We start from the raw sequence: 288358 nt of genomic DNA on the forward strand, positions 1-288358 counted from the left end.
AGTTTGACTTTTCTATGAATTATTCAAATTTTATGAATGCAGGAGCGATTGAATTGAAACAAACGATGACATATTTTCAAAAGGGTTCATTCATATTTCATGGAATTTGATTGATGATAGAATGTTTATATTTCAATTTGACGGAAATGTGTTTGTTAAACTTACTGGAAAATATTTTTCTCGGCTATATCAATCGATCTATTCATCGGCCTTTTTTGGGATCTTCCTTTCTCGTATGATAAAGCTAGAAATAAGTAATGTAATAAACATATCATCAAGATAATTTTCAAACCTCCTTCCTTGCATTTTACAATTTTACCAATATAAATCAAGTTAAAAAGTGATAGCTTTGGAAAATTAACATATTTGATGTCCTTAGGCTGTTTTGAAAATTGCGAATCTCAACTAAATTTTCTTTTTATAAGCAAATACCAAAAAATGAGTATAAATCGAAACTATAATGCAGTATTTGATCTGGAATGATTTGGTCGCCTTCCGGCCATAGATCTTTCAAAATATTGAAATGTAAGGGAGTGGATTACTGTAAGGACTGTATTGTAATCTATTTGATGATATTTAAGTGGGAGGTCCGAAAACTATTTCCACCCTTAGGGGAGAGGGTTCGAAAGTCTTAAGAGGGGATGGAAAATATTTTTGACATCACTAAACGATTCAAAATGAAGATTTTTTAACAATTTATCAGAGCCTTTTTGAAAACATTTATTTGGCCGTTCGGCTGATTAAGAGGCTGGTTACACGTAGGCAAAGAGAAACTCACTCCGGAGTAAAATTGGAGAACGAATTGAAGTTCTGATCCTGTTACACTTCACTTCACTTCGGTTATTTTTCACTTCATCTTCACTTCACCTTCACTTCGGGTGAAAATAAAAGTTATGATATATTTGTGTTTCAAAAGCACAAAATCCATGAGGACAGTAAAGTAAAGCATATCTGTGAAGAAATAATGATGTGTATGCAATATGTGAGATTTGACAAAAGTGATTTCACTTCACTTCATTTCGGCAAACCGAAGTAAAAACATACGTATCACCACCCCTAACTTTAAAGTTTTACCAACAATAATATATCTTTACCATTACATGTATCATATGCAAAAATCTCCATGTTAAATGGATACGTCCGAAATTTAATTTCTTTATTTCAAGAATTTGGCAGGGCTCCCGGAGTGTCCACTCAGGCAAAATTGTGTACAGGGACGTGCCACTGGTAAGGGTCTCTGAAGTGAAAATTATTTTTTTGGATTTTTTAAATATCCTCCATCCTCTCTATTAGATACTTTATGGGCCCCCAGCGGTTTGCGTGAATTCGTGAATGGGCATTTTCAATTGCGTGAATGCGTGAAAATTGGAAAAAAAATGCGTGAATGCGTGAATCGAAAAAACTTGCGTGAAAGTGAAAATTCACTTTTTGATTGCGTGAATGCGTGAATCTGGGCTATTTTGTGCGTAGATACGTGAATTTTCCCTTTTTTTCTTCCAATCCATGTGCAGTTTTCCCGATTTTCCAATGTTTTACCGATTTTTCCCGACAATTTCCCGATTTCCTTAAAAATCGGGTTATTGCGTGAAACTCGATGAAAATTTGCGTGAATGCATGAATTTCGAAAAAAAATTGCGCGATTGCGTGAATTGAGGGTCGGCTGGGGGGCTTCCTTTATGACCGCTCCTTAAATGCAATGTTATCCCATTGTTATTTTCATTGTAATACTGTAATCGCATCGTTTATAACCAGCTTTGATGCTTTATAATTAAGCGAATTACATAAAATTGGTTTTTCATTTTTATAAGGAGCGATGCCGAAATCCCCAAAGGAATAAAAAGCATTCTCGGAAAATTGTTTGCTTGTCTCAATCAAGTTTTGAGGGGAAAAGTGTTGTATCGTGGTAAAAAGGTTGATTGATGGTGACATTCTAGTGGAATAATCTGTACTTGAAAATATGAAAAAAGTTTTTGATGATAACTTAGAGATTTGAGAAGTTTCACTTTCTATTGTAAGCCTTCTAAGTATTTAAAGCTCAATTTTCATTTCTTTTATGTAACCTTCATTTTGCAATAAGAAGCAGCTGAATTCACTCTCAAGTCTCTAAATTTTCTTCAATTTATCTCACTCAAAGTCAATAAACTGTTTTGAACTTTCATTTTGTGTTTCTTTTATGCTTATGAGAGGAGTGAGTGTTGGAAATTTTGAAGTATACAGCGGAAGATAACTTAATATTTTGAAGATACACGTTTCTTTTATAAGAGCAAATACACGTTTTTTTATAAGAACAAACTATATAAGAACGCAACGTTTTGATGAATAAAGTATTAAAAACAATTATAATTTCACGGCTTTATGAACCCCCCCCCCCGGGATACTAGGTTTGCGGAATGACGGGTATGTGCCGCCCGACTTTTGGCGGCCAGGCCCTAAGATGGACCAAAACGTACCCTTAGCAGGACTTAAATACTGGGACTATTTTACCAAAAATTTACAGAATCAGTGTAACTTTTTTCCCACTGCTCTTTTTACAGGAGACAGTGCTTCGATTTTTAAGGCCTAGTTTATACGCTAAAGTAAAAACAATTCCACATATGTAAATGGGTCAGTGTTTGAGGTCCGGCATAATTTCCAGGAAATAGCCTACTCAGGCCCTTTAAGTGGATTTCTTTTCGGAAAAAAAGTTGATTCTACTAACCATTTTTGAAACATCATTACTCTTTCAAAAAAAATTATTTTTAAATTTTTTTTTCGACTTCATGACGGGGAAAGATAGAATTTTAATATGGTTACAATGATACCCGTCAAGTCGGTGAAAAATTTACATAGAATTTCATTAATGTGGAAAAAATCGCTAAAAAATACATAAAATGGCGCCTCCGCGGGATACAGTGTTGAGCATTTCACCTCAACTTTTGTACACGAGTAGTTCAAGCAGGTGGCTATTCAAAACTACCTCAATAGTGAAAGATATATTTGTAGTCTTTTCTCTATGCACGAAAGAATTACCAAAACTTCAGTATTTTCACTTGAGTTCGAATTTCAAGCCGTATTTTAACCATATTGCACAATGAAACCCTCCACTACAGAGGTACTTTCAATATGCCGACTCTCCTCCCTACTGCCTTGGAAAAAGAAAATCACGAATTTCCAATTTTGTATCGCGCGGAATGTAGGGAAAACATAGTTTCTCCAAGAAAATTCTCAAAAAATGGAAGGTACAGGCCAATGGGTAAACCTGTTTGTTAAAAATGGTTGATTGACAAGTAGATTCTTACGCAATAAGCCAGTAATCAAATTTAAAAGGAAGACGCACTTCTTTCGTTCTTTTGAGCATAAACCAATTAGCTAATTCTCTTATTTTTTTCTTAAAAGAATGTTTACAAGAATAAGACTTCGTTTATTAAATAATCTTTTAAAAGTGTTGATTGATGCGTGAGGTCTTTTCATTAAACATACAACTCTGTCGGTGTCTTTTTAGACTGTACCAGAGAGATCTTAGAAAAGAGGGAAAAGAGAGTTTTCGTTTCAGAACCACTTAAAGGGCCTGAGTATCTGGCAGTGCGCGGATCTAGATGGGTTTCGTCTCCTCCATAGATCTTTTTCTTGGGAAGTTGATCTTCAAATTAGTTCTCAAGGTTGGCTTGGCTCAAATTATTTCATCTACGGCTCAAATTTTAAGCAATTTCTCATAGTTTTTGAGGACGTTAATTTCATTTAAAAGCGCTGGTTTATTTTTCCATGAATCCCTTCAGAAGTTTTGCGGCGCATTTTTTGCTTGAGAGTCAGGTAAACGATATAGCGCTTTCGCAGCATTAATCTTTGATACGCATTTTGGCAGGACGCTAGTGTGACTAACTGTTTAACGTCTGAAACAATCACCAATAATACCAACAAAAAGATTCTTTCAAAAGGTCAAGATTTCTAAACATTTGTGCCAAATAAAAATCAAAGTTCTTTCTTTTCTCAAATTTAGGCTCCGAAAATATACCCGTTATTTTGCAAGCACCGACGATGATATAATGAAAATGGTTATTGGCAGGAGCATTGAAGTATATTTTGTTGAATGCCTTAGAGTACTTTCAGTTATAGTTTACATTCAGTTGGGATTTTTTTGTTTCATTAAACGTCAATCATGAATGAAACTTGATAGCCTATAAAACAAAAATTGTAATAGTATCTGTTCGTCTCTGTTTGATAGCGGTATTGTATTATTCTAAGTCCGACCAAAACAGTATTTAAAAATTTATACATGAAGTGTATTTTGACATTCATTTCGGGCAAATAAAAGAAAAAAAGTTAGATGAGAGACTGTGATTTCTCATTTTTCTGATTAATATCTCGGGCTTCTTGTTTTTGTTAGTTTTAATCATTAAAAGCTTGGAAATCGTGTTGTAATGGATCACATGAAAAGTGCTGGATTTTGAAATTGTTGGAGATTGTAAAATGTTCTTAAACGTCTGTAATACTGATCTCTTAAAAAGGGTTCAAATCACCCTGAATAGCGAAACAACAGAACCCCGGGGGAGGGGGTGCATGCGCCGCCCTAAAAGGTAGGTTTTTCGAGACCCTCTAAGGATGTACTTTTTGATAGAGTGCACTACAAGAATCTTCTTTTAGCAGGATACACTGTAAGGGTGTGTTTAGAGACTGCTGAATTGCAAGTCTGACAGTAATAATCTGATGTATCTTTATAGTTTTAACTTACTCTTGTCTCCCGAATAGACGTCCCCCCGCTAATTGTTAAGAGACAAAACAATCCATCCCCCCGCTCTTATTAAGACCCCCTCCCCGCTAATTAAATTCGAATAATTCAATATTTTATTTCAGTGTAGATAGACCTTAAACTTGCTAAAATTTTCCTTTTTGTTGGTAGTGGTTCTTATTTTACGTGCTCATTTGTTAAAGTTTATTCGGGAGACAAGAGTACACCCAGTTTGATTTGTTTTACACATTGTGTCGACATCTCAGGCTCATTTTCAGATGTCTCCAGCAAAATAAGATATGAAATCAAACTACACTGTAAGGGTTGCAAACGTTCGGTAAAATGCACTGTAAGGGTCGGATTTTGAAAGTCATATTTTGGTGGCACATACCGTCATTTAGAAATCGAGTGCCTCCCCCCCCCGGGCACAGAACACTTACAGTACAAGAAATTTATAATGGACTGCCTAGAATCTAAACTGATTAGCAACTTTTCTGGAAATTATCTCTGATCTACTTCTCTGGTGCCGGTAGACATTTTAAAACAAAATATTAAATTAAAATCACATCTTCTGGAGACGTATATTTTAGAGAAATATTTGGACAAAGACATAGAGAAAGAAAAAGGTATAGAAATGACGGTGCAAACTATTATGAAACAATGACGCTCTCACTTAATGTATTTTTGGTGTTGCTAACGAACCTTCGCCTCGTCCAATCAATCACGCAGAACGGGCATTTGTATTGGACGAACCGTTACAGTGCTGAAGGAGTGCAGTATGAACAATGGAACGGTTTTTGGTATTATAGAAATGGTTACAAAAGTGTTGATGACAATCGACAAACAAGCTCCAATTGTAAAGTCGATTTTGTGGAGAAAACATTAAAATGCTCAGCCGGTTCAAGCTCATTGTAAGTTTTAAAGTAAAATGCTCAGACGGTTCAAGCTCATTGTAAGTTTTAAAAGAGAATTTATGTAATTTTGCGACCTCAGATCAGTGGTAAAGCATCTGGCTACGCTACGATGCAAGGTCGTGGGTTTAATCCTCGTCGAACTATACCGAAAGACTTTGGTATTTGATACCTCTCAGCTTGGTGCTCAGCAATTAAGAGAAGGATCAAGGATAAATAGAGCAATCCAAGGAGAAATAGTTGTGCCCTCCCCTACTTCAGGTAGATAGCTATCGAAAGAGGACATTTCGATTCGCCTCCGACTGTGGCCGCAGACTTACTTTAAGTAATAGCACTTTTTTGGTTGAGTGACTGAACCTATTTGGACAAAAACTGCTGTTCATACGCACAAAGTCGGAGACGGTAAAATTACTTATTTACCGTCATCTGCAGTCAGTCAGAGAGTATCTAATCAGATTCTAACCGTCTCCGTCTCAGAAAAAACACACATATATAATCCTACAATGCAGTCTGTTTTTCTAAAGAATCCTGCATTGTAACACACGCATGCGTAATTTGTCGTTCTTTAAGCCATATGTAGTTAATTCCCGTGATAAATCAAGAAGAATGAATACGTAGGGTTGGTACATCCACTTTCGGTCGGGGTTATGGACGGCGAAATTTGTCGTTCTTTATGAAATTTGTCGTTCTTTTTGTCTATTTTTAGTAAATGTAGGATTTTTTAGATAACCCCTCTCCATGATAAGGGGAGCATCCTTGCCTCCATAATCCTTTACAAAACTACAAATCTCAGTGCGCATGCGACGTTCTTTTGACGTTCATATAACGTTATAAGAGCGTTAAATACATTATGGACGTCACGACAATCTTAAGTGTCAGTTAGGATATGACAAGGTGTCTAGAGTCCATAAGAAACCGTTGAAAAAGCAGTTCCAGCTGGCACACAACGTTTTTTCGACGTTTATCTAACGTTCATAACGTCCATATAACGTTAGATGAACGTTGAAACAACATAGTGTACCAGTAGGGGTACCAGTATGTGCAATATCATATTCGGTAAGTGGTAAGTTAGTAAATCTTTTTAGTGGATACTGAAAGTCTCTTGTTGATATTTTTCAGGAACATTTTCAACGAGCCAAACTTGAAAGAAATCCCTGCAGCTGGATTACCGAATAATGTTGTATCTCTGTAAGTTCGTCATATTGTTTCAAGTATCATTGAGCATCTGTTGATATTAATACACCTTTCAACTATTAGTGGCGAGGTTGGCTTTTCAAGGGGCTGGTAATGAATTTACAAGAAAATTTGTTTTGCACGGAACTTTTAGGCTACAATTAAATCAAGCCAATCAGATTCCCGCCAAAACTCTAGAGATATTTTCCCGGGCTTTTTGTTACTAGTCTCTTCAAAAGCCGAACGCATCGCTAAGGGCTGCTAGGTTTATTTACTATAGCTCGTTTCACACATAAAAAACTGTTGCATGTCAATCTCGTACCCAGAGCCATTTGAATTTGTACCACTTTTTAATTTTACCGATGGACGTCATTAAAAAATGGAATAAAGGGACTAGGTTCAAGTTTTTCTCCTTGAAACACTTCCAGAGCCTTTCATTTTCCGGATGAATGTTTAGGTCTGAAACTTGTACTCTCCCGAGATACTCTTATCTTTTTTTGTTACCAGGACAATACGAAACACTGGTCTGGAAACAATCCATCCTGACGCTTTCAAAAACTTGAAAAATCTTCAAACATTGTAAGTCTTCTGTTGAAAAGCGAATACATGCACTGATAAAAGCCTAAATACGATCCCTGCTCTCTATAAGTTTAAGCGGTGATGGGCTGTCCTTTAAAAAGTATTGGACCAGAGGTGGGGGCACTCGATTCAAAAACGACCATACGTGTGGCCCAAAATTAGGTCTTTGAAATCGGACCCTTAAAGTGAAGAGAAAATTTTGCAAAATTTGAGCGAAAAATCTACCCTTACGGTGCATTTTCTTGATAATGTTTGACCATTTTCAGGCAAAATATGATCAGATTTTCCAAATTTTAGCACTCTTAAAGTGCAATTTTTCTCATCTTTACTGATTTCGACCCTTACTGTGCACTTTGAGAAACTTGGAAAATATACCTTAAAGGGCCGCACGTATGGTAGGTCATTTACCTTGAGTACCTCCCCCCCCCCGGGTACCGAACATTGTGGTGTGCGATGAAACTTTTTTCATTCTACGCTCCAAACGAGTGCTATACTCGCCCGCAAAGTTATATAGAACTAACAGTGTCTGGACAACACTATTCATTCTTACATTAGAAATGAGGACTTTCTACTCAGTATGCAGTTAGACGATCCATTCTCTAATTACGAGGGTCGTACCATATCATCAAATGAGCTGAAAGAAACGTTCAATATTAAATGTGCCTCTAATACAATTATTTCAAATTCATACAGGATTATTGTTGAAAGCAAGTTGAAATACATGCCCGACTTGAGTGAGTGTGATGCTCTAACTGAAATGTAAGGTTTTGTATCTTTATTTATCTCTTAATCTTTAGGGCCGTTCTTAAAACTTTATGATACTATCCAACAACCATGTTATATTCTATGCTATCTGCAGTTTATTAAAGGTTCTGTTTCAGACTACGAATAGACTGTTCAATTTGCAAACTTCAAGGAGAAGTAATTCAACCCAGAAATATGTAGTTTGATATTGATTGATTTTATGGATAAAAATTTATTTCAATTTTCTTTAGTGACTTTTTCCAAAACCAGATCGAAATCTTTCGTCACAATTTCACAAGACTTCCAAGCAAATTGATCAAAATGTAAAGTATATTTTCATTCCTTGAAATTGTAAAAGAGGTCAATAAAAGAGAAAAACGTAGACTGTGCTAATGAGTTCTTGGCATTGCTCCAAGTTTTGTGCCAAGTCTTTCCTGTATCAACACGCATGCTGCACATTGCCTTCATTTCGATAGTGTGCTGCTAAACTTTGGGCTTGTAGTGAGATTCAAACTCACGACTTTCGCATTATAGTGCAACTACTCTACCGACTGTGGTACACGTTTTTATAATAACATCCAAAATTTTTGAAGCCTTCTGATGTTCTTAACTTTTTGAGTTTTAAGCCTAAAAATGTTCTTAACATGTTCTTATTTTTTAGACTTTTTTTGTCCATTTTCCTAAGAAATCGGGTGTTTTAGATTCCACGAAGCATTAAAATGCTCTTAAATTGTTCTTGACATTTTTGTCATCGAAGCTTTATGTTCTTATATAGTTTATTCTTATAAAAAAACTTGTATTCAGTACACAGCATCATGAACATATAAACGACTGGACATCTATCTTTTATTGTCTCTTTGAAGCGAGCTTCGTTGCCGCCTGTATTTCAAAATTGGTATGAAAAATCCGACAATATTCCGTCATAATTTTATTTCTTTGAATTATTTAGGTAAAAGGATTGATAGAGCTTGAGCATTACTCTCAATCTACAAAAAAATTATTTTCGAATTTTTTCACAAGTTTGTAATATATTTTATCAGCATTTTCAACTCTAAAATGCAGAATTTCAACTGCGTGTATACTTTTGAATCCCTTTTGTCACTTCAATAATTTTTTTTATGACTTGAAAAAAATAGCTTGCCAAAGTTTAGAGCCTGTGTCATAAGAATATCGAAATTAGAATGCGACACTTTCTAAAACTATTAGACACTTTTAAGTCAAAATTTAGAAATATTAGTCGGAGTTTTGACAAGCTGACGATGATTTTGCCTCTGTTATCTTTGTTATGATATAGATAAAAGACTTGAGAAGAGTAGAACAACAGAGACTTTTGTCGAAGTTTTGACGTTGTTAGCAAGGTACTCCCAAGTGGTATATCATCAAAATCTATTGTTTCATTTTATGCTTTTAACGAGGCGGCAACGAAGCTAGCAGCCTTTTCTACAAAAAGACAAAGGAGATGGATGTCCAGTCGTTTATATGTTCATGACAGCATACACTGGAAGTAAATATCTCACTTCTAGTCCTCAGTTTAGTCAGTTTAGTCAGTTTAGTGCTACCTGAGATTAATGCGAAAACATGTACCTGTTGGTACTAAACACTAAGTCTTTTTAATAATGATATCGTTGAATATTTTGTAGCACAAAGCAAAAAAAGGTGCACTTTCGAAAGATTTCAATCAGTTTTTAACTTGATTTGATTCATTGATCATTAATTAGTCATCTCGTGATCACCATTTTCACTATTATCTTACTTCCAGAAATTTGGTGCGGAATGACATCGATAAACTCCCTGATGGTTATTTCAATTTGCCAGAACTGCAATATTTGTAAGTTTGATGAGAAATTCTCGCTGCTAGCACCCCTTCTCTGTAATACCACTCTGATCATGTCTTATTTTTCATAGTGAGCTAAAGAGATTTATTATAAAATTGTGTTTTTGCGTCCGATTAATGAGGAATTGATTATATAAACCGTTGATAAAAACTACGGAGTACACACGTCACTTTCGGCCCATGAAAGAAAAATGGCTCAAAAAACTGTAAATAAAGCTAATTTGTGTGTGAACAAAAAATGTGTTTTAAAGAAGACCTAGTAAATTCTTATCTCCTATTTTCAGAGCACTCTCCCACAATCAAATGAGATACTTCCCTGGAAAATCAATAATGGCGGAAAAACTGTCCTATTTGTAAGTGGTGATAAAAATTTTTAGTTTTTGAGAGTCAACAGAGTTCAAGATGCTCAACTAAGTTCTTCTCTATCATGCATCGCACGAAAATAATTTTTTATTGCTCCACAACAAAGTCGTAAAAAAAATCGAACCTTCCCGCGTTTTCCCGCGTTTTCCCGCGTGAAAACGTATTCAAGGGAAAAGTCAAAATGGCGCGATCACTTTCGATTTTTCTTCACTGATCCAATCCAACGTGCTGCTTTTCACTTTGCAGTTTGTGGTTGTGTACCACCTCAAATGGTAATCTAAAAGTTTTATTGGTATAAGTTTTTCGTTTTTCATTTTTTTATCAATGACCAATTCCCCTCCTAGTACAGGTTGTTGGTCATAGAAAATCTAGACGTTTTTTTTGAAGAAAATGTTTTTAGTCGCGCGGCTGAGGTCGAAAAAAGTGGCTAGAAAATGATTTTCGTGATACACCTCTTAGAAGTAACTTTTTTTGGTGGAAACTCGCGAATTAGTATATGTAGATTCCAAAATCAAAAAGTTTCCACGATATTATCGTGCAAGTAACGACTAATTGGCGTTTTTTTGCGTTTCCAGGCAAAATTGCAAGGCCTGGAAATTCATGATTTTTGGGGGGTCTTCAAATTAAAATAAAACCTGTATCACATGATAGAGCTCTTCAAACTGAGCAAAAAAGTGTATTACACCAAAGTCCCAACTTCTCTAGATCAAAAGTTATGGGCCTATTTGTGGTCAAAAAGGTGTTAATTTGCATAAATTAATGCAGATTGTGGGGAAATTCCCTGTTTTCCATCAGTTTTTCACCACAAATAGGCCAATAAATTTTGATCTAGAGAAGTTGAGACTTTGATGTAATACACTTTCTTGCTCAGTTTGAAGAGCTCTATCATGTGATATAGGTTTTTTTTTAATTTGAAGACCCCCCAAAAATCATGAATTTCCAGGCCTTGCAATTTTGCCTGGAAATGCAAAAAATCACCAATTACTCGTTACTTGCACGATAATATCGTGGAAACTTTTTTGATTTGTAATCTACACATACTAATTCGCGAGTTTCCGTTGTTTTTTTTGGAATCTAAAAGATGTATCACGAAATGAAACGTTTTTCGACCTCAGCCGCACGACTATTTGTGTTAAAGGCAATCAAATGTACTCAAAACAAAAGCTCATTTGATATTCATCCAAAGCCAACCTAGGAAGATTCTTACGATAATATTTTCAGCAAAGATGCAAATAGTTGTTTTGGAGAACGCAGCGGCCTACTGAATAACAAATTATTACTCCACATTACTTTACCTCCTCAGCCAATAAAAACGTGATAAATTATCTTGTTTCTAGGTAAATGTTGTGGAGTAATTAGTTATTCAATAGGCCGTTGTGTTCTCCAAAACATCTATTAAGTTTTGGGGTGAAATTAATCGATTAAACTACGCACAACTCTACATGGCCCTTTCATCAAATCCAAGCAGCCCCCTGATAATCACAGGGTTCATGCAATTTTAGAAATTTTATTTATTTTTTTCAAAATTCAGGAAGTTCTTTTTATTTAAGTAAAAAAGGAAAAAATTGGGGACATTTTCAGGAAAATTAAGAAATCTGGAAGCAAAAAGAAAAATTTACGCATTTCTATTTGTTTCCATTTTTCTGGTTTCAACTTTTTATTTTAATTTTGGTTTTTGGCTCTAAATTGCAAGCAAATGATGCAGAAACTTGTATAGGTTTTTTTCAACTGGTTCAGAACTCATGGTATTTCTAAGTTTGCCTGGAAAGTCTTGTGGTGATCTCATCACCAAATTACAACCCCTTTATAACTTTTGAAGTACATTTTTTAAACTATGGTCAGAATTTTGTGCTTTCTTTATCAGCCATTTTCGATGATTCCCAAAATAATTTTTGTTTCTATAGCAACTTATGCTATAGGCAACCACTATTTCAACATATTCTACTTTTTCTTGGAATTTTAATTTTTGACTATTTTCTTCTCTACAGGGGAGTTGATGCAAACCATATCAAAACAATACCATCTATATATTTGGAAAACCTTTTTGGTAATCAGAGTCAACTTATTCATCTGTAAGCATACAGACTTTTACGTTTTGGTTCTATTTTAAAAGCATTGGTTCATCATAGCCTTTTGCTGAAGATTATCCGAAGGGCAGGATGAGATTATTTTTTCGTTTCACAATCATTTTTAAATTGTAAACTTTCTGTATATCATTGGATTTTTTTTTAATTACTCCTACATTTATAATTGAAAAACAATTCAACTGATTATGAATTAAAGAAATTCCTGAGGAATTTATATAATTTGGACTTAAAGCACTTTTAATCGATAGTTATGATATTTCATAGGAATGCAAGTAACAATCAAATCAATTACATAGAAGCAAATAGTTTGAAAAATTTGATACACTTGAAAATATTGTAAGTAAAATGAACTATCTGGTACTCCATAGAATTAAAGTTGAAGTTTTATCACAATGTCCAATCAATGGTAGCCATAATTAGATTTGATTGACATTTTTAAAACTAGATTGCATAATTCTTTTAATAGAATATTTTTCCTAGAGTGCTGCTTACTGTTAAAATTATTTATTGTTACATAATGAATATAATTTTATGATCCTTAGGGAATTGCACAACAACAGTTTACCGTCAATTCCAGTAGACACATTTTGGAATATCCCTGAATTGTTACATCTGTATGTCTGTTTTAATATATTTTCTTTCTTGACTACTATGTAAATTAATAGTTTTCTTTTGCTTATTCAGTAATACTCTTATATTCCTTTTAAATTAGGATTTTTAAGGAACTTGTTTCTTTTCTAAGTCACTTTTTCATAAATCTTGGGCAATTTCAATGCTTTAATATCTAAGTTATGTTAGACAGTCTCAATGTAAACTCTCTAATATTTCAACATTTCAGTGATCTAATTCGAAATAGAATCAAAACTTTAACATCAAGATCAGTTGAATCATGTCCAAAACTTATAACACTGTAAGTAAACAGTTGTATTACGTACATTGTTAAAATTAACAGGATATATAAAATAAAATCTCATTTTTTAACCCTTAGCAAAAGCTTCAAAATTTTTGTTAAGAGTTGAGAGCTTTTAACTTATATACTACTCACAAATAATAGAGTTTTTAGTGTGAGGTGCATGTAAGGTTTATGAGAAGAGTTTTAGAATTATCATAACTTGCTCCTTAGTTCTATGTTAGTTTTAAGAATACATTACAATCACTGTTAAGGGCTTGAAAAGAAAATATGAGCCAGACTTAGTGTCTTATCTGGTCACACCTTTGATCGTGATATGTTGTGAAAACAAAAATTATATCTGTCCTCTTATGCTTCAAACGATTTACAAAATATTTATTTTTCAGGAAAATCCACTCTCAACAAGACGATGCAAAACTTGAAAAAGTTTTTTTTGACTCCCTCAAAAACCTTACAAGTTTGAAACATTTGTAAGTTTTAAGTCACTTTTATAAATATGCAGTTTGAAGATTCTTTGGACTTAAAATCGTAGTATTTTGATTAATCACTTCAGTTTAAAAAAAACCCTTCATGATTGCTTTTTCTCATCAAAACTTTTAGATGGCTGAGTAACAACGCCTTGAAGAATTTTCCCCATGGTGTGCTGTTTGAATCAGAGTGGAGCTCCCTTACTGAATTGTAAGAATGATAATTGAAACTTTAGAAACAAATTTTGATTGATGTATTCTTTTCAATGTTGTTAAATCTCCTAGAACATTGATGTCTTTGTTCTTATCTTTGAGAAGGGGATTTTTTTAAAATTCTGACTCCACAAAAATATTGTACGATGTTTTTCTATTACAGATATCTTGGGAACAATCAAATCACATCTATTTCAGAGTTTTCTTTGAATGATTTTGATGATTCAGATTTCAATAACCATAGGTATTCTTTTAGACCTTATAGGTTCTGGGACACTCTTTTTATTGTGGTTAGTTCAAAAGTAGATATGATTTTGAGACCTTTTTAGGGGAGGAGCTTGCAAATTATTTTTCATCAGGATTTTATGACAAGAAGTTGAATTCAATCAAAGTGGCCAATATCATACCATACAATGCTTGAAATTCTGAGCAAAAAAATTCAAGAAGTTCGGAGTTCTGTCAGGCTCATTATAGCTCATACTTCACATGCCTTTAGTTTTTTTGTGTATTTGAGAATTTCAAGCTTTTTTCCATGTCATAAATCTGCTGTTGAATTCAACAAAGGGTTTTCCTCCCATCTAAGTTTTCTTGTGGTTAGTTAATTCTTTCACTATTCTCAAATATGAAAGTAAAAATTTTATACACAGAATGGTTGGATGAGTGATATGCTGTTGCCACAATTTTATTTTAGAACGAAGCAAAAGGCCTTCAAGCCCTTTCTCAAGAATCCAGCGCTGACCAAAATGTAAGCTAAAATTGTTTAATAATCGTACAATAGAGGAGGCGATGGTAAGAACAGTGAAAGATAATAATTTAGATTGTACTAACTTTTTTTAAACATGAATGAAGTTTGTACCTGGTTGGCCCAAGGACCTTTGGTTGGGACAATTTTACCCCAAAACTTATATTTAGAAGAGGCTAGCCAATATTTGAGGCCAAAACTTACACAATACGTCTCCTATCCATCTTGTCTAAACCCTTCTCCATATATTATGCAAATTAGAAGTAAAAGTACTAATTTTTTTGAACTTGAATAAAGTTTGTACCTGGTGGGCCAAAAAATGCAACATAATTTAAAGTCAAAATATATTACAAACTGTTAAGGGTGTGACCAAGAATTTTTAACCAGATATTATTTAGTCACCTTAATTTTGATGTGTCAAATTAATTTAAAAATAAATCACATCCCCGGTGAGACTTTCTTATTGCCAGTTTACAACGGAAAAGGACAAAAACTAACCTAAAAAAGGCAACAAAAGTAGTTTTAACTTGATAAGCCATTAGTTGCGTCTGGTCTACCGTACTTACACATGACAATTCAAACGCCCGCTTTTGTTGTTTATAAAATAAATTGTAGAAAGTCTTCTAAATGAACTTATGAGCTTCATCTTCTTCTTTTAAGCGATGCACCCAACAACCAGATACCAAAGATCGACGTTGAAGAATTTGCATATTGTTTCAATTTAAATTATTTGTGAGTAAATACTACATCACATCAGTTAATGTATCAGAATAGCTTAGAAAAAAATAGCCAATAGTCTACAGTGAATTTTTTTTTTGCAAAACTCCTCATAATTCATGCAAAATTTAATGACTTTTATACTTAATATATCAATCTCGAAAACCTATTCAATCTTCTTTTGGAATATTATCTAATATCTATTAATAGCTATTAATATCTATCGTTTGAGCAGAGAATTGGGATATTATTTAAATTATTCTAAACCCAGTTTAGATAATTATTTTTGAGGATTTTAGAAATTTATCTGCTTATTTTTAGGAACATACTGTATAGAGAAACTTTATTTCCAAAATGTCTTATAGGGATTTATCAGGTAATCGGTTGCAAGATACGACTATTAATGAATATGCATTCCAAAATACTTCATTGAGGGAGTTGTAAGTCACTTGTTTCATTCTAATAAATAATTAAAATAACAGATACATGTCACCTTAGATAGATCTATTCTAAGCCAAATTACTGTATATAATATATTTCTACGCTTTCATTCATCTTGATAAAGACAACTGTCAAAAAGTCGTCCACACGACTGTGTTTTTAGTGTTCACCGGTAATAAATACTTGTATATGTTCTTTGTCTGCCTTATTAGTATTTTCTTTTGGTGGATTGTTGGCTAATGTTGGCAGGGGTCAACTCTGGGTCTGGGGTCTGGGCAAAAATGGTCAATAAGATATCATTCTTAATTTATCTTATCAATTTCGTTGATTTTAATCGCTCTAATATCTTCTGTTTAGACGTTTGAACAGTCAGATTGGAGGCATTCAGTATGTACCTGCAGCGTTGAAAAATAATCAAAGCTTGAAATTCATAACAACAATGTGAGTTTAATGGATGATGATCTTTCACTTTTAAAAATAACATTCGAATTCTGTTTCTTTTTCTTCATACACCTCACGGTTGTATAATGTCATTTTAGTTACATTATTACATGGTCTGAATTATCATGCTTATCATGCTTCAAAATCACTCGCTTTCTTATTGATAAATTTGTCCTCTGTGATGATTGTTTTGTTTAATTTCAGTTATTTGACTGGAAACAAATTGACTTTTCTTGAGAAGAATTCATTCACTTCTTTGTCGACATTGAGAAACATGTATGTAGGGGTTGGTCTAAAAAGCAGGATACTCATTGGTTTAGCCAATTGGTCCAGGTCATGGGGTATCACTTTAGGTATACAGAAGGGATATCATTAGTTATTGTCTGTGATTTATACAGGTACCCAACAACCTAGCCCTATCAGCTACCCCAACCGGCTACCCTGATTTTTAGACTGACCTGTAAAAAAGGTTTTAAGTATGCACAACTATATAGTAATTATATGCAGTAGCCAGCAGGTTATACATTTTTAAATTATTTTTATCGATAATAGTGTACTGTGAAACTAAAATAGAAAATTATAAATAGAAGACCACCAAAGCCATATCTGCTTTTTATTGATCTTCTTCTTTCAGAATCTTGGAGAACAACAGAATTATTGCAATCGAAGATGGAACATTCCCCAAGGACATTCAACACATGTTGGTTTTTATTTTCTCTAGAGTGTTATCAATCATTAATTCTTGTCACTTTCTCTTGATGAACTACGGTATGGTGAATACAAGTTATGGAATCTCTAATCCTGTCTCTAGACTCTAACAAAACGGTAGCCTAGTTAACTAAGACCATGTTCACACGTTACTGTTCCGTTTCGTTCCGGTATGATTTTCGTTACGGATCAAGTGTGTTCATATTGGTTTCGGAACCTTTCGGAGCGAGAAAACTGAGCAGTTCCGTTCCGATGAAAAACAGTGGAGCGAAACCGTTTCTATCTGTTTTGCTTTGTAACGTCTTCTTTTGATGTTTCAACATCTGAACATGGTCTAAGCCCGTATTCACAAGGCTATGACACACAGTTAATGGCAATATAGCGTTTTCGGCGCTTTAAAGATTTTTTTTTGTTTACAGATTTTAAGTTTGCTTTGAAATACTGTCACAACTTACCATCAAATTTATCCTGTTGGCTGAATCAAACTAGCTTACATTTCCAGGCTAGCAAAACAGTTCCAATTTTTGTTCAATGTTGTTTATTTTTAGTGATCTATCAACCAATGACTTTTCATTTAAAAACCAACAACAATTCAAAAACCTTGAAAATCTTCACACTTTGTAAGTTGTATTTTTTGAGTTAATTGGGGTTATAGTTTAATCTTCCAGACGAAATTAAGCCAGAAGTATTATCCCTGATGTATTTTGTGTTTTTTATTCTAAAAGGGAAGGTGATGTCAGGGCTGCAAATAAGAAATTTTTTGGCCGGTAATTTTTCGAGCGTGACGAGAATGATTTGAGCAGGGGGTCTGGCGGAACCCCCTTAGAAAATTTTGTCTGAATTGACCTTTAGATTGGCTAAACTTATTCAAACTAATATTTCAATCAACTCAAATTTTTTTATTACTTTTAATCACTTTTATAGCCTGTTAATTAAATTACTTTCTTATATGTTTTACATAGTAGAATTTGTTCAAAAACTTTTTATTCATAAAAATCATATATCTGATGATCGTCTATGGCGTGAAACAGTCTGTAATGTTTTAATAAATTTCAAACTAATATTTTTTATTTTTTGTTTTCAGAGATCTAGGAAGTAACAAGATTGATATCATTCCTGATGACTCTTTTCACGGGTTAAAGAAGTTGCAAAACTTGTAAGAGAAAATCTTTTTAGACCTAAGTAATCTAAGATTCACGAAGGAAAGAACAGTTTTTTATGACACAGTAAAATCAACTTTTTTTATGATATGAATAAATAATTTCTGTGTCATAAAAATCAGCTTTCTTTCATGAATTTTTTTTTCTAGTAGGGGGAATTTTGTTCGATTTTTTGGAATCGCTCGAATGTTTTGTTAGAAGCACTTGTTATACATTTTTCGAAAGCTAAGGGGTAGGGGAATCGAAATTACAATGTTTCCAATTTTTTTTCGGACACTTTGGTGTGATTTTCGGACAAATATGACGGTCTCAGGCAAAAATCATAGGGTTAAAAATTAATGAACATTTTAGCTCGAGAAAACGGAGACCTGTTGTATATTTTTGGAAAGCTCTCAAAAAATTAAGATTAGAGGTATATTGCAAGTATAGGTGATTTCTGTACCTAACTCGAGACATTAACCCTTGAAAACCGTGTTTTTCAGCCAGAAACAGATATTTTGTCCAGTTTTTGCGCTTTTTGAAGCTCAATATCTCGAGTTAGGTACTGAAATCACCTATACACCTTAGCTTTCCAAAAATGTATAACAAGTGCTTTGATCAAAACATTCGAGCGATTTTACAAAATTCCCTCTACTAAAAGATGCATACAAAATAAACAAAGGTTTCAAACAATCACATCCAAGGTCAAATTTTCATCACAACTCAAAACCCATTCCCTTTCCCATTTTTTCAGTTATCTCATTTTTTAGAATATTTCATTTCAGATATCTTCCTCGAAATCGAATTGGGCGAATTTTGAAAATCCATTTCAAAGATTTAGAATCACTCTTGAACTTGTAAGATTATTATCATATGAATTAATGTTGTTGAAGATAGACCAAACTTTTTGAAATTTTTGGACAAGCTCTCTTAGCTATTTTTACATCTAAATTTCATAATTAACTCATAAAAATCTGTAAATAAAATCAGATAGACAAAAAAATGTTTGTGATGGCTCTCTTTTCTTTGATAAAAGCCACTAAATATTGACAAAGCAATAAAATTTGAAAACAAAATTTCAACAAAAACGAAGATTCGAACCCATTCTATATCAGAAACCGTTCTATGGCTTTTTTTGCCTTCAGGTATAGAATGGAGAAGTTTAAACCTGGACAACCTTTTGATTTTCAGATTACAACGAATCTATTATCAAAGGTTGTGTATTTAAATGTGAAAGCACGGGAAGACTTGATATGCAGAATTTCTCCCTCTATCTTCAATTTTAGATATCTCCATGACAATCAATTAGCATTCATTGAAAATGGTGCTCTTGCAGCAATCAAAAGTGAAAATAGACTCGGCCACATGTAAGAAAAATTTGAAATCTTTCTAGTTTTATTGTTTTAATTGAATTTTGATATCTTTTGATTGAAATTTACAAATATAAATGGGTGTTGTTTTGCTATTCAATTGAATTCCTCTTGGATATTACGATTTCTTATGAATCGTGTCCGAACAACTCACATCTCCCCTCACATCAACTTTTTTTCATTTTGAGATGACAAACATAAAACCTCAATTTCTTTTTCATAGAAACCTCAGTAATAATCGGTTGACAAAGATTCCAATATCAGATTTCTGGAACAGACGAGTCGTCTATTTGTAAGTCTTTATTGTCATAATATCCATGGAAAGTGTGTACTTGTGTCGATGCAAAATGAGCTCCTTGTTTGTTTCCAATTTCATAAATGTTTTTATGATTATGAGATTATTTATTTTGCTAGATGGGCTATTTTTGTTGGAGATTTAGCAGAATTTATCGAAAACGTCCTATTCCACTGATACTTCTATTAAACTGATACACTTATAAATTTTTATATTAATGGTGGTATGACGTCATAAACTATCCATCTTTTTTTATCTTTAGGAATCTGGACAATAATCGAATCACTAAAGTCTCGTCACAAGCATTTGTTAACGTATCCAACTGTAACTACATGTAAGACTTCATAGTACCTTAAGGGAACTTTTTTTGGCGGGAACTAATTTTGGCGGGCAGCAAATATCCTAAAAAAAATTTATTTTGGCGGGAACTTATTTTGGCGAATAGTGAATTTTTTAAATTTTGGTGGGAACTAATTTTGGCGAATGACAGCGTAAATTTGTTCTATTTTGCCTTATTTTGAGCAATTTTTATGAATTTTAGGGGTTATTTAGGCAAGGAAACAAAAAAATTAATTTTGGCGAGACTTATTTTGGCTAGTGAGCAAAATGTCTAAATTCGCCAAATCTGCCAAAATTAGTTCCCTTAAGGTATTAGAATTTGTCTGATTTCATAACTTGTCTGCCTTATAGAGTAATTTTCTGATTGGTTTCCACATAGTATAAAAAAGTGAACACTTAAAAGCGAATGGGTTTTTATTAATCATCTTATTTATATGTTAAAAATTTCTTTCGAAACAATTAGAACCATTTCGTATGTTTTATAGCCTAATTGTTATTCCTCTAACAAAAATGACCAAATTTTAAAAAGCGAAAAATCGTCAAAATTGCCTTTAATAAGTGTTTGAGTTTCTTGAATTATCTTTACTTGTCTTTTTACAGAAACTTACGAGGGAATAAAATCGAAAGAATAGAAACGAATGGTTTTCATAATGTACATTGTACTGATTTGTAAGTTTCTGACTGGTTGTTCTACTTTTTCTTTTGGTAACACCACTTGGGTTGGGTTGACCATTGAAAAAGATGACACCCTTTTGCAATGAAACGATATTTATAGCTAATTTTCCAATAAAGCTAATTTTCTAATAAAGTTGCATAATTTGGGGCACCTGCATTCTGTGGGATAGGGAATGCAAGAATTTTACTCTTTAATATAATTACTCTTTAATTTTATGTCATTTTCAAAATAACTGATTGTTTACAAGTGACGTCTTTCTCAAGTTGAAAAAAATTTTCGAAGTCGTTATAGCCTGTCAAAATTCATCTCGATAATCAATCTTTAACTTTTCTTTTAATCGCCCAAAACAATGAAATTAAATGTGTTTGTAAGAACCATTTCCCAGATAAAAGTTATTGGACTTTACAGTTGTGCATATTATGAATAAAGTAAATCTTGATGTTTTCTTTCTCAGATACATTGGTGGGAACGGCAACAACATCATACGACATTTACTTCCCTTTGCCTTCAACAACATCAACAGTCAAAATGCGTAAGCTTTTTTTCAAAAATGCTCACCGATGGTGCAAAGATGCATCGAATATTTGAACTCTTTCGACCCTAATTGAGTCGAATGCCTGGGTTCCAGTCTCCATCTACAGCAACTTTAGTGATCAGTGATATGTAAAACTTTTTTCTTTTTGTTTTCAGTGATCTTTCATATTCGTATTTTGAGGAGATCCCAGAGAACGCCTTCATCATTGAACAGATATCAAGGGAAATGTAAGTGCGAAGCAACAGTCTTTTTCTACAATGACCGCCATAATATTTGGCACAAAAGGAGAATTCCCTCAAAACTTTGAAACCTCAAATGATCTTTAAGTGCTTTAAAGTACGGTTAGAAAATAGAGTTTTAACTCTGAGTTTTTTACATTAGACTTAAGACTTACAAGCTTAGGATCTCAGGATCTAAAAGCATAAAAATGTTCCAATATTCCTCCCAAACCGAAAAATCCAATGAAACAAAGTGGGAGTACTGAAATATCAATTCTCGCCCGCGAGCTTTAAATTCTGAAAAACGTTAGAATACCCAAAATTGCCAATATATTTCGGCGCTGATTGTAGCTTAAACTTGTTTATTTCAAATTTAAAAGTGATTTGAATGTCTCTAGAGAGAAAACAAAAAGGGAATGGATTAGTTAGCCAAGATTTAATTTTCTTAAATATTTTGTTTGTTTTCGTATTTAGAACGTTAAACCATGGGAAGATAACAACCATCCAAGAAGGAGCATTTACAATCACTAACTATGTTGATGTGCTGTAAGTACAATATACCATCCTGGATTTCCGGTCTTTTTGGACTGACTGTTGGTACAATTTTTAAGCAGGACTATTCATCAAACACCAAGCCATTTTTCGGAGGTGGTTAGAAAAATACCGTAGCTTTATACGATCCGTCCCAAAAAAAGTGAACAACGAAATAAATCGGCAGAAAGTACTTTAAGGTTTCGGAAATACGACACGAGATCTTGTTATCGTTCGTTAAAGGGTTAAGCCTCTGAGTGCATCGTGTGGTTATTATATAAGCTATTTACAGAAAGCGACATGCATGTGCAAGGCATCAATCCCACAATGCACAGTGGATGACGTGAGAGCTCGATGGCCTTTTTTCCTTAGTGTGGTTCAAGCCGGATTAACGCACTTGACCCAAAAAACTGTGTATTAGTGTATCGCAAGCTGATAGGCAGTATAACTAACTAGAGCGCGGACGGTTTTAACGAGACGACTCTTAGACTGCTCTTTGCAGGTGTCCTCTTAAAAAGAAAATTTCCATCATACATAAAAAAGATCTTTTCTTTAATATTTCTCCATAAGGTTTTCTATACCTATTTATTGTTCGGTATTGATTTGAAACTCGCCTTTTACCATAGTCATTTTATAAAAAACTCTGTGTGTGGTATTGTATTGTTTTAGCTTCATTGTCATATGGTGATTTGCATACTTTTGGATCACGTTACCATTTTTGACTCTTCGAATTGGTTTATTTTCTAGTCACATGATAAAAATCTATGCAAAACAAATCAATTTACGTACGAAAGCTCTAACTCTTAACAATAGAAAAAACAACAGCCTTCAAAACCGGGGTTTTTTATAATGGTTCCGTTTCTACAATGGCTTACAACGTATAGCAATTATCATTTTCAATTACAGTTACTTCAAATTTTATTTTTCATTCAGAGCATTGCAGAACAATGAAATTCAAGTGATTAATCGAAATATCTTTAAAACTGGATCCAGGATTGGAACATTGTAAGAATCTTTTTAAATAAAACTTTCCATTTGTCTAAGCTTTAAAGCTACAGATACATGTTTTCTCTTATAAGAACATTAAGTCTTCGATGGTGAAAAATATTAAAACAAGTTGAGAACATTCACGGAATAGGTTTTTTAAAGAAGAAAACTTACATTATACTTTTGAATATTGTTTCGTCTACTGTCTTCGATCAAGCTAATGAATAGCACACCGTTATGCAAACGTCATAATTATTACTTTTAAAACTTGACCGAAAATCAACCCCACAATCCTTTTCGTCTTAATTAAAAAGTCGTGAAAGTCTTTACTTTTTCTTTGTAGTTGAGTGTAATTTGCATGCAGGCGTAGTTAACGCGAAGGGTGATGGGATTGAATTTCGGTCAAACAGAAAAATCAATGTCTATTTTTAGATTCACTGCGGTATGCTATTAGTGACAAGTCGTCTTTCACGACTGCCTGGGACCGCAATAAGATTATTTTTAAAATTTAGAATGGAGAACTGAAGAATTTTCACCTTTAAGAGGGTAATTTATTTCTGACGCATCCGGTACCATTTCCAATGTAGTAATTATTACATAACGCGCTTCCGAAATGGAGAAGCATCATCGATAAAATCGTTCAAGAATAGTTTAAACAAAGCATGGGCAAATCATGAACTACGCTTTTTATTGTAAATGAACAAAGACCAGTTCTAGAGGCCCACGACGTGCCTTAACATTTGTATTCGTTGTAATAATAATAATAATAACAATCCTCTTTCTATTCTCTTTCAGAAAACTTGCTGACAATGCAATTCGTGCTTTACACGATGAAGCATTTGTTGGTCTAACCATCACTAAATCCATTGAACTTCAACGCAACAAGTTGGCCGTTTTCCCGGTCAGACCTTTACAAAGTTTCACCGCTATCGAAACATTAGATTTGAGCAATAATGAGATACAATCACTTCCAGCAAACGCATTGCGAGTCTTCACCAACATGAAGAAGTTGTAAGTTCAGGGGGTTGTTCACGGGAAAGTGAGCTGGCCCGGTGAGGTAGAAATGACATAATACAGTTGACATTCCTTGAAAGTATGAGCCATAAATCTTCAAAGATCTTAACTTTTCATTTTTGGGAAAGGTTAACAAATTCCCCTCTAAGCGAAAGCGAATCAAATAGCTTAAAATATACCACGTGATAGGCTCCAATCTCACCTTGTTGGGCTGTTCACTCCCAGACGGTCTAAGCCCCGGGGGGGGGGTACTAGGCAAGATGGGTTATGAGGATGCTCCGCAGGTACCTTTTTGAAATCCACGAGTCCAGGTAGGTCGCAAAAAAACAAAATAGAAAATCATATTTAGCGTGCTATTTTTGGAAAATTTGGGAAAAGAAATTTGAGAAAATTTTTGAATTTCAGTCCCATTCAGGGTCACTTTTTTCGCAAATTTCGAGTCCCACGTAGGGTCCATTTTTCGAACTTCAGCGGAGCACCCTCGTCGGTCGACAAGGGTAGTACCCCCCCCCCCCCCCGAGGTCTTAGCATGGTAAAAGTATTTTCATGTTGCCATGCTTTCTTTACAGTTTTATCAATGAAGAAAGCGTACCTCTTTTTACAGTTGACTTTCTCTACTTCGATCTTCAAGGGACTAAAATTATTTTTCGAATTAGAGAAGGATTCGAGTAACAGAAAGTATTTTATACTAATGTCTAACTCAGGGGAATAATATTTTAGTTCGAATTAATTATACAAAGATTTGAAAAGTAGAGGATCAAGTTCGAGAGAGTTGACTGTTGTTGTTAACAAATTTTTCGGATTTCTAAAAGAAAATCGCGGAATTTGCGCTATTGCGCTATAACAAACTTATTCGTTGTACTTATATTATGATAACCAACTTTATTACAGAGATTTGAATAACAACAAGATCACACTCTTACCAAGTGGTGTGTTTCGTAGCAACGTAAAGATGGCAACCCTATTCATGGAAAACAATTTGATCAAGACTATTGAGAATGGAGCTTTTGACTTTGACGGCGAATCACCTTTACAAACAATCAAGTTCGGAGGGAATGATATCGATCGCGTTCCTCCTTTTGGTTACCTTCCTAAACTAAGACAAATGTAAGCCTCCCCCTCTTTTTAAAATGAATGATTTTTCGTTCCCGGGGTTGGGGGATGAGGGGTGGTACGTTTTTTCAAAAGAACACCCAAAGCCTACATTTTGAGTTTTAACCCAATTGTTCTTAAGTTCACCATCTTGTAAGAATTACTTTACAATTTTCTAAGAAATTGGGAATTTTAGAGCCGCGAAGCCTTTAAATGTTCTTAACTTGTTCTTATATAGTTGTTCTTATAAAAAACCTGTACTTAGATAAAATCTTGCTGATTCAAACTCGGACGGGGAATCTTGTTTTGTTCGAATACAAACAGATTCGAATTATAGAAATTATTTCAGGAGGTGACGAGGATTAGAAATTAATTCGAATAATTGTAGTTCGAATTTAGCTAGAGTCAATACTATTCTTCTATATGTACGACTTTATCGAAACTGATTGGTCTTTTTAAACAACTCTTGTGCTAAAACAAGCCTCCTTTCATTTAACAGCTTCTTACATGGTGTCAAAACCATATCCAGAGACTCAATCAGCAATCTTCCAGACCTCAACTTTATTGCCATCAGCTCCACTCAAGTACAATGTGATTGTCATCTCTTTGATGCTTTATACACCTTTATAAGGAGAAATCTCGGCAATACTGTGGCGCCACCGGCAATGTGCACCAACCCACCACAGTTGGCGATACCTCCTTTTATGATCATTAATGCTGATGCAATGAGGTTAAGGAGCAAAGACTTCATCTGTAGTAAGTAGCAATTCAGTTGGCTCGTCAAAGTTTTTTAAGTCTTTGGATGTTCTTAACATTTTTGAGTTTTAAGCACACTTAGCACATTTAAGAACATTAACATCAAGTTAAAACTTGAAAATTTTTGGATGCTGTTATTATAATTTGTTTGCAATTATCTTGATTTTTCTTTTCTTTTCCACAGCACCAACAGAGTTGAACGCGACAGCACCATTCGATTACACCATACACATTCGCTACAAACAACCTGTCAGCGTTTTCCCTTTCGTTGATCTAAACATCACGACTTTCAATAATCAATCAGAGGTTGGGTTTAGCACTGTCTACAATGCAATCTGTCAAACGGATGGATATCCTTCTATCAAAGGTGTGTAAAGTCACAATTATAAGCGGTTGTAACATGAAGGTAGAGCACCCAGTTACAGTGTGCAAGGTAGTGGGTTCATCCCCGGCCTGGCCAAACCAAAGATTTCGTACTCAGTACAAGATGGTACTTGATACTTCTCTGCTTGATGTCCAGCAAATAAGGGAAGATTCGAGGATAAGTGGAGAAAATCAGGGAAAGGAATGGCGCCCTCATAAGGGAGCCTTCAATTGCGATCGCAAACTTGCTTGCTTTTTTAAATTCAAACCCAATGATTTTAAATCTTTTCCCAGTTTATCAACCTTTGAATATTGGTGGATATCTGAGTTTTGAAGAGTTTTGAAAGGCTCGTTCCCACTTACATATAATTACCTGTTTGATTTTGTATCTGAAAGTAAAGTGACTTTAGAAAGCCAGGATCTGATATCATTTTGATAACTTGATTAGCATAATTAACATATAGCATAATCCAGACATAGTTAACAAGAAATTGTGGAAACTGATATTATCCCGTAGCAATAATTCGTGTCATCACATAACAACCATATGTACTGCACAAAATTTCCAGCTCATTAGACATCGAAAGCTCCGCTCAAGTACAAACGTAATGCTATCAACAGTGACCTCTCACGAGCTTCCAAAATGTCATCTCACTTCGAAACAGAGAAAACGATAATAACCAATAAGTTTACTCGTGCCGATTACCCCAAACCGTTTATCCGTAGTGTCATAAAAAGATTCGAAGACAAACAAAGATTGCCACCACAAACTAATCAAGCTGAACCAGCAGAAGCAGCAAAAGATAAAGTATACTTTGACATACCTATAGTGTCGAGAATGAAAAACTTTCAAAACACTTTCTAAATAAATTCAGAAAATTTACTAATGACAACTACATGCCGATAATTATGTGGAAAACAAGAAAAGTCAAAACACTATCTACGCTCAAAGATCAAAACCCTCATCCATCGTGTAGAATTTATGAAGGTACGTGCGTATGTGGAGAAAAATACATCGGTGAAACCAACCGTAACGTAGCAACTAGATGGGGAGAACACGAAAACCCAAAACACAATTCAGAACCGGCAAGAAACCTCCAGACAAACCCAACGCATTCATTTAGCTGGAAATCGTTACTTAGTGCTTCAACATTTGACAATAAACGTAAAACTTTAGAAGCCTTTTTTATTGCCACCGAAGGACCTTCTCTCAACAATCAATTAGAGACGAAAAAACTAATCCTTTTTAAACATGGAATCACATGAGACGCATTTCATTAATAGTTTTCTTTCTTATTTATTCCCAAACGTGTAACATATTTTATGACATTTTTATTCGATTTTAATTGCTTTTAATTATCTATTTTTTTCCAATTTTCTAAATGAATTTGTTTTTTCTCTTGTACAATAATATTTGATAACTGATGATGGCGTAAGCCGAAAAGCTTTTTATCTTTTTTAAAATAAAATTTTACTTGTCTAAATACTGCACAGATCATAAACGACTCTAGTCTATAATAACTATTGAACATTAAAGGGTTGGTCAAACCATGGAGGTAATAAAAATATAGATGGATGGTCAATGCCTTTTGTTCTATTCTGATTTATCATCGGAAGCAAACAGCTGTTTGTTGCTTTGGGAATAAGATGATTAATTTTGGGTATACTCGTAGGAATATTTAAGATGAATGAAAAGACATTACATTTTTAACAAGTATATTGAAATATAACAGCCTTGTCATGAAAAATTGAAAAAAAGTTCTCATAATAAGCACAATTCTCCAAACTTCTAGGGGAAGCTGCCCATAAAGCCATCGATAGATTTAAAAAAGAATTACGTGTTACGATTAGGAACCTTGTATCGATCATTTGTCAGAGTATGAAAACGCTCCCACTTAGACGTGAAGTTTTAAGATAAGAACTTCAATGAAATGTGATGCAACTCTCAATGTTAACAAAATGCCAGCCCAAAAATGTGTCCTTATGAAATTAATATACTCTTTTAGTCCTACATCAGTTGAAACTATTTCGAATCGCATTTTAACAAGGAATTTCGGCAAAATTAAGTTTTTCAAAATCAACCAAACAGTCTCTTTCTGTTCTTATAAATTAATAAATTGATGTTTTTTGCTTCCAATGATGGTACATCAAAGAAAAGCCGCTTTGAATAGATTTATAAAAGATTTCAACGACCATTTAGATCATTACCGAGACGTTTTCTCTCCATCTATATCTTTATTACCTTCATGGTCAAACGTCGAAGCCACACATTTATGCAATATAAACCTTTCATTTTTCTTGAACAGGAAGTGCGAAGGACAATGACACCATTGTTATTTCTGGTCAAAACATCGTGTTACCAGGACGTCAGTATTCATGTTACATCTTTGCTAATGTTTCCAATGGCAACGGAACTTGGTGGATCAGCGCCAACACTTACAACGTTTTCGTAACGACGAGAGAAGAAAAAGGTTTTTTTATATTTTTCCGAGCTGGCACACAACGTTGTTATAACGTTCAACTAACGTTGATGACAACGTTGTGTCAGCTGGGTTACTCTCATTATAGGCAATGGTAGAAGAGCATTTTTGCGCAGATCCTTGTGATCTTCAAAACAAGCATTGCCTATATATTTGGTTTAAGATTTTTTCGGCAACTAAACCCCGCCAGAGCAAGGGATTGATTTCTTAATCTTGAAATATGCGAGGTTAATTAATATTACTCTGGATGATATCTCGAAGGGAAGAGAAAAAAGAACACCTATAACTCAGTTGGGAAACTGTAGAAGGAAAGTGAAAGTCTGCACGTGGTGTACTCTTCTTTCTTCTTATAATGTAATGGTTTAATAAAAAAGAGCTTAAGGGTGGAATCCTAGTACTTTCTTTGTTTTCGGGGTAAACATTTTTTCAATTCTGGCAATAATTATTACTTTTAATCTATCATTTGTATTAAAAGTGATTTCAAAGATACTGAAGTTGAGCCAGTGCGGTTAGCACGTTCGACAGTTTATATATTTGTCATTTGTTATAAGTGAATAATACTATTATTTCTTTAACAGCCAAAGTAACAACTTGTCTTAACGGAGACGCGTACGAGTGTCAAACATTGAGTGGACCACACTTTCCATGCAATGTTGGATGTGATGTTAACGCTTCGAATACACTCCAACCAAACACGTGCAATGGAGATGGCTGTTGTACTTTTTGTTACCAGGGCTGCATCAAGTGCAGTGAGTTTACTCCTTATCATTGTGCGAATCGACGTGTTTTTCTCAAAAAACCTTTTAATGAATTATTTTTAATGCCACAACTGCCTCGTTTTGAAACTATTACCCAAGTTGATCGAACTCGAGTGTTATTTTTATAGATATAGCAAAGTACTTTTATAGATAAAGTAAATGTTTTATGGGAATAATCATCATAGCAATATATGAGAATAATGAATGTTCTGGAAAGAATGATGATTGCGAGATATCGTTAAAATGAATATATTTCAATTACGAGACATTGTCAGCATCAAATTTTTTTCTTCACAGATACCAGTGGTGTGACGGAGAGAATGGAACTACAAATAACCTACTATGATTTCGAGTAGGTCCTTACGAATCGGCTACAGTTGACGCTCTCTAATTCGATTTTGCGGGGATTGGATTTTCATCGAATAAGTGAGCATATCGAACAGCAGAAAGTCTTTTAGGAGAGCTTCTTGTTGACGGTGGGTTTCAATATTATCGAATAATGGAGCGTACCCGATAGTAGAACGTCGAATTAGAGAGCGTCAACTGTATTTCAGAAAGAGATTTCACCCCTTACCCTCTCATATCATTTATCTCCTGGAATCTCCCGTTCATTTAAACATTGACAGCTCTTGAAGGTGAAAAAATAATCTCCTCGACATGATTGGTCGGGGGGGGGGTATAATTGTATTCCTGAATAGACTCTATTTTTCTTTGTTTTTTTTGTCGTGACATTTATGTGCGCAACTCCGAAAATTAAATTTTGGTTTTCATCATGTTGTTGGTTCACCAATACTTTGCGCTCAAATGCCCCATAATTTTCGTTAAGCTTACAATATTTTTATACTGGTCAACTAGTGATTTTCTACTGCAAATTTCAAATCATTTTTTACTTTTATTTGCAGAGCGACAGATCCGGACTTTGACAACGTGAAATATATAGCTGACAAATTTATCAATCCTCTATATATCTTCAGTCCCTTTGGAAGTCTATTGGCGATATCCCCTCACCCTACAGGGGATTCCTTTTCCAACTGGTTCCGAGGGACATCACCAAACAATAAGGAGATTCCCTCCTCTTTGACACTTCTTTCCAACGGCAACTTAGATTCTTTGAATGATGATCGAAAGATTTTTAAATATTGGAGTGATTCATATTGGCCTTTGAATGGGAAAGGATTTCAAGCACAAGGTCAAAAAGATTGCACGACCAAAGCTTTACAAAATCAAGGGTAGGTATATTGATATTTCGGTTACTTTGAAACCTGCTCAAAGAAGTTAATTATTGAGTTCATGACTCCTGAAAAAGCAAAGTTCAAAGTAGTCTCGTCGATTAAAAAACTACTGCAAGGCTTAGTAACCTTAAAAAATAATTTTAAATGTATAATTTACAATAACATTGAACCTGAAAAAATCAATACAGTAGCTCTTAACACCTCGATTTGTCTTCACATATATAGTGGAGTCTGACACATGCCGAACACAAATTTATTCAAGTTTATAAAAATCCAGTTATGAAGTAAGGTTTATAAAGTATTGTTAACTGAAATGACCATAAAACTTGTTCGAGTTACGGAGACATTCGAGGTTGAGAGGCTCCACTGTATTGTGTCTTTCCATTTTCAGCTTCACATCCACTATTCGGAGCGTCTTCACTTACCAAAAGACAGAGCGCTTTGTATTTGCTGGTGGTGAAGAATTATGGGTATTTATCAATGGTGTCATGGTTTTGCAGATTATCCATGATCCTTCAGTAGCCTCGATTCCATGCAAGTCAATAAAATTAGGTGAATATTTGATAGTACATCATGATCTTTCACATTCGTAAAGAAAAATAATGAATACATAAATATTCTTAAAAAGTAATGAAGTATCAATGACATACCTGTTGCCATTGGAAGGTCTTCCATCGATTTTGTTGCGTCTCTGTTTTGGTTGATTTTCCTTAATAATACACCAGACAAAATCATGTTATCTATTGTATCTTCTCATCTCATTCAACAGAAAACGGCACACTCACACCAATGGGTGGCCACATTGTGAACGGGGAATGTGTTCTCAACGAGACTCTGGTGGACGAACAAGTTTCATTGACCTTGAAGGTATGAAAGTATTTCTTATATTCTTGATATCCACTTTTCCAACGCATTCGGTTGGTTGACTAAAACAGTTTTGACTCGCAAAATCGAGGACGGTAAAAATGCCGATTTACAGTCGTCCTTAGTCAATCAGCTAAGCTGAAGCTAACCGTCCCCGTTGTAGAAAAACACGCATAAACTTGTTAGTGTTTCTATAACGCATGAATCCGTGATTAGCGGGCGAAAACTTGATGGTGACATATTGACATGTTTTGAGAAAATTTCAAAATTTCACTAGAAATACTTTTTCTTCATTTTAGAAAGGCAATCGATATTCTCTTGAAATATTCCACGCGGAAAGATTCGCTTGTCATTCACAATTCCTCTTTTACGAGAGTGGTGTTGACTTTGTGAGCCTCGAAGAACAGAAAGGTGACCAACCAAAGATCGATTTCGATTTTGAAGTAGAAGAAAATGTGCCGGTGGAACGAATCATTGGGGAAATCATTTTGGCCGACCCTTTCTCTATCGGTAAAACAAAAATATTATTTTCTCGAGTGCAACAGACACTCGTTATCTCTTGAACATTTTTTAATGTGGCTTTGTGGCTCGTATTGAAATTAATTTAGTTAATTAGCTCTTGCTAACACTGACCAGTTTATTTGAACTAATAGGTTTTAATGCGATTTTTCAGATAATCTTTTCTCCGGACAAATAATTGAGAATTTGAAACTTTTTAATCAATTTGCAGGTCCGATCGAAGCTCAAGTGACGTCAGGAAACGGGGAAGATCGCTTCGACTTGAAAGAAAACATTACATCGATATATTTCAATTCCGTCAATAGCAACCCAGTGATGTCACCGAATGATTATTCAATGGAATTACACGGAGAAACTATAACTCTTTGTAAAACAAGTATGTATTTTTTATGAAACTTCTCTACTAGTTTGATTTGCAAGCCAAGCTTTAAAACATGCCAGTCAGTTACGGCGTATCTAAATATAATCTATGGTTGATTCGTCTGTTTCGGTACTTTACAAGAGAAATTGATTCTTATCCTACCCGAAAATTACAATTTTGAAGCTGAAATAACCCTTATAGGACTCTTCGTGCGACCCACTGAGTTCTTTTTGGAGATTTTTCAATCTCGAGCTGACTTTTAGACATACTTTTACGTATTTTTTTTGTTTGACTGTCCAAAAGGCATAAATAAAATCAAACAAAATCCACCTACACGGTGACAGACAGGCTAATGGCGTATTTCTTCCACAAATAACTTGAATTATATTTGAAAAGATTGTTCAATCACAAATAACTACATTTCTTCCGTCTTTCATAGGTACTACCTCCATCCCTCCAATACCGAAAACACAACCCATGCCGCAAACTTTTCCGTCCATCCCAACCATCTCAGCACTACTCGTCTTGAAGAACTCGTTAGATCATGAAGCAACCAAGTCATATTTGTTACGCATGGTTGTCAAGGATATTGGGAATGGATTAATGGGAAACCTTACCATCCAGGTGTCTTGAAAATTTTCATTTTTACCCTTTATACATAGATACTCTACATTTTCTTCAGGCTTTACCTGTTGAGCTCTTCCCGCTAGTTTACACTTGATTGATTCACTAAATAAAAGATCTAATACAACGTCGTCCCCGTGTATCCCAGGCTTTGTTTTCGTTACTATGATGGTCGCCAGATAAAACCCTGGTGTTGGCTGATGCGAGCTCCCCCCTCTCAAAAGAATTTGTCGCAAAAAGTCTGACGTTACAAAAGATTAACTGCTATGTACATCTGCATCCGAAAAACAGGGTTTTGTCGGGCTCTATCAATTACCATATAAAAAGCTGATAATACGCCGGAGAATGAGGATAGCCCTAATATTTATATGTGATGATTTGTCAGTTTAGTTACCCTATTAAAAGAATAGTTCACTTTCTTCTAGATTACAGTCAAAGACATAAACGATCATTGCCCGGTGATTTCCGGCAATCAGACATCATATGGTTATCAACCGAGCCCGGTACTTCAGATGAACCCTTTGTTGGACCTTCAAGCGAATGATTTCGATTCAGAAGAAAATGGTCACGTGACATATAAAGTTAGTGACGTAAAGGAGTTGATGTGAGTTTTATCTTTATATTTAAACAGACATGCACGTTCGCTTTTCACGTCCTTTCTCAGGGGGTAATGTTAGAGTTGCGACCGTAGTACAGTGGTAGAGCATCCGGCTACGGTTTGCAAGGTTGTGGGTTCAACCCCCAGCCGGGTCATACCAAAGATTCCCAAAATGGTACTTGATGCCTCTCTGCTTGATGCTCAGCAATTAAGAGAAAGATCAAGGGTAAGTGGAGAAATCCAGGGAGAAAGAGTGGCGCCCTCCCCTACCTTCGGGTAGATAGCTATCGAAAGAGGAGCCTTCGGGTCGCCTCCGACTGCGGTCGCAGACTTACTTACTTAGAGTTGCTCACGACCCTTTCGGGGATTTGGTGTAATGTAATGAATTACTGTAATGAATACATCAAAAACTATGACCAGCTGATTATAGTTTACTTGCCTACCCTCTTCAGCATCTTAGTATTCTACCTTGATAGGGGAAAGATCCTTAACGAATACACCTATAAACTCTTAGCTGTTAAGGTGAATGGTAACAAAATTACAAGGAAGATTGTTTTCTACGACAGTACCGAAAAACCTAAAAATACCGCGCGCCGAGAAAAAAATATTCCTTGCAAATTCATTACCGGTCTCCTAGAAGGCCGACCGCGCAGCGGAGGGTTGATAGGACAATGTATGAATAGGTTGTTTTTTGGGTATCTATTCGGGACACACGAGAAAATTGTTTTTTGATTTGCCTCACTAGACCAACTTTGACAGCAAAGAAATACATCGTAGGTAACCAGAGTGAAGTTGTTTGGGTGAACGAGACCACGCAATATTTTCTCTCCATTCACGTCTTTGCTTTGGATAATGGGACACCGAGACGCGGCGATTACGTCATCTTCAACGTGACGTATAATGTGACGTGTCATCGATTTGCGCGCGTCCGCGTCAATGAGACAAGCGGTGAAGTTTTCTTTGAAGCTCCTGGAATGACTTTGTCCAGCGAATGTAAGTTTCTTCGTTTGTAGAAGTTTCATCATCAATCTAATGTACACTAAATGACTTTTCTTCATGACCATCATGCTGAATCGAAAGCTTTATAAATTCAGTCTCGATTACTCCTTCCTCATTACTTTACAAGCAAGAAAGCTTGAGCAGCAACGCACGGTATTTTACCACATTACAATTTGCAAAAGAAACATCTCTATTTTGACCAGAAAAAAAGTGCCTTGAATAATCTGTTTTAGGAAAAAAGCTGTTTTGGAAATGATTTTTTTATAAGAGAAATTTCCGTCAGAAACATTCTGGGGAAACTGTGTCTTTTTGTTGACTGTACTCTGATACAATTTCCGGGGAAATTTTCCGGGGCAGGGGTTCTTTCAGGATGTGATACTTCTGTCACGGAAAGCAAAACAGCTAGAGTTTACAGTAGCTGGAATAAATATCTTTGATATAAGGAAGAGTTAATCGTTCACTTCGAAATTCTGTGAAACTCTCTTATAGCTTCTCAAGAATGTACAGGTTGTAAAGCTGGTTTTTATTGCCCTGGTAACAGCCAAGAATTGAGGTGTGGTTTTGATGAAGAGACGAAACATCAATATTCGTTCGGAATGGCCGCTCGATGTTCCACGTGTCCTCAAGGATGGGTAAGGTTGGAAGTTTTTCATTCTTTCCGCTAGCCAAAATCTTTGTCCGGAGGTTCTTTTGAAAGTGGCGGTACCCTGATGGTAGCACTACTCATTAGAGGTGTATTTGAAATCAACTTTTCTACATGTGTGATGATGTGTGATTTTGTATTCGATTGTTGACCCTCAGTCTCTTTCTTTTTCAGTTATGTCACAAAGGATTGATCGCTAAATGTCCTGCCAGTACATACGCTACGTGTAATGATACGGTAAAACACCTTGTATCTGTGACCCGTTCAGATCTGTCCCGGTGGATAACCCGGTGAAAAAAAATTAAAAAGGGGCCTAAGTTTAAGTCCCACTTACTCTTAGGTTCCAAATAAACGCCCCCCCCCGCTTGTTAATTTTCCAACCCCCCGGACCTTATTAGGACCCCCCCCCCCTTTATTAATCTCTAAGAATATTTTCAGCTGTCAAAGAGAAGACCCCTTATTTTGCCTGATTTTAGCCTATTTTTACCTATTTTTGGGTTCAGAATACACTTCCAACCCCGGGAATTAGGCCCCCCCCCGTTTATTAAAATCTAGAAAATTTTCCAACCCCCCCCCCGTTTATTTGGAACCTAAGAGTAACAATGAGTGAATCCGGTCAAAATATATCGAAATTTTTCACCCCAACCACAACTAGAAATAACTTAACCATTACGTCCCATTGAGTTTGAAGCCGTGAAAGGGCTAACGAGGAATCTTAAACCTTTCCCAGGGAAGAAAAAGTTTAAGCATTTTAAGATTTGCAGCTCATTTTGAACGAAAGTCCGTCTGAATACATGATCACTCCTTCATCAGTTATGCGTCCAACGAAGCGCCCATTCGGAGCTTTAAAACTCAGTATTCTAAAGGCTCAGTTCTCATAAATAAATAAATATAAATATACATTAGTATTTTATTCTTTCATCAGTTTTGTCCAACGAAGTGCACGCAATGTCCACCGGGGACGTATTGTTTTGAAGGCAAAGTGTACGACTGTCGACCTGGTACTTACTCTGATGGTTCAGGTGAGATATTGGACGCCTCTAATAAATAGCTATAGAATTTATATGTTTTCTACGACAGTCTTTATCCTGACTGAAGGCGGCAGTAAATCAGCACTTTCGACTTGTTTTAAATCGCCTCAGTCACTTTTTTGTCCTCAAAAGGCAGGGCAATAAACACTCAACAGCAAACATGCTCCCATGTCAACAAAAGGTTATAGTCTTTTGTAAGACATTGATAGTTGAATTTAGAACCCAAATGTGTTGTCTATTGGATAGTCCTTTTAATTAATTCCAAAACGATACTTGGATGGTTTTTCTTTTACATTGAATATGTTGATGATCAACATTGATACATATGTTAATGATCTTTGGTATTTAAAAAAGAATTTAAAGTTCGGGCTAGAATTGCGATTTCAGTATTTCCACTTTATTTCATTTGGTATTCCAATTAGAGAGATTCACTGGTTTCTAGGCTATATTCTCAGCCTCATTTAATTAATTTTGATCCTAAGGGTCTTGGAGGTCCTGCTCAGTTTTAAGTCTAATGTTAAACTCATAGTGAAAAATACTAAAAAGATTTGTTAAGGGATTTGAAATAAAACTTTTGTTTTGGGTTCCTTGACACTTTTAACAAAAAAATAATACATCCCAGGAGTAACTTAGATCACTTAGAATCACTAATGGTGTTTAAAATTGTGCAAAGAATTCACCCTTTTTATCAATATGACTTTTATTGTAGGGAACTGCAAGTTATGTGAGCCTGGTTCGTACAACACCAACTATCGTCAAGCATCATGCTCGTGTTGTGAAGCAGGTTACTATAGCACGTACATGAAGACAGCGTGTGAACCATGTCCACAAAATGAATATTCAATGGGAAATTGTGATGAATGTAAAACATGTCCTGCGGGAACTGATTGTAAGACAAACATGTTTTTTACGAGATAAACTATTATGAAATGACGAGGCTACGATTGCCAATACTAAGAACAAGTAAAGAACATTCGAAGGCTTCACAGACTTAATTTATTAGGAAATTGTACAAATATTGAAAAATAAAAACACTTTTAGGCTGAAAACTCAAGAGGCTAAGAACATCTTAAGGCTTCAAAAACTTTAGCTGTTCCTATTTGTAATATACTATGATTGCTTCAACTTCAAAGTAAGAGTTCAATACATATTGCTCAATGACTGGATTGGGCTACCTATGATAAAAAGAAGTCAAATTTTAAGCCTGACAAGTCTACCACGTTACTCATTTCTGGTATTCAAACTTTCGAAAATCTGACGTAAATGAGAGCAACATGGCGGACAAGCAGACTAGACACTTTCCCTCAAAGTCTGTAAGCCCTTAGCCTATCGTTTCTTCAGAAAATCATGTTTTGGGAATAAATATCCCATTTTTGTTTACAGGTGGATGTGCTGTTTCACCCTGTTCTCCAGGTGTCGTCTGCCGTAACATCGGACTTGGTGGTTACAAGTGTGAAGGTATGGTTTCCTAATGAAGTATTTGATATATGTTTTTGGCTTTAACATGGTTTCTATTGGGCTACTATAAATAAAACAGATTTCATACCATACCCATGTTGAGTTATAGAGATTTGAGAAATAGTAAACTTTACCAAATCCTGTCGGATTTGAATATTTTTAAAGACACCCCTATGCGCGTTAACAAATTCACCGTTTTGTGTCGAAAAAAGCCAGGACGTGCCTATTGATATGTCGATATTTGGATACGAGCATTAGTCTGAGCAAATTACATAATCGTGATACCCACAGGAAATAATTTGAAAACCGTCAAAATTAAATTACTTGATTCGAATAATCATTTTTTCTCCTATAGGCTGTTTACAAGGATTCATCAATACTTCAAATAACCAATGTATCGATGTAAACGAGGTCTGAGTTTATTTTTTAGGATTGTCTTTTAAGAGGAGGACAAAGTGAAGTCCAGCTGGTTGTTTCAAATTCTGTTCTTCAAGGAGCTTATGTATAACACTGCACACCACTGCCTGTCTCTACTTTTAATGAAATATTCTGCCTGAAATATTCACGCGAATTTTACTGGTTGCACTCTGTAAATGTTTATCCTCATTAGAAATAGAATTGAAACCTTATCGTCAATTCCCCTCTGACACTAGAAATTTTAGAAGATCCGCAATAATTGAATTCTATATAGCCAGAAATTTTCTAATTTTTACCCAGGTTCTGCGTCATATTTCAATTTCAACTGGATGAAAAATTTATTTTTTAGTGTGACGAGAACCCTTGTTTCGGAGAATGCATTAACCTGGTACCAGGGTACAGATGTGCTGGATGTCCCCCTGGGTACGTAGGTACGGCACCTGGAGGATTTGGTGCAGATTTCGCACGAAACAACAAACAAAATTGCACTGATGTTAATGAATGTTCGCAACAGAATTTATGTGACCCAAACTCCTTTTGTATAAACACCCAGGTTAGGTTTTATTATAATATCTGCTTTTTCCGCTTTCAAAGCCTTGAAAAACATGGTTGCTTATCTGAAAGGTCATAGCTTTAACGAAATTTTTATGAAAAGCCTTAACTCGGCGAGAACATTCAGAATATAATTCTTCGTGTCCGTCATAAAGCAAATTTAGTTTTCAATAACTTTTGGTGCTATGAACAATTTAGATGAAGTTCTTATCTCATTTCTAGGGAGGATATTACTGTGGATCTTGTAAAGCTGGCTACGTTGGCTCTGGTAACGGAACTTGTCAGTTGGGAGATTTCTGTGCTATTGGTAAACACAATTGTCATGAGAATGCGACTTGTTTTCCAATATCGGCTGGTAAATTCAAATGCAAGGTTTGTGAACGTTTTCATTTTGAGTTATTTTTCATACGCCCGATAAACGAATTAGTTTAAATGCAGTCTTCGTTTACTGTATCCTCTAAATGGACTTTATTTTTAACAAATCTGATAAAGCAGAGAATCCTTTACCCTTTCGCTACTAGTCCATCTAACTTTTTTCGTAGATGCCAAAGTTCCTTTTTCGACAAATTTTGGTAATTAATCTTTTCTTTTTCTGTGAGGAGAAATTTCTCAGGACGATTTTTCACTAATTCGAGGCTAACTTGGGTGCGCGGAAACTTTAAAAAAATGATCGAAAATGCTGAATCATTTTGCTACAAATTTAAGTTAAAATTAAAGCAGGTTAAAATTCAATCGAGATAGAGTTTGACACTTTCTGATTTAAACTCGTGGGTCTTAGAAATGTCTGGCTGGGGTTCGAAGTTGGAACCACCAAAGAAATTTCTCTTGTTGACGATCTCTTTTGTTAGTATGTCTCTTCAAGTGAAAAAACGGAAGAGTGAACAGACCTAACGAGTTAGTTGCTTGGAAGTTTTTGCGTTATTTACGGCCGTACCTGGCGTAAGGTCAAGTTTTGCATTGTCGAATGAAGGGGCCGATGTAAAATGGGCCGATGATAAGGTAAATAAAAATGAAACTTTCATAAAGGGTTTTTTGTTACTGTGCTTTGGAGTTGTTTATCATCCGTTGTCTATAGTCGTTTAGCATGCTAGGTAGACTTTTAAAATTTGATTTTTTTTATTTGAGCAGTGCAAAGACGGTTTCGCAGGAGACGGGATCGCTTGTGGTCCTGATGAAGATTATGATGGCGTCAGCAGTTTCGGTGTCCCATGTAGCGCCAAGTCGTGCAAAATTGTAAGTGCTTTATCCCTATGCAGCGCCAAAGTGAGAAAAAATGTGAGTGCTATATTTCCATGCAGCGCCAAATCGAGTAAAACCATAAATGCTTTATTCCCATGTAGCGCCAGATTATGTATAAAATGATCGGTGCCTTATTCCCACGTAGTATGTAATCGACACCGTAAACATAATTGATACCGTTTATATGTATCTCCTCTCCAACTGAATAAGACGAAATTGACTATTAACTACTGTCACGCTTTCAAACGTTTGATTTTTCCTTTCATTTAACCAGGATAATTGCCAGACAGGATCGAATAGCGGACAGGAAGATTATGATGATGACACTTTGGGAAATGTTTGCGATACTGACGATGATAATGACAACTACCCTGATATATCGGTAATTATTCAATATACTTTCAACTTTAATACAATAATGACGGGTTAGTAAGGGCTGTACTGAGAAATATCGCCCCCGAGGTCACGTAATGACCGAGTTTGCGAGATTGAAGGTCGAATCAGAGAGAGATGGAGTCAACTGTATGCGCTATTTCGACCTTATTTAACATCTTGGTACACTCTCGGTAAACAATTTCCCAAAATTATTATTCTTTTTTGTGTATCTCAATGGATCTTTTTATCACCAAACCTTATCAAGTAAACTCTCTAACTAATTCGATCCGCTACTATTATCGAATCTTTCTCTAATTCGAACTAAGATATTGGTCCTCTCGGCTAGAAATTAGTATATGATACTTAGCGTAATACTAACCTAATCTTTCTCTAATTCGAAGAAAATTCTTGGTCCCATGAAGATCGAATAAGAGAGAGTCAACTGTATGTCAAACCATTGCAGTGATGTTTCTACCTTTCTACTCTACCTGACCCTAACCGAATCGGTGGAAACTAACTTTCATTCATTCCTCTATTCATTCACTCTAGGATAACTGCCCGTTGAAAAAAGGCGCCAATCAAACAGATACCGATGGAGATGGCGTTGGAGACGTTTGTGATAATTGTGTCAGCGCTTCCAATGCTGATCAACAAGATGTCGATCTAGACGGGATTGGCGATGTCTGTGATGATGATATTGATGGTGATGGTACGTAAAGCCTCACTGAACTTTTTTTATGAAGAATAAAAAGGATGTTTAGACGCAGGCGTTTTTTGACATGAATCTTTTCTTCAGAAGAAAATCGGAGACTTTCTGCAAGAGGAGTTGGCCAACCTTATTCCTTGATTTAATCATAGTATAAGAAAGCCGCGGCTGGAATGATAACATCTGAATTTCTGTTGTTCTATCTCTGTCGTATTTGATGACTATTTGTTGATCAAGAAATCAGTAATGTAGCATCTTTAATGGTAAATTTTATTAGTTTGTCGTTAATACTTACTTCTCAGTGCGTTTTAGACATTAATGATATGCCCTTGATAATACACTTGTATTATAAAATCATTGTAAAGGAAAAATCAACTCTAAGAAATTCAAACAAGCACAAAATGGCTGGGCTGAAAGAACTTAAAAATTAATGAGGTGCCTCGAAATGCTTTCACAATATTTCAGTGAAATCTTTTTAGAAATCAATGAAAAAGTACATCAAGATAATACTGTGAAAATTTCAAGCCAGCACCTTCAAAATTTATCATTTAAACTGACAGGAAAGTTGTCATCTTGAATATAGTTCTTATAATTTCAATTTTGGCGAAAAACTATTGTTACCACAAAATACCCATAAAATATGTCTAAAATTAGTTCGAGTGTTCTATTGGGTACAGATTCAAAGATATCTAGCAACAAAAAAAACTTTTTGTGAAGGAAAATAACAGAAAAATTTCAAAAACTATCTACCAATAATAAACTGAGCAACTTGATGTTCTTATAAAGATCGGAGACAGAGATGGAACAGCAATTAACTGAAAAGACAATGCGGTACATATTCCAGCCGCTGCTTTCTTATACTATGATTTAATCACTGGCTTTTATATACTCTGGAACAAGTTTTTGGATCCCGGCCAAGCGAAATCTTTGATCGGAGTTTTTTTAAACCGGTTACCTAATGGTAGCACTACTCAATAAAGGTGAAGTAAATTTTGAACGGAAGATTTCATTGAATTATAAACTGACCCACATCGAGTAATGCTACCATTAGGGTACCACTTGTCAAAAAAAAATTGACCAAAGATGGTGGATATAGCTTGGTCCAGGGTTGATAAAGGTCAATGAATTTAATTCCTTTGAAACTTTTATAGGAGTTTTACCTTTTTACATTCAGGCCGTTTGAATGGCGACGATAATTGTGTTTACGTCAGCAATGTGGACCAATCAGATGCGGATAATGATGGAGTAGGAGATGCTTGTGATACATGTCCTGGTGTTCCTTCAACACTGGTGAGAGAATCATCCTTTTATTGTTCTTATTTAAGTTCTAAAATACACAAATTTGGAAAATACTGGCGGATATCGGAAAAAGATAAATCCGCCAAATTTCCTTTTCGCCAAAACAAATTCATAAGTAGACCTTTTCATAAATCCAAGTCACGAACATCATATGCCTCGTTTTGAAATGAATGCAATGGTGATTAACTCCCAGCGGATTTTATTACAACTACTTTCTGTTCATAAAAAAATCACTTCATGTCTCAAGGAACATGGTCACCATGGAAATTGTTTGAATAAGAGGCAAGTGATGTTCGTGACGTAATTTATGGACAGGTCTATTCAACGCTAATCCAGCCTTTTGGACGAAACTAACTCATCGCCAGTTCACCATGTGATTTTCTATCTTCTAACAGGTGGACAGCAATGATAATGGTTACGCAGATGCTTGTGACGGTTCAAATAATGACAAGTAAGTTCTATAGGCTACTTTCTTCTTTTTTATAGTTGTCAGGTAGGAGTACTTTCCTTGTCGTTTGACGGGTCACTGAGATTAGAAAAAGTTTACTCACTTATTAGTGACCCTAAATGGGAAAAAAATCCTAAAATTTTTAGTGTCTCGTAATTTTTTAAAGAAAAAACACCCTACGGGGATGATTACCGTACCAAGCCCCAAAACCTAAACCCCTTCCCTTGGAGACATTGTCAGAAAGCTTTTATTGAACCAATTCTTTTGTTGAAAATCTAACATAAATATTTCGAACCATGAAATGGTCTTACAGTGTTTTAAACAGGAACCAATTCATATCTGGGAAACAGAGAAATGATGCTCATTGTTTAAGATGCAATGGTCTAATGTTCAACCATCTAACTTTTACAAATTAGCTCCGTCAACTTTAAATGCTCCGATCAGTTAATAGATAGCCGAGTCGGTGTGAAAACAATTGCGGGATTGTCTAAAATTTCTTGATTACTCGGAAAATATCGACTCTAACTCATTTCAGAGACGGTGACAGTGTGATTAATATGTTCGATAATTGCGTGGACACGCCCAACGCTGATCAAAGTGATGTGGATAACGACGGAAAAGGTTCGTCTCATGAACACGTTTTTATAAGAACATCTATAATTTCTGAAGCCACTCGATGTTCTTAACGTTGAGTTTTAAGCCTTAAAAATGCTGTAAAATGTTTTTAATTTCACTATTTTGTGAACACTTTTGCCCATTTCCCTAAGAAATTGTTTGTTTTGGTGTCAATAAAGCCTTAAATTCTTTGGCCAAGCCTTTTGTTCTTATGTTGTTTGTTCTGATAAAAGAACGCGTATCTCTGATCCAAAAAGCAAGGTTAAGCTCGGCAGAAAATTTGCAAACGGGAAATGTATTAGGTTAGTTAAAATACGAAAAACGCATTTTGCTTAGCCTTACAAGACTATGACAATTTCCGTTGAATTTTGTGACTATACCGGTGCTTAACCTCACTAAGATCTGTGTCTTTAAAAATTCGATCTAGTTTCTCGTCCGTTTCTCGAGGCTTTTAAAATACATATCCTTGTAACGTATGTGATATCTAAACATTTAATAGCTTTTTACAAAATAGCCCTGTTGTCAAAAAATCAAAAGAAATAAAAACTTGATTGGATTTCACTTGAATTCTCTCCAGCCTTTTGAAGTGAACCTCAAAACATACATATGAAACATACATTTTGAAGTAAATATAAAGAAATAAGAGGCCCTCAAACAAATGAAGTAGGTTATCAACCAACTCAATAACGCAAGATACACTCTGTGACGGCTTTAGTAAGGCACAGGATGGCATATGTTGGTTGCGAAAATCATTACATGAGATCCTATTCTTATCGATTTGTCATCTCGAGAAGCATATCGCGAAAGGTACCTGATTTCCAACGCTCTGTTGTACCTTTTTATACACAGAAAATTACGTAATCTTGTGTCTTTGGCAGACGGGGGTTTCTCTATTCATGATATGCGCCAATGGAGAGTCTTCTGATAATATTTAAAATTTTGCACCCAATACGTCACTTATACAATAGAAAAAGTGACGTATTTGGGTGGAACAAAAATAGAAAACTTGCATAATTTCGTGAAGTCATTGCAGTTGTGCATATCATGAATTATTAGCTTTTCTAATGGCCGGCCTCCACTTGCGCGTGCTGCGATCGCACCTTTTAGCTTCAATCATTTTTGCTTGGAAAAAAGATTACGTCATAAAAATGTAACGTGCGCTCGAAAAAAAAGTTGAACACACATCAACATTTTTCAACCGTTACGTCAGATTGCGCCAATGGAGTGGCTTCATTTTTCTTTTGACCAATAGCGTGGAAGCTTTCATTGTTTTCTTTTACAGGAGATGTTTGCGACGAAGATAGCGATAACGACGGAGTTAATGATGAAGAAGATAATTGCATGTTCGTCCCAAACCCCTTGCAACAACATTCTCGAAAGGGATATGACCTCTCGTGTAAGTAACTAAGAAATAAGTCGCCTTTCGTTTCTAAGCACTCAATGACAATAATCTACGAGTAGATTTTGATTACTTCACACTGTCACGTCTGTATTCTAAATGTCATGGCTCCATAAGGAATTCTGCCCAGGTTAACGCATATATTCGATCTTTTTCATCCAGATTTGGGAAATTTATATTTAATGAGCTTTGGCGCACGGTGATCGCCTAAAAGAAAGCAATCGCACCAAAAACAAGTGCTAACTGAAAACATAAACATTAAAACCAGCTGCTTTAGCTTTCGCTTTCGTTTAAAAGCAATAGGCAACGCGGTTTTGATTGTTTCGACTAAGTTCAGATCGCCACATTCGACATATTTCTTTAGAGTAGAGTGTGGTTTGTGTAAAACGGGTGATTTGTTATGAGATTAACAACGACAATAACTTTTAGGTAACCAATACATTTTATGCATATGTTACTAGCGTTCAATTTAGATAATGATATGGCTGTAAATTTACCTATAAGGACAGGGTTGTGATTTTTAAGATTGAATGGCAATTGCCTTAACCATATTATTAGCAGGGAATAAAGTCCTAGGTCCTTTGAAAGAACAAAGCGTTATGAATGATTGATAAAAATGCTACTGTGTAAAACGTAATATTCATGGTGTAATGTTTTATTTTGAAGCTGAAGCTAAAACTGAAATACGGAAGCACCCAAAATATAGCTTGGGTGTTTGTCTCCAGTTTTAAATTTGAACAATAAAACTAGTGGCAAACACTCAAGCTATATTTTGGGTGCTTCCGTAGAAAACATTACGTCATGAATTTGATATTCCGTTTACAGCAAATGCGATCGGAGACGCTTGTTTTGATGATTACGATGGCGACGGGACGGACGACGAAATTGATGCATGTCCGCGATTGAAAGGTGTATCCACTACCTCTTTCACTGAATACATGCTGGTGGATCTGGCTGCACCCTCTTCTGTTGAAAAGAAACCTCAATGGTTTGTGGGTGACCAGGTAACTATGTTTTCTTTATAGCTCGAGAGACTTTTGTCCTCAAAAAAAAAAGAGGAAGGAATCATATGCTGAAAATTTCTAAGGTCCAAACCTTATTTATATTGTAGAAAACAGAAAACTAGAATTTTGTAAGTAAAGAATAAAATCGGGCAAAATTTTTGAGGCCCAGCATAATTATTAAAAAATTCTTTAAATTTTGAAAAAAAATTTCGTACAAAAAGAAAACAGTTTATAATTTGATGAGTCTAATATTATCTTTGGGAGGTGGCCTGAAGATGTAACATTTTGTACTTCTTACCTTGCATTATCATCCGTTACCATTGAGAATACTTTTTCATTTCAGGGAAAACACGTGGAACAGAAAGTGCAAACGATGAGACCCTCTCTTCTTCTCGGTAAGTATCATCTGATATTCCGATGGAGGATTGGCGGCCGTCCACGCTAGCCAATTTACCATCAGAGAGGAATGAAAGTCGGCCTTTAATCCCTACATCCTTAGTCAGGAACCGGCCCCCCAACTGGTCAAGAATCCACCCGACCTGGTCAAGAACCGGCCCCCCAACTGGTCAAGAATCCACCCGACCTGGTCAAGAACCGGCCCCCCAACTGGTCAAGAATCCACTCGAACTGGTCAAGAACCGGCCCCCAACTAGTCAAGAATCCACCCGACCTGGTCAAGAACCTGCCCCCCAACTGGTCAACTATCCACCCGAACTGGTCAAGGACCTGCCCCCCCCCCCCCCCCCCAACTGGTCAAGAATCCACCCGACCTGGTCAAGAACCGACCCCCCAACTAGTCAAGAATCCACCCGACCTGGTCAATAACCGGCCCCTCAACTAGTCAACTATCCACCCGAACTGGTCAAGGACCTGCCCCCCAACTGGTAAAGAATCCACCCGACCTGGTCAAGAACCGGCCCCCCAACTGGTCAAGAATCCACCCGACCTGGTCAAGAACCGGCCCCCAACTAGTCAAGAATCCACCCGACCTGGTCAAGAACCGGCCCCCCAACTGGTCAACTATCCACCCGAACTGGTCAAGAACCTACCCCCAAACTGGTCAACAATCCACCCGACCTGGTCAAGAACCAGCCCCCAACTTGTCAAGAATCCACCCGACCTGGTCAAGAACCGGCCCCCCAACTGGTCAAGAATCCACGCATGTCTTGATGAAACTGAATTTTGCAAATCAGCACGATTGATTTGTTTCAAGGGAATTATTTTTGCGAAATTAGATTTTCCCACTTGTAGAATAATCTCAAAAGCCCGTTTTCATGTCCCACTAATCTCAAGAAAATCAGAAAACTGCCTTTCTTAAGAATTAGTTCGCGTCGATGAAAACAACTTTTTTGTGGGAATTCAATTTCGTGAATTTAAGGGTCGTTCGCGAAAATCGCGAACAAATTGGAAGCGCTCAGCTTCTGGTAAAGACATTTGTTGTTTTCTAATTTGTAAACTCAAAGAAAATAACTTTATTTATCATCTTAAGCTGGGAGCCCCGAGTTGAATGTTTGAAAAAATTATGAACTTGTTCAAACATTGTTTCAAACATATTTTTGGATTTTTTTGTTGAAAAGATACAATTTTTGACTCCGCAAACTGTCAAACATTAATTTCAAACATGAAACGTCACGATGTTTGAAGAACAATGTTTGACGGTTTGCTCCCAGCTTTAATCAATATATTTTTTGACGTAGTTGGGTAAGAAGCTTAGTGTGGAAGTTATATATTCAAAAGTTGACGTCACTCAACAAATATGATGACAAAAGAGTATCTTCTTTTTGACGTTATGTCACAAAATACTGTAACGTGCTAAAGCACTGGGCTCAACTTCACTGTACGTGTGAAAGTGGAAAACCCAATTCATGATATGCACCATTGCAATGTCTTCCACGGACCCAACAACTGATTGGTTGAAAGTGACGTATTGACTGATTTTACGTCACTTACAACCAATGAGCTAATGGGTCCATGATGTAATGTCAGAAGACATTGTAGTGGTGCATATCATGAATTGTAAACACTTTTTTAAAACAGGGCGACGGTCACTCGGGATAAGCGAAACCTCATTGTAAACCCAGGGTGACAGGCGCCCGAGATTAAGAATGGTCCAATTGTACAGGGTGATGGTTAAGAATTTTCAATGCCTTTTTTTAATCTCGCGAAAAAGGCTTGCTTTCTCAAAATTCTCAAAGGTTTTGACTTTTTCCCCTCTCAGAGTGGAAAGAATCTAGCCCATGTCATGCCTAATCAAGCCGTCCATAAAGAAAACAGTGATTAAAGGGATACGGTTCGAGGTTAAGGACAAAATAAATCGAGAGGACAACATATTGATTTTAAAAATCCATTGCATATTTCTCTTGAATTGAAATGGTTAAAGTTTGGTGACTGGAAAAAAACAAGTGATAAGAATAAAGAACTCTCATTTACGCCGCATTTTCTTTAAGAATAAGCAAAAAAAAGTATTACATCGCTCGTGATTTCAAATACAGCAATGGTGTGTAAACAAACGTAAAAGTATTTTATCAAACATCAATTCGTTGTCAATTTTCTGATCAAGATTATGATAATGAATTCACTATTCGGAATCTCTTTCGTACTCTTTTATTTAAACGTAAAAGATATCACGGATCAGATATCACTTTATGTCTTAACTGTTGTTTTCTTTTCCGCAAAAAATTAAACTACATAGTATAGCATACAAGTTAAACAAAAGAATAGGGCAAGTCCATGGCCAGTTGTCAAGTTTGAGGGTAGTCATGATTAATTCCTGCAATAATGTTATCCAGAGGCTGATCAAGACCATACCAATCTCTAAAAGAAGGCGAGAGGAAATCAATAATTTTTCGTCAATTCAAGATACCCTTTGGTATGAGTACAGTATGTATCATCCGAAGAAAAACTCCGATTACAAAAAATTTCTATCACCGAGCTGCAAAGTTTTAAGCTGTAAAAAATCAACCTGACCTAGCAAGAGTAGCCTTGCAACCGAGAAAACCCAAACTGAAAGAATAAAAAAACAATCGCGTCTAGAGAGGGTTGGGGGACTTAAAAGCCGAGAATTGGAATAACAATGTCCCGGAAATAGATTGGAAGAATGAGCTAATACTAACACAGTAGAATCAGCAAAATTTCGAATAATCCCCTTTTTGCGGTCATATGAGTCAAGACACAGGTAAATATCGAGGGGTAAATCACTGGAAAAAATTAATTCACTTTTCCGAAAATTCCAAAAATCCTAAAATATCACAAAAATCCCCAAAAATCTCAAAATCCTAGAATAATGAAAAAAATCTCAAAGAATACCTCCTCGGTCAATGTAATGAACAATAGGTAACTTACCTCCACATGAACTCATCCATGTAGTTCTCTTAATCAATTTTCTAGCGCTTAATAAGCCCGCCTTTGGGACATGAAGTTCAAAATTCAATGTAATAAGTAAGGATGTGGGCAATGCAATAAAAGCTTCCAGGGGGTATATAGGGTAGCCAGATGAAAGATGTACGAGGACGGGAAACCAAGTTTTAGTGAAAAAATGACCCTTGATAAAACTCTTTCTGAAAATTTTTCTTCGATTTTCGAAAATTTCCTACTCTTAAATAAACTTTTTGCAATTTTTCTCAAGAAATGAAACAAAATTCCTAAAAATCATAAATTTTTCGACCTTACAAAGACACTACTTTAAAATTTTCAGATTTTGGTAACGTTTGAGAGACTTTGGTTGATGAAAAACCCGACCTTTATCGTTCACACATACCCAGCACCCATTTTTGCCTAAGTACCCCCTCCGATGGAAGTGTACCTGAAAAATAGGGAAAATTTGATCGGTATCGGTATTCGAACAAAAAATTTACAACAGTTGATTGGTGCAAGTAACGTATTGGTAAAAAAAATTACATAATTTCATGAAGTCATTGCAGTGGTGCATAATTTTTGATAAATAACGAGATTGCTCACGGGAATTTTTTGACCCGCATTCCGCGCGATCGTGTTTAATCGCCCGCGCGTGTACGCTCTGCGAATTCTGTCTGCTGTATATGGGTACTGTATGCAAGAAAAAGCTCCTCTCCTCAGTCTTTTGAGACTCTAATGAGATCGGAGACCTAACTCCCCCAGATGAAAATTCTAATTTTACAGGCACTAGCAGGGTTTACAGCCCGTTTGCAACAGTCCCAGTAAAAAGTCCTGTAAATCCCCTGAGAATCGTTGATCGGCTCCCGCATGTTGGAAATGGGCTCTTCCAGAAAAAATCCGTTCATGGGGGGTGGAGGATATATTATTTTTTTCATGAATTACCCCTGGACATTTTGATTTTTAACCCCCTGGACACGGGTTATACCCCTGGACAAACATCAAATCAACCCTGTGGACACAAAAAATTACCCCTGGATATTGGAATTTACCCCCTGGACATTACAATTTTTTGGTATTTTTTCAATACCCCTGGACAATTCATCCTCCACCCCCCATGAACGGATTTTTTTTGGAAGAGCACAATGATCTAAAATCATTTGTTTAAGAAGTTAATACCTTGACAGGGTAAATAAAATTATACAGGTCATGGCAAATAAAGATATTGTATATTTTATCATTGTCCATTTGTCGTTGCATCTTTAGTGGCCGAGTGGTTAAGGTGTTGATCTGGAAGGTTTGTGAAGGCCATTTTCGAGAATTCGAATCCTATACGGTGCGTTGGAGTTTGCGTTATTTTGTCAGCATTGACCAAACTTTTTCTGGTTTTATGAGCTCTTATTAATATTTTTGAAAATCCCCGTTATATTTTTAAGAAAAAAGTTTCTAAGTGGTGTCACCTCAGTGCAGTTTGACTCAAGTCGTCAAGTACAGTATTTCACCACAAGTGAAAAAAAAGCAGCTAAAAAATGATTGACAAGTCTAAAAAATGATTGACATGTGCGGGTTTTCTCACGCGGGTTAAAAATTCTCGTGAGCAATCTCGTTATTTATCAGAATGTGTGCATATCCTGAATTCGTGATATGATATGTACCATTGCAATGTCTTCTGTAGACATTACATCATAAATGCACTCAGCAGCTGATTGGTTTTAAGTGACGTAAAATAAGCTGCCAATCAGTTATTTGGTCCGTGGAAGATATTGTGATGGTGCATATCATGAATCAGCCTGATTCATTTTTTCACTTCGTTCTTGGTACGAGCTACAACTAAGTGACGAACATAATGGTTTTCGGAAAGATAGGGGAACAACTGAAGGAATTTACACAATCGCAAACGGATCCAACAGATTACTGATCGAAAAAGAGAGCCCCTATTTATCATTTTCGTCGACCTGACAGTAGCATTCGACCACATCCCTCGTGACTGGCATTTCGAGTCGATTCGTTTGCGATTCGATAACCGTCAATCACCCACACTATTCGACATTCTTGAAAAACTTTATAAAAATAAGTCTGACTTACGAAGATGCAAATAAAAAGTTTCAAACCTCATCTGGTGTTCGACAAGGAGGACCAGAAAGTCCCTTCTTGTTCCATCTTTATATTGACTTTGTCATGAGACTCTTCAAAGAAAAATCAAATGATATCAACTTTTTCAAACACAAATATTGCATCGACTTGAAAAGTTTCACCCGAACCGTTGTACCCAATACGAAATAGTCTTCTACTTTAATCGGATTAATTTTCGCGAGATTAAATTAAGCGATTTCGCGAATTTTTGCCATTTTCGCGAAATTAAAACTCGCGAACACGCGTGAGATTCCTGATTCGTGAAATTATATCCACCGCAAAACTTTTAAAATTGTATTTTTGGCGGAGAAACTAGTTCCAAGTCTCGATTTATGGCAAAAAATGGCTATTTTCAGCTGTTTTCTGGCTTATTCGCGAAATTAAATCCACGCGAAATATTTCAAAACTCTGATAATCAGCCATGACGAGCCCAATACCGGAAATTCAGAAGTCAATAATCGTATTCAATTGGCATCTGCAAAATTCAACGAAATGTTAAACCTCCTTCAAAATCAGCGAATCAACCTTCCCACCCGAATCAACTTCCTCAATAGTTTTGTGAGAAGTCGACTTTCGTACGCGTGTCAAAACTGGAACCTAACAAAAAATCTATTTGAAAGATTGAATGTTAGTTATCGTTCTTTTCTTCGGCGAATGATACGTAATGGTCAAAAGTTTGTATATCCTACTGAAAAAGATTATCGAAAAATTATATCTAATCAACGTCTACACAAAATTTGTCATACACGTGACTTAGAATTCTTCATACGAGATCAACAATAGAAATATATGCCGCATGTTATTCGAATGAACGCGGATATTCAATCAAAGTCAAGGGTGGGCGCCCTTTATTAACGATCTAGGCTGCAAACAAAACGTAAATTACAAAGTGGTTAAAACGTAAAACTATTGCACATATTGAAAGTGCATATAGAAAAAAGAGCAAACATAAACATCAATTATGACATGTAAAAATCACTCCTCAAGGCTTTCTAACAGATTTTAGTTCCCAAAAAAGTCCCGATTACAGGTAAATAGCCAAAGTCTCACAGTCCCTATGTTAGGGAACTGAATACTTTTTGATCATTTCACTTTAGCTAAACTGAACCATTTTTTGGTTTACGACGATTTCAGAGATTAAAAATTAAATTAAGAGTTTAAGAATTTCAATAGAAAAAAGCTGAACTTTCGACACTATCAATATCATCTCAACACCAACAATAAAGGAAAATCGCAGAATATCGTTTAACAGCAAAGCCGACTTTCCTTGACCAGGTCGGGTGGATAGTTGACCAGTTGGGGGGCCGGTTCTTGACCAGTTCGGGTGGATAGTTGACCAGTTGGGGGGCCGGTTCTTGACCAGGTCGGGTGGATTCTTGACTAGTTGGGGGGCCGGTTCTTGACCAGGTCGGGTGGATTCTTGACCAGTTGGGGGGCAGGTCCTTGACCAGTTCGGGAGGATAGTTGACCAGTTGGGGGGCAGGTTCTTGACCAGGTCGGGTGGATTCTTGACTAGTTGGGGGGCCGGTTCTTGACCAGTTCGAGTGGATTCTTGACCAGTTGGGGGGCCGGTTCTTGACCAGGTCGGGTGGATTCTTGACCAGTTGGGGGGCCGGTTCTTGACCAGGTCGGGTGGATTCTTGACCAGTTGGGGGGGCCGGTTTTGACCAGGTCGGGTGGATTCTTGACCAGTTGGGGGCCGGTTCTTGACCAGGTCGGGTGGATTCTTGACCAGTTGGGGGGCCGGTTCTTGACCAGGTCGGGTGGATAGTTGACCAGTTGGGGGGCCGGTTCTTGACCAGGTCGGGTGGATTCTTGACCAGTTGAGGGGGCCGGTTCTTGACCAGGTCGGGTGGATTCTTGACCAGTTGGGGGGCCGGTTCTTGACCAGGTCGGGTGGATTCTTGACCAGTTGGGGGGGCCGGTTCTTGACCAGGTCGGGTGGATTCTTGACCAGTTGGGGGGCAGGTCCTTGACCAGTTCGGGTGGATAGTTGACCAGTTGGGGGGCAGGTTCTTGACCAGGTGGGTGGATTCTTGACTAGTTGGGGGGCCGGTTCTTGACCAGTTCGAGTGGATTCTTGACCAGTTGGGGGGCCGGTTCTTGACCAGGTCGGGTGGATTCTTGACCAGTTGGGGGGCAGGTCCTTGACCAGTTCGCGGGTAAATTCTTGACCAGAAAGTCAGATTCTTGACCAGCTGAGGGGTGGGTTCTTGACCAGGTTTTTTGTAAGATTTTACGAAATCGGGTCAGTAAAATAAGTCCCGGGTGGATTCTTGACCAGTTTCAAAAACTAGTCAAGAATCCAACCAGCGACCAGTCCAACCGGACTTGATCCCAATATTAATTACAAACACAGTTATATTTAATTATTAAAGTTTTTTTTACTTTTTTTCCGGACACACTGTATCCTTTTCTCATAGGTGAGCAGCGTTACAGTGAGATGGAATTCTCCGGTGTTTTTTACGTCAACGCAAAATCAGACATTGGAAATTACATTGGATTTGTTTTTGGTTACCATAGCAACCGGCAATTTTATTTGGTCGCCTGGAGACAAGCCAATCGGAACTATCGAGATAATACTTACAAAGCTGGTATAGCGAGTATACAGATTAAGGTATTGTGGCGATTTTTGTGCGCATAATCATTTTTTAGTTTCTCCTTCTTTTGTTTTCTTTCTTTCATTCAAACAAGGGCTTCAATTTTATGATAACAAATAATCTCCAAAAATTAACCCAGTTATCTTCACCTTCAATATTATATCATCTCGCTCGGTTAGCTCAGTCTGTAGAGCAATGGCCCTCGGGTTCAACCCAGATTAGACGGAGTAATTTGATTATGAGGTGCGGCGCTCCACCTCTGCTTGGTGAAAATACAGCTCATAATTTCTCTTCGCGTAGAAAATCAACTCGACAACAGGACCGAGTACCACTTACGAACAAGCATTGTGGCATTCTGAAGATACAAACGGGCAGGTTGGTGATTTTTTTTGTTGTTTCCCACAAAAACCTCCAGATTTTGAGACAAACAGAAAGTCGTTATCAGAACGCGGTGGTCCTGACTACCCAATTTCTTTTTTACCTCGAAATGACCTATGAACAGGAAAATATTCTATCAACAGTCGAAATTTAAGTAGTAATCTGAATTTTTAACAAAACACTTAAACATGCTTTTGAATACCAATGTCCCCATATGCTAACCTTTTGACACCACTGTCTCACAGTCACGGTGAGAATTTTTCCCTTAGTGTGGAGGAGATTTTCTTTCCAAATCTCAATCTCGATAAAGATTCTATTGCTTCCTAAGTCGAATTCCAGTGTGGATAGTTTTAGAGTGCAATGTCACCCTGGACTTTCAATGACGGATGAAATTAAAGTCAATCTTCAAGCTGACTGAAATTTTAGGGGAATTTTCCCACCGGGCCATATTTTCCAGTGGGACGGGGGGTCTTTGACAGGAGGATGCTTTTTGAATTGCCGCTGTAAAGGGTTGATAAACATACAACCTGGATTGCATCAAAGTTAGACTGATGTGAGATTAATGGATTTTTTCGGTTATAGACTGAACTGTTATGGATGGACCCGAAACTTCAAGGATGGGAATTCCAAACAGCCTACATCTTCAAGTTGAGCTTCAGACCTTCCTTAGGTCGTATGAGGTGACTATCTTTTGTTAGTATTGCTGAAAACAATTACGTAGAATCAATTCAACAATAGAAGTTTTTCAGTTACACCAGCAAGCTACGTAAATTATGCTACTACGGAAGGAAACGTATAATTTGCGTAAGGGAATTCCCTCTACGAATTCGAAAGTTTGCTTCTCACTTTCGAAAGCTCAAATGTGCTTTAAATGTGCTGTTTAATCAAATGTTTGTCATTTCAGGTTGCAAATCAAACGGGGTCAAGAAGTGATGTCCGATTCGGGATTCTTATACGACAATTCTTATTCCGGGGGCAGAATCGGATTGTACACTTTCGGTCAAGGGAATGCCATTTGGTCTAACCTCCATATCCAATGTATCGACAGGTGAGTAGGCTTTAATGAAATATTTTTTAATTCATGATATTCATGCCGTAATATTTTATACAGAAGCACCCTAAAAACGGATGTTTCCTGCTAGTTTTGAATTAAAACAATAAGACTAGCGGCAACCCCCCGAGGTTTCCAAGGTAAAATAAAACATTACGTTATGGATATCATAAATTTTTCGTTCTCGAATCGGAAAGGAGTAATTGTAGATTATTAAGCAGAGAGTAACGCTAGGTGCCGTTTTCCAAATCCTTGGTTTCATGGCTAGGAATTGAATCCACAACACCATAGTCACGTGCTCTCTTAGATTGACATTTCACGGCGATCCCGCTTAAAGATAGGAATTTTAAAGAAAAACGCACTTATTCATATTTAATGATTTAATTGCAAATCTTTAAATCAGAACGGTTCTATACATTATGATTGACCATTTCAAAATAAAAAAAAATTACAAATAAAAAAAGTTCGAATTTCTGTAATTCGATTTGTTCCTTCGTGTTTACAGTCGGAGGACGCCTGTATACAGTCGGAAAATTCTTCAACTCAAATTTAGATTTCTCAGCCAGGGAACCAAAATTGTTTTCGTACTTTTTGAGATGAATGACTAAAACATCATTTTTAATAAGAGCTGGATGTAATTGTATTTTACGATGATTTGTATGAAATACTGTGCTCGGGTGTTTTTTTTTCTTCAAAATTTCCATTTCGGAGTCTATCTATTTAGCAATGTATTAGTATTCACAATAACATAGACATGCGAGAATAATGAGCGCTTCATTCTCTCACAGGGTCAATCATGCATTGCAGTTCGATGGGAGCACTTCGGTTAAATTACCCACAATTCAGCAGTTGAAATTGACATCAAGTTTCACGATCAGTTTATGGTTGAAATTGCCGGCAGCCGTTCCTCCTCTGACGAACAAACAACCGTTGATTTGCGAAGAAAATGGATTTGTTTGTATCTACCTGTTGAATGGGTATAGTTTTAAGATTCCTAATATCTTTATTCGGGGTTGCTTGTTAAAGCCCAAATGAATAGAAGTGATGATTTTTTTATATTCTTATGACTTCCTAGGACGTCAACTTGTGTGACATGAAAAAGTGTGACATTTCAAATTCAATTTCAAAGTCTGCTAAGGACTAAATGTTATGCTATAAAGAGCTTACTAAAATTTTGTCGTGAAAGGAAAGATATCTTTGACTAATTCTAAATACGTTAAGGGGGAGGGGGGTTTAGCGGAAAGAAACTTTTGCGGGGTTGACCAATTTTCCTTTATAATAGCGTCTTTATTCTTCAACCGTCAAATTAAATTCACTCCAAAATTTCTTCCGAAGAGCTGGCAACCAATTTTTTTAGAACAGTGTATTCCTTAATTTTTATTTCATCATTCTCTGTTTAATTGATAGTGAAATATTCGGGACATACGAAGAGAAAGTTGTTTCGGACACTTTCACTTTGCCACCTAATTCATGGACGTTTATCACTCTTCGTTACGATGCTCAAGGTTGGTTGTTTTCATTCTGTTAAAACGGTCTGTTAACCCATTCAGTGGCACTGATATTCTCAGTTGCGGGTGTACGGCTTATTTGAAATCACAAAATATTTGAAAATTTGAAATTATGGAGTAATGGGGTTAAGAAAATATTAGTCTTCAAAGTTTTAGGCAATCATTTTAGCTTTCAGCTTCTTCTACATCAAAATGCAGTGAGAAAACTTTTACTTATTCTTATTTCTTTACTTTTTTTTAGTTTACGAGTTGGAGTTGTTTATCAACGGAACATCACAAGCAAAAACAACGAACGTTCGCTCGACCAATCAGGTATTATATGGTATCCGATTTGGCAAGGATCTGATTTGGCTTCAGGGGCAACCCCGTTCCCTGCTTTTTGATGCTTACTAATAGCGCTAGATTCTCTGGCGTCCACCAGTAAAGTAAATAAAGCTCGGGATAGACGGGGCGAGATTGGAATTAGATTTAATTATAGCATTTGTTTCGACGGCAATTAAGCCTTTTGTTTTGCACGTTTACAGTTTTTTTTTAATTTCCCCCATTCTTTTGCTTCAACAGGATTTTTCAAGACATCTTTACATCGGCAAAGAAGAAACAAATTATTTCCGTGGAATTCTGGATGAGGTAATTTTCGAACTGAAGCCTAAAAATGTGCTTAAAATGGCTATTTAATTTCTAAAGAAAATGGGTGTTTTAGAGTCCACTAAGCCCTTGAAATGTTCTTACATATTTTCTTCTGAGAAAGAAGGGGTGTGCGCCTTAAACCCTAATTTCTGCCATCAGAAAGGAGTCGGGTTCGGACCCTGTCTACTTTAGACACTTCTTTTCATTTGCTGACAGATCACCCTATGGAACGTTCACATCTCTGATGACGAGATACGGCAATACATGACCACCGGAGGTTTACAGTGGCCAAAACATCAGCAAATCATCAGCGCCCATTATCACATGGATGAAGCGGGCGCGCCCGAAATTTTACACGATGATTCCGGACATGGGAATAATGGAGAGATTACCAAGGGAAGATGGGTTGAGGTCAGTGAAAATTTTATTTCAGCATAAGAAAAGAAACTGTTCGTAGAAAAAGTTTCCATCTTAGATAAATGTCAAGGGTGTAATTTTTTAATACCACCAGTAAACCCTAAGGGATGTAAAATGTATTTTTTAAATGTATATACAGTTGACGCTCTCTAATTCGATCTTCAAGGGGAATTTGATTTTCATCGAGTACGGGAGCGTCGTTTATGAGAGTTTTTTGTTGACGGGGACTTAAAATTACATCGAATAAGAGAGCCTATCGAATAGTAGAACGTCGAATTAGAGCACGTCGTCTGTAATTGTTGTTATTTTTTAGAGTTACGTGGACAAAGTACGTTTCTCCTTCGAGTATCCTTACAACAGGCGTAAAAGACGGGACGTGAAGACGCATGAGGAGTTGTAGTTGACGACTGGGGTTCAAATGACGGCGACGTTGGAAAAGTGTGAAGTGGATTTGAATGAATGTGGTCATGTGACAATCATCACCAAATCACCCGATCCTGCCACCGTGTCGCGTTTTTCATGACCAATCAGGGTTAAAGAGTGGTCTCGACTCGAATGGATAAATGAATGGATATCATAATGTTCAGAGCAAACTCAAGTCAAGTCAAGAACATAATTGCTATAGGTTACAGCGTAACAATGTAACACATACATAAGACTTACAGTACCGTTGCTTCCATAGTTTTAATCCGAATTTTATAATTCATGAAATAAAAAGTACCTTAAGTGGATTGGTTCACGCGAACATTATGTTTCGCGGATTTTTTAAATAAAATTTTTTTCGAAAATTCGTAAAATTTAATGCTTGCGAAAATTATAAAATCTTTTTTCGTCAATAACACTAATTTGGATTTTCACTAAAACCCCCTTGGAAAATGAAAGAAATTAGTTGAAAGACAAATTCCTTTCGCGAAGACAAGTCCAGCGAAAATTGAATTATTTTTGAAAAAAAATGTCTCGCGAAAATAAATGCTTACGGAGATTTATCTCATGATATTAAAACTTTTTTTAAATAGCTCAGATTTTAATTGCTCAAAACTTGCAAATATTTTTTGAATACTTTTGTAAATAAAATTTGTAAAATATCATATTTGGTAAGATTTGATTACTCTCTTTGTAACTGTAAGGTATTGCCGTGTCATAAAAAGGGGGCTAGATTAAAGGAAGGGTGATGATAAGTTTAAAAAAGTTTACAAATGACCCTAATCCTCAATCCAAATAAAATGCTCTAAAGTCTATCCAGATAAAATTGGCAGTGGAAACAAGAATTCCTGTAACTTTTGATAGTCCGATATAATTGGGATTTTTTTTGTTGCTTTTTCTAGAAAATCTATAGCTATATTTGAATGTACTTTTATTTTTTAATTCGCGATTTTTAGTGGTTTAATTTGCGATTGAAATTTGAGGTTGAACTAAAGTTGAACTACCACTGGTTTAAAAATAAGCAATTCTTCTTCTGCAAATCAATTTTTGCAATCGCAAATTAAACCACTAAAAATCGCAAATTCTTCAAATAAATACATTCAAATATAGCGCATTTGATTCTCTAAAACAAGCAAAAAAAAATTCGCAATTATATCGGACTATCAAAAGTTACAGGCAATCCTGTTCCCACTGCCAATTATGTCTGGGTAGACTTAAGAATGTTTCTTCAAATATGTCAAAAAGTGCTTATTTTATAAGCCATGACACATGCTTTATCAGAATGGTGCTTTTCAGTCCATTATGGATGTTTAACATTTTGGGGAAAAACATCCTTAAATTCCCTTTCAGTATTCTTGGGAAAGAATAGAAATTCAACCTAAATTCAACTTGTTCTAGTATTGAGTTTTTGGGAATTGGTAACTTACATTTAAAAGGTCTCAAAGAAGCATTCTTAGGTTGTGCTGCGAAACTCCGTTATAATAATATTCTTAGTATATTCTTTATTTTTTGGCGAATTTTATCATAAAGTGTCAAGCAAAAGATACAAAACTTTACATAAAGGAAAGAATTAAATTTCGCGAAACACGAATATTCTCATGAATAAATAAATCAATTATAAAATTGGTCTTTTTAGGACAAAATAAGACATTTTTAAACAAAAATTCCTCCCAACCACGAAATTTAATTCCGCGAAATTTTCTTCCCTTAAGATAATGATTGCTTAAACACATCGTTTATAGATGGGATAAAGATACATTCTCTTATCTTCGATTAAAAAATAAACGTGAAAATAAAAATTTTGGATATAGACACAACACAAAGTACAAAAAACATAAAAAATTTCTACAAAATGAAAGTTCGACAATGAGTTCGACCCTTTTGAAAAAATATTTGTTTGATCATTGAGGTATAAAGAAAAACAGAAGTTGAATGTGTCGGTAATTTGTCGTTAAAGTCTTTTATAAAATGTATCAAAAGAAATTCAAAGCTCGCCCGATGAAAAAAGACTTTTTAGTAGAACTCAAGTTTGTTCTGAATATTCTAATTATCAGTATTAAAGATGTCTAGCCTTTTAATATACGAAAATTAAATAAAACTTGGTCCACGACTCAAGTTTATGTTCCATTTCGTTATCCGTTCAATTTTGTTCTTATAAGCACACACGATTTCAGACTCAATTTGTAGACATTGTAGAATTTTGGAGGAAAGTATCAAGCAATAGAGTTCACCTTAAAGAAAACATTGATCGAAAAATCTTGTTATTTGACGGGATTGCCAAGTTTACAGACCTCTTTTTAGTCCAAATATTTTCTTACACTGATCATGTCAGAAACAATGAATCTCGTCTCAACTAATTTTTAAAGCTTCAATGAGCCAATAAGATTTCACCGATGGATAAAAGAGCTCATTAAAAATGCACGATATATGAGATTATGAGCATACATACATCGTAACTTTTTTAATCGTAGGGCGAGCTTGGTTACAATAGCATACGTCTCCTGTTTCTTTATACCTCCATGGTTTGACATAAAAATATAATGTAACTTGTTTTAATTCCCAGCCTTCAAGGTACAAAAAAATTTCGTTACATTTAGTTATCTAATCAGTCGCCTGTTCGTGTGCAGTTTCGGAAAATGCAAAAAAAAAAAATCGTTCATTTAATATGTTTACCTTAAAATTCCACTAAAATTCTACATTCTGTGTTTTAATCAGGAGCGACCAATGAGACGCTTGTTGGATTGTTTTTCATCGAACGTTTTTTGATCCCTTTACGGCCACTGAACATTCTGGAGAAATAAAAAGAAGAATTGAGAAGGAGTGCCTGGGAAAGATCTTTTGCCAAAGGAAATTGAGTGACGTTGAAAATGAACATTGCCGGGGGGGGGTTACTTAGGTACATGAAGGGTACGGGTATGTGCCACCCTTAAGGGTGCCTTTTTGGGACCCGAAAGTCCCTGTAAGGGTTAGAAAAACCAGAAAATTAAATTTAAGTTCAACTAAAGGTCGGAGAAATAGGAAAATTTCAACTTTTTACTCCTTTAAAATTTGGTCAAATTAGTCCCATTGAGGGTTGTAAAAATCGCAAAATATTCCTATATTTTCTCCTTTTTAGTCCCGCTAAGGGTCCGAGGGTCAAAAGTCAGACGGCACATACCCGTCAGCTCGCAACCATAGTACCCCTCCCCCGGGCATTGCCACCACCGTACTCACTATCTCTCCAAGCGTTCTTCCAAATTGATCTGACTATGGTCAAATATCCTAATCATGATGTAATAGAGTACCAATCAGTGACCAGCAAAACAATTTCAATTGCGAGCAAACTCTTGAAAAAATAGAAGCTCACACCTTTTTGAGATGGGCTTTGCCAGAAAGAATTCGTATACCCCTTGTGTTGAGGAGGTCCAAAGGTTCAATTTTATGGACCCCCTTGGGTTTTTTCCTCATTTTTTGGACCACCCTGGATTTTCGACTTTGTTTTACCAACCACCCTGGATTTCTTATTATACAGAACACCCTGGACGGCACAACTCCTCAACATAGGGGTACAAACTATTTCTGGCATAGCCCAATACACATTGAAGCAGATTGAACCATCTAGTTTTAAAACGACCACATCATTTTCACTGACAAAACAATATTTTCCCAAACAAAAAAGTAACAAGAGAAGCTTCTTTTTTTACGAAGCTTACCAAAATTTTTCAGTAATATCTCACAATAATTCCAAAATCTAAAACCTCTTTACCTAATAGCCTTTCGCCTCTTCTCCATTTTCTCCAACTGTAATGTCTCCATCCAATCTTCGACCAATTCTGAAAAAAGGAGATATTCAAGATCAAATATGGCGAATGTGATGCCAAAACAATCAAATCCGCGTTGCTTTTTGCTTGAAAACACAATCAAAAGCGACTGGGTTCTAATGCTTATGTTTATGAACATCCTCCCCCAGCGGACCTTCAATTCGCACAACTCACACAATTTCTGTTCACGCAAAGTTTTCCAATTCACGCATTTCGTGCAGGTTTTTTCTTTAATTTTACGGATTCATGTAAGTGAAAAAGCCCATTCACGCAAACCGCTGGGGGTGGGGCGTTTATGATTGGCGCTTGACTTGGGTTTGATTGCTTTGCTTTAGCCAATCGCCGCACTCAAAAGATTATTCATCCCGAATCTGGATGAAAAAAATCAAAACGGTGCACCGACCTAGGCAGATTCTCTTTCAGTCACATGGCCTTTAGAGTGAATACGTGTCATGCATTGAGAACCAGTATTTGCTCGGAGATTAATATTAGACTAACTTTATTACGGTATATCCCATGCTACAGTCTGATCTCGAAGAAAAACGAGCCTTACCTTCAGCAACTTCTTCATCAGAAACAAAGTCTGCTTTCTTGAAATACTTCACTCGGTAATTCTAAAAGAGACAGGAAAGAATTGGTAAAAGTGGTATAGTATATAAATGACGCGACAAGCTATTTTCCAGGACTGTCAAACGTGCTATGTAACCGCACTGGGCTTAACTTGTGTGTTATTCGAATAATTTATAAAATTGATAGGCTGTAATCAAAAGATTAAGAGGGTTCTAGAAATTCACCAAAAGAAGAAATGTGCCAGATTTCCGACCATTTTTGAAGTCTCCGGGCTGCCTCAAACTTTTCGGACAGACATACATTGTCAGATTCTAGCTCAACCATGGCGTCTAGATTTAAAACGCCACAAGCTCAACTGAAGCTGAGAACTGAATGAACAAGAAAGGAGTCAGATTATTCAAGCTTGGACACGTTAGACTAACACTAACAGTTAAAACGTTAAACATCAAAGTGAGAAATTGAAATAAAGTGTTAGTTAAGTCTTTTTAGATCTGAAATACTTCCATTTAAGGTTTTTTAGACTCGAATTTTATGAAGTCTTTTTAAATCTGAAATACTTCCATTTAAGGTTTTTTAGACTCGAATTTTATGAAGTCTTTTTAAATCTGAAATACTTCCATTTAAGGTTTTTTTGACTCGAATTTTATCAATGGATAAAGGTTTTAGGAAACTAGAGAGAGCTCATATAAAAAAGGCATAAAATGTCAAAATTTTGGTAGATAGAGCTTTCTAGACATGTAGAACCAGCCCTTGAATGCGAATCCACCAGTAGCTCATTTTTCAAAAAATGTAGTAGAGGTGACGGACTAAATGAAACTACTGTATCTTACCATGAAATTTTTGAAAGAAGTATGTTCAGACTTTGCGACGAGTATACATCGGTCGATATCGTAAGAAATAGAAGCGTTTCCCAGAGCTTCTTCGTACCGGTAACTGATTTGACCAATCAGAATGTTCAAAAGAATGACCAGGATTGAAAGCATGTTTAACATCAAGATGACAATCACCCAATTCCTGAAAATGACGAGGAGAAAATTTTCGAAATTTAGTTTTTTTATAAGAATTATGTAATAAAGCGAAGAAAGCTTCGTCATTCCTGAACTTTTTTCATTTCGGGTCTTGAAATATTCTTGAAATATTCTTAAGGGCTCTGACCATAGTCCAAAAATTGATTTTTGTATTTGAACATTAAAGTTATGTTTCAGGTTCCTTACCACTTTTAACAAGGAATTGCCTTTATAAATTGCTTATTTAATCGAATCCCTTAAGAGTAATTAAGAATTTAAATGCAAAAATGACGTTATGAACTTTAAAAAGATGTTAATAATATGTTGCATCACCCTCTTTTACAAAAAGTGCTTAGTTTTAATGGGTAATTAACTTTTTTGTTTCAAAATTTCTTTACACTGTCCGCAAAGAATTGAACTATTTTAAATTTTGCGGAAAATCTTTCTAAAAAGATGTGTCAAAAGTTATGACTGTTTTTTTAAGCTAAATCCAGATGAAAAATTGATGAAAAACCACTATTTTGAAGATTTCGAGACAAAGAAGCATTTACAAAAATTTTCCGCAAAAATTTTTATTGTTCGGTAAAAGAGAGATACACCATCTACTGCGAAAAGTTTTTCAAAATGTTTTTTCTTCGCCGAAACTAAGCTCTTCAAAGTTGAAGTACTCTTCCTCGCAAAAGTCTTCATTTTCTTCTTCATCAAATTTTTTCAATGCAATTTTTGAATTTTCAGATTCAGGAATAGTTTGTCTAAAAGAAAATGTATAATATGCCATAGTCTTGTTGGTAACATCAGTCAGAAAACACATTTTAAACACGGCAATTATGAAAAATTCACTATGGTCAGAGTCCTTAAGTATTCTTAAATTGTAGAAGATTTGTTTAAATTTTTTTTTTTTTTTTTTTAATTGTCCAAATTAATTTTCCCTTCAACTGAAGAAATAGAGGAAGGAAACTTAATAATTCAAAACATCAAAAGTACAAAACTAGTTAAGCTTGACTTGCAACAAAAAATCATAGATAAAAAAATAGAAAACTAAAATATTCTGACTTAAGAAAACAAAACTTAACAAAAAATTGTTAAATAGGACCGCATTCAAAAAAAGTGACACGTTGAAAAGATAGATCTCATAAAAAACTTTCCAACGAACCAAAACATGACATACACGTTTTTTTTTTTATTAGAACACCTAAAATTTGGCTGAGCCTGGATGTGCTTATTTTCTTTAGCAATTTTCAGCCTAAAATGTTCTTAAATGCGTTCTTAATTTTTCAGACTACTCTAAATCGACAATAAGATACAAAATAAGGAGCACTTAAATTTGGCAAAATTTGGACAATATTTGACTCTCGACTTTTGAAGATCCATCCCTAAATTCGGTTAAAACTGCTTAAAAAGAGGAAAAAATTGTAGTTTCTTGTCATTTTTTTCCAAACTGAGGCTGGCAAGTTCTTACGATGTTCTTAATTTTTCGACGAATTTCAGCCTATATGTTCTTATAAACTAGGTTCTAATAAAAAAAAAAAGTGTATTTTGCTTTAACCAAAGCTGGGAAAATTGTATTCGAAGTTTACGTACGCCGTGGTTTTGAAAAAACCCTTAAATCTTTAAGTTTCCCACAGTACTGAAGATGTTTAGGGTTGAGGAGGCATCATAGTATAAAATGAGTTGAAGAGTTTTAGAAAATTGTCACTCTTGTGAAATTTTTCAAAGCATAAACTAGCTAACAGGAAGATTGTTTTGAATAAAAAATAGAAGAGATCGTCATTCGAATTTCGTGAAATTGAGGATGTGTTTAGGAAGAGTTTTTTTGCAAACGAGGCGAAAATTTCTACTGGAGAGTCTGGTGAGGAGCTCCGATAACAAAGGGTGACCAGTCTTGAAAAACCATATTTAGTATTCTTCCTTGTTCTTACTCAATAATTTCCAAGAATTGGATTAAGAAATGCTTTGTGAGCAAAATATTGATTAATTGGCATCAATATTTTCCTGTGTGCAATGTTTATTTGATGACGTCATCACATGATTTTCCTTTATCCGCCAATAATCACACCACTCACAGGAAAATTATATAAACTATGTTTTTTGAAGTTTTTGAACATTTTTCTTTCATTTGAAACTCAACAACCAACTAAGAAGGCAGAAAGATGAAGATGGATTTTTGGAAGATATTGCTCCAGGCTTGTGTTCTGGTTGCGATACAATCGGCGTGGGTTTCTTCACGATCTCCGAGAGATCATTTCAAAGGTAGGAAGCGAGAGGGCTAATCAGCGATGGTCCGAGGTATTTTGTCTGTAGATTCCTTCAATTTCCTGAACAAAAACTTCAAATCCTTTTTGTCTAACTTTTTTCCAAAGTCGAGATATACAAGTTGAAAGTTTTTACTTTTATTTAGCAAGAAAACAATTTTTTGACGTACAGTAAGAATCCATTTTTAGAGATTTCAAATTTTCAGATTTCAACTTAGAAAAGACTTAGACATAAAAACTTTGAAGGTTTCGCAGAAGAAAGACCCTAAGAAGAATCCATAGGCAAAAACATGTCAAATAATTTGATTGTTTGACAAATTTCAGATCTGCAAGTGATTTTTTTTGACAGATGATAGATTCGATCACTTCATTTGAGAATAGAAAGTTTTAAGCCAAATTAGTTCTCGCCAAAATAAGTTCCCTTAAGGTACATACATTTATATAACAGATAAATAATATTTCTTTTTGGTAGAATTCTCAATTCACAAGGATGATTTGTTGGACGTTATGGAAATGATGTTACCTGTCTACATGGTGTCTTTCCACGTAAGACCGCTTGTCGTTCAAAAAAACTTGACCAATATATTGCATTTCACAACAGGCGGAGATGATGGACAGCATGGACAAAGGTAAGGCTTGAATTAAAATTTTGGAGAATTGTCACAAAACTTGTCAAAATTAGTTCCCACCGAGGCATGGTGTTTTTGAGTTGAGAAGTTTAGGGTTGAGAGTTTTTCTAGTCTCGAGTTGGCAAGTTGGCAAGATTCTACAAAATCTACGGTGACCGAAAATTCTAAAAAATTAATTAACGTAAACCAGAAGTACAAAAACTATACAAGCCTGTACCTTGACACCCAACATTTATAAATTACTTAATCGTAAGGCAATGGCTATCAGGATTAAGGGATCACTGTCTCTGATTCAAAAACTATCCATTAAATAATTTTCTAGAAACCCAGCAGTGTTTTTCAAACCTGGATCAACAGCTCTTTCGATCTGTACCTCCCTAAACGATAACCCGAACTTCTGCATCACAACTCCACCACTGGAACTTCATAAACAAACATCAGCCGTCATTGTACAAAGAGCTGAAGGAACCAAATATTTCTGGGAAGTAGATGTCGGCGGTAAAAAACTGTTCAGAACTGAGAACAAAAATCCTCAATATTTTCGTCAGATCCAAGTGTACAACTCTAACCCATGGCACACACCCGCTTCAGGAACAATGAGAGGATTGTATTACGATAATTGGGGAGATTGTAAGTTGTTTTTCATACCGGCTAGTACAGTAATAGCGAGTTTATGTATTTGCACATTTGAGGACGGTAGAGCGACTAAAGTGATTTGTAAAACCTGCAATTTTGACCCAAAAAATCAAGGACGGTTAAAGATGAAACATCACCGAGTTTATGTATTTGCACTTTTGAGGACGGTAGATTTACCGTCGTCCTCAGCTGGTCAGGATCTACTCAAATTAGAACCTTACCGTCTCCGTCGCTGAAAAACACACATACATAAACTCGCTATCATCTTAAGTCGATCAGGATCTAGACAAATCAGAAGCTAATCCTCTCCGTCGCTAAAAAACCACACATATACAAACCCGCTAATATTGTGTGTCCGGCGGTCAACTAATACTTGTCCGGGGAGGGTTTTACCTAGAATAGTTCAAAACCGTTGTCTTGCGTTCGCTAAAAAGAATTTTATGTCTTTTGAATGAGACCGATTCAGCTTAGTATTATAGCAAGTATTATTATCCCGAGTATATTTACAAACAAGCAAATAGTAGAGGGTAGTATCAAATATTTATATTAAATATACTTATTTTTTCAGCGGCGCAACCAATCTTAAAAAGCAGATTTATTCAACGTTTCCGAACGTATTTTCCTGATTATGAAGTGTCCTTCGAAATCAAGCCTTACGGAACAACACCCAGCTGGGGAAGTGTGGTCCATCTTAGCAGGGGAAACAACAATGGTCGCTTTGGAGATGAAATTCCAGCTGTTTACATGTGGCCTAACTCACGAAGAATACAAATCACAACCGCACTCAATAATAAGTTCAACTACCATTGGAGCTCAGTACACGATCTACCAGCCGACAAGTTTACGCGAGTCAACATCAAACAAAAATTGGACCCCAAGGAATTGGAATTCTTCTACACGATCACAATCGGGGACACTGTCGCTCTCCACGTTAAAAATGACAAACCACAAATTTTTGACGATGTGAAAGTTTTTCATGGTGATTTATGGTACCAGCCTGCTAAAGCGTTCATCAAAAATCTGAAAGTGACAACCAGCTATGAACATGGTGAGAAAGCTTTTTCTTTTTATAAAACTCCTTAAAGGAATTCGACCAAAATAAGTCCCGAAACAGACGTTCCTAAGACATCGTTATTGGGGAAAATTCCGAAAATTCATACGTTCTGATATCAATGATATCGATCGTACCTGCTGCATTAGCTGCTTCAAGCATCTCCAGGTAAGTTATCTGAGTTGATGTAAGACTTCCAAGTGGCCTTGCTCCATGAAGTATGAAGAGCTTTCCTCGGGAAAGAAACATTCATTTTTGTTTATTTCCAGTGGAATTCAAATTACGACAAAACCGACGCTTACCCTACATCACCCATTTAACCAAACAATGGTATATGTCTTTCAATATCAAACCTGGTGCAAGTGTTGTCAACAAAGCAACCAGTATCATTCACGCTACCATCGCCGGTGATCAAGGAAAACATGGCGAGAGGATTCCAGCTGTTTTATTCCGTGCCAACACACGGGAGCTCCGCATCTGCACGACTTTGAATGACAACCCTGACGATTGTTATGATTCGCCTGATACACTTCCAGCTGATAATTACACTAATGTTCAAATCACACAACTATATGATACTGAAGCTAAGAAATTCAGGTAATTTTCCATAGAAATCTTAGTTGAAGTCATTCTGAGAATTTTGACTCTTTTCCTTATTATTTGGCATTGTACTGCTCACCATTTCAAGTCCACATAGAACTATGGAGGACCTCTCATAATCCACAATATGATATAAAAATAAAGAAACAATGATGTTTTTATTACACGCTTTTTTAATAAGAATATACTTTATAAGAATGTTTATGATAAAGTTGGCCAAAAAATTAAGAATATGGTAAGAATACCATCATCATGGAATTTGGCAACCACAAAGAATGTTAATTTTAGAGCAATTTACCATTAAATTGCCAGCAATGTTAAAAGAATCAACAAAAATGTCAAATTTTTTGCTTGATGTATGTTACATGCTAGATTTTGTAAGAATATTTCAGGATGATTTTCCCAAAAAATGTTATTATCTAAAGAGAATATTCATGATGAATTGAAAAAAAAACACCATTCTTATTAAAAAAAGCGTGTAATCCAAGCTTGCTCTTAAATAGACGTAAAGTCAAGGGAAAATAGTAGTTGTTTTATGTGGATCGTGAAATGTTTATACGATTCGAACGTTATGATCCTTTTAATGGCATTTTCAACCAATCACATCCTACTCCATTATAGGTACAGCATCTTCATCAACAACGACAAGAAGTTCTCCAAATACAACAACAATGCACAAGACTTCTTCAACGTTCAACTCTTTGCTTCAGACCCATGGTACCCTGCTGCCAACGCCCATATCAAGAACCTGGTCTTCAAAAATATCCCTTATTACCATCAAAACTCGGTATCACCACGCAAACGATGGGGATAATGATGAACGGTTGATGATCGATTATTCTTAGATTCCAAATAAGCAGGCCCCCCGCTTGTTAATTTTTCAAAAATTTTCCAGCCCATCCGGACTAATCAGGACCCCCCCCCGTCTATTAATTTTTAAGAATATTTTCAGCTGTCAAAGAGCTTATTTTGCTCTAAATAGCCTGATTTTAGCCTATATTTGCCTTATTTTTTGGTTTTCAGAAGTATTTGAAAATTTTTTATTTTATTTTTATTTTCAAAAATTTTGAACCTAAGAATACAATGATGATATCTTTGAATGTTGTTTCTTGTAGTTAGCTTATGGTGAACCAACTATATAACATGATAGATATTTTTCATTACCTCATTACTTAATTATTTGAAAGATTTTAGTCTTGAATTTCGTCTGATAATATTTTTTTTGAAAACATTTTGTTTTACCTTTCCAATAAAGTTTTGTAATACCTGCTATAATAGGTTATTGCACCACCCCATCATATGGTTAATTAATGCTTGAATGTTCAGTTATGCTTTTTTTTCGCAGAGGCCTTGGTGCGATGGGGACAGCAAGAAAAATATGTTGAAACCGTAATATAATCTTAGAAATTGAGAAAAACATCCTTTGTCTTGGATTTCGATTAATAATTTTGAACAATTTTGATTTTGAATAAATTGAGCGCGCTTAGATATGTTAGTTTAGTATAAAATGAAGTGTTGTTCAAATCCAGATGAGTGATTTTTGACGAGATGAAGTTTGAGAGGAAGATAATTCCATCCAAATGTGTTGAGTTGAGCAATCAATCCACTTCAAACACTTAGTTAAATATTATACTTCAAATAAATATTACGTCAGAGAATAGATAAATACAAAGAAAACTCTTCACAATCATTTGTAGCGGAAGATGATTAAAAAGCGCACTTCATCTCGAGAAGAAGTCGTGAGAACACTCCCAGCTGGCACACAACGTTGTTTCAACGTTCATCTAACGTTATATGGACGTTGTGAACATTAGTTGGACGTTAAACAACGTCGTGTGTCAGCTGGGCTTATTGTCAAGTCACTCTGATTCGAACTTCTATTACCTCATTACACGAATATTACTAGTCATTTTATTATCACGAAGTGAAAAATTTCGTGTCAATAAAAACCCCCTTAATCAAAACCAGCTGCTGTTTCCTTGAAAAAGCAGAAAAATTCGTGTTAATTTCAGATCATGCGAATTTCAAGGCCGTTGAATACTTTTCCTAGTAACATTCGTGTAAAGGTACTCGAATCTTTCTATATTTCGAAATAATATATTGGTCTCCTTTAGCTGGAAAGTGGTTTAAATTACTCAATGCGATTCTCTAATTCGAACAAAAATTTTGGCCATACGAGGATCGAATTAGAGAGAATCAACTGTAATTTCAATTATGGATGGAATCCTGTAAAAGATTTTTAACCAAAGGATCCTAACTGTCACTAGTAAAAGATTTTATCAATGCAACGACCTCAAATAAAGGGAATGTGTAACTTAAAGAGTTTGAAACCCCTTGGTATATACTACTAGGGTCAGGACAATAGGAATTTCTACGCATATTACTATGCAAGTATAAGGGATTCTGAAAAAAAAAATGATGAGAACTTTTGACCGTTACTCAGACGTAATTTAAAGGTTTTGTTTTTAATTTGGTCAGAAAAAGGCAAAGAAAAACATTTTTTGCTTACATCAGCATAATAATGATGGAATAATCATCGACTAATGGAAACCGATTAGTAAAAACATAGAATTAGAAAGCGTCAATTGACAAAAAACATTTCATCTTACTTGTAAACAGAATAATCTTCAGAAAATGGAGATGCTTCTGCTAACGTCTGTGTTTCTTTCAAAAAAACACTCCAGAAACCACTAAACAGAAAGAAAAAAAACGAATTAATTATCTGAGTGTGTTTTACCAGATCAGATCTCATTAATAAAGCTATCAAGGCTGTGAAAGGCGTGGCGCTAGTCAGAACTTAGTTTAGTCTACAGAATTGAAAGGGATATTCCCATTAAAACTGATCCTCAATATTATTTTTGATGTGAGACTCGATGAAGTTTCGGTCAAAACAGAAGATTCTCAATAGAGATAAAATTACCCATCGACCGTTGCGAGACTGTTGGTTGCCAATAGAAACAGATACACCATGCCAGTAAACGAAAACATGACAATCAAAAAGATGACCATAAATTTGCTGACGTCATAATATATGATGCGTGCTATGGTCTTCGAGTAAACACCCAAAGTTCTAATGAGAAAAACAAGCTAGATGCTGAATGGACCTACCTGATGATGAAAGTTAGATAGCAATGCGAGGAGAAAAAAATCAGTCAGAAAATATATCGTTTAGCGAAAATGCATAACGCAATAAATTCATCATTGATTGTTGATGGGGGGAGAGGGAAGGGTTGTAGGGAAAAATTAATAGAAAGTTCTGGTCGCAAAAATCAGTTTTATTGACAATTGAATCATGCTTGATGGTGAGCATTGTTATCAATAATGTTTTTGTGTGAAGAACATAGAAATACAAGGAAAACATATAATGAAAATCTGCAAAGACGGCGATTTCCGGCATTTTTTGAGCATTGCAAATACGCATCTTTCTGCAAAAAATCAGAAAAAGCTAAAGATGAAAATTCGAGAAAATGTAAAAAAAAAACGGTTTTCCGGCATGTTTCTAGCATTTTCGGCCGGGAAAAAATATTTTTCGAAAATCGGGCTCCGTCACATTTTAGGTATTGTCATTTTGCATCAGTGTGCAAAATTTCATGAAAAAATATAAAGTACAGCTCGAGAAATTCAAGAAATACCGTTTTTCCGGCGAAAATAGGCTGTTCCGGCGATTTTTAGAAAGTTCCGGCTTCAAAAATCACTTTTATTGACAATTAAACCATGCTTGATGGTGGGCATTGCTATCAATAATGTTTTTGTGTGAAAAAACAACGAAATATAAGGAAAAAGTCCGATGAAAATCTGCAAAAACGGCGATTTCCGGGATATTTCCGGCATTTTCAGCCGGAATAGAATTTTTCTCAAAAGTCGGACTAGGCCATGTTTTAGACATTGTTAATACGCATCTTTGTGCAAAAAATCAGAAAAAACTAATGATGAAATCTCGAGAAAATGCCAAAAAACCGGTTTTTCCGGCATATTTCCGGCATTTTCGGCCGGAAAAGTACGTTAATTGAAAATCAGGCTCTGTCATATTTTAGGTATTGCCATTTTGCATCAGTGTGCAAAATTTCATGAAAAAATATAAAGTACAGCTCGAGAAATTCAAGAAATACCGTTTTTCCGGCGAAAATAGGCTGTTCCGGTTCCGGCGATTTTTAGAAAGTTCCGGCTTCAAAAATCACTTTTATTGACAATTAAACCATGCTTGATGGTGGACATTGCTACAAACAATGTTTTTGTGTGAAAAAACAACGAAATATAAGGAAAAAGTCCAATGAAAATCTGCAAAAACGGCGATTTCCGGGATATTTCCGGCATTTTCAGCCGGAATAGAATTTTTCTCAAAAATCGGACTAATCCATGTTTTAGGCATTGCTAATACGCATCTTTGTGCAAAAAATCAGAAAAAACTAATGATGAAATCTCGAGAAAATGCCAAAAAACCGGTTTTTCCGGCATATTTCCGGCATTTTCGGCCGGAAATGAATTTTTTTTCGAAAATCGGGCTCCGTCACATTTTGGGCATTACCATTTTGCATCTTTGTGCCAAAAATTAGGAAAAACTAATGAGCCAATCCCGAGAAAAGCTAGTAACGAACGGACGAACGGACGAACGGACGAACGGACGAACGAACGAACAGAGGTTAATTTATAGGACCTACAGCCCACCGGGGTAGGTCCAAAAAAGAGAAATGGCTACAAATTGACTGCTGAAATTTAATACAACCATTTTGCCAAAGAAATGTAATAAAATAATTAGGGTATTCCATTTAATATCTATACAGTGGGGTGGACGAACCTTTTTAAGCCAAAAAAATTTATGAAATTGTGCGGGAAAAGGTAAAAAAAACCATGTACTAAAGAAGCCTATCAAATAGGTTAACGACTAGCAATAAAAGATACATATTGTCATGAAACTTACTCGGAAGCAGGGAAAAATTTAACGATCCTTAGAAAGTTGACGAAGAAACCGGCACCAGAAAGGATGAGTTCAGCTTGATGTTGTTCTGTGTAGCGAAGAGGGACGATACAGATTATACAGAACATCCCAAGGATGTCCATATAATTGAAGAAGTCGTAGAAATAACGTAATCGCTCCCTATTAAAGTGAAAATACGAAAATTCATAGAAAATAATTTCTTAACGTGTAGCGTCGCATTTAAATCTAATCTAAATTAAAGGGACGGTAGTACAGTGGTAGAACATCCGGCTACGGTTCGCAAGGTTGTAGGCTCGACCCCAGCCAGGCCATACCAAAGATTCTCAAAATGGTGCCTCTCTGCTTGATGCTCAGCAATTAAGAGGAGGATCAAGGTTGAGTGGAGAAATCCCCTAACTTCGGGTAGATAGCTATCGAAAGAGGAGCCTTCAGGTCGCCTTCGACTGCGGTCGCAGACTTACTTGCTTAAATCTAAATCTTGGAATTGCTAAATCACTAAATATTTTCAGCAGATATTAACTAGCAAGCTGTTTCTTAAAAACTGAATTAAGCTTATGATTAAAAATGAAACTATGTATAATCCAGGAACATTTGAAGATTAGACTAGTAAACAATTTCGTTGTATTTTGCAGCATATCCCGTTGCATTGGACTCACCATTTTCACTGAACACTGGATTTCCACTCTCCTCTCGCAATATGCTCTTCCAGAAAATGTCCGTACATGGTGGAGGATATAGTATCCGGGGGGTAGTGAAAATTCTACAAAATTTGCCTTGTCTGGGGAGGGGTAAATCTGCTCTGTTTGGGGGTAATTTGCACTGTTTGGGGGTAAATTTGCACTGTTTGGGGATTACCCACATTATTACATTGCTCTGTTTGAGATTAATTTTGAATGTCCAGGGGGTCAACTGGTGCTTTTCCAGGGGGTTAGACCTGCTGTCCGGGGGGGGGGTCAAAACTCACAATGTCCGGGGGGTAAATTTCCCAGAAATGTTATATCCTCCACCCGTCCCCCCCCCCATATTCAATTCTTTTTCTGGAAAACCCAAATTTATTTTTTCTTTAAAAAGACTTTCCCCGCGACTATAGACGATAGCTAGTCTAAAACAAGATCAATTAGTAAATGTGAAGTGAAAATTCAACTTACACATAGAGCTGATGGAGTTCAGCAATGAAGTAGACAAGGGTGAAAAAGAGTGCACCAATTTCACAGAACATGCGAAAATAATCTTTAGCACCTTCGTAAGTAGTGGGCGGACGGTAAATGGGTTGCGTGAATAACGCCAACGCCAAAAACACCATGAATAAAGCGTACATGAACGCATGCGCACTAGAACAAAAATAAAATAATACAATCTATAATTTGATCAACTCCAAGGAAGGGGAATGTCATATCCTCTTCGCTAGAATGGAATTTCAAAACTACTCTTCCGATTAATGACTCTTTACTGAGAAGGTTCTGAAACTGAAACTGAAAAGGTCAGCCGATTTCTGAAAAGGCATCGTCGGTGACCATGTCGACTCCAAGTCATATCTAAAAATGAAAATACCCAAGAGCTAAAATTTCCATAGCCAAGCTGGTTCAGATCTCTCATAAAACTTACTAATCAAGCTCATTAAGTTTCTAAAACTCAAGAACACAAAGATGGTGGTAACTGTCGGGAACTTTATACACGTTCAGCATCCCCTATATCGAAACATATCAGAGGGGATGCGTGAAGCTTGGTTGCGGCTGTGAGCTTGTTTAAAATCGAGGAGAACTTACTAAGTTACGTTACGGGCATACGTGTTCCATTTGTAGCGAACCAGTGATCGAACTACCGGGTGTTTTATAGCTTCCTACGAAAGCAAAATAATTAAAATGAAATAATTAAAACGAAATTTAAAATTCTTCTACAAGGAAAAAAAGGATTATTGAAAAATTATGGTTACCTTATCGGCCTTTTTTACGCCGGCCCTAATTTAACGCCACCCCCTTTTATGCCGGCCCTTATTACGCCACAGCCTGATTTTGGGCTTACGCCAATTAGGGCTGGTGTAAAAAGGGCCGATAAGGTATATATTGTTCTTCGGAGCAGAAAATCATGTGACATTTTTTTCAACCAATAAAGTTTTGAGGGGCAGGCAAATAACAATCACTTCGGTTTAAATCACTGAAACCTTTTTTTATAAGAACCAGTGAATTTTTTATATTAAGCAGGTATTTTTTGTAGTAAGGCTTGGCCTGGATGCTCTTCCTTATTGGCACTAAAATTGCAATTACCATGCTCCTATTTTCATTTTTCCTCACTTCCAAACATGACATGTCATTATCGAATCAAAAATTCCACTGAACTGAACTGCGGAAGAAACCGAGCTGACACACAGCTTTATTTCTACCTTCATCTAACGTTATAGCTAGTATCATTAGATAGATATTGAAACGTAGTTTGCCAGCTAGAAACATCTGAAAGATATAAAACCAACCTCTTTTGAAGAATTTTCAGCTAACAATTGTAAAGAGGATTTTGAAGAGTAGTTGAAATTCTCATTGGGTGATCCATCATCTCTGAAAGGCGCTTGCCCGAGGTCGTCACCGTCCAGTATTTGATAGAAGAAGTGATACCGGACTGGTACATTTGGAATGCCAGAGGAGGAGGGTGCTCCTTCATCATCACTCTCCATCGCATCTGCGTATTTCTTGATGAAAGGACAACACGGGTCCATCAAACAATCCAGAAGGCCGATACATGTTTTCTAAAGGTAAGAGAATCAAATTCACGTTTTCTATAAGAACATCCAAAACTGTTGAAGCCTTTGAATTTTCTGAGCTTTAAGCCTAACAAGCTAAATGCTGAATGGACCTACCTGAAGATTGATGTAATAAGACAATTGAAAAAGATGGCAACAATAGTATGGAAATGCAAAATAATACAAGAACAACTCGAGAAATCAAGAAAAACCATTTTGCGCCAATTCTCGGCTGTTCTGGCGATTTTTAGAAAGTTCCAGCTACCAAAATCAGTTTCGTTGAAAATTGAACCAGGCTTAATCGTGAACATTCTTATAAATAATGTTTTTATTTCAAAAAAAAAAATCCAATGAAAATCTGCAAAAACGGCGATTGCCAGCATATTTCCATCATTTTCGGCCTGAAAAAATCTTCCTAAAAAATCGGACTCAGCCACGATATTGGCATTACTAATACTCATCTTTGAGCAAAAAAAATCAGAAAAAATGATGAAATCTCGAGAAAATGCCAAAAACCGGCTTCTCCAGCATATTTCCGGCATTTTCGACAGAAAAAGTTTTTTTTTCGAAAATCGGGCTCCTTTACATTTTAAGGTATTGTGTGCCAAATTTCATGAAAAGTACAGCTCGGAAATTCAAGAGAAAGCGTTTTTAAGGCGATTCTCGGCTGTTCCGGCGATTTTTAGAAAGTTCCAGCTTCAAAAATCAGATTTATTGACAATTGAAGCATGTTTGATGGTGGTCAATAATGTTTTGGTGTGAAAAAACAAAGAAATAATAAGGAAAAAGTTCAAGGGCATTGCTAATACGCATTTTTGAGCAAAAAAATCAGAAAATACTAATGATGAAATCTCGAGAAAATGCCAATCGAAAGTTTCAGGAATTCCAAGTTAGGGAAACTGATTTATAAGGCATTGTTCTGTTAAGGCACAGTTCTGGAGACTCCAGTATATATAATTTATAAGGGGCTGGGCTGAATACGTCATTTAATTGCAATTTGATTAGTAATTTTATACTGATTCAAAGAAAAATGTTGGAAACATGGTTTGTAAGTCTACCAGCTTTTATTTTTTTCATAATTATGAAAAATGAGAATTTTTTCAATTTTCTTTTGAAATCTTACTTTTCAAACTGACATGGAGGTGGAGGTTTGCAGGCTTGAGAGTTCGTAATGGTTTTTAGTAACCTTACAAAGGTATTCTTAAACTCTTCCTAAAAACAAGGACATGCTATAAACATTGATGACCCTTTAAACCAAATCGTCAGGAGTAAATGTCCAGTGTGTGTATATGAGTTTTTTTAGAACGAGTATGAAAGGGCATGAAAGAAGGTTACCTCAAAAATGGACTAATTTTGGTATGGATTTAACTTGGCGATTGGCCAAAATACGATTTTTGGCGAGGATTTAATTTGGCGATTGATCAATTTTGTAAAATTTGGCGGGGATACTCTTTTTGTTAAATTTGGCGAATTTTGTAAAAAGGAATCCACTTAAGGTAGCGGAAGCGGGGAGACTGGGGAGACTTCAGCTTCTCCACTTTTGAGCAAATGATACGATAGAGGGAAAAGGAAAATCACAGCCAAGCTCAGATATTCCAGTGAAAATCATAAAGGAATATTGTGATATGTTTTCCGAGTTTTTATGCTCAGAAATAAATGCGTCTTTCGAGTCAAGCTCTTTTCTAAAAGAATTGAAACTTGCCGATATAACATCTGTGTATAAGTGAAAAGGTTCAAAGAATGACAAGGGCAACTTCAGACCGGTGAGTAATCTCCCAGTTCTGTCAAAAAATTTTGATTTTTTTTTTCATACATACTCAAGTCTCAACCTACTTTAACAACATTTTGAGCAATAAACAATTTGGATATAGAAAAGGATTGAGTACACAAACTCCACATTAATTCATGACTGACATTTGGAAGAAAGTTACAGATGAAATGAAAAAGTTTCCAGCGCTACTCATTGACTTATCAAAAGCATTCGACTGCGTATCGCACGAACTATTGATTGCTAAACTGGAAGCATACGGGTTTTCAAGGAGTGTCTTAGGTCTTATAGCAGCCTATGTATCAGATAGAAAGCAAAGAACGAAAATAGGCGACCATTACAGTACCTGGCACGATGTTAAAGTAGGTGTTCCCCAAGTATCCATTCTAGGACCACTACTATTTAATATCTACATGAGGGATTTGTTCTTCTTTCTTGAAAATAGAAATGTACTGAATTATGCAGACGATACAACACCTTTTGTGATAGCTGATTCATTGGGTTAACAGGTTGGTGAGGAGCTCTCGAATGGAGCTACTATCATCTTTGAGTGGATAACCCAAAATCAAATGAAAGGAAATGCAGACAAGTCTGAGTTGATAGCTAATAATACAAGCAAAGAAATCTTCATTACTATACAGAATGAACGCATTTTTAACAGCAACTCAGGCAAGATCCTAGGATTAACTTTTGACAAATGTCCGACTTTTGAGCCACATATTAACACCATTTATAAGAAAGCTAGCCAGAAAATCAGTGCACTTGCAAGGGTAGCACCGTACATGAATCAAAAGAAAAAGCAAAGGCTTATGAATGCCTTCTTTCGTAGCCAATTCAATTATTGTTCGCTTGTCTGGATGTTTCATGTTCAAATGACCTCCACGAAAGATGCTTGAGGATAGTGTATTCTGATCACACATCTACTTTTGAGCAGCTTTTAGAGAAAGACGGTGCCATCAAATTCCATTATAAAAAATTTTCAGTTGTTAGCAATAGAACTTTTCACATGTAAAAATAACATATCAGATCTAACTAAAACATTTTCAAACATAAATCGCAAAATGCCTTATAGTACGGTCTAGTTGTGCAAAAATTGTGCACTTCAGATCAAGAGAAATAAACTCGGTTTTTCACGGTTTAGAGTCACCCTCATTTTTAGGACCAAAAGTTTGGGAATTAATTCTGGATAAGTAGAGAGATATGGTTGATCTTAGTATTTTTAAGGAAAAGATTAATCAGTGGAGGCCTACAGCATGCCGGTGCAGAAACTGCCGGACCTACAACATTAACGGTGTCGGCTTTTTGTAATCACCTTACAAATTGAAAAGTAGCGTTGACTTTTATTAGCCTTTGTTGTTACCTGTTTGTCAACTTGAAATAAACTATTACATACAAACATCACCGGATCAGGTATCCTGTAGTAGGTAAAATTAGATGGACACGAACCAGAAAAAACAACAAGAGATCCATCATTTCATGAAGCGACACAAATGACGGAGTTTTTTTAGAAAATACATCATAACTTAAAATTAGAGGCACCTTTGGCAAAACTTTTGCGTCAGGAAAAACTTTCGCAGGGAAAACTGTGTCACTTTCCCTCGACATATTTTTCACTTCAGATGTTCAAAATATTAGTTCGGAAACTTGACCATCTAACTTTTAGGGAGTGGTCTATATTGACTGGTTAGGGGGGTTTGAAATTGTTTTTAGGATATCAAGGGGGTGCGAATTTTTTTTTGGAATTTTTAAAAATATCCTCCACCCCACCCCTAGTAGATACTTTCTGACCATACTCCCTTATGAGCTTTTTAGGTCAAAATTGACATGTACAATATTCTACTTAAATTGCTGACATACCTCGATTCTTCGTCAAACCATTCTCAATAGAATTAATATTTATCTACTATGTATTTTCTGTAGGTTAATAATCGGTAAATTGTGTGGCTGATCCACCACACAAATGGATATTCCAAAATCGAATAAGTACAGTAGGAGTATAAGTTTTTACACGCGGTATCTTTTAAGAAAAGTGTTTTCCATTTATTCGTGGATATTCAAAACTTGGATAAAACTTTTTTTGGGAAAATCATCCTAAACTATTCTTAACCGTTAAACTTAACGATATTCATAAGTTAAGATCTAATCATACTTCAGGTATGTGGTAACCTTCTACACCAAGCCTGACTCTTTTAATGATAGCTTTCGATACAGATATATTTCAATGATAAAATAAACCAGCCGAGGCTGGAAGGTCAGCCAAAAGAGCTAAGAGGGTTAGAGGGTCAAAGGGGTGAAAGGGATAATTTTGATGAGATGCGAGCAAATGTTAGATCAGCGTTCGATACAATGGCAATTAGCTGCCGGTTGAAAAGTCCAGGAACTTCGCTCGTTTGGGATGTTAGTTAGTCTACATAGTGTAATTAAACTTTTTGTTCGTTTTAGTCAGTTATAATACATTTTTTCTGTTGGGTGTAGACAATATCCATATCTGACCAAAGTGTTATACTACAAATAAATAAGAAAATTGACAAAAAGTCAAACCCAAAATAAAGATACATGCCATAATTTTAGTGCAGAACCATTATTAGTTTTCATTACATAGAAACTGTACTTTTTTTGTTTACTTGATAAAACTCCAATAACACTTTGTCGTAACTCTCTGCAGATTCTTCTAAAAATTGTAACTGACTGCCATTAAGCTACAAACTTTTGCTGTGCAAGTTGTGACAAGAGTGGCCATGTTGTGTAACTTGATGGTATATATACTTCATTAAAAAAATCTAGAAACCATTTCTCGTAACTTTCCGCAGTCCGCTTTCTGCAAGTCCGATAAAAGATATGTAAAAACTGTTGTCGCCATTCATTCCATATCAACCATTTAGTTAAAGCCAAAAACGTGCGCAAAGATCAGAAAAATCTGCTGTTCCGAACTGCGTGAAAAATAATTTGATCAATTTCAACAAAAACTGTATATATATATATCAATAATTGATCAAATTCCAAAGACCATTTGTCATAATTTTGAAAGTCCAATAATAGGAGATGTGATCGTCATCATTTGGTTCCCGTCATCTGACCGACCCTGATTTACGGTCAACAGGTAGAGTCTGTAAGTCTGAAAGCATTTCCGCTGCTTTGCTGGATTCCCACTGTCAACCTCTGCACGCTCTGTGTTTACAAGTTTTCAAATCGAAGTAGCGAGCTGCGTGCTAATGGAGAGTAAACCGAAAACTAGTTTATCCACGGTTGACGGTTTCTCAATTTTTTAATTCGGACCATTCCACGCGGATTCCCTTTCAACAAGATGTAGCTGCTTCTTTAACAGAAAAATATTTTCGACCGACCGACCGACCGAACGACCCACCTTTTTAAAGTAGAAATGATGGGAACCAAACAATTTTTTGTGATCAACCTTGCCGATACACAGGACATTCCGGTGCAGTTTGTCAGGTGCGCAAATATATGGATAAATCACTGGACAAAAGTCCACAATTTCACCGAACCTCCAAAGTCATTTGCATTGAGTTTAATGAACCGCGTATTAAAAAATACACAATTTCTCTTTCGCACCAAATAGGCTTTTAAATCGAAATATGAAAAAAATCCATAGTGGAACAAGCGTGAATGTGATCTATTTGTTATAGACAGGCAGCTGAGGTCACAAAAAAATTGGACAGGGTGCGAACAATCCCAAACCACTTTTAATTGAAAATATACAACCTAAATATCTAGAAACCATCAACGGGAATACTTATTATCTCATCGGGCGGTTAGGCGGCGGGCATTCTCTAATTCTCCATTCGGCGTCCGGTCATTTGAAATGAAAACAAAAGTTAAAAAGGGCGCGCTATCAGTAAAAGTTATCGTGACATGTTATGACAGAAAGTATGATTGATAAACTTGGTGGAATTATCAAAACAAATTTGTTGTCAAAGAGATTTAACAGTAAGTGAAAATACAGGCCAGATATCAACAAGTCCCATGTTGCGTACTCGTCCCAAGTTGGAGCAGTTGATGGTACTAGACAGTCCGGTGTAGTCCGGTGTGCACTTTTGAAAATTTAATGAAGAAAACACCAGACAAAAAATAACGCCGGAATGTCCGGTGTATCGGCAGGGTCGTCTGAAGCCAAACACGTCCAAGTCCAAAAAACACGATTGCATCCAGTCTTTGTCAAATTTAGACAGTAGCTGTATGTACTTTTGTATACTTTATCAAATTCCAATAACATTATAACACCATCAATCCCCCCTCTAGAGGCAAACAAGAAAAATATGTTTTTATTTCAAAAACTACTGTAATAAAAAAAGCAAAAATAAAAAGTATCAGAAAATTCAACATAAACAAAAACTTGAGCAAACGGATTTAAACCTTCATAAGATGTAGAAAAAGAATCCCCTTGATGAAAATCATGTGTTTGATTTGCCAAGTTAAAAAAATAAATGACAGATATTGAAGCTTGCAACAGATTCACTCTGGAAATACTTTGGAACAACACTTTATCGACTTATCGCTTGAGCCGCCATCTTGAAACACCACATTATGATCTGTAAAAACAACAAACGCTAAAAGTACCCAAAAAGTTAACCCGATCGGAAGAAAGTTTAGAAATCAAAGTGAGATCGGGAGATCGGATTTTCTTTTTGGCGTCTTATGGAAAATTTTACCTATTTGAATGCTCAGCTTAGGCTGACCAATTATATATTTTTGGAAAGCTTATTAAATTCTTTATCAATTGATGCTGACAACAATAAATTTCGTCAATTTGACAAAGAAATAAAAGATGACAAAGGAAAAATGACCACGTCATCTTCAAAGAGTGATAAGTCCCTTTATGTCGGCAATTTAATAAAACTTTTTATATGTGAGGAAGCTAAATGACAGACTCGGTTTGATATTATATCTTGTAGGTTATATTGATGTTTTTTGTCTATGCTATAATATCTTGTATAATGTTATATGTTACATGCATATTATATTGGTATTACATATTATATATAGCTAGTTTGCCATCTTCCCTGAAAGTAGAGATCATTGTTTGTATTTGAGGCTAGTGTAGATCTCTACTGGCCCCAGTGCAATTCATCTTTGAGTTCCTTGCTGGGAGATTGGGCCGAGTGAGCTCTCCTCCTTGTTCCATGTGATTTTGAGAGTCCATTCTCTCCAGCAAGGGTAGTTGAGCCTTGACCATCAACCAAGAAGCAGCATGTGATGAGAGATAAAGTCTTCATACTTTTCTCCTTTGATTGACTAGATATCTCCCAACTCTTCAGTGACTAGAGGGATTTATTATAAGGCATAGTTTTGTCTGAAGTCAACAATATTTAACATGAACCAAACATCACATGTAGTCATTTCATTTTGACCCAATGACCCATTTTGTCACATATATGATCATGATCCAGAAAGAAAGACGAAAAATACGTTGTCACCTTTTTTTTTCTAAACGCTTCATGAAAAGAACATGAAAAGAATAGCCAATTTTTACTCTAAAGGGTCATAAGGAAACTTTTGTTTCAGGCAAAAAGAAAGAAAAAAATATTTTTTGATAAAAATTCGAAACAAAGGTTTCCACATACTTAAATTTAGCATGGAATGCTTACGTCAAACATATATGTTTTAACCATATTTGCCACAGGGGAGTAAAATCTACCTCACTGCTGATCTTTGTGTATATCTTGACGAAAAATGTTTGAAACGATTTGAAACTTTTCTGACTACATGTAGGTTTTCTGACTGTATTGTGCCATATGACAAAAAAAACAGCTAAATTTTTCCGACAAGTGGAAATTTTGTAATAGCGTCATCAAATTTTTGGATGACGTCATTAAATTTATTTCCTTCCCGGAAATGTGTTGATGATGGAGTATCAATTTTCATAACATCAGCTCTATTAAATCAAAGAAACATTAGGAGTCCCAAAAAGTCCAATAAAAATCTCCAAAAACGGCGATTTCACCATTTTGCATCACTGTGCAAAAAATCAGAAAAGATTAATGAGCTAATCCCGAGAAAAGCTGGTAACAGATGAACGAACGGACGAACATCGGTTAATTTAAGGACCTCCGAGGTAGGTCCAAAAAAGTCTTCAGCATTGCTGGGAAATAATAGGTTTAATCAACGATGTAAAAATAATAGATAACCAACTTGCCTTGATTCTCAAAAAACATCAGTGTTACGGTTGTAAAAATATTAATGACATTTGCATCGTAAAAAGTGCAATTAAATAAAAACTTGCTTCATTTGCAACCTTCTATTGGACAGAATCGATCACGTGATGTATATTTTTCCAAAATTTGGGTTAGAAAAAGTGTATTTTCCTATAGGCAGCCTCACAGAAGGAATTTTTTAAATGGATATTATTGTTCTATAAACATTCATCTGTTTATTTTGTATCAGGCAACTTTCATGCACTTTTCATTCGTGAGATATCGCACTTCAAATCACACATATATTTTTCAGATAACATCATTTTATGAGCGTTTATTTATCCAGATGAAGATTAAGTGGTATCAGGCCGATCCGTAGTCAATTTGTCTAAAGATTGGTACCTTTATCTTTTGAAAAAAATTCCAAAATTTGCAGTAAATAACAATTCAAATTTTCTATCAATTCAGTGGATGTCAGAAAGTGTGTCAAAATCTAGCTAAAAGCATAACACGCACTGCACACAGAGCTATTTAAAGGAGTGCTCATTTCAATAGGAAAACAATGGTTGTTCTCTTGGGAGAAGTGCCTTCTAGAGGTAGTTGGTTATCTATTATTTTTACATCGTTGGTTTAATCAGAGGCAAAAGCGCTCTAATGACATGATGGCGTTATTCTTAACACAGTCTAAACTTTTCGGCCAATTTTATCATGACGATTCTAATTGAGTGTATCTACATGAAAAAGTCGAGGCTTTATGAAAAATACCTTATCGGGGAAAAAAATGTCGGTAGAAAGTGACGAAAATTTTGAGGGATGACGAAATTTTCCCCCGACGAATTTTTTCCCCCATCTTTTATCACCCCACCAAAACTTTTACCCAATTTTTTAAACCCCAACTAATATTAAGATCTAATTTTTTTACAACTTTATTAACCAAAATTAGTGCTTTGAACGTCGAATTACAAGATCTTTTTTCGAGCTAGTGAAGGAAACCATTTCATTTGGACAACTTAGTTGGGTGAAAGTGACTAAATTGTAAATTTCATAGGGGAAAAGTTATGAATTTGAAATTTTGGTGACGAAAATGCCTCTAGATGACGAAATTTTTCCCCGACGAAAAAAAAACCGACTAAATAACTCGTTAACTCAACAACATTTTTCCCCCAATAAGGTAGTTCAAACCGTGAAACTGTTAAGACATTTCGAATAAGATCAAAATTATTATATTCCTGGATAGTTTAAATTAATCTAAGAATTAAAAATCGTGGATAATAAATAAAAGGTTACAATACGCAGAATTTAGTCTAAAAGTGCTCAGTAAAATTTGGTGCAAGTTTTTTTTTTAATTAATATATTCCATGTTCATTATTATTTTAGAGTCTTTTCTCAACATGAGGTTTTTGTTTGTTTCCTTCTACCTCAACAAAATACCCACACTCGTCACAACACCTTTTCATTTATGAATATTGAAAGTTTATCGTGGCTTAAATAACAGTGATATTTCTATTGTCAATTTGGTTGAGTTGCAGGAGGCTTTGAGGCCTATTTTCGCAACTATAGACGCTTTCAATGAGCGCCCCGTCAGCCCCTTGGACTGACTACCCAATTCCCCTCACATGGCATGGGTTGAAGGTTCATTCATTCGGCAAGTGAACCGCTGCGAGTGGGAATCGAACCTCAGTCGCCTGTGCAGCAACCAAGGTCAATGACCACTATATCACAGCGCCTATCTATATATCGTTTGCTTATTCATCAATTTTAATTCACAAGCTTTTTCACATTGGATTGACACGGGTGCGGAGCAAGATTGGTCAGAAAGGGGAAAAGAAAAATATTTATCGCTTATATCAGCATATTATAACAATCAGTCACTGTCCTGATATGAAATATGTGTCTGATATGAAACGGGAACACTTATGTAAAAATAAAACCTTTAAATAACGTCATCATTTATTATGGCATGAAACTTCTAAGTATCTTATACGGAGCCAAAATAAATCATTGTTCTACGGGCCCGACCGACCCTGTTTTTTTTTTCAAATATCGAGAAAAATAATAATAATTAATTTGCAAAGCTGAAGGATGGACTTTACAAGTTTTTTGCAGTTTTTTTAACTGAACAGGTTGAAAAAGTGTAAATTCATCCCAGAAATTGGATGAATTGAAATTTGAACAATGGAAAAGCACGAAAGTCCACTCATCGAGTAAGAAGAAAAGTCTAGAGTTTTAGAACTTGACCTACCAAACCTAGATTTTGAAAAACTTATTTCTATTATACCGACCAACCAATATTTTTCTGAAGGTTTTCCCGTAGAACAATAAATTAAAAAATTAAATTTGTCTCGCCCAATTACTCAATTTATCAATTGGAAGAACATGTTAAAGTTCTTTGAATCGAATTTCCATTGTTGTAGCCTTCAAGGACTTATATCCGTCTAAAGACTTCCAAAAGGGTCCAGTATCGGGGCTCTGTCCGTCCCAATCACCATTGAATGCAAGTTCAGCACAGTAAGGAGTTCCATCCTCTACTATACCCAGCCACCAACCATTTAACTTGAACTTAACAGCACAATTATGGTTTGCCCAACCATCATTATCTTGAGAGCGCACCGAAAAAAGAGAACCATTGTGAAGAGACCAATCACCGGCGTAAGTAGCACTACCGCCTGTGTGAGCACCCGTATGCAGGCGGTATTTATTTTCTTCGCCCTCAATATAGAAACCGGTGTAAATGCAAAATTTCTTGGGCTTACTATAGGGCTCACCAGTGAAACGGATTTGCATCTCTCGACCGTACGTCAACTTGTGGATTTTGTCGTTCCCGATCCAAAAATTAGTTTCCGGATCTCCAAACCCATTTTTGTATTCTTCCCATGAGCGGTCGAATTCGTACGCACTCGTTCGCTTTTGGATGAGGGTCCAAGGTGGATTTCCTGTATTGCAAACTGTTCTCATCTTTGTTCTATTGCGAAAGATCCAATAAGTTCCTGGTATTGGGTACCCTCTGTCCTTCCAATCGCTGCAGTCAAGGTCTTGGTGTTGCGCTGAATACAAAGTCTCACCTATCTGTGACACCAAGTAATCGAACAGGTTTTCAATGACGTCATAAAGTTGACAAAACCAACGATTAGCAGAAATCTCTTTATATTGAACATGTCCACAAAGCGTGAAGTTTTGAAGACAAGTTTTGAAGCATTTGTCTTTGGAAGTGAATTCTTGAATCAACCACGGTGAAGGTCCGGAAATGGCCGTGTTTTGACTTTCCATTTTGAAGGGAAGGAACGGCATATCAGGGGTTTCATATTCACCGAAAATCAAAGGAAATTTCAACACGAGTAGAAGAAATTTACAAAATGTCATCTTTGATTATCTTTAAAGTTTTGTTGTGAAGGGTATCTCTAGAGAAAACAAAAAAGCAATTTCTCAATATCAGTCAAGAAAATATTAACCTCTTAATTTTAAAGAGAGCACAATATAACATAAAAAAAGAAAAATAAAGTAACAGAGGCCTTAAAAAATATACCACTCGAAAACAAAGAAACCACTAAATTCAATCGTTGTCAAAAATATTTATGAGTAGTTAACAAAACTCAAAGAAGTCATTAATAAAAATACCCTACATACCTTAGCAATGGTTCTCGATGTTCTAGAAGTGAAGTTCAGACAGAAATCTTCTTGGATGAATAAATAAAAAAAATTACGAAAGGACGAAAACGATGAATTAATAAAGTATGAATTGATTGGGTCCTTTCATTGGGGGAGTGGGTACTAACCAATCTAATGTAATGAGTCAGAATAACAAATCAATAAATCTTGTACATTGACCTTATATAGGCATTGAAACTGACTTTATCAACAGACCTCCTCCGTCGAATCCGATGTTATTCAGTATATAGAATAAATGCGGATTGATAATGAATATTTTTTATTAAAAATACTAAATATTTTATCTTCAGTTACCAGGCCTATGTCCAGAATATGTATATCAGTAACGTAGACAGGAGGGACGCAAAATTTGTGTAGGAGAGCAGATTTTTATGCCATTATAATGATCTTTTAATACCATGAATAGATAATTATAGTGTCGTAAAAATCTGCTCTCCTACACAAATTTTTGCGCCCCTCTTGGCTACGCTACTGATATATACGGATATCTTATCGGGTAAAAAATGCAACGAGCACAAAACTGCTATCTAATTCGAATGCTATCAATAGTTGCAGCCTTTTTTGTCTCCGCTGCAAATTATATTGAGACAGACTTTATAAAAATGTCATTTTTTGAGCATTTTTATCTGTAAAGTGCCATATCTCGAAACTTTCACAAAAAAATGTCATTTTTTGCTTCAGGTATATTATTAAATTTAGGTTGATCTTGCATCCTACCTGAGAATAACGTTACGCATAACTCAGGATGATGAGTTCTCCCTGGCTCTTCCAAAAATTTAAGAATATCTATGATCAAATGGAAAAACAAGATTCTTATCACATAAACTGTATACATAGGTTGTTATGGCAAATTCCATCCTGAAATCATTAATTCATAAGAAAAAAAATCTTATCAAGCGAATATAAATCTTTAAATGATTTGTCAGTGATTCAGTTGGAAAATATAGAATTTTGAAATTTATCCGCATCCTTGATGAATTATGCATGGGATGAACATGAAACTTGTCGATCAAACCTTGAACAAATTAACACCAAGTTCAATACAAATCACATTAGAATACAAAACACTCACTCATTATTATTATTCCACAAGAAACTGCGACTTAAAAACATTACAGCGCCCAAACCTTTAAACTACGGATTGAAACCAATACAATATCAATCTTCACTAAATTAGAACAAACTACTGTTGCGAACCAAAACAGAACTCTTTCTCCTCCGCAGAAAAACTAGAGAACACCTTCAAACTTTATAATTGTTTCATTGTCTTTACGTATTTCTTATTAAACTACGGTTAAGGAGTTTCTTAAAATCAGTGTTTTTCATTTGTAATTGTGCGTAAATTCGATTAATCGCGATAGTCGGGTTCGGTTTCCTGATTGTTCTAGTTTGATTTCCCGATTTGGTTTGCGTTTGCGCTCGCACTTTCTAGGATATACGATTTAACTCCACACAGGAACATTAGGATGCCGTTTCCTTTGATTAGGTTTAGTCCTATTGAACAATCCCCTAGCCTGTAGATAATTGTTGGATAATTGATGCTTTAAAAGTCAAGGACGTACATTTGTCGAGAATTGGGGAGTTTCTAAACATCGACCAGAAATGGCGACCACGACCAGCGACCACGACCAGCGACCACGACCGGCGACCAGATAAATTTGGATTATCGAGTTTATCTGCTCTCTCCACCGTAGAGAATGTTTAAATCAAGTCCTCAGAATACTAAAAAGTGACCTTTGAAGTAACAAGTCATTTTCTTGACAAAGTGACACTATTTGACTAAAATATTGACAGGGTCATTAAGTATGATGTTTGTAAGCTTTGTTACACCAAATATTTTAATTATACTGAATGAGATGCGTTTAGTATGAATAGATAGAACTTGTCAGTAGGAAAAAATTGGGAAGGCCAGTTTTAGAATAATCCAATAAATATCCAATCAATTATTCTATGGTCTTTATGCTGACAAAATGACTAATTTCGACAGAAATAATAATGTGATGATGAAATACAAAGAGAGCAGTAAACTCGATAATCCAAATTTATCTGGTCGCCGTCGTGGTCGCTGGTCGTGGTCGCCATTTCTGGTCGATGTTTAGAAACTCCCCTTCTCAAAACTATTTCAAAAAAGTTTGTGCCACTAATTATTTTGATGCTGATAATACAAAAGGATAGAAATCGACACCATAATCAAGCTCCAAGAGCGTCGAAATGGTTGTTTTTAGTATTTGGCACGTGGCTTTAAATAGATGAGAGTAGAGACAGGGGTGAGCTTACTCTTCAATATGATATATAGTCAAATGGTTAGGAGAGACACTCTACGTTGGAGAAAGGGAAAAAACTCGATAACCCAAATTTATCTGGTCGCTGGTCGTGGTCGCCGGTTGTGGTCGTCATTTCTGGTCGACGTTTAGAAACTCCCCAAGAATTGGAAGTCTTTATCTTTTATAAAGATCGCTTGTCATCTTGGTTTAATACGAGACATTACATTTCCCTTGTTATGTTATGAGAATTCTTACTGGCAAACAATCATTTTTGTAAGCATTGATAAAAAAGTGTTTGGTTATCACACGGACGAGTTTACCAAAAGCTGAAAATATTTGGGTCGTGTCAAGTAGTTTTATGATAATTTCTTAGTTTATAGTTCATCAGATTTGATTTTAGTGTCTTTTATGGAAGAACTCTGATCTGAAAAGATCTTCTTCTTTTCGGCTGTTTTGTTTTGATTTTTCTCCCGTCGCTTACCCAGTCCCCCAAAAGTCAACGCAGTCATATTTTGCACATGTGAAATATGAAATATCGCAAATATCTCGATGCTCTCGACCAATCAAAACGAATCTTAACCAGTGAAGATCGCGACAAGAAATTGTGAAAATCGAGACAGTTGGATGGTAAGGGCGAAGGTCATTAATTTTGAAGCTGGTGGTAAGCGAAGAAGATCATTAAGGAAAGAAATCAAAACGATATCAAGAATGACATTTTGGAAACTCCTCCTGCTCATTGTGAAAATCTCCTCTGTGAATACGAAACCCCTGATATGCCGTTTCTTCCCTTCAAAATGGAAAGTCAAAACACGGCCATTTCCGGAACTACACCGTGGTTAATTCAAGAATTCACTTCCAAAGACAAATGCTTCAAAACTTGTCTTCACGCTTTGTGGACATGTCCAATATAAAGAGATTTCTGCCAATAGTTGGTTTTGTCAACTTTATGACGTCATTGAAAACCTGTTCGATTACTTGGTGTCACAGATAGGTGTGACTTTGTATTCTACAGAACATTAAGGTATTGATTGTAAAGTATGGAAGGACAGAGGGTACAAAGAATCAAGAATTTATTGGATTTTCTGGAAGCGAACAAAAATGAGAACCTGGTGCGATAGGGCTGAGAAAAGGGGACAAGCTGGAGTTTTTACAAGCTCTCGTTTGATTTGGTTGGTCGTTAACCTGTAATAAAACAATTTTGCTACTTTTTCTAAAGAACGCGTCATCTCTATTACTTCAAATAACCAATTAGTGAAGTCTCTTGTAAAAACTCCAGCTCATCCCGAGAAAAGGCCATGGGTTCATATTCAAAGACGGATGAGTGTGTTCGATTTTGACCGCCTGTTGGAAGAATACAAAAATGGGTTCGGGGATCCCACAACGAATTTTCGGATCGGGAACGACAATATCCACAAACTGACAAACGATCAAGATATCACGTTGAGAATCACAGGGACAGATTATAACAGGAGAGAATTTTTTGTCGTGTATAGAGGGTTTTATATTGAGAATGAAGAAAACAAATATCGTATTCATTCTGGTATCCGAGAAAGAGACCATAATGGTTATAAGAGTGACTGGAATGGCGCTTATTTCTAGTGCACGGGTCATGATAATGATGGAATGACAGCAAACTGTTCTGGAGATTTCAAGGGGAACGGATGGTGGATGGGAACTATACAAAACGCGTGTTACCAAATCAATTTCAATGGAAAATATTCTGGCTCTGAGAACGATGACGGACCATGGTGGGTCATTTGGAAAGGTTGGGCGAATGGAAATTCGTTCCCCTACTGGGTAAAAGGAGGATCTTAAAGATCTCATATCTGAGCGACATATTCATTTGGAAAGTTAGGGCGCACACCTTGAATATTGTAGTAAAATTTCAGTACTTACAAATAAGTTTGAATTTCTATTGAATCATCAAGTTTTCGTGGCCAGGTATTTCAGTCATATAGAAGTAGTCTTGTAGAACCCACAACTTTTATACCTTTTACGGTCATTTTAAACTAAAATAACGTATGGATAGCTTAGAAATGTTGTCTGACATGTAGTATGTAATGGAGGTGAAAAAAGGTGAAGTGCTCCCCTTCATCAGCATTCGATCTCCTAGATTCATACAAATAGAAACGATCTTGGAATCCCTCAATTCTAGCTTTGTTGATACCACTTTAAGATATTTAATGTTTTTATTTGTGTTCCATAATATAATTTATTATTTTTTGTGAGCTGTATTTTCAAGAATGAACTGTCATAGTGTGAATCCCTCCTTCTTTTTCCAACTAAAATGGGGGTTTGGGCTTCTTTCTTCTTTTTTTTTTCTTTTGGGGGGGGGGGGGTCCAATAAAGGAAGTTAACAATATTTCGGTTAAAATATGTATCATATCTCATATTGGTTGAAGGATTTGGAATTTGTTAACGAAATGTCAATGTAAAACAGTTGGTAATCCACGACTGCAAATTGTGCAGGTTTGTGGGGTTGTGTACATTCTTGTTTTTTATAAAGCATAACGCTTATAAGCATATGAAGGCTAAGATTTGCAGATTTCCTAAGCATAACATAAGCATATATTTCAGCCTGAAATACTTTTCATGTGGTCAATCTTTTTCAGTTCAAAAAGGTTTGGAAGTGGTCAAGTAAAAAAAAGACATTCAACGACTACCCACATTCCACTGCTCCAAAAATCTTTTTGAATCGAATGTTGACAAAATTTCTGAGATATTATAAAAAATTTGGTTGGTGAATCAAAAGCATTATAATTCATAAGCATATAATAAGTATATGCTATGCCTGGATGCGTTGATAGCTTAAGCATAGGAGCAGACACTCGCTTTTAAAAAAAAAACATGTAGACAGTATAAGTGCAATATAAACTTTTAATGAACTAAAGAAAAATAGAAAAGTATTGATTTTTTTCTTACGTTGAAGCCACCGTGAATGATGAGGTCTTTGAATTTGAAACTTGCCAACTCTCGATCGCTACTCTCAAACAGCAGACGTACGCTAACAATTTAAAAAAATGGAAATTAGTATGGTGGCAATATTTGAGATTTTGAAGCGCAGAATATCAAAAAACATCTCAAACTTAAAACTTAATTGTTCTTATAAAAAAATGTAAGACAGATTTCCTCCTAATATACTTTTGTCGCTCTCTGGAGATAAAGATAGATTTTTACCGGTCATTCTCCATGACACTGATCAAAAAACTGGCCGATTCGTCGGTGGCCTTCATAATCGGTGCCGGCAAAACCTCATCTTTTTTCTCCAATAAGAAATGTAGGGGATAATAATCCTCGTCATCGATACTGACAGCTTTGTTACCAAGCTTAGGGTAAAATTCCACTGCGTATTTAATTATTTGTGTAAGAGAACGCTCAGCTGCTAAATGAAGAATACTGCATTTGAAGTTTGATCGAGATGTCGGGAAAATGAGTTGGTTGTATTTTTCATCACCTTCATTATCGATTTCAAGGATGGCAAGTACCAATTCCGAAAGCTGAGTAAAAATAATGAAAGGCTTTCTACATACAAATAAATTAATTTCCAAAACCATTCGGGGCGCTTTTTTATGAAGATCATCAAATTTGTTCTCTAGCTAGGCCTGGCTAGGCTGCTCTTAATTATTCAGGCTTGAAGATGTTCTTAAATTGTTCTTAAAATGCTTACTTGTTCACAAACAAAATTTAATTCAGTTTTTTCTAACTATTTCTCAATTATGAAGTTGGGATTGTACTCAACTTGTTCTTTAATGTTGGCCGAAATTGAGCCCTGTGTTCTTATAAAAATCTTCACATCATCTCGCAAATCTAGAAACCCTCTCACGTTTATCGTAGCGTAGTTCATTGTGTGCGCATTGTTTGTTTGACAAAAAAATTCCCTTACGGAGACCTCTGCGATGAGGTATGATTTATAAATAGTAACTCTTATCGTCTCCCCTCTCTCGCCAACACTCCATCGCAGCAGTCAGTTTGAACATCTCAAATGAGAAAAGACAATGATAACAGACCCTCTAGCTCTACGGCAATGAATTTTGAAATCAGCTGTAGATACTGGGTCTGCGTACAGACAAGTAACTAACATACCTCATACAAGAATGTTGGATAATGCAGCTCATCTTGAGGACGTTTCAAGGCACATTCTGCATATTCGTCGTGAACTACTGTCAACAAATAATAAATTAAATCTACATCCGTTTCTTCTTTGACATGTTTCCTTAGCAACCATCGTGCACGTGTTTTCATCTGACATTTCTCATTGTTTAAACGCCCTTCACATGCTTTGATTGATTGACGACACTGAAAACAAAAATGAGGATTCTTAAACAACTGTCTAAAAATTCATTTCACAGCTTAAAAAACTTTACCCTTGTTAACATTATTTACACCAGGTTTTTTAAATCTTGTATCACCACCCTTCTTAAGTAAATTTTGATCTACGATTAGCGCCAAATATTGACAATTCTGGGTATTTCAATGTTTTCCAGAATTTAAAGCTCGTGCAAAAATGGCAATTTCAGTACTTTACTTCCACTTAGATTTTTGATTTAGGAGGGGCTAAGAAGCTTCCAGGCTTTATTCTCAGCCTGATTGGAACATTTTTGAGCTTTTAGATCCTGAGTCCTTAAAATTTTCAATTCAATAGCCTTATGGAACATGAAAATGGCAATTGTAAGCAATCAGTTAAAAACTAATAGCTCAGAAAAATATCAATTAAAAGTGAGCTAGAAAAGATTTTGATTTTATATTGATTTTGTGAAAATTGAAGAAGGGGGGTCCAGATTCTTACTAAAAGCAAAAACTACTACATTTTAGGCCTTTCTAGATAATTCAAAATAATTGCAAATCTTTATTTTTTCATTTGTTATACTACGTTTTATGAAGAAAAAGCTAAATAATCTCATTCAGTTAGGCACACTAGAAAATCAAGGTTTCACAAAAAAAAAACAGTCATCTACAGGATGTATTTGCAACAACAAGGATGAGAGTTACCTGAATCAAGTTCAATTAAATAAAAATTATTTTAAGCCAATTTTGGGAAGAAAAATGCTTTCAGAGGTCAATTATGCAAGTCCATAACTAATACTGTAAACTAATGTTTGAAGTTTTCAGAGATGGAAGTTTTCAATGAGTTCTTTTTAAGCAACATTAATTTTCAGTTTTTCACATTTTTCAAAATTCATAATGACATCTTCAAAAATCTCTTTTTCTAACAAAAAAAAATTTTATGTCAAAAAAATGACAGATTTTTAAAGGTAAGCTCCTACCAAATGAGTTTAGATTTTGACCTAAATTCTTTTTGCAGTGATAGTATTTCATAGCTATCTTTATACACTAAATGGATTTATAATAAATTCATGCAGTGTTCGAAATAAGGTTTTTCTTTCTGATCGGTTATTTAAGTGGATCCAGTGCTGTAGGAAGTATTTTGATATTGGGGGGCATAAAGTTCAGTGACACTGTGAGGGCCAACCATGGTAGTTTGGCCTGAGTGGGAAAATTTTGAAATCTAGAGCTCTAAATTGGCAAAAAACACACTCAAAAAACTAAAATAATTCGAATAAAGGCAAATCTTAAAGGTAAAATACTTTATCTTATGAAAAAAATCACTCTTAAAAAATTATTGGGGGGGCTAAGCACCCCCTAGCCCCCTGGCAACTACGGCACTGGCATCAGTCATGTTAAGTGTAGATTTTGAAAAGAAGAAAGTTCTATAGGTTTTAGAATAACGAACAAATTAGAGAGGAACGTTAGGAAGGAATAGTGCTCGAAGTAACGAAGAAATTAGAGAAGAATGTCACGAAGGAATAGAATTCGAAGTAACGAAGAAATTAGAGAAGAAAGTTACGAAGGAATAAGTTAAAGTAACGAAGAAAGGAGAGAAAAAAGTCACGATGGAATAGTGTTCGATGTAACGACGAAATTAGAAAAGAACAGAGAAATATAGTATGAAGTAACCAACAAATAAGAGGAGAAAGTTAAGGAGCAAGTCATAAAGTAGATAGTCCATGAACAACCGAACATCAAGATTAGTTTAGGTCACAAAAGGTTGGTTACAGTATTTCTCCATTTTCCAAATATTTTCGGGTCGGTGATTTTTTTCCTGGTCAGTTTTAACCGATAACGGACCGCTATTTTGATCACTGTCATGTCATGCTATAGCCCAGCGTTTGACAATATGAAATAATTGACATTTTTTTGTTTTTTCGGGGCCCTTTGGGCATTAAGGTAACTCGTGACCAAAAAAAATCCAAAATTTGCAAATTGACCATTGAAAACATCAGGGGTAAAGGGACCCAATGACGTCACAGATTTTGGAAAAACTTTAAAATGCAATATTTTGAGTTTGAAGGGAGATGGGAGATCGAATTTTTGGGTATTTTCAGTTAATGACGTCATCAAAATAGAAAAAATGCGATATCTCGAGATTGAAAAGGAGTTGCAAGATGTTTAACCACCCATTTTATCGGAAACTTTATGGAGAAGAGATTTGGAGGGTCTAGAGGGGGTGTTTAATAAGTTTAAAAAAATGAGTACGTGAAATTTTGGGCATTTTGGGTCCAATGACGTCATAAAAACCTGAAAAATCTGATATTTTAAGCCCAAAGGATTTAAAGCTGCTGTGTTGAGAAAGACAAATCAATAACGCTATCATTAAAAAAATTTCTGCTGGAGTAATACACCGTTTAGGAGTGTCGACTGCGCACGCGCCAATCCAATTTTCCATTGTTTTGATTTTAGCGATCACGGAAAATTCACTCTCCTCCGTAAAAAAACGGTAGGTAAACATCTGGTTCTCATAAGGAAACATAGCAGAAAAACGGTAGGTAAAGAACTCCTTTTAATCATAACTTCTTTTCCTCTTGATGAATTTTTGTGAAATTTTCAGGAGAGACTTATAAAATGATCATTGATATCATGTTCAAATATCTAAATCATTCTCTTTAAAGGAGAGACAAAAATTCACAATGTTTACATTCCTCTAACCTTTCACAGTACTAAAGTGCGCATTTTTACCTACCATTTTTACCGGGCCTCTGCAATGGAGTACCGTGAAATGGCGAGACTCCTAAACGGTGTATTGGTTATTCAAAAGATTGTCACATTCTCCCGAACGACTATTATCCTGTACATATTCTGTCTGTCATTTCTTAGAAAAATATTTGATGGTTTAGAAGTTATAAAGATTAAAAAAGTATCTTTCTTTCCCTAAAATTGAATTGAAATGACCAAAGCAATCCCAAAACAAGGCAAAGTAGTTCTGTTTTCGGAACTAGTTAGTAGGAACATAGTTTTTTGGAATTCAACTATGTCAGTATAGACCAAAACTCCTATATCAAGATTACGGGATTTGGAGTGCGGGCCAATTTTACTTTTGTTTTCAGTGGTTTTACTTTCGATTTCAAGCCAACATCTTCGCAACGGGGTGCTTGCCCATAACAGGGGTTTGTGCAAAAAACCAAACATACTGTAGAAAGTTTTCCAAATCCCTTATTTCGATTGAACAAACAAAAAATAAAACTGTTTTCACTTTTTTGCACCAATTCTTCAAAATAAAAATATTTAAGATTTCAAGTTCTTCTTTTATTCAATGATTTTTTATGGCACTTTGTTGACAATCTAACTCTCGCAATAAATTCCCGCTTTCTTCAGAAATTTGAAGATGAGAAAAAACCTAAGCCTTAGGATCACAGAATGAAACAAATATATGAAGGGTAAGATTTTACAGCTCCGCCCGCCTGTGAGAGGACACGGACGTGCCAAAAAGAAGGGCCATGTGAAATACAGCAATTTCATTTGTGGAAATTTGATAAACAGTGGGCAAAATTATTTTAAAGGGAACCAGAGACCACCTTGATTTCAAAAGGACACTGTTCATAAAGTGGAGATTGTCATTGAATGATTTTAATTTCAGAGGATGCACAATAAAAAATGCTGAAAAATGAGAGCTCATACAAGTCTGTAGCACAAGCGAAACTAAAGTTATGGCATTTTAAAGCTCAAAAACTGCCCATTTTTTCCATGAAACAGAGCGTCACCCAAAAATTTGCATTGTTAAAGTGGTTAATAAATTGACACTGACTGATGATCATGCTATCAAAGTCATGATTTTTAGCCATAGCAACTATAACACTTTGAGAAAATCAAAAAGATTTTTGGTAACACTCAACCAATTTTTTAAATTTATCATGAATGCGGTACACATGATATGAAACAGAATCGGCTGTTAAAATTTTATTTAACTTTAGAACCCTATATAGGGTTAATGGAAAGGTTTTCAAGATAGATCAAATGCTTAGATTTTGATACAAAGTTACTGTATCAGCTTAAAAAATGTTTGAGGTGATATGGTTAAGTGAAAATTTCATAATTTTTATTTCAGTAAAGTAAGATAATTTTCCGTCATTCCGTAACCAAAATTGATTTCTCAATTAAAAACCAGTCTTCCCCCAATGGCAATTAATTTATGCCTGGTTTGAAAGTAATCAGTAAGAGGTAGAAACTTGCCAAATATTTTACTCTAAAAATGTTTCCTTAAAACTTTACAGCATTTTTAATTTTTCCGTCATTCCGTAACCAAGATTTTTGGAAAATAAAATCCTCAACCGTTCAATCCAGGGAAGGCCAAACATGCTGTAACTGCAGCATTCATTGGATTTTTTGTGATATGGCTGTGGCTGTTTTTTAGGCTAAAAAGCTTTAATTTCAAAGGCTTTTTAGCCTAAAAAATGGCAAAATCATGTTTCGGAAGTGCTGTAGCTCTAAAACAACTGCAAACGAGTTTAAGATACTATGAGAAATGATACATATAAATTTGAAAATGTTAACTGAAAAAAAATTTTCAGCTCCCAGATGCACTTTTTGGTTCCCTTTAAAATAATTTTGCCCGAGCTGCGAAGGAGCGCCGGGAAGCAATCGTAGAAGTAATCACAGATTTTAATATAAACTTTACTCAGGGATTACGAGGTAAGAATAGCCTAGTTTAGGAGTTTAAGCTCTTAGACTGTATGCCAACTAGGTCTAGACAGAGTAAATCATAAAACAGTCAGTTCACTTAACCAGTTTACAGAGTATGACGAGGCCGCACTCAAGGAAAAATTTGGAAATACCAAGTTCCGCACTTTTGTGAAAGAATGCACCTGATAAATTTTGGTCCGGACAAGGTGCATCTAGATACCTACCAAAAATTCTTAAAATTTGAAATTAGCTGCACTTGAGGAGAAAATAGCAGAACTCTGCACTTGGGGTTAAAAAACCGTCTGCACTTGCACCTGGGAAAACCTCAAATTTTGGACATGCACTCCACTAAATTTTTTCCGAGTTGAGATCTCGAAGCAAACATGCCACACTCTGAAATCTGGTCACTTAACATCAGAAGAAGGATTGGAAGATTGAGGATTTTCCCAAGTTAACGTAATCCTCAACTGTATTTTTAAGAGGAACAATGATGAGTTAGGTAAAATATCAAAAAAAGACAAACCTCTTTCCAAAATTCTTCATTGGCAAAAATATCCTTCTCTCCAAATGGATCTGACAAATCGATTGATAGCTGTATTCCAGTTTCATTATCTGGCTTAGGGTCTATAGTTCCATAGTCCTTCATCTTGGAATAATATTACAACCAAAACATTGGTATGGATGCAAAAATTTTAGGATCAAAAGTCAAAATTTAAAATTTAGGGGTCAACCCACCTCTTTTTTGGTTTGTTTACATGGTTTATCTTGCCGTGGCCGAAATACGGAGGACGCCTCCGAGAATAAAAACAGGACCCGATTTTTGAGATTTCGCGATTTTGCGAATACGACTATATTATAAATATAATGCAAATGGAGAAAGGGAAAAGAAAAGGCTCAATTTTTGGTTGGTCATATTTGTACAAATTAATTATCTCTAATAGATTATATTTATAGTGTTAGAAATGCTATAATACAGAAAATTTTGTTGAATTTTAAATATAAAAATTTAAAGAATCTATTATGCATATAAAATTACTTTTTAATAAACCAAAACAAATCATCGATGAATAAATCTATCAGACGCACACAGTTTGAATTCTAATAAACAAAAATTTTTTTCGAAAAAGACACTTCACAGCTTTCCAGGTATCAGTAGAGTAGCCGAAATCAGCTGAATTTGCACATCCTTGCTTGCATTACAGCTGTTATATTTCATCATTTTACTTTTTCTTGATATTGGATTGAGTGACTTTCATTTTCATTTTATCCTTCACAATATCTATATCATCCTTCAAACTTGTGCTACTCATCATATGTTCACTCAAACATTTGGGTTGTATTTTCGACGCTTCATTGCCTTTGAAATCAATCAAAATGATCTTATCTTTGTGTTTCTTGAAGCCTTTCTCAAAAATCGATTTCTCATCCTTACCTAGCGGTAGAGTGCATTTACTTCCACCTTTCTTTTCGTCCATAAAAGTCTTGAAATCGGCCGTACAAAAGACCAGCAAACACTTACAATCTTTCATTCCTGTGTCAATTTTCGCACTCAAGTTTTTACCGATGTACTTTTTGTTAGCGTAGTAAATATCTTGGATGGTGAGCTCAGTGCCCAGTTCTGCTTTGATGTTTTGGTATTCTTGTGATTGTTCCGTACAGATAGCAAACGCAAATGATGGACTCGACATTTTTTATTAATCTTTGTTTGATAATCTTTGAAAGATAGAAAAAAGAAGAATAGAACGACACCGCAGAAAGAATAACCACATTTATCTATACATCAAGAGCTTATCCCGTATCATTTTCCGTGAGATATCGATCTGTAGCCCGGCGGAGCCAGTAGAAATCGAACCGGACACCTCGAACTAAAGATAAAGCGATTAAATCACAGCAGTTCGTTACCGTAACATTATCACTGTGATCTCAGTTATAAAATACGCGTGTAAAATAAAGACCAGATATTACAAACAGAATCTTGTGGTTTCGTATTATCAGGACAGCGAAAATATGCAACGCGGCTAAATGACACTTAGCAGACTGTATTCTTTTTTTAACTAGAAAACTAATGAAAGTTTGTATGAACTGGGAGTATAATTAGAGGATTTTTACACAGTATGCATTATAAACCTTTCTAAATTTTATTTCAAAGGGGGGATAGACAATAATCAAATTGGCAGACCACAAAATCTAACACGCATACTGTCACATTGTTCTACTCTTTCTATGAAAAAAAGATTCCCAGCTTTTTAAACAAGTTTGAATATCATCAATCTCTCTCAAAAACAATTATGATGTACAGAAAAAATGATACCCGTAAACCGTATCATAAAGAAAACTACAAAAACTGAAACAGCTAATTCTTTTCAATCGCTTTCACGCCTTAACAAATAATTCCACAAACCACTTCAAAACATCAAAACACACCAACTCCTTCTTTTTCCAAGCATAGCACATCCAATTTTCCATCAAAAATTGACATTTCATTAATGTGTATACTAAAACTCCTGTCTATATATGTCCCGTTGCGCTTTAAACAAATGATTAAACCTCGCGGACCAATCATAATAGCTATATCTACCGTATGACGACATTTTCCACCAATAAGGTTTGAGTGTTCAGGGAATATAATGAAATCAACAAACAAGCTTTCTTTCTCTTTTGTCGTCAACTGTCTAATTAAATAAACCAAGTGATCCGAACCAACCTCTTGCCCAGGCCTTTTGTACGGCAAAGCAATGGTAGTTGATCAGTTTGCTGAGCCCCAGGTTGGTTGTCCGTTATCAAAGCACTGGCAAAAGCAAATAAACAGACATTTTGTGGTGAGGAAATAGCGATTGATTCCACTTCTTAAGCACATTTAGAGTGTAAAAAATAGTAGCATGTCAGCATCGTGCGAAACGGTATTCTGTGATGACAAGAGGCAGGATATTTCGTGTTGAAATTCATTCAAATTTTAAGGACTCGCTAAGGCGATCTGTAGAAACAAACTTCTTTAGAATAACCACGCCTAACAAGAATGATGTTATTGAAGTGAGAAAAGTCACAGCCAAAACTCAAATAGTGGGAAAGTTAAGTGTATGTATTCGCTATAGAAGAAGGCGTCACGACCCAATCCACGCTACCTAAATTTTTGCGTTCAATATCAGTGACTTAGTGTCAACGCCTGTACATGGAAAAAGCAACTACTGAAAACATTTCGATCTTAATATTATTTAGTAACGCTAACTATTTTAGCTCTTAGCCAATTGACGGTTAGCTGTAATGAATTTTTCTTCTGACATTCCAATCGCAAATTGGCGGCCCTTCACGCTAAAGAGGAATGACAGTGAGTCTTGATATGCTACTTCACCAGTCAGGCGCACGACGGCTCTTGCGCGTAGGTGACACATGGACCCGACAATCTCCAAAAGCGAGGGCTGGGGTTTAGGCCTCCCACTTCAAAATCCCTGACGTGGTTTAACAAAATTCCGAAATCTAAACCTTCCAGATGTTTAAAATTTTCCCGACCTTCTGAGCTTTATCGTGTGGGAGGAAATTAATACATCGTATCTTAGATAACAATTCCGGGGAGGAGGGCACTCGATTCAAAAACGACTGTACGTGCAGCCCAAAATTAGGACTTTGAAATCGGACACTTAAAGTGCAGAGAAAATTTAGCCGAATTTGAGTATAAATTTGGGCGAAAAACCGAATCTTACACTACGGTGTATTTTCTTGAAAACTTTTGACCATTTTAGGCAAAATATGCGGTCAGATTTTCCAATTTTTATCTTTGCTCATTTCTACTCTTACACTTTACAGATTACTTTGGCAAGCTTGGAAAAGGGACCCGTGAGTGTCGCATGCACGGTAGGTCGTTTACCTTGAGTGCCCCCCCCCCGGATAATAACGAATTACACCTGAAAGACACATTGGCAGATGAGGGGTATGTCCGGAAAGGACTTCCGAAAACCGACCCTTAGAGAGACTGTTTTTTAATTTACAAATCTTTCCCTCGAAACCAAAAAATTTCCTAAAAATTGTGATTTTCCGACCCTTAGAGAGACTTTGAAGGGTGAAAATCCGACCCTTAAGGTCTACACATGCTCATTTTTGCCTAAGTATCCCCCCCCCATGCAAATAGGTCACTTGGTTGATGCCACAGCATATTCATCGTACACATGGACCCTACTCGACCGACCATAAATGTATAAAAAAATCAAATTCTTTAACTCTCTGACATCGCATGGTTCAAATTCTTTACCAAGCTCTTTATTCTTATTATTTATGATCCTGGCATGGTTATATATTAAAGGTGTAAGCAACCTCGCCCCCGTGTATTCCACGCTTTATTTACATTACTGATGAACGCCTAGCGCTATCATTAAGCATTAAAAAGCTTATAATACGCGGGGACGAGGTTTAGGTACCATGAAAAGCACAGGTCAAAATCATATATTGACGTTGTGCCGACGAATCGAGATTTTATTCATCGCGCAATCAACGAAGACAAAAGTAACCATGACGACCATCCAAGATCTTGGATGAAGTTCAAAGGTGATATTTTTATTCCCGTCGTTGAAAACACAACTAAAAAATATCATCAATGCTTTTTAAAAAGAGTCAGTGATAGAGAATCATAACATAAACATAAAGTCTGTCTATTATTTCGATTCAATTAAAGTGAGATTTCCATAATTAATAGTTTAGTAATTACTGTTATACATTTGGGGATCATGTAAAAGATTTCTTTCGAAAGAAACTCACTTCAATTACACTTGGAGGTTTCTGGGGAATTCGTAAATAGTAAGCTGCATACGGATACAGTCTGCTAGACATTAATAAGGTAATATTTGCTCTTCATCGTTGATTCTTTCTACAGTGATTAGATTGACAAATGCGCAATAAAATTTATATTCTCTGAAAACTTAGGTCGTGTTCAGACATGAAAGTTTAAGTTTAAGGCGTAACTAGTACTAATTTGATATGGCAATTAAGAAATATAACGACTTAATTGCTATTTCATCTTTTAGATGGATTACATAAGAGAGGAAAAAGGAATCTCCTTTTGAATGTTTGAGTGAGGCTTCGTTTTTGATAGAGGAGATCGCAAACAGTTTTGTTGCGGAGTATGGGAATCTCCATACTTCGACCCATGATATTCTCATTAAAAGCCCATTAGCTGCCTAAATTGCTAGAGACGCTCCGAGCGTCTCTAAGTCATAAAATTTACGTTCTCCTTTCATAATTCACAAAAGGAGCATGCTTTTAACTTGCGAACTTTGATTTCGTCTATTCAGAAAACTGTGATGATATCGTAAAAACTTTTTTTTAAACCAGAGGGTGATTCCTTTTTAAACTTTGGTTTAATTTATGAGGAGTCTGCAGCTAAATACAAAAGGAATATAAAAGAAACATGTAGACTTAATTACTTTAAACCTTGGTCTGAACACGACCTTAACCTCTGATACTCAGGGTAAGGATTAGGTGTAAGTTATTAAACTAGGAACAAGCTTGATATGAGTTTTAAAAGGAAACTATACTACCCCGGGGGGGGGGCACTGGGTTTGCGGACTGACGGTATGTGCGGGCCAAAAATAGGCTTTTAAAATTGCACCCTTACAGTGCATCTCTAGTTTTTCCGACCCTTACAGTGCATTTTAAACATATTGGAAAAGGTACCCTTAGGACCCGCACATACCCGTCGGTCCTTTTGCCCAGTTGCCCCCCCCCCCCCCCCCCCCCCCCCCCCCCCGGTATACTACATAATCAGGTATGAAATATAAGTAAGCACAGAGTAAGAATGTCATGCAAAGTCGCTTCCGTTGCAAATTTGCCCCACACATGCATTGCCTCGCAGGAAAACCCACAAAGGTTAACTAAAAAAATCAAAAGGCTTTATCATCACAATTCCTTTTCCAAGCATCCCAGACCTAAGCCTAAATCTGACGGATCTCTAGTGTCTTTTCACTGCCAAAGGTTTTAGACATCGTCTTTCAATTTCCAATGTGCTCGCTTGTGCACTTTATAGAATAAACTGATATTCAGGCAGGTAATAAAACGTTGTGTCAAAAAGTGCAGTTTAAGTTTTCCTCAAGGTGATTAAGTTTGCAGCCGATAGCAAACTATTCAAACCAACAAGACTCAACCAACCAGACATAAATCAATCACAAATATTCACTGGAATTCTCACACATCACGTACCATTACGAAGAAACAACACTACTGTGAGAGTTCACGAGAAGCATAAATCATCAATAAAATATAGAAGTAAGCGAAAAAGGGTGTTATTTTCAGTAAGTCGTTTTCTCATCAGCTTAAAGACTTATAAAAAGTCTCGAAATCAAAATACGTCAGGCTCAAAATGTCAAGAAGTTAAATCACTAGAACAGAATAAGTACAGAAATACTGAATTTTGAAATTATAAAAAAATGAAACAAAAATTATACATAATTCTTTAGAAATCAACCCTAGAAGGCTGCTTCCTTGTCATTTTTATACTCAAAATGTGTCAGTGATTTCTCGAAGGCGATGACAATTTTTGACTTACATATCAGAAGAACGGTTTGCAAACTCTGGTTATTTCTTCCATCAAAAAACTATCACGATTCTAAGATATCAATGACAAAAACCGAAAATATTTTGTATTGCTATCTTCATTTTTCATATAAAATAATTTTTCGATCTTCGTTTCATCAATTATGCAAGTTTATGAAGTTTATGTAAAAATATGTTTTTTATCCCCTTTGGTTAATCATAATAAACAAAGAAGTTGTTTTAAAAATTAATCCGTATTACTGTGTGGTTATGTGAGCCTTTTACTTTTTTCAACCATTTCCCCTGTCTAAGATTTTTTTCAGCAAATTTCTCTCTAAAAATTCCACCTGCCATTTCAGCCCTCTAACTTCACTCCAATAGTGACTTTTCTTCCACAAAAAGCGCAAAAAGAGCTTATTTTTAAAAACTCCAACACTTTTTGGCTCGATTTTAAATGATAATTTGTTTTTTCTTTTCGCTATAATTTCTCATGTGTTGAGAACTTTCGAAAAAGCAGTCTAAAATTTGGTGTGGATACATCAAAATCAAAGTTTTTATTTAGAGGCTTTATTCAAAAGGTTTCAAAACTAACAGAATAACAAAGATGGATGCACCTTTTTTATAAGAACAATCTATATAAGAACGAAAGGCTTGGATGGCCAAAATGTTAAGAACAAGTAAAGATTTTGAGGCTTTGCAGACTCTAAAGCGCCTGATTTCTTAGAAAAATGGACAAAAAAACTTGGTAAGAATAAGAATGTGTTAAGAACAATTTTAGGTTTAAAACTCAAAAGGTTAAAGAACATCCTGATCCCCTGATGCTAACTTGTTGTGAAAAATCCTCACCGGGTCACTGAGACAGGGGTGTATCTAGAAGAGACCGAGGGGTAAATCACTCGAAAAATTATCGTACACCTCTACAAAAAGTCAAAAAAAAGTCAAAAAAGTCAAGAAAAAAGTCAAAAAGTCAAAGAAAAAGTCAAAAAGTCAAAAATAAAGTCAAAAAGTCAAAATAAAAAGTCAAAAATTCTAAGAAAAAAGTCAAAAAGTCAAAAATAAAGTCAAAAAGTCAAAGAAAAAGTCAAAAATTCTTAGAAAAAAGTCAAAAAGTCAAAAAAAAAGTCTTGAAAAAGTCAAAAAGTTTCTTGAATGGGCGGATGGGTGGAGCAAAATTTATGGGCGGTTGGCGTTTTTGGACAGATTTGGGCGGAAAATGGTGGGCGCCAAAAGGCGGTGGGCGTTTATGTTGGAAAAAGTCAAAATGAAAGTTTGAAAAAAGTCAAATAAAAGTCAAAAAAAAGTCAAAAAGTCAAATGAAAATTCAATAAGTCAAAAAGTATCGTACATCTTTTTTCAAGTGATTTACCCCTTCGGAAGAGACCAACTGCATCTTTCAAAAAATTATGATTTTTTATCACCATACTTTTACATACTGCAAATTTCCATATACAAAAAACAAGTCCAATACAGTACGTTTTTTTTCAGAGACACCAACTTATAGCACAGAGAACGTTTTGAAATACACGTTTTTTTTTTATTAGAACACCTAAAATTTCGCTGAGCCTGGACGTGCTTATCTTTTTTAGCAATTTTCAGCCTAAAATGTTCTTAAATGCGTTCTTAATTTTTCAGACTACTCTAAATCGACAATACGATACAAAATAAAGAGCACTTAAATTTGGCAAAATTTGGACAATATTTGACTCTCGACTTTTGAAGATCCACCCCTAAATTCGGTTAAAACTGCTTAAAAAGAGGAAAAAATTGTAGTTTCTTTCATTTTTTTCCAAACTGCAATGCCGGACAAAAGGTTGTAGACAAATGGAATTTCAGTAAAAAATGATGAGAAATAGAGCAAAATGACTCTTCAATGTGTCTGAAAGGGGATGGAAGTTAAGAAAAACACTTTTGAAGTCGTTGCATTGCTTTTGAATTGCTTTTGAGGGAACCACAAGCAAAAAATCAGCGTTTTGATACTGGTGTAAGCCAGTTAATCAAGCCCTTGTTGTTTGCCCTTGCGGTTAGACTGCAGTGGGTGACTTTGAAAAACTTTGAACAGCTTTGGATTGGTTTGGAAAGCACCCAGAACTTGTTTTTGATCGATATTGAAGTATTTTGCAAATATAGTCGAACGTGCGCACCGCACTGGGCTCAACTTCAGATTTTCCCGTTATTAGAAGGCCCAATTGTAACATTTCAAATATTTAGTATTAGGTAGCAAATATACTTTGTCCGTTTTGGCTGAAACTCGTCCCCAGGCCCCAAAAATCAAAATTTTCAAAAAATGAAAAAAACACCCCCAGATATTCACCCAAGGAACATGTGTGCCAAATTTCAGCCAAATCCGACCTTTTTTGAAGTGTCCAGGCTGCCAGCCTCGTTTTGGTGAAAAACTCGTCCCCAGGCCCCAAAAATCAAAATTTTCAAAAAATGAAAAAAATACCCCCAGATATTCACCCAAGGAACAAGTGTGCCAAATTTCAGCCAAATCCGACCTTTTTTGAAGTGTCCAGGCTGCCAGCCTCGTTTTGGTGAAAAACTCGTCCCCAGGCCCCAAAAATCAAAATTTTCAAAAAATGAAAAAAAACACCCACAGATATTCACCCAAGGAACAAGTGTGCCAAATTTCAGTCAAATCCGACCTTTTTTGAAGTGTCCAGGCTGCCCCAAAGTTTTAGCCTTGTTTTGGCGAAAAACTCGTCCCCAGGCCCCAAAAATCAAAATTTTCAAAAAATGAAAAAAACACCCCCAGATATAAACCCAAGGAACAAATGTGCCAAATTTCAGCCAAATCCGACCTTTTTTGAAGTGTCCAGGCTGCCCCAAAGTTTTAGCCTCGTTTTGGCGAAAAACTCGCCCCCAGGCCCCAAAAATCAAAATTTTCAAAAAATGAAAAAAACACCCCCAAATATTCACCCAAGGAACAAGTGTGCCAAATTTCAGCCAAATCGGACCATTTTTTAAGTGTCCAGCCTGCCCTAAAGTTTTCGGACGGACATACAGACATACAGACAGACATACAGACATTCTCAGATTATAGCTCAACTGAAGTTGAGAATACACCGTTTAGGAGTCTCGCTATTTCACGGTACTCCATTGCAGAGGCCCGGTAAAAATGGTAGGTAAAAATGCGCACTTTGGTACTGTGAAAGGTTAGAGGAATGTAAACATTGTGAATTTGTTTCTCTCCTTTAAAGAGAATGATTTAGATATTTGAACATGATATCAATGATAATTTTATAAGTCTCTCCTGAAAATTTCACAAAAATTCATCAAGAGGAAAAGAAGTTATGATTAAAAGGAGTTCTTTACCTACCGTTTTTCTGCTATGTTTCCTTATGAGAACCAGATGTTTACCTACCGTTTTTTTACGGAGGAGAGTGAATTTTCCGTGATCGCTAAAATCAAAACAATGGAAAATTGGATTGACGCGTGCGCAGTCGACACTCCTAAACGGTGTATTGCAGAAGTCTACAAACCTTTTGTCCAGCATTGTGAGGCTGGGCATGTTCTTAAGATGTTCTTAATTTTTCGACGAATTTCACTATATGTTCTTATAAACTAGGTTCTAATAAAAAAAAAAACGTGTAAGTAAGAATAGGAGGATCTTTGAAACCGTTTATTGTCAGAAATGATGTGAACAAAATTGATCAGAATACTCTCTGTTCGGGTCTGTGCAATCGTTTAACATCAGCATCGTGTATCAAAAGAAAAAAGGCCAAGAAATATGATTGTCGAACTCTTTTAACTTTCGAATTGTTTTTATAAAAAAGAGTACAAAGGCTTTAAAAAAAAACATAATTCACACTGAACTCCTGACCACTTGCTGAGCAGAAAATTTTTTCAGACAAGATTTTCCAATTCTTTCACATTTCTGATTGAAAAATTTCTAAACTAAAGCTATTAAGTTGATTCTATTTCTTTTAATCTCAAAATCATTATGTAAAAGTTTCAACCAAGATTTTGCATTGTTTCTGTCTACTTGCACCATTGGCACCATTGACAATGAATTCCATTTTCAGAACATGAAGTGAATAGCAAATTCTCAGTGAAGAGAGTATAAAATTCTCTATACAGAAATATAAGGTACTAGCTTTGTTCGGTATATTTTTCAAACAGCCTAAACAATACAACGAAAATTGTAAAAAACATGATAAATGAGTTTCATGTTAAAAATGTATCAAGCAAGTTTTTCCAAATTCATAAATCTGTCCTCGCGTTGAACAAAGCTGCAAGTTATCTTGAGGAAGTTATCCGCCATTATAACAAACCTGGCGCTAACCATTTCACTGCAAGCGATAATATGAATTTCGGACCTAGATTTTCACAGACCTAGATCGAAGGATGATGATAAAAATTTGAATATATAAGTCATTTTCTTCTTATTTTGTCGGCTAGTTCTAAACTTTGGTCACAGGTCACAGGTCACAGGCTACATGTCACATTTAGTTTACTGTAAAGTAACGGGAAAATGGTTGAAAAACATTTAATGTTGCCGAAAGTATCATTCTGAAGGTATTTCATCAAGTTATTCCTGATATGCACCATTGCAATCTTCTGACATTACATCACTGACCCCAATGGCTGATTGGTTGTAAGTGACGTAATATCAGACAATACGTCCACTTTCAACCAATCAGCAACTGTATTAAAGGGAGTTTCTAAACATCGAGCAGAAATGGCGACCACGACCAGCGACCACGACCGGCGACCAGATAAATTTGGATTATCGAGTTTACCTGCTCTCTCCACCGTAGAGAATGTTTTGATCAAGTCCTCAGAATACTATTGACTGGGTCATTAAGTATGATGTTTGTAAGCTTTGTTACACCAAATATTTTAATTATGCTGAATGAGATGCCTTTAGTATGAATAGATAGAACTTGTCAGTAAAAGAAATTGGGACGGCCAATTTTAGAGATATGAATCTAATCAATTAGTATTCTATTGTCTTTATGGTTATGTCTTTATAGTCGAAATAATTATTTATTTTTTATCATCTTATTATTTTTTATCTAAATTATTTTTATATAGTAGTTCCACATCAATGCTTGAAGCAATGACTAAATTTTAGACCTTCTTGACCAAATAAATTTTACATTACATTACATTACATTTTCAAAAAAAATTGTGCCAATAATTATTTTGATGCTGACACAAAAGGATAGAAATTGACACCATAATCAAGCTCCAAGAGCGTCAAAATGGTTGTTTTACGTATTTGGCACGTGGCTTTAAATAAATAGACAGGGGTGAGCTTACTCTTCAATATGATATATATCCCAAAATCACCAAAATATTGTCTCTCAAAGGGTCGATTTTCGACCTCTCGGACATACCCGTCACCTCGCAAACCTAGTACCCCCCCCCGGAGTCAGAATCTTACCAAGTGCTCGTATTCTGTTCCGTTTAAAATACAGGCTTAGGGCATATTTTATATCACGCATGCTGTTCTCGTCCTCTTAAACTCCCTCCCCACACTCCAGCCTATCTATGTATAGAAATTTAACCTGTGAGGAGAAACTATAAGAATCTTATTGCCACCGCAGGGAGCCTAAAGCGACCGAGGATGGCATTCATAGCTTCACGCATAAGGAAGTTGGGCAAACATCTCATAATTTTGCGTTTGCGTTTGCACGTTTTTCAGTATTTTAGTTCCGCTTAACGGTAGCATTCTTATCTTACGGTCTCTCTATTGTTTTATCATCATCAAAAAGACTTTACCGGAGCCTTTTTTATCTGACTGAAGTCATATGATTCTGGCTGGGCTGCTCTTAATTTTATATGAGTTTTTCAGGCTTAAATGTCGATATTAATGAAAGTGAAAACCTGTACTTTTCAGTAATTTCTGAAATCTGAGGCTCAGATTCTTCTTAATTTGTTTTTAGGTTTTGGCCAAATTTCAGCCTCATATTCTTATGAAATTGTTCTTATAAAAAACGTGTAAGACAAGGCACGGATGTCACTCTAAGTAGACTGTAAATCACTCCCTTGACACATTTGTTAGCATTTGAAAGAATTTTGTCTCAGATGAGAGGTCACTCTTAACAAAAATTTTTGTAGGGATAAGATCATTCCTTTTGAACGCAAATTTAACTCTATGTGTTCGTTTTGCTGCGAAAGTTATGGCTAGTCATAGTTATCATACACGGAGATTTCGACAGAATTTCGGAAATTGGGTATAAATATTACATCTTGTTCTTTTTACAATTCTTCTAAGGCTTATGAATACCTGTGAAATGAGTTTTCTTCAAAAGAAATCCTCGATCCTGATTGGTTGTTAAGCCAAAACAATGAAAATCATGTTGATATTAAGGATTTCCGGGTTCAACCTAAATATTTCAGGTGGGACGCAGTATTTGAAAAACGGCTATTTTCCTTGTGTCGCACGCTTGTATTAACTTTCTGCTCTGTAGTTTATATGACATGTGATCTGTCGATGTGACCTGTTTTGAACTTGTTAATTTTGTAGATTATTAGAGCAGATGATGAGCCATAAATGATACTTTCATACAAACAACGTAATTAATAAAAAGTATATATTGCTCTTACACTTTTTTTTAATAAGAACAAACCACATAAGAATTAAGAACAAGTAAAGAACATTATTTTTAGGCTTAAATCTACAAAAGTTAAGAACATCCGAAGCCTTCAAAACTTTGGATGTTCTTATAAAGAAAACGTGTATAGCGTGCGAAATTTTAGAGCCAAATTGAGGTATTACAGTATACACCCGGTTTTTACTACTTTGACTTATCAGCATTCTTAAATTGTTCTTTTTTAGATTTTTAGCCTCATTGTTTTTGTAAAAGAAAAGTGAAGTGACCTGATACGAATACGATAGGATCAATTACGATAGGATCGTTAACCCTTTTCAACCTCGGCCTTTAGGGGCGGCTCAGAACTACGGGGGGGGGGGGGGGGGCTTTTCCTGTACCACTCCTTAACTTTTAATCTGGTGAGTCTTTTAGGATGAAATTTTGCACACAAGATCCTTGTCACATAAAGCAACTTTTGACAAAAAATCTTTTTTATGACGTCACTCATCATTTACAAAGTGAGAAAAAACCGAAAAAGAGCAAAGGAAATTTGAAAAAAGTTCCCTGAGTCTAAAATGCTTCTTTTATCCTAAATATTCAATAAATTACGATTTAAATGATATATCAATTTTTGTGACACCTACCTTACTGTCAGAAATGTCATATTGCTCAAGAGGTGTGAACATTTTTAGGTGTCAATTTTTTTTATTTTGAAGCTAAATAAAAGTTAGGAACTTACAGAAAATTTCATGGCAAAAGCATTTATATTTCAGGAGCTATTACCAATAATTTGACCTCCGAACAGAAACAGCCCCCCCCCCTAGGCCGAACAGGGTTAAAGAGAAATAAAACTCGGATTAGAAATTTTAACTACGTCACTAACTTTACTATCTTTTTATATCCGAAGAAAAAAAAACAAAATGTATGAAAATAAAAAAAAATAATTAATTAATTCTTAAAAATTTACAATTTTTTAAACAAAAAATGTCATTTGGATATTTTATTAAAAAAATAAAAAAATCGTCCCTGGGTCTTTCTTCATCAAGTAAATCAAAATGTGAAAAAAGCAAAACATTTTTGTCTTAAAAATGCGCCCCTTTTCTAAGACAGGCTAGGCTGCTTGCATCCACTAACGGATTCGTGCTCCTGGGGTTTTGTAGAGGTCTGCGATTCAGACTAAAGACAGACCTGCTAACAGTCTCGAATCTATTAGGAATTCACGGAAAATTTGCTTCAGTCTGCTATATCTAGAGATATTTATAAAATCTAGAAATTATCGTAAAATTATCGTTTATCAAGATAAAATTCACTGAAACATTAACATCAAATTCTGTATCCATCTTGCAACAAAAAGTCTTTTGGAAAGAAATATCACTTTTCCATCAATGCGACGTCAAACCAACCTGACCATCATTGAGTCATCATCACCATCATTGAGTCATTCATTGTTGCATTAATCCCAAATTTTAATACGTTTTCGCGATTCTTTCCAAAGAGAATTTTTCATTAAAGCGGAAAGGGCTTCGCAAAAACACTCTATTTCTATCATCACCTGAAAACACGGCTTTTCTTCAAGTACACGCGTAGCGGATACTAACTTTACTCCGCTCGTCTTTACATTGGACAGCTCGCTGATCAGAGTTTTTAAGAATACAGTTTTGTTTCTTCTTACAATATAAATTGACAGCACAGTGAATGTTCTTACTACTGCATAACGATCCAATGTACTCAGCCCGCACAATGTTCAACAGTTTACCCGCAGGACATTTTAACTCGATGTTTTCCCAAAAGTCTTGAACAACTTTTTCATCTATAAGAAAAGACAACAAAGAGAAAATATTATAAATTTTTACCCGAATTTTTCAAAGGTACTTAAGAATTTACATCCATTTCAGTGAAGAATATATTTAGTCCCCATACCATTCTAACATTGTTCCAAGTGCATTACTCAACTCGACTCAAGTGAGTTACAGAACTCAAAGTAAAAGTGAAAGCAGTTCCACCCACCTTCCAAATGTCAAACATAGCGTCAATCAGAAATGAGAACGAGGCTGACCCTGTGAATCTAAGTATTCGTCCCCAGGGATGAAAGAGAAAAAAACTTACCAGGTAATGTTTTTTCACATTCATAATCAACAATGAGTTTCGGTTTTAGATTTTTACAGGGACTGGGTATAAATGAATTATCGGAATACAAAGCACAATTCTGTTTGCCAGTACACGATTGTGTTACGCTACAGAAGGCGTTCGGTGTGATGCAGGTGTCGGCCGCTTTCTCGTCACGGTACTGAACTTTCAAGATATTGATTCTTCGATTAGCGCTTTTGCAGAGAAGGAATGCATCTTGGCGATATTTCAAATGGATCTGCTTTGGCGGTTTGTCTAGAAGAGATTGACAACAATTTCATATTTAGTGAAATTATAAACGTTTTAGGCCTTAAAAACCACTTAGTTTATGATATTCATTTAAATGATGTTTTTTACGGAAACACCCCGGTTTTTCCAGTAATGACAATTTTAAACAAATTTTCTCTAGCATAAATTTCCGCCACTGTCAAAACCGGGGTGTTTCTGTAGAAAAACATTGCGTCATGAATATCATGAATAAGGTTAGATTCCTATAAAGATAAAGGGTAGTATATCAATAGACGATATCGGCTTAACGAAATTCCCCCGAATGATTACCCATGATGCATTGCGTAACAAAATTCAGTAAGTTAATATTGCCCGTGAATTTTTTTGCGCAATGCATCATGGGTAAATCGTCTATTGGAGTTCGTCACAAAATCATCGAAATCTTCTTGAATTTCTAGTTTGAGAATAGAAAGGTTTCTTTTACAAAAAGATAAGATCTATAATGGCGTGTGCAATTCTGTAATATAGGTTTAAAGTAACGTTAGATTGAGTCAATAACAATTTTTGAACGCAAATGGTAACGTGAGAAGATTTTTTCTTCCTAAAGTTTGTTTTTATGATCGATAAGTAGCTGCTTGTCATATTGGTTCAAATACCAGACAAAATGTCTTAAAAGTGAAGCCGATTTAGATATCACGTCTATAACCCTTGGAGCTCTTAGATTAAGCCAAATTTTGAAAATCGACCCTCGCGATGCATTTTCTCGAAGGTTTTTTTCCATTAGAAGGCAACAAAAGGTCCGTTTTTCCAGAATTTCGCAGCTAATAGTTTTTACTCACTTTTTACACTTTATCTAATATTGACCCTTACAGTGCACTTTTGAAGCCTGAAAGACGTAACCTTAAAGGCGGCCTTTCCCCCTAGGAATCAAGTCAATACAAAAAAACAAACTCTGTCTCGCTTACCTTTATAACATTGGTATTTGATGCTCGCTGAACCAATTTTACCAGGTCTGCAACCTTTCCCTTGTCCTCTTTCATTGGTGAGGTCTTTGAGCGTGAACTCACAAGTATGTTCCCCATCACATTTCTTACGTATCGTTTCTTGAGAGATGTGACGCTTGCAATTTTTATTTTCGTGGACTATCTTACGGAACCGAATCTTTTGGCCTTTACTACAAATAAGAATGGCTTTCTCTTTTTCAGTCATTTTACTTCGCTTGTTGGGGTCCACTAAAAAGAAAATAGAAATGATAGCTCGAAATTCCAGCGAAGAAAAGGGGAGGGATGTACAAAAACGCGTCAGACAGTCCGGACACAATATTTACAGATCTCTTAATTGTTATGAAGACGTCATAAATAACAGACATCTCGACAAATAGGGGCTGGAGTTAAGTGATTAATTAAAACTGTTAATTGCCATCCAATCTCATAATATTGAGGAGGGAGGAACCGTTTTAGAAGGTGTGAATTGCAAAAGCCTCTTTTTGACACCTTTCAAAAAAGCAGACTGGATATTGATTTTATTTTATGACTACAGGCTAAAAACGAGTGAAGACGGTTCAAGGGTACCTGCGTTTTAAAGCCTTTCGATATTCTTAAGTATTTGAGTCGTAAGCCTAAAATGTTCTAAAAACGTTTTTTTTTTCTCACTATTTTGTGAATATTTTGCTGTCCTAATCCTAAGAAATTTCTTAGAGAAATTATTCGTGAGTGCTATCAAAGTCATAAAAATGCAAACATATAGGAACTTGGGTTCCAGTTTGTACAAAAAAGTTAACATTGAAAGGAGAATTCTTCCTCAGTCCCCGAGAGCGCAACAAACAAATGGATAGAGTTCCCAAGACAGGAAGTTGAGTGTTGAGTGATTATTCAACGATGACCTACTTCAAAGTTGAACTTCAAATACGTCAATACTCTAAAGAAAAGTTTGTTTTTGTAAATGCATTAAAACCCCAGATTGACCACTGTATCATCGACAGTGTAAACAATCACAGCCAAAAATTCTACGCAAAACATTCACTCAATTTATATCCCTTATCTCGAAACCTTACGAACTTTTAAAACGGTGTTAAGAATAGTTAAATATAGCCGCCTATAACGCTGCAGCCAATTATCTCCTTACACTTATACACGTTTTATTTTATAAGAACAAACTATATAAGAACATAAGGCTTCTAGGACCAAAAATTTAAGAACATTCTAAGAACATTCTAAGGCTTTGGAGACTTAAAAACATGCATTTTCTTAAGAAATTACATCAAAATGCTCAAAAAATGCTGAAAATAAGAACATTTTAAGAACATTTTTAGGCTTCAAATCCAAAAAACTAAGAACATCCGAAGGCTTCGAAAATTTTTGACGTTCTTATAAAAAAAAAAACGTGTACACTCACTATACGTTATTTCCAAGCTAATCTCGCGGTTTTTCCCGATTATTACATGGAAGTAGAGTCTCTTTAACTCGAATCTCTATAACTTGAATGTCTCCTTAATTGGAACAATTTTAACTGTCCCTTCAGTTAATAGTTCCTTATTAAACCTTAAGTCTCCTTAGACCTTAACTCGAACAAATTTGTGTTCCCTGTGCGCGTTTGAGTCATGGAGACTTTTCTGTATCATCCTGTTTCGACTTAATTTTCCCGATATGTGAGTAAGAAAAAACGACTGTCATACAGTCTAATGTTTAGCCTGCTGAAACGGTTTAGAGTTGAGCTGCATTGCTATAGTAAAAGTAGTCACACTTCTACGAAGGCGTCAAGAGAAAAACCAAAAGCCAATAAAAACAAAGATTATTTGGAGACACTTAACTATTTTCCATTGCCATTTATTTTGGCTATAAATAAAATGGCTTAATATAGTTTTTCATAATTTTCGTTTCCGCAATTTTTGAATTTCAATCCACGCCTACGCGTCCGGAGTTCAACTTCGCGTAAATCATGGCATGCGCATTTTTCGGGAAGGATATAAATTAATAAATTGAATTTTTCAGAAAAATCTAAATTAGGAATTAAGAGAAGATCCGTTTTCAATGAGCCATAAGCTATCTAGGAAGGTATGTCGGTCACTAATTCGCTCAGCAAGGAAAGAGGCGGGGTAGAGACGCAAAGGGCGGTACCATCAGGAAATCGTTAGTAGCAAAGTTCAGGAATGTAGACAGAAGTGGAGAATGTACGGAAGTTGCTATGTATCGTTGTTGTTTTCATGATTAAAAATTGAGATATCTTCCATCATTTTACCAAGTACGCTCTCTATTGACAGAATTAGGAGAAGTTGTTACAATGCCCATCGAACGTGATTCTAGCGTTATTGGTGCATTGTTGTAAAAATTAAGAATAAAATGTGTATACTTATTGAAATTTATAGGTTCATGGCACTATAATATGGACGAAAAACTTTCAGGAGATGACAGGTGTTTAGGGCATTTCACAATCAAAATGAATCATGGGTAATCAGGACTGGTTGCACTCTAGTAACGACTTCCAGTTGGCTAGATGCAACAATCTTTGAGAATTTTCAAAACTTTGGACCAAAAGTCGTCATTAGCGCGCAGAGGTACTGATTTCCCATTACGCTTTGCGACTTTGAAATAGCCTATAGGCGTTAAATGAACGTTGTCTTGACGTAACATATCAGTTGGGAAACGAAAAATTGATTCTTACCCCACGTTTTTTTGTTAGGCTGAGCATTCTTGTTCTCCACGCAAACTTGTCCGCTACCACTGACAGGAAACTGATCGCATTTCAACCTATCAGGCCACGGTAAGCCCACAAAGTTCAATAAAACTGTTTCGCAACCAGCTTTTGACTCTTCACAGAGCGATCTACATGGTAAAATATTTTCTTCAAGCATAGTACACATTGGCATCAAAACTGAACATAAAAACAATCTCAAATGAGGCGCACACTCGATATCAATGAGTTGTTTATACTGGTTTAATTCGATAATTGCATCTACCTGTGACCGATGTTTCACGAAATTCGGAAACCGTGTCGAGTTGTATAAGTTTTTGCAAAGCGCCGCCCTGTTGGGTTCACATTTACGATTGGCTTCATAAGCCGTTGTTAAAGTCGTTAAAAATATTCCTGCTACCAATAAAGTATACATAATGTCTTTTTGTCTGTAGCCCTCGTCTGACCGCGTGTATCAGTCTCTCTTTGATAAAAATCCCAAAAACAAAGTCTCCTCTTGTCAAGTGTTGCTTTTTATACAAAAATATCTCTCTTGAAATTCTTTACTCCCGGCTGCAATAAAGAAAAAAACATAAGTGTCATTAATAGCGCAATCCGCCTAGTCAAAACATATTATGAGTGTTGCATCGTGATACTTTCCACGCATGCGCAAGAGATATGATCGCGCGAAGAAATAGATTGAGGAGAGACGTTATACAAAGAACAAATAGAGAGAAGAAGTTGCACATCGTTTGAAGAGAATTATCGTAAATCAGAGAGCAAATACTGTCATGTCAAATACGCGCGTATCACTGTCTTGTTTTGAAGCAAATTAGTGTGCGTAAAACATCCATTTCATGAACAAATAGCTTTTGTTACAGAAGGAAGGAACTGAGATAAGAAAAAACGCCTTCAATGTCTGGAAACGCCCTTAGCGAATCAAAAGGGCAGGGAATTCGTTTTTAGTGTATACATACGTGGCAATTCAATAAATAAAATTGATAACGCAAGGGCGGCCTACTACACACTCCCCACTCAATTAAACATAGGTTTGAAAAAAAAAACCGTTCATTTCGCCAAACAAATTCTAAATCTCCCTAAAATAAAACCATCAAGTTTTGGATAAAATTTTTTACCGCAACATTTACTTATTGATTGGTAATCAAGATTTTGTTTCATCAAAAGCACCCAACTTCAACAATTACACATGTAAAACCAAACAAATACTGTATTTACGAATCGAAAAGTGCGGCTAACCAGCCGTACGTTCGTTCACTCGCTCATCTAGAAAAACGGCAAATGAAATGAATAATATAATTTGATGATGATAACAAGACAAAAAATAATGAAAAGTTGATTTAATTGTGTTGTCAACTCCTCCCCCTAATTCCTCTCTCTTTTTCTCAGGTGATGAGGTGAACATTTGTAGACAGATTAAACAACGAATTAACACTTCTCTGATTTCCAAAACCTCTTTTCATGATTTGTGTACATTGATTGAATTCGCATAATATCTGTCAAAAATCACAAATCACTAAAGTTCACTCTAAGCCTTCATTCAGCAAGTTTTTTTTATAAGAACAGCTTTGGTAACAGGGTTTTATAGGAACATCAAACAAATAATAATTTATCAAGAAAATCACTTAATCAATTTTTTTAACTTACAGTAAAAAAAATTTACAATACGCTTCCAGATAAGGGCATTACGTACGTGTAATCACGGAACAAATTACTCTGAGTTTGCATTATTAAGGGTCTATCCACACTTTAGAGTTAACATACAGTACAGGGAATCACGTCCTAATGAACAAGCGTCAAAAGGAGGCGGCTAATGCAACATCGAGGCGGAGTTTCATGTCGTAATTTCAGAATGAAGAGGATTCGTGTAAAGAGATCATGAAATCCAATTAAAAAATGAAGTCGTCTTAAGAACGTTATTTTAACGTCCCTTGAAAAGTTTTTTGAATTAACTTTTGTGTTATTAAATTAAAGACACACTGTCAACTTAATACCTGACTTCTTTGATTGACAGGCATATATCGGTATATGGTAAGGTATTATATCCTTTTTTATAAGAAAATCTAATTTTCATGAAGCCTACGGATGTTCTTGTTAAATTTTAAGCCTGAAAGTATTCTTGAAATATTCATATTTTAACCATTTTTTGAGAACTTTTCTGCAATTTTCTGATAAATTGGGTGTTTTAGAGTTTACAAATTTATCCTAAATGTTCTTAATTTGTTCCTAATAATTTTGCCATCGAAGCCTTATGTTTTTATAAAGTTTGTTCTTATAAAAACTGTGTAGGAGCTTTATAGGCCAATGTATTATGATATATTGATTTAAATATGAGCGAGCTTATGTATATACCCTTTTGAGAACATAGAACAAACTGAAAAGATTTGGAAAAACCCGCAGTTTTGACCCGCAACATCGAGGACGGTAATAGCATTGGAAGAAACAAGACGTAGATAAACTCGTTACAAATGGCAGACAAATTACAATTATGTGCCAAATTTTTTGAATCACAAATTTGGCGATATTAAATTACTAACTACTAGTGCAGCTTCCACTTGCAACATACTTTACCACAAAAAGAACCTGAAACTGCTTTGGATTTTCCAAACTCTTAAAATTTGTGACTATTGAACCTAAATTTATACGATAACCTCTTGAAATGTCAATCATACCACAACTTTGCCAATATTAACATTTCAATCAATTAACACCATGGAGTCGACCAGAAGTTGACGGATATGCCAAACGTTTTTGAATCTTTGCCAAAATGTCAAAAGGAAAACCAATATAACTGTCTCAGCTAAGGCATTTATTTTCAATCATTTCTTTACTCTCTGTCAAAGTGAATAATGTCTGTAGTTTTGTCGTCCAACGGAACATGTGGTTGATCAAAAAGTTTCCTGAACTTTATGAAAGCTTGAAATTATTTCATATTTAGTTTCTAGTTCGATAAATAGGGAAACTTTGCGAAAGCCATTGAGTTAACTCCAGAGACTGCAAAGAACTGTAAACAGACTATGACAATGGATAGACACTTTCTTAAGTTAAAACTGTCACCACTAGAGAGCTAGAGACTGATAAGTTACGTAATTACATCAATGTATATCATAAACCGAACAAAAATAAATTTCACGGGACCCAAACCTTTGAAACCTCCCCCCCCCCCCCACAACACAAAAGCTTCAAAGTCGAACCACTACACGTTTTTTTTTATTAGAACCCAGTTTATAAGAACATGGAGGCTGAAATTTGTCGAAAAATTAAGAACATCGTAAGAACATGCCCAGCCTCAGTTTGAAAAAAATGACAAGTATAAAACTACAATTCTTTCCTCTTTTCAAGCAGTTTTATCCAAACTTAGGGATGGATTTTCTAAAATCGAGAGTCAAATATTGTCAAAATTTTACCAATTTTGTGCATCTTTATTTTGCATGATATCGTCGATTTAGAATTGGTCTGGAAAATGAAGAACGCATTTAAGAACATTTTAGGCTGAAAGTTTCCAAAAAAATAAGCACATCCAGGCTCAGCCAAATAAAACGTGTACACAACTCATGGACAGAAAAGGTCAAACTTTAGCTTCCACAAAATTCCGTCGGCTCCACCCTCGTTGGTTGCAATTCAGCGGTCCACCCTGTCAATCCGCAAGGGTATTCTCCCTCCTCACTCGAATAAACAAACAAGTTCAAGTCATACCAAATTTTCTTTGAGATAGCTTCTCTTTGAAGCAAACAAGACCAAGGTAAAGTATTGTCCACTATGCTTGCTGCAAAAAGAAATAAAGACGAACGTGCTATTATAGTTAGGGCGATTAGCGAAGAATCTTGTGCAATTTAGCTTACAATGCAACAAAAATTGACTTCATCAATTATGTTCTGAAAGATGATTAAGTCGAGAGTTAATTGGGTTTTAATATCTACTAATTAACTCTTCTTGAAATTTAAGTTTTGATGGAGTACAATGAATGCACTTTAATGAAATTTTGATGGTTTTAGACATTTTTAATTGGTGTATTTTGGTATCCAGCCATGGCTAATCCCAAACAGTAACAAAGTTTTTATTCACATTCTGACATAATTGCGTGTTCACTCACAGATCTTTTGCTTATTTGGCACACGATGTAGAAATTTTCTTCCGATACGCTTTACTCTGAATGTTGGAGAAAAGTTCAACATATGGAAAGTTTGGATCAAGGAATTTTGCAAGACTGTGTCTTGGATTTTGTATCGAGAGGCCTGACCTCAAGCACATGTTTCAGGGATTGGCGGATCTAACGGTTATATATCTAGGCTTTTACACAGAGGGGCTGAACCCAACTGGGGATGGGGGGCACCAGCCAAAGCGATTCAGAAATTATACTCGCAAATATGACGTAATCGTAAATAGGAAAGTGCCAAAAAACACTGGGAGGTATAGAAAACGGGCGGTCTTTGAATTTGACTAGCTTTTTGTTAAAAACCTCTCCAAGAAATAAAAGTGTCAAAATCAAAACATGAGAAAAACGAATTAGGGCATGAGTGTAAAAAATAAAGATTGTTTCAACGAAATTTTGTATATTAGTCACAATTTTATTGGTAAGCAAGGGTGCAATTACAAGCGTCTTTCCGATTAGAATCTCTCTGAGATAAGCCCAACATAAAAGTATTAACAAAGAATTTCCTGAAACAATCACACGTTCTTGACAAACAATCAAAAGCGTTTATTGGAAAAAACGTAGACTGGAGTCGTTTATAGTGCGTGTAATAAAGTAGTATAGGCGTTATATGATAATACGATTATTGTTACGGGATATAGTTTAGGCAAAAATTTGTTCCCTCCATTACTTACTTTTTGCATTATTTCTACTATGTTTGAATTAGTCGTCTAGCTTACTAGACTAGAAAAACGAAAAGATCATTCAACGATTTAGAAGGCTTACTCTTTACAGAAATGAACCGTCGTTTCGGGCTAGAAAGTTGACAAGGTATTACAACCTATTTCTCGTACCTCTAGAAAGAACCCTTTACAATCTTTAACTGGCTATCTGCAAAAAAAAGAAGAAACGTCCAGAAAAAGTGGCAGTGGAATATGTCCGGGAAATAAATTTTACCAGGAACTATGGTACACGTTTTATAAGAACAAACTATAAAAGAACATAGAGGCCTCGATGGCCAAATTGTTGAGAATAACTTAAAGTTAAGTTCTAAAACACCCGATTTCTTAGGAAAATGGATAAAAATGTCCAAAAAATGGTGAAAATAAGAACATTCCAAAAACATTTTCGGGCTTAAAACTCAAAAATTAAGAACACCAGAAGGCTTAAAAAATTATGGATGTTCTTAAAAACGTGTACAATTTCGCTAAATCAAGGAAACTGCAAAAACGAGGGTTCATTGGATACCAAATTTGAAGCAAATTAAAATCATGTTTAACTCGTTCTCCAACAGAACCATTTCCTGCCCTTCCCTTACCTCCCCAGCTGGCACACAACGTTGTTTTAACGTTCAAATAACGTTAATTGGACGTTATGAACATTAAATGGACGTTGTTTTGACGTTGTGTGCCGTCTGGGTCTGAGTGAGTCATATTTTTTATGTTTTGATATGTATTTGAAATGTCAAATGTAACGCATAAAAAATACTGGCTCAAAAGGCACGTATAATTAAAAATCATTTTAGTGTAGGGTTGTTTTTAATGAAAAAGTCGGCACTCCTTTAGGAGGATTTTGGTTGAAAAAGCACCGCTACTTGAAGTATAAGTGCTCAAAAGATTTTCGCTTTCTTTTAAAAAACTTTTTTCCATCAATCAACATGTCAGAACATCCATCTTTGGAAATGATGTCATTGTTGCCACGCTACCCTGTCGGATGACCCGTGGATGCAAAAATCTATCTCAGAGCTTTAGCCAAAAGTCAGGTTGTTTTTCAGGGTTTCCATTTTTTTGTACCTTAAGGGGACCTATTTTGGCGGGAACTGATTTTGGCTGGCAGAAAAATTCTAAAAATAATTAATTTTGGCGGGAACTTATTTTGGCGAGTGAGTAAAATATTTAATTTTGGCGGGAACTAATTTTTTCGAATTTCGTCTAAATTCACCAAATCCGCCAAAATTAGTTACCTTAAGGTAACCCTGACTTTTTTCTCCCTAACGGGACTGAAATTAGATTTTACATTTTTGGAAGGTCCAAAATTTGACCCTTAAGAGCGGCACATACCAGTATATCCCATTTGCATGGGTACACTTTTGAGATGAATATGAAAATCTTGATAAAATGATAATTCTATATTTTTGGAGTCAAATAGATCAACATTTCTATAGATTGGCATTGAAGCTTTTCCGGAAGGCTCAAAAATTAACCCTGACAAAAAATGCTGACTATTCTTTAGAATCCATAAAGTAATTTAAAATAATTGGAAAAGAATTTAAGCCAGTAAAAGTTTTCCATCTCTCAGGAAATTGAGTTTAATTATTTAATGTCATTCAACAAATTTGAAGAGATTTTGTTTGACAAGCTGCTGATAGCAAAGAAGGTCAAACTGTTGATCAACTATTTTGTTCCGTACAATCGCGGATAAAAAGATTTCTTTGGATGGAAAAATATACATCATAAGGAACTTAAAATTTGTATCATTTCGAGTTGAGCATATTGGGAAAGGAAAAATCAACACAGAGATTTGGTCCATATCCCAGTGTGAATCCATCCATTCCCAAAAAGTTCTGAATACTAAGCAGAAGAAAAACAACAGAATACACTTTTTTATAAGAACAAACTATATAAGAACATAAGGCTTCGATGGCCAAAATGTTAAGAACAAGTTAAGAACATTTTAAGACTTCGTGGACTCTAAAACAGTCAATTTTCTTAGGAAAAAGGTAAAAATGGTCACAAAAGGCTTTAAAAATTTTGAATGTTTTTATTCGAAAAACGTGTATCAAAACATTCAGACTCCAAATATTGCTCTTAGTAAAGTGGCCTAGAAATCTAAGCAAGCTTGATTAAGTCACTAGAATAAGTGATGGTAAGTTGTGACTGAATAACAGTATTTCGAGGCAAACTTCAAACTCGTAAATAAAAAAATCTTAAAGCGCCGATAACGCTATATTGCCTAACCTTGTGAATACAGTCTTAGCTAGCTAGGCTCATAGTAAAGCTCATAATAATGTTAAAGATTTATAAAATCAGAACAATATACGAAGACCCAAAAGTGAAAAATACTCCAATATACTTCTAAATGACCAGTAAGTCCATCCCTTCATCAGGATGTCCCTTAAGAAGACTGAGTAGAATTCAAGCAACCTTTTTATGTCCTCACAAATGTCGTTAGATAAGAATCTAAGCACCAATTAACCAAACATTTAACGATGGATAATCACAACATATTATCTGCACCAATTATTTTTCCTTCTTCAAAAAAAAAACTGAATTTATTCATTAAGCCGACCATTACACCCACAAAGGAAGGGATTGTGAATTTTTCATTTTTGACTCAACCTGTCAAACTTCGATAATCTTTCACTGCAGTTTTTTCCCTTTACTATGATTCGAAGTTCTACTGAAACGTTCGGATGTACTGTAGTAATAATCCGGGGCACTCAATGTAAGTGACCGACCCTAGGTGTGGCCCTTAAAGGTACTTTTTTTTCAGGCTTCCCAAAGTGCGCTGTGAGGTTGAAATGGGAGAAAGTGCACTGCGAGGGAATAAAAATTGAGGTCAAATCGAATCCCGAGATAATTTAGTAATTCATCAAGTTCTATCCCGCACTTTCAGCGCGCACTATTTTTGTCTGAAAAAAAAGCAGCTTAAAAATGGCCTAAATGAAGGACCACTTTAACTACTTTTTAAACTGGAAATGGCTTTATGTCATTCGTGTGCGTGGGACGTGAAAGCCATTGAATTATAAGCCTGAAAAGCTAGATTCGAATCTCTAACCTTTCTCAGGCAAGAAAAAGTGAAGCCTTAAAACACGCGTCGTATTTTTGACGACGGATTGGATCTAGCAATTCTTTTGTTTTCATGTGATATTTTTTTCGAAATTTAGCAGTAAATTTTAATTCCAATCTGCCATTCGTGTAAAAACTATACGGACCGTGTTAGGCCGCGCAACTTTGGTAGAATTTGTTGGAGATTCGATTCTAGCCCTTCGGGCTTATACTTCATTGGTGAAGGCCCACAGGAAAATCATTTCGCCATAAACTGAACGGAAAGTCTTATTAATTGTTTCATACAGTATCAGCAACCGAAATGTTGTAATGTGTCCATTTGATAATGTCGGAGTTAATCTATGCATGATTGATGTCAAATTGTATAAATTAAAGTAAGGTGATCTGAAATTTTATAATATCTGTATTATGGTGCAATCAACCTGCTGTGTGGTCACGTAGTGGTAAATCAAAAAACAAAACAAGCTACACCCCAATATGATTAACGCGGCACATCAAAAGGAGACAACCATTCTTCGAAAAGCTCGGGGCAAGATATACAAGCATATAGCTATAGAGATTTATAAACGCTGCAAGAAGTCTTTCCCGTTCAAAGCCTTTTTATAATAAAGATACATTAAATTAAATATATCCTGAGTGTAGGAGTTAGATAAGCGTAAGAAGAAAAATTACCTGCGGGACAGTGTTAAATCTCACCAACTTTACTTCGTTTTCATACGCAGCTCCTATTTCAGCAAACGCCTGCCGCCCTTATGTTCCCGTTCTTTAATATGATTAATTGAAGGACTATTTTGCTATTATATAACCTAACTAATAATCTAGTCAGACGTTTTAAATATAGGCCCTTTATAGCAAATTAGATTTTTCTTTGAAAAAGGAGTACCGTGATGAAAAAAGCTCGTATATCGAAATACGTGACATTGAAGGAAACTGAAAGTTACCACTGGATTTAGGTAATGTTGTTTTTGGGATACGATAAATAAAAGCAAATAAATAAAATACATCTGACGTTTGAGATAGCTTTAGGATGTCCGTATCGACTGATTGTATGCGTTTTGCCTAGACTATAGTTTGTAGACCAATGGCTAGACGATGTTATCGTCCGTTACAGTGATATTGAAGGCGGGGAAATATGGCGGTATGGCTGTATACGGAAAAAAATCGGCGGGAGAGTTTCGAAGAAACGGATGATACAAGTCTAAGACTGGCAACTCTACCGACTGCAAACTCTTTTCGGAAAAAAAACCGTTTGCGAATTTTCTTCGGCTTTGGGCTTGTTCGTCGGGGAAAAATATTCGTCACTTGGCCAAAATTTCGTCACTTTTCCCCGAAGAAGTTTTCCCCGATAAGGTACTGTAGAAAGGAGTCGTTTATATATTCCGCGTAATACAGTAATATGGGTGATAAATGATAATGCAATAATTGTTACGGGATAATATCAGTTTGAAAAAATTTCTTGCTGGGCCAGATAAATTTGATAAAAAAAGTGAAAACTAAAAATTTAATTTTATTCATGTTTGACGTTTCGGTGTCTTCTTTGCACCATGATCACAAGTATAGTAAAAAAAAAATCAAAACGAATTTCAATTTACAACATTCAAAAAATCACAAAATTAAAAAATTACTACCAGGTAATTACAAGTTGTTAAATTTCACAAAGGAACGCATACATCCTAAAAGAGCTCAAGGGGGAATGAAGAGACATGCTCATTCAAGTCCGGTTTGAGGTCCCTTATGATCAGCGTTTCTTTTATATAAAGCTCTTCATCGATCCGATAATTACTATTATGTAAAACTTTCATATTATCTATGGAAAAATCATGATTTTCAGTCATTATGTGAGTTGTAACCGCGGAGGGTTTCTCGGGGTTACAATGTTCTTTGTATCTGGTGGCAACATGTCTTTTGGTCTTACCCACGTAGAAAGAATTGCAATTTGTGCAGTGCATTCCATACACAATCCAAGCTCGAAACCTTAAAGGTATTTTATCTTTGAAATTAAACAAATGTGCAATCCGAAGAGTGGTGCAAAATTTGACCTTTAGGTCAATTTGCGGGTATGTAACCCTAAACAGTGCCAATAGACGTTTCTTTAAAACCTCAGACGAGTTCCCAAGAAATGGTAAAGTCAAAGAAACTTCCTTCTTTGGAACAGTCATGACAACGGTCTCATCTTGTACAGAGTTCATCTTCTTAACAAAACTATCTGCTAACGACTTCAAAAGTTTTTCAGGAAACTTGTTCTTTAAAAGGTTCCCTTTTATCACATCCCAATCTTTCTTGAAAAGTTCTTCATTAGAGCAGATTTTCCAGGCTCTATTAAGAAGATTCTTGACTAAATTGAGTTTGTACTTTCTAGGGGTGAAACTGTACCAATTAGTGTAAAGGCCAGTGTGGGTAGGTTTGTAATATGTGCTTGTGGCAAATTTCCCTCCTAGCTTCATGATTTTTGTATCTAGAAAAGGAAAACTCTCATCAGTCGGTGACTCTTCCTCTTTCGTGAACATAATGTTCGTGTGTTTCCCGTTCAAATAATTAAAGAAAGGCAGTAGGTGAGACTGGTTGTTGAAAAGTAAGAAACTATCATCTACGTAACGTCGGTAGTATTTAGGAGGTGTTACGTCTTGAGGACAATTTTTGAAAGCATTTTCCTCAAAACTGCGCATAAAGATGTTAGCTAATACTGGAGCCAATGGTGACCCCATGGCGACTCCATCAATCTGGTCATATATCTTTCCATTGAAAATGAAATTAGTCTCTTTGGTAGCCATTTCCAAAAGTTTTTGAAATTCGTCTCGCGATAGTCCACGAACATTAGACTCGTTTTCAAATAAATAATCCAACGCAATCTTGATGGTTTCGTCAAGTGTTATTGAGGTGAACAAACTCGATACGTCAAAACTGGCGATATGGGTGGAGGAGGAATCCATGTTTTGGATTTCATTCACAAAATCGAATGTATTACGTATTGTGTAATTGTTCGTGGAATGTGGAGACAGAATCTTTGCCAATTCAGAGGACAATTTGTAATTGAACGAGTTGATGGATGAGCATATTGGTCTGAGAGGATGGTTGGTTTTGTGTATTTTTGGTAAACCATACAATCTAGCTGGCTGGGAACCACCAGGACGGACTTTCTTGTAGAATTCCTCGGTAATGGAGTTGTTTTTCTTCAATTTGAGGAGGTAACGAATTAGCTTTTCCTCGCGTTTGATGGTTGGATCGTCTTTCAATCGGGTGAACTTTTTAGTGTCACCAAGCATTACTTCTAGTTCCGCTACGTAATCAGCTCGACGAAGAAGAACAACACACCTGCCTTTGTCAGCTTTGCAAATAACAATACTCTTATCCTTGCTCAAGTTAAATAGCCCTCTCATCTCATCATCAGTTAGATTTCTTTCATTCTTATCGTTGTAATTTTGACAATAAGAATATGCAAGATCGGCAAATTTGTTCTTAAATCGATCTTTACTGTAAACATCAGTGTTCATATCTAAATCCTTTAAACCTTTGAAGCAAAGCTCGAACTCTGTTAGGATACTGTGTGTGTCAGCTTTAAAGGGTGGTAATCCGAACTTTAATCCTTTCGTCAGGGCCGATTTTTGAAATTTATCGAGAATTCGATCAGTAAAATTGTGAATCAATTTTTCCGGATCAAACGCAAAGTTCAATTCTCTGTCTCTGCAAAGTTTACGAAATTTCTTTTCGTGTCGTTGTTGAGTCCGTGACGATTCTTGGCTGCAAATCGACTTTAACTTTGACCGAATGACATAAAAATCATACCAGGTAACATTAGATTCAGTAAAATTAAAAAGTTCATCTCTCTTTGGAAACAGTTCGCGTAACTCCTTTTTGTGTTGTCTTATCTCTTCATTAAGTAATCTCAGCTGAATATCATGATAGGTTTTACTGTTCCGTAATCGATTGTTTGAAAGTTTAAAAAATAGAAACGATGGGATAATGTCAAACTTTTCACATCTCTCCAAATAATCAATGTCAAGATTTAACTTATCAATTTTCTTCTGTATGCGTTCCATATTTCGAAATTTAACAACCATGTTGTGCCCATATCTTCTGAGTAAAACTTGAAAAAATTTCTTGCTGGGCCAGATAAATTTGATAAAAAAAGTGAAAACTAAAAATTTAATTTTATTCATGTTTGACGTTTCGGTGTCTTCTTTGCACCATGATCACAAGTATAGTAAAAAAAAAATCAAAACGAATTTCAATTTACAACATTCAAAAAATCACAAAATTAAAAAATTACTACCAGGTAATTACAAGTTGTTAAATTTCACAAAGGAACGCATACATCCTAAAAGAGCTCAAGGGGGAATGAAGAGACATGCTCATTCAAGTCCGGTTTGAGGTCCCTTATGATCAGCGTTTCTTTTATATAAAGCTCTTCATCGATCCGATAATTACTATTATGTAAAACTTTCATATTATCTATGGAAAAATCATGATTTTCAGTCATTATGTGAGTTGTAACCGCGGAGGGTTTCTCGGGGTTACAATGTTCTTTGTATCTGGTGGCAACATGTCTTTTGGTCTTACCCACGTAGAAAGAATTGCAATTTGTGCAGTGCATTCCATACACAATCCAAGCTCGAAACCTTAAAGGTATTTTATCTTTGAAATTAAACAAATGTGCAATCCGAAGAGTGGTGCAAAATTTGACCTTTAGGTCAATTTGCGGGTATGTAACCCTAAACAGTGCCAATAGACGTTTCTTTAAAACCTCAGACGAGTTCCCAAGAAATGGTAAAGTCAAAGAAACTTCCTTCTTTGGAACAGTCATGACAACGGTCTCATCTTGTACAGAGTTCATCTTCTTGTGATTTTTTGAATGTTGTAAATTGAAATTCGTTTTGATTTTTTTTTTACTATACTTGTGATCATGGTGCAAAGAAGACACCGAAACGTCAAACATGAATAAAATTAAATTTTTAGTTTTCACTTTTAATATCAGTTTGTGTAAACAAACACGCTTTTTTTTATAAGAATAACTTCTATAAGAATATCAGGGTGAGATTTCGGGTTTAAAACAATAGGCCTATTGTTTAGAACAATAGAAAAATAAGAATAATGCTTACCCTCAACCAAAGTACACTATTCTTATAAAAAAAAGCGTGTAACGGTCTTCCCTACTAGACCATGGCAAGCGGATTGCTAAAGTTTCGAAAATAAAGAAAAAATTCAAAATGTCTGTGAACAATTTTTTGATATGTTTCGTACTCAATTTGAAGGTGTTGATTCCGAATTTAAATTTTACCATTTTATAAGATGGAGTGCTATTCTTAAATAACTGTAGAAAGGTCATGCTAGACTATAAATATCGTAAATAAAAACAAATTAGGAGGAAGTAAGTATTTTTCACTCCAGGGGGAGGCTACATAAACAGGAAAAATTCTCCCTGAAGGATGTCTAATTGTGTACTTTATTCATTGGGTAGAGCAGTTCCGGCTTTAGATATTCAATACGATGAGAACAGGAAAAATTCTCAAATAATTTCTCACTTCCTTAAACCCGTTTTTCCTTGAAGTGTTCCTCATTTAAAATCAAATAAATTTATATTTCGTGATAGATAATGGAATTCCAAATTGCTCTCAATTTCCTGACCCTTTGCGCTACGGATGTTTTTAGGGTCAAAAGGTCAAAAGAAATATGTAGTACTTAAAGGATTAGGAAATAAGACCAATTAATTTCACTCACATAATAATCCAAACTTTCTGGATTCTTGAGATGCTCCAGCTGAAGATTTTTGAAGCTGCACAGTGCGCTAGATATAAAGAAAAGGAAAATTTTCCGTCTTATATCGATGAAGGGCTGGAGAAGCATTTCATTGGCTGAGAGATTCTTTCATTCGCACCGTCTTCCCGTTTAAGAACAGCCTACCTAAGAAACACTTTGATGGCAAACATTTTGAGAACATGCTAAGAAAATTTTGTAACTTTATTGACTCTAAAACTTCCAATTTCTTTAGAAAAATTGCACAAAAAACTCACAAAATGGTGAAAATAAGATCTCAGAAAGTAAGCTTGCTTCACAAATTTTGAAGGTCCTTTAAAAAACTAGTAATTGGTGTTTCTTCAACGAAATTTAACGTTTTTTTGTGAAATAATTGCCATAACACTCTGAAAGTTCTATTTAAGTCAAACCACTAAAAAATTAAACAAACACATTCCAGTAAATTAAATTGCATTTAATCATACTCATTATCAAGCCTAAATTAACGACAAATAAATTAACTAAATTCTTGTTTTTATCCCAATTAAAATCGTTTTTAAAGAGCTTAATCAGAAAATTAGTAATTAAAAATTGAAGCCGCTCTTTGTAACTAGATTCTTTGTTTAGGATTTTCCAGTCTTAAAATCATGTCTCCAACGTTAACTGTTCTGCGTAAAAAGAATGGGAAGGGAAGGGTCAACCCTTCAAATCCCAAAGACGTGTATATTCGTTTAAAATTAGCCAATATATCAAGTCCCGACCACTTGATTTAAAAGGACATCCACAGCATTTAGAAAGAGTATAAAAATGCATTTTCAATGGTATCAAAACCATTGTCTAAACATCAAATTTAAAGCTTGCATGTCAATTTGGGACATGCTGGAGTTTTTACAAGCTCTCGTTTGATTTGGTTGGTCGTTAACCTGTAATAAAACAATTTTGTTACTTTTTCTAAAGAACGCGTCATCTCTATCACTTCAAATAACCAATTAGTGAAGTCTCTTGTAAAAACTCCAGCCCATCCCGTCAATTTGAAGTTTTTTATTTCAAAAAAAGTTAAAAATGTTCACATTTTTCAATAAATGTTGCGCGCTGAAAGGTTAAGCGGAGCAGCTGAAGGTGTTTTAAATCATAACTGTATTTAATTTGATCTTCAATTAATGTAATAAGCCGCATGGCACAATTTAATTAATCCACCATTATTAATTAAAAGCTTTATTGCTATAGTTACATGGTAATGAATGAGAATCGAAGAAGTCAAAATCGTCAAAAGTTTTTCGCATAAAATTGATATACAAGACTCAAATTCTTCAAAACCCCCTACAGGCATGACAGAACATTTTTATTTCTGGTACGGCGAATGAGGAAATTTAAGCGATTTTATAGCGATTTTACCAACGAAGAGGAAAATTTCGGGTTTTTTTTGTGAAAATCTGGCACGGTGGCCGCCGTCCCAGCTGTATCCGCTGCGTGGTGCCTATTTTATCCGAAACCTCTACAATTTTATACAACGAAGCTATGCATAGCATTTTTTAAATCCGTGAAGAAATATACATGACATTCAAGAATCAAAGTACCGAAATCTCCAAAGTCCAAAAAATGAAAATCCAACAGCAAACCGTTTTTAACATATACATACTCTTACCAATCTAAATTGTTGCAGTTACAAACGGAAACATAAAAGCGTTCAACCCAGGATTCTCAATGCAACCTCTTGAAGAGCAATGTGTATAAAAACTCTCCAGACTTCTTAACTATTTCTTTCTCCAACACTCATCATTCAGCAAAAAGCACCGAATACCTTCCATTGATCAGCTTATAAATACTTAACTTAATGAGTCCCTCATTACAAGGCAATTAAGTTACCCTCACATCTCCTTCCCCTAGATCAGGAACGCACAAACCAATCAGTTAATCTTCATAAAGGAGGTCCGCAATTTTATCGACCCCCACATTCAGAGAGGGTGGGTTTAAATATAAACAAAGATCAAAATATATAAAGTATGTTTTTTGAATATGTGGAGCAATCAAGGGGGAAGAGTGGCGTGCTATCCTACCTTCGGGTAGTAGCTATCGAAATAAGCCTTTGGGTTGCCTCCAATTGCGGTCGTAGACTTACTTACTATGGGAGCTGCCCCTTTCGTGCTTGAAAATAAAAATAATCTCGGATTGGAAAAGGTCAAGAAATGAGCTCAAAGAACAAAAATAGTTACTAGGTCATTAATGAGATAAAATGGGCAGGAAAATATCCCTAATGAGCTAATTATTACAATAATAGGTCCTCGCAGAGATTTCCTCTACGGAAGCAGGGAGAAAATACGTTGGGTTTCCGCTCTACATGTTACCACCAACGCTTAAAAAGCTTTCAGCTTTTGAGTTGACTGGTCAATTAAGGGCTCTGACCATAGTGAGTTTTTCATAATTGTCGTGGTTACAATCTACAATGTGTTTTCTGACTGATGTAACCGACAAAACTATAAAATGTTATACATTTTCTGTTAGACAAACTATTCCTGAATCTGAAATTGCATTGAAAAATTTGACGAAGAAGAAAATGAAGACATTTGCGAAGACAAGTATTTCAACTTTGAAAACAAAATCTTGAAAATAATGGCTTTTGACCAATTTTTCATCCCAAGTTTTTGCACAAAAAGAGTCATAACTTTTTCATAACTAAAAATTCGAAACAAAAAGGTTAATTAACCATTGTAATATAACATTTCACTAACGTCTTTTTAAGGTTCATTTTTGTAATTTATTGCTAATTACTCTTGATAGAATAAATTCAGAAACAACTTATAAAAACAATTTTTTGTTAAAAATATCAAGGAACTCAAAACAAAAGTTTTATCTCCAAATCTGCGTATCCGATCTTTTGACTATGGCCAGAACCCTTAATTTACAATAGGTAAAGACGCCTAAATTCCATGTCTTTGAGAATGTAAATGCAACGACATTTTCATTTTTTCTTGGGGGTAAACTCGAATAATTTTGGCCAATTTGGCCAATTTTGAAAGAGCTCGTTAAATTTAGTTCTTCTCAATTATGTATATCACTTTCTGTCTCATCAAAATTAGCTCTGTTCTCGCCAAATTAACCTTTCCGCCCCGAAAGACGTATCTGATACGTTCGCCATACGTTCCGAAAGACGTATCTGATACGTTTTTAAGTTGACCTTTATATTTGGTCGGATTACGCCCCAACCGTCAGAGGTACGGTAAAACCGATTAAAAAATCGGAATCAGCGTGAAATTTCCGATAAGAAACAATCGGGGTTTGTTTTGGTATGACGCAACATTTTTCAAAAATAGAAATGGTAGACCAAGCTGTGTTGCGTGATTTTGAGAAACTGGAGGAGGCAGAAAGTTAGCTATGAAAGTAAGGGTTTATAAAAGTGTTTTAGAGTTTTACTTGGCTTTTCAAAAGTATGGAATTGTAAGTGTTTTTATCAATTTTTCAGTTCTCTATAATTTTTTGAAGTTTTGCACCAAAAAATGACTTTTCACGACATTGTTTTTTCATATACCTTTTGTCTGGCTTCATAATTTCTGTCCAAAATTGTTTGAAGTACTCAGTTAAATATATTTAGAAAGGGGAAAGGTAGGGCTTTCCAAAAATATAAGGGTTTTTTTCTGAAGTTAATTTTTCAAAAAGTTATAACGGTTATCGTGAAAATTGCATTTTCATCAAAAAACGTTGCGCGCAGACGGGCTGAAGATATAGAAATGTTGCGCGCTGGAAAGGTTAAATTTGTTTACAATTTTTTCTCCTCGCCAAAATAGTGTTTGCCAAAAATATTTCATAAGGTAATAAAAATATGGACTTTACGGAATACTGATCCGATTCCCAACGATTTTTCTGCTTTGTCTTAGGATTATGTTCTACTCTATTGGGCTTTTCCAGAAATAGTTTGTACCCCCCCCCCCCCCCCGTTGAGGATATCGGAGAGGATTATCGATTTTTGTTCAAAAGTGGATATCCAGGGGGTTAAATATCTACAAGGGAGCGGATATCCAGGGGGTAAAGTGTCTTTTCAAGTAGAAAATACGATATCCAGCGATAAGCATCTTTAAAAGAGAGGATATCCAGGGGGTAGAGCATATTTTTAAGAGTGGATATTCAGGGTGTCTTTACTAATAAAGTAGGATACTTCGAAAAATCAATATCCTGAACAAAGCCTATTACACAGTCGAATCGAACTTTTTACAACTTGAACGATTGTTGACTTCCCAAAAATGTCTATTTCTAGGCAATTTGGTTGTGGATTGAATTAAACCTATTAGTAAATGGCTCTAAATTGTATGACTTTACGAAAGTTCTTTGCTTACTCTCGGGTACCTAATAGCCGGGGGGTTGGAATAAGCAGGGGGGTTGGAAAAAATCTCAAAATTTAATAAGCGGGGGGGTTGGAATAAAAATGTCCTGGGTGGAAAATGTTTGAAAAGGAGGTTAATACAGCAGAATTAAGACAAAAAAGGGAACTTTCAAAAACATTTTCCCAAAAATTAATAAGCGGGGGGGTTGGAATAAGAATGTCCTGGGTGGAAAATTTTCGAAAAATTAATTAGCGGGGGGACGGCTATTAGGTACCCGAGAGTACCTGCTTAAATGTCGCTGTCACAAAGAATGGTTTTCACTCATAAAAGAAATGCGATAATCTTTTTTTCGTCGCAATGTGATGATCCTTTTTTTCGTCAATATCCTCCTTTGATGTGACAACGACATTAACCTTAAAATGGGGAAACCTTAGCAACTGGTCAAGTTCCTGGAGAGACCACGACTGAAATTCCCACAATCCTCCCTGTTCAAGAAACAGAAAAGCCAGAAAAATCTTGTTGATTTCTGTTCCTAAGCAACCAAAATGGAACTAAGACCACATTGATTCAAAAAAGCGTGACCAAAACAATGAAAGAAGTGGTGCACCGCTGTAAATTGATCAAAATAACCCAAGATTTCAAATTGCACGAAGGCAATAAACTTATACCGCGCGTATATAGTATTTATTGTGGTGGGCGGCATCATTCATCGCTTAATCGTACAATATAAATATACCATCTAAACCGCTAAACAATTGAAATAACGCAATGCCTCAAACCACGAGACATTAAGACATTATCCTTGAATATTCCAAGAGATACCGACGCTAAATGACCACATCAAACACTAAACGTTTATTAACCAGACATACCAGCCTAAAAAGATAAACTTTCTAATCCCACCCTTTCATCAATACAATCATTGACAAAACCTATAGCAGAAAGTCGGAAGAAAGATGAGCACCCATCTGCCTCCCCTCAAAACAATGATGTTCCGGTCGGATTTAACCCACTGAAGCCATCTTTCTCTATCGTACAACAAAAACAATTTTATGTTTTTGCACTTTTGAGGACAGTGGAGTGACTGAAGCGATTTGGAATAACCTCCAGTTTTGACCCGTAAGATAGAGGACGATAAAAGTTAATAAGGATGTAGACAAATTAGAAGCATACCGTCTTCGTCGCAGAAAAACACAGATACGCTATTGTTGGAACGGAGAGGGGAGATTTCACCTTGAACTGGAGCTAATTTCCAAAATAATGCAATAATATTTTGTCAATGATTGTATCCATAGATTGACTCATTCTATTTCAACCCTTGAAACAATATTATTCATCCGAGTCTTAATGACATTCTAGATAGCGTGTCTGCATCAAGAACGGCTGAAAGCTAAGAATGCACTCTAGTGCTTTGCCCTCTTCTAGTATTAAGACTTCTCAAATCTAGAAATGTCGAGTTATAGACAGTGGAAAACAACTTATTGCAGGAATAAAGTGCTGGCAGTTTGAATGTAACCCTACGTCTAAAAAATATTTCCTACAGGGTGATTAATAGGGGGGCGTACGGGGTTTGCGAAATAACGAAATTACGAAGCAGAAATTCATAGATTTCCGATACCAAGACAATTTCAGCATTCCGAAATATCGAAGAGACTTTACCCGATTTCCGAAATTCCGAAGGAAAAAGGGTTGTATATTCCGCAATTCCGAAATACCGTACGCCCCCCCCCACATTAACTTGTGAATTGATGAATATGTTTTTCTAGAGATTGTTTCAATTAGAATTCATCCTTGTCTGAAAGACAAAGACTTTCAATTGAGTCTGCAATCGTGTGAAAATTGCCTTCATATTCAGAATGTTGCCCAGCTTAAACAGACGCACATGTTCAGACGGTGGTGTTCTGTGAACATTAATAGAACTTGCCACACCACACCTAAGAAAATCCTTGCGGTCTGAATGACGACTGAAGCAAGCTCGATATGGAACTGTTTATTTTGTTTCAGGTTGTTTTTATTTGTTTATTAGAAGAGATTGTATACTTGAGGCGTACGGTTTGTGTAAACAAACAAGGGGTATATTAGGAGTCTTTTATTGTTCAATTGACCGCGACGTATTTAATGTTGATCAGGTCACTTGTACAAGTCGTTACTACTAAGAATGATTCATGTTTAAAAATTATAAACATACAATCCGCATCAAGTTTGAGCACTTGACCACAAATCAGGAGATCTTAGGGGGATAATTTGGCCATAGTTACAAAGTAAAGACATTTAGATTGAGTCGTTTATAATCCGTATATCAGGGTTCGACAAACGGTGAATTCTACTGGTATACAAGGCGCGAAAAAATACAATCTAATACACGCTAATCGATACACGCTAATCGATACACTAAGGCTTGCTTAAAATTCGCCGAAGTTAATTTTTCATTCACCAGCCTATCAAAATTTGGTCGGCTAGCACGATAGACGATTTTATGGGTTTCAAGGGGTACTGAATACCGAAATACCGGCAATTTTTTCCTGAAATACCGGACACAATTAACTCCAAATACCGTCACTGAAAATTTTTACATTTCATTTTGGGCCTATTTCGTGAGAAACTGCAAGAATTGTTGATGAAATAAGGAGTATGGGATACCCTGTTGAAAACTTTATTTTCAACTATTATTAGCTCAGTATATCAAACAAACGATCTTATTTCCAAGTGCAAATAGCGCAAGAGAAGTGAAGTTTAATTACTGACAAAGTGCAACCATGGTTTGTGCCGGCCGAAGAAAATTTCGATTTTATCACTTTCTTATTTGGCTAAAAGCACTATGTTTTAGAATGGTTTCACTATTATAACTAAGTACCTAAAAAAGCTCTTTTTATGGATAATTCTTTAGTTCTAATTTGAGAATTAGGCAGTACCTATCGCATCACCCTCCTTTGAAAAAAGGGCAATGGTATGGTTGCTTGACCAAGATTGGGGAGGCAAATAAAAAAGGCAACCCGCAAAGGTTGGGGAAACATTTTAACAAAATAATGCGAGCTAAGCGAGCGCGAAAAATTTGTGCTAGTTTACAGGTCCGCAATTGTGGCCTAAAGTGCGTTTTGTGATGTGAAATTAGGAGAGGGACTCAGATTGGTTTGGTCCGTCCATTTGCCTTTGGATCAAATTCTACTCTCTAATAAAGAAAAAAGGCATTTGTAAGTGCTTGAGAGAGGGTAACACTTTTTTTGTAAAAAGTCATTATTTAAAGGATAGTAGATGGACTATAACCATAAAAAGTTGCCACTAGACTGACTAGAGGTGGAGTTGTTTCTGAGCCCATGTCACAACGCTACTGTTTGGGAGCTAAAGTGGTATATATAGTATGAAAAAATAAAATAATTCCTCCTGTCAGACCTACAAACAACAAAGAGTAGCCGAATTCTTTTTCCTCTTAGAGAGACGATGTTACATAAAAGGATAATCAGTCCTCTCTGTGTCAAAACTGATCGTTTTGGAAAACACGGGTTTAGTTTTCTAAAATTTAAGAAAGTTTAGCGCCGCAGGCGATTTTTGGAAGTCTCTTTCGGAAACATTTAAAAGTTACCAAAATACCGAAGTTTCACGAGTAAATACCGAAATACCGAAGCATTTTTAAGCAATTTACCGTCACCGAAAGTATTTCAGATACCGGAATACCGTACTTTTTTTCTTAAAATACCGAAATACCGGACAGAAAAAGGGCCGATACCGTGTCACCGTAAACCTTGAAACCCCCCTTTTACTACTGCCTGGGAGGGTATTCAAAGGAAGTGGTGTGACATATTATGTTTGTTATCTCATGTAGTTACCCAATCAGAGAAACTATATGCCAATATAAAGTCGTTTTCTATAAAAACATATTATTAATTTCACATAGCGAAAGTATTACGATAGGCTTTGGCGGTGCGGAATAAAATTTAGAAAACGAAAGTGGTTGACACGGTGTACGGTAATAAACATTTAAATCATCCTCTAATATTTTAAAGTTAGAGTCACTCGTTAAAAACTAATGTAATCAAACATCAAGTAAATAAATAATTGTGCACTGCACAATGTCAGCATATCTCATTTATTATAAGCATATACTTTATAAGAATGAAATCAATAACTCTTGCTAGACGGTGATAAACCTTTCGGTAATCAGTTCTTACAAAGTAAACAAGAGACGTTGAACAATATGAGCATACTTGCTGTTCTTATAAGTATCGATTTTATAGGACTCAAATCAATAACTTTTAATAGACGATGATATACCTTTCGGTATACAAAGTAAACAAGAGATGTCGCACAATACGAGCATATATTCATTTTCTCATAAGCATCTACTTTATAACAATCACATCAGTAACTTATGAAAGAAAGAAGCAAACTTAGTTAATTGACGTTTTCAAAATTAATATTAAAAAACGCATGCTCCATATCGTCACATCTATCATCATCGTCATATCGTTTAGCAGTTTTAATATTGCTCCACCTTACTCAGTCAACCAAATGACTGTCAAAATCTACTTTCATGGTTCGACCTAAACTTTATTTCGAACTCGCTTCATTTTATTTCGTATCAACGTTTCAGCATACTTTGTGCTAATATTAGGCGAAATTTTCGACATTAGGTCGTCTTGTTCTTTTCATTTTTGGAACTAAAGTCAAGATAGCGATATCTCAATTTAGAGAACAATTATTCTTTTTTTGCACCGAAATATATTGGTAATTTTGGGTATTTTAACGTTTTTCAGAATTTAAAGCTCGGGCGAGAATTGCAATTTTAGTACTTCCCCTTTGTTTCAAAGGGAGGAAAACAAAGGGAGGAGTTAAGTGACTTACGGGCTATGTTCTCAGTCATAGTGGAACATTTTTGAGCTTTTAGATCTTAAGGTCGTAAGTTTTAAGTCTAATGTTAAAACTCAGAGTTAAAATTCTACTTTCTAACCGTACTTTAAAGCATTTAATAATAACTTGCGATTTTAAAGTTTTGAGGGAATCCCCCTTTTGTGCCAAACATTTAGGCGTCGAGTGTAGTAAAGGAATACACAAATTGAATACAAAAACAGAGAATTTTCAATTTTTTGTTTTGCTCTTTTTTATTTTCAGTACACATCATCATAAAAGTTCTTAAATGTTTTTCTTATCGGTTTTCGAAGAATTGATCTCGAATTCCTCGGTCACGTACACTTGCACGCCGGTTGTCATGGTGATGTGCATGATGGTTGTAAACAAACTTCGGGTTGTTAGGTGGCATAACTTCGTTTCTGTTAAAAATTAACGAACAATTTGAGTTTAAAACAAGTATATATTATTTTTTTGTCGCTGAGAATCGATACCGTAATAATCATTAACCAATTGCTGTATTTACCATTTTCTGTAGCTTCAAAGTGTCAAAGTATTTTCTGATTTCAAATGCGCATACAAACCGCAACTACAGCTAACTATCGTTAATTCGAACTCTAACGGTGAGTCCAATCTCTTCGAGTAACAGAAATATTCGAATTATAGAAAGTTCCGAATAGTAGAAGCTCAAATTAGCGAGAGTCTAATGTAAAATGCATATCTCGCGAATTGACTAAGCAAAATTCATAAAACTTTACTAGCTATGTCATCCAAGAAATATAAAGAAGGCTGTTTTAAGATTGCTCCCAGCTGGCACATGACGTTGTTTCAACGTTCATCTAACGTTATATGGACGTTGTGAATGTTAGAAAAACGTCGAAACAACATTGTGTGCCAGATGGGCTCTTACCTTGATATCGGTCTTTTCCCTGGGGGTTTGTAATTATGCGTCAGTTTTGGTAGGATGAAGAGGTTTACGCGTTGGACGGTGCCGCTTTGGTCAGCATAATGTTCACGATGTTTCTGACAGCTCTATCAAGAAGAAGACAACAATAAAAAATTTAAAATCCATAACTTTTCAATTTTTTTTTCCAGACATATTTAAAAGCAGAAGCCTTGGCCAAATAAAGATGATGCTTTTTAATTTATTTCTGATATTCGATACGATCCACTATTCGATAATATTGAAAGTCATTGTCAACAAGCAACTCTTATAAACGACGCTCTACTACTCGATACGTTCTCTAATTCGATGAAAATCTAATTCTCGTTGAAAATCGAATTAGAGAGCATCAACTGTAATTGGTAAATTGTTTTGGTTAGGCTAGGGACTGCGGCTTTATTTGCAATGTAGAGAGGCAAAGCCAGACAGGAGATATCCCACTGATTTTCTGAAAAAAGGCAAATTTATAATTCTGTTTTTCCTCAGAAATGAGAGTCCCAAAAGCTTGTAAAATAAGAATTGGAAAACTCCATTATATTTATAAGAAAGTACTTAGGCGGTCACGGTCCTCTCACTCCCTGGTGGTTTTGGCTTTGCTGGCCATGCTGCCATGTTTTAAAAGAGCTTTTGATGGTGTTGAATCACTGATCTCTAACTTTTTGACTGAATCAGTTTTCTCATATAAAAGGAAGCGTGTCCAGTTTTAGAGCTGGGTCGTCCGCTATCTTGTTTTTAATTCTGGTCGTCAACAGCACGATTCAACAGTTTTGAAATCCGAGCGTTTGAAAGTTAATACTTTAGGCCTGGGAACACGTCCACGGAAATCTGTGATCAGTTAGCTTATACATTTTTTTAATAAGTGAACAAAAAAGTAAAATCAACACAGTTTGTTAATAAGTGAACAAAAAAGTTAAATCAACAAAGTTTGTTAATAAGTGAACAAAAAAGTAAAATCAGCACAGTTTGTTTATAAGTGAACAAAAAAGTTAAATCAACAAAGTTTGTTAATAAGTGAACAAAAAAGTAAAATCAACAAAGTTTGTTAATAAGTGAACAAAAAAGTAAAATGGTAATTTAAATCAACAAAGTTTGTTAATAAGTGAACAAAAAAGTAAAATCAGCACAGTTTGTTAATAAGTGAACAAAAAAGTAAAATGGTAATTTAAGAGGTTAAGTTTTAGTTTAACTTTTATTTTGTTACGACGCCACGCCCTTTAGCGTATCTAGCTAGAGTGGTTTTGGTGGGCCGTCCGCCCATAGTACGCCACCGTCGCATTTGCTCCTTTTGGTTAGAATCTATAGGTGGTTTAGAGCTATGACTTCGAGCACTAATCTTCCATTCGCAAAGAAGCTCATCTTACAGTGAAGACAGAGAAAATTTTTTTTTTTTGTTGTTGTTGAATCTTCCAATATCTCTCAAGGCAGGTCCATAACTATCAGTGTTACTAAACGTAAAGAGATATAGAGTATGCACATTCATGGATATAAATGTAGTTTGTGCAGTGAAGCGTACAATTTTCGTAGCACACGAAACGAAAGGAGACAACATTCAAACAGTAACTTTTTTTGGGGAAAACTGTATGAAACAAACCATCAAGATATTATCAAGTATATAACAATATCTGCAACTAAATTTGGCAAAGGAGATGGGCGGTGATGAGATGTTGGGCCGAGGTGATTGTCGCTGGTTTTTGGAGATGATGGCCAAGGGGATTGTCGTTGGTATTGGGAGATGTTGGCCAAGGTGATTGTCGCTGGTATTGGGAGATGTTGGCCAAGGGGATTGTCGTTTGTATTGGGAGATGTTGGCCAACAAGGTGATGCTCGCTGGTCGATTGGAGGGGGGGCGTACCAGTTTGTCGGTGTGTCGGTATTGACCTTTTTTGCGTCGGTATTTCGGTGATCAACAAAAAATGTGTCGGTATTTCGGTGTTTGAGATGCTTTTCGGTGACGGAAAATGTTAAATTTTCAATCGGTGATACGGTAATTTTTCTCAAAACGTCGAAGAAACGGTGCTAAAATCAAGGGTTATTTCTCAGAAATCCCTCCATGTCATATTAGAATTTTGAAAAAAAAAGCATGATGATAGACCATAATAAGCAAAATGTTATATAACATTTTTTATTTGGTGAAATCGTATTATATTGGGTTGAGCTCATTTAGAGACAGGGGTAGTGGGGTTAGCAGTAGAAAAATATGTGTTTGAAGAAGGATATATCACTCTCCTTTGCTACTCTTTTTATGAAATAAATAAATAACACTTTTGAAGATTAATTTAAGAGAAAGTGTTGCGGGAGCTGCGAAGGAGAGTCTTGAAAAAATTATTTCTCACATAAAAATGCACGAATGTAAATAGTTTGCAAATGAGGTCTGCAGTTGAAGTGTTCAAATAGAAGTGTTTATTTTTGTTGATGTTTTTTTGGAATATAATGTCGACAGATATAATCAACAAAGCCCCCCCCCCCCCCCCAGCGGTCGGCGTGATGGCGCGATGGAGGGTTTTTCGTGGCGTGAAAATGAAGTGCCGGCGTGATCGTGAAATCGAGTTTTTTAGGCGTGATGGCGTGAAATTTGCAGTTCAGCGTGATCGTGAAAATTACATTTATTACGTGAATTGTAATTTTATGTCCAATTTAGCCACTCTAGAGAGTCTAATTTTCAAAATTTTCTTGGTCGGCCCCAAAACTATGGTGGTGCCTCCTATAGATCTCATTATATAATTCAAAAGAAACTGTGGAAACAGTTTCGTTCATCTACCGTTTATCCATGTAACTTCCTGTTATCTTTAGCAATTGCTAGCTAGTCTTCGAAATGAAGTCGAATGCTAAAAAGGTTCTAGTAAAAAGCTACAAACAACTCTGTTTTGAGTAAAAACGAGGGCGTATTTTATCAGCATGAGAGGGTCGGAAATTGAAAATTTCTCCCCTCGGCACAAAAAGCCATGGTTGCGCCTCTTCTGTAACTAAAGTTTTCCTTTCTTTCTTAGATGCAACAGGTCCTTTATTTCAGGATGATATATATTTGTAGAAAGCAAGGCTTACAACATAAAGAAGCAACAGGCTTATTAAGAGGTGTAATTTTGAGCAGATTGGCCTCATCAAAGGAATTCGTTGATGTTTAAACTATATTTTGGAAAAAATTGAGTAAATGGGGGTGGTTTTAGCCATACTAAAGGGTGAAAAATTGAAAATTTCCCCTGTCGGCGTAAACCGTGGTTGCGCCTCCTCGTTCCCTTTTTTGGAAGCTCTTCACACTAATTCACAATTAATGCCCATTGGTCTCGTCAACGGGGGATCAGGGGAACATGACCCCTCACGTTTTTACTAAGAAAAGCTATTTTTAAAAGTTTTCATCATTTTTACATGAATTCCCTTTCAAAGTGACTCAAAATGGGTCCTAAAATAGCACTTTGAACCCCTCAAACTTTTCTCCGTTGCCCGACCATGGTGGGCACTGTTAATTTACTCAAATATTTCGCCCCCAACTCATCAGCCGTAGGTACAACAATGGCGAACAACTTAATCAAAAATTGAATGTCAAACAAGAGACACATTTTTGAGCAAGAATTAAGGTTATAATGGCATTTTAGCCATATACAATGGGTAAAAACGTGGTCTAACACTGAAATTATCCAGGGTACGAGCGTGAAAACTAAATTGTCTAGGCACAATGGCGTGAAATCGAAAAAGTGTGGCGTGATCGTGAAAATCAATTTTGTTAGGCGTGATGGCGTGAAATCGAAAAAAAATTGGCGTGATGGCGTGAATTTTGGGTCCGCTGGGGGGCCTCGTCAATTGTCGTGCTTTATTCTATAAATTCGGTAGCTCTGGAAAGAACTACCTGGAGGCATTCAATTCACGAGTAACAACAACAAAAGATGAGGAAACTCTGCAGAACTGGGCGACAAACTACACGAGGGCTGTACGTCAACGAACCGTCAGACAGGAAACCACCATGTGTAAAATGGGTACCATGCCACATTATGTGTATACCACATCTGAAATCGAAGAGACTGCAAAACAGACGGTACCTTACAAAACAAAAGCAAGCGAAGCCGGAAATGTGGAAGAGGAAAAGGAAGAGGAAGAAATACCCGACAGATTTAATGAGTCAAGTGATGATGGTTTTAGTGAAGATGATGAAGAAAATGCTTCAGATCGTCAAAGAACAGATGCAAATATCATTGGACTAGACAGAGGGTCATTATTTTTGGTTGGACGCTCGTCACGATTCGGGCGATCGATTAAAATAAAAATAAACTTCTATTTATAGTTTTTCTATTATAGTTTTATAGTTTTACATCAATATCCTGATTAATTATACTGCCCGGTCTTCCATCCAGATTTTAGAGAAATATCAAATATAAGCTTTTATGCTCGAAAAATTGTACCAAAATTTACTGGTTCTTATAAAAAAGCGTGAACTTTGTACATTTAAAATGATTTACATCTTAATTTAAGACATTCTGTAAAACTCATGCGTGCCTCGTTTCATTTATAATAAACCTTTTTTAAGACATTTATTTTTATCTACTTGGAAATACTATTCATCTTTTGTCGACAGCTCGAAAAAAATGTCGGTGTCGGTATTTCGTAAAAAATGTGTCGGTATTGCGGTGATTTGTGAAACATTTCGGTCCAGACCCTCGTACGCCCCCCACATTGGAGGATTGGGACCATTGGGGAGGCTGACATAGCTTTTAACTTTATATTGTCGATATAAGTTACGCTTCTAAAGGCACAGAGGCTTTCTTCTATAAGATATATTTCCGTGGTAAAATGGTAAATTTTTCTTGTCTTGGACAGTGCTTATAAAAACATTATATAAAAAAGAGAACAAATTTCTTTTATCTCAGGTAGTTTACAAACAAAGATTTTACTTTTTATAAGCATTAATTCAATCCCACAGATCCCAGCTGGATGTAGTAATCAAGCACGAAACCTGAACATTTTAAAGTTCCTCCTGTCAAGAATACACCTAGGCAAGGTGGTACACAGATGGTGCACGTCAAAAAAGTCTGTCTCGCGGCATTTATATTGATTTTCACTAGCTTTTTCTAATTTGAGTTTAAAATATTATTTCACATAACTATTATAGACTGAAGTGTCTAGATCTGAAGGTAGATTTGGAGTAATACAAAGTAGGATCATTGAAGGGCATTGATTAGATGACTTGAAAAGCCTGTTATAACAAGACTGTAAAGTTATAAACGGCTCATGCTGCAGATCAGGGGCAAGTTTAATATAGTTTTTCATGGCCTTTGATAGATTTAGGTTTAATATAAAATCGGTATATAAAATAATAATTCATTTTCTATTACGTGTTCTTTTGCTACAAAATTTCCAAGAAAGAGTATGTTTACATTGAGTCATTATCACACGTAGAGCATCAGTTGTACAGATAGCTGGTCAAGACTTGGGAAGAAGGCAAGAAAATTTAAGTTATGAAGAAAAGATATTTGGTACCCCTCAATTGGCCGCATGTTGTAGAATGGGCAAGGTGGAGTGAACTGTAAAGGAGGTACTACCAATAACTAGTTTTTCATAATTACTAATGGCTAGAATTGATAGCATGAGCAACTTTGGGTATCCAAATATTCCGTTTTCCCTTTCAATAAAGGGCTCGTATTGCGGTTGCTGATCGATTCTCCTACGGACCGGCTGTACGGCTAGGAGCTCTCAGCAGCGAGGATGTTAGTGTAAATGTCGTAGTGCAGTTTGAGGATCCAGACCGGCTGTTGGGCAACCCGGCTGGTTGCGAAAATCCGACGATTTATGCAATTCATCTCGATAGGGAGGTCAGATTCGGAACAAATCCGGCTTTATCCCGGCTGTGGCGGACCTCCTCCGTTTTCGGCGGGCGCACCGGTTGTGATAGATTCTCCTACCGGACCGGCTGTACGGTTAGGAGTCCGCTCAGCGAGGGATTGTTAGTAAGTGTTCGTAGTGCAAGTGTGAGGATCCAGGCCGGCTGTCTGGGAAACCGGCGGGTTGCGAAAATCCGCTGATTCTGAAGCAACCCATCGTGATAAGGAGATCAGATTCGGACAAAGTCCGGCTCCTTCCCGGCTGGTGGCGGATCTCTCTTAAGTTTCAGTATGCACAAGGTTGTGATAGATTCTCCTGCCGGACCGGCTGTACGGACAGGAGTTTCTCAGCTGCGAGGATGAAACGGTAGGGAAACTGTCCATAGCGTTGTTTTAGGCTTTGTGTTTTCCATTTCATACAGCAAGAGATTTTGTCCCACACGAATTACGCGCGATGGACAGTTTCCTGTAGCTATTAGGCTGTGCACGGTGATGAGGGGCCAGGCCTGAGTCTGGGCAACCGGGCTGGTGCGAAAACCCCGATTCTGGGTTTATTCATCGTTTAGGAAGTCGGATCCGGTACACAGTCCGGCACTTACCCGGCTGGTGGTGGACTTCCTGTCGGGTGCACATTGTTGTCTTATTTTTCTTTGTGTTGATGTAGACGTTAAATAGTTAAGATAATTGAATTTGTTATCACATTTCATCTTATGTTTATATTAGTGAGTTTTCTACTGGTTGATATTTTATATTGTTACGATATACCTTTTATAGGCTTATCTACTTTTACTAATAGAAAAATTTTTAAATTTGTAGGTACGCGCGTCTTCCTGCAACCGTTAAGGCGCGACGAAAGTAATATTGGGGATACCCTTCGGTTGGGAAATATTTTATCCCCAAAATTACTTGTATAGGAGTGGTTAGCCAATAAACAAATGCCAAAACTTAATACACTGGTTTCCCTTATCGTTCACCCACTTCTGGGCCATCCGTTCTGCCCCGCGCGTTCCAGGAGTAAAAATAGAAAGTTTAATGGTAATTAAGAGGTTAAGTTTTAGTTTAACTTTTATTTTGTTACGACGCCACGCCCTTTAGCGTATCTAGCTAGAGTGGTTTTGGTGGGCCGTCCGCCCATAGTACGCCACCGTCGCATTTGCTCCTTTTGGTTAGAATCTATAGGTGGTTTAGAGCTATGACTTCGAGCACTGATCTTCCATTCGCAAAGAAGCTCATCTTACAGTGAAGACAGAGAAAATTATTTTTTTTACCTCCCTCCCTCCCTTCAAGGCTTGCGAGCGTGGTTGCAGGCGGCCATCTTATACATTATAATTATTGTCAAATATGGGAAATATTTTATCCCCAAAATTACTTGTATAGGAGTGGTTAGCCAATAAACAAATGCCAAAACTTAATACACTGGTTTCCCTTATCGTTCACCCACTTCTGGGCCATCCGTTCTGCCCGCAGCGTTCCAGGAGTAAAAAATAGAAAGTTAAATCAACACATTTTTTAATAAGTACATCCAAAAATTTTGAAGCCTTCAAATGTTCTTAACTTTTTGGACTTAAGCCTAAAAATGTTCTTAAAATGTTCTTATTTTCTCCATTTTGTGACCATTTTGACCAATATTCTTAAATAATCAGGTGTTTTCGAGTCCGCAAAGCCTTAGAATATTCATAACTTGTTCTTAGCATTTTGGCTATCAAAGCCTTATGTTCTTATATAGTTTGTTCTTATAAAAAAACGTTTATCTAGTGTGTATTGAACAGATAATAATGCAATACCTGTAGATAATTATTCAACTGTTCTTCCCTTGTCCCTTCTATTGTTCTTGAATACTTCTGATTGGCTAACAGCTTTTCACGGTCCTGTTTTCGATTGGCTAATACCGATTCTGGGTTATTGGAATGAGTGGTCGGGAAGGACTTTGGAGTTCCACTTGCGAAGTATTTTCTGGCGACTTGGTCTGTTTTGTTGAAAAGTTGTTCGGTGCGTTGTGAGTGAAAACATTGTGCTGTTACACATCCGAAAGTATCTCCATAACCATAGCGTTGCTGAGGGATATACCCTGTGTACCTATTAAGGAGATAAAAAACAAGGAGATATTTTCGATTTAAGGGCAGAAAAAGAGTCTTGGTGTGACTTAGAAGTTTTGCCATAACGAGTGTAGTGAAATTTAAAATAGATTTGAAATTGAACCAAAGCTTGAAAAAAACGTAGCGCTCGTAATCTAAAATTCTTTCAAAATTAAATTAATTTCATCAAATATTTATAAGCCTTTAAAACTATTTAAAGCAGTTAGAAATAATTAAAAACAAAAAACAAATTGATATATCTCAAATGAGAAAAAGAGAAACTCGTTTAGCTCTGAAAAATCAAAATCAAAGCGTTTCACATCATGGGTCAAGGGTAGACCAACGAAGAAGAAGGCACCAATATCATTGTACTTGAGGTGAACGATTTAGTAGAATCTTTCTTGCAAAAACAAGGAAAACAGAGACTCAACATTTCTAGTTTTCAGTTTATTCAAAGATATACAGGGTTTGACATTTTCAGAGATATTAAAAATTCGCTAAGGAATGGCCCATGTATCCCGCATTCTCAGATTAACTGCAACCTTATATTTCATAATCCAACATTCATCTCAAGCATCAAAACATCCATTCAGACCTGGAGGTCAACGTCATCTCTTAGTTTCAATACACCAAAGCTGTTCCGCTAACGCCACAATTAATCGAACTCTTCTCAACAGAGAAGCTGAAATCGCATACCGGACATCTCAATCGATATTCCATCCATCGAATCAAGACATTATCAATGATCTTCTGTTACGTAGATTCTGGGCTTATAAACATATCAAGGACCGAGGATTCACAATCGATGATATAGAGTTTATACCTTACGATATATGCGATGAACAAGATCTGGCTTCAGTTTTCTCTGAGATCCTCTTGAGTAGAAAATTTCATCTGAAAGCTGAGAACGACCAACAATATCCATCATGGAGAGATGGCGTCATTGATAATAACCATTGGCAACGGTTGTCAAGGATACTGGCTGTTATCATTTACGCAGATAATTGGTTGGTCCAACGCTTCAAAACATTCTTATGGGAGGCCGAACATTTTTTGGTGGTAACGATGATGAATTTAAACCAAACTTCGCTCGATGAGGAGGTGAACCAAAATACGAGGTTCCGATTGGCTGGTGATCGAGTTGAACACGAAACAAAGGATTTGATAGAACTGCTTGAAACTCACGGAATCGAACATTTACATGTGATCCATTTCGAACAGAAAGACTCAACAATGCAACAAATTTATTTTAACTCGTTCATCCAACTTTTCAATATCACGCAGAGATGCTTTCACTTAGAAACTATTCACGAAAACACGCTCAACACGAAAAATCGAGTCATTAGACTTTTAAATGAAACAAAATCACAAAAAGTCGTCCTTCTTTTTGGGGAACCAGAAAAGCAAGCTCAATTGGTAAATTACGCGTCAACGTCTGGCCTGGACGGCGTTACGTGGATATTACGTGACGTGGACTCGAAACAAATCAAAATCAGACCTCCCGACAATTCTTACGTCTACACGTTTCTTTACGTAGATTATCTGCTACCAACAACAGAAGCCGTCGAAAAAGCGACGACGGTTTTAAACCCGTCTATCACTTTATCCAACCCCTCAACAGATATGTTTACTGATCTACAAACAAGACACATAATGTTGAAAAGTTATCAGACAACAACCCGTTTGTTAGCAAACTATCACCGCGTCACCATTCTATGGCCAGCCGGCCGTCCGAAAGGTTGGTTGACGTTCAAACAGCTCTATGAGGAAGAGATGACGTCACAACAAAGTTACGGAAGGTTGTTCAGAGTGCAGTGGGAAGACAAATATAAGGTAATGAAAAAGAGAGCTTTTCTTTTAAGTAGTAAGTCGGGGCACACAGACCACAGTCGGAGGCGACCTGAAGGATCCCTTATTCGATAAAATGCTCTACTTGCCCTTGATCCTTTTCTTTACATAGTTAGTTGCTGAGCATTAAGCAGAAACATTTCAAGTACCACTTTTGTGCCAAGCACCTTTTTTGTACCAAGTACCTTTTGTACCAATTACGAAGTCTTTGGTATGACTCGGCCGGAGACTAAACCCAAAACCTTTGCCACTCTGGCCTAACTTTGCTATGATGAGGTCACAACAGAACTTCAAAACTGGAATGACACTCAAGCAGAACAAAAAAATCGTTGAATCTCTATCTGATCTTTTATAACACAATAGATTCACGTCTTGAAATTCAACAACACCATTCCTTATTCACAAACGACGTGTCCGAAGATTCAATGTCCGAAGGGCTGGATTCCAATTTTTGGTCACGTGGTTGCTCCTTTCACACAATGGAATTATTCACAAGGTAAGCAATAAGATAATGTCACATCACAAGTACCCAAAGAAAAGACCTTTTCTTAACTATCAATCCAATTTCTTCAGATTTTCAAGGTGTTGTAGAGGTTCAGGCAAAGGAAAAGGCTCTTTTTTTACTTTGCTGAGACAGAAAAACTTTTTACAGACTACTGTATGACGTTATTCTTAGAGTTTGCCTGACGACAACTGAAACATAGAATAGACGATAGGATAGACGTGTTGTTTTGTTATCAAGCACCCATGCATTTCACCCAACACGCTAAAGCTCTTAAGGTCGGGGAAATTGGCCCACTTCTTTACAGCTTAAGCGTGGGCGGCCGCCAATCCGCCATCAGAATATCAGAAGTTGCCAACTGGATGACAATGACTAGTTTAAGAAAGCCTTTCTGACATCCAAAAAGGGTCTAGGCTCAAACTCACTAATCCTCACTATTGAATTCCGGTTCCAATAAGTCATGCCAAATGTGCGCACACCGATAAATAATACCATCTTCAGTATACTCAGAAAGTCTTTAAGATCTGAAGCTCCCAAAATCCGGGATTTTCCGTATTCCGACGTCATATGATGCAGAAAAGGAGCGAAACGACGTTACAGTATATCAAGATCTTTCTTTTCGTTTCTTCTAGGTTGGACTTGCCAACAATGTCCTATCAATAATTACAAAGCCAACATTGGAGACGGTCAGTGTCGATCCTGTCCAATTTTTACCATCTCCAGTCAAGATCAAAGTCATTGCGTTGATCCATATATACCTCAGTACATCTGGATCGATTCGCTGAGCATCAAATTATTCATATTGGCCAATACAACGTGTATTCTAGTCTGTTTCTTTATCATGATTGTGTTTCTGATTTACCGCAAAACACCGGTTGTGATCACAAGTGATTACATGCTATCACAAATTCATCTCTTCTCTTTGTTACTGACTTACACTGCCCTACCATTCATGTTTTTAGGCGTCCCACGCCCTTGGCTCTGCACCCTTAAGCCCGCCCTCATTTCAGCGACCATAGGGATCAGCCTGTCTATCATCGTTATGAAGTCTCACAAAATGTTGGGTGCTTTTAAATCGAAAGTGAGGTTGACGCGAAAACAACGCGACAAAGCCATCCGTATGCAAGCAATTGCCATTGTTCTCCTCATTCTGATTGGTCAAGCCATCAATTACATCGTTACCGTAAGAAAAGCACCAACCATAATGCAACAGCGAGAACATTCCCAGAATGAGTCGGGAGGTGATGTATATCAGAAAATCACTTATTGTGATTCAAGCCTTCATATCCACGCCCAGATTATCTATTTTATGACACTTCAATTTCTCGCCCTCTTCAAGGCGTTTCAAGGGCGTAAATTACCAACCATCTTAAACGACGCCATTACTATAATTTATGCCACTTTCATAAGTACGATAATTTATTCTGTTATGTTCCCTATATATCTTTTTCAAGAGAAAAAACTGGACGGTGTCAAAGTTCATTGGTTTTGCTTGTTGCTAAGCAATTTCATGTTTATGGTCATTTTCTACGGTAACCGAATGCGAATCATTCTGTTCAATCCGAACAAAAACACGAAAGTTTATTACCGAGTCATGATGATGACGAATGCTAAGCAAAGAGCTCACAGAAGTTTCCAGAAAACACAATTTTCAAGACGCTCCAAAGGAGGTAGCCGTGGGGCGAGACGCCATCGAAGCAGACAGTTACTTAATGTGTAATTTAAAATCTAAAACTGACGAGTTTCTAAACTACCCAATATTTCATTAACTTTATACTTTTTTCATTTTCGTAGCCATACCACAAATTTATAAAGCCCGAAGGGCTGGATGTCGGGCTTTAAGCTTTTCCAAGCAAAAAAAAATTGAATATCGCAAGAAATATAGTTGCAATTCTGTTCGAAATATTCTGATTGGTCAAGCGCTGAAATTTTATTATAATGTCACGTAACCTAGGTAGGATTTCCTACCAAGATACGCTACACTTTTCAGCCAAAGCACGACATCTAACCTTTTGGGCTTTATAAATATGTGAGCCATAAATCTTGTAAAATTAAAAGGTTATAGCGCAAAACTAAAATATTACATTAAAATTTTGATTTTACCTTTGTCAGATAATATAAGCGATTTTATTGGCCCAGCGCTAGCGAGTGGGCCTTTAACCCTTTAAGTGCCGATGTCGTATATATACGACATGGGCTATATAGGAGGGCGAATCCCTCCTGTAATGCCCAGTTTGAGTTAGAAATCGTTATTTTTGGTCGAACTCGTAGGAATTAGATTGTCTTTTATGGTCAAGCAAAAAAAATTTCAAAAATGAGTCTTTCCAGCGAGATTTTAAGCAAAAAAGTCAAAAAAATGCAAAAAATTGACAAAAATTCACTTTTTTGAGATTCTGACCGTTTTTTGACTATTTTTGGTCAACGAGTGATGCAAGAACCTCCAAATTTGGCCCTGTTTTACTTTATTCTGTCTTCTAGTGAATTGATTTGAAGTTTTACCACTGGGCACCTTTCCATCAGTTCAGTCAGGTCCGCGCAGGGAAAAGCTTGCGAAAGTCGGGTACTGGCTAAAAAAGATATATTTTCTGATTTCGCGCTCCTTAAACAACAAACGTTTTCAAAACAAAACAGATACAAGATGGCGGTTGAAGCGAGGAGATTGATTTCATGTGTTGATTCTTACTTTCTTGAACATTTTCTTTGCTTTAGTGGTCAAGAGACTTTCAAACCAAAGAAACTTTGTAGTGATTTTTCTTTGTAAACTTTTTCAACATTCTGTCATATGTTATAGTTTTCATAAAGCTTTCTGAGTGAAAATTCTATACCATAAATCAATTTCTGACTTTCACTTTTTTAGTTTCTTGTTTTCAAAAAGACTTGATTCTGGAATTTGCTGATGAACAAGATAGCAAGATTGGAACTTTTTCAATGATACTACGCAGGGCCCGCGCCACGGTTTTGAAAGTGAGGGGGCCAACAAAATATAGTGACTAAGGAGGCGCAACCATGGTTTGCGCCGACGGGCCGGAAAATTTTCGATTTTGACCCGTCTTATTTGGCTAAAACAGCTTCCTTTTTATTCTGATTTTCTGAAAGAAAACTGTTAAGTTTGTTTGTTTAAAACAAAATAGTATAATTAGACTTATTTAAGTGTCCATCTGTCCTGTCTTAGAAAGGTTCTAACGTTTTTATTGGCACGCGCACAGAAAAGAAAAAAATAATTAGGTGAAGAGAAATCTTTTATTTTGCTTTGCAAAAAAGTGGAGGGGCCATGGCCCCCCCGGCCCCCCCGGTGGCGCGGGCCCTGCTACGTGTGAAAATGGTTATTTCTAGATCTGTCTCGTTTAACGAATTGGTGGCTTGATTTTTCAAACTCGACACGGAATTATTTCAAATACCGATTAAATGGAATATGGCAATGGAGACTAAGATGCAGCTCATGTGTAAATTTGAACAAGATTGGAACTTTTTCCATGATGCTACGTGTGAAAATGGTTATATATATATTTCTAGATCTGTCTCGTTCAACGAATTGGTGGCTTGATTTTTCAAACTCGACACAGAATTATTTCAAATACCAATTAAATGGAATATGGCAATGGAGACTAAACTGCAGCTCATGTGTAAATTTGAACAAGATTGGAACTTTTTCCATGATGTGCTACGTGTGAAAATGGTTATATATTTCTAGATCTGTCTCGTTCAACGAATTGGTGGCTTGATTTTTTCAAACTCGACACAGAATTATTTCAAATACCGATTAAATGGAATATGGCAATGGAGACTAAACTGCAGCTCATGTGTAAATTTGAACAAGATTGGAACTTTTTCCATGATGCTACGTGTGAAAATGGTTATATATTTCTAGATCTGTCTCGTTCAAACGAATTGGTGGCTTGATTTTTCAAACTCGACACAGAATTATTTCAAATACCGATTAAATGGAATATGGCAATGGAGACTAAACTGCAGCTCATGTGTAAATTTGAACAAGATTGGAACTTTTTCCATGATGCTACGTGTGAAAATGGTTATATATTTCTAGATCTGTCTCGTTCAACGAATTGGTGGCTTGATTTTTCAAACTCGACACAGAATTATTTCAAATACCGATTAAATGGAATATGGCAATGGAGACTAAACTGCAGCTCATGTGTAAATTTGAACAAGATTGGAACTTTTTCCATGATGCTACATGGTGAATATGGTTGTTTCTGGATCTGTTGTGTTTTACGAATTGGCAGGTTGATTTTTCAAACTCGACACAGAATTATTATAAATACTAATTTTAAATGGAATATGGACATGGTAAATGTAGACTAAAATGCAGCTCATGTGTAAATTTGAACAAGATTAGAACTTTTTTCATGCAATGATGTTGTTTCTTATGGAAGTTGAATTTAATGATATTTTGAATTTGATTGTTTACCTTCGGGTAGAAAGTTTCGAGCTTTCAACATTCAATTTATTTTTGATTGACTACTGTACATTATGTTTCGTTTATTCTTTCACTTCCCTGTTCTAAGAAATGAAGAAAGGGAGAATTATCCTTGTCGACTTATTTTTCATTCTATTTTGCTCGACGCAGTAAAATTTTAAATCCTTTGGACATCCCTTTCCTGAAATCTTGTTAAACATTTTTTTGAATTTTTGGAAATCTCGAAATTCGCGAAAATCGCGTAAATTTCGCTTTTGCTGGGCCTTCACGCCTAACGGGCTTCTTGTATATCTACAATTGAGCACCTAGAGGTGACTGAAACGACCTGGAATAAATCACATTTTGCCCCGGGCTGGCTAACTGCTAATTTACCGTCGTTATAAACTGTCTACCCAGTCGAAACATATAAGATCGCTGATGAAAATGTAGGTAGTAAAATGTAAAATTAAAATTACTAAAAGAGGTTAGGCAACAATGCAGAATCAACCCACGAAAAAAAAGAAGAAAGGTCACTTACCCAGGGACGAGATGGGGTGGTCTGAAAGTATAAGAAGAAGTTGTTTTCCAACCATTCGAGCACATATTTCTTCTGGTTGGTTGACAAGAAGTTGTTGTTTCTTGCTGTTTGTCTTGAGATGTTTTACAACCTCCTCTCCCTTTCGCATGCGATTGTGAAATGTTTTTTCGTAATTTTTTTCACTCGTTGAAATCTATTTGACGTCAATTTTTAAGACAAACGCGATACTATATTTGACGTTACTCAATCCACAATTTCTATTGAAGAGGCCGATTGAGTCATTGTAAGCTCTGTTGTAAAATGGTCATTGACCCTGACGACTGAGGTTCCATTCCTTTTGCAGCGGTTCACTTAGCAATTGAACGAACATTCCATACAGGTAGTCAGTCGAAGGTGCTGACGGGGCGCTCATTAAATGCATCTGGACCCCAGGCTCGCAATATTTAGGAGCACAGTGATTTATTAGAGCTAGAGTTTAGAGAAAAAATGGTAGACGCATGTTTTCAATACCATGTCATCCAGAAGCTCAAAAATATGGTGTAAAAACTAAAAAAAATCAAACCTCTTTTCGCAAACTGTAGTCCTTGCCGGCACTTTATTATTCTTTTCTCATTTCTTCCCTTTTACGCAATGCCTTCTTCTCCATCATTGAAAATCTAAAAAATTCAATTATTTAATCATAAAATTAATTTATCGGTGACTCACGAAAAACTTTGGACAGTTTTAGACGTTTCCAGTCCGAAAAAATTCGTTGGCAAAAGCTATTTGAAAAGAAATACCAACATTTATTTCACAAACTGAAATAAGCAGACAAACCAGGGCAAACTGGCTAAACAACACCCAAAGTCTACGAAGTAAGTAATTTCTTAGAATTATGAATTAATATTAATATCTAAACTTTAGCGTTTAAAAAAAAATCGCGAAATTTTCCCGAATCTAATGACGCGAATCAGTGTTTCGATTTTCAGCGTTTTGCATGATTTAATTTCGTGAATCAACCAAAAATACTAGTTGGCACTAGTTGGCCATGATCATTTTCCAAAGCCAGGCCTTAAATTTAACCAATAGAAGGGTGGAAAACTGCAGGAGACAGTCTTATCAAAAAATACTCAGACTATCAAAAGGGAGTCAGCGATGTGATTCGAAGAGAAAAAACAACAAGAAAATGCAGACAGTGCACAAATTACATTAACACAAATAAACAACGCATCATAAAGGATTACATCTCGAATAAGATAAACAGGAAGTACTCTTACTCGTTCTCGCTTTCCCTAAATCGCTTTAATACAGTACGACACAGATAAAAAACTAGATAGAGCTACTCTGTATTTCCCAAGCGACGACAGGTGAAGCAAAATAATCCGCTATCTTTGCTGAAAGTAGGGCACAGTTCGGTCACGAAAATCTTAATGACGCGAAGCGACGAGGCGAAAGATAGGCTTGATCGTCCAAATTGCCGGCACCGAAATATGGTCTACTTATCAAAGATGGTGGATTATTTTGATTCAAATAGGGACAGAGTAGCTCTATCTAGTGTTTTATATAAGATATCTATGCAGTGAGGTCTCCATAATTCGAACACCGGTGGGATCCTCAAATTTATCCCACACTAAAAACTGAAATCTAATACATCAAGATATTGAAAGGGAGAAAGCAGTATGACTTCTTGGATCGAGAATTAATCGAATGAAACTTTAAATGAAAGAAATTTTCAATGATCTATTTAGTACTAAAAACGTTAATAAAATTATAATTATTTAACAAAGGACCCCCCCGGGGGGGGGGGGGCACTGACTTTGACGACCAACGGGGACGTGCCGTTGAAGTTTGAAAAGTGAGCCCTGTCAGATATGAATGTTTGGTAAATTTTGGACCCTACCGGAAGGAAAATCGAAAGAATTTGAAATGTTGAAAATTGGTAAATTTAGGACCCTATCTTCAGAGCCTAAAAAAGGGACCCTATGCCTGACCAGCGGCACGTCCACGTTGCCAATTTCACCTGAGTGCCTCCCCGGGAAAGAGCCCCGCCTAAAAAATCTCTGTTATTGTGTATAGCAATTGTCCGACAAAATACAAGTACAACAGCCTTGTAGAGGATTTCGTTCATAAGTTCAAAAGTCGTAAGATCCTTCACGGCTGGAACCATAACTTTTTGTTAAAGCTTCTGTATCGTTGGGAAGATATTCGCTTTGCGTAATCCTCCGTCTGTGCGCGTTCGATCGCGTGGTCGCCCGGCACCATTGAAGTTGAAACATATCATGCATGCGTGAATAAATGAAAATATTGACCATTGAGTTTCCCATTTGTAAAATGTTCAACAGAGTGTTGATGTGCGAAAGTACCTTGAATGAAGTTTTCGATAGTGGTACACCTGCGAAAACTAAAGAGTAAAAGACGGCTTGAAAAATGTCCACGGGTAACGTAAGTCCACTAAATATAACAATCACGCGCCGTAAAAGTGCACGCCCTTTGCGTGACATTTTTTCCCGTTTCCACGTCAAGTCACGCTGTTGTTTTGTAAGCGCGTGGTTCATGCGTTGATTCAATATAGCCATGATACCAATGGCAAAAATATCTCTTAAAACTTGAAGGGATGAAGAGAGCATGAGGAGACTGATACGTTGCGCGTCCGGCATACAAGTTTTAATCTGGTAATGTTCGTTGACTATGATGGTGAGTGTCTTCATGTAAGGGAACATCAAACCGATAGAAAGGAATACGAAAAAGAGCAACCAAACAAGGATGATAGGTCGACCAATTCTCGGATTGAACGGTTTAACGAGGGTGTGGTATCGTTCGTAACTGATGAGGATCAGCACGCCGTGTGAGATCGTGATACTCATTTGAAGTAAGGAAGGGATAATACGGCAACCAGTCTCCCCAAAATCCCAACGTCGGAAATCTGTTGCCGTCAAATAAAAAAATGAGCTTGGGATGACTAACGACGCCGTCAAATCCACGACGGCTAACAATAAAAGGAATCTCTCGAACCTCTTGATTTGTTCACGACGTTTATACGCAAATACGTAAATGATGACGGAGTTACCAAAGCAACCGATAATCATAATGGCTACCAGAAGGGACATGGTAACGAGGTTGAAAGGAGAGATTCTGATTGGTTGATTGATTCGAGTCATAATGGTAGGTGCAAGCGTTGAATGGTTCATTGTCCACATCTTGTTAAACCTGAGGTGATCTCGATGAAATCGATATATTTCTTCGTTTTTTTTTCCAAATCAAATTTGTGACAAATAATCGAATCTCTTTATCTAAGATCGGGACGATAATCGCATAACTAGTTATATTTTTCAAATAAAACAATCCCAAAGTTTCAGTATTCGACCTTTATAGCGATAAGTCTACAGCTCTTTGCAATATGGTGACTTTTGTTACCCTTGTGAACCAGGAATAGTTTTAATCTTTTGTTAAATCTGAAAAAAAAGGATATGTCTAGACTGATCAAAATGATATTCAGAATCGATAGTACGATAGTCCCTCCCAATTTACAAAATTGATCTACTGTAGGCTGAACAGCAATAACAGAATTACATATACTATGGACTTCACTAAAAACATTAAGAATACAGAAGAGTATAGAAAACCCAGCGCAATATCACCACTGGAGAAGGTATCATTATATCAAAGTTAAAATAGTTGAAATACACTTTGAAAAAGCCCTGCAGCCGTTAATAAAATAAGACAAACGAAAACTGTCCTTCCCCTAATCCATTTCCTTTGATAAATGACAACCAACTAATGATTGATGATTTTGGAAAGTCGTCATTTTTGTTCAAAAGAGGATTACTTCAAGGATACTTCATCAGGTTGAAGAGCGATTTGAATCATCAAAGAGATTATCCTTCGTGTAATTGGCACCAAATTAATTTGAAAATATTTGAAATCCAAAACTTGGACTCAAAAATGCGGGCGGTGGCGGTCTTCGTTTCAGAAGGTTGACCAAATAATTACCTAAACTTCCCATTCGCCAATTTCAGTGCGATTTTTAGGAATTTTTTTAACGATCTGTGAAAATTTCTAGATTCTTTGGAAAACTATCAAGATCCCTTTAAATTAGATGGTGAGAAACTCTGGTACACTCCACTTGAAAGGATAAAGGAAACAATCATCAATTTATTGGAAGAGCCCTCAGAACTAATCCAACCTGACTCACAGAACACAAACTCATGTCTTTATTCTATGATGGCCCAACAAGAGGTCTTGCAAAATGTATCGAAGTAGTACGTCACGAATATGCTATTGTACAACAGACGCTTTCAAAATTATTGGATGTTTTTTTGTCCATGGAAACTTTATAGGTCTGATCAAACAATGTTGCTTTGCTTGGAAAAATGACACGTAGATCATACTGTTAAAATAGACTATTCGTGTAAGTACTAATGGCCATCTTAAAATAATGTGGACACTATGGATCCAAAATGTGAGGTTCTACAATCTATTTGCTCTACAAACCAGCCCAGTTGGTCATCAACCTCCATCACATCCAAGGTCAAATAATCCAACCATTAAATCGTTTAACTGATTTCGTCTGAAGATAAAACTTTCTTAAAACCATGAAAACATGGAAAGTAAATGACACTGAACAAAGTGAAAATACTCACAAACAACAAAGACAAACTTCCGAAACATAAATCCTCTGTAATCCCAAGTTGACGAAAATCGTTGTTTGTTTTCATTCGTTGATCCCTTTCTATAATTATCCTTGATATGAAACTCTTTGAAACTCACTTCTGAGAGCTTAAATTTTTGTTTGGATTTGAAGCAAAACCTAATGATTCATCAAGGGAAAAAAAATTCTCATCGAACCCTTTTCAACATGTCGCGCGTTTCTAATCTACCAATGACAATAATAGACACTTCCCTCAAGGTCGATTCTTCCAGCTTTAAACAAAAGAAAATAAATAAGGATGAAAACAACAAAAATGGTGTAAAGGAACACGATGCAGAGACCAGCCAGCCATTTATCGAATGAATGCTTCCTTGCTTGAACACCGACCAGCCTGTAATCTATCTTTATCTTCAGACAATCGGCTTCCAATCTCACTCCATTAGTGAAAAGAAGGACAATCTCATTAGCAAAAGCAATCTCGTTAATTTAATCCATAATCATCCACACCAAACGACAAACTTAACAAACTTTCTTTTCAAAAAATGTCAAAGAATGACAAGCATTAGACTCAAGTGCTAAAAATTCATCAGCTTAGTGAATATATTTCGTCATTGCAAAAATCTTAAGGACCTGATTGTCTAGAAGTGATTATGCTGTAATTGGCTGATACTCAATCATGTATATAAGATAATGAATTCAGAACAGTGTACACTTTTTTCCAAATCAAGTCATTTCAAACAAAACGGGTGGGTAAGCCAGTCACTGAAATTCCTCCAGCTAAAGTGGAGTCTCTTTAACTCGAACCTTTATACTCAAATGTCTCTTTAACTCGAACAAATTTGCTGGTTTCTTTAGCTAACGAACCCTTATAAACAAGTCTCTATAAATCGAAATTTCCTTAACTCGAACAAATTTGTATTCCTCGTGTATGTTCGAGTTATGGAGATTCCACTGTAGAAGATTAATTGTACAATAACTATGTACACGTTTTTTTAATAAGAACAAACTATAAGAACATATGGCTTCGATAACTAAAGAATTAAGAACAAGCTCAGAACATTTTAAGGCTTTGAGGACTCTTAAGCACTCTATTTCTTAGGAAATGCTGGACAAAAATACCCAGAAAATGGTGAAAATAAGAACATGTTTAAAACATTTTGAGGCTTGAAATCTAAAAAGTTAAGAAAATCCAAAGGCTTTAAAAATTGTGGGTGTTTTTACAAAAAAAAAAGTTTCTTTAAAAATCAAGTTACCCCAAACAGAGCAGATATAAAATCCATACAACTCTGTCCTTCTCTGAAATTTCTTCAGCTATCTATTCGTTGGAAAAAGCACAACGTTGATATTTCTCACTTTTTGACATTATTAGAAAAGCTTCCAAAAACGCAGTCGACAATCATTTGGCAAACGACTGCTAAAATCATTTTGGAAAATGAAGGTCGTCGTTAAAATAGAATCACAAGATAAAATTTCAAACGTGTCGCAAGGCTCGCCTTTAAAACTTCTCGTACTGCCTTAAAAAGTACACGCTTCTTTTTATAAGGATAATTTTATGAGAACACGAGGTTGAAAAGTAGCCCAAAACTAAGAACAAATTAAGAATAATCTTACGCCTTGGATTTCAGAAATTACTTAGAAAGTGCTGATTTTAATAGATTACGTTTTTAAGTAAAGAAACTAAGCTTTTTAAGAACCTCGTGAAAACATTTACTTACGCCTGAAAATTTCTAAAGATTAAGAACAGCCCAGCCTGAGCCAAAATTTACAAAATCTTGGAAAACACCATGTAAGGTGCCAAAACTATCACAATAAAAGATTGGCAAACTTTTAAAACCTGAGTCGACACACGATGCATATCCAGTAGAAATATAGAAAATTGATTGAAACTCAAACAAAGAGAGAAATTACAAAACAACACAAAACAAAACAAAGATAAGGCATCGATAACACTGACAAATACAATCTATTTGAGGTCATTCGATAATTGTTTCCAAAAATCAAAGTTTGTCAGTTTTTTTATTAAAATTTTCTTCCCTGCATATTGGAAAACAAACTCACTTCTATAGTTATGACTTCTATAATCAAACAAACATGTTTTTGACCTTTTTATTTGAGAAAATAAAGTCAAAGACCGAGAGAGCAGAAAATGTCAGCATAATTATGACCAAAGAACCATTGGCAACAATCACATCCTTGATTTTGTTGGCCTCGACAAATTCAAAAAATCAACAAAATACTTTATTACAATTTCCTTGGTAGAGAGGAAGCCTCTATCCCAGAGAATTGACTCGACAACAAAAGCAATTTCATACTATTTTCATCGTGGAGGGGAATTCGGATCTAATTTGACAGATATTATCTCAGAGGCGTTCTTCTCGATCAAGTCTACCTAAACGAGATAATTAGATTTGTAGACAGAGATAAAAATGCTGAAAAGCAAAATTCTTTTTACTCTTCAGTCAAAACAAAAACAAGCCCTTCAAAGTTTAGATCAATCCAATCGTTAACCAATAAAAACAAAGAACACTGGGAGAACGGTTTTGATCGCGCGGCCGAACCTGTAGCGATAATCGCAGTACGTCAAAATTTGAGATCTTGAGATCACTTGAGATCCAGAGATTACGAAAAAGAGCCTGGATATCTAAGCTGCAAATTATTTTCTTATTTTGATGTTTCTGCCAATAAGTACACTACCTAGATGTTTATAAACCCGGAGTCGGCAGTTGTTTAGCTACATGCAATATTTGAATTGGTAAAGTACGTGTGGGATGCAAATCAATTTAGGAAGACCAGACCGTAAAACCAGAAACATCAAAAATAAAAAAAAGTTTACAGTCTAGATGTTCAAGACGCCATAATCAAAATTTCAACTACTAATTTCAAAATTGAGATATATCGTATTTGATAATTTCAAATTCAGTTTATCAATATTGTATTAGTTAATGTCAAATGAAATCCCAAAACGCTCTCAGCAAATTGGAATTAATTTTGATCGAATATTACAATTCTTGCAGGAGTGGCGTAAACTTACTCAATTTATGTGAATGACACGATAAAAGAACAGCTGCCATCCCTAGTCATACGTTAGAAAATCTATTAGTTCATTGCACAGGTGCATGGCCGTCCTGCTAAGTTCGGGTCATGTTCAAATTAGCCTGGAGATCCATGCTATGATTTCTTATTCTACTGATGGCGAAATATATTACATGGTATGGGCTGAGAGTTTGAATTTCCCAGATCCTAATAACGGTTGAAAACATAGCCAATCAAATATTGTTATTCTTTTACTGGTCACACTTTCTTAGAGAAAGCGCAAGTTCCGAAATTTGGTTTTTATTTTTATTTTATTTTTAAGTGAGCACAGCGCTAAATTCGAATTTCCCACTGTAAATTTTTTGCCTCACAGGTCATACCCGTCCTGTATACATCAAATTATAAAAATACAGGACGGGTCTCCTGTCTATGTTCAAATGAGCACAGGCTAAATCCAAAGATCAGTTTTTGTCAGTAAGGAACTTCGAAAACAGACTTTCTAAGGGTCTCTGGGCTAAAACGACCTTACCCCCTTTAAATACTCTAGAAAGCATTTTCCTGCCAGCCTAAAACAAATAAGTTCTAAAAATCGTTGGCTGTATGGGGTAAGTGAAGGCAAAAGTGCCCATATTATTATGCGTTATCTTTAAAAAAAAATTCAAATGAATTCTGGGCTATTTGAGCCATTCTATGACGAGAAAACTAACCATTTCCGATAAATAAAATTGTCGCCTTAAAGTTGAGTTCAAGCAAAGGTGTGGCTGAAATTTTTATAGCCAAGTATTGATAGGTAAATTTCAAATAATTTCCTTGATTGGTTTGTGGTTATTTTCGATTACGTTCAAACAAAGTCATTAAGAAAATCAAGATATTTTCGTTTATACGAAATCTCAGTGAAAAACGTTTTTCAGTCATTTTTGTAAATAGAGTACTTTTTGTGGGTGTGAAGTTTTATAACATCATTTGGCGTACGGTATTTTCTTTATTTTTTGGTCAAGACCCCGTTAGATTCACAATTAAAGTATGAACAATACTGAAATTAGTAGCATGGTAAAACGGTGGTTAGGAAACAAAGTTGCCCAAAAAGTCATTTGGGGTAACCCAATCGAAAGATTAGCATTGAAAAACCAGTAAATAGCGCACATCAGTCTTTAAGATTTTTCATTGGCTCACTGCACTTGCAAATTTTTCAATGCGAAACGTATAAAAAAAGGCCAAAAGCAAAAATTATCTGAAAAAAAGGGCACCATATTCTGTTTAGCCAACATGCGACAAACAGAAACATATGAAACATTTGGTTCTCATTAACTATTGAAATATCAAAATTCTCGGTTAGACCCCTCTCCTAAAGACAGAGCAAAACTTTTACTCGTCCCCTGTTTCTCAGGGAATGAAAACTGGAATTAAAAGTTTTTGTGTTTCAGAAGTCAAATTTTCACTGGCTAGTTTTTCTTGTGATAATGAATAAATTACATTTTAAGATGAACATTGGAAAAGCTAAAATTAAGCCAAGAGGTCAAGTATTTTTGAGATCCACAGGATTTAATTAACAATCAATGATTTTGTGGTTTCGTAAATGCTGATAAGTGCAAGATAAATTGTGAAAACATTCTACAATTCAATCGAAAATTGTCTTCGTAAAGAGAAATCTATAAGCAAAACTACTCATGATATTCATTACGTAATGTTTTATACATGAAGTACCCAAAATAGCCCGCGGGCGTTTGTAACTTGTTTTACTGTTTAAATTCAAAAAAAAACCCGGTCTTTTTCGGGTGCTTCCGATTAAAACATTACGTCATGAAAGTCATTTTTCTTACTTTGTACTATACTTTCGTTCGACCGCATCTTGCATATGCACAATCAGTCTGGTCACTGAAACTAAGGAAACACGTCAACCTATTTGAAGGAGTGCAGAGACGCGCGACAAGGCTTGTCAAACTTTACAAAAATCTCTCTTATGAGGATTACAATTACCAACACTAGAGTTTCGTAGAACTTTTTGTGATGGTGCAGGTCTATAAGCATCTTCACTTCTACGATAAAGCTACGATTCCAAAGAAAACTACCCATCGACCACGTCCGAATCGACAACACAAAGATGAACTCCAGCCGAACTTTGCAAGTGATGGATTCCGCGGCCCGCAAACAAAGTCGTTCTACTACAGAACCATCCCTACGTGGAATAGATTGCCGTCTGAGGTGGTAGCTGCTGTTTCCATAAAAGTTGAAAGAAGCATGGAAAAGCAATCCAAAGAAATTCAATACACGAAATTTGTAAATTGAGATCGGTTTAGAGGCCCACTGAGTGCCTACAACCTGTAATATTCATTTTAATAATAATAATAATGAGCTTGGCACAACTGAACAAAGAGATTCAGCATATTTTTTTCTTTGAAAATGACGAGGTCTTGCACCAGTTTAAATCATTTTTGTTTCAGAAATACGATTTGTTTGGTTAGCTGAAACGGGTATTAACAATTAAGTCCGTGATCAAAATGACGTCAAAAAATAACTTTTCTTGGTATCTAGAAAACACCCCGTTGTCTAGAAGCCTTCATTAAACTAAGACCATGTTCACACATTACCGTTCCGTTTTGCTCCGGTATGGATTTCGTTACGGATCGAGTGTGTTCATATTAGTTTCGGAACGTTTCGGAGCAAAAAAAACGGAGCAGTTCCGTTCCGATGAAAATAGTGGAGCGAAACCGTTTCGCGATCTGTTTTGCTTTGTAACGTCTTCTTTTTTGACGTTTCGAATTTTGACGTTCACACTTGTTTCGGAACCGTTTCGTTTCGGAACGGAACAGAACGCAACGCCAGAACATGGTCTAAATTAGGCTGCTGGCATCCACTAACGGATTCGTGCTCCTTATAGAGAATGCTTATTAAGCTATATTTCCTTTGTCCAGAGATTTGCCGCCTTTAGCCGATATACGGCTAAAGACATTTTTAGCTGGCGAGTGTCTACAAATATAACATTACGTAATGTTTAAATTTTCTGTTGGGCACCAAATTATAGATTGGAAAATATATTTGGATTTCGAAAAAAAAGTAGGCGGAAGGAAGTTTGCTTGTTTTTCTTCCTCCTTTCTTGTTTATTGTGGAGATTTTGTAAAAGATGAGAAATTAGATTTATTGAATTTAAGTGCCCTGATGTATCTTCAGTGTGCACCAACAAAATTTTGCTTCATAAAACTACAGTTTGATGCTTGAATTTGGACTTGTATGAGTGTATAATTTTTTACCACACTGGATTCGTTGATCACTTTGGCTCCAGATAAATTGTTTTGTCAGTTCTACAGATATGTTGCAGATTATTTCAAGGTATTCTAGTTATGTATATACAGTACATTTTTGGGGTCATATTGAATATTTCTGACATTAGTTCTTTAGGATTCTACAAAAGGGAGTGTTGTTGTTCCTTCAACAAGGGTCTTTAAATATTAAAACAAACAAAGAACTTTTCTTCAGCTTTGGCATTTCACTTTTTAATACTGTGTGGCCTTTGTATCTTTTCAGGTACTTAGCTTCAATTCTTTGAAGAGATTGAAGTGTTTCTGGTTGTTTTCTTTCACTTTTGTGTTCATATTTGTATTTTTTGAGCTTCGACCGAAGAGCTGATGGAAAAGTTTTGATAATTTACAGACCAGATATCTTATAAAAGCAAAAGTCAAAAATAAATCTACAGACTGTACATACTTTAATGGGACAAACTTTCACGGGGATTAAATTTCGCGGTTGGGCCTATCCGCGAAATTCTAAAATTTTGCGGGGACTTAATTTCGCGGATGGCACTTTTGGGTGGCAACATTTCACGATTTTGTGACTTTTACTGTCGAATCATGCATGTTGGTTGTTGAAATACACATTATTGGCGCCTCTTTGATGCAAATAACAATTCAAATAGCATTTATTTGACATATTTTGAGTTTTGTTTAGAAATATTTCGCGGATGAGGCCCTTCCAAATTTTCATTGGGACTTAATTTCGCGGATTTTCGCGGATGACTGCCAAATCCCCCGCGAAAGTTTATCCCATTAAAGTAATGCACGCATCAGATTGTTTTTTATCTTTTTTCTGTTTTGTTTTTCTGGTCTGGGAGTCGAATTTCGAATGTAAACATTCCACTGAAAACGTTCGAAACGATCGTTTTTGCGTACACATCAATGTCAATCAAATTATTAACTCGCCAAGATTTCCTTTGCGAACCGGAAAGCGGTTGGTAGATCATTAAGCAGACCTATACTACATGGGGTTTTGTAGAGGTCTGCGATTCAGACTAGGTCTAAATGAAAAAAAAAAAAAACGGAGTAGTTTTGAACATCTTTTACCTGGTAGATTCAATATGCTTTTTAAGGCACCCGTCATTCACTTTCATTTTTCATTGCGCGAGTGCGTCGTGTTATGTTCGGAAAGATTCATGAAAATAAAATGGGAGATGACCACAGATCTGTAAAGCCCGAAGGGCTAGATTTGCGGCTTTTATCGAAAAGTGAAGCCTAGGTTTGGAAGGATTTCCTGTGAAATAGCGTTTGCCGCCTACTTTTTTTGATCTCGCGCTCCGAAAACAATTAAAATGCTCGATCCTATCCATCGGCACGAAATTTAAAAAGTCAAATTTTTGCTTCACTTTTTTTTGCTGGAGAAAGCTTAAAGTTGCCTATCTAGCCCTTCGGGCTTTACAGATATATGTGGAGATGACAAGCAGAAACAGGCAAAGAAATACTTCTTACTTTTTCAAAATGAAATCCAAAAAAAACTTGGTTGAATGTAAAAACAGTCCCAACGATGTCAATCCCCCACAAATCATACAACAGGTTTCGGTGAAGCGCAAAATATAAGGTTGCAAAAGCGGGCGCCGTAGATTCATTGTCCTGACAAAAACTAATTATCATTTATAAATAATGTGATTACGTTTTTAACGACTAACTGACAAACTACAGATGAACCAAATAAAACAAACCTTCTAACGGGAAGTTGAAGTCGTTATAGCTCGCACACCCACGAAATAACTTTTCAACCACCAAAATTTGAAGGTTGATTAATAAATGAATTTGTTGTGGAGTACAAATATGATTAATTTGTCCTGACAAAGTTACTGATAGTGGCAAAAAATTGATTAGTTTTCTTACGCCCTATCCCTCGGTATAATAACTAGGAATAACTACTAACTAACTACCTTCGTTTTTTATAAGTTTTCCATTTCCTCATTAAAATTATTTTGCCACTTTACTAGCGGAAAAAAAACCAGGACTTCGGGTAGTTGAAAAATGAGCTTCGGAAAGATAGGTAGTTTCACGAGTAAACACAAAATTTTCCATTAGACAGTACCATTAGAAACAAATCCTTTCCAATCTAATGCCGGTTATCCCAGGAAAAATAGCGAAAAGATCAGAAAAGATTCCAGAAAAGTGACAAGAATCTTAGTGCGGAAATGGGAAGGAAGTTGACAGCCGAAAATAATTTTCTGGGGGATACATTCCTGAAAATTGAGATTGATCAAAATCAGTGTGACTAAAGATTCCCCGAGAGTGGAACGAAGGAACATCAGAGAAAAGTATGAAATCACAAAGAAATGATATGAGAAAGGAGCAAAGAAAAAAAATTCCTTTGTCGTGTAAAGAGAAGTCCTAGGAACTCCCTTTGGCTCGTAATGATACGGTGACCGAGCAATAGATCGAAGACCGACAACTACATAAAAACAGCAAAAAGCGCATTTTAGGGGTCAATCAGTTCAACAATTTGCTTTATATCTTTTGAAGGAATTAACATTTTTGAAAAAAATTTTCATAGTGAAGTTTGATTCTTGTGAAAGTGGTAATCATAGCGCTATTCTACAAAAAGTTCATTTCTATTTTCAGTTTTCTTCACTTTCGCGAAATTATTTCGAGAAAAACTAACTAGATGCCAACATTTTTATTATACGACAAATGTTTGGAAAGTTTTGGCCAAAAATAAAAACACTGCACACCTTTTGACACAGAATTTAAGGGTAACGCTTACGAAGATCATGGTTAATTTTGCATTTCAATGCATTCATTTATAAAGAATTAAGACTCCCTTAAAAATGTAATTTGACTTACAGCTTTTTAAACTCCTAAGAGTATGATTCTTATAATGGGAAATGATAAATAGGCTTACCATTTGAGTGCGATTCAATACACGATTACATCAAAGGTAGCAAGTCTATAGTCATCCATATCTTGTTGTTGTCTCTCGCTTCAAATACGATGACGTCAAAATGATGATGCACCCATAGCAACCAACTATTTCGTTCTGTAAATTGTCATGTAACATCACTCACTCGTAAACCATCCAGCAAGCTTTTTATAATCCAAATGTAATAGCGATGCAACCCACCGGTTTTCGAGACGTCTTGTCGGCTGGATATCTTTAGCATTAGGCTTTGTCTTGATTTGTCTCATTCTCGACACTGTTTACACGACATACATTAGAATTAACAGGATTTCATCGTACCAAGGCTCATTTCTTTACCCACGATCTCTCTTTAGGGGATCTTTAAATCTGGTGACATAAACATCTTTTCTTGTTAGTTTTTCATTATTTTTTTGTGTTAGTTATACTTGTTGATCTAAATAAAAGAGAAAACGATGAAATGGTTTGAAACATAAACCTTATCGACCAAAACTTAGCCGGCCTTAATTTTAGTCGGCCTTAATTATTAGTCGGCCCTAATTTTAGTCACCTCGTCAAAATTTAGTCACTAAAGGGACTAATAATTAGGACCGACTAAAAATTATATATTCGTAAATTCTTAGTTAAAGTAATACCTAGATCTGAATTAAAACCCATTTTGATGTAGAAACGGTATATAGGCTATTAAGTTGAGGAATTGAAATTAGGTACGTAAACAAAAGTAGAGTGCAGAAAAGAAATATCCGTTAGAAAATAAGCTTTTTTTTCCGAAATAGTTTTGACGATCACTCAAAACAAGGTCAGAAGAACTTTCGATGTAAACAAAAACACTCTCTTTGTATGACGCAACAATGGAATGGAATCATTTTGGAAAAGTCAATGAGATATTTACGAATATTTAATGGTTGACAAATCTGCGGTATGCAGAATTTCCGATTCGTAAACCTCTACTAGCAAGCCAAGTGCTAAAAGTTTACTAATTAAAACATTAGTTGAAACAATAGTTTGAAAGACAAAAGGTCAGAATCAGTTTCTGTTCTGAGAAAGTGGGGGGAAAAGCTTCAAAAATAAGCACACACGAACTTAAACTCCGAGAACATAGCTCCTGGTTTTAAATATAACATATATTTTTTGCATATTATACGACTTTCATCCTGAAAAAATCAGCAATTTTAAAAGGTCAATCGGGACTGATCGGGCGATCATCTGAAACTGTAGGTGTCTTAGCTCGTGTGTCCTTGTAGACGAGGAGTTCTTATAAAACAATTAAATCTGCTCTGCTACGTAATAGTATTAACAGATTGCAATTAATTGGATGCTTTCAAGCTTTACAGAAAAAAGTCCCTCTGGAATCAAAAGCCATTAAACCTTTAATTGTGTCTTCACAATCAGGGCGGTAATGAGATCACTTAAAGAAAGATTATGACGTCACATATTCAAAAATGGCAGCTTTTTATTGAGATATAAATAAACAAATGAAGGTCAGTATTACTCTAACTAACACCATAATAACAAGCAGTATTTGACAGAGCGCAGCAAAATTTTTAGACAAGAAAACCTTTAAAGATGAACGGGCAGCCAAGGCAAGCCAAAAGTTTCAGTTCTATTTGCGAAGGGAACACAGCAAAGAAAATCAAATTAATGGAAGAAAAATCACACGCTTTTACAGAATCGTGTGGAAAAATCCTTCGCAAACGAAGCTTATCAACACCGAACGTCTCTCCATCCCACAACGTAGAACGGCAACGGCTTGCAGCACGTCGTGTAAAGAAAGTCAAAAGACGTGCTAAGAATACAAACGTCGTCCAAGACCAGCGTAAGAGGTACGGCTGTTGTTTCGACTCTTTCGACATAGATCTGACACGAGGTATCAAATCGCCGGACGACTCCGAATATGAAGAGATAGATCAACACATGGGTTCATTCCCAATGTTTCAGGATTCAGATAAAGAGAGCCATTACAGGCTTTTATACACCATTCCCGAAGAAGAAAAATTTTACATGGAATCAAGTTGGAATCTATGTGATCTCACTGAAGGTATTGACAACGCGAAATATACAGACGACAATTCGAATGACTCTTTCTATGAGAATGAAAATGAGAATATGTATTTGAAGTGTAGAAATAACAATTTGGAGAAAATGGATAGTTCTTTATACGAAAATGAAGATGGGTTTAAATGGAAGAATAATGATTTCAATGCATCGTTGTGTGGAAATAATGAGGAGCAAGGATTTTATGAGGAAATGTTTGGGCAGTATGATGACGATGAGGGGGGAGAGCATGTTTACGAATATATCAATGAGGAGGAGGGTGTAGATGCGGTTATACATAATGCGGAGAATTCACCGCTGGTTGAGTTTTTGAACGGACAGAAAATCACTGACCGAAGAAATTACACGAATATTGATTTGATTCTGGCACCATTTGAAAAGAAATTGAACGAAATGAGAACATGATTTGAACATGGGGTGGTTTGTGATCTTGTAAAAATGTAAATATGTATCTGTAGTTTTACTAAATTTAATTATAGGCCAAATTTTAAAATATTCATCAACATTTTCATTGGACCTTCAAATCCAAGAGCATGCAAGCTCTTGTCAAGATAAAGAGAAAATTCGGAGTCAAAGGAACAGAATCTCAAAATATCTAAGAAATTCATTAAAACTTTCAAATATTCTAAACAAAAAAAAACACAAAAATAATTTCAAATCATCGTAGAAAAGTATCCGTTTGTATATAAGCTAAATTACATAATAAAATTTTAATTTTCATAATTTTAATATTAAATTTTCTTAGGAAGAAATTTTTTAAAAACAAATTTTTAATTCATTGTTTGTGTGAAGAATATTTATATGATAGGTAGAAAGATTATTAATTCTTATACTTCTAAATACCCTTTTAATTATCTCATTTCCGCCTGTGTAATATGCATCATTCCCCACGAGAGTTGAGGTCAGAGTATCACAAGGTTTTTTGATGAGTCAACAACTAATTAGTTTATATTCGTAGAAAATTGACAACAATTTGTCTTAAAGACAATTATTATTCATCTAACGCAGACGTCAAGAATATTATGTTGATGCATAGAAAGTTACGATACTCGATAAAATTTAGGATGCTTACTAAGAAATGAAGAAGGCTGTTATCCTTTCTAAAGCAAAAATGTATCAAATATTTGAGACCTTAGCACTGCTAAGCAAGACTATTTGAAAATGAAGTCAGTATCTAAGGACAGTCTGTAAAGGAAAAACTTGTTTCGAATAATTTTTATGTGCGTAGACATTTTGTAAACTACTCTATTTTTTGATACTGAGCTATACTCGTAGCTCCAAGAGCTAAGGTTACAGAGAAAGATCCAGACTATTCTAAAAAATTACAAAAATAATATTTTATTTAAAATAAAATTACGATTTTCCAATCAATTATTACTTTACACCATATCAACATTATTGCATGTAAAACCGAAAGCATCCACCGAAGGAGGACTTCAAAATATCTGTTCTGAAGGCACGTTCCAGCTGGATATGGCGGTCTGTTCTTACCGAACTAAAGAAAAAAGTCTGCTGGAAAAAAGTGGTCTGTTCTACTGAAGATTGGGACCAGCTGGAAAAATATGGTCTGTTCTACTGAAGATTGGGACCAGCTGGAAAAATATGATCTGTTCTACTGAAGATTGGGACCAGCTGGAAAAATATGATCTGTTCTTATGAAAAAATAGTCTGGTATCTTATATTTATAAATAACGTGTCTAAGAATTTCCTATCTATTCTGAGGGAATTTAAAAAAAGTCCTGAATGTGGTTGCCTGGAGTGGCAGCTGAAAATTCTCCATCTGTTCTACAAAACATCTGGAAATTGTGGATCTGTTCGAACTGTTAGCTGGAAATTAAGTTTCTGTTCTTAAAAGTCCTTCAATGTCAAGCTGGAATTTAGCGATCTGTTCTTATAAGATTTTGTCAGCCCTGGTAGATAAGAACAGTTAACTCGCGTAAAATCAATCGCCTGGTAATTTCGTATCTGTTCTGAAAGTTTTTTTACCTAGTAGCTGGAAAAATATAACTGTTCTGAAGTAAAAATTTCTCGCCTGGAAAAAGAGGAACTGTTCTTAATTTCGTGGAAATCCTTCCAGCTGGCAAATCAGAACAGATATTTGCAAATTTTAGGTCGGTGGCTGCTTCTGTAAAACGTCCACAATTACATACATACTGGTTACACCAATTGATTTAAAAATTATAACGTCACGTGACCAGCACGTTTACCCAATCATATCACATTTAACAACTACGCCCATCAAATCATTCCACCATATTACGTTAAAGGATTAGATAAACGAGCTCGTCCAACTTCTTTAAAGTCCATTACCCGGAATTACAAAAAATAACATTTTCTAAATAATTCATTACCGAATCAGTGCCCCCAGCTGAGCCCAAAAGACAAAACTACCTTTTTATGACTTTTTATCAATACTGGTCGTATGCTAAGATTGCCACTCGCAGGCGTTATTTTGCTTCCATCATCAAGTTGTCATATGATTAGAAATTTCGGGCCAGGAAATATTCTGGTCAAAGAAGTTCATGGTACAACCACTCTTCCTTATTAGCGGTTACTTCATTTGACGGGGGCAAGCCCTGCTTTCATAGTTTTGATGAATTCAATGGCTGAACAGAATTGCATCCAACAATAATATTCCTCCCCACTCAATCGACTCTCGTAGAATGTATTGACATACTGTTTCGTAGATAACAAGTTTGGCGGGTTGGCCCTTATCACCACATAAACTAGCACTGGAAGAAAATCATCCGCCCCTGGTGTAGATTTTTCTGAAGCCATACTCAGTAAATTCATAATAGTGACACAACAGCGATGTATACAGGCTAGTTTATCGGCTGCCGTCTAAATGAAAGAAAATTAGATTATAACACAGCCTTTTAAATTACATGTAGGAAAAAGGCGTAAATAAATTCCGATTTACTGCGTGACAAAGAAACAGAATACCATTAGCCTTACTCAAAATATTCCAGTGCAAGGTCTTTTGAATACTTATTCTTTGCAGGTTGCATAAGATAGATATTACGCTTGAAACTTTGGTTCTTAGACTACTCTACAGATCGTATTGCGGAGCAAACCATACTTTTCTACTCACCACAAGCGATTATGAAAAGCTTATCACTTGGTGTTTTCAGCACTCTGGTGACAATAGCAGTCCATGTCACTTAGACGATCCGCACCTCATGAGTGCTGTGAAGGACGAGACACGTGTCTATGGATAGATATTCGTTCTTCTTTTTTATAACCAATTTAACAGAGAATAGGGGCATACCTTATAAGCATTGACCATTAACAATTCGGTTTGCGCAGAAGGCCATGGTGCTTCTTTCTGGTACATCTGAAAATTTGGAAACATGCAAATCGTATACAACATGAAAGCCCAGCCATATTCTTGGGTTCCCTACTCTCAAGAATTGGACGTCGTGCTCGACATAAAAATCGATTGAAAGCAAAAAGAAATCTAATACAGAGCGTCTTTGTCTTGTTTCGAACGAATAAAGGAAGATAAATCGTGCCGATATTTCTATCTAGCTCGGTCATACTCGTCACCTCGAAAACCTAGTGCCGGTACTTCCAACACCCGAAAACGTTTATCACATACCTTAGGGATTTGCAATGCTGGATGAGAGAGTGAAATTACAGTGGAAAGACTCTTGATGTGTTGGTGAAAGATACTAGTAAGGAAAAGAAAAAAAATACAAATGCATGAATATATGAATACCATTAATATACATTAAACAAGGGATTGACACTTCGACACTTAAAAGGACTAAGCAGACTTCAGGAATAGGTTATCCAAGGAAAAAAGTGGCAAGGCGAAAACCGAATATTGTAATAGAAAAGGACTATAAAACATCACTTTAAATTATTGAAAATATTTGGATTATTTTACCGATCATTGTCGACATCTGTGAGACCGTTCGGGTAAAAAGCTTCTTTGAATATTTTGCTCATCAAAGCACGCTCTGTGGCCACTTGTGCGTCCTCTAGCTGATCGTCTGTACAATCTACATTGAAAGAAGAAGAAATTATCGAAACCTTATCAGTAGCATATCCATCGAAACAGTGTGGACCAAAAGACGGATTGAAAGCTGACGAAAAAGTCAATTTGTACTGCTTTGTAACCTTTTTTAAGAAAAAAATTAAACGATATAAAAGCCTTTTACAAAGTATATACTTATCCCTCTTTGCAGTTTTTCTGAACCTAATCTTGGTAACTTTGAGCTTTGTCTGCCCTCCTTCAACAAGGTATTTGAGGTTTCTTACATGTCTAATGTAATCTAAATAAAGATTTACTTACGAGACCATGTGGATTCTTTAATGAGGTTGGAGTGCATATCGTTCAAAAAGTCTGTCAGCAATGTCGACTATAATGGAAAGGTCAGAAAAGAAAAAAATGTCATCATAAAGCCCCTAAAGATGCAAGTGAACACTGGGAGTAGCTCATTCACACCAGAGCGACTGTATTTTCTTGATTGTAAAATTCTTGAGTAATAACACAACTAGCCTGGGGTCGGGTCATTATTCATGTTTTTAGAAGTGACCATGTGTCTATGATAATTTTATCTACACTGTAGAAAAACCACAAGCACAATGTGTTACGTTGCTTCGAAAGTCCTTAAAGTTTAGAAGTAACTCATTACTGGGCCAGTCTGTATTACAATAAATAAAATCGTTACCTTTTCGTCCAACATTTTATTGGAAGCGAATCGATAAGCGAATTGCATTAAGTCTTGTTTACGTTCGGGTGTTTCGAGGAAGAGTCGTACAGAAAGAGTAGTGAAGTATCGACTGCAAATTATTTTGTCCCTGAAAATAAAAAGGTGTTGACTTTTAGCGTTCAATAAACAAAGACCAGGATTTGTGGCCTGGGGTCCACCTAGAAGACATCATTCAATGTATCTTTTACCATTTGCTTACATAGCATTTTTGAACTACCTGTAAAAGAAAGTATCTCCTCTCCGCACAAATTTTGAGAAATTCTTGTTTATTCTGCTTTGTCACAGGCGCGCTTCCTTTCTTTAACATAAGATCTCTTTAAAGCTTTTTAAACAGACTGAAAGGTGCAGTTAAGGTTACTTCGCTGTACTTAGTGTCATCATAAATTATCAAAGTTCAGTCGGAGGTAAATTCTAGTTCAACCAAGGTTCACTATCATTCCAACTTAAATGCTAATATTATCCAACGCCGTGAAATTACCACTTCTGCACCTTTGCTTAAGGTTACTCCGCCTATTTCACTATGATAGAGGCCTCGAACAAACATTATATTTGAAGAAATTTTGTTTATCCAAACTTACCGTTGCATTTTAGCTGTGATCTGTTCCATGTGTGAGATAGTGGACAACAAGCCTTGTTTACTTTTGATCAAATATGAGATGTATTTGGAACGTTGTTCATAATCCTGTTCCAAACGTTCGATTAACTTCTCACAGCTACAAGAAAGAAAAAGAGAAAAATTGTGAAGATTATATCACCAGACTCCCAAGCATTGGCTTGCCCGCCAAAGCGTACATTCATTTTATCAGTAATTTGCTTTATCTAGTGCGAATTGAAATCTGGCCTCCATGGTCCAACATAGTGTTCATATCCATTAGGGCCATTCCAAGGAATTGACAACCACGATTGGAGATTGAACCGCCTCTAAGGGCGCTATCCAATAGTACACTGGTCGATACCATACGCTCATAAGTCCCTACTGGCGTTATCCAGTCGAAAATTAGCGCGACGTAACGTACCCCTTCCTCGGGAATGGCGGATTACTTAGGAGTACTGCCTAAGTAAACAATGTGCATTATATATTTTGAATTATAAATCTAATAGTTTTAAATATATCACGATAAGTTCGTTAAAGGCAATTTCGAAATTTAAACTAAGGTATAACATCTTTCACAGCGAGTCCGTACTAACCTTCCATTTGGCAACTGTTTGATGCTCCTCAACGTCTCGTGAAGCTGAGCAACGGCAAACCGGTCTTGTAGATTGATGGCTTCCGCTAGCTTCGCTTGTAACATGGTTAATAAGAGCTGATCAAAACTTCTCGCGTCACTATGATATGTTTAAAGCAAAAGTTTAAAACCTAACTCTTCCCTTTAAAGGGAAAGACTTTTTTTAGTGATCCTTTTCGCAAGAGGACGAAGTATTTTCCTCGACGACCATTTCACAAAACATAAAGTCTAGCCTGAAGGGCTAGATATCTAGTCTTGTTAGAAAGGTGAAGCTCTCTGTTAAGGTTAGGATTCCCTACCAACCACGTTTGGAGGATTGTGTGAGCATTTAAAAGATATTTTGATCACTTCAACTATATATTTGAGTCCTCATTAACGGTTTGAGCCGAAAAATTTGCTTCTTCGAAATAAACATTACATGAAGGAAACTCCAAAAATAAAAAAACAAGATCTTCACGTTTCAGAGAAAATAGCCTCAACATGTAACATCATAATACTTAAAAAATAACTCGATGAAAGAACGCTTCTCTCACCTTGGTAGATTCGTCTGGTCAGCAGTACAGAAGACAGTTCTTAATTTACGTTTCGCATCTTCAAACTTGAATTCTTCGTCAAAGACAATTCTATCTTCTTCAACTCGGATGAGAGGTTCTCCGATCTCAGTAGAAGAGGGGAGGGTGTCAAGTGAAGGATCGAAGTTGTTAGTGTTATGGTTGGATGAGGATGTGTTTGAGCTGTTTCCCAATGTGGCAATCTTCCGATATTTCTCCATAATGTCTTCAGAAGATTCTTCTTCACCTTCATAGAAAGGAAACGGAAATTTTGAGAAAGATATTTCCTTGGATTAAAACAGGTTTTGTTTTAAAAATAAGAGTGATGATATCCTTTGCTTACTCATCAATTTTAATTCACAAGCTTTTCACATTAGATTGACACGGATGTGGAGCAAGATTGGTCAGAAAGAGAAAAAGAACAACAACCTTTTGCTTATTTCAGCATAATATAACAAAAGACACTGTCCTGATATGAAATATGTGTCTGATATGAAACGGGAACACTTATGTAAAAATAAAACCTTTAATAATGGAAAAGAGAATAACCAGAAGCTTTATGATTATTGAAAACTTTCAAATCGACCTTTACAACAAGAGGATATCAACAGAAATCGAAAAGACATTTCCAGAGAGGAACTGTACACCCGAGGATCAGAAAATCTGCGAGCTCAAAAAAAGTGGATAAACTCTAGAAAAAGGACGTCAAAGTGACGCTACTTTTTAAATCTTTGTTTTTGACGATATTCTTATGACTCGACTTAGAACCTCCAGGTACCACAGATATTAGGGACCTTTAGCATTGAGGACGGCGACTTTGAAAAAGTACGGCAGGATTGAACAAAAAGAAAGCCCCTAGGGGATTGATATAAGGATTGCAGCTATGTTCTATTCTTTTCATATCAATTTTCTCATGACAATAGTGAATTTTAATAGGGTAATTAATAGACGTTTTCAAATCTCAAAACGACTTGAAAATTCTTTTTTGACGTCGTCTTTGGGACGAAGGCGGTAAAAGAAAAGCACAATAGTTTTAAATTATACTAGCCGGTACCCGGCGTCGCACGCCGGTTTAGCTGTTTGCTGAACGCATTTAAAGTCCTTTGGATGTTGGGAAGGTGGCTTAAACACGATGAAATCAAAATTAAAGAGAAGAATTCTCTTCAAAGTTTGACTCTATCCCTCCCGGGTGACGTATCTTTTAACCATATTTTGAAAGAGATTTTTGTGGCAAAAATGACCAGAAAGCAGAAAAAGGGCGTCATTCCCAAATTACACCATACCGGCAACCAGCGACGTCTAAGACGGCTCTGCAATTAGATTATTTTCCTCGCTTCACTCGCGTTATATTTTCCGTAGTTCTTGATGTTTAGGAAAAATGTCAAGATAAGCGGAGTGAAATAATAGACATGACACGAGATTCGTCGAAAAAAGACAGCCCGGGGGGGGGGGGGGGGTACTTAGGCAAGAGAAGGGTATGGGTATGTGCCGGCCTTAAGGGTGCCTTTTTTGAAACATGGCAGTTTGAAAAATCGGGAAAAACAACTTCAGTCCCACTAAGAATCAGAAAAATAGGAAAATTTCAACTTTTTGCCCCCAGAAAGATAGAAATTTGGTCAAATTAGTTCCAAAAAGTGAATAAAAATTCACACAATTTCCCTTGTTTCTTCTCCTCTTTATTCTGCTAAGGGTCCGAGGGGCAGGACCGAAAGTCAGCTCGCAACCATAATCCCCCAGGAAGGCAGCTAGGACCATTGAGTTTCAAGCCCGAAGGGCTAGAGGTCAATCTCTAACCTTTCTCAGGCAAGAAAAATTGAAGCCTTAAAATATGCGCCGTATTTTTGATGACGGATTGAATCTAGCAATTCCTTTGTTTTCGAGTGATATATTTTTCAAAATGAAGCGGTAAATTTTAGTTTCAATCTGTCATTTGTGTAAAAACCAGGCGGGTCGCTCAAGGCCGCGCAACTTTGGTAGGATTTTTTGGCTTCAAATCCTACCAAGGAGATTGACCTCTAGCCCTTCGGGCTTGAAACTCAATGGCTAGGACACGCAGACAAAAAAGCGTGATAGCGCAATTTTATGTGGCTTTTTATAAAATAACTTCGTCATAAGTTCAATAATTTTTCAAATTCAACAATGACTTAGATTTACAGCAAAATAATCATCGACATACATGTTTAAAGGTCCCTTTTTACAAAGAAAGAATTCTAGTTTTTACCGCCTTTTGAATGTATTTTTAATGTTGCTGTTGTTCTAACAAACTTGTCTTGTGATTCTTGTGCTTTATTTTATAATTGTTCTTTTCTTTAACAGAGATTCTGTTTAAAAGATTTCTTTTGTTTTGAAAAGAATTCAAATGTCTCAAATCAAATAAGGTCGTTAATTACATTCGAAAACATAAAACAAAAAAAAAGAAATAAAAAAAAGAAAAAGTCTATCAATCAAAACAAAGTCTTTATAAAACGGAAAGAGTTACATCGGATCACCCAAAGTACCCTCATGTTTTTTTTTTATTTTCTTATCTCTGATCCTGTCTTTCTCTTTTTCTGACTGTCTGAGTTTCTGAGTTTCTGAGACTTAGTTTCTCATTTCTGACTGAGTTTTCATACCTGTCAATCATTTGTCCATCAATTTCGACCAACCTAAATTTCGCACCGAGTGGGATTCGAACCACCACCAAAGAAAGACCTTCAGATTCGGAAGCCAGCGCTCTATTCACTGAGCCATCGCCGCACAGCAAATCCCCGCAATTCATAAGATATTATACCAAACTAGCAAAAGACGGGGGTAATGTTATTATAATATGGGTAAAAGTACCCCTTTTTTAAACCTGACTGAAATTCGAGCCGTTACTAGCAACCCTGCGGGGCCCAAGGCGCCGAGTATGCACCCGGCACAGTGACAAGCCGTTACTAACAACCCTGACCCTACCTAACTGTTAGTTAATCAATTCCAAACAACAAAACCCCCGGAAAGGTGACTATCAGCGATCCGTGGATAAAAAAATAAAAAAATGAAAAATAAAAAAATGAAGGTAACTTTGGGTGATCCGATATAACTCTCTCCTTATAAAACGGCGCGAATCTGATTTAACACATTTGTGGAGCAAGAAGCAAAAGTCATCTTTTGAAAAAACAAAACATTGCTTGCGAAAACGAAAGTGACACACAAACAAACAAAATGACACACAGACTACGGCTATTAATATATAGATGAATCCCTCGAGAATTATAACGTCATTTTTTACAAAAACTTTTCCTAAACTCAAATTTTTCCATGCGATATTAAATCTATGTAAAATCGGATAAAATTTGCCATTTGATTTTAAAATTTACTTTACGTCCTCATTCAAGTCGCCGTCCTAGATGCTAAAGGTCCCTATTATATCCCTTTACACACAAGATATAGGCAACTGTTTACTGATTTCCCGTAGAAATGAGTTCAGTTTCAAGTCGACATGTTGTTTTCTATTTTAAACTAGATTTTTCAAAGTTCGGATTTCAAAACATTTGAATCTCTTAAGGGCTACTTAGACTACATAATATATTGGTGAGCAATATTCGACAATATAGTTTTCGGACCGTAATGTACGGAGTGAACAACAGGTCCTCTGTTATAAAAGGACCTATATTGTTGGAATATTGCAAATCGAACTGACAATATATTGCGGACACCATTTCAATATATTGCCCAGCATCCAGCGATATATTATCAATATATTGTCTGACAATATATTGTGTAGTGTATGTAGCCCTTTAGTTAAAAACCAGAATATGGCGGACTAGAAAGCTCTTAAACTGGACACACTTTCGATTATAATAAAAACCTGACCCGATGATAGAAGGCGTACATACCATCTGTTGATGACTGGGCGTGAATAAAAGAGAGCGATTTTCGTTTTCCTCTTTCTGCAGCTTCCATTGGTGTACCACGTGGTGAAGTGGGTTGCTTTGTACTGGCGCTCTCTTCTGTTGGAGAATTGACAATGTTCCCTAAAGAATCACTCTTCTTGATAGATGAACCTGTATTCTGGTTCCCAGTCCTCAATCGACCAATCGTTGACAATTTATCTTTCAGCCAAGCACCTTGTGATTTCTTTCGTGGAGTTTTATCATCATTCTCTTTTGAACCGAGACTCGGTAAATCAATACCAAACTTCTTCTTCAACGCTGGACTCTTTTTCACTCTTTCTGCATATTCAGCATAATTTGACCCGACTGAACTGTTAGGTGACGTCACAGGGCTTTGATTCTTCTTTTCTGGTATTGGAATTTTAAAGTCATTTTCGAAGCCTTGTTGGACGTTTGGAAGAGTCTCCTCTTTTTCTTCCTGGACATCAGACATTCTCCAAGGATCCGGTTTCTGTTCCACTGGAGACCAAGGGTTAAATTCAGATGACACTTTGACTTCTGTAGGACTTGCAACTGACGCGTTCTGTAAAATAGCATTCAATCCACTCGGTCCACCCAGCATGGAGTTGGTACTTTCTTGGCGTTTTATATCTTCTGATGAGCGACGTTCATTGATGGCGAGATCAATGAGAGGTTCATCGTTGAAAGCACTGGAAACACGCTCGTACTGACGTTTCTTTTGTGGGAGAGCAGGTCCTGATGAAGACTCAAAGTCACCAAAATCCAAAAGCAGGTTTTGTGGGCGATTGTTCTGTCCTTCTGTTAAGAAGAAATCATTCGATGTTGTTGTTTTTAAGGTGCTAGAATTTGAATCAGACAATTGGTTTTGATCTTTAAGAGTGCTCGTATTCGAGTCTGTTTGATTGGCCCAAATATCGAAACCATCCAAAGTATCACTTTGTTTTTGAGTTTCTTGTTTCGATTTAATAGATAACAATTCGTCATTATGTGTGGAGCCAATGGAACTTCCAGAGATCGTGTCGAGATTCTCATTACTAAGATCTAGAAGGTTCTTATCAACATCGGGCAGTGTTTCCCTTAACGCATCCATCATTATGTTGTGAGTTCGTTTGGTCAAATCGTTTTCCATCGTGTCCATATCGAATGAATTTGAGGCTGGCAACTGACTTTTCAAGCCTAACACCTAAAATTTAACATAAAAATTTTAGAGCCGGAATACAGTAGAAATACGTCACTTTCAACCAATGTTGTTGAATATATTGCAATGGTGCATATCATGAATAGTTTGATTGTTTGCTTGTCAGACTCTTATCCAAACAAAGGTTTTTTTATAGCTTTGGATGTTGCAAATTGTATTTATTTGAGAGATGAGCCTATAAAGGAGAGGGGGTTGTAAAACTTAAAACGTATTCATAGGGTAGGATTATACCTTATCCTCAGAGAGCATTCCAGGATGCTCGCCAGAGTCATTGCCCAAAGGGATGATGAGAACCACATCACTACTGGAAACCATTGTATTCAAATCAGCCTTCAACTGGTCCATGAATGATTTCTCCTGAAATTTTACAGTCATGCTTTATAAGAAAGGTTCAAGATTTTGCCATTGGCATACTTTTTTAGGGGAGTTCTTGCTATGTATTATTTGATTTGTTCAGATGTTTAAAACTCCAAAAAAAGAAATAATAAAAATATCAACTTGCCACAGAGACAGTTCCACCACTGGTACTGATGGCTTTCTTCAGCTTGTTGTGCCTTGGTGGAGGAACAGGTGAAGGGTCACCTATCAAACGACTATTTGGTGGCATCGACTGGGTCATATCACGGTTGCTTGAAATCTCTTTCACCCATTTTCGTGGGATGGGAGGTAGCAACTCTAACAGTTCATCAAGTTCAGGGTTCAAGGATGCAACATTGTGGGACTGAACAAGTTTCAAACAATTTACCTGTAAATAAAATTGATTCAATCATAATTTTATCAACAACATCAATTTGAATGTATAAAATCCTCAAAACAGAGATAAATAACCTGGAAAAGATGAAACACAGCATAAAAAACTATTGAAAGATCATTCAAGATTTAACCATAATAACTAGTGGGGAAACAAAAGTTGTCCTCAATATTTACCAAAAAGGGCAAAAATTGTTGATTTTATCTAGAACCCATAACTGACAATCATACTTACCAAACATTTCAGATCATGCTCAGTAATCATTAGAGAAGATCTTTCAACTTCTGGCAATTCTCGTCCACCAACAATAGCAATGTTACTGGCTCCGTTTAGAAGGTGTGAAACATAACTGATCAGTTTGCCCTAAAAAAATTAGGCTGATTAGATGCTTTAATGAATGAACCGATTATGAAATAAAACTTCCATTGAAAAAGAGTTTTGATGGTGTAGCGCTTTATAGTAACTTTGTGTAATGTTGACATACACCTTGTCTAATTCCGACTTAGCAACTATCTTGTCTTTTAAAACTTTATTTTTAAATAAAACCTTCTGGGTGGGCTGTTTAAAAAAATCACTCTAACCACTTTACATGTGCCAGATAGTTACTATGATGAAATTAGACAAGGTATGTCGACATTACACAAAGTTATGGTATTCATTATGACATTGTCTTTAAGGCCATTTCAAGAAACATAATCTTAAAGCGAAGTTGGTCTAATGACAATATCCCTTATCTAATTCTGACACTTATCTTTAGAGCTGGGGATAAAAGGTCGGAATTGTTGACTGAAACTATTGCTTTGCTAAGCAGTCATAAGCAGGTCAAAGGGGAAAAAATTTTTCTTCAATCAGTGCTTCTGAACTTCCCATTATTCCTATCTCTAAAGAAGGGTGTCGGAATAAGATCAGGGATGTTCATTATGGTAAAATTAGTTGGTATTATATCAAGATAGGCCTGTTTTTACCTGTTCTAGTCTCTCGAGAATCGATCTAAATTTTTCTTCCTTTAAGCCACATTCCAACAGAGCTTGTGATCGTAAAATACTTGCAATCAAACTGAGATTATTTCGAGCAGTTTCACTAATATCTGCATCAGAGTTTATTCCATAGGGTTCTGGATTAATTATTGCAGGACAAATAAAGTAAGTCATCAACATGTAGCTTATCAGTGCTTTTGCATTTGCAGCAGGCAACTTTAATTTTTCTATCATACCTTTGTATAGTTGTCCAATAGCCCATCTCAAACTTTGAGGAAAACAATATATCTTATCGTACATACTTTTCAAGAATTTCTTACACAAATTTATTATGTGATCATGTAATAATTTCATGTGTTTTTCCATCTTTTTCTTAGCCTCTACTGTTTGTGGAGGACCAAATTTTTCAAGAACTACTTTTGTTGGAATGCGCCCCACAACTTTGTCCAAATCAACTTCTAAAAAGATTCCATCGTCTACAATTACCTGCATAACAGTTCCGTGTAGAGCAGCTGTGAGATATAACTTTGATGAAAATAACATTTCTGAAAACACGGTGAAAACGGAAGCAAACGCATTGTCATTACTTCTTTTGCCGCAGAAAAATTGAAGCAAGTCTTCACACTCCAACACTTGAAGGTTCACAAGATCTGTTAAAATCCTAAGTACAGACAATTCATCTTTCTTTTCAGCACAAGTTCCATAAAGCGTAGAAATCAATAACCGAGTGAGTTGACGTGTTGTTGTTTGAAAACGTTGTGAGTCGCAATAATTCAAAATGTGTGCCACAAGTTTAGGATTATCCCTCATTGAGGAAAGAAATTCCCCATATTTAGAGTCTAAATAATTCAAATGGCTACCAGCATCTTCAAAGCTAACTGAGTCTATGATTTTTGCGGTGATGCTGCATTCAGAGGGTGTTGATTTATTGCTAATCAATCGATCAATATTCATCCATTGCTTTCGAGTCTTCCATTCTGAACAAAATAGGTTTTGACTCACAGAAAGTGCCTTTTCATTCAACCTACGAAGTTGTTCCTTCTCATGTTTAACAAACTGCCTTTCTTCTTTCAATCTTTTTTGCAGTGTCAGGAATCTCGTCTTTCTGCTTTCGATCTCATCCGCCATTTTGTTTGTTTGTAAATTTTCCTCGCATGGGCTAAACTTTTTAATGATTTTTCCCTAGCCTCGCAAACGAATTTTTGCTGAAATCTGCATCTTTTTAAACATCGAACATCCGGTGAAAATAAATCAATTATGATGACACTTTTAATAGTCAATTGCTCGTCATTCAGCCAAAAGTTTCCAAGACAATCTAACGATGATAAATTTTCCCTTTCCTCTTAATACCTAGGTACATTGCGAAAATGGTAAACTTTTGCAAAAAACTTGCAACTTCTTGTGTAAACGCAAAAAGTAAATTTTGCGAATTTCAAAATTTTGAATAATAGGCATATTTGAAATGTTTGTCCTGCAGTGTTTTGCCAAGAGTAAACAATGAGACAATATTTGTGTTATGTCATTACTGAATGAAAGCTACACTTGTAAAATCGGCTGTGATGATTTTGCTGTCCTGCTTCTATGCGGACTATCCACGGTATCCAGTCCGAAAAATAGATTTGGGGGACGGTTTCTCTGAGCTTCCCCAGACCGCCTGAAGATGTAACTTCCCTGTAACAATCCAAAAATTCCATTAACATTAACAATCAAATCGACTTGGCTCGGTTTAAACTCAACAAACAGTACGGCAATTTTTGAATCGCCATAGAGGAGTGATCGAAAAATAAACTTTTAAAATAAGGTGGTTCATATCAAGGAAGTTGCTCCTTTTTATCACCCAGAAAAAGTTTTCAAAAACGCCTTTGCGATTTTATTAGCTTTAAATACCAAATCTATACAAAAAGGTATTGATATAGGTATCATATGACACTTGGATTCGGGAATCTTGTTTGTGTAAGAAAATTTGAAAATTGTCCAAGATGAATTTATCAAATGCGGCTGCTTTGAAAATAGAAAGACAGCAATTGGAGACAGAAATGGTACAGTACTACATTATATCTTTTCAGCTTATTACCGTTCTTGAGACTAGCATAAGAGTCGTATTTGTTCAACAAAACGTGAAGAAATCAATCATTCTACATCGGTAACTTGAAATACTTAATACCAAAGTAAATGCTACAGAGAATCAAAAAATTTAAAAATAGCTATATACAATATTATATGCAACTAAAAAATAGTCAAAAAGGATACATTATGAAATAATAGTCAAAAATAAAAAAAAATCTTTATGCTAAAAAATATATTTTCTACACGTAATAGACTTTCGCTTTAGTTATTGGCAGGTTTATATGTTGAAGACTGACGTGTCGAAACTCTGGTAACAAATAGTTTCAATAGTTTCTACCCCATGACTTTAAAGCCCGAATTGAACTCTAGCCCTTCGAGCTTTAAACTCAATGGTTTCTACCCCATGACTTGATCAGTAATGTCTATGCAGCGCAGCGATGAGAAATCACAAGTTCGAGTCCAGTCATCAGTTTACACTTCATAGATTGTTACGTATTTAGGGGGTAATAAGGCTATAGCCAATTACATAGGTTGCACGGGTAGGTCGGTCATAGAATGGCAATCACTAGTCAGTTTTTAGATTTAAAATTTAAAATCTAGATCTACTCAATTACTATCCTACATACTAAAATAATATTAAACTCGCTAAAAAGAATATAGTATAAAGTAAAACGTTTTGTGAAGGGCGTTAACCCGTTGTTGTATGTTATCTTTCCAACAGACATCTCGCCATTTTGTGCGCAGATAATGTTTTTCAGCAATCCGCGAGGCGAGGGTTACGATATTAGCTATGTAAATTAGCCAACAATTAACAATAAATCAAACATCGCATTTGTGGATTTAGCCATGTCTTCCAGTGTTAGAATGGTGGTTATGGGAATCAACCTGAAGGAAAAAATACTAGGTTAATCATCTTGATTTATTTCGCAAGGAAAAGTTCCAAAAACTTTGACAATTTCAAAAACTCGACTTCTTGGTAAAGACAAGGTTTTTCGTTCGAGAAGGTACGATTCTTCTCTGCAGAGGGAACAGGAAAAATGGAAGTCTGACAAAGAAATAAGGAACAACAAAATAAAAACATACCTTTCCCCAGGGGCTGTTATTGATGGAGTCCAACAATGTGTTGAAATTACTGACCTACACAAATTAACGAAAGAACATTTTAAACAGCTATTCATGGCTCAGAAAGTGTTAAATCAACAATCAAAAGCAATTATACCATGGTTTCAAAGTCTACTTCTTCAAGAAGCCGAAAAAATTTCGGACTAAGTTCAATCAGAAACCATTACTACACTGTCAGAAAGACAAGAATTTAGGAAAAACAATCAATCAACTAAATTTCCTTAGTTAATATCGAAATTCGGGATATTGTTAATGTTTGATAAAGAAACACCCCCAAAAGACCGGGAGTTTGCTACTAGTTTTGATTTTCGAACAATAAAACCAGTGGCAAACGCCCGGGGTTATTTATGGTGCTTCTGTATAAAACATAACGTCTTGAAGATGGTGAATAGAAAAGCATGACAACACATTGTACAAAACTTACAGATGGTTCAGTGGTAGCTGAAGCTCCTTCACCACCGTTAGCCATGGACATAGAATCTGCACTTTGGATGCTTGTATTATATCCACTGGTGGCCTGCGATACCACGTGATGCAAGTTACTCACCTAGAAAGAAAAGTGAAGACAGTCAAAATGTATAGATTAACGACAATTAAGACCCCTAAACAACAACAAATCCACTCAACAGGTTTCACACAACCATATTATTGATTAAAATTTACAAAAAATGTGAAAATTTGGCAACCATATTTCAGAGTTATCTAGGATGATTTGGAAAGGTAGAGCGGTCAATGAAAGTGAAGTGACAACTTTGGTTAGTATCTAAAGCATTTAACTGCTTGAACGATTCAAATACAGAACTAGGAGTGGCGCACTCCCCATCCTTCGGGTCGCCCTCGACTGCGGTCGCAAACTTACTTACTTACTTACGGAACTACAGTAGCAAAAAAATGAAGATACAACAAAAAGAATACAATTAAAAACATACAGCGCAATCAGGTCCATTTGACAATTGGGATTGCTGCGAGTGATGAGACGACTGTGCTGTCGAATAAGGGGACGTCATGTCACTATGGTGATGATGTTCTGTCGGTGAATGATGGTGCGCATGCGCATGGTGATGGTCTTCTAAAAAATGAACGAAACAAGAAATGAGAGTTTCAGTAAAAATAATGGATAAAGAAAAACATTCTCAGCGTATTACTTTTATTATAGATTTTTTTGGTTTTGGGCCGTGTGCAACATCCAGTCAGGCTCTTACGGTGGGTGTGACTTTCCATTGGGTCATTAAAAAGAGTTTTTGAATAACGGAGCAAATAAGACCATGTTCAAACACTACGGTGAAATGAAGCCATTCTATTGGTTAAATTCAAGATTTACGTCAATTCTAACCAATAGAATGGCTTCATTTCGTTTGGGAGCGAAACTGGACCGTTACGTACGAACATGGTCTAAGTGCTAAAAAACTATAGCGACAAAGGATAGGTTTTAAAATAATTACTAAGACGTCTTTTAAGTAAATTCTGTACCTCTGGGGGAAACTTGTTCAGCAATATGATTGGAAGCAATAGTGCTTGTCGAGCTTCCACCTTCACCGGCACCTCCACCAGCTGTAGATTGATGTTGATTCTGTTGTGCTTTGGCTGCATACATATTGGCCTCCTCTTGCGCTTTCCCTATGTTCTTCTTGTACCGAATTCGCTTGTTTCCAAACCAATTCGAAACCTAATGATGGGAAAGAAACTTTCAGAGTTGATATTTTACGTTAATAACCCAGTAATCTAGGATTTTAAGACTGTCTTTCGATTTTTTCTACGGGTCCCATAGCATGACTAGCTCAGCTTTTCAATGAACTTCTCTTGTTTCCAAACCAATTCGAAACCTAATGATTGGAAGGGAATTTTTTTGAGTTAGTGTGAAAATTGTTCAATATGGCTAGATCGATAGAGTCGTTATTTTACGTGAATAGCCTAGTAATACAGGGCTTCGATTATTTCCACGGGGTCCACGGCCAGCTGGCTAGCTAGACTATCATCTATGAAGTTCGCTTGTTCCCCAAGCCAATTTGAAACCTAATGACGGGATGGGAATTGGAACTAGAGGCGCATACTTTTTTTTTTCTCTTGTAGAAGAGTTAATTACAAAACTCTGTGGTCTTGATTTGTATGGAAACAGGTTCAGGTATCGAAACATTATCTAAGCAACACAGATTTTAGACTCAGGGCTGGAGTTTAAAACTTTGTAGGACCTCCCATAATAATATTTTTATCTTGACCTTGAGAACATTACAGGACGAATTTTTTAGGCTGATTTCAGAGCTTGAGCCTTACGGTTGCTTACAAAAGGAAGAATGACTATTTCCATTTGTTTTTATTTGGTTGAGTTGCAGGATGCTCCAAGGCCTATTTTCGCAACTATAGTCGCTTTCAATGAGCACCTCGTTAGCAGCGGAGACCGACTACCTGATTCCCTTCACACCTTAGAGCGACTACTTAATTCCCCTCATATGGAATGGGCTGACCCAGGCTAAGGTTCGTTCACTTGAACCAAACCTCGTCGCTTGTGCAGCAACCAATGACCAATAGTAATAGTAGTACATTGCCTTTAAAAGGTTTTGTTTTTAAATAAGACTAAGAGTGATATCGTTTGTAATCTTAGCTTTTTCACATTGGATTGACATGGATGTGGAGCAAGATTGGTCGGAAAGAGGAAAAGAAAAATATTTTTATGCTTATATCAGCATAATACCGTATAACAAAAGGCAGACCTAAAAATGTGTCTGATATGAAACAGGGAACTGTGTAAAAATAAAACTTTTAACGTGTAGCTCCTTACTTGTGAAACACTGATACCACACTTTCGAGCCAACTCCTCTTTGGCTTCTTCACTCGGATAAGGGTTGCTCAAATGCGAATAAAAATATTCGTTCAAAATCTCTGTCGACTGCTTGCTGAAGTTACGTCTTTTCCGTCTGGTAGAGAGAACAAACATTTAATATTTTAACAGATCTAATTTATACTTTTTGCTATCGGCGATCCAAAAAATATCTGCAATCTGATTGGTTAAAAAGAGTACAATATGTCTTGTATTTTACATGTAAAAATATAAATTGACGAAAAGATGTTGTTGCATTGTAGCGGTAGAAGCAATCTAACGTCACTTTGCTACAAAAGTGTCCTCCAACACAAAAAGTGCATTTTTTGGGTCACCGATAAACTAGTTATCAGACGTTTGCTCGTACAATATGGAAATATTTCACTCGTTCCGGATTTTCCGTATATTTTCCTCGCCTACGGAAAGATCTCGGAACTCGTAAAATATTTCTCATATTGTACTCGCAACTGTCCGATAACTATTACCTATGTATTGATACTTTTTGTTATGTATTACGCTCAGAATTTCGGTTATTTGAGCACTCTATAGACTCTGTTGAGGAGCAAGATCTGCTTCTCCGTTCACCACAAGCGATTATGCGAAGCTCAACACTTAGTGTATTGAGCACTCTGGTGACAACAGCAGTCTATGCTCGCTTACCCGAGCCGCACTGATGAGTCCTGGGAAGGACGGAATACGTGTCTGCGAATAGATACTTTTTGCTATAATTGTCATGAATATAATTTTATAAAGATGCATATTATAGGCCATTTCAAGGGTCGAAAAGAATTATGGGTAATCAGGACCACCGTGCTCTGGTAATGACCGTGGGATTTCGGTATAAAATCATTCTCACCTTGCATCAAGGAACCTAGATCTCAAAATCATGACAGCCTCACAGGTGCTTTGCTTCAGTTGCATTTGAATGGAGTTGAACTTCCAATGGATGACGTTCACCATACGTTCGATCTCGTTCTTGGAGACGGGTCGCGTACGTGACTGCTCACGTAACAAGTTCATCACGTGAGTAGTGAATTCGGAACAAGCCTAAGTGATAATATTATAAAAGTTTCATGAGTTCCACGGGCTGTATACCGAATTCTTGACAAGGCAGTTCTTTTATCAGGCTTCATATTTATGACTGGATTGTAAGAAAGAATTTCCCGAGCAATATAAGAATGATTAAGGTATCTCAAAGGAACATTGTTTCGGAACGTTTTGAATTATGCTCAAATAAATAAGTACATGTATTACTTCTTTTGCACGAATGACCAATATCAAAAGGAAACGGGGGTCGTTGATAGACAAGCTTAGACACATTATTTACATAGTCGGAAATCATTAAACGTGAGTGCGAATATGGACGACTAGACAGAGTTCCTGAATTTTTCAAAAAGAAAAACGCTGCCTGTATCCACATAGTTGATGTTTATGGATGAGAATCGACCTCAACCACTGACTTCTATATACTCTTGACACAGTTTCTCGATCCCAGCAAACAAAATCTTTTACTGGAGTTTTTCGAAAGTGCGAGTGAAAACAAAACGGAAAATTTCTTTAAATCTAAACTGACCCAAATTGAGTATTGCAACTAGTAGGCACCATTTCTAAGAACTCAGATCATAGATGTTGGAAAAAGCTTAGTTCAGGGTTAACAAGCAACATGCTGAATGGACCTACCTAATGATTAACATCAGATGAAAATAAGAAAAAAATGACAATAATTGTACCAAAATTCAGAATGGAAAAATAAAGCTTGTGTGTTGAATAATGTAAAATGGTAAAAAGGAATTTCCCCAAATACGAAAATCACTTAAACCATTCAGGCCCAAAAAACCTTTTAAGCTGTTTTTGGCCCAAATTTGCCCAAAAGGATTTTCCTTAAAAATCTGGCTCCTTCACATTTTGGGCATTGCCATTTTGCATCATTGTGCAAAAAATCAGAAAAAAATAACGAGTCAACATTGAGAAAAGCTATATTTTCTTATTTGGTTAAAGGGAATTTCCCCAAATACGAAAATCCATCTTTTAAGGCGAACAAGAATTTTCCAGGAAAAACCACTTCAGCCATTCTTTAGAGAATCTTGCCCTCCATCTTTGTACAAAAAAATCAGAAAAAAGTAATGACAGGATTTTGCACAAAGTCCAAAAAACCCTATTTTTAGGCAGTTTTTGGCCCAAATTTGCCCAAATAATTTTTTTCTCAAAAATCGGGCTCCGTCACGTTCTGGGCATTGCGATTTTGCATCATTGTGCAAAAAATCAGAAAAAACTAATGAGCCAATCCTGAGAAAAGCTGGTAACAGACGGACGGACAGACGAACAGACGAAAGAACAGACGAACGGACATGGGTTAATTTATAGAACCTCCACCGGGGTACCCGGAGGTAGGTCCAATAAAGATCAGTGACTTCAACCTATAAGTACCTGTTCATATTTCTCGAGCTCGGTGTGGTAAATTTGTCGGATTTGCGAGAGCTTCATTTTGTAATCCACATTCTCGATTTGCGAATCGTGAACAGCTGCAGCCGCAGCGGCCGTACTTCCGCTCTTATCACTTCCTGCGACGCCTTCGGCAAGTAACATGTTATCCAATCGCATTAATTGTGGATCTGGTGGCTCATCTTCCACTTGGCTGCGCATGTTTAAAACTAAATGAGAAACGGACAAAGATTGTAAAGGCTACCCTAAAAAATAGATTGACTTAGGCGTGGGCTTAATTTAGTGATTGGTAGACTTGGAAGATTTGGTGATTTAAGACAAAATATGCGAAATTCGGCTCGCACCTTTCTACACAAATATCATATCAAGAGTTGTTGATCATTTTTCGAATTGGCACTTTAAACCAGTAACATGAGAAAACCTTGCCCTTCTATAAATAATTTTTTCTGAGCACAATAATATGATCTTTTGAACAAAGTCCTTTAACGGAAACCGAACCATTCCCTCATGAGGAAAAAAACTATAATAGCCTCTTGCTAGTCAAGTATGCTAATTCAGACTAATTCAGACATGGTAGAAAATAAGCATAAAATAATGGAATAGACAAATTGTAGTTTACACAAACAATCATCGTGTTATCATATAATACCCATGCTACTGTATACACCTTTTCGACCGTAGCCGGCAATTGCCGCGCGGGCATTTTTTTGTCCGCTTTATCCTAAAAAGCATTGGATCGAGTTTAGTGGGATAATTAAATAATCAAGTGGCACGCGCCAGACCACACGACTACGGTCGAAAAGGTGTATTACATGGATTATAAATGAGCCCAGGCTAACATCTTACCTGTCTTTTCTTTAATTTCACACAACACTGTGAACAATGCAGGCTTCAAGCGGTGGCAATTCAAAGCTTGTTTCCTGCAAAACCAAAAATACAAAAAATAGTACTGGTAATAAAGGTCGTCTTTGGTCTTTTACAGCCAAATTGGATTTCGATAGCATTTCTTTAATTTTGTTTAAATGGTTACAGTCAACTCTTTCTAATTCGAACTTCTATAATTCGAACTAAAACATTGGTCCCCTCAGCTGGGAAGTAGGTCAAAATACTCTACATATAATTTAAATTTTATCTTATTCAAAGAAATTTCTTAGTGCCTTGAAGATCGAATTAAAGAGAGGCATCTGAAATTCATTTCTAAGCGAGAATGATACTGGAACCAGTTCTATTTCGGTAGGTATATCAAAGCTTGAATATAATTCCAAAAAAATTTACAACCCTTGCAAAATCCAACTAAAAAGTAACAACAAGAACCCTTAATGTATAAATTCAATGTCCCCCTCTTACCTGGCTTGAGCTTCGTCCAGTGATTGGTCCGTGATATTCATGATTTGGTGTAAAATATCACCAATTTCTTGTTTCCTCATCTCAGTGTTTTCATCATCCGGCATTTGCGGCGGTGGTGGTTGGCCGTTCATTACAGGGTTGCTTGTCGAAGGCTGCTGCTGAGGTGCTTGCCCCATCTGCTAATGAAAGAACAAGCAATTCAAAAGTTTCCTTAGTGAATATTGTGATTTTTAATGGAGCCATAAAATGACATTATTTAACATATCTCCTACCATTTGCTGACATTGCATTTTTGAACGAAAGAAAAAACAACTCTTTCTCTCTTCCGCAGTGCGCTAGCACACCTATGGAGGAATTCTTATTGCTTTTTTTACTTAGTCAGCAGACGCGCCTCCTTTCTTTATCATTGAAAATAGAATATCATTAAACGGATGGTTTGAAAATTTCAGCCAAATCGAACAATTTTTGAAGTCTCCAGGCTGCCCCAAAGCTTTAGTTTCGTTTTGGAGAAAAACTCGTCCCCAGGCCCCAAAAATCAAAATTTTTGAAAAATAAAAGAAATACGTCCTCAGATAATCACCCAAGGAACAAGTGTGCAAAATTTCAGCCAAATCGAACAATTTTTGAAGTCTCCAGGCTGCCCCAAAGTTTTAGCCTCGTTTTGGAGAAAAACTCGTCCCCAGGCCCCAAAAATCAAAATTTTCAAAAAATGAAAAAAACACCCCCAGATATTCACCCAAGGAACAAGTGTGCCAGATTTCAGCCAAATCCAAGCTGCCCTAAAGTTTTTGTGACAGACAGACATTGTCAGATTGTAGCTCAACTGAAGTTGAGAAAAGTAGCACTTGAAGGCTCAAACGATTTAACTACCTTGGTGATCGATGGTTTCAAAAAGAGTCAGTCGTTGCAGTTAAAATAATTTATGAAATGGTCTGTCAAACGAGCAAAGAGGAAGAAAAATATGTCGTACCAGTTGTTGCATAGGTTGCATGACCATGTTTTGTTGTGTAGGGTGTTGTAAAGACACTGTCGCAGAAGTGTTGTTCAACCCACCAAGACCACCAGCACCACCAGTAGCAGCAGAATTGTTTAAAGATGTTGCATTCTCCATTTTATCTGCATGTCTTTGATTCTACTATTTATTTTCTTTGTTAGTTGTCTAGAAAATTTAAGAATGAATGAACATGAAGAAAAATGAACACTTTTTCAAAACATAGTAGAGGATTAGGAAAGGTCAATTGAAAATCATGAACATTCAATACTATAGTTGATGCACTCTAATTCGACATTCTACTATTCGTTAATATTGATAGTCGCCGTCAACAAGAAACTCCTATAATCGACTCTCTATTGTTCGATACACTGAACTTATTCGATGAAAATACAATCCCCTTGAAAATCGAATTAGCGAGCGTCAATTGTATTCAAAAAAACTATCCATTTCCATTACAAACTGATCTTCCAAATATTTTCTTCCTTCAAACTTAGCTTGACAAACTCAAATAAAAAATATCTCATCAACACAATTACTCAAAATGAAGCAGCCTTTACACAATTTTTCACGGTTAACTCTGAAATCTCAACCAGACTATACTCGTATTGTAAACAATTTAAAGCCACATAAAAGAGAAGACAACATCATTCTTATTAATATGAGGTAAACCACGAAATTCAAAAGTCTTTCGTTGGAAATACATTTTATCACACTGAAATTGCTAAACAACAACCTTTTCTATCGGTAACGAATCATCCCTATTCCAGATACAACACTTGTTTAAGAAACTACAAGAAGATCCACCACCCTCCATTAGTTAAAGAAAACTGGTATCTAACTTCATTAACATTCAAAACTGTGGATGTTGGTGTTTACTTTTGATATTCTTATGAAAAAGAACAAACAAATTTCAGAGCTTTTCCTTTCTAGAAAAAAAGAATGACATTTTTGGAAATTACTTAATTACATCGTAATGAGCTTTTAATCAGGTTCCGTTCTTTCCAATCTTTTATTCTACTGAGGTCTGTGGGCACATTACAAAAGATGGTGATTTTGTTTGTTACAAATGTGTACACATTTTAAATCAAAGATAAGTTCAACTGAAAGTTGCCAGTCCAAAACTTATTCAGAACTTTTTGGATGAAAACCCTTTAGAAAGAACCTTACTTCAAGTTTAAACTTTTCAAAATCTTAAACAAAAACAAGAAAAAAGGACATATTTTCAATTATCATTCGAAATACTCTAAAAATATAAAATATTCTTTTACAAAAGTTCTAAGGCTTAGAAAGGTGAAACAAGAAGATGCAGAAAATAAGCTGCAAGTTATAACATAACCAATTAAGAGATGAGCTTTAAGTTTTAATGATCTCCTTTATCAGGAAACTAACAGCAATTGCTACTTTGAAAATTTTTTACTGATGATGAACTGAAAATAGCGAATTTATATTCTCAACGTTAATTATTTCCAGTTAATTTGGTCAAAGAGACACCTGGAGTTTGTGGTAAAAATAGAAATTTATTGACAGTCTAGTTAAACAAAACCACGTAGAGAAGGTTAGAGATGTGTCTGGGGTGAAAGAAACAGACAAATAAAAACGTGATTACAGGATAGTGGAAATGACTTCTCATTATTTTAATCGCGATTAGAAAAGAAAATATAATTTTTCTATAATTTGTGCTGAATGGTTTTAAACCACATAACTTCTAATTATAGGTCCCTCGTTAAGATTGCCGAAGAGAGCTCATTTGATTGCTTTGGTTTTTTAATTATGTCTGGAATAATTTAAACACATAACAATAACATTACAAAATACAACATAAAACCTGCGTGTATGCTCAGTATCCATTAGATGGCTTTCTTACACTTTGCTGGAATAAAAATGCATTACAAGCTTGAAGAAGGTATCCTGAAATACTTGACTGAAAAACAAGAATATAATAATTGAATCTGGTTTGTTATCAATAGATAGTATCAGGCCAACCATTCGTCAAAGACAGATCTGTTTTCCAAGGTTGACAGTAAAGCTCATAACTACCAATCAATTAATCAAATGATTTGATCACACTACATTCAAGTATTCCTAGACACGCCAGAATCAAAACTTTAACAGAAAACCATATGCTTTCTAGGACCCTTCCAATCAAAATAGAACCTATTGGTGTAATCCCTTTGGATCCAGACATGTTTAGAAAGTTTGACTGGAGTGATTTCGGCTTTGATTTCTTCTAAAGACATATCTGTGTGTTTGGAAAATCTCTGTACCGTCTCCATTTGACGCTTCAACTCAATAGCAAAGTTTGAACAAAGTACTTTATCTGGAGTTCGCATAATGTAGTTGTCAAAGCCACCAGCATTGTCAATTTCACGCAGAGCTTTTGCTGTGAAAGTGGTTTTGATTTTTTCATCTAATATATCACTATAGATCTCCTTCTCTGACACATTAGGGTACCAAAACCGTTTCGTCCTAAAATTCAAAACGAAATTAAAAATTAATCAGAGAAAAGTATCGAAAAATTCAATGGAGAAAAGAACCATAGAAAAAGTATAAGCTAATACAAAATTTGTAAGATTTAACCAAGTCTCTTAAAGGATTAAGAATCTGAAACGAAGTTAATCTGTTGAGAAAAAGCTTTAAGAAAGGAGTGTTATGAAAGTCGTTCAAACCTTTCTTCTATAATAAAATAAGAGCTACAGAACTGAGAAGACACCTAGACAGCTTTATCGTCATTTAAGAATCAGATCAGATGAAATATAAACCTACTTTTTTCCAGAAAATGTTTCAGTGAATCCAGACTTGACACTAGCACCATGCCATATACCAGCATTATTTTCTGGAGAAATGTATCCAATTCGTCTTTCAAGACCTACCCTTTTCTTGCGCCGCATTAAACTTGCAAATGCAGTACCAACCCTCATTTTTATTTTCTATAATATAAATCCAATATCAGACTTTTAGATAAAGAAGTATTTTTTTATCATTCGTAGACCCAATTGTAAAATTGATAGGCTAAGTTCAATAAAAAATTGCCTCGTTTTGATGAAAAACTTGTTTCCAGGTCCCTAAAATCAGACTGCCCCAAAGTTTTAGCCATGTTTTGGTGAAAACTCCTGACCAACCCCTTGAAAATTGAAATTTTCAAAAAATGAAAAAATACCCCCGGGAATTCAATCAAGGAACAAGTGTGCCAAATTTCTGACAATTTTTGAAGTCTCCAGCCTGCCCCATACATTGTCAGATTCTAGTTCAACTGAAGTTGAGAATACTTACATTCTTTACTACAAATGCTCTAAAAATGCTTTACCTAGGTCTGCACTTCAAAAAATTTTAAATAGGTTTTTTTTTCTTTGTACAACCTAGGTTTGCCTTCTCTTTTTCCCTTCAGATAATATATTTTAACAGTTGGATTTGATTAGAAAATTGCAATTTTCTAGATATTATCCAACTTGAAGAAATTGCTATTTTTCCACAAAGGCTTCAATTCTAAGAAAATTATACACCGTTGAAAAAAAAAGATCCTTCTTAATATGCTGAATTATTTTCACAATACCTTATTTCTTAAACATAACTTTGAAATTCCATTTTTTTCCATCAAAGTCCATTTTATAAACTATTTAATTTGTTAAAATTTGTTAAAAAATAGTAAACTTTTTTAATACCAATTATTTTTGTATTTATTTTATTGTTTTAAAACGACTTGAGTCCTTCGGCATTTTGTACTCTGTACACCACCTTTGTGAGACCTCACTTGGAATATGCACAATCAGTATGGCAGCCAAAATTACGTTGTACTTGTAGTATAAATTAGATTTTAACGTGTTCAAAGACAGGTGACAAGACTGACTCCTCAATATTGTAATCTCCACTACGAAGAACGTTTAAAAAGACTCAAACTTCCATCTTTTGAGTTCAGAAGGCTTTTCTGTGATATGGTGCAAATATATAAGCATATATTCATTATTGGGAGATGCAATTTATTGCTATTATGATGATCTTTCCTCAATTGATTATAAGTTTTTTTAAATTCAATTTTCATATACAAGGTGAGAAAACCACGACCAGAAAAATCAATTAATTGAGGTTTATGCATGTTAGCCTCTACTGATGCAAGTTACCCGTTTTCATGGTAGATCTTTAATGGAAAACAAATATCTTACAAGTATATCTTGGCAACAAGCTTTTCTTAGATTTCAGAACACATCCAACCATAAACTTAATATGACCCAGGATATGGCCTGAAAATACTCCAAACATTTTCGGGTCACGCTTGAGCCAAATAGTAAGAAAACATTCAAGTCAGGCCACAAAATTTAAGATTTTTCCTCCCAAACCATGAGCGGGCCAATTTTGTGTCATGTTCGGGACTTTTTAAGTTCAAAATCAGCAAGTAACCTGAAAATATTTGGGGTAATACCGATCATGTTAAAAAATAGTGTGACATTTAGTGTGAGAGCCAATGACTCAAAAATTGACAAAAATATAGTAAGTATTTCTTGAATAACTTGGGAAATATTTCAAATATAACGTTGAAATTGTATATGATGATGTATTTACACAAAGAACATATTATGATGAAAAAAATGGTAAAATGAGTAAAATGTGTGATTCCATGTCCAAATATGTATTTTGTCAGCCACCTCAAAGGAGAAAATGGTTTGTTTGAAAATCACACTTGAATCAGTAACTAGAGGTATCATATTATCTCAAAACAGATAAAAGAGCAACATTTTGAAACTGGTTGGTTTCCAAAAGCCACCAGTGTTGTCAGCCACATAAACGACTCATAGCTTATCTTGAAATATCTTGTAACCCGTGTAACCTAGTAAGCCACTTAATTTCGCTCCAAAACAATTAGAAAGGTTAGTCATTCTACTTATCCTTGGTGAAAAAATAAACTAAGAATATCAAAAACAGGGTTCGAATTATAAATTTTAGGAGCTTCGCAAAAAAGCTAGCAACGCAGGCAAAATTTGTTTTACTGTTTGCGAAGCATTTTTGCGATGCTGTTTGGAAGAAAATGCATAAGTATATTCAATGTATTTCTCTAGAAAAGTGAAGTAAGAGATTGTAGTCGAAGCAAACTTTAGTGAGTTGATAAAAAGCAATAGACAAATGAATCAAGACATTTGCAAGGTAGTGAGTTGAAAAGAATAGATAAACGAATAAAGAAAGTTGGGAAGTAGCAAGTTTATAAAGAATAGATAAACGAATCAAGAAAGTTGTGAAGTAGCAAGTTGATAAAGCAATAGATAAAAGAATAAAGAAAGTTGCGAAGTAACGAGTTGATAAAGCGATAGATATTAAAACGAATGAGGAAATTTGCAAAGCAGCAAGTTGATAGAGCAATAGATAAACGAATAAAGAAAGTTGCGAAGTAGCAAATTGATAAAGCGAGAGATAAACGAATAAAGAAAGTTGCGAAGTACGAAGTAGCAAGTTGATAAAGAAATAGATAAATGAATTAAGAAAGTTGCGAGGCAGCAAGTTGATAAAGCAATAGATAAAAGAATAAAGAAAGTTGCGAAGTAGCGAGTTGATAAAGCGATAGATATTAAAACGAATGAGGAAATTTGCAAAGCAGCAAGTTGATAGAGCAATAGATAAACGAATAAAGAAAGTTGCGAAGGAGCAAGTTGATAAAGCGAGAGATAAACGAATAAAGAAAGTTGCGAAGTACGAAGTAGCAAGTTGATAAAGCAATAGATAAACAAAAGAAGAAAGTAGCAAAATAGACGTTTTTTTTAACTTCGCATTTTTGAGCTAGGAAATTTTTTTGGGTTGCTAAATCTAAGATTCACTTCGCATTCTGCAAAGTGGGAAGCTATAATTTGAACCCTGAAAAATTAATTATAATAATAATTAATTAATAATTATAAATTATAAGAATATCTTATGTCCTTAATTCTTTTTGACTTTGAGAGCTTCATTGAAGATGAAGTAGAAAGATAAAAAATGCGCTGGTTAATTTTGTTTAAATAGGTGTGTTCATACATTGTTGAAATTTGGAGAAATTTCTACAGACACGAAATTTTTTTACAGCCAATTAAAGGCACAGTAGTCTTCTTGTACTTTATGTTTGCTATATTGTCTAAGCAAAAAACGGTAAAAAAAGACATAAAAATAAATTTTTTATGAGTGTGGTTATGATTTTTTTGATTTCGGCCGCGTACAGGAACTCGACATATGTTCCTAACTGTCATGGAAGGCTGGATTGGAAGGTTCTTAAAAAAAACAATTTAAAAATGTTTTTTTTCTCATTCTCAGCCTCAGCATGTTTCTTAGATGTTTCTTAGTTTTTAGGCATTCTGAGGCTCATGTTTCTTAAAAGTTCTTTTAAGAAACACTTCTTAAAGAAAACAACGTGTATTTCAAAATTTCAGCATAATTGATAAGTCATCATTCAATGACATTCAATTAAATATTTGATTATTATCTATTACAATCAAACGTTCAATTAGTACCGTTTGGCAGTCTATGCTTAAACTCATATATCAAGATTACAGGATTTGGAGTGGGGGCCAATTTTACTTTCATTTTCAGTGGTTTCATTTTCAATTTCAAGCCAACATCTTAACAACGTGGTGCTCGCCCATAGTTACAGGGGTTTGTGCAAAGAAACAAACATAGAAAGTTTTCCAAATCCCCTATATCAATTGAACCAATAAAAAATGAAACTTTTCCATTTTTCACTTTTTTGCACCATTCTTCAAAATGAAAATATATATATATAAGATTTAAAGTTCTTTTTTTATTCAATGATTTTTTATGGCACTTTGTTGACAATCTTACTCTATCACATCAAATTCTGATGATTGGTATTTTTTTTGAATTCTATGTTTGGATTTTTCTACCCAGCCCTGTTGTTATGTACGCACGCCCTGTCAGTTAGTCACACTAGCATCCTGTCAAAATGCGTATCAAAGCGAAAGCGCTATATCGTTTACTTGACTCTCAAGCAAAAAAATGCACTGCAAAACTTCTAAAGGGATTCATGAAAAAATAACCTGGCGCTTTTTAATGAAATTAACATTTTCAAAAACTTTGAGATATTGCCTAAAATTTGAGCCATAGATGAAAAAATTTGAGCCAAGCCAACCTTGAAAACTAATTTGAAGATCAACTTCCCAAGAAAAAGATCTACGGGGGAGGCGGAACCCACCTAGATCCGTGCACCACCGGATAGGCTGTTTCCCGGAAATTTTGCCGGACCTCAAACAATCACATATTTACATATGCGGAATTATTTTTACTTTAGCGTATAAACAAGGCCTTAGAAATCGAAGCGCTGTCTCGGGAATTGAATGACAAATTTTGGTTGGTTGATTTTGGCTGCTGCACGTTTTATTTTGTTTCAAACTTTCAAGTTTTGATTAATTGTATTGCGAACTTGATTCAGGTAACTCTCATCCTTGTTGTGCAAATACATCCTGTAGATGACTGATGTTGTTTTTTTCTGAAAGCTAGATTTCCTAGTGTGACAAACTGCCTGTTGCTAAGACATTTGCTTGAAATCAAAAGTGAAACAAAAATAGTTTAGCGCACACTGCCGTTCGCATAATATCGATAAAGTGAAAAGAAGCCCTTACTGAAATTGAGGATGAGAAAAAACATAAGCCTTAGGATCACGGATTGAAACAAATATATGAATGGTGGGATTTTACAAAGAACAACAGACGTGTGAAATGCGGCAATCTCATTGGTGGAAATTTGATAAACAGCTGTGAAAGAGCGCCAGGAAACAATCAGTAGAAGAGACCACTTTTGTTTTTGTTGCAGATTTTGATATAAACTTCTCTCACTGGGATTATTTGGTTTTCGCGCATGCGTGCTGCCTTGGTGAGATTTGGTTGAGCGAAATCGAAAATGAGTGCTAAAAAATTTTGGAATTTAGCTGGGGAGTCTTTTTACCAAAGGAGCTGTAAAATTGGAGCTTCAAATTGATATATCTCAAGAACTAAAACTTTTTGCCAGGTGTAAATGACCCCTCTTTACATTTTTCCTGTTATGACTTACTGTATGATGGGCTTTCAAATGGCATAGGTTTTGAATTTGTTTGGCGACTGTAGGATTTTATGCCACATATATCTTTACCATAACATCAAAGACATTCTTCAGCCAGTCAGCAACCAAAAAAAAAAGCTAAGTGGGCCACGAACGACAACACAAGCTTTCTGCTCTCTGCTGTTTTTAAAGGGTAGGTAGAAAACCTGGCCAACCTCTCTGGCCCGGGCCATATGGCCTACCCTTGGCCCACCCTTTGGCCAACCTTCAAACATTTTTTCCCCGATTTTATTCTCGGACAACCAGGTTATAATGATATGTGTGCGTCAGGATGCGCTATAATTTCATTATGATTTCATCATAAAGCGCGGTGGCGTTATTGCATCAGCTGTTTTACGACAAACAATTGGTCAAATCTTCTAAATGCTCTAAGAATTAAACGCTTTTTTTATAAGAATAGTGTACTTTGGATGAGAGGGTCAATTATTCTTAATTTTTTTTTTCTATTTGGTTGAGTTGCAGGAGGCTTATTTAGAGGCCTATTCTCGCAACTATAGACGCTTACTAATGAGCGTCCCGTCAGCACCTTGAACTGACTACCCAATTCCCCTCACATGGCATGGGTTGACCCGGGCGAAGGAACGTTCACTTGCCAAGTGAACTGCCGTGAGTGGGAATCGCACCCTGGCCGCCTCTGCACAGAAGCCAAGGTCGACTACCACTATACTATGGCACCATGAGTTAAGAAAGTGCCAAAATTGAGGGTGAAATAGTCTTTACAATGTAGGTCTTGTCTATCTGACCAAGGGATAAGTGCCTTAAAAATTTTATTCTATTTCAACAGAAGTCAGGCAAATGATAGCGCATTGTGCTCTTGCACTAGGGATCCCAAGTTCGAGTCGGATTCGGGTCAACGTCAAAGTTTTTTGCCAGGTTTTGATACTTTATGTTTTTTTTGGGTGAAGATTCCGAAAAAAGGGGTCGTCCGCCGAAGTCCTGAAAAGTTGAAGAAACAGCGCTACAGGGGTTGTTGGCACCTGTACAGGACTTAACCAGACCCTCTCCCGGGGGTCCCCTTAATCTATGTCAGGTGTATAAAATGCAGACTCAAAACTTTTTATTTTTTTTTGTTTATTTCAGTCTCGTTTTGTTTTTCTATAAGTTTTTCTAAATGCCAGAAAAACCAAAGTCCAACCTCAGAATTGGTTTTCAGATTTTCAGAATGATAAGAATCAAATCTTTTTTAGAGTTGTAAGGTGGGCTAAAGGGTAGGAGGCCAAGGGTAGGCCATATGCATGGCCCGGGCCAGAGAGGTGGGCCAGGTTTTCTACCTACCCGTTTTTAAATGGCCCAAAGCATAGTCAGAAAATCTGCCGTATACTAATTTAGGGAGGGGACTTAGAAAAAAACAATTAGTGGCATATGTACAAAAGCTGCCAAATTATATAAAAAGAAGAAAAAAATCAAAAATTTTGACCGGGGACCCTTTTCAGGGTCCCCCCGGGCCCCATTTCTGCGGGGTACTCAGCGCGACCCCGGACCAAAAATAGCCTAACACCAACTTTCTTAAAACATAGTCATGTGGCATATCAAATTATCAGAAATTTTATGCTGATTCCAAAAAACATTAGTAGTAGGGGTCAGAAATAAAGCTAAAAAAAGTTACAGCCATATATTGGACCAGATTTTGAGTAAATTGCATAATTCGCAAGAAGTTCGAATAGAATCTTGATTATGACTAATATTTCATGTAGTTAGTAGTTCAACTTTGGCAAAATTCTGGTTAATTGAATGTAACTGTTTTCATGATATGAAGACATTTTCAGGTTTATTTAAGTTAGACAAGGATGGTGAAGCTGAGGTACTTCGAACAAGAGCAAAGATATTTTATCAAGCCAGAAATTGCAAAGTAAAAAATCAAAACAAACACAGAAATAAAAAGTTTTTCAATTGCAAAGAGCATTACCAACTGCCACATGAGTGGACAGATGAATGTAAAGATTGTTATACCTGTGTTAAGTTTGAGATGTTGGAAAGATAACCTTTGGATGTTCTACTAAGATGGTCAATACAGGAAAGAATGAGAATTTTGAAAAACTGTTGCAAAGGGTTGTATTGCAATGGATTTTTTGCAATGTTTATCCAAAGAACTATTGAACAGTGGAGCACGATTTTAAAAGATTATTATTACAATTTTATAAATAATTAAAATTAATACATAAATAATTATGAATCATTAAAAAAAAGAAGCACTTCGAAGAAACCAGATGATTACTCTAGGGTACCTAATAGCCAGGGGCTTAAGGGGGGATGATACCTTCCAAAAAAGTGAAGAAGGGGGGATAAGAAATTTTCATTAAAAAGGGGGGATAGCAAGGAGGGGGGATCGGTTAAGAAGGGGGGGGGGGGGCTTACGTATATTGTAGATATTCTTTCAGCGTTGTTATGAATTTGGTCTGCATGAAAGGAAGTTTTTCTGTTTGAGTAGTCTGAGGGGATTATCGGATCACACTATACACTATATATTTAGCCCAAAACCCTTGGGGAATAGATATTTTTAAAGAATGGGGGGTTGCCAAGAAGGGGATCAGACCCTTTCCGCACTATGCCCCCCCTGTTATTCCAAACCCCCGGCTATTAGGTACCCGAGAGTACTGGCCTAAGTTTGAGAAATACAGATAGGTTAAATAATTGTTTAACATTGGTAAGATTTCTCTTTGATTATTGAATAGTCCATTGCTAGGGCAAATTCTCTCCTAGGACTGACAGTGATATCCAATTCAATTCGTTGCAATATTTGTTTAGGTATACAAGTTGAGTTTAATCCATAGACCATGATTATGGCACCTTTAAAGTTTACATTTGCAGGATGCAGAATGAGGAGGCAGAATGGCAAGAGGTTGAGTTCAAGGGGGGGTTATCAAAATGGGTTAAAAATATATTTGAAGGCGCCAGATCAGCTAGGCAGATCTTAAGAGCATCCTCGGTGAGTTGGAAAGTTTAAAAAAGAGTCTATCAGTGAAACTGGTACAAAACCCTTCTAGTGGGATTTGTTTTTGGTTATTGTAAAATGTCCAGTCATTTTGCCTTATTTTTACACCCAGGTTGTTTCTTGTAGCCTTACCCTTTCTTTTGAACTTTTAAATTAAATTTAGCACCAATCAATGACTGTACCCTACAATGCCTTTTCAAATGAAATGTAAATTTTAAAGGTGCCATCATGGTCTATGGATTGAACTCAACTTGTATACCTAAACGAAAATTGCAAAGAATTGAATTGGATATCACTGTCAGTCCTAGGAGAGAATTTGCCCTAGCAATGGACTATTCAATAATCAAAGAGAAAATCTTTCCAATAATGTCAAACAATTCTTTAACCTATTTGCTTAAAATCATCTGTTTTTTTGAAGTGCTTCTTTTTTTCAATAATTCATAATTATTTAATAATGTTTTAATATCGTGCTCCGATGTTCGATAGTTCTTTGGATAAACATTGCAAAAAATCCATTGCAATACAACACCCTTTACAACAACACCCTTTTCAACAGCTTTTTCAAAATTCTCATTCTTTCCTGTATTGACCATCTTAGTGGTGAAGATATTCCAACGCTTTCTTGGCATTTGGTAAAGAACATCCAAAGGTTATCTTTACATTCATTCTGCCCACTCATGTGGCAGTTCGTGATGCTCTTTACAATTGAAAAACTTTTTATTCCTTGATTTTTTACTTTGCAATTTCTGGCTTGATAAAATATATTTTGCTCTTGTTCAAGGTACCTCAGCTTCACACATCCATAATCCTTCTCTCTAAAGAAAACTTAAATAAACTGACTGAAAATGTCTTCATATCATGAAAACAGTTACATCAATAAACCAGAATTTTGTCAAAGTTTAACTACTAACAACATAAAATGTTAGTCATAATCAAGATTCTATTCGAACTTCTTGCGAATTATGCAATTTACTCAAAATCTGGTCCAAGATATGGTCATTAACTTTTTTTTTAGCTTTATTTCTGACCCCTACTACTAATGTTTTTTGGAATCAGCATAGAATTTCTGATAATTTGATATGCCACATGACTATGTTTTAAGAAAGTTGGTGTTAGGCTATTTTTGGTCCGGGGTCGCGCTGAGTACCCCGCAGAAATGGGGCCCGGGGGGACCCTGAAAAGGGTCCCCGGTCAAAATTTTTGATTTTTTCCTTCTTTTTATATAATTTGGCAGCTTTTGTACATATGCCACTAAATTCTTTCTAATTTTCTTTTTTTAAGTCCCCTCCCTAATACTATCTTCGCTTTCTGATTTGAATGATGGCGCTGCTATACTTTTTCCCCCATCAGAATTAGTAAAAGCAAAAAGTATTCGAGCTCCAGCTCCTGGACTACCCAAACAAAGCAAAGCATTGCTTATCATCCCCCGCGCCGCCCATCCATCATCCCATCACAAATATAATTTCCTTGACTAACAAATATTGTAGGGTAAAATATAAAAACTTATACCTGTCCAGGAGCACAAAGTCAAGCAAGCAGTATATCATCAAACATTAGAGGTCAAGAGAACAGTCAGCAGTCAAAGACTTAGTTAACAAAGCCAGAGCAGTGAAAGTGTGAAAGTGTGCCTTACCTGAATCCTTATACGGTCCAAATAATTTCGAAGCGCGCGGCGACGAGGGAAAAAATTCTAGTTTTAGGCAATCAAAAATGGCGGATTAAATTCAAAACAAAAACAAATCAGCAGACATTACATATTGCAGACATGCAGTATATTATTAGGGAGATAATAAATGTGTTATATAGTGTGTACTAGTAATGTGTTATATAGTTATATAGTGTTATATAGTGTGTACTAGTGTTCTATGCGTTCTAGTGTTCTATGCGTTCTAGTGTTCTATACGTTCTAGTGTTCTATACGTTCTAGTGTTCTATGCGTTCTAGTGTTCTATACGTTCTAGTGTTCTATGCGTTCTATGTGTTCTAGTGTTCTATACGTTCTAGTGTTCTATAGTGTTTCTATGCGTTCTAGTGTTCTATACGTTCTAGTGTTCTATACGTTCTAGTGCTATGCGTTCTAGTGTTCTATACGTTCTAGTGTTCTATGCGTTCTAGTGTTCTATACGTTCTAGTGTTCTATACGTTCTAGTGTTCTATACGTTCTAGTGTTCTATGCGTTCTAGTGTTCTATACGTTCTAGTGTTCTATACGTTCTAGTGTTCTATACGTTCTAGTGTTCTATGCGTTCTAGTGTTCTATGCGTTCTAGTGTTTCGTTCTAGTAGTGTTCTATGTGTTCTATGCGTTCTAGTGTTTCTATACGTTCTAGTGTTCTATGCGTTCTAGTGTTCTATGCGTTCTAGTGTTCTATGTGTTCTAGTGTTCTATACGTTCTAGTGTTCTATGTGTTCTAGTGCTTCTAGTGTTTCTAGTGTTCTATGTTCTAGTGTTCTATACGTTCTAGTGTTCTATGCGTTCTATGTTCGTTTCTAGTGTTCTATGCGTTTCTAGTGTTCTATACGTTCTAGTGTTCTAGTTTCTAGTTCTATGCGTTCTAGTGTTCTATACGTTCTAGTGTTCTATACGTTCTAGTGTTCTATGCGTTCTAGTGTTCTATGCGTTCTAGTGTTCTATGCGTTCTAGTGTTCTATGCGTTCTAGTGTTCTATACGTTCTAGTGTTCTATGTTCGTTTCTAGTGTTTATGTTCGTTCTAGTGTTCTATACGTTCTAGTGTTCTATGCGTTCTAGTGTTTTATACGTTCTAGTGTTCTATGCGTTCTATGTGTTCTAGTGTTCTATACGTTCTAGTGTTCTATACGTTTCTATGTTCTATGTTCGTTCTAGTGTTTCTATGCGTTCTAGTTTCTATGCGTTCTAGTGTTCTATGCGTTCTATGCGTTCTAGTGTTCTATGCGTTCTAGTGTTCTATGCGTTCTAGTGTTCTATGCGTTCTAGTGTTCTATACGTTCTAGTGTTCTATGCGTTCTAGTGTTCTATGCGTTCTAGTGTTCTATACGTTCTAGTGTTCTATGCGTTCTAGTGTTTTATACGTTCTAGTGTTCTATGCGTTCTATGTGTTCTAGTGTTCTATACGTTCTAGTGTTCTATACGTTCTAGTGTTCTATGCGTTCTAGTGTTCTATACGTTCTAGTGTTCTATACGTTCTAGTGTTCTATACGTTCTAGTGTTCTATGCGTTCTAGTGTTCTATGCGTTCTAGTGTTCTATGCGTTCTAGTGTTCTATACGTTCTAGTGTTCTATGCGTTCTATGTTTTCTATGTTCGTTCTAGTGTTCTATACGTTCTAGTGTTCTATACGTTCTATGTTTCTATGCGTTCTAGTGTTCTATACGTTCTAGTGTTCTATGCGTTCTAGTGTTCTATGCGTTCTAGTGTTCTATACGTTCTAGTGTTCTATGCGTTCTATGCGTTCTAGTGTTCTATGTTCTAGTGTTCGTTCTATGTTTCTATGTTCTAGTTCTAGTGTTCTATGCGTTCTAGTGTTCTATGTTCTACGTTCTATACGTTCTAGTGTTCTATGTTTCTAGTGTTCTAGTTGTTCTAGTGTTCTATGCGTTCTAGTGTTTATACGTTCTAGTGTTCTATGCGTTCTATGTTTCGTTCTAGTGTTCTATGCGTTCTAGTGTTCTATGCGTTCTAGTGTTCTATACGTTCTAGTGTTCTATGCGTTCTAGTGTTCTTATAAGTTCTAGTGTTTCTATATTTCTAGTGTTCTATGCGTTCTATGTTCTAGTGTTCTATGTGTTCTAGTGTTCTATGTGTTCTAGTGTTCTATGTTCTATAGTGTTCTATACGTTCTATAGTGTTCTATGCGTTCTAGTGTTCTATGCGTTCTATGTTCTATACGTTCTAGTGTTCTATGCGTTCTAGTGTTTCTGTTCTATACGTTCTAGTGTTCTATGCGTTCTATGTGTTCTAGTGTTCTATGCGTTCTAGTGTTCTATGTGTTCTAGTGTTCTATACGTTCTAGTGTTCTATACGTTCTATATGTTCTATGCGTTCTAGTGTTTCTAGTGCGTTCTATGTTCTATGCGTTCTAGTGTTCTATGTGTTCTAGTGTTCTATACGTTCTATGTTCTATGCGTTCTAGTGTTCTATGTGTTCTATGTTCTAGTTCTAGTGTTCTATACGTTCTAGTGTTCTATCGTGTTCTATGTTTCTAGTGTTCTATGCGTTCTAGTTTCTATACGTTCTAGTGTTCTATGCGTTCTAGTGTTCTATGTAGTTCTAGTGTTTCTATGTTCGTTCTATGTTCTACGTTCTAGTGTTCTATAAGTTCTAGTGTTCTATACGTTCTAATGTTCTATGCGTTCTAGTGTTCTGTGCGTTCTAATGTTCTATACGTTCTAGTGTTCTATGCGTTCTAGTGTTCTATACGTTCTAGTGTTCTATACGTTCTAGTGTTCTAGTGTTCTATGCGTTCTAGTGTTCTATACGTTCTAGTGTTCTATACGTTCTAGTGTTCTATGCGTTCTATGCGTTCTATACGTTCTAGTGTTCTATGCGTTCTAGTGTTCTATGCGTTCTAGTGTTCTATACGTTATAGTGTTCTATACGTTCTAGTTTTCTATGTGTTCTAGTGTTCTATGCGTTCTAGTGTTCTATGCGTTCTAGTGTACTATACGTTCTAGTGTTCTATACGTTCTAGTGTTCTATGCGTTCTAGTGTTCTATACGTTCTAGTGTTCTAGTGTTCTATACGGAATAACTAAAAAATTACGCCTTCCATATCTCGAAAATTTCGACGAGTGCAAACAGGTGACGGAATATATTCAGAGACCTGCCAATGAAGAAAATATGACAATTCTTGAATTCTTACGAAGCTGTACGGAAAAGTTTGAGCCCTATAAACGAAAGTCACTGGTTCTGCTCGGGACAAAATTATGTTCATATTTCAATCCGGTCAATCCGTTTCACTTGCTAATGTGTACTATGCCTTTTCGTTCTCTAGACGATCTTCTTCTTCCGGAAGACAGAGAACTGCCTGAACATCTCAGGTACTTTGCCTCTGCCAGTACTGTTAATGGAGAGTTTTGGTCAAACGATGATAGAATTTCTGCTCATCTATCGTCCGAGGGAAACAGAGAACATTTCTCTAGAGCCGTACTAATGTATGTGCGCTCGCAAAGAACAGCGTTGGACTATTATCGTAATGGTCGTTTTGACAGATTTGCGTTGGCAACTGCGGGAGAGGAACATGTCTACAATGAGAATGAAATGTCAATTTCTCAGCGTCGTCTGTTCAATAGAGTGAAAGTTTCATTTGAGCCGTTTTTAGTGGAAGATGACGAAGGGAGACTTGAGGAGTCTGTTGAAAGTAGAGAAATGCGATACTTAGTGAACGCTTGTAGAATTCATGACGGTTTTCCTGACACTTTGTCAGATGAGGTTATTTCTGCTCACCTCAATGTCACTCCGACCACAACGTTTCTGGTATTAAGCAGGGCAGTCGAGAAATATATAAACAAGGTTTGCACTCAACACTTCTTTGGGTCGCAGAAGCCCTTTGAATTCTTTGACGAAGATCTAGAAGAACTGCATCTTCATCTCGGAATGCCGGTCTGTATTACAGAGAACAAGTGCAAAACTACGAGGTACGTCGACGGCACGACAGGCACGGTCCATTCAATTACTGGAGTCACTGTTTTCGTACTCAGTTGTGATTCACTAGTGCCAGTATTTCCGGGTATAAAAGACGGGCATCGGTACTATTCTTTAAGACCTGGATATGCCACTACAGTGCACAAAATACAAGGTCAAACGATGGGACACGTTACTGTAGTCTTTGATACGCCAAGAATTTCGGCAGCGGTAGGATATGTTGCTATATCACGAGTGAAAAGTTTAGACTCTTTCATGACTATCTTCGAGCTAACAAAGTCACATTTTACACCTAACATGTGTGAAGACGTAAATTGAGCTATACTAATAATTTCGTGCGTGTCTATTAATATGCTAATACTAACCCTTATTCTCGAAATTTGAAATCCAGTAAGACAGCGTGATAATGAAATGCTACACAAACTGAACGCTTGTCGAATTCATGACGGTTTATCCTGACACTTTGTCAGATGAGGTTATTTCTGTTCACCTCAATGTCACTGCGACCGCAAAACTAGACGCTTGTTGAATTGATGACAGTTTTTTTTTGACATTTTGTCAGATAAGGTCATTCTTCAATCCGTGCCATAATATATTTGCACTTTTGGCTAATTTACCATTTTTCGAAAATTGAAGTTCGAGCGAGAATGTCAATTTTAGGCCCTCAACTTGATTTCATCGATTATTTCGATCTGGGAGGGATTTATTGGTTTCTAGGCTATATTTCAAGCCCTACTAGACCATTTTTGAACTTTTGGATCCTCAGATCCTAAGGTCCTAAGTCTTAAGTCTAGCGTTAAAACTCAGAGTTAAAACTCTACCCTTCGAACCTACTTTAGAGCACTTACAAATCGATTGTGGTTTCAAAACACCCCGGTGAATTTCCCTTTTGTGCCAAGTATTTTGTCCTTGATTGTTGCTCACCTCATTTCATTCCACGGAACATTTACCCTTAAGTCATCTTCATCCAAACTTTGATATGTCATGTACTTTTTGGTGTAGATTCCGAAAAATTCGGGTCGAAGTTCTGAAAATGTCACGGGAAGGCTCTACGGGGGGGTGTACGCAATTACGGGACCCCCCTCCCGTAGCGCCGAACCGGATAGGACTTACGTATTGAAATTTTCTGGAGACGTTGAGCATGTTAAAAGAGGAAAGCACGCCAAATTTTATACCTTCGCCGTTACCGGTAACTCGGTTACCGGCCGTGAAAGTATAACATGGGACGTTCCCGTACGGACGTTTTACGGGCCACACGGCGTTTTCATTACGTCAAGTTCGCCGTGAGGCATCTCTACCACGTGGAGAACAATCCTGAAAATTATCTAAGACTTAGCACTCAAACTCTACGCACGACGGCCGTACGGGTTTCGGCTTAAAAATGCTACACTTGTCATAATCTCTCCATTTTTTAAAGAGCCGGAAAACGCCGGAAAAAAAAGTCGGCAGAGTTCAAAATTTTTTTCAGGCAAGCACGTTCACTAACACTATCCAGCGAAAAAATCAAATTTTAAAAAAAGAGTCCCCTTTTTAGGTAGCGTGCGCGATTAAACTCACCGTCCGCCTCGCGTTTCGCCTTTTTCAACTGTCTCACGTTTCACCTTTTCGCGGAAAACGGGATCGCTACGGAACCCGGGCAGACGTCGTCTAAAAAAAAAAATTTTTTTTTGCAGAGTCTCTCGAACGTCTAGAACGCGTTGCCACGTTCAAATTCTCCCCCAAACGCAGCGACGGCGTCGAGCGTACGGGCCCGCCCTCCTCCGTCATGGAGCGTTTTTCAAACTTAAAATAAAATAAAATTCAGAGATCGGGGTTGAAAAGCCGGAGCGCCCAGCCCCCAATGGCACCACCGCCGCCGGAACGACACGCAGCAGAGTGCCGAATAACTCGCCGCAAGGAGGAGCGCCGGAGTGATAAAAAAAGACGGTCCAAACAACGACAAGGTTGCATGGACAAATCTTTGAACATCTTTGAATCTTGAGAATCTTTCACTCAAACGCTCCACTGTAGTTAAGACCAAAAAGGCCTCCATGGCAATAGCTTTCGAGAAGAATGGACACCCGAAAAAAGAGACACTCGTTGTGGTTGCACTGGATTGAAGATACAGTTTTAAATGAAAATGTACGAACGTCCAAGGACTGACAGCTGCTGCACATCTTTGGAAAAACTAGTAAATGGATATTCTTTATTATCTGCTGCATCAGTCAGTTTTCTTTACAATGCAACTTGTAAATAACTCAATTTTACAATGGCACAAGATAATGTTCACCTTATAAAAGGAATGAAATTGTCGACAATCGTGCGGCTGCTCCATCTTGCGATGGAACACTTGGGGAATATACCGTTCCCGACTCGGTGCCAAATACATCTGGAAGGTAGATGTTCAATGTATAGCAATGTGCCCTCCCGGTTATTATCATAATGGCTTTATAACAACTCCTGAACTTGGGCACAGGATGTACGGTTACACATTTTCTGGATTGCATTGTGAAGTCACAATGACGGTAGATATTCTTCGGAAACGTTGACTAAGCTGATAGTTTGACAGACTATGTTTTGAACATCTTCACAGTGACGTTCGTGCTTTATGGCATGTCAACCTTGGTTGACCGCACCCACACCTGTCATACTCCTAGAGAGTCATATCAAACACCGGACACTTGACTATTGCATGTTGCTTTCCAGGGCGTCATCACACAGAATATAATAACGTACATAAATGCAACAGCGATATGATAAGATTGGAGCCAAAAGGGAGTTGTGCCTGTGAGTTCAGCGAAACAATTTTAAGTAGTCAGGGGTGGCGGGTGGGTTTCACTATTTATGTTCCGCCGGGCGTATAGAACGCATAGAACACTAGAACACATAGAACGCATAGAACACTAGAACGCATAGAACATTAGAACGTATAGAACACTAGAACGCATAGAACACTAGAACGTATAGAACACTAGAACGTATAGAACACTAGAACGCATAGAACACTAGAACGTATAGAACACTAGAACGTATAGAACACTAGAACGCATAGAACACTAGAACGTATAGAACATTAGAACGCATAGAACACTAAAACGTATAGAACACTAGAACGTATAGAACACTAGAACACATAGAACGCATAGAACACATAGAACGCATAGAACACTAGAACGTATAGAACACTAGAACACATAGAACGCATAGAACACTAGAACGTATAGAACACTAGAACGCATAGAACACTAGAACGTATAGAACGCATAGAACACTAGAACGTATAGAACACTAGAACGTATAGAACACTAGAACGCATAGAACACTAGAACACTAGAACGTATAGAACACTAGAACGTATAGAACACTAGAACGCATAGAACACTAGAACGCATAGAACACTAGAACACATAGAACACTAGAACGCATAGAACACTAGAACATAGAACTAGAACACTAGAACGTATAGAACACTAGAACGTATAGAACACTAGAACGCATAGAACACTAGAACGCATAGAGAACACTAGAACGCATAGAACACTAGAACGCATAGAACACTAGAACGCATAGAACACTAGAACGTATAGAACACTAGAACGTATAGAACACTAGAACGCATAGAACACTAGAACGTATAGAACACTAGAACGCATAGAACACTAGAACGTATAGAACACTAGAACGTATAGAACACTAGAACGCATAGAACGCATAGAACACTAGAACGCATAGAACACTAGAACGTATAGAACACTAGAACACATAGAACGCATAGAACACTAGAACGTATAGAACACTAGAACGCATAGAACACTAGAACGTATAGAACGCATAGAACACTAGAACGCATAGAACGCATAGAACACTAGAACGTATAGAACGCATAGAACACATAGAACGCATAGAACACATAGAACGCATAGAACACTAGAACGTATAGAACACTAGAACACATAGAACGCATAGAACATTAGAACGTATAGAACACTAGAACGCATAGAACACTAGAACACATAGAACACTAGAACACATAGAACGCATAGAACACTAGAACGTATAGAACACTAGAACGCATAGAACACTAGAACACATAGAACATAGAACACTAGAACACTAGAACGTATAGAACACTAGAACGCATAGAACACTAGAACACTAGAGAACACTAGAACGCATAGAACACTAGAACGCATAGAACACTAGAACGTATAGAACACTAGAACGCATAGAACACTAGAACGCATAGAACACTAGAACGCATAGAACACTAGAACGCATAGAACACTAGAACGCATAGAACGCATAGAACACTTGAACGCATAGAACACTAGAACACATAGAACGCATAGAACACTAGAACGTATAGAACACTAGAACGCATAGAACACTAGAACGCATAGAACATTAGAATGCATAGAACACTAGAACGTATAGAACACTAGAACGCATAGAACACTAGAACGTATAGAACACTAGTACACACTATATAACACTATATAACTATAACACATTTATTATCTCCTTAATAATATACTTCTCATACGTGATAAAGAACCCATAAGATAAATGTCTGCAATATGTAACTTCTTACACCAAGTCTCTCCCCAATCGGAAAGATCTAGTTTCAATCACCAATTCCGCCCTTCTCCTCTTTTCCTCTATTTTCTATCTCTAACTCTGTTTTTTCTGATTTCTGGACTTAGTTTTTTCTGAATTTGACTATTTGAAGCTATTTTGCAAATTCTGAAATTATACTCCCACACCTCGGTTCGAACCACCAAATGCAAGCAACCTTGGTTTCCAAACCCGACGCCTTACCACTTGAGCTATCGTCGCACAGCAAAATCACGCAATTAATAACATATTATAACAAACTAGCAAAAGACGGGGGTAATGTTATTATAATATGGGTAAAAGTACCCCTTTTTAAGCCTGACTGAAATTCGAGCCGTTACTAGCAACCCTGCGGGGCTCAAGGCGCCGAGTATGCACCCGGCACAGTTACAAGCCGTTACTAGCAACCCTGACCCTAACCAATGTCAATTGAATTCTCTACTTGCACTAACTGATAATCGAATCCTGACCCCGGAAAATTACCACGGACTAGAAAGAACGAAAAAAATTGAAGGGGCGGAATTGCTGATTGAAACTAGTTTTCACCAGATCAATCGTCATCTTTTTGATCCACCTTGATCCACGACGATCCACGTTGCTTGAAGTCTTTGGGTTTATCTCATTTAAAACGAATGTAAATTCAGGTGCTCTTTGCTTAAAAGTTTTTTAAGTATAACGATCATTATGAGCAAACAGTATCGATTTGCAAGTGGATCCCCATCAAAACGGGGTGAAAAAGCAGGGGGGATTTCTGCTGCTGCTTTTCAAGATCATTTCTCTCGGAGACTAAATCTAGATGACGGGAAACCCAAAAGGACTATCAATCATCCTCTTCCAGTCGTTAAAAGGAAAGAGGTGAAAGCTAAACAAAAAAAGACAGATTTGCCATCGAAAGAAAAAGACTTGACTGATATTTTGAAAGGAAAAAACGACGAGAGAGTGCTGTCTCCTGATGGTAACAGTGGTGCAGCAGCTTTATCGAAGAAAAACATGTCACTTGCTGAAAAGTATGGTCTCCTACCATCGCCGATAATGAATAAAGAGAAAGTCCTTTCTGAGCGTCAATGGGAGGTTTTAAAAAGGAAAGCAATGGTTCGTGGAGATATTGAATCAAAATGTCCCATTTGTAAAGAAGATTATACTTTATTTCGAGAACAAATTCTCCTTTCGTGCTCTCACACATTTCACAAAAAGTGTATCTATTCATTTGAGAAATACTCTGGTAAACAAACTTGCCCTATTTGTCGATTTGAAAATTATGAAAGGCGTTTGATTTTTGATGGAGCATTTATTTGTTCCAATAAGGCAGCTCTGAAGATACAATCAAAATGGCGTGCTTACACAGTTAGGAAACGATTCCTATCAGAGAACAAGGATCGAGTACCACAGAATCTTATGTTGAGAAAGAAATTCTATGAAAAAAAGTTCATGAACATGGCAGAAGAGATCCATAACAGCTATGATATTCATAGTGCAAACGTGGATAGTTTCATTGCCGAAATAGATCGTAATATTGCCACCAGTAAATCTTTAATGGAGAATTTAAATTTTAACAGTGAGAGTGATTCTTGGAGCGAGATTCATAACTTGGCTTTAAGACGTGACAATAATGAATGTCCTATATGTTTAGGGTTGTTAAACTCTTCAAAAAAAATCGTCCTACTAAATTGTTCTCATTTATTTCACGAACGATGTCTTGCTTCATTTGAGACCTACAGTGCATGCTCGAATCATTTATGTCCAGTATGTAGATCAATGTACATGAAAAAGGAATACACTGTAAAACAAAAATGAATTAGGCATGTTTGCAGACGTTTCGAAATCGAAAACGAATTGAATTAATAGTATGTACATGTTTTTTTTTTTATAAGCATTGCACTTATAAGCATATGTAGGCTCAGATATGGGGAAAAATTAAGCATATGGCAAAGCATTGCTTGAGCCTACAAAAAATATTTTTCCCTGATTTTGGCTTTTTTTGGCTGGAATTTCACGGATTTTCAGTATTTCCCTAAATTTATGCTTTAGATTTAAGCATCCCCTCAAGCATTTTTCAGCCTTATTAAGCTTTCGAACTAAGCATCTCTGAGCCTGTTTTCGGATTTTTGTATGCTTATAAAAAAAAAAACATGTATCTATTAAGCTTCGTACTCCCTTGTGCAAAAAATCGTTTATCAGTTAGGCGCACTTAAACGCCATTTATGTATTTACTACAAAGTGATTTGAATAAAAGAGAGGGGAAAAGGAGTTAGGCGCACTTAAAAGCGATAAAAAAAAACTCTTCTCTCTTCAAATTTCAAAATAACTGAATAGTATTTACACACGGTGTCTTTGATGATCGCGTCGAAATATCAAAACTTTTTGATACGAAATATCAAAACTTTTTTATATTCGCGTTTAAGTGCGCTTAGCAAAATCAAGGCGTGTATGTGCGCTTAAGTGCGTTTAGCGAACGTACTCACTAGAAAGCAAAATGTGTTCGACGCACTTAAACGCACTTAAACGCGATTTTCTGCACAAGTGAGTACCAAGCTTTACACAATTCATTATTTTTAAGGAAAGATTTAAATGCAGCTTTTTTTGACAGAAAGGTTGTATATATGTGTCTTTTGTACATAAAATGTTTTGCTTTATAATAAATATTATGAAAGATTCAAACTTCGATAATTTTTATCTTTTTTAGCGTGGCCCAATCGTACCTTTTCTCCAGACAAGTCCAAATTTTCGGGCTAATGAGTTTTACCTGTAAAGTCACTCTATTGATCATAAAAAGTTTTGACAGGAATGATTTGTAGGGCCCCTCTCAGAAAGTCTCGAAATTCTACCGTACTTACCTATAACAATCCAAAAGTTGGGTTTAATCGTGATGGATAATTTATTTTGAGTCATCAAGAAAGATAGAAAACAAAGGAGATAAATGTATGATGAGGAAGCGAAACCAATGTTTGTATTGACAAGAGGTAAAATTTTCCTGTTTTTTTTTTTACGTCTCCTAAATTGCTAAAAAGTGTTATTTTTAATAGTTCAGCTTCAAAGCATTGCGATGAATGCTAGAAAAGATAACCTTAAAAGTGATATTAGGAGGTACAATCATAAGGGTTTGTGCCAAAAAAAATTCGGATAGTGCTGCAGTAGAGCCACTTTTCAGCAATTTCGGCGCTTTTGATTGTTAAGGAAACTTTTGAATACAGTTTGAGTACAGCGTGTTCCGCAAAAAAGTATACTGAAATAGTAAGGTAATTCTGTGAAAAAAATGACTAAACCAATAACTTTATATTTTAGTATAGCTGAAAGCATAGCTTCTCATCACCACTCTGTGCTTAAAAAAATCTTCTTCAGAAGGTTTTTTAGTTCCAAAAACATCATGTCTTGATACACAAGGGTGCAACTTTTCAACATTGAAGATGAAGTATGTTATTTCAAAATAAGCTAACGCATAACTATCGTTAATTTGCTAAAGGTAGAAATGTCTAAGAAAGTTAACTTTATATGCAACAGAAAGAAAATTATCCTTCTTTTTTCCATTGCTGAAAGAATTATATTAAACCAGCTTTTCATTAACGAGAAAGAACTTTGACTTGGAAGTTGCACTGCATGAAAAGTTGTCTTCTCCAACGCAAGATATATTACGAAAAGTTAACTTTTCTCTCAATTTTCTTGTTTTGAAATCATTGAATTTTCTTCTGTGCGAAAACAAGTAACAGTGAATCTTCACTGTTTCTCGAAAAGCTTAAATTTTCTAAATATCGACATGATTAACTTTTCGATGTACAAAATGATTACATTTTTTAGCCACGAAAAGTACTACTTTTCTCCGAAATGAAAATATAAGACCCTCTCCACGCAGTGAAGATTCACTTATTTTCTTGTCCATGGAAATGTTAAATTCAAAATTGAGAAAAGTCGAACCCTTTTTGTAAAAGAAATTACGATTTTTTTTTAATATTAGCTTAAGATTAACAATTTATTATTTACGTATTTTCGAAAAGATGTCTAAACCAGGCAGAACCAACTTTTGGTTATTGGGAATATATATTCTAGGTAAAAAAAAAATACTTGATTCATCTCATTTCATAACATTGAAAAGGTCAAAATACTTCTTGTATGGAAACATTAAATTTCTGGTAACTGTAGCGAGATTATTTCATTCTTAAAGTGATTATTTAATAAATACAAAGTTTTCATCAACTGACATTAATGCCATTTTAATTTAATTAGACGCGAGATTAAATTCGATAAGATATTGAATTATTAAATATTCTTGGATGATTTTCTTCGTTAAAATTAAAGTCAATATTTGAAAAAATATTATTAATTTAATATCTATGTACTCATAATTCTTGTGCTAAAAATCTAAAGTATGCCTTATTTACATAAGATGATATAAATTAATAAGATAATATAAGATAATAAATTATAATATATTATTTTCAAAACAATGGCAAGAATTGATGTGGTATAGAAGGGAGCTTATAGGGTTGGGGGATATTTCTGACAAAATTTGACATTGTAAAACATTTTTCGAATTTAAGAAATAAGATTTAGGTTACACGCTTTTTTTTTTATAAGAATACACTTTATAAGAATGTCCATGATGAAAATGGCCAAAAAATTAAGAATATGGTAAGAATATCACCATCATTGAATTTAGCAACTGAACCTAAGAATGCCATTTTAAAGGCATTTTAACCTGTAGATTGGCAATTTCGATCTTGACCTAAGAATACCGTAAGAATATTTTTGGATGATTTTCGCCAAAAAGTTGAGAATATCCATGATGAAATGAAAAAACACCATTCTTATAAAAAAAAAGCGTGTAGGTTACGGTTCAAGAAATTGTATTCGTATAAAAAAGGATGAACTAATTAACAAAAGAAGTAAAACAATTACTCTTTCAGTTGTATATCGTGCCTCTTTTCTCGAGGGTTCTCCGATTCTCCGTTCATTGAAGCATTGAAGATGTTTCTTTGGTTGTGTTGTCGAATAATCATCTTTACTTCTTTTTCTTAATACCATTTATTTCTTGGTCTTCTGATGAGACGATGTTCATTTTGTGATAAGTTTTCTCCACACGTCTTTGACATTGCAGAGAATTGATGTTTCGGCTCCCTCCGCCGAGCTCGCAATACGTTTTCGACTTTCTGTAGAGAGAAAATGATAAAAATTATACTCTACTTCTTAAACAGATTAATTGTCCATTTATTTTTATTTCAAATTGAAAGTGACTAGTAAAAATCCAAAATGACTTGAAGATTAAAAAAAACATAATAGCAAGAAAGAAATTACGTGTTTTAGGTTATTTCAAAAATACCTTGAACGAATGAGTACTTTTATAGTGTGGTCGTTTAGCATCATTTACGGGAAAAGAATAAGATCTAGCTGAAACTTTCTCCAGACCTTCTCTAGAGGATGCTTATACCTCAGGAAAAATTCCCCTAAAATCCCATTGGTGGAATATCCATTTTTTGGGACATTTCTTTTTTCCCCAGGCAAAACCCTAAGGGCGAAATTATATCAATTATGCCATTCAAAAGCTCTCGAAAAACTATATAGAAGACTTTTAAACGGGTATAGCCGATTTCATTACCTAACTCAAGATAATACATGCAGAAGATGCTATTTATGGTCAATTTAGACCAAAATGTGGCGAAAAGTGGAACTTGCGCCTAGTTTGGTCAACAGAGGACACCTCTTCTTTTTCCTGTCATCACGCTAACAGGCACAGGGGTGTTTCATTGGACCAAAGACTTTGATTGGACAATATAATATTTTCTAACTAAAAAATAATCTTGTCAATCAAGAGATTACTCCTAAAGAACACATTCTCATCTTACTCCCATAAAATTGAAATATTTATTTTACTTTTGCCAAATCAGCTAAAAGAAAAGCTGCTCCTTACTTTTATCCCGACGTAGAAATTATAATGTTCTTTAAATACGAAAATATTACCTTTTATTTTTTGTATTTGATGATTGTATTTTCGATAAATTCAGCATGAAAATTTGATATTTTCGTTTAAATTTCAAGACGAAAACTATACATTTTCTTAAAATACAAACGAAGAAAAGATAGTCAATCTAGGAACATAAAATATTTACTTTTTAATGAAAAACACCCAAAAAAAATATGCGCCTTTTCGAAGCAAGAAATATTTAAAGATTATCTTTTTTTCAAGAATTTAAAGAGAAAGAATCTTTTCTTAAAATTGTAAGGAAAAATCGATATTTCCGCAATCGTACGTTCGAAAATATTAAGACAAGAAACCGGAAAGACTTATATTTCATGCACGTGCATAAAGTGTGTTCATTAAAATGGAAAATTTCATCAAAAAGAGCTGTCAATCAATAGTTAATTTACTTTTTTGCTTTGAGTTTTTTACCTCCAACTTGGGGTGTGCTCCGCTCCAACCTCCATCCAACACTGACACTCTTTTCTTCAAACCCTAAAATAGCATCACACTGCCAAACTCGCGTACGTCCCCACTGACATTATCGAACGTATGATTTCAAATCATTGATTTGGTTCTTTATTACACGAAACTCAGCTTTCAGAACCTCAAAATAAGCTCATATTTCAGCCACGTAAAATTAAATTCCCAGACGACTCTAAGAAGTTTGAAACTCGTTTTATGAATTAAGAATTCTATAAACGCATCATCCATTGATACAATCATGGTCAAAATCTGGAGAACTTAGCTTATTTCCTCGTTTTTCGAAATTTAGAGTTCGGGTGAGAAAGTCACTTTTGGGCTAGTTGATAAGTTTATTCGAGTATTTCAATTAGGGAGGGGTTTATAGACTTCTAGGCTATATTCTGAGTCTTATTGGACTATTTTTGAACTTCTTAGCGTTAAAACTCTACCCTTCCAACCTAATTTAGAGCGCTTCCAAATCGTTCTTTTTTTCAATTGCAATTTCCCTTTTTTTCAAATATTACGACCATGATTGTAGATCTAATTAAAGTTTTCCCTTGAAAATTGCCTCTTTATAACAGTTTAATTGGAGGAAAAAAATTTGCTGTAGTTAATATTTTACCCTGATAACACTAGTAACTAGTAGTTATCTAGATTCTTTTGTTCAGAAATTTCGTCAGAATTGAAATTTGAAAGCCTTCCTTTAGCACTTATTACGAATATTTTGGATTGTGAGAAAAATTGATTGTGCACGCAAAAAGTGTTTTGCTAATGATACTAATGATATAGTGTCGAGTTTCTGTATGTTCGCTCAAAGCGCCTGGAACTAGCGAGCTCTATTTGTAATAATAAAAACCTCGACCTTCTCATCGAACCAAGCATCCCTCCTCAAGTTCAACGCCTGGTCTATCGATTCGCCAAACTGTATCAAATTTCTCAAAATGACAAATATAGGCTTCTGCTCATTCTCTAGCCAAAATATTTCTTATAGATAGTAATGGTATAGAGGTCTTTGAAAAATAAAGAAGTTCTAAATCTTCTCCAAGAACGAAAAATCTTCAAATTCTGTGTAAAGAATCTATGAATGCTTCTATTAAAATTAAAGAAGTATAGATGAGCATTATAAATACAAAGATTGGCCACTGCTCACAACACCTTTGAAACATGATCAAACGATACTTCATTAGAACACACCCTTCTCATAGACCTGGTGGGGGTAATAATAACGGACCAAAACTCGATGGGGATTGATATTCCCATGTCTTTATGGCTGGGGGATTTGAACTCCATTGTTTTCTAGCCAGAAAATTCAATGAGGATGGAGAAAATAGCACAATATTTTGCAGTGGGGATTTTTTCCAGTTTGAAGGGCTCCCAGTGGGTCTGTGGAAAGGGTTGTATTAGAAAATATCTTCAGTAATTTCTGATAGATGAACATCTCTGTGACTTCACCCACGTATGCTTTCTGAGCATTTCTCACACAATTTTACAGTGCAAATTCGATTGAATTTTACTGGTGGACGCAGTACAACCTTTTGTGAGCGCTATCAGAGTGGCTGGACTCGACTTTGGATCAGTCATCACAATGTGTAATCATACCAGATGATTCTCATGGTATGTATTGTCATTTTTTGAAATTTTTCGTAGCAAATACTATAATGAGCTAAATTAACTTTATAACTACTTGAGATGATTCCAAGCCAATTAATTCAAAGTTTCGAAAAAGCGGAAGATAATTTTGTGATTTGAAAAATTTCCTAATACCTGCCACTGTTTATTGTTTTGAATAAACATAAATAAAAACTTTGCCATCTGTTCTCTGCAAAGAGGAATTTTTTTTGCAAATCAAAAAATTATCTTCCGTTCCTTTCGAAACTTTGAATTAATGGACCTTTTCATAAATTACGTCACAAACATCACTTGCCTCGTTTTGAAATTATTGCCATGGTAATTAACTTCCTATGCACAAAAAAATCATTTAAAAATCCTTTCAAGAGACATAATTACTGTGGTAATTATTTGAATACGAGGCAAGTGATGTTCGTGGTATAATTTATAAAAAGGTTGCTGGCTTGCAATCATCACAAGTAGTTAGCTCATCGGGCGCACAAAGATGCTTGTATTTAAATAGCTGTTTATTTAAATTGGTTTGAGATTTATACCAAGCATAACAGAGCCATTTTTTCGTTTCAAATGGTAGTGCTATATGAATTTAGTGCTATATCACTAATTCATTTTCATTTTCCTTATGATATTTATTTTTAACAGATGCCCTAAAGTAGTTCATCTTCATTTTAGATTATAAAATAAAGGCAGTATGAGGTTGAAATTTCTACGCAATGTTTTGATTGTGGTACTGTTTACATTGGCAGTCAGTCACTTAATCCATGCTTCTCCTCCACTTGATGCATCAACCGTCAGCAAAGCTAAAGGAGCTTCCAAAGTAGCTGGCTCTCTTTCAGATGTGTCATCTAAAGCAAGCAAATTCACAAAAGTACTCAATGGAGGTCTTTCTACATTCAGCACATATGTTTACGGGATTACAGCAACAATGGCGGTGATTGATTTGATATGGCCTGGAATCATTCCTACAAGCGAGCCTGCTTACGTGGCCGAGATGAGAGCTTATTTTGAGGTTCTGAAAGCAGAGTTTCGCGTTGTGAAGAATCAGATCAATGATTTGAAATTATACGTTCAAGAACGGAGCACTGATCAAATATACGCCGGTTACGTCATTTCAATTCATACCACGGTAATTTTTCCGCAACTATCTTTCTGAACACGTTCCCTGTATTAGTGCGAATTCTTTTGTCAGTGGGGATAGAATGATGTCATTACTGAAAAGGTATTATTAGGAGAAAAAAAGTCTGTAGTTTTGTCTTAATTGGGCGGAAATTTTAAAAAGCACAAAAATCCAGTTTGGATTTTCAAAGTTTTCACATCATTCCAAATGAAGATTAAAAGCTCAGTCCAATGGAGACTTCCAAAGGGAAATTTCGGAATTTTAACTCTAAAAAAAATTAACTCTGACGATTTCTAGATTCAATGCCTGCAAATTCTTAGCAAGCGTATAGTAAGTGTATGAGTGTATTGAGTAGCATAAATATAAATTTGAGTCTGCGAGCAGAAATTTTCGAATTGTAATTCGCCATTCGCCGGGCCTAAATAAAACCCCTGAATCAAGAAACTTCTTCAGCTGTGTCTGTGAAAGGACATTATTATTTAATGTATCTTCCATACGATTTGCATTTTTATACAAAGGAAAGAACAATTTTTTTCACTGTTGGTGTTGCGTGAGCACAAATGAGAAATTCTTTTGTTTATTATGCTTCGTCAGCATAGAAGGCGCGTCTCCTGTTTACATCAAAAACAGATTTTTTATATTTGGCTTAGAGATACCTTTTATGGTCAAGAGAGACACCTCTAAATCTTTTGACCCAATTTTTCCAATGCTGGGATATTTAACTTTGAAATCTCTAAAAATGAGTCTTTACACAGTCTTTACGTTGCATTTCTATTGTTTTCAAGTAAAAATTTGAAAATTCAAAGTCGAATATCTCAGCTTTGGAAATGATTGGGTCAAAAACTTTAGAGGTGTTTCATAGGACCATAAAAGGTATCTCTAAGCTAAATATCAAAAATCATCTGATAATCCCTTTAACAATAATACTATTTTCTACCAGGAATTGAGTTACCAAGATTACATGGATGCATCTGCATCATTGAGAGATGCATATGGAAAATCGTTCGTTCAGAATTACGATCAGTTAGGAAACCATGCAGATAAATTGTACACCGGACTTGTTATTGCTGATGACAATCTAAACATTGCCAAAAATGCTATTTCATACACTAAAGGTAATCCGTTTATTTCTTTGAATAGTAAAGGCCGGTATCCATTTATTTTCGCGCAAAGTGGAGGACTGTTTTTTTCTCAGCCTTTTTTGTCTAAGAAAAGATTGCGTCATAAAAAAGTTTCGTGTGAACGAAAAAAAAGTTGAAGGAAGTTCAACTTTTTTCAACCGTTACGTCAATTTTGACCAATGCAATTGTTTCATTTTCCAACCGACCTTACAAAAACGTAAGAAAGTTTTCGCTCATTTCGCGCGAAAGTGGAGACCAGCCTTAAAGTTGATCTACAAAAATATTTAGCAGTTCAACACAACATACAAAAACCCAAACACCAAGGTTTTGGAAAGGCCATATACCAGTCTCTGCCAATAGTTTATAGCTCGGAACTACTTCATTTCCAGCCGAATATAATTAGACTGCACACCCCTTTTCACAGACCCGGAAGGATTTTTTCAGCCACCGGGGATAAATATAACAGACTGAAACTCGATATGGGGATTGATATTTCTATATTCTTTATGACTGGGGTTTAAATTCTTTTGTTTTCAAGTCAGAAAATCCAGTGGGGATGAAGAAATAGCACAATAACTTTACTGTGAGAAGGGGGTGTGAAAGCTGAGTCCAAGAGCGTTTTAACGCTGTGAATAATTTTACCTTAACGCACGTGAAAAAGAGGGCTTAAATCGATTTTAAAGATTTTTATGGGTTCTGATTCTGTAAATCGTACTCATTTTTGCTAAAATAGTCGTGTTGGCATTTTTGCACCAAGTTGGCAGGAATATCCAATTTAAACATTGAAACCAAGGATAAGACAATGTGAACTAAATAGCTCGAACACGCACGGGAAACACTTGTTCGAGTTAAGGGTATTTCAAGTTATGGAATAAGGTTTATAAGGCATTGTTAACTGAAGGGACCAGGAAAACTTGTACGAGTTAAGGAGACACTCAAGTTTTAAAGTTTCGAGTTATGAGAGTCTACTGTATCTATATAAAGATTTAATTTACTTCGCTTTTAAGGTGACAGAGACAGAATTTTGGAGATCATGTTTGAGTTGTTCAACGTCATTAACATGGGTATCAAGCATGAAGCACTTTATTACAAATTGACGGACGATACAGAACAAATTGCCGTGTTGGACGACCGATGGGGTTCTCGAATGAACAACCTACAGAAAGTGATGAAAGCAATCGATGATGAGGTTGTCAAAGGTGCAAACGATCGAATGCAAACAGATTTCAATGAAAATGTCGTTGAATTGAAAGATAAAGACAACAAGAAAATGGCGCAGAATTTGTACGATTTCTTCAGTGAGAAATACTACTGGAGAGGACTGGGTGGTACTTGTTTACTCAAAGTCTGTTTCAGGCTTTAGCAACCATGCTTATAATTACTGCCGTAACAATTGCATTTTCCGAAAGAGGTTGGGTGGCGGTGTGGATAAAACCATCTACGTGTTCCATGTGAATAAAGCTTCTGGATCATGGATGACGAAAAGTAAAGCTAGTAAGATCCTCTCAACTGGACCTTACACCTACAAAGGTAAATGTTATAAGTATGAATGGTTCTTCTTCTCAAGATATCGGAAAAGCTACTCATGTGATAAACCACAGAAGGACTTAGCGAAAACCAGAGATGCAGTGCGAGGTGAGCTTAAAGTTTGTAGCATTACTAAAGCCATCGTGATGCTTAAGAAAAAGCATAGTTACGGCATCGTTGGAGATGATAGAATCAAAGTTCATTTGAAGAAAGGAGATTTCAATGCATTTGCAGTTGGCCCTTATGGATCTTCGAGTGCTCAAGAATCTGTGGAAGGTTATTCAAGTAAGCTTATAAAATTCACTATTTGTTTAAGAAAATTATTCAAACAAACGATTTGAAGTTGCAAAATGAAGTAACGGGTTCTAGGTTCTATTTTATCGTCAGATAGTTTATACGTTTTATAAGTTATTAAGCAGTAGAGCTATCTACATTTATTTGTGTAGCAAATCTTGATTGACTATGAGGACAATAGTTAAAGCAACTTTTTGGCAAGTTCGCAATGCATGCGTCCCTGAAATCGTCGGTCTTATTCGTCGTGAGAATCGAAACTGACGTACTTTTCGATGTCGGACTTTATAACACATGCTATCAATGTATTACATGCATGTTATGTGAAATTAGCTATATCAACTAAAAATCGGGAAGCATACATTGCGAACTTGCCTTTTTTTGATTTTTTTATTCAGCCAAGATTCCCTAAAATATTTTTTCTTTGTTTTTCGTGCAGTAAATGGAGGCTGGACTTCTTGGACTCCTTATACGAGTTGTTCAAAAACATGTGGAGGTGGAATTAAAACAATATCAAGATATTGTAGAAATCCAGTTCCTCAAGATGGTGGAAAGTCTTGTTCGGGGCGTAGTACTTATAGCAGATCTTGCAACACGTTCAGCTGCTTCTGTAAGCATTCTATTCGCATTTTATTCAACACCCATCTGGCACACAACGTTGTTTCAACGTTCACATAACGTTATATGGATGTTGTGAACGTTAGATAAACGTTGAAACAACGTTGTTTGCCAGCTGGGCAGTTTGGTTCCCTTTCCAATCGCTTCTTTTAGCTTCAATCCTTTTTGATACTGCGAGGCTATGAATACTAAACTGTGACGACTAATCAGGTTTCTTTTAAGTTGTTTCAACGTTCATCAACGTTATATGGACGTTGTGAACGTTAGATGAATGTTGAAACAATGTTGTGTGCCAGCTGGGGATAAAGCGGTACCAATTAAATTACGAATAAGAAACATAGAAAAGACTCAATGAAAAAGAGCTGGTTGAATCCATTGCATATGAATACGATATTTTAGATCGGAGCAACGAAATCCCAGCTGGTACACAACGTTGTTTTAACGTTCAAATAACGTTATTTGGACGTTAAGAATGTCACATGGACGTTGTTTTGACGTTGTGTGCTGTCTGGGATAGCATCGTTTTCTTTTAAATCAATAAGGTAGAGGCTTTGAAATGTAAAATCGCTTACAAAGACCTATAAAGTAAATTGTTTGATTCTATTCCTTTCAGCGAAGACATTTTTGAAGAAAAAAATCGAAAGCATCATGATTTCAAAGAAGAAATTGAGTAACACAGACTTTGCTGTATATCTTCGTGCGCAACTCAAAACAACTTATCCAGAATATCGTTTTGCCGTCAACGCGTACAAATCCATCCGTGGTTCAAGCAAACATTCGATGCAGGGATACAGTTACGTTTACATCTTCCGTAAGCACGGCCGTAATGTGGTCGTGTCCTACACTAAAAAGTCAAACAAAGTTCCGAATTCGTCCACTTTGAGGGCGATCGAAAAAAGAATTGTTGCTGCTATCAAAAATAAGGTTAGAAGATATCTTTTACATCTCCTCCACGGGTTTTGCTTTGGTGTTTGTTTATCCTGGTGAACGACAAATGTCAAATTTTGATGACAGTTTTTCGTACTTTAGAGCTGATAGCAAATTCGAATTTCCACAACAGTTTTTGAATAAAGCGTTTTTTGTTTCACTAAACACTGTTCTATTTACAGTTGATGCTCTCTAATTCAACGTTCTACTATTCGATAGGCTCCTCAATTTGATGAAATTTAAAGTCCCCGTCAACAAGAAACTCTCATACACGACGCTCCCTTATTCGATAAGTTCCCTTATTCCCTTATTCGATGAAAACTGCTAACAAAAGTATAATTTAACCGATTTGACAAAAATGCATGGACTCACCACTATGCTCCCTTTTTCATTTTTATACAGGGTAAAGACGCAAAGAAATCACGTCAATTAGCATGGGCCGCTTTGAAGAAAGAAGGTTATCGTGTTGCCATGGTACTAGTGGTGCGATTTGGAAACGGGTTACGCACAAGATCGACTGGCGGCGGTGTAACCTTCGAAAATTTCAATTCTTCTGGGAGTCACAAATCTTCGCTCGTTATTATGCTTGGAAAAGCTTAACTTTTTTGTTGGAGTTTTGTTATCATAATTACAATTTCATAACACCTTAAGTGTTTTAACTTTGGCGGGATAAATTTGGAACATTTGGCAGATTTCGGTTAAATCCTCCAAATTAAATTCACCAAAATTTTGAAAAATTGACCGTCCGCCAATTCAACTACCCGCCAAATTTAACAAAACTCTTTTTAGAATAGAAATTCTATCCAAAATCAGCATTTGAAAGTAAAAACTATTAAAATACCAAATAATTTTTGATTTAAAATTTTCCCATCCACCAAATTAAATTCCCGCCAAATTATACAAATTCTGATATCCGCCAAATTAAATACCCGCCGAAATTAATACACTTAAGGTTTTCTATTGATTTTCTCTGTACTGTAAGGGTCTATTTTTGAGCCCTAAACCCTTTATTTGCATATACGTTCGTTTCCAGATCGAGTGCCCCACCCCCGGCTGCCCCCGGATAACTCACAATTGAGTGCCCCGCCCCAACCGCCACCTAATGACTCATACACATATAACTCATGGTGATTGTCTACTATATCTGTATGGAATACTTTTATTTTAAAATAATTTAAATACTTAAAATGTACAAGAGGGAGATTAATTTTAGTATATAATTATAAACAACTATGAATAATATCTTATATAAATAATTGGGGTTCTGAATAATAATAATAATATGATTAAAATTTTGGTTTTAGTTTTGTAATTCATCGATATACTATCTATTATATTTCAAAACTTTATGATACCTTCATGTCGAAATACAGTCGTTGACCATACTGAGGAAATTGGATATAAAACATATCTCAAGTTCTCTGGTAAACTTTTGGTAAAAAGTAACCAAAAATTTATTTTTAGAAAAACTTTCAACATTTTGAAAAAGGAAAATAACACCCCTGTCTCACAGCCCCGGTGAAAGTTCTATTGTGGGGTTGCTAACCAAATCCCAATGGGATAAAGAAATTCTATTGTTCCAAGGTCGAAAAATTCAATAAGGATGATTTTGGATTTTTTTTCATAGAATTTTAAATGGGAATAAAGACAGTCATTTTCCAGTGGGGCTGAAAATGTGGGATATTTTCCCCACTGCGGACGACATTTTGATCAGATTTCCAATAGGCTTACCGGGTCTGTGACACAGGGGTGTCAAATACGGTCATGGTTTCGAAACAAATCAAAGCCACTAATGAAGCTAGAACGAGAATTGAGAATAAGTAATGATACATTTTGTTCCAGAAACGTTTTTGTGTTGTAAACCATTCTGGGATCTCAATTATACGAATCTGACATCAGATACCAACAAAAAAAGAAGAAATATTAAAAATTGTGTTATCTCACAGTTTTCCCTCTAGATGAAAAGAATTTTTTCAACAATTTCTTCTTCGTTTTTCGTGTTTCTTGAACAGTATCCAAATGATTGTCCAATGAGAGTGAACGTTGTAAATTATACGTCGATTTAGAATTCAAACTATATTTTGACATGGAGTTCAATCGCATGGTAGATTTACTTAAGTTACTGCTTTTATTGGGTGATATTGAAGTTGATAGATTCGCCATATTCCTTTCGTCTATAAATCCAATAAGTTTATTAAACACCAGTGATACGTTATGGTTGATTTTAGCTGAGGTCTCTATATGTTCAACATTCATGGAATCATTTAGAAGTATCTTATTAACTTGTTCTCTGGACACCTTACGGTTCCCTAGTGGACTTTTATCGATTTTATTCCCAACTAAAACAATGGGACAATCAACGTCATTTTTACACGTTATAACTTCATTGTAGAGTCTTTTAGCTTCTTCTAAAGAATTTGGATTATCAACGGCGTATACTATGATAAAACCATGTCCGTGTTGTATCGCATGACGTCTCATAGCCGGGAATTGGAAACTACCAGACGTATCTAGAACAGTGACGTCCACAATATGTTTGTTGTACGTGATGACTTCACGGTAGTCATCTTCTACCGTGGCTGTATATGCGCTATCGAATTTGTTGAATAAGAAACGATGTACCAGCGATGTTTTCCCAACTCCCCCAGAACCAAACATAACAAGTTTGATGGTTTGAATCGGTGTCTAAGAAAGGAAAGATATAAAATGTTATTCTATTAAGAATCAAGAAAGAATTAATGCAATTAACTCTCTCTAATTCGAATCCAATCTGTTTGAATTACAGAGAGACTTAGAAATAGAGAAGGTTTTATTAGGGTTTCCCCTTCGACGGGAACTAAGAATTAGTTTGAATTATAGTAATGACGAAATGACCAAAATAGACGTACATAAGAATTCTAATTCTAATACCTGAATTTTTTGAGCTCTACCCTTTCTAGGACTTCGAAATTGTATACCCATTGTGCACATAAATTTTATCAAGACTACAACGCTGAAAATGATTTGACTTCCTTTCATTTATAAAAATTTGAAAAATGAATATTTTTAAAACCGAAGCGTCTTTTTATATGGACCTTTAGATGACTGAAGGACCGTTTAGAACTGCATGACCACCAGTAAATAATTCAGAAATATTTTGGAAAAAGAAGAATGACTGAGTAGGCTTTGATTTTCTTCTTTGTTTTGATAAAAATATAGTTGATTTTTTACTTTGTAGGTTGGCGAAAAAGAAAAAAGAAATTGTTAAGGGAAATATATTTCCAAATTTTTTATAAGAGTACTGCAGAATGTCTTTTAATATCTTTCAAAAACGTAAAACTCTTCCTTTTTTGAGAAAGAGTTCGTAAAAAATTAAACTCTGAAAACCCTTCAAAATCAGCTATAGGGCAAACTTTAGAAAATACGCTAAAGTTAAATTTAGAATTCTTATAAATGTTAAAGCGCCTGAAACAAGAAAAATAGCTTGATATCCGAGACTCACTCAAATATTCAAAACAAAAAATCACACGTTTCTTTGACTTTTTAAAAATTTCATCATTTTCAATGATTCCTGTGAGTTGGCGGCTACAAATTCTCAAATGGACAAAAAACATTGACGTCATTTGTAAACAGGAGGCTCTGTTGGTGTACACCATTTTTTCTTATAAGCAATTCTGAATTTGGACTCAGGACTAGAGGCTACGCTAATCTCTGACAAACTTTCTTGCCAGGTAGCCACATCCTAAATTATATTTATGCTAAATTGGGCCATTGGCGATTGTTTACCATAGTTTTTAGTTAAATTATCTAAAAAGATTTTCTTTACGACTTGATGAAAAATTGGCTGACTAGAGCCTTAGTAACCTGGTTGCTTATACAAAAAATGTGAATTTTTTTACATTTTGTTTTTCAGTCACCGAGGGAATTACTTCTGAAGGTTTGTGGTGACTTGTTTTTTATTCTAGCCCCTTCTTAAACCAACACGTACCCCACGGTGTAACGAAGTCACGTCTGAGTAATCCTTGCGTAATCTTTTATAAGACAGATACTGACGTCAGTTTTCTAATTGACACGTAATTTTTTGAGCAATATTTGATGAAGAAAATCCTCTTTCAAATAAAAAACCCATCTACATACAAACTGGTTTTCAGATTATTTGTTGCCCTGTGACTTTCTGAAAGTGGCCAAAGGGTAACGAGTTTACTATTAATCAGAACAACAAAAGTTATTCGTTTGACCAAACAAAGCTGATAAAATGAGCTTTCTTTGCAAAAATCTTTGGACCCCCAGTTCTGAAAAAAAAACCAGCAAAATACTACCCTAGTTTAATGTTCAGTTGACCTAGTTGTCAAGCAAGCTCACTTAAATGGTTTTGTTTTTAAATAAGAGTGATATCATTTGCTTACTCGTCAATTTTAATTCACAAGCTTTTTCGCATTAGATAGACACGGATGTGGAGCAAGATTGGTCAGAAAGATGGAAAGAAAAGCAATTTTTTGCGTATATCAGCATAATATCACAATAGCAAGACACTGTCCCGATATGAAATGTGTCTGATATGAAACGGGAACACTTATCAAAACGAAAGTCACCATAGAAACCAAAGTATGAATGTTATACAAGAATGGTGTAACTTTAAAAGCAAAGGTCTCAATAAAATCTTTATAAAATAAATCTTCATGAAAAATTCAAGGCAGAGAAAGTAGGGGTAAAAAAGGTTCAAAAACAGTGAACTGGTTTTTCAAGTTATAAATATCAAGGATTCACTGGATATTCCTAAAATATTTACAGTAATGCCAAATATGGTCAAAGATCCAAAAGATTCAGGCTTTTAAAACTTAACCCTGGAGCTAATTTTTTGAATATGAGAACGCTTATTTCATCAAACAGCTAGCAAACTTAAGATTATTTGAAAAACAATAATTTATGAATATTCCTGGAATGTGATCACTAGAACTATCTCGAAAAAACGGATGTAATTATACCCGTATTGATCAGAAGCTCAAATATCCCCAATCATAAATAGAAAAAAAATATTGTTGACCTGACCTAGGGTCACAATATAAAAATCCAAAATTTCTGTTCAATTCACATTTCCATATCATTCTTTGATTATCGAGAGAATACGAATCGAAAATCCATGATCTTTTTAAAACTTGAATAATCATATTTAGGTTGATCATGTCTTATCTATTACAGATGAAAAGCAACAAAATTTCCGTCCTTTTTAAACTAATATTTCGCTTCACAACAAAAGCATTGTCAGAGTGACAGTAATACTGTAAATGTTGAAAAATTTTCTGGAAAAATCATTTCAAAGCCTTCCAAGTTTGTGATGATAAAAACTTGGTGACACCTATTAAAGTGCAGTTTTATAAATTCCTGTACAAAGGCCTTATTAGATTCGAAAGACGTCTACGACTCCGTCACAGACCCAGTGGCAGGAGCCCGTTGACAAAACTGGCTAAAACGTTGTCCCCGTTAATAAGAAAACCACGCTTCCTAAACAACGTTTAAGCTTTTGTAATCTCTAATGCATTTCTAAGTTATAAAAAAAGACATAAAAATGTTCTTTTTATTTTGGCTATCGAAGACTTATGTTCTTATATAGTTTGTTCTCATAAAAAGACATAATAAAAAAGACATGAAAATAAGACTGCCTGGAAAAATTCGACACAAAGAAGAAGTGTTTGAAAAGATTCGGCATTAAAAAAGAAGAGTGCCCGGAAAAATTTGGCGACAAATATTTGTGCGTTTCCTTACCGGATGTTTTGTTCTCTTCTTAATCCATGCCTCCAAGAGTTTCATCTAAAATGGCTGACATACAAAATTTTCATCTATCATATTTTTTATGTTGAATTTTCATGTACGGTTAAGTTCCAGTTCATTCAATATCTTAAATATTTCTTGTTTTCAAAAATAACAAAAATCTTTTGAAGATCTTTGAAATTTCAATACCCAATAATCAAAATACAAATTATGAAATGTAGGATGACTATGCAAAAATTTTCTTCAAGTTATAGTCTTCGTTTATAATATACGACCAATTTCAAAATGTCAGATTGCAATGTAATCAAAAAAAAATTTACCAAAAAAAGAATTCTAGCATTAGAACCTGCATTCCAAGTTAAAAGAACAAAAAAACTGAAAATTTTATGAAACAAGTAAAAAAAAAAAAAGAAGATGAAAAAATAAAAATTGAAAGAATAACAAATATAAAAAAGAATGAAACAATCCAAAGTGTGTAAAAGAGGGAAAGAAGAACTGAGTTGCTTAGTGATATAGTGCTAAAATTTTCAAGACAAATCTTTTGTTTTTTGGACGAATTTTAATGAACCTCAAATTTTCTAAAAATATAGGAACATGAGATGTGAGAATTCGAGCTTGTAATATCTCATTATTTATAAGAACAGATTTATGGCATCGGGTACATAATCATGCCTAAATTGCTCCTTGGGGACAAGGGAATTGCAATTTTCAATAAGTGAAGTCACGAAATTTTTAGTACATACCTAGGATACGGACTATGGTTAGGGATGCTAAATTAAAGAGAAAGTTTTAGGTTTCTTATTTGGGGTTCTTACAAAGACTGGTTAAAGATATTTTCGATGTCTTAATACGTGGGCAGGCATGCAAATAGAGAAGCACTAAAAAGGATATATGTAATCAATTTTGCCATATTTCGAGATTCACATCAGAGAAAATTTTGTTAGCAGGTCTAGATTTTCGTAAAATTTCAATAACAGTTGCGCAATAAGCACTTATAAAGCGTAAAGTCCCGTGAAGACACCGAACACTGATCTATCAAATTAATTGAATTTTGACGTCATGTTTATATCATGATAATGCAATCAAGATCTCGCTACGAATGTATAAAAAAATTTTCAGAGAGTGAAGAAATATATTTTGAAATTACTGAAATACAAGATGTAAACATAGAAAGTACGCTGCACACTAAATAAAGCAGTTAACATTTGTCATTTTATGGTTGATTACATTTAGCTTAGATTTGTAAAGGACGAGCGGGGCGATAAATCCGTAATAGCCCCGCTTTTTTGTAATCGCCCTGATGTAAACAAAAGTTTCTATTGGTTGAAAGAAAAGTATCGTACGATATTTTGATTGGTTAACAAAATATCGTACGAAATTTTTAAGCCAATCAAAATAAGAGTGTCAGTCGAATGTTTTTTTGTAGTTTCGAATGTTTTTATAGGTTTCGAAAAGAATAGCGATTGAGTGTTCTTCAATTCTTTTTTTGACCATATAATTAGCGCGGAATAACATGGTTTTATTACTAGTACTAATCATTACACTAACGATTTAACGAGACTTATTTTATCTAGCAATTCGCACTTTGACTGAGGAGATTTGGAGAAAACATGAGTTTTAACTCTCAAAATTTAGGTAAAAGGTGATTAACAGCCCGGGGGGCGGGGTACTAGGGTTGTGAGCTGACGGGGGGGGGTGCCGCCCGACTTTCGAACTTTGGACCCTTACCGGGACTAAAAAGGAGAAAACAAAGGAAAATTTTGGGAATTTTACGACCCTTAGCGGGACTAATTTGACCAATTTTGACACAATTTCGATCTTTCAGGGGGTAAAAAGTTGAAATTTTCCTATTTTTCCGACCCTTACTGGGACTGAAATTTGATTTTCTGATTTTTCCGACCCTTAGCGGGACTTTGGAAGTCCAAAAAAGGTACCCTTAAGGGCGGCACATACCGTACCCTCCATTTGCCTAAGTACCCCCCCCCCCCGGATTAACAGACGTCCTCAGTCAATCAGTATCCAAACAAAACTGAAGCTAGCCGTCTTCGTCGCTGAAAAAACGCATACACAAACCCGATAATACAACCGCCCCTAAAACGATAATCTTAATTTTCAGATTTTATGGCTAAATTATAATATTCTTTTAAGATACGATTAAATCTGGGTTTTTTTAAGCAACCAAACTTTGAAAGAAAGAAAACAAAACAAGAGAAAATAATTTCGGATCAGGGGGTGGCGAATGGGTGGAAACGCCCATGAGGCGGAGAAGTTGTTAGTTAGATCAACTGAAACACCCTCTTCAATGTGACTCAGAAACAAAGAACAACCTAGGATGGCCGTCTGAAGAAAACAACAGCCATCACATCACACCGTGTGAAAATATAACGGGGTGTTGATAAATCTTCCTGTTTTACACGCTTCTTTATAAGAATATTTATGATGTATATGGCCAACAAATATACTAAGAACATCAACAAAGAATGCCATTTTTACCTGTAAATTTCTAATTATCTCCTAGCATAGCTCAAAATATTCACAAAAATACCATATCTTTCGCTTGAGGAATTTATTACAAATTAAATATAGGTGGACTTTCGATTCTTTCGATTTTCCCCAGAAAATTCAGAATCCCTATGAAAAAGACCATTCTTATAAAAAGAAAAGCATAAAGAGCAAAACAACCTAGGTTGGCCAATTGGAGAAAACAACGGTGAAAATATAACGGGGTGTTAAAATTCTTCCAATTTATTGTCACCGTTTTTCATTCATCCTTTGATTCTATCATTATTTGATTATTTCTTGACTAAAGACATCTGCTTATATATCAAAGCACACTGAAAAACAACTTCAAAAAAACTTCAGTAGGTCAAAGGGTTTAAGGGCTCTGACCATAGTGAATTTTTCATAATTGCCGTGTTTAAAATGTATTTTCTGACTGATGTAACCAACAAAACTATGGCATGTTATACATATTCTGTTAGACAAACTATTCCTGAATCTGAAAATTCAAAAATTGCAATGAAAAGATTTGATGAAGAAGAAAATGAAGACTTTTGCGAGGAAGAGTATTTCAACTTTGAAGAGCTTAGTTTCGGCGAAGAAAAAACATTATGAAAAATTATTCGCAGTAGATGGTGTATCTTTTACCAAACAATAAAAATTTTTGCGGAAAATTTTTGTAAATGCTTCTTTGTCTCGAAATCTTCAAAATAGTGGTTTTTCAATTTTTCATCTTGATTTTGCTTAAAAAAAAACAGTCATAACTTTTGACACATCTTTTTAGAAAATTTTTCCGCAAAATTTAAAATAGTTCAATTCTTTGCGGACAGTGTAAAGAAATTTTGAAACAAAAAGGTTAATTGCCCATTAAAACTTAGCACTTTTTATAAAAGAAGGTGATGCAACATATTATTAACGCCTTTTTAAAGTTCATAATGTCATTTCTGCAATCAAATTCTTAATTACTCTGAAGGGATTTGATTAAAAAGAAATTTAAAAAGGTAATTCTTTGTTGAAAGTGTAAAAGAACTTAAAACATAACTTTTATGTTCAAATACTAAAATCAATACGGCCGCATTACATGAACACCAGAAAAATATATTCAAAAACTGACACAAAAGGCCTAAATTTTACAGACAGACAGACAGACGGAAAGTAAAAGTAAACCCTAGTCTAACTTTAAAAAAATATAAAACCCTTAACGACATTTCAAATATAGCACCGATGAGAAAGAAAATGTGTGAAGACAGTGGCGGATCTCAGGAGGGTTCAAAATTTATGACGGAGAGCCATCATTTCTTTATAAGGAGTATGGCTAATAAATGAAACACTCTTTTTCATGAATTTTGAATCCCTCTTAGATCCGCCAATGTATGGTACTTACACTGGATTTCTTCTTTGAGACTCGGAACGCCATAAACGATAAGGACATTTGCCCTGAAAAAATAAATAACAGAGAAATATGAATTTTTGAATTAATTATGTTCAACAGAACCTAACACAAAAACACGATTATAGCCACTTTCCATGCAGAAAATCTTTCTGAAGCTCAATATAGCTTAGTTATTATACAGTAACGTTGTGGCTGAGGGAGAAAGAGTTGGACACCAAAATCCAATCGTTTCTACAGATCAGTGATTTTTATCCCAACAAATAGCCTGTTTTTATACAAAATAGAAAAATTATTCTTCTCTCTGACGAAAACTTAATAAGATGCTTAAGTAAGTGAGCCAAAATTATCCATTTGCCTTTCCAGTCTTGCTAAAGCCACAGCGCTACTATTAAAAACACAACATAAGCTCAACCAATATCACAGAAGTTGCTGTCTATAGCAAATATACGTAACTGTTTCGCCTACACATTTCCTCCCCCTTAAAAATCCAACCATTTGCCAATTAAAAGTAAGACTTTAAGTCCCCCGAAAGAAATAATGAAAATTAGAATTTTCAAGAAAAAAATCCAAAAATAAATGTTTAATATTACAAAATGCTGTCAAAGTTCCGTTACGTTCAACACAAAACGAAAATTTAAAACGAAAAAAGGTGTAAATTAAAAATGAAAATAAATTTTTCTGAGTAAGTTTCTATATAAGATCGACAAGAATACAAGCAAAAGAATAGGTAATAAAAAGTTGTAATAAACCTCAGAAAGCAATCGCAAGCAAATAGATTTTTTACTTTGCTATTTATAGTTTAAGAATAGCAAGCAAAGATAAGAGGGGGTAAATACCTCAGTTTTTCTTTATAAGAATAATGGGCTGCAACGTAATCTAAAAACTTTGCATTGATATTATTGCAGCTTTTTTTTTTAATTTGAAGTAATTTGCAAAAGCTAGGATACACATAAGTTAAATCTCAAGATCTTTATCACTTTTGAAAGAATTGCATACAAGATTTATTATATTGATTGATTTATACATGAAAATAAATGCTTATAAAACTGGTTTAATAAACTTGAAAGATATTGAAGTCGATAAGAGGAAATATAACAGAAAGATTGAAATAGCTGTAGCGAAAACCACAATATTTAGAAATACTAAAAACCACTCAATATGGGTATACTCAGAGAAGGTACAGTAATTCCGCAAAAAAAAACTTATACTGACCGAGTGGAACATTTATAAAAATTACTTTCGTCAGTAGAAACAACTGTAAAAGTTTTGATTAAGAAAACCAGAAAACAGTTTTAAGAGGATTTCATAGTCTGATTTAATAAACACCAAAAAGATAAGATTAATTACTTTAGAAGGAATGCTGAACGCTGAAGTGTGTGAATATTTCCCCTTTATTAGTTCTAGATATAAAATTCCAAGATCTAGCTTTTGAGGGGACAGTTTGTTAGGTAAAAATGACTCATTTAATCTCAAAGCATAGAATAGGAATACGAAAGAGATAACATTTTAAGTCGATTAATGTGACGGGAGATTGAAGCATTGAGGATATTTCTTCTATTTCTGAGGGGAACAATCCTTTAGACCATGTTCAGACGTTACGGTCTCGTATCGTACCGGTATGGTTTCCGTTGCCGGGTCGAGAGTGTTCATATTAATTTCGGAGCAAGAAAACGGAGCAGTTCCGTTCCGATAAAAATAGTGGAGTGGAACCGTTTCGATCTGTTTTGCTTTTGCTGAACGTCAAAATTCGAAACGTCAAAAAAGAAGACGTTAAGTCTTAACTTTTTTAACGTTTCAAATTTAGACGTTCACACTTGCGTTTCGGTACCGTTTCGTTTCGGAACGATACGGAACCGTAAAGTCTTAACGTGGTCTTAGCTTGAATCACAAAAATTAGAATGTTGATTGTATTTGAAAGCATGAAAACCCACGCCCTGGCAAACTACCCCCACATTCAAAAAGGTGCAAATGGACGTAAGGATTTCAGTTTGCGGGGTATTAAATAGAATGGCATTTTACAAAATGGAATCATTTTGCAGTTAAAAGTTTTATCATTCCCTCATCATTCTTTCTGGTGCATCCAAAATTGAAAAATTTACAACGTCACTTCTGATGATTATTTTGGGTAATATTTTGGTACGGGAATGTCCCATTCCATTAAATGATTTTGTAACCCTAATTTTCCATATAAAAACAATGATAACAGACCCTCAACGGCAATGAATTTTGAAGTTAGTCATAGACATCGGGTCTGTGTACAGACTAAAAAGATCCACGAATAAGGTTTGCATACCTGCTAAAACGATCGCTTTTGTTCCCTTGAGTGGTTTCTCTTGGGTTTCTTTGGAGGTCCGCTTCTTCATCATTTTGACAGTAAGCTGATTTCTTGAGAAGGTGGACGATTGCTGGTTTTTCACTTTATCTTATAATTCAATTGTTGCTAAAGGATGAAGAGGGTAATACTTATTTAACCATACACCGCCAACATTAACTGGGTTCGCCAAGTCATTAAATTCGATCAAGTTCGCTTTTTTTCTCGTTCAGATATACCAGATTATCATATCAATCCAAAGCTGAATTGAGAACTAAAAAGTATAACCTGGTGACTTGATCTAGAAGATATATTCTTTAAACATTAAAAAATCCAACCAAAAATCTTGAATCTGATTGGTTTTGCAATTAAATGTGTAGCAAACTATATATTAGCCATTTTTGTGTTACTATGACTTTTTGCTTTTAATGACAAAATGAAAAACAAAGGATAAATTTTCGTAAATTTGCAAATTACATCTGTTTTTAATTGCACTCCCAATTTTACGATCGATTCTAATCACAGCAGCGAAATTGAAATGCTAGTGACTAATGGATTTGATGATGTCGACATTGAAAAACCAACAAATTTAAAATTCCGGACCAACTTAGGTCACCGTGTGCTATCAACAAAATGAAAAAAAAGTGAAAAATATTAAAATCTAAAAATAAGTCTTGATCGTTTTCATATGTTAAAGTGGAAGGAATCGCATCCAAGTATCAAAATTAACAGAACTTTAATAAAACTATTAAATAAACTTCATTCATAATAAAATCACATCTTTCTTTATATTCAATAAAAAAAATATGAATTTATGGATTAAGTGTAGGTAGCCCACGTAGCATATATTCGGCAACAGATTTTTATTTGCTGTATTGAAAAGATATTGCTTTCTCCGGAAAAAGATAGATATAAATGATGTATAAGCAAGTGAGCACCCACTTCTCACAGACCCACTGGGACCCCTTCCCACTGGAAAAATTGGCAAAAATATCGTCCCCGGTGGAAGATTATGCTCCAATTTTAGTACCCATTGAAAATAAACAAATAAACTAATCGTCACTGCAAAATAGTGTGCTATTTTTCCCATTTCCATTGGATTTTCTGACTTGAAAACAAAAGAATTTAAATCCCCAGCCATAGAATATGTGGTAATAATAAATCCCCATCGAGTTTCAGTCCGATATTTTTATCATCACTGGCTGAAAAAATCCTACTATACCGGGTCTGTGAGAAGGGGGTGTAAGGGAGTATATTCATCTGGTGGCAGAGCCTATTCTCTATTTTATTTTCGCTAGAATTGGGAGATTGAATGCTGAACTGAAGCGCCAAGGACCTACTATCAGCCCCAGTTACTTACCACCTCGATCAAATTTCCCAATCTAAGCTACTCACATTCGGCTGAGTCACCCGGTCAAAAATTAAAGGGTGAAATAAAAATGTACAAAAACTTTGAGGATGTAATGCAGGGCGTAAGTTCAAGAATACAACTAATAATATAATTTAACTAGTTATAGAAGAGAATGAAGATTACAGTGTGGCCGTAAGAAATCCTTTAAAACTTTACTTAATTTTACTTAAGAGTTTACAATAATTTTCCGGAAAAAATGTATACAGCAGACTACAACAGCCTCGTCTAAGCGATAAGAAATTTTACAGGAACCTTAGAAAAATTAAAATTTGTACTATTTAAGTTTCGACACTTTGGTAAAAAGTGAGACATCTTACTCAAAAGAAACAGATTAAAAAAATGTGGAAAATCTAATAAAATATAGACAACATTATTGAAAGATTGAAACTACAAAATATGTGATAAATAATTTTTAATTAAATTCAATTATAATTAAAATTGAAATGGTGATAAAGCTCTTTTTCTTTTAGAAATGTTGGATCCCATCCCATCTCCGAAAAACCCGCTAATAAATTAACCGATGTCCGTCATCAAATCAAAGAAATCATATTCTGGAATCTCATACCACTTCGACTTATGTTCTACAATCACTATCCTTTTCCTATTTGATTAAATAAGAACTGGAACCGAGTGTCGATTCTTAAACCATTGAGTCCAAGGACAACTCCAGGCTTAACTCCTCTAAGAGTGCAATTGTGGTAATAACCCTTCATTTTGAGGTGATGGCGAGATACCAAAAGATCGTTTATAGATTGCTGACTGATATTCTAGTTTTATTTAAAACCATGCATTAGTAGTAACTTGAGCTGCTCAAATTACAAGGATAGCTGTTTTTGACACCACGGAATTTCGACGTCAAAGCACTTTTACAGGGCCTTGAACTTAGAACGCCATGACTCATCAAAAAATGTTTCCAAAGCTAATGTTAGCAGAACTTCATTCCCCTGCACAAATTGCTCCTCTTACAGAATCTAGTTATCCAGCTGACGCGGGCACCATAGTATCGGCCATGTAAAACCCTGAATATTCAAATAAAGCTATTTGAGCTTTTCAACAACGTTATGTACGATCTTTCGTTATGCGAACATATGTTACATGCCGTCAACAAGGCATTGATTCAAGTGATAATATCATTCTAAGATCCTTCGTCAAACCACCCACCATTCGAGAGATTTATCCAAGACTATCATTGAAAAATATCCTATTCTAAACATATTTTCACATCGAGTCTATACAGAGTGTTATACTTTGGGCCAGTCTACACGTGAATGAATAATTCTGTTAACATGTTCGAAAGATAAAACGTGAATGTCGTGTTCTTCTAAGATGTCTTGTATTTCATCAGAATTTTCAGCTGTGGATACTTTGAGACGTTCCTTAATCAATAGTGCAGATCCAGCTAACAGGTTCAATAATATACAGGATTCACGTAATCTAAAAAGTGACAAAAAAATTGCAATATGGCCATTGTTGGATGCAGCTAAGAATTAAAGTTTACATTGAACACATTTGAATTCCCTCTTAAGCTAAGTGTCCACTGAAAAAAAAATATTTGTCGCAAGTTCATCGCAAACACTTTTTGACAAAAAATAAATCCAACTGAAAATCTACTTCTTCTTTTGGCAACAATTGAATTTTACCCCATCGCAAACAAAACCTGACAAAATGATAGATTCTTTATTTCATACATATGTCTGGATTTATTTTTTGCGACAAAAAGATTCGAACTAGTGGACAGCCAGCTTTATATGACAGATCGTTTTGATTTTTATTTATCACGGATAGATGCAAGAAAATGACTTTATGCTCGTTTGACGTCAAATCATCGCCAATTTGTAGTGTGAAGGCTTAGATAACGGACTTGCCCCGCAATGGACAAACCATTCCAGGCAGGGTGTCAAGGATGAAAATTAATAGACAATAAAGTGACCTTAACAAGGAAAGCTCTTACCTCTTAAAATAATTTTCAACTCGCAGCGTGTATTGACCGAAAAGCACATACAGATTCTTCTTGATATCAAACTGAAGTTGGGACGCGCCTCCTTCATTGAAATGACATTCACAAACAATCTGAAAAATCCATTTTGGAAATAGTTCTTAAAATCAATAATCAAGATTTAAACCGAGGCTGAAAATATCCCCACGATTCATTTAATTAGATCAAAGAATAAAAAAGTGTAAGTCTTCAAATTGTGTAAGGGAAATATTCACAAATTCATCATTAAATTGAAATAACTAAAATTGAAATTAATTGAGTTTGGATTGAAGGCTCTGATATGTTTGTTGTTATTAGAATCTAAAATTAATTTTCAAATCGATTTTTTGATTAAACTGACATATTTCAGAGTACTGGGAAAAACCTAAACAAAACCTCAGTGAAAAGTAGCTCGTCAATGGAATAACAAAATTCTCTCCATATTTTATCAAACACATCATGGTAACATTTCTCTTCAAGCGAATGTAGATGTTCTTTGATGAAAAGCATTAGACTGCATGCTCCAGAAGAAAGTGTTGGTATGACGTAATCCTTGATACGAGGTAGTGAGTGCCAGCTGATGAAACAAAAGTAATAATTGGATTGAGTTCTGTTATCTGGCAATCGTATTGAAAACGAGTTGAAATAAATAATTTTCAACTGCTCCGTCAAAGGATAACCCATGGCAGACAGATATAAAGATATTGTGCTTGCATTTGACCAAAAATATATCAAGAAAGAAATCACAAAGAATTCGAATGTCTTTCCTATGCCTATGGATACGAAACCTAAAACAAAATTGATTTTCCATCAAACCATAAATTTTTCTAAAGAAAAGATATTTGTATCCGACGGTTGTCACCGGTTTCGAAGATGGAGGAATATCTAAAACTTGTCAACGAAATAAAATTTTTTATTATATTATGGAGTACTTAATGGAATATCGAGCACTTTTGTATTCAACCAATTGAATAAACACAAAATGTTAAACATTTTTTGAAAATCAAGCAACGCTAAAACGAGGAGTTCAATGCAAGAGATATTACAAAACATCAATCAGTAACCTCTCTGCTTTGTAGGGTTTCAGTTTGTTTTTCAAACCATCCGTCATGTATTTAATAAGCCAATCGATCAATTCATCCAAAAATTTCTCCAACGTTTGAATCTCTGTATCAAAAGGTCTAGCAATATCTTCTTCTTCTTCAGCTTCGTTGTCCGATTCATTCGAATCTTTCGTGTCTCCATCGATTAGTATCGAAAGAAATCGCTAAAATGGGAAATTCAAACTTAATATTATGTTTTAATGGCATGATCTTAGCTCTAGTTTAGTTTAAATTGTTAGAGTAGGCAGAAAGAGGGCACAAAGTTGGTTGTTAAAATCTTTGCTTGGAAAGGTTTAAAAGAAGACATTGCATTGACGTCAAAAGAGGGCTATGCATCACTTTAGACAGCCCCCTTTATGCCCTCTTTAATTCACAATTAGAATAGGCAGGGCAAAAAGTGGGCCGTCTAAACTAGAGCTTAGTCTACGATACACTCAATTATTTCATTTATGTTTGTGTATTTAAAGGACACCATTTAACGTATCTCCTACCATTTTCTTACACAGCATTTTTAAACAAAAGAAAAAACAACTTTCCTTCCCTCCCTATGCAAGCACAGATTTTGAGAGATCCTTTTGTCAATTCTGCTTTGCCAACATAAGAGGAGCAGAGAGGAGAGCCTCCTTTCTAAAAAAAATCTTTAATTCAGATTTCCGTTCTTATATTATGAGGTACAATGCACGAGCACTTTCTAATCAAGAGCGCAAAAAACCATTCTAATAAAAGCAATACTCAAAAGCAAATTACTTTCAAATTGTCTAATGCCTAATGACTCACTTCTAGATTATTGGAAAATAGAAGGAAGAAGACTTTCGCTTTCAAATTTAATCAAAAGAAATCAAAATTCAAGAACAAATAAAATCTGATATTCCATCATCTTGATGGTCATGTAGGGCTCCTTTCAGTTGAGCACTATTGCAGACACTTTAAAACATTAACGTACAATATCGCTGGACCATTCTGTTAAAATGTGATGAAGATAGAAAGCTCCATTCATAATGGAACAATATGCTTGAGATTCTGGCCGAATGTGTTCCACTGATGCTTTTTGTTTCATTTCCAAAACAAAAGAATTGATGGTATCATTCAAAACCACCATGAATAATTTTTGTGATGATCGCTCACTGATGTTCTCATACCGATCTATAAAAATAAGGAATTTCATCAGAATCAGACAAAGAGAATCATATTCGTCGAGGAGAATACTACTGTAGTGTGCATGTTTGCGAGGTGACAGGTATGTCCAAAAGGGTCATGCATATAGTATGTAAGCAAACATTTTCCAATATTTGACACACCCTCCTGCTTGTACGCAGAGGACAATATAAATGACGTCATTCAAACAATAGACATACGCTTTTGCTAAACCCCCCTCTGCCCCTTTCACTGCGTACATACTATATGAGTGGCCGTATAACCAAAATTTGAAATTTCGTTTTAATATTAACAAAATTTGGGACAAATTTCCGCACAATATTCAATTTTCTTGATTTTGGTACCCAGATGGGGAATTAGTTAGCTCCAGTTTCATTGTTGGATTATTTTTTGCTTACTCATCATCATGGAAACCATGGTAACAAATTCTTCAACACATTTTGGCACGTAAAATGATAATTTCTTTTCAATAACAACAACATCAGAGAATTTGGGTTGCCAATTATTAGGTTTCTCAATTAAATCTGTGATAACTTCCATTGCCACTAAAGAAAGAGAAATTTGATTTAAATTGTCTATGATCATCATCATATTAAAGGTTCGGCAATTTAAAAAGTAATTATGATTTCACTCTTTAAATTCATTCGAAATTTACGGAAATTCATATGGTGTTTTTGTGAAATTTAAGTGAAATTTATATGGGAAACTTATGTGAAAACTACCGGAAATTTATGGGAAATTTGTATGAAATTTGTGTGAAATTATATAAAATTTAGAATTGCTAAACAAGTATGCCATTATGTTACTATGTTGCAAAGGTTCATTTCAATTTTAAAAGAAAGCAAGGATGAGGTTTTAGCTACTTAACAAATATAACCCGAAAAATTTCCCCCAAATAGAAGAGGCGTATGAATAAAGAGACGAGACATAAAGAATACAAACACTTCTTTTCCAGATCAATCCAATGTTTTAAGTTCTCTTCTTCCAGCAAGACTTTAATGCAGTTCATTTCTGGTTGTCCAGGAGTAAGCAGCTGCAGTTCTTTGTCGAATACCATAGTTTCATCGATGAGATGAGCAAGCAGAACGTCATCATCAAGACATTGTTTCAAGGTTTTACGTAGCTTCTCTTCGCAAAGGTCGAGTAAAATCTCTAAGAATTCATCCTTGGAAAATGGAAAGAAATTCTTTTTTTTTAATTTATATTCAAAGATTGATGAAATTAAGAACATTTTATCCATGTGATTGTCGTTGAAATCAATTTTAAAGCGTCGCAGACAAAACCCCACAAAAACACTGACAGCATGGGGTGAAAAAAAGTTAGGGACATCCATAAGGTTTAAAACATTTTTAGATGTTCTTATAAAAACGTATACCTTTAGACTGAACTCCTCATCTTTAGTACATTCTTTCAACAAAGGATTGATGTATCCTTCGATAAACTGCATATGATCACGCTTCCAATTCAGTATTTGTGTCAAAAACCATTCAGGCTAAAATAGAAAACAAAGTTTTTTCTGACTGGAAGAAATAGAAAGATGATAGATAAAAATTTGGGCTAAAAGACTTGTTCTTTTTCTCAACATGTCTCTGAATGTAGAGTAGTACTGTATTATGATTTAACAAAGACACTCAATAAAAATCTTTGGCAAGAACCTTTCGAGATTCTTTACCCATTTTTAATTAAAAACAAGAACCGCAAAGATGCGGATAAATATTTCCTTTACAAATGTTAAAAAATAATAATTGATGTCCTCAAAAGATTTCAAAGTGCTTTAAATCTCAGATAACATCAAGCAACACAAGTCCCTAAGAATTTCAAAATTCCATGTATGCTATTGCCAGTATTTACAGGATTATTCATAAGATGACTGTAGGTTCAAAGCTACGGATCACGGAATATATCCAAGCTGAACCCGACTGAGAACAACAATGCAGTAATCAAATTGGCTGGAACTTTAATTTTCGTTAGGTGGACTTTAAATGGATTTTAGTATTATGCTAGTGGTCACCCGGCGTCGCACCGCCAAGTAGAGTGTTGTTGAACACATCAAAAGATCTGATTATATAATTATTATTTTAAGCGCTGATTTCCAGAAATATTATGTAGCCAAAAAGGGCAAATATTTAAAATGAAAGAATGACAAAAAGGAGAATATTTCACAGTAAGAAAACCAAAGAAAATTTTATATATTTTCAAAATGAGATGAAATATTTTGCATTATACTTTCATATATAAAATATTGTAAAAAATGTAAAAATTTAAATTAACTTTTGGAGTTTTTTGAAATAATGTACGTGCTAAAAAGTAAAAATCTTTCAAAACAGGGAAACAATTTCATATTTTCCGACAGAATGAAAAAAAAAAAAATCTCATTTTTATAATACTGGGAAACATTTCATAATCTGGAAGAATGTCGATAGGAAAAAATTCCCCTAACAGAAGCCATTTTATGATTTCCAAAAGCATGCTGCAAGAGCAAAAAATGTCACATACATACTAGGAAACAATCAAAATTTCCAAAAAAATGTCAGAAAATAAAATAAATTGTCATGCCAGGAAATCACTTGAGTTTTCTTCATTTTTTAAATGCATGTGGAAGAAAATGTCAAGTTCACGATAAAAGTTTTCCACGTTTTGAATGCACGTGTAAGAAAATCTCCAAATTTATCACAAAAGTTTCCACATTTTAAATGTATATACCGTCAACTGCTTTAACTTGGGACGATTGGTCGAAACATGGGATTGTTTGATATCTGGTCTGTATTTTCACTAACTTGTTAAATCTCTTTGACAACAAATTTGTTTTGATAACTCCACCAAGTTTATCAATCATACTTCCTTTCATAACATGTCACGATAACTTTCACTAATAGCGCCGATTAGAGAATTAGAGAACCCCCGCTGCCTAACCGCCTATCGCCCGATGGGATTAACAAATAATGCGTGTGTAACTTGCTGCGCGAGTGACGTCAAACGCTCCATTGTTTTGCCATTTTTTTAATACGCCGTTCATTAACTCAAATCAAATAACTTTGGAGGTTCGGTGAAATGGTGGCCAAATTGCCGTCCCATGTTTTGTCAGATAGTCCAAGTTGGAGCAGTTGACAGTAAGAAAATCTCCAAATTCACGACAAAAGTTTCCACGTTTAAAACACACGTTGCAAAAGATCTCTAAATTCACAACTAAAGTTTTCCACATTTTAAAATGCACGCGGGGAAGAAAATCTCCAAGTTCAAGAAAAATTTTAATTGTTCATGTGAGGTGATTTCAAATTATTTACATCCATATTCAATGCAATAAACCTTTTACGAAGTATAACATAACATTCTTCATATTGGGGCTGTGGTGTTCCTGATCCGGTTATCAGCTTTAAAATTTGAAATTTATAACCGCAACGAGTTTTCACTAACTGTCACTATTCCCAGCAGTTAATTCATTGTTGTAGATAAAAAAAACCAAGGGAAATTCAATCATTAGCCAGTCAATTTTACTCCATGTTTAAATTTTTAGCTAAAATCAGTTCCTCAACCATTTCCATTGTTGCACTGTTGGCATTATTGCATTCGTTGGGTGCAAACTTTTTTCATATTGCAAGTATGTAATTTTTCAGGTATAACATGGTCAGATTTATTCACAGTCACTTGCCTTTGTACAATTTATGTAAATATACAAACAAAATTGAAGTTAGTTTGTTGTGAAAGTTGATGTCCTGTTTTTCCAAGACCAAGACTCAATCAAAAGAGATTGTATCATCTCTCATTCCAGCTCATTCCAAACAGAATGTAAACGAAACATCAATTCCAGAAAGGAATATTAAGAAAAGTTCACTATCGACCATTCCTTGTGAGAATCGTACAAGAATCATGATCCAATTCAACTCATCAAAGCATATAAACCAAAGCAAAGAAAAGTAGCGAAAGAGCAAAAGTTGTTGTCTATTTTCTGCCATCTTTGTTTTGACAGTTAGAAACAAAGCAGTATGGTCCGATCAACAATACGCTTCTGAAACGGCCGACGTTGTCCGATCGACAAGGAGAATAGAGGGCCGTACCGATATTTACCACGGACGTTTCTCGAAGAAATGACGTCTTCCGCCTCGAAAAAAGAACATTCTACTGTTTTTACCGCCGGAGCTTGATTTAAAAAGAAACTCATGTACAAACTCACGAAATTGACCAAAACCGAGCGTTAGACTTGAAGAAGAAGGAGAAGAAGGAGAAAAATTACCGTTTTAACAAATATTTCCTATATAGATAGGAAATATTTAAAAACAGTATTGTAAATCGGATACCATACTTAATGATATTTCAACGAAACATTAATTTACCTTAAGGGAACTTATTTTGGCGGGAACTAATTTTGGCGAATTTGGCGAATTTAGTCAAAATTCGCCAAAATTAGTTCCCGCCAAAATTAAATATTTTGCTCACTCGCCAAAATAATTTCCCGCCAAAATTATTTTTTTTTAAGATTTTTGCTGCTCGCTAAAATTAGTTCCCGCCAAAATAAGTTCCCTTAAGGTATGTCTAATATTTCACACAAGTATTTATAACAATTATAAACAAATCTTATAAACTTAATCAAACCTTTTCAACATTATTGGTATGTCTATCTCCATAAAAATGAAAGTGAAACCTCTTCTTGAATGGGTCAGTTAGTAGTAGCGTGACAAGTGAATACTTGCTGTCTATGGACCTGTAAAATAATGAAGATAATAATAAATTTTCAGAAAACTAGCATTTCTTTGTAGATATTTTTCACATTTGTAAAAGTCGTGAGCTCATAAGTCACTCCAATCTTCAATTCCAAGAAAACACCATGAAAGGGTATAATAATGTAATAATATTTTCCACTTAGTTCCGTGTGCAAACAGGTAGCCTGATTAAAAATTTTAGTTAGCGAAATATACAAAAATAATGAAACTTGATCATGGTAACAGAGAGGGTCTGTTTATGCATCAAAAGAAAAATACAGTACAGAGATTGTAGTTTGACAGCAATGGTGAGTAGATTCTTGAATTGCTCCTCAGTTTCTTCTTTCTGGTTGAAAACGGGAGCTGAAACGCCATTTGCAAACGGAAACTTCATTGTTGTCAAAAGCACGGATAATTTACTAAAAAAATAATGAAAAAAAATTGGGCTTACATTACAGTCTTTTACCATCCATTAGATGGTTGTATATTCCATCATTCTTTTGACAAATGTTGGTAAGGGCTTGCCTTTCTTTATGCCAAAAGTATTTATTTTTTTCAATAATTTTTAAACAAATTTGAAATTAACAAAGTTTCTTTTGAACTTCTGTTACCTATTTTAACAGGCAAAGATGGGAAGCAAAACAAAAAGTCACTGATCTCAATTATTAGGCCCATGTTCTAGGTTGTCAATTAACAACAATGTTTTTTCTATTTGTTCAAACAAAAAACTGTACATATTCATAATTTTCTGACTTAATTATCTTACCTTTCAATGGATGCTCTTAACTCTTGATACAGTTTCTCACAGACATCATATGAGAAATTTCTGAGATTTCCACAGGCTGACGACTGTAGTGCAGCACAAATTTGATAGAGTATATAATGTTGATCAACTGCATTTTTGATATCACTTGAATTAATGCTTTTCTTTACAGCAGAACTTAAACAAAAGATGGTTTAAAAAAATCATTTTCTTTCTTAGAGTTCACAATTATTCTTGGTTAACTCATTTGGATTTCTTTGACTGTAAGTTGTAAATTACAGACAAAACATTTTGTTATGTATTATCATCAACTAACCTCTGGGATTGAATTTTGTCTACCCATAATTTGTAACAGATTTCTTGTTCTAGTTGTTCATTTTGGATGACTTTAGATTCTAACTCATCTTTTGGTTTCGTAACAGTGTCAATGTGTGTTTGGTATTGTGTCAGAAGAGAAGTGATTTGCTCACTAATGCTCTCTAATTCTTGAAGTGTAGAGGTACATGTTTCGGACAGATTGTTTAAATCTCCTTCAGTCTTCACTTCACTTTCCTCAATCTGATAAAAAAAAAATACAAAAAGATTATATTGATTATTTTTATTATTGATTATCTCTGTTGGATCAAAAAAATTAGTTACTTAATGATTAAGGAATCACTGACTAACAGATATTTCCTCTTTTAACGCTAACAAAGGAAATTAAATCTTAATCAGTAATTCAGACCTTCCTATTATTTCCAACTTTAAAGAAATTTGTCCAGAATTAGATGAGGAATGACCAACTTACCAGACATGTTTGAATCCAAATCAAACTGTAATGCCTGCGTTAGATTGTAGTTGTTTGAAAATTTTTATCAAAATAACCCAAAAATGAACTTTTTTACTCAATATATTTTTTGGTTGAAAAAAAATATTATGATGCAGCATTTATTACAATCTACAACGTCAATACTTCTTTTGATGACATGTTTTTGGGTGCTAACAGTGCTAAAAAAACTTTTAAGTACTTTAAGTACATTTTCCATTGAAAGCATTACTATCGGAAAATTAAGAAAAATTATCATTGCCCCAACCTTGTCCCAGTGATCCCATGCTTTATTTACGTTACTGATTGACACCAGAGAATACCGTGTTGGCTGATGCGACTTCTCATAACAATACGCTGATGTTTTGTTTTTGAATTACGTAATCTTAAGAATACCAGGGTATTATCTATCGCTATCAGTAAGCATAAAAAAGCTGATAATGCACAGGGAATGAGGTTGTCATTGACGTTGACTTTTATATTGAACTATCATCAAACAGTCAGTTAGGAGCAAAAACTAAATAACACTTGTAAATGCAAGTTTCTTTCCATTTTCCAATCGAAAACAACCAAAAACATTGCGACTTTCCCCGAAGCGTCGGAGACCAAAACAAATTATCTTGCAAGATGAGGACGCCTTTTTGGATCAATTGTTAAGGCTATCTAAAATGGCGGACAGAGTTGTGGAAAGACAGAGTTGCGGAAAGACAGAGGTGCCTGCTGCTTCAAGGGTGGTAAGGCGGCAATCACAAATATATAGTGAACATATTTAATATCTGTCATTGTAGAAAAAGACTGTATTGATATATAAATAACTCAAACTGATAAAAACGAAAAAAGTGAAGAATATTTCTTTGGTATTTTTAATTTTTTAATTTTTAAATCATTCCAAAACAGAGGGTAATTTAGCAAAAAGTCAAAGGGAATTTGAATTGTGGTATGTGAAAGAAAAAACTAATCCGGATGAAGATAGAAGAAAAGTAATAGTGGAGAAACAATGAATTGCTAAAATCTTTTTGATAAGTACACTTTCGTACAATCATTTACACAAGTTCATCAAAATACATAAGAAATGTAGACAAGTACAAAAGCAAATACATTAAAAAACATACAAACACAAAACACCAACCAAAGTCTCAGACTTGTGACTGGCATAGTGACTTTCCACGTGTTTAAGGGCCCACACTCAGAAAACATAAAAGAAAAAGAAACCGACCAGCAGCTTCCAAACAAATAACAAACAAAAAACAGACACTGCAACAAAATACAGTACAAAAGGGCAAAAAGACACACTGTAACAACTTACCACATACACTACAGGTGAAGCAAACAACATCTCACACAAAAATAGAAAAAATCACATAAAAATTAAAAACAAAAACAAAAAAACTGTCAAACACAGAATCAGAAGTTGGACGAGAACCTGGTTGGGCGTAAAAGGAATGCAGAAAATGAATAACTCCGATGCTATTATCATCATAATAATTTGAAGAAAAAAAAGGAAATTTACAATTTGAAAATATATAAAAATTCTTTCGACGGTTTTCCCATACTTCCTAAAACAGTCGGAAAAACATTTGATAACTGGTTTCAAATTACAAACTTTAAACACTATGACCTTTGAAACAAAATGACGCTTGTTATGATTTAAACAAAGTCAAAATGCTGCAAATGCACTAGAATCGGAAGTAAAAAATTAGCTATATAATAAAATTTTTTAGGGAAGGAAATGCTTGGAAACATCATCGACAAAAAAAGTCTGACGAATTTACCAGCTCTCCGAGTCGGTTGGGCAGGCGACGTGAAACAAAGATATTTGTGATTGTCGCCTAAACGCTAAAAGTAAAACTTCGATTTTTGAAGACGCCATTATGATTTTTTGAAAAAAGTGAAAATCTTGAAATTCATTTTGCTTAAATACTTTACTGAAGACTTCCATCTCTGAAAATTTCAGACGTGTGAATCAATTAGCTTGTAAAGTTTATGAACTTGCAAAATTGGCCTTAAAAAGCATTTTGCTACCCAAAATCGGCTTAAAACAGCTCGTTTAGGGCTCCAACGGGCACAATTTTCAATCCAATATGATTATTTTGTTGTTTCTTCATAAAATTTAGTACAGCAAGTAAAAAAAATAAGATTTGCAATAGTTTTGACATATTTACAGGCCTGAAAAGGCCAGAAAATGCCATTTTTTGGTAAAAAAGCCCCCCCGGGCAGTTTTTTGGGCTGGAATTCGTCAAAAATGCATAAAATTAAAGAAAAATGTTTTTAAATGTCTTCTATCATTATATGGAACAGAAAAAACACCAGGCAAAGAAGATCTGAAGATACCCCCCAAAAAAGTTACTCTACCCCCTACCCCTAGTATGAAGAGTTAGGTTGTAGGTCTATACTGTTTAACTTCTACAATTTCAATATATTATCTTCTACCGTGAGATTGGGTAACTTGCATCAGTTGAGGCTAACATGCATAGCCCTCAAATGAAAGACCTGGCTGGTCATCAGTCAGACGTGTTTAAGATAAAAACTGCAATTATTGCTCTTTTCAGAAATTGTTGCCCAAAACGGCAATTTTTTAACGATGAAATGCTGAATCAGCAAAATGTGTTGTCCTTTTAAGGGCAAAGATGTCAGAGTGTTTGAAAATAGTAAAATTGCATTGAGGGAAAGGTTTTTCGGATTTTTAAAAGTATTTTTTTCAATTTTTCGTTGCTCAATAACATGAAAAGTTCTAAAATAATGTTAAAAGATCCTGCATCAATGCCGAAACACAGCCAGAAAGAGATAAAAAAAACCCTGATGTAAATTTGTTTACATATGACTCGATTTTGCTATCTGCATTTCCAAAACCAATTGAAAACAAAACTAAATGAGGAACAGTGGGCCTACTTATCGCGAAGGTGTCAAATACCACGTGTTCAATAATAAAATTAAGTTTTATTTGCAAAAACGGCAATAATTGCCGAAAAGAGCAATAATTGCAGTTTCTATCTTAAACACCCAACTGGTCATTAAAATTCAATTACACAGCTCCGCTCGCAGCTCTACTCTACCATTGTTTTTTATTTAACTTTGTATATTAATGACCGGTCAGGTCTTTTATTTGAAGGCTATGCATGTTAGCCTCCACTGATGCAAGTTACCCAATCTCAGGGTAACTTCTAGCCAGACGCCCGCGCTCGATAGGATCAATCATCCGAACGGCTTGATGACGGATCGATATGTGATCGATGGATTACTTAACGATCCGGATAGGAGATCGATGGAAGATTCGGCCATTAAAAAGACTTAAAAAGTCTTGAGTATCGATCCTTTAGTTGATCCATTATCGAGCTAGTATTTCAATCAAGTATACCGATTCGTCATTGATCGTTAATCAATTCGACATCGATCGTTAATGGATTCGTCATCAATCGTTAATCGATTCGTCATCGATCGTTAATCGATTCGTCATCGATCGTTAATCGATTCGTCATCGATCGTAAATCGATTTGTTATCGATCGTTAATCGATTTGTCATTGATCGTTAATCGATTCGTGATGCATCGATCGTTAATCTATTCGTGATGCATCGATCGTTAATCGATTCGTGATCGATCGTTGATCGATTTGTTATCGATCGTTAATTGATTTGTCTATCGATTGTAAATCAAGTATGAGTCGATAGGGTCGATAAGATTGATAAAAGATCGATGATAGATCGATAAATAATCGATAACTAAGTATCTATCCTCTATCTGTCTATCGATCTCCTATCCGGATCGTTAAGTAATCCAGCGATCACATATCGATCCGTCATCGAGCCGTTCCAATGATCGATCCTATAGACCACTTCTCACTTGGTTTGGTTTGTTTTTGTGATCTCGCTAAAGCAAAAAACGGTAAAAATGACACTAATTTTTTTATGAGTACTGTAACAATTTTTTGGATAGCGGCCGTGTACAGGAGCTTGCCAAATAGACCTTTTTTCAAAGAGGACGTCCTGCTGAATAATTATGTAGTCCAGCCATAAAAACAATGATAGAGCCATGCATAATTACTGTATCATGCATATTGTAATAATTATGCATGGTTTTATCATCGTTTTTCTGCTGGACTACATAATTATTCAACAGGGTAGCCTCTTTGAAAAAAGGTCTATGTTCCTAATTGACAGTCATCAAGAACTTTATGAAAGCTTCCCTGTTGATAGGTATTCAATTGTTTTTTTTTTGTTTTTTATCATAATAAACTTCTTGGCCAATTGGTGATCAAGAAGTGACCTGCCTGGCCTGACTGAAACACTTTGCAATTGGATGAAAACAAAATGCTTAACTTACTGCTGTTTTCAAACTTGTCTCCTGCTTTTGATAATCAATGAAAACTTGATCAACATTCTTCAAACTTTCATAATCTTCAGAAAATAGTTCATCAAATAAATTTGAAACTTCTTTGGTCATGTGTGTGTTGTCCGCCATCTTTTTCGAATGTTAATAACACGTTCCAATCCTTCAAATTTATAAACTTTCGAAAACTAGCCAATTCTACCATATTTTACACTGGTCTTTGGGGGTTTCAGTTTTCATGTTTGCCTTTTCTTTTTCCTCTTGGTCATTGCTTACTGTTTTTCAGATTTTTCATCTTAAAATATATTTGATTTCTATTATATGTATATCCAAATAAATTTGTGATTTACCTATGAAAATTGATAATTATGAATTCTACCATATGGGGACCTGGGGACCATATGTTACCTTGGAATATCGCAAACCTCTTCAAAACAGGAGCTGGGCCTAGATTCATTTAGCAGATAGGATTTATTCAAGTTTGTTTACGTTTTAGATTCAAAGCGAGGCTCTTTAAAAAGAATAGTTGGGTGATCAAAATGATGTAAACAAATCTGGACTTCATGACTTTATGACTTTTAAAAATCACTAAAATCTCTGCATAAAACTGTCATCTGGACAAGCAACTTAAGTGAAACAAATGAGGTAAGAACATAGATGTGTTATATTTAAAGAGCTCGATTTCTTTCTCTTATCTTTCTTTATATTCTGAGGACTTTATCTCTTAAAAATATCTCTTTATTTCTTATCTTTATCTCCTCTCTTTGATTTGTCAACTATTTTATTGATTTTGGATGAGGTTTTCAGTACAGTGACAACTTTTCTTTGTTGTACTCCTGGCATATTGATTGTAATTCTATATGACAATAACATTTAGCCTCTTTTCATTTTGGATTTCGCCTTGATACACTCTGCACTGGTTCTAATTCTATTTCTATTTGTGACACTCTCAACCCAACCCTCCATTTTATCGTTAATCTTTTAACACAATTCTATTTGGTGCATTGATTGGTTACATTTTGAGTCTCATCATCGATCAAGGTTTTGGCAGGTGATGTCATTTTTTGTTGAAGTTTGGTGGTTTTTCTCATTTTTTTGTAGATTTGTTAAAATTTCTCCATTTTTTTAAAATCCGAAGTTTTATGACAACCGTTCTGCTCTGACGTCAAGTAAAAATATCTTCAGCATGTCCCATATACTTTTAATGGTACTGTAAGTTGGTCTAGTGTCAGCAACATTCCTCTTCTAATTTCAAAATCCTTCTTTAGAAATAGGAATAATAGGAAGGTCAGAATCACTGTTGGAATCCCTCAACTGATTGCTATACCGACACTAAAGAAAATTAGTTTCAGCGATTCCAACCTTCCTATTATTCCTATCTCTAAAGTTAAAGAAGATTGTCAAAATTAGATGAGGGATGTCAACATTAGACTAACTTAAGGTATGTATTTCCACATGGCAAATGCATCTTATTTTTCGAAAACCTCAAAACTGTACAAGTGACTCCTCAAAAGTGGATGCCCAGGAAAAGTTTTCACATTATTTAATTTTATAGATTTGAATCTTTGAGAACAAGGTGGATGTGCTTAAACCTAGCGTAGAAATTCAGGCGTTAGAATGGTGATGCTCCTCTCTTCTTGAAAGGCTTTGACTTACAGTACATCAATATCTTAATATCTGCTCCTTACGCCAATACACCAAAAGAAGTAATTACTCTTTCACTCTGAATATCTTTGGCGTACTGTACACCATTTCCAGACTGGCTTAATACTTAGGAGCTTAGTATCTCAGGATAAAAAAAGCCTCAAATTGTTCCAATAAGGCCTAGAACCCACTGAGCCCTACCAAAATTAAATAATATAATGGCGATACTTTTGAGCAGGCTGGATACTTCTTTGCTGAGAATTAGCACATTTGCTACTTTGATTTTTGGGGCGGGCTTGGAAAGTTCCCCTGAGGAGGGGTTTTTTTGCTAGATATTTGAATTTTTGTAGAAATTTTGTGCATTTTTTCCTTCGGTAAATTTGTGCAGGACCTATTGTTTTGTTTTTAGGCTTTGGGATGAATTTCCCCCTATTTCTGGAATTTGGGGGGGGGCCTCAGGGTGCCTGCATAGTTGTGATACATGGCTCCGACTGGGGTTCTAGGTCCCCCCGCTAAATTTAGGTCCCCCCTAAGAACAAGGTCCCCCCCAGCCTGATAAAATTTTAGGTCCCAGTATAATAGGGGAAAAATTTTTGATATATAATTTTTTTTCAATGTGAGTTTTTACCATTTAGTCAATGAAAACACAAGTAAATAAACAGTAAAGTAAACTAGTAGTAACTTAACATTATACAACTTATGCACCCTTGAGTTCTTAAAATTGCCCTCTGAAATAGTGCCAAGAGGCAGTTTCCAAGATTAATTTTCCCTGACTTTTGGTAAAAAATCCACCCTTTTCCCCTGACAATTATCATGATTATTTGGAAGACCCACCATGGTTGGGTCCGACAAGAAAAATTTTGAAAAGAGGAGATTCCTAGATTGGCTAAAAATCATCAAATTCAAGGCATTCTGGAAACAAATTCCCTGACTTTTCCAGGTTTTGCCTGACTTTTTCTAAAAGTAGTCCTTTTTCCAGGTTTTCCAGGTTTTCCCTGACCGCTGGGAACCCTGCAAGGATTTCCAAAGCTCTATTTACATGTGTGTGCACTTCTAAGGATCAGATCACACTTCGCATGAAGACATAAAGGTTTTTTAGAGAAATTAAAAACAGTAAAGAAAAAAATTTAGGAAGTGTTATTTAGCCCCCACAGTTACATAAAATTATGCAGGTCCCCCCCCCAAGATAGAGCTCCCCCCGCCTGTCAGGCAAAAACAAACAGCTCCCACGTATATGGCAAATTTGAGGTGTAGCTCCCCCAGCTCAGGCGGGGGGGGGGTGCGAGCCATGTGATATTTACCAGTACCTTTGATCTGGAGTATATAAATTAGTGCAAGATCAAGAGGTTTCACATTTGACTCTAATTGTCTGTCCGTCTGATGTATCAATCAAGAATGTATTTTGTCTAGTTAGAAGACACCTGGAAATATTCTTTCTGAGCTGTAAATTGAAATCATTCTATTCTATTTTTTTTTCGAAGACACCATCATGAGTTTTGATAATGACTTCAACAAATATGACTCAATCAATGTAACACTTTCAGATGTCTTGGATGTGAATCTTGGAGTACAATTGAAAGAAAAACAACAAATATTATCTACCAGAGAGAAAAATTTTGATAAGGTTTTTGCACCTAGTACACCTGGCCTTGAGATTCGAGTTCCTTGTACAACACCAATTTCTGATGATGATTCTTCGGACTCTTATGAAAGTGATGATGAAGGTTTAATACCAGTTCTTCCGTTTGTGATGGTAAATAAAAATCAGAAACATTTATCTCAAAATAACAAGATGATTTTAAAGAAAATACATGAAAAAAACTTGTCCGTTTCTTCAAAAGCTATCAATGACAGAGAACGTTTAACAGAAAAGCAAACGGCAAAAATTGCCAAATGTTCTAGTATTGTTAAATGTAAATGTGAGTGTCACATTACAAAACCATCGAATGTGAATAAGAAGACCAACGAGTCATCTAAATCAAAAGAAATTCGTCCTTCATCAGCTTTATCAACAAAGGAATTCACTTTTTCATTGCCCAATGAGCGACTGAATGTAAGGAAACAAAATAAGCCTCCTATGATGAGAAGATCGTTTTCAAGTCAGAATTTACGACCAACTAGTCACTATACGAAATATTCTTCAAATCGACCTTATTCTGCACTACCACGTACATCAGAAAAACCAAAACAGTTACTGATTCCAAAAATATTGAACATTCAACCATCAGTTATGTTGAAAGGACATTCACTCCCAGTTGGAAAACACACAGTCAAAACATTGAACTACATGCATCATCTTCATCAGAGAGAGCGAACATTATCAAAAAAGATAAATCATCAACACAGTGAAATTGAAATTTGTAAAACTAATAATAGTTTTGAGAGTTTAAGTATATCACCATCAACTAGAGCAAGTACTCTTAATACCAATAACGTAAAAGATAATTGTGACTTGAATACAAACCAAGGTCATAGACTTTCTAAACATCAACTTGGAGAAGACATTCAGAATGTTGCTACAGTGAATGATTTCAATACTAATAAGGAACCACAAGAGGAAGTTGTCGACCATTATTATGTGGAAAAGGACGAAAAACATTTCAAACAATTACCAATACAAAGATCTATCAAAAGTGCCAAGAAACAAGTTCAGTTTAATACAAAACCACCAAGCTGAATTATGTTCAAAAATGATTAACCTCACTAATCATTGCTAACAGTTAATGGGTTTTGATGGACTATCGAGAATCAATAACAACTAACAAAATGTCCAAAAGATTTAAATCAAGACTTAGTAAGTTTTATTTTGTCAATACTTACTATATACTAACTTTGAGCTCACATTGAGTCTTAATAAAAGTATAATTTGTTCATGGTATTTTAGCAGATTTTAACACGGGAAAAACAAGTGTGCAGTTTTCTTTCTATTTTTAGAAGAATGTTTAAAGTTCATCATAACTAAAACAACCAGAAGACTTGACCCGGTTAAAAACTTAAGTCAGTGGAGATTGAATTAGGGAACCATATTATTTTGTTTTTAATAAGCGATTTCAATCAGTATAATTGTTTAAAACTTCAGCTCCGAGTTTTTGACCAATCAGTGAATTCCAGTCCAGTCCAGCTTTCACTTTTATAAGGAAGATAGTATTTTTAGTGGTGATGGAGATTTTGCATAGGTCTTACCGGGTTTGACAGTTAAATGAAATTTAATAATTTATTGTTACTTTTTTTCAGCGTGTTCTACATGTTCATCCAATAATTCATGTCTCGAAGAATTGGCTTAATCAACAAAAAAGGTATATGATTCATCTTTTTGACTAAACCTTATTGTCGTCAAAGCAAATAGTTTCTATCAAACATAGAGAATAATAGATTTAACATGTTCGTATTTGGAAAGCATAGAGATTTTATTTCTTCCCTCGAAAACCCATATTGGTGAGGTTAAGTAAATCGGTAAAATCACGACGACGAACGAAAATTTAACAGGCTAGTGAGTTTCAACCAATCAAATTTCGTATTTTCACTAGCCTTTTACATTTTTGGTCCGTCGTCGTGATTATCCTTGTATGCTTAACTTCAGTATTGATTAAGATATGCACCACTGGAGAGTCTTCCAAGAATTTTCAAAAATTCCACCCAATACGTCACTTTTTCTATTGTTTCTATTGTATTGGGTGAAAAATTTGAAAAGTTTTCAGAAGACTCTCCAGTGGTGCATATCATAAATACCGTCAACTAAGGGGTCTCCACTTTAAAAAGTCCTTCTCAACTGTCAACTATCAAAATAACATCACTCAACAAAAATTTTGAGCATAAACTTTCGTTCTCTTAAAAAAATGACCAGTGCTATGTGATACATAAGTAAGAAGTAACTGAAAAATGTAATTATTTTATTTCCTTGAAGCGAAGGTTCCAAATTCCTTTATCTTTGTTCATATCAATCACTATAGAGGCTCACTAAAATAGCTTTTATTATACTTTTCCAGTTTTGACTTTTAACGGTATATATACAAAATGTTATTGAGTGCTGCAATAAGACAATCGTCAATTATTTAGATATTACTCTTAACCTTGAAGATGGTTCATTCAAGCCTTACCTGAAACCAGACAACAAACTTCAATATATAAATACTCAATCAAACCACCCTCCAAACGTGATCAGGCAAATACCCAAAACGATCGAACAACGACTGTCAAATCACTCATCCAATGAACATATCTTCACCGAAGCCAAAAAACCGTACGAGAAAGCGTTGAAAGAAAGCGGCTACAACGTCGAACTTTCGTATAAGCCAACCAATCCAAAGAACACACAGCCAAAAAATCGCAAACGCCACATCACATGGTTCAACCCGCCATATAACAAGAACGTCGAGACGAAAATTGCCAGAAGATTTTTGCAGCTTATTGACAAACACTTCCCGAAACACCATAAATTCAACAAAATCTTCAATCGCAATACCGTTAAAGTAAGCTATAGCTGCACCAAAAACATCAAAAGCATCATCCAGAGCCACAACAAAAGCATCTTGAAACGCGACACTAACGGTAACGAGATCCCACCACAGTGCAACTGCAGGGTGAAAGCATCTTGCCCCCTTAACGGCTCATGTTTGGTGGAGCGTTCAGTTTATCAAGCAACGGTCACCTGCGATGACGAACCAGATTACGGTGAAAAGTTCTACATTGGGTTAGCCGAACCTAAGTTCAAGAAACGATACGCCAACCACAAGTCATCCTTCGCCAACGAAAAGTACGAAAAAGAAACTGAACTTTCCAAGGAGATTTGGAGGTTGAAACGAAAGAATCGTGCCCCAAAAATTACTTGGAAGACAGTCCGTAAATGTCCACCGTTCAATCGTGCTTCGCTGAAATGTTCACTCTGCCTTAGCGAAAAATTAGAAATTGCCACATTCGACCAACCCGAGAAACTGTTAAATTCAAGGAATGAACTGATCTCGAAATGTCGGCATGTGAATAAGTTCACCCTCAAACTCCACGACACCAAAGACTGAAATGACGTCAATTACTTTGACGAAGACTTTACAGTGTACAGTATATTTTTGTAAACTTGAAACGAATTTTTGTATAGAATTTTTGACTGAAGATCGTGACGAAAAGTTGCGTGAAACTTTGAGTATCAAACAATTCTTATCTCAACTTCAATTTATTGTGTACAAAATGTTTACAAATTCTAGTAACCTACAGTACATATTAAAACCAAAATCAATACATATGGCGACCACGTCTGAGTTTTTCATAATCATTCATGATGTCTACCAGTTGATGTTTTAAACTCTTCATCTCTCTAGTGACCTAGTAGAGAAAAAAAAGTAGTTTTTAAGAAAAAAAAGCATGGATGAAGATTGGTTCTCTGAAGGTCTATTATTTTCTTGCTAAAAATCACAGAAAGTTTAAACTTGAGTTTGTTAGTTCAAAGTAGATTTGGTTTGATTTGGTTGATTCATTCAAAGTACACGTTTTTTATAATAACATACTTTATAAGAACATGAGGCTTCGATGGCCAAAATATTGAAAACAAGCGCAAGACAATTGAGACTTCACGATCTCCAAAATACCGGCAATTTTTTAGATAACTGCAGAAAAACACTCTCGAAATGGTGAAAATAAGAACATTTTAGGAACATTTTTATATAGGCTTAAATCTTAAAAAGTTAAGAACATCCGCAGGCTGCAAAATTTTGAATGCTCTTATAAAAAAAAACATGTATACCCCACCCGTTAACGGTGTTGCGGTAAATTAAGACTCCGGGAGATTAGGACCTCAAAGTCATGATTTATGACTTCAAGAGCCCTGGCGAAATTCATTGGATTTTCGCCTTTTTGTTGGTAAGGCGAGACCAAATTAATTTCGTAGTTTTCCCGGTTTTAGGAAGGAAAATCTTTCTTTCATATTTTCTAGGGGTTTAACTTATAAGGAATAGATTTGCACTGTGTCAATGGAATAAGAATTAATCGACCTCTGCTAATTCCATACTATCCATTCATCATCATCATCATCATCCTTCGATCTATTAGATCTATTAAAGAACAAGTTTTTTTGAAACAACAAACTAAGAACATAAGAAGCTTCTAAGAATAACATAAAACTCAAAAAAGTCCTTCAAAAACTGAAAATAAGAAAGGTGGCATCAAATCCAAAAGCCCTTTATTCAAGTCATTCGTGAAATTATTTCATATAAAAAAAATAGAATTGAAACATTTTTACTGAGTCCTAATTGCCCTCCCCGATCTTAATTTACCGGGCATATAGGACCCCGAAGGGTCTATATTTTCCGGGAAATCAGGACTTTAAAGTCCTAATCTCCTGGGTCTTAATTTACCGCGACACCGGGGGAAAGGTAATTCAAAAATAACGATTCTACTTACTCTTTTCTTCAGGTATTCAGATACTAATTCATCTTCTAATAATTCATTGGATGATGCTAACAAGTTGCTGACGTCACGTTTCCCACCGACAAGAACCGTATTAGGTGCTGTAATGCATTGTACGGAGTAGAAAATGGTTAATGTGAACATGGTGATTAATATAAAATGACTCATGGTTTGTTTGGTTAGTTTGTTTTGTTTTGTATACCTGAAAATGAACTGAAATCTATAACATGGTGAAAAATCAGAACTTAAAATTGGTGTTACATGTAAAATAAAAATGTTCTAAGTGGTTCGGGATAATTAGCCGATGAAAAGAATTTCATTTATCGTTCTTTTTTTTCAAAATCTCAAGCCTATTTTGGTGAAAAGAAATGTATGCTGAATCGGTCACGGCTGAATTTGTCTCCATCTCATTACTGAAACCTCTTTAATTGGAAAGCACTTAATTACTCTCCCTTTACCTTCACAAAACCTAAAAACAGACTCGAATCTCTTATAAACGTACCGTAAGGAACTTGGCAAGAGAAAAATTTACCCGCACGTTTGCTTAGAGACTCGAAAGTATTCGAATTTGTTCATTTGAATTTGTTCAGTTTTATGTTTCTTAAGTTTTTAAAAGAAATTTTTACTCATTCTTAAAAATGTTGCTCTTTTTGTTTAGTTGTTGAGGAAAAAATGTTTATGAAAAAATGAGGATATGAGGAGGTTTAAAATTCATAAGAAGTATGGATAAAAGAAACAGTCTCCGTCATGAATTTTGAACACCCTCAGACTCTCCACTGCATCCTTCCGAGAAAATTCTAGTAATTAGTTACTATATAGTATCTGTCACGTTTTCTCGTTTTCTGTAGCACGCAGTCCTTTCTCAAGCTACCCTTTGTACTTAATTGTAGGGGGTGGAATAAGCAGGGGGTTGGTACTCTGGGAGAAAATCCATCAAATGGGATGGGGCCAATATTAAGAGATTTTAGGGTGATTTTCCCAAAAAACACTAGGAAAATGAAGGTTTTGGCACTTTTTCAAGAAAATTTCATAAATGGGGGGTCATTATAAAATGCTATTGGAGTGATTTTTTTCCTAAAAAATTGCAAAATGCCCCCTCCCCCTTACAAATAAGCACAAAAGAATACCCTTAAAGTTTTAAAGTACCCCACAAAGTTGTCATGGCCATTTTCAGTGTTAAAAGCTCATCCGTATCAGTGAAGAATATAAAGAGGCTCTTCTGCGTCTGAAAATTCAGCATAAATCACCAAAATTTCAATATATGCTTATTTTCTTTGTAAAATCCATTTTCCGGCCTTGATTTGACCGCTACACCAAGTCGTCTTGATCATTTTAATCGTGTATTCACGATGCCAAGTCATTTGAAAGTATTTAAGCGCCATAAGTCCGACATTATTTATAACTTTTCCTAATATTTATTTTTCTAATTGAACATTTTAAAGTTTCTATTCCATTTCTGTTCATTGGTGTATTAATTTAGTCAATATTTATCATCATTTATGATGTGTGAATGAGAAGGGCTTCATTAGGTCACTTAAGAAAGATTGGTAAAGTAAGCATGTCTTCTTGCTCCCTTTAAACCTTACTCAACCCATAGTCTGATACACGTTTTTTTTATAAGAACATCCAAAGTTTTTGAAGCCTTCGGATATTCTTAACTTTTTCAGATTTAAGCCTGAAAATGTTCTTAACATGTTCTTATTTTCTCCATTTTGTTGCTAATTTTGTGCGTTTTTCTAAGAAATCGGGTGTTTTAGAATCCCCAAAGCCTTAAAATGTTCTTAACTTGTTCTTCACATTTTGGCCATCGAAGCCTTATGTTCTTATATAGTCTGATAGTGTAGGTGGACTGTGCTTTTTCTTAAGTTTGTGCGCAGAGAAAAGGGTGGAGTCGGTTTCTTGGATCTTTGTTTTATTAATGAGAACATTTGTCAAACTTCCAAGAAATGGACGTTAAAACTCGGAAATCAGAAAATGTATTGAATTTGATAGCTCTCAACTAACCTAAATCGAAATTATCTGGCGTCAAAATAATAACCCGATTTTATGCTTTAGCACACTCCCTTCTCACAGACCCGGTAGGATTCTTTCAGTCTGTGTGGGTAAAAATAACGGAATGAAACACAATGGGGATTGATATTTCCACATTTTTTATTGCTGGGGATTTAAATTCAAAATAATCAGTGGGGATGCGAAAAAAAGCATACTGTAATATTTTGCAGTGAGGATCGGTTAATTTGATTTTTTTCAGTGGAGACAAAAATTGGAGTGTAATTTTGGAGCGATATTTTGGCCAATTTTTCCAGTGAGAAAGGGTTGTTTTAGCGTGATTCGGAAGGTCTAGTCCAGTAATATTAGGTATTTACTTGGAAAGGGTTGAAATTTGGTTAGCTTTTTGGTTTCTTGTAGATCCAAGAACCGCCAGGAAAACCCGCAGTTAATTTGAAAAGTAGTTTTTTCTGTTTTGGGGCATTTACGTCAATTTTGAGTACAAACTCCCGCAAAGAAGATTTTTCAAAATAAATCTCGAGGACTGTTTTAACTGAAACATCATAGAAAGTAGATTACAAAAAATAGGGTCGTTTTTTATTTCATGAATTTAGTCAAAAGTCCGCAATATTCCCTGATTACGTCATCAGCCCTCTGAGAGATTAGCATTTTCGAGCAAGGCTTAAAAATGGCCCTTGAAACAAAACGTACTATTAAAATCTATCCCAAATAAATTGGCAGTCCGCACATTTCGATACATTTCTTTTAACACTTTGAGCATCTTTAGGGGAGGCAAAGAGGCCCCTCAAAAATGATGTCATTGTCACCTGATGACGCCATAATTTACCAAGAAATTTCAGTTTTCTTCAGCTTGCAGCCAAAATTTTAGCAAAATCAGACAAGTGGTTATGCAGAAAGTGATGTTATCCATATCACTGGTCCAAATTTCAAGTTTATCAATTGTCATTTTTGAGATTTTAAGAGGAGGGCGCCCAAAATGCATCCCCTAGTAAAAAATAAAAAGATTCTAAAATGGTTAAAGGGAAACGGTATGATTAAGATAATACGTCGTTATGGAAAAGTAAACTTAATTCGATGATTTGAGGCCTTATAATCTTTCAAAAATACTACACGTTTTTTTAATAAGAATGGTGTAAATATTTCATCATGGATATTCTTAACGTTTTTGAAAAAATTATCCTAAAATATTCTTACAGCGTTCTTAGGTTAGTATCCTAATTCAGACTAGATTTAACATTTAGTACATACGTCTCAAGCATAAAATGGTATTTTTGTGAAAGGAGAGAGCCTTACTTGGGGGTAATTGACAATTTATAGTTGAAAATGCTCTAAAAAGGGCATTCTTAGCTTGAGTAGCAAAATTCCATGATGGTGATATTCATTATTCTTAATTTTTTAGCCATTTTCATCATGGACATTCTTATAAAGTGTATTCTTATAAAAAAAAGCCTGTATATCGAAAAAGAAGAGAAAAAAAAGGAAGATTTCTACTGGGCCAAAAATGTGAAACCATATTTTCTGAAACTTTGAGCTTAGCTGATTTCAAATATTTTCTCAGATTCTGAATATATTTATTCAAACAAAACCCTTCAAAGTAGGCCAACTTTTGGTCCATGAAAGATATGAAAAATCTGAAAACATATTCGAAGGAAATCAACAAAGTTTCAGAAAAGTATAAACACAAAATTTGGTCAAGTAGAAAAATTAATATTTTTTCCCTCTTTATTTTTCAAAAATTTTAAAGAGTTCAAGGGCTCAAGATTTAAAGTTTTGCTGACTCTAAAATATTGTAAAATTTGCTGAGTCAGCAAAATTTATGATTTTAATCCCGAAAATCTCATGATCTAGCAATTGAAACCACTATTAACCATACAATTTACAAGGTAGTTCTTTTCAAGGCCAGCTTTAGGCCCTGGTTTGAAAATGTACTTAAACCTTACAGGGTAGTTGATGAAGTCAACAGGAAATATGATGGTTTTAGCGCCATTATGGACCAGTTTGGGGGGTCTAAATGACGAAAATATTAAAACATCATTTTCGTTATCTACTTTATTTCAAAACTTTAAAAAAATTTTTGTTTCAGAGGTCTGCCCTGAAACCTGACGTCGTCATAAAAGTCCCATAAAGGGTCCAAAACATTTTGAACTGACTAATGTGTTTTTTTTTTTCAACCATAAAGTCTATTTCAAATCAGCTGGCAGTGTTCTTTTCAATTCTTAATAACTTTTGATAGAATTTGAATTAAGTAGCGATCTCGCTCGTTGAAAATACAATCCGGAGTGGAATATTATCAAAATGAAAAAAATGGAAAAAATGGAAAAACAGAATGAAAAATGAAGAAGAAGAAACTCAACTTCTTGAAGAATAATGCTATGATCTTCATTTTTGTATCAGAAACTCTTCAATCTTAGAACGTCATAAAAATGCGAAAAAAAAAAATTCATTCAATCAAAAAATACAGCTTAAAACTTTTCCCTAGCTTGCTTAAAAAAAGGCTCTTTTTTGTTGTTTTTTGGTGATTTTTGAAGTCAATCGTTGATGAACTTTGAACTATATTTTTCGATACAACAAATTTTTTTTAGAATAATTTTTATACATTAATGATATTCTAAGACCAAAGAATCACCCGTGTGAAAATGATAATCATAGCACAATTATTGAAGAAGTTGATTTTTTCTTCTTCATTTTCAATCTTTATTTCCGATCTTTTTCGATCTTTTTTATTTTGATAATATTCCACTCCTGTTTGTCTTTTCAAAGAGCACAAAATCACTACTTAATTCAAATTCTATCAAAAGTTATCGAGGTTTGAAAAAACACTGCCAGCTAATTTGAAATAGACTTTAGATCCTGAAAAAACCTATTTGCGAAATTTCTGTTTAGCAATTTCTACCTAAAAGTTCATGGTTTACGCCGTGATTTCTTGTGGCTGCCTTTAATTTTACTGAGGACCTAATTCAAAAACCGGAAAATCTTGAATTTTAAATTTAATTTAATTTTCACCGTATAGAAAGGTTTAAGTGATCACATATAAGAATGTTTTTTTTAAACGCTCGAAGAGGCTCAATACCGTTAAAACCTGAGAAAAAATTCAGGTTACTTTGACAAAAATGCTTGTCTGGTAATGGCCTACTATAAAGGTCAGATCAAGTCAGGAGCAATCGTTATCCATTTAAGCTAACATTCGAATATTTTAATTAAAACAAGATTCGAAAAAATGCGACTAAATATTTCCTTAAAAATGAAGGTCATTATTGACATATACTAGCAAGTAGCTGTCGCTAAGAATGCCCCGCAGAGCTTCCTATCGAAATATCCCTAAGTAAGCAAATTTACGCATGTGTAGATTTTAAATTCGTTTTATCGATAAAATTTAAGTTGGAGGAAGAAAGCTTGGTTTCAACTTTACTTTTGAGATGACATGGGATAGACGGTCGCTCACATCTGAAAAAGAGAAGTTGTCGCTCACATGTTATCACAGTGAAAACGCCAAAAATTCTGAAATTGATTTGATTGTTATAAAGTAGACACTTATAATAAAAATAAATATGCTCATCTTTTTCGCCATACTTAGTTTACTTTTTAAGAACTAATTACCAAAAGATATATTGCCTTCAATCAAGAGTTATTGATTTGATTCTTATAAAGTAGATGCTTATAACAAAAATAAAAATGCTCATCTTTTTCGCCATCCTTTGTTTACTTTGTAAGAACTAATTACCGAAAGGCATATTGCCTTCAATCAAGAGTTATTGATTTGATTCTTATAAAGAAAATGCTTATAATAAAGATAAATATGCTCTTTTGTTTACTTTCTAATAACTAATTACCGAAAGATATATTGCCTTCAATCAAGAGTTATTGATTTGATTCTTATAAAGTAGATGCTTATAATAAAAATAAATATGCTCATCTTTTTCACCATCCTTTGTTTACTTTGTAAGAACTAATTACCGAAAGGCATGTTGCCTTCAATCAAGAGTTATTGATTTGATTCTTATAAAGTAGATGCTTATAATAAAAAAAATTTGCTTATCTTTTTCGCCATCTTTTGTTTACTTTCTAATAACTAATTACCGAAAGATATATTGCCTTCAATCAAGAGTTATTGATTTGATTCTTATAAAGTAGATGCTTATAATAAAAATAAATATGCTCTTTTGTTTACTTTGTAAGGACTAATTACCGAAAGGCATATTGCCTTCAATCAAGAGTTATTGATTTGATTCTTATAAAGTAGATGCTTATAATAAAAATAAATATGCTCATCTTTTTCGCCATCTTTTGTTTACTTTGTAAGAACTAATTACCGAAAGGCATGTTGCCTTCAATCAAGAGTTATTGATTTGATTCTTATAAAGTAGATGCTTATAATAAAAATAAATATGCTTATCTTTTTTGTCATCCTTTGTTTACTTTGTAAGAACTAATTACCGAAAGGCATGTTGCTTTCAATCAAGAGTTGTCGATTTGAATCTTATAAAGTAAATGCTTATAAGAAAAATAAATATGCTCATCTTTTTAGCCATCCTTTGTTTACTTTGTAAGGACTAATTACCGAAAGGCATATTGCCTTCAATCAAGAGTTATTGATTTGATTCTTATAAAGTAGATGCTTATAATAAAAATAAATATGCTCATCTTTTTCGCCATCTTTTGTTTACTTTGTAAGAACTAATTACCGAAAGGCATGTTGCCTTCAATCAAGAGTTATTGATTTGATTCTTATAAAGTAGATGCTTATAATAAAAATAAATATGCTTATCTTTTTTGTCATCCTTTGTTTACTTTGTAAGAACTAATTACCGAAAGGCATGTTGCTTTCAATCAAGAGTTGTCGATTTGATTCTTATAAAGTAAATGCTTATAAGAAAAATAAATATGCTCATATTGTGCGCTATCCTTTGTTTACTTTCTAATAACTAATTACCGAAAGGCATATTTCCTTCAATCAAGAAATATTGATTTGATTCTTATAAAGTAGACTTTCTTTAGGCGCTAAAACGGGCGACAGTCAGGGCGTACGGAAGGCGTTTTGACACTGGAGAAGGCCCGTTTTAATAAATATTTCCCTTTTGGAAAACGGGAAATATTTAATTAAACTCTAAAGGTGGGGATATAGTAAACTCGAGTGATTTTCTGTAAACATACACACATATATATTTCAACATTACAATTTAAATTCGAGAAGACATACAGATATATAAAACTAATTGAATTTCTATTAAACTATAAATTTTAAAATAGCGTGAAAATTTTTTGGTTCAATATTTCAGTGTTTAGAACAATTCTTCGTCACGTCGTAATTTCTCGTATTCTTTCATGACGTTGACCATTTTGTTTTTCAAACTTCTCAACTCGTTGACAACCTGTGAAAGAAACAAAAGACAAATTAGAGATTAGATTTAACACGTTTTTTTGTATAAGAACAAACTTTATAAGAACAGAAGGATTCGATGGCGAGCAAAATTTAAGAACATTTCTTTCGCTCAAAATGGTGAGAAGAACATATTAAAATCATTTTTAAGCTGATTGTTCAACTTATACCTAGGTTTCCTACATAAACGAAGGTGGAATGTGAGGAAAAGTGCTAAAAAACTAAGAAAAGGGAGACACTTTATTAAAGGGCATGCATATAAGAGGAAAAAAGGATCCATGGGACGTTATTAAAATCTTTGGGTCATAATCATATAAAAATAAACACCCCTGTCTCGATGACTACTTGAGAAATGTTTTACCAGCTTTTAATGAGAAGGATCTAGTCGAGATGGGATTACAGTACATTTTTCCAATGGCAATGGGGATTAAATTGATTTAATCGAATTTTTTCTAATAGGTAGTTTTTAGACCACAGGTCTGAAATCTTTCTTGAAAATTAGTAAAAACTAAAATTTGAACCCCCTTGGTTCGCTTTCATGATTCAAAACATTTCTTTGTCCCGCTGGAACCCCAGCCCCACTGGAAAATTTCGTCCCCGGTGGGAAAATACCCTGAGACTTTGATTTCATCCCCACTCAAAATTCAATGTTTAAAAATTGCACTCCAAAACCAACCCCACTAGATTTTTTTTAACCTTTGGACTATAGAATTGCTATCCCCATTGGAATTTCAATAGGAATTTTTATCCCCACTGAAGAAAAAAGTTCCACCGAGGCTGTGAGACAGAGAAGTTTCAAATAACACTCACAAAAGTTCGTAAAATCAAAAATTCGAAAATTGGTGCAAGGGGGTCTGGTACGAAATTGATAAAATCTAACTCACTCTTTTCTTGACCAAATAGGAGTAAGTTTTGTCGTCCATCAGCATATCTGAGGATTTCAATAATTCCATGGTATCGCGTTTACCAACTAGGGCACTTCCACCTGATGTGATGCATTCGATTGAGTAGAAAACAGCCGAGAATAGAATAACTGCCAACATAATCCGAGACATGATGAATTGATTTCTGTTTGATTTCTTATCTTGAGTTATACTGTATGCTTGAGATGTTGTTGAATGAATGATTTGTAGGTTTCTAAGTTCGGTTTTTATAGGGCTTCAATGTTTATTGATGAATTTGTAGCATTTCTAATAGGTGTGCAAATTTGAGAGGACGTTTTGGCTACATTTAAATAAGAGGGAGGGGTCAAAATGATTTTGCGTATTTGCTGATTTTATAAGCCCTTGATTTATCTGGCTATGTGTAACACATTTTATAGGTTAAAAATGGGAAAAGAGAAAAAAAGGGGGAGGTTATGTAAAATGGGAAAAAAAAATTAAGAATTGTTCAAGGGAAATTTGTTTTACTAATTAATCTAAATTGACATAAAATCAGTGGATTGGTCCCAAATTTAAAGTCCAAACATGTAGGTATAAAATTTCTACACGTTTTTTTTTTTGTGATTTATGCAACATTTGGTGAGTTTTATATTAAGGGTCATATTATAAATATTTATTTTGTGTTTTTTTTTTGTGACTTTTAAACAATCCTAACATAAAAATTGGAACTCGCCTTTTATGATCAATTCTCAGCGTTTCTATAGGAGCACCCCCTTCTCACAGACCCGGGTGAGATTTTTTTTTTAAGTAGGGGTAAAAATAGCGGACCAAAACTCAATGGGGATTGGATATTCCCATTTTTTTCAAGACGGGGGATTTGAATACCATTTTTTTAACAAGAAAATTCAGTGGGAATGGAAAGAATAGCAAATAATTTGCAGTGAGGATTGGCTTATCTGATTATTTTCAGTGGGGGACAAAAATTAGAGTAAAATTTTCCACCGTGGACGATATTTCGGCCAATTTTTCCAGTGGGAAGGGTTCCTAGTGGGTCTGTGAGAAGGGGGTGTATATTATATTTAGGGTTCTTCCCCGAATGACTTATACACAGCCTCGGTAAAACCTTTTCCCACAGACGGGAAAAGTTTAAACCCCAAAAGGGACAGAACCCAGTCTTATGGCCGTCTTTTAAAGTATTTGAAAATAAATTGCCCCAAAAAATCCTTGTTTTCATCTTACTAAAGGAGAACTCGTCAGAATTTTCCACAATTCGAATTTTCAGAGGTAAAATAAAGTTGTAAAATGTTTGAAATGGGAGATTGAAAAGGTTAAAAATCCAAAAGAAGAAAGACGTCTTAGCTTAGATTGAGGAATATTTGGAATATACTGACTGATAAAACTTCAATTAATAAAATGAGGGCCAAATGGTTGTTCTGTTGGATTATTTCTGTTGTTTTTTTGGAGGATTTATAAGTATTGAATTATTAAGACTCTCGGGTGAGTTTAACCTACACCATCAATTTAGAAAAGTGCTTGGAAAAGGTGAAAGTTGTGTCAGAAGCTATCGGCGAAGGAATTTTGAAAAAATACGTGTTGTTATATATTATACTTCAATTTTTTTTGCAAATGAAATGTTGTTGTTATGCGCAGATATGTAATTTTTGCGCAGATATGTAATTTCTGCGCATATATATGATTATTTTGCGCAGATATGTAATTTCTGCGCAAATATGTAATTATTTTGCGCAACTATGTAATTTTGAGCTGCGCAGATATGTAATTAAATTTCTGCGCAGATATGTAAAACACGACCTTTTGGACTTAGTTTTTTTTTGAAAAACTGACTCGATTTATTTTAACATTAATTTTTCAAAGTATTTAATCGCATTGTTCTTGGACTATGACAGACATTTGGCGATTGTTGTTTTTCTTATAAGCATCATCTTTATAAGAAACAAGTCAATATCTTTTTATCAAACTGATATTGGCTTTCGGCGATTGGTTCTATCAAAGCAACTAGGGGACAGTGCTAAATGACTTATAAGCATCAACTTTATAAGAACACAATTCATAACTCTTAAACCAATAGATATTAGCTTTTGGCGTTTGGTTCTTTCAAAGCAAATATAGGATTGTGCTTAAGCTAGAAAAATGTATTTTTCTTATAAGCATCAAATTTATAAGAACACAACTCGTAACTCTTAAACCAATGATTATTAGCTTTTGGCGTTTGGTTCTTTCAAAGCATATATAGGATTGTGTTTAAGCTAGAAAAATTTATTTTTCTTATAAGCATCAACTTTATAAGAACACAATTCATAACTCTTAAACCAACAGATATTAGCTTTTGGCGTTTGGTTCTTTCAAAGCAAATATGGGATTGTGCTTAAGCTAGAAAAATGTATTTTTCTTATAAGCATCAACTTTATAAGAACACAATTCATAACTCTTAAACCAATGATTATTAGCTTTCGGCGATTGGTTGTATAAGCAAACATATGATTGTGCCTAAAAAAGAAACATTAATTTTTCTTATAAGCATCAACTTGATAAGAACATAATTCATAACAAACCAATGATTATTAGCTTTCGGTGATCGGTCTTTCAAAGCAAATATAGGATTGTGCCTAAAAGAGAAACATTTATTTTCTTATAAGCAACATTTTATAAGAACACAATTCATAACTTTTAAACAATATTTGTTAGCTATTGTTTGATAAATCAAATCTCTGAAACTTAGAAAATTCTTATAAACTAATGTTAGATTTCTTTCGATAGAGCCGTTGCAGAATGCTGATTCCACATAGAAAAAAAAATAATTTCTCTCCTTTTAGATGGCTTAAAGTTGAATATTTTGCCTTGGTTTAATTTATAGGGGGAAAATAAAAAAGGCATGTAATTTTTTTAAATATCTTTAACAATCAGTGTCAAAATATTCCTGAAATATATAACATTCTACAGAATTTAAGTTCGAGCGAGAATCACACCTTCAATAACCCCACTCTATATTTCATTGGATAATTCAATCAAATATAATGACTTTGCTCATAGAACCATGAAAAGGAAAAGGAAGTTTTTTTATCATAAATTAGTCCATGTTTTGGTAGAGACAACCAATAGAATTTTACTTTATCTCACTGTAATGTAAAGAAATGCAATCCATATCTACAAAATCAATAAAGTTTACATAGATGCGAGATCTCGAGTCGAGGTTTTATCGAAGATCTCATTATGTACTTTTTTATTAGGTTGTACTGAATCTTTTGCTTACCTTGCTAGATGGGTTCGCATCTTTTAAAAGAATTTGGATACTCTTTTTTTTTTTTAGGTTTCAGCCTAAAGATATTCTTAACATGTTCTCCCTTGTTAACTTTGTAATAACTACCGTATTTTTTCAAATAAACGCCCTGGGCGTCTTTTTTAAGACTTTCAGGAGGGGTGTTTATTCGAGGGTATATACCATTCTACCAAGAGTTATTTGATTCTCATAAAGTAGTTGCTTATGGGAAGAATTACTATGCTCATAATATTATACGCCTTTCCTTGTTTACTTTGTAAGAACTAATTACCGAAGGGTAAATGACCGTCTATCAAGAGTTATTGCTTTGATTCTTATAAAGTAGTTGCTTATAAAAATATGCACTCACATATTATGCGCCGTTCCTTATTTGCTTTGTAAAACCTAATAACCGAAGGGTAAATGACCGTCTATCAAGAGTTATTGCTTTGATTCTTATAAAGTAGTTGCTTATAAGAAAAATAAATATACACATATTATGCGCCATCCCTTATTTACTTTGTAAAAACTAACAAACGAAGGGTATATCACAGTCTATCAAGAGTTATTGATTTGATTCCTATAAAGTATATGCTTATAAGAAAAATAAATATGGTCATATTATGTGCCGTCCCTTGTTTACTTTGTAAGAACTAATTTCCGAGAGGTATATGGCCGTCTATCAAGAGTTATTGCTTTGATTCTTATAAAGATGATGCTTACAAGAAAAATAGTCATATCCATTTTAGGCGCTATTCCATGTTTGCTTTGAAAGAACCAATCACCGAAAGTTAAAACTTACTGGTTGAATAGTTATAGATCATGATGCTTAAAAGAAAAATAATTATTTTCATTTAAGGCCCTATTCTATTCCATTCAAAAGTTATGGATATTTTTCTTATAAAGTTGATGCTTAGAAGATATTACTTCTTGTATTTGATAGATATTAGCTAAAATACCTAAGTCTTAAAAAAGGTAAAAGTAATGGTAAAATCTATCAAGGGGGTACCATTGATTTTAAAGATCGTGTTTTACATATCTGCGCAGAAATTTAATTACATATCTGCGCAGCTCGAAATTACATAGTTGCGCAAAATAATTACATATATGCGCAGAAATTACATATCTGCGCATAAATTACATATCTGCGCACAACAGTTGTGTTTCCTTGATCATCTCTTTTCGATCGTGACACTGTTTCATCAAAGCACACCAAATTTTTAGCGCTGATAGATAACGGAACCCTGATCCCAACAGATCAAAATTTCTAAGGGCAAAACATTTAGGTCAGGAAATAGAATGAAAAGGTCTCCTCGTCAGCTCTTTCGAAGTCTCCTTCCGTCGGGCGCAGGCTAAGATGGAGTTTAGGGCATGTCCTAAACACAATCTAAGACCTTTGATTTATAACTATATCCTTTTTAGTCGGTGATTAAGTCAGGGAGGGGCTCAAGTTAAATGACCTACCATACGTGCAGCCCTTAAGAGTGTATTTTCTAAGCTTTGCAAAGTGCACTGTAAGGGTTGAAATCAGCAAAAGTGAGAAAAATTGCACAATTGCACTCTAAGGGTGTAAAATTTGGAAAATTTGACTATATTTTGCCTGAAAATGGTCAACAAATTTCAAGAAAATGCACCGTAAGGGTCGATTTTTCGCCCAAATGTTCTCAAATTTTCCAAAACTTTTTCTGCACTGTAAGCATCCGATTTCTAATGGTTAATTTTCGATCACACGTATGGTCGTTTTTGAATCGAGTGCGCCCAATGGGTCATTAAGTAATAATATTGATTGTAAGGTTGCTGATTCTAAATTTTCAAAAATATGATATATTTTCAATGCAAATAAAATGTCATCAAAAAACTGCCAATAATTTTCAGATTCAACGTCGCTTTTTGATTCTTTTCTTTTGTTCGATGCTTTGGTGATCACGTTTGTCGACTGTATCAAGCTTCGTGTTTTTGAGTACCTAAAAAAATGAGAAGAAAAAATACTTTTGCCTTGGAATAAATTTAATCAGTGAATTAAAAAAAACCTCTTTGGGCCGAGTGAACTTAAGTAACAAATTGGTACAGACAACATCAATATTTTGCCAATCGTAGATTATTGAGACCAAAGCCTTATTTTAAATAGGAATGGTTAACTACTCATCTTTCTACCCACAAAGAAACCTCAGTGAACTTATTGGGGGAAGTCTATTTCGTCGTCTATTTTTTTCAATATTAGGGCAGTGCTTCTATATGACACCCCTGGTGGGACTCCCCCACCTCGTTTGGAAAATTTGGCTAATTTCTCGTCCCCCTTGGGAAAAATACACTACAGTCAGCCCCATTGGGAAATTGACTCATGGAACATTAAATTTTTTTATCCCCGTTTGGATTTCGATAGATACTTTCATCCCCACTATGGGAAAAAGATCTCTGGGACTGTGAGACAGGAGTATGCTATATGGCAGTTGAAGGCAGCTTCCACTATACATCAAAAGATTTAGATAAATCTTACCCTTTCTAAAAGCTTTACATTCTTTGAGATAGCAAGATCAAATTTTCTCTCATCACTTCTTTTCTTACCAAACCGCCATGCCTCCGCAGCACCTTGAGTCAAACTGTAACAACTTCTTGTCACAAAAACCAAAAATATCAAAACATTTACCAGGAAGTAGCAATTCATTTTCCCCGAACCCAATTTTGAAATTAAAATGGGCTTCGTTTTTCACATAAGATTTTGATCAAAAGGAATTTCTTATACATCAATGTTTCCTTTTTTCAATTTTTTTCCCGATTTTTCGCATTAAGTTAATATTGAATTGTTGAATTGGTTAAGTCATCGTGTTGTCGAAAATATTTCAGAGGTTGGATTTTCTGTAATAAAACCTCCACAATAATTTGAAAGATCTAAAAGATTTAAAATCAGAAATGTAACGTTTAGTTGACACTGCACACAGGACAAAAATCTACTTTAATCGTAGAAATTTTAGCGAGACTAATTTTAGCGTCTTAGCGAGTTTTCCCTATTTTCGCTAAAACACGCCGAATCGAGAGATCGCTAAAATTTATCCGCGCGAAATTTCTGGTTATATTGCCTTGATACATTTTTATCAATAGGAAGGTTTTCAGTGCAAAGAAATACTAGAAAACTAATTCAGTCAATAATGTAATACAAGTATTCGCTAAAATTTATCCACGCGAAATTTTTTGAAATCGTGATTCGCTAAAATAAATCCAAAAAAATCTAGATTTTCCTGACTCGCTAATATACGCTAAAATTAGTCTCGCTAAAATTTCTACGATTAAGTGAAATTTTTGAAAAACTAATAGACATAAATTGAAATTTACTCCTTTGAGGGGGCGCTGTGCAGAAAAGTTATCTCAGGGTCCCAAAATCCTCGAAATAAATGCATTTGAAAACCCTGGAATTTTAACAAGACTTAAAATGGGGTTAAAAAATTCGAAACTTTAAAAAAGTTTGGATTTTAGGTTTAGAGTATGATATAGGTTCTTACAAAAAGACAAGTGAAATTTTCAAGTTGTCTTCTTAAAGTAAACACTTGGAGCCGAGATATTTCTGATTAGTATTGTTTCTTTCAATCATGAATTATTATTTAAACAGGTGCATGATTTTGAAACCCATACTAAAAATTTATTTACTGAAAAAGGATTCGTTTATTTGGGAACCTGTTGGTATGTAGAGATTCCTTGTGGTGTGAAATTCCAAAAAATGAAGCAACATCTCAGGGAAAACATTCTAAGAGATTTACCCTATAACTATAGATTTTTACCTCTGAGTTTAGGATTATAGGATGGAAAAACTCGAAACGAGGACAATAAGGCTAATAATCAGCCTTGAAGCCAATAATTCCTTCCTAAATCGAAATGTCCGATGAAATAAATACCGAGATCACCATTATCGCCTGAAAAACGTCAAAATACCCCAAAATAACAATAAATTTTGATCATGACAGACAGTACAGTAGTTAAAAATAATCTCAATGTTGGTACATTTAAGCTTCAATGGGAGGCTCAAGTTTTCCGGTGAAATTTTTAGGGCAAATTGTCTTGAAAGTCTTATGTTTACACCATTTCATTTTTTAGATGAATCTTTTAACACATAAATCATTAATCTCTAAATAAATCCATATAAATACTTTAAAATATACTTTAGTTAAATCTAATAAATTTGATATAAGCTTTCCCCTTAAATGATGGCAATTAAATAACCATAGATAATACCAGGCCTATCTCGCACTTATTTCCACCATATGTGTAGATATGTAAACATCCTTAAATCTACCATATGTGTAGATATGTAAAAATCCATAAATCTACAATCGGTAATTACGGTAAATACTATCCAGACAATCTAAAAAGAACGATAAATAACTATTAAAAAGCGACAAAAAGAACGACAAACCCTAACCCTAACTATCAAAGAACGAAATGACATATTTTAGGTATTTTTTGGTAAAATAAGTGCGAGAATGTGTTGGAAATACCCACTACAAAATTGGGCTCTTCTCAATGAAGAGGAATGGATGACTGGATGATAAAAAAAAGTACAAAAGACTTCAAAATAAAATGTTGAAAATTTGATAAGCAAATCCTTAAATTAAAATTACTACAAAAAATGACAAAATACAACAATCAGCTTTCTGGGAACTACCAAAAAACAGTTAAAAAATATGTACCAAAGTTTTTTCGTTTGTATTACCATAACACCAGGAGACTTTCTCTCGTTTTGGTATCAAGACGTGTTTACTTTTAGTTCACATTGTAAACCCAAGGGTGTGGCTTCTTACCAAACTACAAAAATGAAAAGAAAATTTTGAATTGGGTTTTCAGAGAAATACAGGATCTCTGTCCCGTCAAATTAACCGACATGAAGGCAGAAATTTACTCAATTTGGTATCGAGATGAGTTTAGATTTTATGTTGATAACCCAAAATTCTGAGACTTATTCGTTAGTTTGTACGGAGCCACGGCCAGCCGACTTGGGTATTGATAAACTGAACGGAAAATGAAGAGGAAGAAAAAGGAAAGTAATCTCTTTCTCGTCAAATTAACCAGCATGAAGTCATAGAGCCTGGTGAAGGGAGGAGGAGGTACTGGGTATGTGCTGACAATAAGGGTTCGGTTTTTTAACCTTACAAAGTCTTTCTAAGGGTTACAAAAATCAGAAAAATTTAAAGTAGTCCCTCTATGGTTCGTAAAACCCCCCTCACTCCTCATTTGCCAACCCTTGTACCCACCTCCGGTACATAGAGTTAATTGCTCATTTTGACATCGTGACGAGTTCGACATTTTACGCGGATAGCTCAGTAATCTAGGACTTTTAAACAATAGAGTAGACCTTTTCATAAATTACGTCACGAACATCACTTGCCTCGTATTGAAACAATTACCATGGTGATTATGTATGAAATAGCAAAAAAACGAAAAAACTTTCGCAAATTTAATTAATGCAATTTTTTACTTGGCAGAAACTTTCGCGAAAAAGGGCAAAAATCGTGAAAAATTGTGAAAGTTTCTGCCCTTAAAGTATTCATTACGGAACCTCCAGGAAACGCCCCAACACATTTAGCGGGTTTTGTCAACAGTTTTTCTTTGTACTGTAAAAAAGAAAGAATAGTTTTAGAATTTCTGAATGTCAATGCGAACATACCTGTATACTGAAAAGTTCATTGTAAAGTTTCATCATCAACGAATCATCTGTCATATCGTACGGAATCGTTAACTCCTGGAAAAATAAAAAATGAAACTCAATAAAACTTTTTTTCTCCATTTAAGAGAATAGGAATTTTCAGCATTGTTAGAACAATATGATAACATAAGGCTTCGATAGCTAAATATCAAGAACAAGTTTCCAATTTTTTAGGAAAATACTACAAAAATACTCACAAGATGGTGAAAATAAAAACATTTTTAGGATTATATTTAGGGTTCGTACTGAAAACGTTAAAATATCCGAAGGCCCCAAAAATGTTGGATGTTCTGAGAAAAAGGTTTATTCTTTTAAAAACACACATCGGTATGGGGAAATAGAAACCAGTTTAAAAATAGCAGGCTAACATTTCTTTCTCTTTGGAGGTAAAGAAAAATTTTCGATTTGTATATTTTCCTCATCATTTTTCTAATCAATATTAACAAGTTACTTTACAACAAATTTGAACTTAGCTCACAGTGTCACCTTATCCTTTCAAACAAACTTTCCGTAGTTTTTTCTAATTCAAAGTCGATCACCCGCTACTAAAAGACTGACAGACTTGTTTGGAAGTTATCAATAATAAATTGGCTTAACTTGATAAAATATAAAATCAACCTCCCAAACATAAACTCTATACAAGTTTATGATCATAAAATTTCTTGACTAATTCAATTTGGAAATCAGGTTATTATGAGTGAGGCTTGTATAAGTTTTGATACTGACTTGATAATCCATCATAATGAAGCTATTATCAATTTTGTTACAACTTTTGATTTTAAAATCAAAACAAGCTGTAAGCGCTACGACCACCACGCCATCACAAGCAGAAAACGCTACAACCACCACACCTTCACTAGCAGAAAACGCTACGACCACCACGCCATCACAAGCAGAAAACGCTACAACCACCACACCTTCACTAGCTGAAAACGCTACGACCACGACACCATTACTAGCAGAAAACGCTACGACCACCACACCATTACTGGTTGAAAGCGCTACGACCACCACGTCATCACAAGCCGAAAACACTATGAACACCACCACGTCATCAAAAGCTGAAAACACTACGAGCGCCACACAATTACTAGCTGAAAACGCTAAGACCACCACACTTTCGCTAGCTGAAAACCTTACGACCACCAAATCATCACTGATGAAAGGTGTATTCTGGGAAGTCAAACCATACATGTTCACAAACGACCGTGGCGAAATCGATGGAATCATTCCGAAGATATTCACAAGAGCTAACTCCTTTTGTAATCCAAACCCAAACGTCACTATAATCGATTTTGTGAAGAAATTCGAATCTAGGAAAGACTTTATTCAAAACATTAAGAAGGGGTTCCCATACGGCAAAGATTATCTGACAGGGATCAAAGAAGGTGAAATCTTTCTTTCGCCACAGATGCAAGAGATGGGTGATGAATGGGAGAATGAAAACACACTTCGATCCTTCTCCCTAATGAAAACAAACAAAATGGTGGTCATCCTCCCACGTAAAATGATCGATTTGCCACATAAAATCTTACGAGGAATAGCTAGTACTAAAATTATTTTTGTCATTGTGATTCCTATGGCCATCTTTTTCAGTATTCTCATCTGGTTCGTTGAACGGATTTGGAATGAGAATGTTGAACGATCGTTTGTTTTAGGTTGGTATTATTTTATTAATTAGGCTTAGGAACTTATCGTCGCTTACCATAACATTGTATTTGGCAGACTAAGATCCATTTAACTTTCCAGAAAATTTCCAGATTTCCGGGATTATCGGCATGATTTTGGAAAGGTTTTTTTTTTCTAAATGTATGGCTTATTTTTCCGAAGCTCATTTTTTCACTATATCCAGAGTCCTGGTCTTTTTCTGCTAGAAAAGTGGCAGTGGAACCCTGTGCCAAAAGATGGTAGTTCTTTCGCCTACACTAAAAATATGATTTTTGATTCGTGCAGAATTCCGTCTTTATACAGCTTGGAAGAAAATTCTCAAAACCTTGAAATAAATCATATGAAGCTGAAATTTGGTTGCGATTGAGGAAAATCTGTCATTTCCTGGTAACGTCATAATCTAATCAGCAAAATTCAGATTCATATTTTCAAATAAGGCTTGAAAGATGGGCATTGAAACGCACTTACTGAAAAAAGTATGATTTATAGGAGAGACATTCGGGTTTATAAGATCAATGATCTTTCTTATTCTACGATATTTTTTTAGCTGAGTCTTTAAACTCAAATATCTTGGCTAATATTCCCAATTTTTTCACTTAGGTATTTGTTCAACATTCTGGTGGAGTGTAGTTTCTATGACAACCGTTGGTTATGGTGACGTCACACCCAAATCACCACTCGGCCGCTTTATAGCGTTATTTTGGTTGATAGTAGGAATATTATTGGTTTGTGTGATCACGGCCACAATGACAGATGCGGTGTCCGGTGTTGAAAGCCTTGGTGTTTACGGACAATCTATGGCTGTTTTACAGGTAATAAAGTAACACTTAGAGCCTAATTAAAAATATTTGAATTGAGGCCTGAATCGCCATGAAAGAATTATCGATACTAGTTAAAAAGCCTCTGCTCTCCCAATCC

At 35.5% G+C, this 288358-nt stretch overlaps 17 protein-coding genes and 1 long non-coding RNA gene across 27 annotated transcripts in view; 6 read left to right on the forward strand and 12 right to left on the reverse strand.

The window, feature by feature from the left end:
• The first annotated feature begins 5365 nt into the window (after positions 1 to 5365).
• LOC136801046 (uncharacterized) lies at positions 5366 to 58786 on the forward strand. Its single transcript, XM_067057674.1, has 73 exons — positions 5366 to 5616; positions 6736 to 6804; positions 7297 to 7368; positions 8062 to 8127; positions 8364 to 8435; positions 9872 to 9940; positions 10231 to 10299; positions 12298 to 12381; positions 12661 to 12732; positions 12939 to 13010; positions 13235 to 13306; positions 13693 to 13776; positions 13907 to 13984; positions 14150 to 14230; positions 14678 to 14731; positions 15389 to 15460; positions 15811 to 15885; positions 16244 to 16327; positions 16532 to 16603; positions 16962 to 17027; positions 17584 to 17655; positions 18120 to 18191; positions 18960 to 19031; positions 19461 to 19541; positions 19768 to 19836; positions 20102 to 20173; positions 20779 to 20847; positions 21309 to 21386; positions 21545 to 21616; positions 22082 to 22153; positions 23072 to 23143; positions 23921 to 24136; positions 25031 to 25246; positions 25731 to 25987; positions 26172 to 26354; positions 28657 to 28821; positions 29409 to 29579; positions 29886 to 29940; positions 30491 to 30817; positions 31212 to 31372; positions 31590 to 31687; positions 31984 to 32194; positions 32415 to 32579; positions 33004 to 33188; positions 33614 to 33792; positions 34532 to 34779; positions 35275 to 35417; positions 35603 to 35665; positions 36354 to 36450; positions 37169 to 37348; positions 37843 to 37917; positions 38273 to 38328; positions 38684 to 38887; positions 39109 to 39258; positions 40015 to 40119; positions 40400 to 40507; positions 41050 to 41209; positions 42381 to 42496; positions 42901 to 42956; positions 43489 to 43574; positions 44851 to 44964; positions 45793 to 45971; positions 46315 to 46366; positions 53879 to 54072; positions 54356 to 54430; positions 55016 to 55113; positions 55338 to 55481; positions 56273 to 56461; positions 56892 to 56989; positions 57234 to 57304; positions 57554 to 57619; positions 57836 to 58030; positions 58350 to 58786. Exons 1-73 carry the CDS (start codon positions 5366 to 5368, stop codon positions 58434 to 58436), a joined length of 8433 nt encoding a protein of 2810 aa, XP_066913775.1. The 3' UTR covers positions 58437 to 58786.
• On the reverse strand, positions 48610 to 49428 carry LOC136800996 (uncharacterized). The gene is made up of 2 exons (XR_010845783.1): positions 49314 to 49428; positions 48610 to 48785 (listed from the first exon to the last, which is right to left on the reverse strand). It is a non-coding gene; the product is annotated as an uncharacterized lncRNA (long non-coding RNA).
• A 2188-nt stretch (positions 58787 to 60974) lies between the features above and the next one.
• LOC136800997 (uncharacterized) lies at positions 60975 to 100246 on the reverse strand. The gene is made up of 14 exons (XM_067057614.1): positions 99997 to 100246; positions 94602 to 94814; positions 93696 to 94015; positions 93441 to 93522; positions 76408 to 76677; positions 75707 to 75780; positions 75089 to 75271; positions 73923 to 74099; positions 71925 to 72074; positions 71614 to 71694; positions 63660 to 63843; positions 62813 to 62873; positions 62205 to 62271; positions 60975 to 61248 (listed from the first exon to the last, which is right to left on the reverse strand). The coding sequence occupies exons 1-14, from the start codon at positions 100117 to 100119 to the stop codon at positions 61167 to 61169; spliced, it is 2067 nt and encodes a 688-aa protein (XP_066913715.1). The 5' UTR covers positions 100120 to 100246; the 3' UTR covers positions 60975 to 61166.
• LOC136800999 (uncharacterized) lies at positions 65940 to 70225 on the forward strand. The gene is made up of 6 exons (XM_067057615.1): positions 65940 to 66086; positions 66561 to 66717; positions 67040 to 67347; positions 67922 to 68401; positions 68674 to 69001; positions 69626 to 70225. Exons 1-6 carry the CDS (start codon positions 65987 to 65989, stop codon positions 69816 to 69818), a joined length of 1566 nt encoding a protein of 521 aa, XP_066913716.1. The 5' UTR covers positions 65940 to 65986; the 3' UTR covers positions 69819 to 70225.
• On the reverse strand, positions 85796 to 88273 carry LOC136800995 (techylectin-5A-like). The gene is made up of 2 exons (XM_067057613.1): positions 88213 to 88273; positions 85796 to 87986 (listed from the first exon to the last, which is right to left on the reverse strand). Exon 2 carries the CDS (start codon positions 87946 to 87948, stop codon positions 86968 to 86970), a length of 981 nt encoding a protein of 326 aa, XP_066913714.1. The 5' UTR covers positions 87949 to 87986; positions 88213 to 88273; the 3' UTR covers positions 85796 to 86967.
• Positions 100247 to 113385: 13139 nt separating the features above from the next.
• Positions 113386 to 171741, reverse strand: LOC136801031 (secreted frizzled-related protein 4-like). Of its 2 annotated transcripts, XM_067057659.1 has the most exons (7): positions 171313 to 171741; positions 158071 to 158164; positions 136821 to 136949; positions 118544 to 119125; positions 115849 to 116115; positions 114635 to 114910; positions 113386 to 114338 (listed from the first exon to the last, which is right to left on the reverse strand). In XM_067057659.1, exons 4-7 carry the CDS (start codon positions 118986 to 118988, stop codon positions 114100 to 114102), a joined length of 1227 nt encoding a protein of 408 aa, XP_066913760.1. In that variant the 5' UTR covers positions 118989 to 119125; positions 136821 to 136949; positions 158071 to 158164; positions 171313 to 171741; the 3' UTR covers positions 113386 to 114099. The 2 variants fall into 2 exon arrangements, with proteins under 2 accessions (XP_066913760.1, XP_066913762.1); XM_067057661.1 differs by lacking the exon at positions 136821 to 136949.
• On the reverse strand, positions 128164 to 130548 carry LOC136801048 (uncharacterized). Its single transcript, XM_067057675.1, has one exon. The coding sequence runs from the start codon at positions 130546 to 130548 to the stop codon at positions 128164 to 128166; it is 2385 nt and encodes a 794-aa protein (XP_066913776.1).
• Positions 141099 to 157662, reverse strand: LOC136801033 (ciliary microtubule inner protein 2C-like). The gene is made up of 4 exons (XM_067057662.1): positions 157509 to 157662; positions 149913 to 150204; positions 142289 to 142410; positions 141099 to 141800 (listed from the first exon to the last, which is right to left on the reverse strand). The coding sequence occupies exons 1-4, from the start codon at positions 157571 to 157573 to the stop codon at positions 141677 to 141679; spliced, it is 603 nt and encodes a 200-aa protein (XP_066913763.1). The 5' UTR covers positions 157574 to 157662; the 3' UTR covers positions 141099 to 141676.
• LOC136801000 (neuropeptide Y receptor type 6-like) lies at positions 159355 to 160935 on the reverse strand. The gene has a single exon (XM_067057616.1). The coding sequence runs from the start codon at positions 160682 to 160684 to the stop codon at positions 159620 to 159622; it is 1065 nt and encodes a 354-aa protein (XP_066913717.1). The 5' UTR covers positions 160685 to 160935; the 3' UTR covers positions 159355 to 159619.
• A 2324-nt stretch (positions 171742 to 174065) lies between the features above and the next one.
• LOC136801001 (GTPase-activating protein and VPS9 domain-containing protein 1-like) lies at positions 174066 to 187858 on the reverse strand. The gene is made up of 14 exons (XM_067057617.1): positions 186667 to 187858; positions 185936 to 186064; positions 185453 to 185695; positions 185182 to 185307; positions 183735 to 184935; positions 179860 to 180124; positions 179289 to 179426; positions 178679 to 178813; positions 178059 to 178188; positions 177680 to 177746; positions 177272 to 177386; positions 176981 to 177053; positions 176651 to 176716; positions 174066 to 176223 (listed from the first exon to the last, which is right to left on the reverse strand). Exons 1-14 carry the CDS (start codon positions 187804 to 187806, stop codon positions 175939 to 175941), a joined length of 4113 nt encoding a protein of 1370 aa, XP_066913718.1. The 5' UTR covers positions 187807 to 187858; the 3' UTR covers positions 174066 to 175938.
• An 860-nt stretch (positions 187859 to 188718) lies between these two features.
• Positions 188719 to 197626, reverse strand: LOC136801002 (pre-B-cell leukemia transcription factor 1-like). Of its 2 annotated transcripts, none has more exons than XM_067057620.1 (11): positions 197442 to 197626; positions 196472 to 196647; positions 195971 to 196044; positions 195110 to 195333; positions 193539 to 193729; positions 192644 to 192779; positions 191338 to 191533; positions 190797 to 190936; positions 190292 to 190414; positions 189829 to 189882; positions 188719 to 189630 (listed from the first exon to the last, which is right to left on the reverse strand). In XM_067057620.1, the coding sequence occupies exons 1-11, from the start codon at positions 197580 to 197582 to the stop codon at positions 189586 to 189588; spliced, it is 1500 nt and encodes a 499-aa protein (XP_066913721.1). In that variant the 5' UTR covers positions 197583 to 197626; the 3' UTR covers positions 188719 to 189585. The 2 variants fall into 2 exon arrangements, with proteins under 2 accessions (XP_066913721.1, XP_066913720.1); XM_067057619.1 differs by having other exon boundaries at positions 196472 to 196650.
• A 20803-nt stretch (positions 197627 to 218429) lies between these two features.
• On the forward strand, positions 218430 to 221338 carry LOC136801003 (RING finger protein 32-like). Its single transcript, XM_067057621.1, has one exon. It carries the CDS (start codon positions 219356 to 219358, stop codon positions 220463 to 220465), a length of 1110 nt encoding a protein of 369 aa, XP_066913722.1. The 5' UTR covers positions 218430 to 219355; the 3' UTR covers positions 220466 to 221338.
• Positions 221339 to 227365: 6027 nt separating this feature from the next.
• On the forward strand, positions 227366 to 233763 carry LOC136801004 (uncharacterized). The gene is made up of 6 exons (XM_067057622.1): positions 227366 to 227835; positions 228767 to 228941; positions 229955 to 230759; positions 231205 to 231375; positions 231997 to 232307; positions 232713 to 233763. The coding sequence occupies exons 1-3, from the start codon at positions 227401 to 227403 to the stop codon at positions 230308 to 230310; spliced, it is 966 nt and encodes a 321-aa protein (XP_066913723.1). The 5' UTR covers positions 227366 to 227400; the 3' UTR covers positions 230311 to 230759; positions 231205 to 231375; positions 231997 to 232307; positions 232713 to 233763.
• On the reverse strand, positions 233454 to 244413 carry LOC136801005 (GTP-binding protein Di-Ras2-like). Of its 3 annotated transcripts, none has more exons than XM_067057623.1 (3): positions 244244 to 244413; positions 241942 to 241994; positions 233454 to 234995 (listed from the first exon to the last, which is right to left on the reverse strand). In XM_067057623.1, the coding sequence occupies exons 1-3, from the start codon at positions 244314 to 244316 to the stop codon at positions 234246 to 234248; spliced, it is 876 nt and encodes a 291-aa protein (XP_066913724.1). In that variant the 5' UTR covers positions 244317 to 244413; the 3' UTR covers positions 233454 to 234245. The 3 variants fall into 3 exon arrangements, with proteins under 3 accessions (XP_066913724.1, XP_066913725.1, XP_066913726.1); XM_067057624.1 differs by lacking the exon at positions 244244 to 244413 and adding an exon at positions 242404 to 242669; XM_067057625.1 differs by lacking the exons at positions 241942 to 241994; positions 244244 to 244413 and adding an exon at positions 238053 to 238380.
• A 1731-nt stretch (positions 244414 to 246144) lies between these two features.
• LOC136801006 (RAD50-interacting protein 1-like) lies at positions 246145 to 260699 on the reverse strand. Its single transcript, XM_067057626.1, has 13 exons — positions 260490 to 260699; positions 255682 to 255923; positions 255369 to 255542; positions 254887 to 255021; positions 254496 to 254604; positions 251281 to 251397; positions 250848 to 251070; positions 250304 to 250450; positions 249694 to 249893; positions 248712 to 248914; positions 248044 to 248224; positions 247624 to 247742; positions 246145 to 247106 (listed from the first exon to the last, which is right to left on the reverse strand). Exons 1-13 carry the CDS (start codon positions 260625 to 260627, stop codon positions 246914 to 246916), a joined length of 2181 nt encoding a protein of 726 aa, XP_066913727.1. The 5' UTR covers positions 260628 to 260699; the 3' UTR covers positions 246145 to 246913.
• LOC136801008 (uncharacterized) lies at positions 260316 to 269107 on the forward strand. 6 transcript variants are annotated; one of them, XR_010845785.1, is made up of 5 exons: positions 260316 to 260362; positions 260992 to 261140; positions 263621 to 264933; positions 265374 to 265435; positions 268542 to 269107. XR_010845785.1 is itself a non-coding variant. In XM_067057629.1 (4 exons), exons 3-4 carry the CDS (start codon positions 265402 to 265404, stop codon positions 267152 to 267154), a joined length of 993 nt encoding a protein of 330 aa, XP_066913730.1. In that variant the 5' UTR covers positions 260973 to 261140; positions 263621 to 264933; positions 265374 to 265401; the 3' UTR covers positions 267155 to 267305. The 6 variants fall into 5 exon arrangements, 2 of the variants coding, with proteins under 2 accessions (XP_066913730.1, XP_066913731.1); XR_010845786.1 differs by lacking the exons at positions 260316 to 260362; positions 268542 to 269107 and adding an exon at positions 266196 to 267305 and having other exon boundaries at positions 260973 to 261140; XR_010845784.1 differs by lacking the exon at positions 260316 to 260362 and having other exon boundaries at positions 260973 to 261140.
• Positions 269108 to 284162: 15055 nt separating this feature from the next.
• The window catches only part of LOC136801009 (branched-chain-amino-acid aminotransferase, cytosolic-like), a 14027-nt gene continuing 9831 nt past the window's right edge, over positions 284163 to 288358 (reverse strand). Inside the window, exons 10-11 of the mRNA XM_067057631.1 lie at positions 285734 to 285808; positions 284163 to 284874 (exon numbers count right to left, since the gene is read on the reverse strand). Coding sequence (XP_066913732.1) covers positions 284833 to 284874; positions 285734 to 285808 — 117 coding nt within the window. The 3' untranslated portion in view covers positions 284163 to 284832. The remainder of the gene's footprint in view (positions 284875 to 285733; positions 285809 to 288358) is intronic.
• LOC136801007 (uncharacterized) overlaps positions 286423 to 288358 on the forward strand; it is a 3410-nt gene continuing 1474 nt past the window's right edge. Inside the window, exons 1-2 of the mRNA XM_067057628.1 lie at positions 286423 to 287430; positions 288041 to 288252. Coding sequence (XP_066913729.1) covers positions 286515 to 287430; positions 288041 to 288252 — 1128 coding nt within the window. The 5' untranslated portion in view covers positions 286423 to 286514. The remainder of the gene's footprint in view (positions 287431 to 288040; positions 288253 to 288358) is intronic.

This window comes from Clytia hemisphaerica, unplaced genomic scaffold (genome assembly GCF_902728285.1).
Source record: "Clytia hemisphaerica strain Z4C2 unplaced genomic scaffold, Clytia hemisphaerica genome assembly, whole genome shotgun sequence".
Taxonomy (NCBI): domain Eukaryota; kingdom Metazoa; phylum Cnidaria; class Hydrozoa; order Leptothecata; family Clytiidae; genus Clytia; species Clytia hemisphaerica.

What these genes read in the sequence shown, in the direction of transcription:
- LOC136801046 (XM_067057674.1), top strand. Translation starts at nt 5,366, where the DNA reads ATGACGCTCTCACTTAATGTATTTTTGGTGTTGCTAACGAACCTTCGC. An exon ending in TGGAGCTCCCTTACTGAATT is followed by an intron (nt 13,985 to 14,149) that starts GTAAGAATGATA and finishes TTTCTATTACAG; the next exon opens with ATATCTTGGGAACAATCAAA. An exon ending in CCTTTTGTATAAACACCCAG is followed by an intron (nt 38,888 to 39,108) that starts GTTAGGTTTTAT and finishes TCTCATTTCTAG; the next exon opens with GGAGGATATTACTGTGGATC.
- LOC136800999 (XM_067057615.1), top strand. Translation starts at nt 65,987, where the DNA reads ATGAAGATGGATTTTTGGAAGATATTGCTCCAGGCTTGTGTTCTGGTT. An exon ending in TCCGAGAGATCATTTCAAAG is followed by an intron (nt 66,087 to 66,560) that starts GTAGGAAGCGAG and finishes TCTTTTTGGTAG; the next exon opens with AATTCTCAATTCACAAGGAT. An exon ending in GACAACCAGCTATGAACATG is followed by an intron (nt 68,402 to 68,673) that starts GTGAGAAAGCTT and finishes GTTTATTTCCAG; the next exon opens with TGGAATTCAAATTACGACAA.
- LOC136800995 (XM_067057613.1), bottom strand. Translation starts at nt 87,948, where the DNA reads ATGACATTTTGTAAATTTCTTCTACTCGTGTTGAAATTTCCTTTGATT.
- LOC136800997 (XM_067057614.1), bottom strand. Translation starts at nt 100,119, where the DNA reads ATGAAGGACTATGGAACTATAGACCCTAAGCCAGATAATGAAACTGGA. An exon ending in GAAGATTATTCTGTTTACAA is followed by an intron (nt 63,844 to 71,613) that starts GTAAGATGAAAT and finishes CGTCATTTTCAG; the next exon opens with GAATTGGGTGATTGTCATCT. An exon ending in AAGAGGCGAAAGGCTATTAG is followed by an intron (nt 61,249 to 62,204) that starts GTAAAGAGGTTT and finishes TTATTTCTCCAG; the next exon opens with AATGTTCAGTGGCCGTAAAG.
- LOC136801031 (XM_067057661.1), bottom strand. Translation starts at nt 118,988, where the DNA reads ATGTATACTTTATTGGTAGCAGGAATATTTTTAACGACTTTAACAACG. An exon ending in CAAATACCAATGTTATAAAG is followed by an intron (nt 114,911 to 115,848) that starts GTAAGCGAGACA and finishes AATCTCTTCTAG; the next exon opens with ACAAACCGCCAAAGCAGATC. An exon ending in ATGTGAAAAAACATTACCTG is followed by an intron (nt 114,339 to 114,634) that starts GTAAGTTTTTTT and finishes CTTTTCTTATAG; the next exon opens with ATGAAAAAGTTGTTCAAGAC.
- LOC136801048 (XM_067057675.1), bottom strand. Translation starts at nt 130,548, where the DNA reads ATGGTTGTTAAATTTCGAAATATGGAACGCATACAGAAGAAAATTGAT.
- LOC136801033 (XM_067057662.1), bottom strand. Translation starts at nt 157,573, where the DNA reads ATGTGCTCGAATGGTTGGAAAACAACTTCTTCTTATACTTTCAGACCA. An exon ending in CCACCCCATCTCGTCCCTGG is followed by an intron (nt 150,205 to 157,508) that starts GTAAGTGACCTT and finishes TCTCCTTAATAG; the next exon opens with GTACACAGGGTATATCCCTC. An exon ending in AGTTGAATAATTATCTACAG is followed by an intron (nt 142,411 to 149,912) that starts GTATTGCATTAT and finishes TCTTCTTGATAG; the next exon opens with AGCTGTCAGAAACATCGTGA.
- LOC136801000 (XM_067057616.1), bottom strand. Translation starts at nt 160,684, where the DNA reads ATGTGGACAATGAACCATTCAACGCTTGCACCTACCATTATGACTCGA.
- LOC136801001 (XM_067057617.1), bottom strand. Translation starts at nt 187,806, where the DNA reads ATGGCGGATGAGATCGAAAGCAGAAAGACGAGATTCCTGACACTGCAA. An exon ending in ACAGATGTCGACAATGATCG is followed by an intron (nt 177,054 to 177,271) that starts GTAAAATAATCC and finishes TTTCCTTACTAG; the next exon opens with TATCTTTCACCAACACATCA. An exon ending in CAGCATTGCAAATCCCTAAG is followed by an intron (nt 176,717 to 176,980) that starts GTATGTGATAAA and finishes CCAAATTTTCAG; the next exon opens with ATGTACCAGAAAGAAGCACC.
- LOC136801002 (XM_067057619.1), bottom strand. Translation starts at nt 197,582, where the DNA reads ATGGAGAATGCAACATCTTTAAACAATTCTGCTGCTACTGGTGGTGCT. An exon ending in CTGGACGAAGCTCAAGCCAG is followed by an intron (nt 196,045 to 196,471) that starts GTAAGAGGGGGA and finishes TTGGTTTTGCAG; the next exon opens with GAAACAAGCTTTGAATTGCC. An exon ending in TGAACAAGTTTCCCCCAGAG is followed by an intron (nt 190,937 to 191,337) that starts GTACAGAATTTA and finishes TTCATTTTTTAG; the next exon opens with AAGACCATCACCATGCGCAT.
- LOC136801003 (XM_067057621.1), top strand. Translation starts at nt 219,356, where the DNA reads ATGAGCAAACAGTATCGATTTGCAAGTGGATCCCCATCAAAACGGGGT.
- LOC136801004 (XM_067057622.1), top strand. Translation starts at nt 227,401, where the DNA reads ATGAGGTTGAAATTTCTACGCAATGTTTTGATTGTGGTACTGTTTACA. An exon ending in TCATTTCAATTCATACCACG is followed by an intron (nt 227,836 to 228,766) that starts GTAATTTTTCCG and finishes ATTTTCTACCAG; the next exon opens with GAATTGAGTTACCAAGATTA. An exon ending in TGCTATTTCATACACTAAAG is followed by an intron (nt 228,942 to 229,954) that starts GTAATCCGTTTA and finishes TTCGCTTTTAAG; the next exon opens with GTGACAGAGACAGAATTTTG.
- LOC136801005 (XM_067057623.1), bottom strand. Translation starts at nt 244,316, where the DNA reads ATGATGAAGAAGCGGACCTCCAAAGAAACCCAAGAGAAACCACTCAAG. An exon ending in AAAAGCGATCGTTTTAGCAG is followed by an intron (nt 241,995 to 244,243) that starts GTATGCAAACCT and finishes TTATTTTTTCAG; the next exon opens with GGCAAATGTCCTTATCGTTT. An exon ending in TCTCAAAGAAGAAATCCAGT is followed by an intron (nt 234,996 to 241,941) that starts GTAAGTACCATA and finishes TTCCTTTCTTAG; the next exon opens with ACACCGATTCAAACCATCAA.
- LOC136801006 (XM_067057626.1), bottom strand. Translation starts at nt 260,627, where the DNA reads ATGGCGGACAACACACACATGACCAAAGAAGTTTCAAATTTATTTGAT. An exon ending in CAGAATGGTCCAGCGATATT is followed by an intron (nt 248,915 to 249,693) that starts GTACGTTAATGT and finishes TTCCCATTTTAG; the next exon opens with CGATTTCTTTCGATACTAAT. An exon ending in AAACCCTACAAAGCAGAGAG is followed by an intron (nt 248,225 to 248,711) that starts GTTACTGATTGA and finishes TTGTTTCATCAG; the next exon opens with CTGGCACTCACTACCTCGTA.
- LOC136801008 (XM_067057629.1), top strand. Translation starts at nt 265,402, where the DNA reads ATGTCTCGAAGAATTGGCTTAATCAACAAAAAAG. An exon ending in TGGCTTAATCAACAAAAAAG is followed by an intron (nt 265,436 to 266,195) that starts GTATATGATTCA and finishes TCAATTATTTAG; the next exon opens with ATATTACTCTTAACCTTGAA.